Here is a 288,358-nt window from a genome sequence, read left to right as displayed (position 1 = left end):
ACACCCCCTACTGTATTTCACCCACACGGTGGGTCTGTTAATCAGGGTATCCCTCCTGAGTAAGCTTTGATTTCTGTGTCTTTTTACAGTGTAATTTCTCTTATACGGGAGTTCGGACGCAGTGCACTTTTGCTTAATCTGATATCGAATCTGTGTTTTGTCCGTTACCTGTTCATCCGTACTGTTCCATAGTTTGGGTTGTTGCATGTAGGGCAATTTTATTACGATTCTTTACTTCCGATGGGATGCTTTATGTCATTCCATTATTTTGAACTCTTCAGTTCATTTCTTCTATGGGTGCGGTGGTGTGAGACGGTCTCAAAATTTGTCACTCACTACTTGATGATTTTCTTTAATTGCTCTAGTGACTTCGATGAATGCAAACAATTTTTGACATTTTTTCAGTTGATATTGAGTTTGTTGTCCCTTTGCCCCCAAACAAACGTAAGGCACGAAAGATTCAGACCCTGTTTCAATTGAGTGTGGGTTTTGTTTTTGTACGGTGCAGCTTAAAGGGATTTTCTACATACCATGAAAATACATTCACTTTGTCTAATTGGTAATTCTGTTGGACTATTTTGTTGCTTATGTGATGTTATATTACTGAACGGCAGCATTAGAGAGGTCAGAATTACAGTCCGAGCTAATCAGAATTACAGGCATAGTATAGTTATAAGTATTTGTGTCTTTACAGATAAGTTACATTGCGCCAAATGCAGTTCACCGCCTCTCATTGTCCACTAGGGGCGCTTCACGCTGACCACAGGATTCATAAGTCCACCAGAGGGGAGCTTCACCCTGACCACAGGATTATTGTGTTCACCAGAGGGGCGCTTCACCCTGACCACAGGATTCATAAGTCCACCAGAAGGGCGCTTCACCCTGACCACAGGATTCATAAGTCCACCAGAGGGGCGCTTCACCCTGACCACAGGATTACGTATTACTTCTGACTTACTGATTTGGTCTCAATTCCTTTTCACCTTTAATGAGTGCATGTTCAACATGTGTTCTGTGGTGTCTAACCAGGTTTTATTTTTGCTCACCAATGCGTCTTTTTTCTGATGGTTTAGCGCTGTTTTTTGGCAATCAGTGGTGCCGGGGCACCTGGCCCTCACCTTGTTAACTTTTTGTTTGACTGCGAATTTTTCCCTTTCAGAATTGATCCCTATTGTCATTGCTGTGGAGTTTTGCCACAAGTCACTAGCCAACTGTAATATTTTGTTTGATGTTACGCTGCATACAATACACATTTGATCCGAGCATGGGCTACGGGTTCTCAGAGTAATGCTCCATATTGATTGTCTCGTTTCTGTTTGCAGGATTTTTCAGCTGGTACCCAATGCCAGCCCGGTGGGTTGCCATTGCCACACCGCTGTGAGATCTTGTCGGGACCAACTCCTGACAGAGATTAGGACTTCAGATCCCCCTTCAAAGTGGCAACTTTATGGCTAGACGTGAAACAGTGGTTAGGTATAGGTATGCTGGTAGCTGGTCCCTCGGTTCTGATAACTTTACCTGTTCGGAGGTTACCCTCTAATATTTGATGCACCTTTATAACTTTGGTTCTTCCGCCTCTGTAGCCCAGAAGCATTTATTTGTATTTTGTTTCATTTTTTGATGGGATGTTCTACGTTACTAAATCTTTTGTTATTTGCAAATCCCTTTAATGGCTGGTTTAAGCCCCACCAATCCATAGATAAGAGGCATGTCAATTTTTTACCTGATGCTTCTTCAGTTAATCGACTATGCAGGCTGTTTGTTCAATCCCACGGGAGATATCCCTGTTGTCCACAACCTTTAACTTGGCCTTTTCTGGGCCCTCAGAGTCAGTGAACTCGCCACACCGTCCAAGAATAGTTTTGTTGCCTTCAATTGTGTGCCATACTACTTATTGACCCTTCATGCGCATCCGCATTCAGGAGCCCAAACTGACCAAGTGGCCAGAGATTCTGGGATTAGACTGTTCCTTCCCCTGGCCCTACCTGCGTTTGATGGAATTTTTGTTTGTCGGTCTACTGGTACCTCACTGTTAGTTTATTGGGATGGTTCCCCCCTTACTAGGTACCAGTTTACTGCTCCTTTTTTCGGTGCTGCCTCACCGCTTGCCGTTTTTTCACCCCCTGATCACTTTGGGACTCATTCCTTTTCATTGTGGCAGCCACTGAGGCTGCCAGGGCGGGTCTTATCAGACTCTGATATACAGTGCATATTGGTAAATTGCGCTCTGCTTTTTTGTCAGATATGCATCGCACGATTTATTGCAGGAAGTAACCAATTTTATAGCACAATTACTTTAGTTAATTTCTTTAAAGGTTTGGCATTGCTATATAAAAAAAAAAAAAAAAAAAAGGTTTTTGGATTGTTGGCCATTTCTACGTGTTTTGGGCTGTTCAGAGAGCTGGTAACAGTCGCAATCTTGGATTCTACTCTGTCGAACTGCTAGTGGTTGGGTTCGAGGCCTGAGATGGCTCAGGTCTTGTTGGAGGTGGTTGCCATCAGCAGGCAGTTGTCTGCTCCGATGATTTTAGTTGGAAGGTGACAACCGAAGGTTAATGCTTCAAGATGGTGTGCTCTTGGCAGATATCGGTCTGGATACAATTTTATCTATGATCCAGGGCGGCCTGGAGCAAGCCTTTTTTCCAAATGGTGGGGGTCGGAGTTCAGTTTGAGACTGGTCTCCTCCTTGGCATGTGTCAACAGCATTCTGGTGAGAGAGCGGAAGTCCTTGGTCCTGTGGTAGAGTGTCCCTTCTCACCTGGAGTCAAGTTATGTTTTACAAGTTATAAAGAGTTTGGAAAAAGTTTATAAAATATGTTTTACAAGTTTTAATGAGTTTGGAAAAGTTTGTAAAATAATAAAAAAAATAAAAATAAAAAAAAATAATAATATCAGTAAAGCTGTGACCGATATCTGCCAACAAAATGGTGTCTGTCTTTATTTCATTAGGACGGGCCTTTATTTGGATGCAATGGTTCTTTGTTTTTGTCTGTGCAGTCTGGTGGGCAGTGTAGTGCTTAATGAAACTGCCCCAGACTGTGCAGCAAGGGGTTAACCCCAATGCTGTTTTTTGTCCAGCCCCTCTCCCGTCCAGGCCTTGCTCTTCCTGTGTTTGGGAGGGGACTCCGTCCTGGCCCCTCCCGAATTCCCAATCCCACCTATAGGGTGTAATTTCTACCTATATATTGGGGTCTGGGCCGGTGTCCGGCCTCTTCCCCTGGTATCCCAGGATCCGGAGCAGCTCTCCCTCCCTCCCTCCCTATTGTTAATGCTTGTTTTTTACTTGTTTTTCTTTTTTGGTAACAGTTTCTAAATGTTTGTACAGTGAAGTCACAGCAGCATGTGTCAACAGCATTCTGGTGAGAGAGCGGAAGTCCTTGGTCCTGTGGTAGAGTGTCCCTTCTCACCTGGAGTCAAGTTATGTTTTACAAGTTCTAAAGAGTTTGGAAAAAGTTTATAAAATATGTTTTACAAGTTTTAATGAGTTTGGAAAAGTTTGTAAAATAATAAAAAAATAAAAATAAAAAAAAATAATAATATATCAGTAAAGCTGTGACCGATATCTGCCAACAAAATGGTGTCTGTCTTTATTTCATTAGGACGGGCCTTTATTTGGATGCAATGGTTCTTTGTTTTTGTCTGTGCAGTCTGTGTTGTGTGCCCCCCTCACCCTGTGCCCCCAGAAAATCTATAGGCCCTATCCTGTAATATAAGGTTCCCCGTCTGTGATAATATTCCCTGTCTGCCCTGTCCTGTAATGATGCCCCCGTTCTGGCCCTGTATGTAATAATGTCCCTGTCATGTAATAATGCCACTTTCCTGACGGTGTATGTAATAATGTACCTGTCCTGGCCTCTGAATGTTATAATGTCCCCGTACTAGCCCTGTTTGTAATCATGTCTTAGTCCTGGACCCTGTATGTAATAATGTCACTGTCCTATATACCCGTCTGGGTGCACATTGCTAATCCCTGCGTAACTATCCTAGTATACAGTAGCACAGATAAAGAGATCTTTAGAAAAAGTATTTCTAAAGATCTTTTATCATATGCTAATGAGTGAGGGGACTAGTTACAAGGGCGTTGCTTCCCTTGCTAGTCGCCCCATTAGCATGTTAGTACTCCCCTGTGGGTGACCTAACATGCTAATGAATGTGCAGCGTCAGAGGATGATCTCACTCACCTCACCGCTGCCATCACCACCCGACGCTGGATTACGGCTCAGTGCGCATGACCCCGGAGTTTGGGTCATGTGCACTATGAAGCCAGGTGCACGTGTCCTGGCTTCACACTGAAGTAGTGCGCATGACCTAAACTCCGGGGTCATGCGCACTGGGCCGAAATCCAGTGTCAGGTGGAGATGGCAGCGGTGAGGTGAGTGAGATCATCCTCTGAAGCTGCACATTCATTAGCATGATAGTACTAACATGCTATTGGAGCCGACTAGCAAGGGAAGCAACGTCCTTGGGACTAGTCCCTGCGCTCATTAGGTGGGAGAGGTGAGTGAGATCATGCTCTGATGCTGCACATTAATTAGCATGTTAGGTCACCCACAGGGACATACTAACATGCTAATGGGGGCGACTAGCAAGGGAAGCAACGCCCTTGGGACTAGTCCCTGCGCTCATTAGCATACGATATAAGATCTTTAGAAATACTTTTTCTAAAAATATATTTTTTTTTTTTAATGCTGCTATATACAGGGACTGACAGGCAGAGATTAGCAATATGCACCCAGAACTGCTCGTGGTTCTGGATGCATATTGGACCTGACAGGTTCCCTTTAATGCCCTCGTCCTGTATTAATTCCCCCGTCCTTTAATGATGCCACCGTCCTGGCCCTGTATGTAATTATGTCCCTGTCCTTGTCTCTGACTCTAATAATGTCCCCATCTTAGCTGTACTAGCCATGTTTGTAATAATGTCTTATGGGGAGATAAGGTATGCACACCAGTGACTATGGAAGGGGAATACATGGAATAGCAGAAACTGCTGTGTGAATACTGACATGAAAAATTCAATAGCTATATGTATAGAATGAAATGTGAAAAATGGAACCTGCATTACTGCCATGAATATATGAATAAAGAGAAATTTAGCTACTGAATTGATCAATGCAACAGAGCCCCAACACTACGCCAAAGTATTTCTCTACGTTGGGGTCCCTAGCTTGTGTGTGTCCTCTCATGCAGTTAAAAAACTTACCGTGTATGGGAAGCTGAGACCCAGGCTATATATACGATGTGGATTGGCAATAGGTGTGTATGGGGAGGGTTCACAAATGAAAAACTACTAACATTAAGGAATAACGTTTGGAACTCCATTCTATGTCTGAACTGGGTGCAAAAAACCTAAAAAACATCACTATGGGGAGATAAGGTATGCACACCAGTGATGGAGTTCCAAACGTTATTCCTTAATGTTAGTAGTTTTTCGTTTGTGAACCCTCCCCATACACACCTATTGCCAATCCACATCGAATATATAGCCAGGGTCTCAGCTTCCCATACACGGTAAGTTTTTTAACTGCATGAGAGGACACACACAAGCTAGGGACCCCAACGTAGAGAAATACTTTGGCGTAGTGTTGGGGCTCTATTGCATTGATCAATTCAGTAGCTAAATTTCTCTTTATTCATATATTCATGGCAGTAATGCAGGTTCCATTTTTGACATTTCATTCTATACATAAAACACAAAAACCTGAGCTGAAACAATGTTCAGTAAACATGCAACATTAAGCATGTGAATTGCAGCCTTAAGACTAGAAAAAACCAAGGAGAAAAATTGTATGAAAAATACCCTGAATATAAATAAATAAATTGCAAGTGCTTAATAACAGGGTACTTAGTGTATACATTTTTGCAAAAAGGTAAAAAGCTGTCTCACCTCGTCACGGTGTACCCATCTGAGACAGTCCCTAACCTACTGAAGTTAAAAACATTATCAATACCTGACTTGTGTCATGTCAAAACTCCAATATGGATGGTGGCAAGTGGTTAGCTGTGTCCCAGATAAAATACACAGCAAAGTGAGACGCAATCAGCTGTTCAGTCTCAGTACTAGGAGGGCTGCACCCCCAACTTGCAACCAAGCAAGAAAACATACAAAAAACACAAAAACCTGAGCTGAAACAATGTTCAGTAAACATGCAACATTAAGCATGTGAATTGCAGCCTTAAGACTAGAAAAAACCAAGGAGAAAAATTGTATGAAAAATACCCTGAATATAAATAAATAAATTGCATGTTGCATAAATTAATGTTGCATGTTTACTGAACATTGTTTCAGCTCAGGTTTTTGTGTTTTTTGTATGTTTTCTTGCTTGGTTGCAAGTTGGGGGTGCAGCCCTCCTAGTACTGAGACTGAACAGCTGATTGCGTCTCACTTTGCTGTGTATTTTATCTGGGACACAGCTAACCACTTGCCACCATCCATATTGGAGTTTTGACATGACACAAGTCAGGTATTGATAATGTTTTTAACTTCAGTAGGTTAGGGACTGTCTCAGATGGGTACACCGTGACGAGGTGAGACAGCTTTTTACCTTTTTGCAAAAATGTATACACTAAGTACCCTGTTATTAAGCACTTGCAATTTATTTATTTATATTCAGGGTATTTTTCATACAATTTTTCTCCTTGGTTTTTTCATTCTATACATATAGCTATTGAATTTTTCATGTCAGTATTCACACAGCAGTTTCTGCTATTCCATGTATTCCCCTTCCATAGTCACTGGTGTGCATACCTTATCTCCCCATAGTGATGTTTTTTAGGTTTTTTGCACCCAGTTCAGACATAGAATGGAGTTCCAAACGTTATTCCTTAATGTAATAATGTCACAGTCATGACCCTGTACATAAGTGTTCCCTGTCCTGGGAACGATATGTAATAATGTTCCCCGTCCTAGCCCTTCATGCAATAATGTCCTCATTATGTAATAATGACCACGTCCTAGGCCCTGTATGTTATAATGTCCCTGTTCTGGGCCCTTCATATATTAATGTCACCGTCCAGGAGCTTTCCTCAAATACATTTTAACACTATAAATAAACAATTCCTCTCATCTTTCCTCGATCCCGCAATGAGCAGCTTCTTCTTTCTCCTCTGAGTGGAGTGGTGAGCGGCACATAACAGTGGCAACATGCATAGTATGCAATCGGCATGCCAACATAAGCTGCAACAACATTTTGGATATGAGCGGTTGCTGAGTGGTTGAAAAAATGTCTGCACCAAGTCTGCATGTCTTGGCAGGAAAAACTTTTCAGTGCTTTTTTGCCTTGTTTTCAGTATATTTTTATAGGTGTTTTTTGCATGCATGTTTCCATTGTGTTTTTCATGCATTTGGGGTGGAAAAACACTGGCAAAAACGCTGAAAGAATTGACATGCTTCAGTTTTTCTGCTGCAAATAAAAAAAGCAACATGTGCACAAACTTCAGGATTCTCATTGACTTTGCAGGCAAAGGATTTGCCTGCAGATTTGTGACAAAACTGTACTCAAAAACACTTGGAAAAAAAACTTTTTAAAAACACACTGTGTGCACACAGCCTTTTGTAGGTAACACATACATGACATTGAACCAAGCTACAAATTAAACGCCAAGTATGCCTGCAGGTAAGATGAGGTTAGCATGAGAGAGCCTGGGGCCACAGAATAGTGACCTGGTACCCTAAACAGGATCCTACAAATTAATTCACCTTTACCAGTCATATATCCTCGTATATACTGATATACTATGTGCTCAGACATCTGATGTTATGTACAGATAACATGCGGCTGATATATCTGATGTCTGTACTCATCATACACCATCACATATTATCCCATATATGACATCTGGTATTGTCGCGGGCGGGGAGGAGGGTGTTAGCACTGCGCTCACCCCTCTGCTCGGGTCCGGCGGCTGCTGCTCAGTGGTGGCTCGAGCTGTGGGCCGGATCCCGGGGGTTCTCGAGCGGTGCTCCTCGCCCGTGACTGAAAGGGGATTGGGTTTTGGGATATTGTCTATTGTCCGTGACGCCACCCACGGTTGTGGTGATTTCACCACCGCTGCTCTATATGGGGATCCCGGGAGTGATGGTGTATAGCAGCGAGTTGTTGTGTTGCCCCTCCGTGGGTAGGGGTTGGTGATCCCGGGGCCCGGTGATGAGGTGTGAGATGCAGGGCCTGGTGGGCGCAGGGACGCGGGGGCAGCGCTGTGCCGTGCGGCACTGTGGTACTCACTCAGCCTGAGACGTTGACACAGTTTTACGGTAAACCACACGGCTGGAAAGACTGTTCCCACGGACGGCTGCACTTGCGGTCCCCAGAAGGTGACGGTGATGTCCCTTTTCCTGCACCTAATGTCTTTGATGGTTTCGATGGGTCCCCACCGGTAACCCGCTCCCCGGCTTCAAGCTGGACCGGAGGAGCTCTACTCTTTGCCCGCAGGTGCTGGCCCTTAGAAACTGGTGCCCTGGCGGTGGCGGTGTCTCTACTGTAATGGTTGAGCTGTTGCTTTCAATCGGGACTTGGTTGTTGGGGGATCTACGTCCCATTCACTGACGGATTCTGCAAATTATGGCGACTCCTAGCCTTGCCGGGGTCCGAGAGGCCCCTGCCCTGGTGCTGACTGTCCTTTGCATGCTGCTCCAGACCGCCGGGTCACCACCCGTCCGCGGTCCTTCCAGGAATTCCCGAACAGTCACCTCTCCAGACAGTCACCGTCGTCTGCTGACCTTGCTGACCCTGTCCTGCACACAGCTGGACTCACTTCAGGCTTTCTTGCTGTCACCTTTCGACTTCCTTCAGCTTCTCTTACTCCTCCTTTACCACTTCACTTTGCTTCCTTCCACTTTTCCTTCCCTAGCTTATCTCAAGCTCTTCCCTGAGCTGTCTCCACTCTAGCCCTCAGCTAGACTTCAACTCTCTTCAAACTCCAAACTCTATCTGCCTGGTTTTCCCGCCTCCAGAGCTGTGTACTCCTCGGTGGGCGGAGCCAACTGCCTGGCCCACCCCCTGGTGTGAACACCAGCTACTGGAGGAAGGCAACAAGGATTTTGGTAGCTTTGATGTGCCTAACTGGGGTGTAGGGTGTGGTGGTGCAATGACCTGTGACCCCTGGCTTGCCCAGGGCGTCACAGTATCTTATGTCACAGCAGATCATACACCGTCACATATTGTCCTTGTCATGGGGTTCTTCTCCCATATCACACAATCAACAGAGCGAGAGATGGCGGTACAATCCAAAGAGCATTTATTCCAAGCAAATAAAAACGGTCCATAAGATAATCCACAAAACAGAGGGTAAAATTAATCCAGTAACACAGGTATAGTCCAATTAATCCAGTAACACAAATATAGTTCGGTAAGCGATAAATGTCCAGGTCTCTCTCTGAGAAGTCTCAGCTTCTACCAGAGGATCAATCTTCCTGCTTCATTCTTGAAGTTCTCCAACAGACTGCCAATCTCCAAGTAAAACAGAGTTTAGTTGAATCCCTGGACCCCTCCCCCAGACCTAGGGACAGAAACACTGTAGGGGGTGATTATCAACAGACAATTGAATGTACACATAAGAACTACAAATAATGGATAGTGAACCACGCCTAAACATGGGCCCACACAAAATGGTACATGACCCACAATATCCCACCATCACAGTCCTGTATTCTGGATGTGATATACTATGTACAGACATCTTATGACATATACAGGGTAATATATGACTGGTATATTCTATACTATGACCTTTTTCCATTGGTGTGGAGTTTATATACTTTGGTGATATGGTTGCGTGAGTATGTTTGAAAAATAACAATACAGAAAGATATTCTGAGGTCCAGTAACTGTGTAGCACTTGTGTGACGACCTTTACACCAGGTTTTTTTCTGCATTGTCCTCACTGGTGGCTGTGCCATCGTTTTCTGCTGGGGATCTGCCAGCATCTTTACTCATTTTACTCTTATATGGGCAGAGTCACACTTGTGTAATGCATGTGATGCGAGAGCATTTGAAACGATCTGCTAATGACCCTCAGCTCAGGATCTGCAGAGAGTGTAAGCCGAGTGTCATGTGACTGTGATCTGATATCGGATCACAGCTGCGGAGGAGAGGTCGGGTGCTGTGGAGGACAGTGAGGGGTTAATCTCCCCATCTCCTCCATTGTCAGCCTGTGCATATATTGCACTGTACTTGGATAACATCCGAGTGCAGTCCGATGTTTTTTCACTTGTATGGGTGCGAGTGACACGGCTCTCGCAGACAATTGCAGCATGCTGTCAATTTTTCCTCAGTCAGTTTCGGGCTGAGGGAAAACTCACAGGTCAGAGCTGCAGCATTGTCTTACATGGGGCCGAGTGCAATGCCAGATTTTCTCCCTGCACTTGGGCGAGTCATACGCAAGTGTGACTCAGTCCTAATGGAGAGTAGCTTCAGCAAAAATTGAGTGTATCACTTCTAACTTCTTTTACTGCTCATTTTCAGTTGGATTCCAGGCAGAATCCACCTGAAAAAGATGTTATATACACATACCCTAAGGTTAATTTCACATTTCTGCTATTTCTCGGGCGTCACAATCCGCCGCTTTGAGAAACAGCTGGAACCGCCAAAAATGCTTTGGCGGCTTCCGTTGCTTCCCATAGACTTGTATGAGCGGTGGATTGTGATGGATGGACTTGCGCTGTATCCGCCGCGCGGCAGATCGACTGACCGCCGGTGGGGAGGAACGCTGCATGCAACGTTTTTCGGTGCGCCACAAGCAACGCACCGTGTCGCTCTGTTTCTCTCTCTCTCTCTCTCTGTGTCTCTCTGTGTCTCTCTCTCTCTCTCTGTGTCTCTCTCTCTGTCTCTCTGTGTTTCTCTCCCCTCTTCCTAAAAGGTTAAAATAAACCTTTCAGAAAAAAACAGTACCCGTTCAACGCTACATGTGTTTGTACACAATTAAACTTCCCAACGTCACAAGCCATCAAGAGACGGATTGTGACACTGGGAAAATAGCGGGATTGTGAACTTAGCCTAAAGGCTACTTTACACGCTGCGATATCGGTCCCGATATCGCTAGCGTGGGTACCCGCCCCCATCTGTTGTGTGACACGGGCAAATCACTGCCCGTGCCGCACAACATCGCCCAGACATGTCACACATACTTACCTGCCCGGCGACGTTGCTGTGACCGGCGAACCGCCTCCTTTCTAAGGGGGCGGTCCGTGCGGCGTTACAGCGACGTCACTGAGCGGCCGCCCAATAGAAGCGGAGGGGCGGAGATGAGTGGCCGGAACATCCCGCCCACCTCCTTCCTTCCTCATAGCGGCCGGGAGGCAGGTAAGGAGAGCTTCCTCGTTCCTGCGGCGTCACACATAGCGATGTGTGCTGCCGCAGGAGCGACGTACTACATCGTTACTGCTGCAGTAACGATAATCGAGAATGGACCCCCATGTCACCGATGAGCGATTTTGCACTTTTTTGCAACGATGCAAAATCGCTCATCGGTGTCACACGCAGCAACATCGCTAATGCGGCCGGATGTGTGTCACAAATTCCGTGACCCCAACGACTCCGCATTAGCGATGTCGCAGCGTGTAAAGCCCCCTTTAGGCTTTGTTCACATGCAGCATTTTTTGCAGTGGTTTTTTTAATACAAATTCCATGATGCTTTTAACAGTACAAGCAAAAGCTGTGAGATTTCAGAAATCTCATGCACATGTTGGGTTATTTTTTTATTTCCTCACTGAATTGGTGAATTGCAGCATTTTTTTTTTAAATCTGCAGCACGTCACTTTCTACAGCATTTTTGCTCTCATAGAAAGCAACAAAAAAGTCAAAAAAACCTGCAATAGCTTTTTTTCCACAGTGTTTTTGAAGTGTTTTGGTGAAACAAAAAATTACCTTTATCACACATGTACTGTAGAAAAAGCACACACATAATCCACACCCAAAAAATGTCACGAAAATTCCGGAAAATGGACATTCTTACTGCCAAGAAAGCAGGTTTTGGCTGCAGAGAAAAAGAACACGCTGAGTATGAATATAGCCTAAGCTTGGTTTTGGTGCCAAATCTGTGTACTAGGCTTGGTTCATTTACTGCTTCTTTGGCCACGTTCACGTGTTGCATATTTGGTGAGTTTTTTTACCTCAGTATTTGTAGCCAAAACCAGGAGTGAGTGATAAATACAGAAGTGGTGCCCGTGTTTCTATTGTACTTTTACTCCAATTGTTCTACTCCTGGTTTTGAGTTATTTTATTGGTTATTTATTGGTTAATAAAGTTGATTCATTTTGAAAGAGTTTATGGACGTATGTTATTCCTATATACAATACGGTAACTGCATGGTGCTCGTGGGCCCCAAGATTGATTTTTCCTCGTGGGCCCCAGGTACTACAGTCCGCCGCTGCGAGTACCACTGGGACCAGAGCATTGACGGGGCACAGGGCCCTAGGTCAGGCCCCAGCTTCACGCGGCCTGGCAATTACCTGCCCAGTGAGGGGACCTGCACAGACTTCACTGACCCACAGATCCGGGGGCACCAGCAGTAAAGCAAGGATCAGGGTTCGGGACACAGACCAGCCCTACAGGGTCCACACTGCCCGCCGTACGGACAAGGAGACTGCCAAAAAGGACAGTCAGGCCCCAAATCAGCTTCAAGCTATGGGGACCCAACCACACTGAGGGTGCCGGGGACAGTGCAACCGAGTCATCAAGCTGGCACTGGAAGTACAGGGACCTGAACCAGCCGTCCAAGGGTCCACTGTGAGTAAAGAACTGTTAAACTGCAACCCTCGGTGTGGCCTCCCTTCTTTGGCGAAAGTCTCGACCATACATCCCCTAAGCTCAGCCCTACCTGTGGAGGGCTTATCACCATAGCTGCCATTACTACCAGCCCTAGGGCTCACCAACTCAGCAACAGCGGTTCCATCATCTTAACCGCAACCCGCAGGTGGCGTCACACTAATGACTTTCATCTCCCCTGTAAATACTCCCCATTAAAAAGCCCCCAGGGCACGGGTCCGGGCAACGGCCGCCAAAGTGACAATCCCCAGTTATAAAGCGCCCAGGACCGAGTAACCCATAGCTATGGGTGACGCACACACATACATATATATATATATTAGTTGTGGTGATTTGAAGTCGCATCAGCTAAGGAGGTAATTTGTGTACGGTGGGTTGTTTCCCATCTTTAACCCTCAGTTTCTGCTGCCCGTCAGCTTGCGTTTGTAACCCCCTTTTGGATAAATATTTCATCTGGTTTATCCGTCGACTCGTCTAATTCCGTGACTTGCTCTGCACTGCGGTGATTGCTCGGTCATCGCTTCTGTGTAGGAGAGGGATGAATAGCGCCCACTCCTACGTAAGTGTTATTGTATTATAGATAAGAAGTATATAAGAATGTATTGTATATAATGTAGGATGTAGCAGAGCTGAACCGGAGCGGCGTTCTGTTCCACCTAATGGCCGCAGATATATGTTTTTTAGTAAGGAAATGTATTTGATTATATGCATGTTTTAGAGTACTGTAAATACTGTGTAATGTAGAATGATGGCCCCTCCTACTGTGTCAAGCGGGAGTCAGTGTGCAGAGCCAGGGGCATGGTAGATAAAGGGCTAAGAGTAAGGGCTGCTTCTCACTTGCGAGTTTCTCGCAGTAGAGCAATGCGAGAAAAACTCGCATTGGAATCGGACACATGTTAGTGAATGATTCAGCTCTCATCTGCGATTTTTTTTCTCAGTCCAAATCGGACTGAGAAAAAAATCGCAGTATGCTCCTTTTTTGCAAGTTTCTCGCACCATTTGTCCCAATGATTTCCTATGGAAGGGGATTAAAAGTAGCATCACACACGCGCACCAGGGTTCACATTTGCGAGTGTGGCAGTAACTTCGCTCATTCATTATTCAACAGATGAATGTGACAACACATTTCCAAAGGTAAATTAAATGACACATGTGTAATAGCTTTTATATAATTAAGATGTTGCATGAAACTAGCATCGCAAACGCGACACACACGCGAGCAAAAAGCATCGCACTAGCGTTGCACTCGCACCTAACGTGAACTAAAATCAGCTGAGTATTTTTCAGCCCAGTCGGACCGATTTTACTCGCATAGATGTGTTTCCAGCCTAAGATATAGCATTAATAAGATAGGATGTTTTCGTGTAGTGTAAGTAGCAAGCAAATGTGCAGGAGTGGGGTGTTCGTGGTAGCTAGTGAGTTTGCTAGGATAAAGCAGAAACAGGTGCAGGCCCAGAGCTAGGTCCTGTCCAGGGAGGGAGGAATCCTCCCGGGTGTCAAAAACCTCACTCTGCGGACAGGCTGTAGAGTGTCCGGCGGGACCCTAAACTGGTCAGGAGCTGCTAAGTCGTCCGAGGGCCCGAGTGAGACACAGCAGCCGCAAGGAAAGGTTACAGGGGGAGGAAGCACATATAGGACTCAGTTGCTAGAGGATAGTCCTAGGGCAAGTGCCAGCAAAGAAGTCCTTCCCCCATTAGAGCAATAACAGCATGAGCGGTCCTGAGGGCCTTAAGTAAGAGAGAATTGGTTCCTGATTTGTTTACAAAAGATTGATGTATCAATTGTGTCGCCCTCCACGTCTACGGCGAGGATCCGCAAACAAGATGCAGGCATCATCGAACGTACCCGCCTGCCCCAACGAGAACACAACATGGACATACACCTTAAATGTAGACTGAACAATAAGGAGAAGGTGGGCTTAAGTGGTCAGAGCCAAAAAAGACTCAGTTAAGAAAGAGTCAAAAGGCCTCATTGCAAAAGATTAGAAAAAGTTTTTTATTTAACAATTAATATAGCAAGAGGTAACATACAATTTAGCAATTCATTAGTTTAATATACAAATCAGGTAAATAAATAAAGTCCCTTGAAACAAATTACTGCACAGGAAACCCCATAGAATGAGTGATAAACCAAAGGATTTCAATGGTAATCAAAGATTACATACACTTAAGCGGGCTTTACATGCTACGATATATCAAACGATATGTCGTCGGAGTCACGTCGTTAATGACGCACATCCGGCCTCGTTTGACATATTGTAGCGTGTAACACAAATGAGCGACTGTGAACGTGCAAAAATACTCACCTTATCGTTGCTCGTTGACACGTCGCTCATTTTCAAAACATCAAACGTCCTTCTGTGCTCCAGTTGTTCATTCACACCCCGGATATGATGAACTGCAGCTTACTTGCGTCCCGCCGGCAATGCGGAAGGAAGGAGGTGGGCGGGATGTTTACGTCCCACTCATCTCCGCCCCTCCGCTTCTATTGGGCGGCCACTGTGTGACGTCGCTGTGACGCCGAACGTCCCTCCCCCTTCAGGAAGAGGATGTTCCCCGCCCACAGCGACGTCGTTTGGAAGGTAAGTACGTGTGACGGGGGATTATGACTTTGTGCGACACGGGCAACAAATTGCCCGTACCGCACAAACGATGGGGACGGGTGCGATCACACGACATATCGACACGTGTAAAGAAGGCTTTGGTTAAAGCATCAATTTACAAATCATTGGAGACATAAAATTGCAATAATGATCACAAATGGAAAAAGGCCTAATGTTATATACTCATGGATCGCAGTGTGAGAGGCTGTAAATAGTTTCATTAGTATAAGGACCACACATTACCCATAGATGGCAGTAGTGGTCCCAACTAAACACAAGCTTTCATAAAGCGCAATAATAAGTCACTGTATAGAGTCATCCAGAATACAGGTCATTTCACATAAAATTATATCCCAGCCAGGTAACACTCACCGATACTAAGTAACCACACGGTAAAACGTGCCCCCACACGCACGTTTAGTGGTCTTCTTCGCAGGGGCCTACTTTAATGTAGTAAGGGGAAGCTCTGCCGGCCATCACCTGGCTCCTCTCTTCAAGTGGCGCTGCGAGCTGTGTCACTGTTATCAAGATGGAGGCTGCGGATAGCTGTGGAAGAAATATTGCAGGGGATGCTAGTGCTAATATTACTGGAACTGCCGCAGGCAATGGTGGAACCCCTGCAAGAACCCTTCCAGTGGGCACTGTATTTAGCGTCCTGCCCAAATTTGATGGAAAGAACACACCGCTGTCAGATTGGATTTCACATTTACAAAGTGTGTGGAAAGGTCTATGGTAATTGCAAGTGGAAATGCATTAACTGATTTGGAAGGGTACGCCCTTCATCTGCCTCATGCCAGAAAAATACGCGCAGCATGTTAAAAGCGTTAGTGACCTTCCTGGAAGAGATCTATGGGGAAACCGCAAGCACGGGGAATCTCCGGGGAAATTCTTTTCTAAACTGCAGCAGGAGGGAGAAGATATCTTCCAGTTTTCAATGGCGCTACAGGAAGTGATGGCAGAAATACAGAGGAAAAAAGGCGGCCAGTGTAGAGTCGGTCAACCGGACACTACTCTAGGAACAGGTTATCTTGGGGCTTTACAATACTTCATTACAAAGGAGCATGTCCGGGTAGACCTGACCCTCTCGTTTTGGAAGTTCCTGGCAGAGGGCGTGACCCGCCGTAAAGAGGAAATCTATGCATCTGGACTGTGAGTCCTAGTGGGGGGACGCTGTGCCAGAGTCAGTTCTTGCTCAAGCAGTACAAAATCTGCAGAATTCCCTGAATAACATGCAAGAGAAATTGACTCGGAAAGAAAAATCTCCCTGCCCCCGAAGTCCCTTACCTGATTCCATACTATTCCCTATCAGACCTACCCACCACCTCTAGCCATGGGGCCATACCAACCAGGCCCCCCCCCGTGGTTGTATAGATCTTAGCAACCACCTGTGGAGACCGCACCCCACAGCGAAAACAGGTCTAGAGCAATGAAGACTATGTTTGTCGGAGGTGTGGAGGATGGGGTCACTGAGCCCAACAATGCCGGAAGGGACCCTCAGCTGAGCAAGAGCCGCCGTTAAACTGCCAACCCCTAAAGTAGTGCAGCGCTCTGTGGGGGAAGCACGAAGAGAGGCCGCCTCTTATGAGAACGATAATCTTGTAGCAGGTAGTCCCATCCTGCGTGCTGATTTTGAAGGTGTCCCCATAGACTGTTTGATTGACACTGGGTCCCAAATGACAATTATGCTGGAAGCTTTATTTCAATCAATACTTCCAGGGCTGAACAGGAGACTGATTCATGCGACTGCTGCCAATCACCAGCCGATTCCAATTAAGGGGGTCATGTGAATGAAGGTTCTGACGGATCTGCAGCCATGAATTGGGGATCAAAGAAATTCTGTTGGCCCCGAAGCCTATAAGAGAGGATGTGCCTGTGGTCCTGGGCATGATTATCCTAAGGAAACTAGATCAGATACTAATTACCAAAAGAAGCCCTAGTTACTGGAAACACATGACCCTGCCAAAGGCTACCCAAGTCACCTTCCAACATCTGATCCGGGTCTGCGGAATGCAGAAGAGCGTACAAGTGCATTGGACAGTAGGAGTCATATGAAGTCCCATAAAAGAACCTGTGGTGTTGTCCCCTGGGGAGGAGAATGCAGTCTATCTGCCAGTTGGCACTCACTGAAATCTAGAAGGGATAGAAGTGCTTGTGGAGCCGATAAATGCAGAAAAAGTTGATCAAGATGATAGCCCGGTCCCTGGCAGTAGTCCACCACGGGCAAGTTTCTCTGCGAGCTGTGAATGTGGGTCCCTGGGAATTCTCTCTGCCAACTGTTAAATAATGGGTTTAGGGCGACAACTGCATAGCCAGTATATAAATGATTGGAGCGAAGATAGGTCAAAAATATATTATGGATTTATTCAGATAAGAATTGGAGGGTTACAGTCATTAGAGAAAAATAACTGTCTTGGCTTGAGTTAATAGATGGATAGACAGATAGAAAAAATAACAGTTCATTTATCTTACATCGCTGTAGTGTGTAAGCCGTCTCTCTCTGGATGGACTGGTCGGATGAGTCCGTCTTTCTCCTCCCTCCTTCTCCTTCCTTCTCCCCCCAACCTTTGAAGTGTGGGCTTCTTTTATAACCCAAACCCCTCCTCCTGATTGCCCTTATCTCTTTACATGGTAACACAAAAACTAACTATCCTAATTTAGTTGAGCATTACATCATGTCACATGGTACATTTTACCCGCGAAATAAGTGTACTTGCGCACTAGAGACTTGTAACAAAACCTACTTCAACTTATTTATAATTCCTTTGAGGCTCGCTGAACTTTGACCTCAGTGTAACAGAAAGAAGTCCCTCATAGCTATTTCAGTTCTTAGCCCAACATTCCAAACAGAATATAGCTCTTCTTTGACAACTTTGATGAACAACTAGCAGATGACTTTGGTTCTACCATTTCAAACTCTTGGTCAATATTTCCAGCTCACAAACTCACTCTTAAAGGGGATGGCGAAATACACATATTTTATGAATATATGTATATTCAAGTTTATGAATCAAATCTCCATAAACTCACTATTTTACAGTCCCCCCTTATATGGAAGTTTGATGAACCCCGGGAAACCCTAACTCAATCGTGTCATCATTCGTATCACATACATTCTTGTTGAAAATTCTAGACCAATATTTGACTTGATAAACCAATCTGCAACTTTCTGTCAAAAAGTCATCTTGCGATTTAACATTCCTCTAAGAATGTTATCTTCCTTTTTCATTTCTATTTTTATGTTCCTATATATCTTCTGAATTCTACACATCACAAAAACTTGATATATAATACACATCAAAACTAATAAAAATATGATTATGATGGGATTAAATAAAACATTACCAACCGCTGACTGAAAAGATGACTGAGACCAGGAATGTACAGATTTACTAAAACTCTTCCACCAAGTTCTACCTGACATTCCATTCCATTCGTGTTCAATATCACTTAATTCACCTTGTTCATGCCTGAATATAATTTCTGCTTCCTTTAACTGTTTCGTTAATAAATCTAACAAACCCTTATCTTTCTTTATTTCACTTGTCCACATATCCCAAGGAAAATCATTTATCTGTGACAAATTGAATTGTATGGGAAATGCCGTTAAGTTTCTCTTTCCTATAGAAGTGATATTAAAACTTCCTTCCTTCTTTGAAAGAGACCTCACATCTCCTTCTATACAATACAAACCCATAGGTAGGTTTTCCTTATGTACACAAGTAGAATAGAAAACAGAAACCTTCTCTGTCTCAGACATGACCTGAAAACAAATCTTAGTTGGACTTACTGGAGTCACCAGATCATGTAGTGTCTGTACAGTCTCTATTCTCGCATGACAAGAAGAATGATTATGAAAACATGAATGATAAATCACCTTATCCTGTCCAGGTAAACACATCACCTTAGAAACAAAATGCAAACATGAAGAAATGTCTACTTGTTCAGTGTTCACTCCATCAAATGCAAAATCTGTGTACTGCAGTTGATAGAACACTTGTTGTGTTTTACTCACAGGTATACCCAAAACTGTAACAGGAACAATAGTTCCCTCTCTTCCGATCACTGGGATTAGCGATGTGCCAACACAAATGTTTCGTTCACATCCTAACCACTTATTTACCCACAAATCCGTATGATTCAATGCAAAATCATACTCTACAGGTAAATTTCGCAGTATTCCCAGTGGAGTAATTCCACTCTGTAAAGCTTGTGCAATCAACTTCAAATTAGAAGAGTACTCTATCTGTATCTCCAGGCACGCTTTAGCTACTTGTGTTTCGTGTGTGCTTTCCACGAGAGCTAATGTAGCATCCTGTAGATGTGACACGGAAGAGCCTAGTACAGCAGCTGTATTCATTACCATCTTTTCAAGAAGTTGATTCAGACTCTTCTGAACCTTTACACCTTTTCCTCCAATAAAACCAATATTATCCAAATCTGACTTAAGTGTCTGTATATTCATGGCATTAGTCAGACTTCCCACTGTCCCAATTCCTCCCAGAATTCCTTCTAACACTCCTCCCTTACTCCTAGTCTGAGCAGTTCTTTTCCCAAACCATTGTTCTATCCCCATCTCCATGTTTATGAGATGTGATTGACACTCAGGAAACCTGGTAGAGATCTTCCAATGAGACATATTGAAAGTCCACACCATTGTCATAAATTCTCCATCCCTTAATAAGGACTTGGACTGAAATTGATTAATTTGGAAAGGAGTAGATGGCATGAACCTCGTGTCTGTGCATGCACTATCTGCTGCTGACCAAATATTCACACTAACGTCTTTACAATGTCTGTAATGTGTCTTTGTTTCAACGCAACACTGGTAAATTCCAGAGTCCCTGGAAGATGGATTCTCTATGGAAAAAATGAAATTATCATCCATCCACCTGATATTACCAATCTGACCTCTGTGTATGACATTAGTTGGACTGTTTAAAAACTTCCCAAAAACGATGAATTTTTGGTCCATGTCAACAAAGACTCAGAAGGCAATTTCAACCTTGTGTTACATTTTAACATTATGGGTAATGTATTTACTTTGTTATGTACTGTCTGTGGTGAAACCCTTATTTCCGGAACTATAGTGTTAGTAACGGTAAACACTACAGATACCTGAACTTGCACAGGTTCCCGTGTTATCTGGAAATTCCATGTTTTGACCCAATCTTTATCTCCTTCTGTAATGGAGAGTAAAGAAGGATCCAGAATTTTCCCAAAAACCTGAGTTTTTAACAAAATTTCTGTTTTGGATCTTCCAAACTTTCCCCTTGCAATCATGTCATTTGTAATATCACCGGACCATACAGCAGGTTCATCACCTCTGATCTCTATGTTCCAATATAGTACATCTGTAGGAGAACATTCCCATGTACCCGTTTTATTATTGTGTACATATTCTCCTTGTAATTGTGTGAATCTAGTTTTAGGTCCTGCAATCGCATGTAATATTATGTCTGTGTCGTGTATGAAATGTAATTCAATGCAACATTTTGTTCCATATCCCATGCAGATATTTCCTGTTATCTCCACAGAATCGTCCGTGATGTTCTCTGTCAGTAAGTTCCGTGTATCTGATCCTCTTGGTCTTCGAGAATGTTGAATCTCTCTAGTCCGTTCATTCACATCATTGGCGATTGTTCCTTGATGTAACATGTAGACAATGACGAAAATAAAGCAAAGCAGCAGGAAAGTAGTTCCCATCACGTAGAAGCTTGTCTTGAGCTTGGGAAGATGTTCTTTCTCCAGAAGGCTTGATGTCATCTTTCCTTCACAGTCTTTAGGTTCGTTATTCCAGTTCGTATAGGAATCCATTTCTTCCTGGAAAGAAATGCAGTATCATTATTTTGTCACAAATATTTTGCACTGGTCAACGTGAACCCACACTTTTTGTGTTTTCCGGGTCTTTTTTACCACATTTGACACTCGGTGCACAAGAATCATGACTTGTCCCATAGTCTCAAGGACTTCAAAAGGACCTTCCCAATTACACTCCCATGGACCACTCTTGCGAAAGGTTTTGATCATCACTAGAGCACCTTTCTTGAATTTGGACTCATAGGGTGGCTCCATTTTCTGCATTCTCGATGCCGCATATGGCAGAATCGCTTTCAGGTTCTCCTGTAGCGATCTCAACCATTGGGACCTTGAGATAGCATCTTTTTGTGGAGTGGATAAAAATGGCTCATGTGGGAACCACAATGGCATTTTTCTTCCCGTCATCAACTCAAACGGAGTGAATTGAGTTGTAGAAGAGATTGAACCTCTTATACTCATGAGTATGAAAGGTACCTTGTCAACCCAAGTGTTACCTTTGTCCAAAAGCATCTTTGCAATTCTGGACTTGATTGTCCTATTCATTCTTTCCACAATTCCCGCAGATTGTGGATGATAGGGGACATGAAATTGCTGTCGTGCCCCTAGAATAGCACAAGCAGTTTGCATGATTTTACCTGTGAAGTGGCTACCTCGATCGGAGGTAATCATCCTTGGGATCCCCCAAGTACAAAAGACATGTTGTACCAATTCCCTTGCTGTGGACAAAGCATCATCTTTCCTAACAGGTAATATTTCTACCCATTTTGAGAACACATCTACCACAATCAATGCATACCTGAGACCATGTTTACCTGAGGGTAAAGGACCAATATAGTCTATCTGCAGTGTAGACCATGGACCATCTGCAGGTGCGATTCGTAGAAGTGGTGGCTTCTGTCCTTTAGGTCTTGGATTTATTTGGGCACAAATGAGACATGATAGTACAACACTTTGAACTGTTTCGTCCATTTTTTCCCAATAAAATTTCTCCTTGAGAATGACTAACAATTTCTGTTGTCCCAAGTGACCTAAACTCTCATGGTTGTATCGAGTGAATTCTACCTGTAGATGTTTTGGTACAACTGGACGCAATTCTTCATTTGAACTGTGACACAAAACCCCATTTTCACAGATGAAAGGAGGTTTTGGATCATCCAGAAAAATAACAAGAGAAGGATCTTTTCTCTGTTCTTCTGCAAATGAAGGTATGTACGTGTCTGTTCTTTGAACCGCTGAATTCTCAGAAGGTTCAGAGTCAAACACTTCCTCTCCTGTCAGGGCAGCTTCTTTGGCTAGAGCATCTGCGGTTGCATTTCCTACAGATAACTCATCATCAGATCTTTGATGTGCAGCGACTTTCACTATAGCAAATCTATTTGGGGCCCTAGATGCCATCTCAAAAATTGATTCTAGCGTTTCGCGGTGCAGCAAGGCTTTGTTGGACGAGTCCACATAGCCTCTCCTTTCCCAAACAGGCAGGTAATCGGTTAGGGATCTGACAACATAGGAGCTATCACTGTAGATTACCATTGGAGTTTGATCATCAGCTTCATTCAGCTGTAGGACCATTCTTACCGCTTCTATCTCTGCCCTTTGAGCTGAGAAATGACTTGGTAACTTGTGTTTTACCACTTGTCCTCGCTTGGAATAGAAAATTCCATATCCTGTGTGATAGTGTCCTTCCAGAAAAAATCTAGAACCGTCTACAAACACAGGTTCATCTGCGTCTTCCGACTGTCGTCTGAAGAGAGATGGACTTGGTTCATGGAACGTTTCTATGCAATCATGGGTTTGTCCTTCATACTGCATCAATTGAGGAAGAACATACTTGGCATTATAATCTACCTCAATTTGATTTGGAGACAATGAGAGCAACCAATGGGCAAATCTCTGATTTGACACACCTGGGATGTTTTTCTCAAAGAGAAGTTTCAGTGTGGAATGTGGCGTTTGGAGAATAACCTTTTGGAACCCGATGATGTGTTGAGTGATTTTTATCGCAAAATACACTCCCACCAGGTGTCTTGCGCACACCTCAAACCCCCTCTCAACAGGTGAGAGAAGCTTAGAGAAGTACCCCAAGATTCTCCATTCCCCCCCTTGCAGCTGCAGCAAAACCACAGAGATACTTGTCTCTGAAGTGTGTGCTTGAAGCGCAAAAGGTGCGTTCCTTTCCACCATACTTAACGCAGGTGCGTGTTGTAGATCATGTTTCAATTGTGTGAAGGCTTTTTCCTGTTCAACACTCCAGGGACCAAAATAATCATCATTGTCACCTTTTAAAAGATCATACAAAGGTCTGGCTTTGTCAGCAAAATTTTCAATGAAATCCCTTGAGTAATTTACAAGCCCTAAAAAATGTCTTAGTGCCTTGTGTGATGTTGGAATTGGAAGAGATGCAATTGCCTCTATTCTGTCCTGTAGGGGTCGCCGTGTACCTGGATTTAACAGAACGCCTAAAAACCTGACCTCAGTCTGCATCAGCTTGACCTTTTTGGTATTCAGTTTTAAACCTGCATCATGCAGCAGCTCAAACAATTCTGCAAGCAAGATCACGTGCATCTCCTTGTCCTCCGTACTCAACAAGATATCGTCCACATATTGCAATAAACATTCCGGACGAGAAAATTTCGACAAAACGTTCGCTAGCGCCTGATGAAAAATGCTTGGCGACATACTTGCCCCCTGAGGAAGACGACAGCATACAAATTGCTGATCGAGGTGGTTGAATGCAAGCTTATATTGGCAACTTTGCTCAATCGGTATACTGAAAAAACCATTACTGATATCCAATACTGAGAAATACCTTGCCTTAGCATCCAATCTCGACATCATGTCGTGTGTATCAGCTACAATCGGTGCTACATTGGGGGTACACTTATTGAACATCCTCAAGTCCAACAACATCCGATAGCTACCATCGCTTTTCAGAACACACCACAATGGATTGTTACAAACAGAATTTGCCTTACGTATCACACCTTGAGCCAACAATTCCTGAATAATCTTAGACATCGGAGCAACTGACTCCGGAGGCAACTTATACTGACGCTGTGGAGGTGGGTCTCGGCCTTCAATTTTGACAACTACATCCTTCATTGTTCCAACCTCATTCCTGTACTGAGCCCATAAAGAAGGAAACCGCTGTACTAACTCAGTCAATACTTCGTCACCACCAGTTTCAGGCCACAAATGATCTGCTGACACTACATCGGTCAAACAAATGGTCCCGACATGACTATATTCATCTGGATCAATAACTACCGCCTTACAACTGTTAGAGTCTTTCCAAACTGTTTTGTTACCCAAATCAATAATCCAGCCATGCTTTTCCATAAAATCAGTGCCAATTATATTCTCAGTATCCTGACAACACCAAATATCCATTTTCGTTTTCAAAAAACCAGGTATTTCCAAAGAAACATCCTGCGCTAATGTCACCTTTGTTCCATTTTTACCACTGAAACCAACAATTGTACATACAGGGGAATCTGGCTTTAAATGTAAATCAACATTTGTGACACTCAATTGCGCACCTGTATCAAGGAGAAATGTTACTTCCTGACCTTCAAGATTTACCTTTAAAAATGGTCGACCACAGCTATCCATTGAAACTCGAGTAACAAATTCCAGTGGATGGAGCCTGGGGACCGGCTTTGCTAGTCAGGAGGATGGAGAAGGGAGAAGAGCAGCAGGTGTCTTGCCCCTTCCATCCAATCCCTGTATGGTCATTTCCCTTATCTGTCTGGTCAGAGGTGCATATGGTGATTGGTTATTTCTGTTGTCAGTATGAGTGGGCGTATATGGTGATTGGTTATTTCTGTTGTCAGTATGAGTGGGCGCATATGAAGGTGGAGGTACTGAAGATGGGGGAGGTGCACTGGATGTGTTTGGCATCAGTCCATTTTCCTTACCCAGCCTTTCCTCAGCTCCCGCCCTCAGGAATTTCTTGCATTCCCACTTCAGGTGTCCGGGTAGGCCGCAGAAAAAGCAGTGAATTGTGCTTTCCCTGTTACCCCCCCCTGAATTCTTGTTTTTAGAATTCAACACCGGTCTTTTGTTGTTTTTGATCTGTTTTTCCTGGGATACTAATGTGTCAGTTTTCCCTTCTATCATGGCTATTTTTGATTTTACCTGATTTTGCTTCATTCGTCTACGTATTCTATCAATAAATGACGTGGCCTCTTGTAGACTTTCCATTCTAGAAGCTATTTCGAATGAAGCAGGGTCCAAATATTTAAACTTTTTAACAAAGGCCTTGATCATGGAAGGCGGTTCTTGATCAGATCCGATTTCCAGTACCATTTTGTAGGCCTGTTCAAATTTGACTACAAAGACAAATGGATCCTCCTGTATGTGTGTCTTAAGGTTTTCTAACAATTCGACTGTTGGGATAGACTCTCCTGTGGTAAAGAGAATCAACTGTCTCAACCTATCTTCCTTTGTGTCATGGATCAGGTCATTGTGTTCGTCAGTCCTAGGTGTTGCTTGTAACCTTTTTGCCATGTGGGAGGGAAGCCATACCCTGAAAATCTTGTTTCTCTGTTCATTTGTTAGATTATATTTATCCGAATGTGACTCAAAAATGTCCGCATTTTGGAAGGCGTCCATTTTATCATCATATTTGGGTATGTCTTTAATGATTTTCATTAATTGGTCATGGATTTTAATGTTAAGACGGGCGGCCTTATCATGTAACTTCTTTTTCCGAAGTTCCTCCTCATTCAGAGTCCCGTCCTCGGCCGTATCCAGCCCGTCCGGTACGTCTGAACCTAAACCTGATGCAGGTGACTGGGAAGGATCTGTCTTGTTTTGTCTCGTATTAACAGATACATATTTAATATCTTTCCGTAGTTTTGATATTAAATCTGCTCTTGTATCCAACTGATCCTCCAGATGTTCGATATGTTCTGCTAATATCGAACAATTTGGACAATCTGTTGTCTCTGCATCTGTGACGTGTGTGTCTGTTGTTATGGGTGTGTCAGTCACCATGCAGATAGTGTGTGCATATGGCTGTGCCCCACCCACCATGGAGTTGTAAGTGTATACCATACCCAATACATTCTGTATCTTTTTCTGTAACCGATTCACAGTAAAAAACTTCTTATCTAACTTAGTATTCTCAAGTTCACATTGCCGGTACAGATTTGACCATAACTGTGCGTCACTATGTGTATGATCAAATAAATACTCTACATGACTGTTACTAGAATAATGATGAATAAAATCCATTTCTCACCAATATGTGATGTTTGTCCTTGAATGGCTTCAACCGTCTTATGGATGGATGGTCCTGGAATGGCTTCAACCGTCTTATGGATGGATGGTCCTGAGATGGCTCCAACCGTCTTTTGGATGGATGGTCCTGAGATGGCTCCAACCGTCTTTTGGATGGATGGTCCTGAGATGGCTCCAACCGTCAAGGCTTGACACATACGACCTCCGTGCAGCTTTGTCACGTTAAACCTCTCTTAGGTTCTGATGTGGACACAGTGTATCGTCGTTTGCCTGCAGCTTGGACAGAGAGATTACTCCCAAAACTCACAGACCCCCCTTCTCGGACAAAGGGCAGGGAATGACGTGAGAGAAAAAAAGAGTCCTAATCGCTGTGAATAGGCAGCGTGAAAAAAATCACCTCGCACAGAAAACAGCTGTGTTTCACAATCATTCAGGCTGGTGCTCGCCAAATGTTAAATAATGGGTTTAGGGCGACAACTGCATAGCCAGTATATAAATGATTGGAGCGAAGATAGGTCAAAAATATATTATGGATTTATTCAGATAAGAATTGGAGGGTTACAGTCATTAGAGAAAAATAACTGTCTTGGCTTGAGTTAATAGATGGATAGACAGATAGAAAAAATAACAGTTCATTTATCTTACATCGCTGTAGTGTGTAAGCCGTCTCTCTCTGGATGGACTGGTCGGATGAGTCCGTCTTTCTCCTCCCTCCTTCTCCTTCCTTCTCCCCCCAACCTTTGAAGTGTGGGCTTCTTTTATAACCCAAACCCCTCCTCCTGATTGCCCTTATCTCTTTACATGGTAACACAAAAACTAACTATCCTAATTTAGTTGAGCATTACATCATGTCACGTGGTACATTTTACCCGCGAAATAAGTGTACTTGCGCACTAGAGACTTGTAACAAAACCTACTTCAACTTATTTATAATTCCTTTGAGGCTCGCTGAACTTTGACCTCAGTGTAACAGAAAGAAGTCCCTCATAGCTATTTCAGTTCTTAGCCCAACATTCCAAACAGAATATAGCTCTTCTTTGACAACTTTGATGAACAACTAGCAGATGACTTTGGTTCTACCATTTCAAACTCTTGGTCAATATTTCCAGCTCACAAACTCACTCTTAAAGGGGATGGCGAAATACACATATTTTATGAATATATGTATATTCAAGTTTATGAATCAAATCTCCATAAACTCACTATTTTACACCAACGGGGATGGAATTGGCCCATGTGTATCTCCAGCGAACTGAGGCGGTGAGCAGAAGGAAGGGGTCTCTTTCTCCGGTGGATGATAGAGGCTGGCCTCTGGAAGACACTGAAGAGCAGCCGTCCCCAGAATGGAGTTATTCTAGATCAGATATAAATTCTGTGGTATTCCATGTTGGGCTTTTCATGTAGCTTAAGTCTCCAGGACGTCTGTCTTCCTACGGTTTCCAGTATCCCTGCTACCTGTCTGCGTTCTCCAGGACATCTCCTAGCTGCCTACGGTTTCCAGTATCTCTGCTACCTGTCTGCAGTCCCCAGGACATCTCCCGACTGCCTACAGTTTCAAGTACCTTTCCTACCTTTCTGCGGTCTCTAGGACATTTGTGTCTGCAACCGATCACAGACGCAGACACAAAATGGGGGGCGTGTATAGCAGTCTGTAACCAATCACAGAGTACTATACACAGAGGGTGGGCGGGGGAAGCAGTGAGTATTCATGAACCTTAATAAGAGGGCTGGGAAGAGAGTCTGATTGCAGAGTATATGTATACATGGTATGTATAACGATCCTGTTCTAACTACTATTCAGCTTCCACCACAGCCCCTAGCGCTTACTATGGCCATTTTACAACCCTGAACATCTCATCCACATTGAATTGTATGGGGATCATTGTCCGGGGTCAAGTTCGCAAGCCGAACCCAATTTTTCGGTTAGTTTGTGTTAATTTGACGAACCCAAATATCCACAGGTATGCTCATCACTAATTATTATCAACTTCAAATAGAGGGATTCTTTTGCTGTGAAGAAGGCTTCTGGTCACACACAGTTCAGCCAATGTAAGGACTCCTAAGCAGGACGCAGCTACAGGGTTAGTTCAAAATAAGTGCAGTGTTTGCTCAGGAATGGCAGCAGGCAGGTGTCAGTGTATCTACGCACATAGTCAGGCGAAGAATTTTGTAACAAAGATGCCGAAGCCACTTCTGACCAAGAAAATCATCAGGGACAGACTGACATTCTGCAGGAAGTGCAGGCAGGGGCGTAACGATTGTGGTTGCAGAGGTCGCAACTGGACCCAGGGGTGTAAGGGCCTACCGACCCCAGAGCGTGCTTCAGCTGGATGAGCATCCGAGAGTGCACATCTCGCTGAAATGCATTGTGGCACAGAGGCCAGTTGGGTCCCTGTGCTGCAATTGGGGCTGGGTTTGGGGGTAATTGCCCCTTGGGTTGGTTTCCTAGCAGCAGCTAATGGCCACTCAGCCTCACATCTCTTTGACACCTGCACTGTACCTTGAAATGCCCTTCTGGCCAGAAGTATCATGCTGAATAGTGGATCAGAAGACGCTGCTGTGTCTTTCCTGTTCTCTATTGGTGGAGCAGCAGTCACCAGAGGTTGCCATGTCTGCTTCCTGCTCTCTGATTGGTGACTGCTGCTTCACCAGAGGTTTCCATGTCTGCTTCCTGTGCTTAAATAGCCAGGTCTCCAGCAAGCTTTGCTGACTATACAAAGCCTTTTGTATGAAAGCCGACTTGGTGGAAGGAGCTGCTGTGGATTCTCCTGGAGTTGTATTGTATCCTACCCTTTTGTCTCTTTAGTGCAGCGTTGGGTTTAGTTAAACCTCACCCACCTCTTACTAGTGAGGGCATCTATAGGGTTTCTCAGGGACCCATGGTGCTGCTCGGCGACAGTTGCGGAGACTGTATAGGGACTGGCTAGCAGAGTAGGGACAGCTTAGGTGAGGATAGGATGTGTTCATTTACCCTCTCACTAGTGCCAGGTCCCACCATTGTTACTGTGTCCCTAGTGTTTCCCCCTTGTTTGTGGTGTTTTTTGGTGTTTTTTTTGTTGTGCGTCAGACCTCAGTTGGTCGGAACGTACTTGCCACATTCGTGACAAGAAAGAGGTTATTGGAAAATAGAGAATTGATTACCTTCCATGTAATGCAGGAGATGCTGGGGAGGCCGCGGAGTCACTAACAGCCGGAGGTCAGGAGGAAGGGAGACAACTAGTGGGGAAGACTTTAGAAGGATTTCTCAGGGGTAAAACAGCTGTAAAATGATTTATACATTTCATGCTCCTCACCAGCACTAATTAAGTCAGATATTGCCAATAAACCTATCAGAAGCTTCCAAAGACATGACATCATCATATGGGCTGTCCGATATTATTTAAAGTCATAGTACTCTTAAGGCCACTTTACACACACAGATAAATCTGCGGCAGATCTGTGGTTGCAGTGAAATTGTGGACAATCAGTGCCAGGTTTGTAGCTATGTACAAATGGAACAATATGTCCATGATTTCACTGCAACCACAGATCTGCCAAAGATTTATCTCTGTGTGTAAAGTGGCCTTAAGTGTATGTAAACTTCTCTCTCTCTCAATCTCTCTCTCATTATTCTGGCATTTGGCAAATATAAATAATTTTGGTTCCAAATTGACCGAAAACTGGAAAGGTTTATTCTGATTTCATGTCAGATAGTGAGAAAAACTTGCAGATGTGTCTTTGTGCTACCCCTTTAGCAGACGAACTGCTCGGATCCGGCATTGCGGTGGCTCGAGGGTCCCCACCCCTGGGCCCAGTGGCCACTCGATTTGAAAAAAGGGGTATTTACAGGGGATGAGTCAGTGACGCCACCTGTGGTTCGCGGTCATGGGGAGTTCAGCCGCTGTCGGGGCGGATGGAGTGGGGCAGCCAGGTGTTAATCCCTCCACAGGTAGGGAGGCCCCGGGCTGCTGCAGGGTTGGTGGATAGTGTTGTGCAGGCTTGCTGGGCAGGCAGAATGCAGGGAGTGGGCAGTGTACTCACTCAGGTTGTTGCGATGTTAGATGCAGTCAATGAAGCAGACTCACACACTGTAGTAAACCAAAGTCTCTGGGTATCACTGCAACTGCGGGGAGCCTATCCGGGTGTCCGCTTCCACCGGTATCACTTAATGGTCCGAAGCCTGCCTCCATGCACAAATTTAGTTGTTCTTGTGACCCCTTGGCCTGAAGCTGTCAGGATCCCGCTCCCTATATGTAGTGGAGCAATGCTCTCGATGGCTGGCACTTGGGATCTCAGTGGGTCGCATAAGCTGGAAAACCCTATCCCCCTCGTTGTGCTGATGCCTTCAATCTTTGAGCTCTTGGGGAAGTTCATAAAGAGACTCTTCCTCCCAGGTGAATTATCAGGACGTTGAACTGTTTCCTGATCTAGGGTCCTTTACCCCACCGTGCTCAGTACCGGTCTGGTTACTAGACTTTCCGATGCTGACCGTCCTCCAAGATTATGTCAGTACACCCCTTTCCAATACCCTGCGACTGGGTCTCCGACTCCTCTGGTCCCGGACCACCGTCTGCGACCCAACCTAGGTCACTCCCGGGAGCTACAACTCCCTTGCTCCTCACTCTCTAGGAGCCCTCACTCAACTCCCTAGGTCCCTCCCACCAGTCTGCCTGACCCCTAGGTGGGTGGCCCTTTTCCAGTTAGACCAACTCACTGGTGTGTCTGACAGGTCATGATGTGAGGTGTGGTTGGGATTTGTTGTGCTGATGGGAGTGATACCTGGAACCATGGGGGGTAGGTCCTCAATTATAGAAAGAGAAGATGACAGAGATCACATGATCTCTGTCTGAGAATCTCTTGACTTAATATGATCTTCCAAATCTCAGCTCTGGAAATTGACATGTGGGAGTGGCTTAATGTGGTGGGCGTGGCTCCACCAGAAAAGCTCACACTGCTCCTGTGCATGCTGCTGCAGACAGAGCTCCACCCTGCTGTATTCCCTCTGTATTATGAAAAGAGACCAGCGAACCTCTCAAGATTCGGTTCTCTAAGCCCAACCGAACAAATAGTACATTCGTTGAACCTTTCAGAACCCCATTGGATTCAATGGGAGGCGAAATGTAAGGCAGAGAAAACACTTTTAGGGAGATCCAAAAGCTTCCAAAACTGCAAAAATGCATTTTACAGTGCAGCACCACTGTTTTGCATAGCAATTAACTTCCTAGACTATTGCCATAAGAAATATAGAGGCAGATGAGAGACGTGTGTAGGGCTGGTGCTCTCATACCCCTGCCAGTACAGACAAGACACAACTTTGAGACCTATCTTGTAGCCTCTACAATGAAAATCCTTTCAGGCAGACAGCAGAGTAGCATCAATTGCCCCCCTCCCCATAGCGCCTTAACAGAGCAGGGAGATACGGTCCAGGCAACACACAGGCTGTGGCCTGGCATTTCCATTTTAAAAAGTGAGCACACAGTGACTATGCCCTCTGCAGCAGCGCATCCAGGACATAATGGTGCCCTAGAAATTTGTGCACAACCAAGTTGATCCATGCAATGCATATGGGATATCGCCCAGCCGTAGTGCCGCCACTAGGTTTGAACCATAATCGCACATGGCCTTACTTGGCTCCAGGTTCAGTGGAGACATCCATTTATCCAACTCTGCCATGATAGTGTTCCACAACTCTGCAGATGTGTCACTGCATTCTCTGATGCACATTAATGTAAGCACTGCCTAATTGCGTTGACTTACGGGATGTTGCCTGGGATTTAAATTTTAAAACTCAACAGAAATTTTTAAAAACATTCAAGTAGACAGCAGTACAGTAGCCTCAATTGCCACCCTCCCCATAAGACCTTAAAAGAGCAGGGAGGTACGGTCCATGCAACACACAGGCGGTGGCCCAGCATTTCAATTTCTATCATGAAGACATGCTTGAGTGACCAGTGAAGGCTTCTTGCTCCCAGAAGACTTGCACTACAGACAAAAATCTCTTTGCATGCGAGGTGGAAAGAAAGGGTATCTTTTTCATGTAGACTGTAACGCAGGGCCGTATTTGCCACTAGCATTGGAGGGCACGTGCCTGGGGCGGCGCCTTCCAGGGGGCAGCAACAAAACCAACATTTATTTATTTATTTATTTTTTTAAATCTTCCTCATTCAAACAACATGGAAAATGGGGTGATGGAGCACAATGGGGGTGCGCTGCATGGGGGATGGAGCATGAATGGGATATGCAGCCTAGAGGATGGGGTGATGGAGCATTAGGGGGTGCGCATCCACGAGAATGGGGGGGATGTAAAATGAGAGTGGTGAACAGTATAGCGAATGGGGGTTGCAGTATAGAGAATGGGAGGCATGGTATGGAGAATGGGGTAGCATGGGGGGCAAGTTATTGAAAAGGAATAACATGGGAGGGGGCTTGATATGGAGAAGGGGCAGCATGGGGGGGGGCTTGATATGGAGGGGGCTTGATATAGAGAAGGGGCAGCATGGGGGTGCTTGGTATAGAGGGGGCTTGATATGGGGGGCTCAGTATGTAGGGAGCTTGATATTGAGAAGGAGAAGCATGGGGTGGATCGGTATGGAGGGGGCTTGATATGGAGAAGGGGCAGCATGGGGGGGCTCGGTAAGGAGAAGGGGCAGCATGGGGGGCTTGGTATGGAGGGTGCTTGATCTGGAGAAGGGGTAGCACGGTGGGGCTCGGTATGGAGAAGGGGCAGCATGGGGGGCTTGGTATGGAGGGGACTTGATATGGAGAGGGGGTAGCATGGTGGGGCTCGGTATGGAGGGGGCTAGATATGGAGAAGGGGTAGCACGGGGAGACTTGGTATGGAGGGGGCTTAATATGCAGAAGGTGCAGCATTGGGGGGGCTTGGTATGGAGAAGGGGCAGCAGGGGGAGCTTGGTATGGAGGGGGCTTGATATGGAGAAGGGGTAGCATGGTGGGGCTCTTTATGGAGGGGGCTTGATATGGAGAAGGGGTAGCACGGGGGGCTTAATATGGATTGGGCTTGATATGGAGAAGGGACAGCATGTAGGAGATCGGTATGCAGAAGGGGCAGCATGGGGGGCTTGGTATGGAGGGGCCTTGATTTGGAGAAGGTGCAGCATTGGGGGCTCAGTTAGGAGCCTGGGAGGGCTGGGCGCGCCGCGGCAAATTTTTAGGCCACGCCCCCTAACCACACCCATTTCACAGTCACGCCCATATCCACTCCCCATCCACACCCATTCAGCATGGACACGCAGGCAGCCGGCGGGCCTCCAGCATGGACACGCAGGCAGCCGGCGGGCCTCCAGCATGGACACGCAGGCAGCCGGCGGGCCTCCAGCATGGACACGCAGGGAGCCACAGTGAGGCAGCCGGTCGCCCACACAGTGAGGTGGCCGGTCGCCTTCACAGACAGGCGGCAGGGGGGCGCCCGCAGAGACAGGCGGCAGGGGGGCGCCTGCACAGACAGGCGGCAGGGGGGCGCCCGCACAGACAGGCGGCCGGGGGGCGCCCGCACAGACAGGCGGCCGTGGGGCGCCCGCACAGACAGGCGGCCGGGGGGCGCCCGCACAGAAAGGCGGCCGGCCGACCGCACAGACAGGCGGCCGGCCGACCGCACAGAGAGGCTCCGGCCGGGGGTGAGGGGGGGGGAGGGAGGGAAATCAGCGCTGGGGAGATTTTACTGTACCAGCAGCAGCACAGGCAGCGCTCCTCTCTGTTATGCCACGTCTACTGGGATGGTAGGAGGGAAAAGCAGGGAGGCGGAGAGAGAGTGGGTGGGCGGAGCCCGGGAGCCGGCCGTCCCGATCGTGGCAACGGGACAAACAACGTAAAGCGTGAAAGTCCCGCTGTATCCGGGACGGTTGGGAGGTATGGGGTAAGGGATAATGACACTGACACTCGGGGTACAGGATAATGACGCTGACACTTGGCTCTCACCCACAGCACCCTGAAATCCCTCTATCAGCACCCAGCTTTCCTATGTTCTGATATTTATCTTGTCCTCAGCACCCAGCTTTCCCATATCAGAGCATGAGAAAGCTGGGTGCTGAGAGATGTATATCAGAACATGAGAAAGCTGGGTGCTGAGAGATGTATAGCAGAACATGGGAAAGCTGGGTGCTGAGAGATGTATATCAGAACATGGGAAAGCTGGGTGCTGAGAGATGTATAGCAGAGCATGGGAAAGTTGGCTGCTGAGGGAAAGAGCCTTTTTCCCTCAGCACAAAACATTTCCATCCCATACTTGTATCTTTGTCCCCCCTGTATAAAGTTCTCAAAATACTATAACAGCCCCCACATAGCCTTCCAAATAATTGTATAAAGGGTCTCACATAACCCTTCATATATTAGAATGCAGATACATAGCCCTCCATATATTATAATGCACCCCCATAATCCTCCATGTATAAAGTAGCCCTTCAATTATAATGCATTTCCCATAGTTCTCCATGTATTAAAATTCACCCCATAGTTCTCCATATATTATACTGCACCACATAGTCCTCCATGTTTTATAATGCACTTCCATAGTCCGTGTATAAAGTAGCCTCCATAGTCCTCCATATATTTATAATGCAGCCCCCATAGTCCTATATGTATTATAACACAACCCCATAAAACTTCAGATGGTATTATGCAGCCCCATACTCCTCCATGTATAATTCACCCCTATATTCCATGTATAAGGTGTCCCTTCATTTTGTATTATACAGCCCCCCCCCGACCTCCATTTTAATGCAGCCCTATAGACCTCCAGTATAATGCAGCCTCATAGACCTCTATGTATATTACACCTCTATATTCAATGTATAAGGTGTCCTTCATGTTTATTATGCAGCCTCACCAGGCCTCCATATATAATAATGCAGCCAACCTCTCCAGGCCTCCATGTATAATATAGCAGCCAGCCTCCCAGGCCTCCATGTATAATATAGCAGCCAGCCTCCCCAGGCCTCCATGTATAATAATGCAGCCAGCCTCCCCAGGCCTCCATGTATAATAATGCAGCCAGCCTCCCCAGGCCTCCATGTATAATAATGCAGCCAGCCTCCCCAGGCCTCCATGTATAATAATGCAGCCAGCCTCCCCAGGCCTCCATGTATAATAATGCAGCCAGCCTCCCCAGGCCTCTATGTATAATAATGCAGCCAGCCTCCCCAGACCTCCATGTATAATAATGCAGCCAGCCTCCCCAGGCCTCCATGTATAATAATGCAGCCAGCCTCCCCAGGCCTCCATGTATAATAATGCTGCCAGCCTCCCCAGGCCTCCATGTACAGTATAATGGAGTCTCCCCAGGCCTCCATGTACAGTATAATGCAGCCTCCCCAGGCCTCCATGCACAGTATCATGCAGCCTCCCCACCCCAGGCCTCCATGTACAGTATCATGCAGCCTCCCCACCCCAGGCCTCCATGTACAGATGCAGCCTCCCCACCCCAGGCCTCCTTGTACAGTATCAGGCAGCCTCCCCACCCCAGGCCTCCATGTACAGATGCAGCCTCCCCACCCCAGGCCTCCATGTACAGTATCAGGCAGCCTCCCCACCCCAGGCCTCCATGTACAGTATCAGGCAGCCTCCCCACCCCAGGCCTCCATGTACAGATGCAGCCTCCCCACCCCAGGCCTCCATGTACAGTATCATGCAGCCTCCCCACCCCAGGCCTCCATGTACAGTATCAGGCAGCCTCCCCACCCCAGGCCTCCATGTACAGTATCATGCAGCCTCCCCACCCCAGGCCTCCATGTACAGTATCAGGCAGCCTCCCCACCCCAGGCCTCCATGTACAGTATCATGCAGCCTCCCCACCCCAGGCCTCCTTGTACAGTATCAGGCAGCCTCCCCACCCCAGGCCTCCATGTACAGATGCAGCCTCCCCACCCCAGGCCTCCATGTACAGTATCAGGCAGCCTCCCCACCCCAGGCCTCCATGTACAGATGCAGCCTCCCCACCCCAGGCCTCCATGTACAGTATCATCCAGCCTTCCCACCCCAGGCCTCCATGTACAGTATAATGCAGCCTCCCCACTCCAGGCCTCTGACCACCGTGTACTTATATATATATAAAAAAAAAAACCAAGTACTCACCGCTCTCCTCCTTCCACTGCTGCTCTGTCCTGACGTCTCCTTGTTCCACTGATGCTGTACTCCCTGCTCTCCTCCTTCCACTGCTGCTCGTCCTCCCGGTGCTGCGGTCGGCGTCCTCCCTCCCTGCGCTCTGTGCACTCAGCACAGCAGTCGCACAGGAGTGACGTCACCGCACAGGCACAGGGGGAGAATGATGATGCAGAGCGGCGCCGGCCGCTCTTTGCTTCATTATTACTGTGCGCGGTGACGGGGGAGGGGGGCCCCGGTGCCGCCGCTGACATCGGGCAGGAGGGCCCGGTGTCGGGGGCGGCAGCGGGTCATATAGTGGGCGCGTGCACTGTGATAGATCAGCGCAGCTTCTCTCTCACTGAGAGGAGCTGGCTGCTGATCTGCCGGGTCCCCGCGGGCCCCAAACCGCCCGGGCCCGGTCGCGATCGCGACCGCTGCGACCGCGGTAGTTACGCCACTGGTGGTTACTCTTTAGTGAGGAGGATTACATTGACACAGTTTGTCTTAAAGGGAATCTGTTACCATGTTTTTGCGACCTAATCTTAGAGCAGCATAATGTAGGGGCAGAGACCCTGATTCCAGAGATGTGTCACTTACTGGTCTGCTTAGTGTAGTTTTGATAAAATCACTGTTTAATCAGCAGTAGCTTATCATTAGAGGACTACTTAGCGTGCTGCAGATAGTCCAGCATATTTATGAGCTTTGTAGAACTGCGAGATCTGCAGAGAAAATGACAGTAAACTGCTCAGTAAGTGACACATCGCTGCAATCAGGGGCTCTGTCTCGACATTATACTGCTCTCAGATGGGGAAGACAAACCTGTTGACAGATTCCCTGTACGGGCACTGTTTCGGTATGTGCAGCAGAAGACCAGACAAGAGGGAAGTCTTGGGAGACGCAGGACAATGTGTTGCTAAGAATGAGGACATTTTAAAGGAGTCTTTTACTCCCAAAATGGCAATTAATCTGCAGACACATTTATACAGGGGACGTCGCTCTGGCATATACAGTTTTAACTTAATATTTTATTTTATATATGCAGATGGTTCTTTGCACCCCTGGTGTGGCCGATGTCTTGGTGCAGCGGTGCACTCTTCTATTTACATATTAAAGACAGTCCCTCGTCTTAACTGACAGACGTCCTTTGGGGTAGTCAGTGCTGTATAAAATGACTTAGCATTTCTGTACGTGTCCTGACACTGGAGGAGCAGAGTAGCACTCAAAGTGTCAGTGTGGGCATGCACAGAATGTGACTGCAGTGTCAGTGTGGGTGTGCATGGAATGTGACTGCAGTGTCAGTGTGCACAGTGTGACTGCAGTGTCAGTGTGGGTGTGCACACAATGTGACTGCAGTGTCAGTGTGGGTGTGCATGGAATGTGACTGCAGTGTCAGTGTGCACAGTGTGACTGCAGTGTCAGTGTGGGCATGCACAGAATGACTGCAGTGTCAGTGTGGGTGTGCATGGAATGTGACTGCAGTGTCAGTGTGCACAGTGTGACTGCAGTGTCAGTGTGGGTGTGCACACAATGTGACTGCAGTGTCAGTGTGGGTGTGCATGGAATGTGACTGCAGTGTCAGTGTGCACAGGGTGACTGCAGTGTCAGTGTGGGCATGCACAGAATGTGACTGCAGTGTCAGGGTGGGTGTGCATGGGATGTGACTGCAGTGTCAGTGTGCATAGTGTGACTGCAGTGTCAGTGTGGGTGTGCACACAATGTGACTGCAGTGTCAGTGTGGGTGTGCATGGAATGTGACTGCAGTGTCAGTATTCACAGTGTGACTGCAGTGTCAGTGTGGGTGTGTCACATACCAATGAACAGAAAGCAGGAACCATTACAAATTCAAGAAGCAACAAACTCATGGACTAATAGGAGCAATACTCCAAACATAGCTGCAGGGAGCTTCCCAGCTAAGCAACTGAGAGGGAAGATCCCTGCATGCAAATAAACTGACAACAACCACAGCAAATGACAAACTCAGATAAGAGCTAAAAGAACCAAACAACAAATAAAGAGCCAAGCACTTATCTGGGGTAGATGTGGTCTGGAGCAGGATGAAGCAGGCTGGTTAACAAAGAACAATGGACATCTGGCATAGCCTGCTAGCAAGCCAGGGTTTAAATAGGCAGAGAGTTAGCAATGGAAACGCCCATTGCTCAACACACCTGGTCTCTGTCCAAACCGTTCCTGACCACAAGAGGGAGCCTCACAGCAGCAAAAGCATAACTGACATTCACAACAGACTGCACTGTCAGTGTGGGTGCGCACAAAATGTGACTGCAGTGTCAGTGTGGGTGTGCACACAATGTGACTGCAGTGTCAGTGTGGGTGCGCACAGAATTTGATTGCAGTAGCAGTGTGGGTGTGCATGGAATGTGACTGCAGTGTCAGTGTGGGCGCGCACGGAATGTGACTGCAATGTCAGTGTGGGTGCGCAGGCAGTTTGACTACAGGTATGTTCTGACACCTGGTTGCTCCCTGTATGTGACTACAGATTCAGTGAGGAGGAAGGGTGTTGTGTGAGCAGACAGCACATCTCAGCGCCATGTCCGCTTCCCCAATGGAGCCGCTCACTTGCTATACTTCAAGGTGCATCAAGTGGCAGCTACACACAGGATCCAGGCATGAGAACACAGCATTGACACTGGAGTGTGCCGCAGTGCTCCTCCTGTGTTGTGTGCACACCTGCACTGACACTTGGACTGTGCCGCGGTGCTCCTCCTGTGTTGTGTGCACAACTGCACTGACACTTTGCGTGTGCCGCTGTGCTCCTCCTGTGTTGGATGCACACATGCACTGATGCTTGGAGTGTGCCGCCGTGCTCCTCCTGTGTTGTGTGTACACTTGCACTGACACTTGGAGTGTGCCGCTGTGCTCCTCCTGTGTTGTGTGTACACCTGTACTGATGCTTGGAGTGTGCCGCTGTGCTCCTCCTGTGTTGTGTGTACACTTGCACTGACACTTGGAGTGTGCCGCTGTGCTCCTCCTGTGTTGTGTGCACAACTGCACTGACACTTTGAGTGTGCCGCTGTGCTCCTCCTGTGTTGGATGCACACATGCACTGATGCTTGGAGTGTGCCGCCGTGCTCCTCCTGTGTTGGATGCACACATGCACTGATGCTTGGAGTGTGCCGCCGTGCTCCTCCTGTGTTGTGTGCACACCTGCACTCACACTTGGACTGTGCCGCTGTGCTCCTCCTGTGTTGTGTGCACACCTGCACTGACACTTGGACTGTGCCGCTGTGCTCCTCCTGTGTTGTGTGTACACCTGTACTGATGCTTGGACTGTGCCGCTGTGCTCCTCCTGTGTTGTGTGCACAACTGCACTGACACTTTGAGTGTGCCGCTGTGCTCCTCCTGTGTTGGATGCACACATGCACTGATGCTTGGAGTGTGCCGCCGTGCTCCTCCTGTGTTGTGTGTACACTTGCACTGACACTTGGACTGTGCCGCTGTGCTCCTCCTGTGTTGTGTGTACACCTGTACTGATGCTTGGACTGTGCCGCTGTGCTCCTCTTGTGTTGGGTGCGGTGCAGACAGGAGATCTGATGTTGCACTGCTCACTCTTACCAATTTATCACTATCAATCAAGACAAAGGACTGGCTTTCATTTTCCTATATTTGGTGGTATCGGTGCACCCAGGCTTGGGCCGCGCCGAGGGTGTGCAGAAATGTCCTCATTTTCATATTAAATAAAGGTGGCTTTTTCAGTAAATAATAAAGGGGAACCTGTCACACCCTTTTTCGATATTAAACTGCCCCCAATGTCTTGTTAGTGACGCAGTGTAAATGATTCACATTTTCTGACTAACAAGACAATGGGGCAGTTTAATATTTAAGTACGTGACCGATTCCCTTTAAGCTAAACTCTATATGGGGGGGATTAATTCTGCACTGACCACGTCCCACATATAAATATTTCTGCAGTCTAGGTGTCATTTTGGAGTGACAGATCCCTTTGTCAGCTTAAAAATCATCTCAGCCGACGTATGAATGTTTTGCTCGTGCATCGGGTGATTGACGCTGTTTACATAAATCAATTTCCCATCTTTGGCTGCAGTGTTAAGGCTCCTTTTAAATGGGTTTTCTCACATTGGAAACGTATCCCCTTTCCTCGGAATGGGGAATAACTTTCCAATTGCTGGGGGGGTCCGACCACCATGGCCCCCAGTGTTTCCGAGAGGCAGTGCAGAGGTCGATTCACCGCACTACTGCTTCATTCGTTCTTAATGCGAGTGCTGAGCGCAGTGCTCTGCTGATCTTTGGCGTTAGAATGAATGGAGCAGAAGGTGCGGATGATCCATCTACACTACATTCAGAAGAGCCCCGATTCACACAATTGTTGGGGGCCACGGTAGTCGGACCCCCCAGAGATCGGGACGTTATTCCTTTATCACATAGAGGGATAACGTTGAAGTTTGAGGAATCTGCTATAAAGAATATCTAAAGTTTTGGAATATTTTTAATGTTTTAGGCCCCTTCTGAGTAGACTGCTTAGAAGACCACAGTTCAGGAGACAGAAGAGCATGCAGACAGAATGGATGCCAGGAGTAGAATTTCATAGTCCTGTCTCCTGAGCTGTGCACTTAAGAGGTCTTTTGAGCAGTTGGTGGGCGTCTCAAGTCCCACCCCATGATGCCCCTTCTCCCTACTGAGCCCACCTCTGCCCTTACTAATCTCCTCAGAATTAATGGACCTAAACATATAAGATATCTTCGAAAAGTTAAGTCTACTGCCTGTGGCTAATCAGTATTGGTCAGTATTGTGGTTCCTATATGGTCCACAGTCTGATGATGGATGGTAACAACTACCAGCATCTCCTTACCATTGTTAAGGACATACTGGGAGTTGTACATTAATGCACTACATATATTTATATGGGTCTAAACTGACACTTCACTTGATTGCTGTACTAAGTTTGGCAATGTATTCATGTACTGACGGTGGTTTTGGTGATCTATTATTGTCTTTAGGGTGGTTCTGGTGATGTATTATTGTATTTAGGGTGGTTTTTGATGGTGGCTCTGGTGATAGTCATGTGGATGTTTGTAATCGTTACCTTATCAGTCTGATCCTAAAACATAGGGCAGTGTGTTGGACTAAAAATACAGCTATCTGCATGTCTGTCAGCCGAATATGTAAGAGACTAAAGCCCCCATACACTATAATTTGATCTTTAGGCCGGCAGCTATCTTGCTCGGCTCTCCCATATACAGGACAACTCATTCTGCCAAGTGTTCCTGTGTTCTCTATTAGAGCCGCTGCTAGACATCTCTGGCAGCAGCTTATCATTTAGAGCAGAGGTCCCCAACTCCAGTCCTCAAGGCCCACCAACAGTGCAGATTTTTGGGATTTCCTTAGTATTGCACACTGCACAGGTGTTAATGTAATTACCTGCCCAGGTGCTGGTTCCAACAGCAGTGCAATGCTAAGGAAATCCTGAAAACATGCACTGTTGGTGGGCCTTGAGGACTGGAGTTGGGGAACCCTGATTTAGAGGATAATAGGATCTATAGTCTGTAATTGGACATGCTGGATCGTTATTCCCCCCACAATCAGAAGTGAGAGCCCCCATACACAGTGGACTGTCAGCAGAACCTGTCGATATTGGCGGGCTTAGACAACTTTAGGTTAATGTGTATAGAGGTCTTAACTACTAGCTGAAGGCTATGGGCACTCTCGGGGTATGTGCACATGACGTCTTGTAGATGTCTGTGACCCCCCTGAGTTATTCAGACAGAAGACGCTTCAGGACACAGTCAGCATTTTATCCTGAAGCAAATATATATATATATTTTTTGCTGTTGCTTCTTGGTCATTATTTCCAACATCTTTTAGCTACTGGATTTTACCTAATTTTATAAACTAGTAAACGGCATCCAAGCAGCAGCTGCCATACTGTCACTGGACTGTCACTGTCAGCCACTACATGTCTGAGGAAACCTGACGCACTTAAAAAAGCTCCAAAGACTGAACATATGAACAGCAAGTCGTTTTTCCATTGCAGTGTATGAGTTCATTCATGTTAGAATTCATAGTTTGGTTTTTTTTGGGCGGGTTACAGGGCGGATCTGTCTGGAAAAAAAAAATGCTGTGTGCACATACCCTTAATCTGACTGATCAGAAGGGGGCGCCACCACTAACAGTGCCTAGGGCAGCATGAACTCCAAATACGGCCCTGCTGTAACGGCATCATCACACTTGGAGTGACTCATTTTCACCCTAGTTTGGCAGCATTGCTGCCCTTGCATACACATATGAAGACTCCATTTGGGAATTGCCAATGTAACCTCCTTGGCTTCATCCTGCTTATCTGCTGAGCTACTCAGCTGCGTGCCTCTGGGTTCACACCAAGTGGGATTTACAACTTCATCATCAGGCTCTATGTGCTCCCACTCCTCCTCCTCCTGAAATCACAGGACAGTACGCGTTCACCTCAGGTATGAGTCTCATCATCACCAAACCCCCGGGAGTTAATATCAGTTGAAGAGGGTCGAGATCCTCCTAGGAACCCTACTTCATCCAGGCCAGGATGCAACTCTCAAAGACTTTGGGCATCAGACCTGTGTTGCCCATGGGATAGAATGTGTGAACAGCTGTTAAAGGTGGTTTTATTCAATGTGTTTTGAAGTGTCACACTTTCTTCATTGAGAAATTCACCGATATAACCAGGTTATATGGATGGATTTCTTGATGAAGTGGGGTGACACTTCAAAAGGCGTTGAATAAAAACACCTTCATTCAATTTTCCTGGATTTAAGTTATATCTTCAGCAGTGCAGCAACAGTTCCACATCTACTTTGTTCCTGATCTGCTTCGGCTTTTTTAGCACGTGGACTCTGCAGCAGCTGACTACAGCCTTTAATTTTGGTTGTGTGATGCACAACCTAATAAAATAAGCACATTTCATTATTACTCTTATATGTCCGTTGGGCAAGATCCTATTGTGTTCTTTCCCTTCAGCTTTTATCCTGAACAGCTCGAGACTCGCCCATGTGTGGTTCCCCCAGTTTGCCGGTTGGCAATTGATTTGCGACGCGGGCACAAACAAGTGTAATTGGGAAGGCACCTCTGAGGAATGAACTGTGTGATGTTGAGGTGCAGGAAGAGGAGAGGCTACTTGATGCAGCGCTTGCCATCCACTCTAGCACATGATGTTTATCAGCCTAATTTCAAAGTTGAAGCGATGTGTGGCTGCCAAAGAAATCTAGTGGAGTACTCTGTCCAGTAACGGAAGTTGTTCTCATTTCTTTTGGGATAGGATGAGCCGGTATTTGCTCACTAGACCCTTGACTAACAGAACTTCCCATATGTACAACTAACCTATCCCCCCTTCCACGACAACCTCGTTGTGAATTAGCACTTATGGTTGATATACCCTTCCCCTTTCAAACAGATGCTTCGCAAACCTACACCCACACCTGTCAGACACATGACACAAAAAATAAATTATTTATTTCCTGCCTGAGTTGGCAATATTGTGAAGGCACTAAAAAGTACCACTACCAACAAATATGGTTCACTGGGTAATTTGGAGCAGACACGAAAAGGTGCCAAGAAGACCTTTTTAGCCTGTTCAATAGCAAATTTTCAGCAGGCGCTAATAAAAATACCTACAAATGTGTTTCACTGTGGACATTTGAGCAGGCAATTAAAATTGCCAAGAACAACCTTTTAGCTAGTTGCCTAGAAAATTTACAGCAGGCTGGGCACTGCTAACTAGCAATACCTATAAGTGTGGTGGCATAATTTTGAGCAGGCAATTAAAACTGTCAAGAATCACTTTTTATATACTGCCCTAGCAACTTTTTAGGCCAGGCACTGCTAACTAGCAATACCTATAAATGTGTTTGTAAACTTTTGAGCAGGCAGTAGCATGTAGCAATACCTAATTAGGTGCTTCGCTGGCAAATTTAACCTCACCTACTTTATCCTCACCCATCCCTCGTAGACTGTGAACCCTCGCTGGCAGGGACCTCTGTCCTCCTGTACCTGTCTGTGCCTTGTATTGTTTATGATTATTGTACTTGTCCCTATTTTGTATACCCCTTTCACATGTAAAGCGCCATGGAATAAATGGCACTGTAATAATAAATAATAAATAAATTCTTTAGCAGGCACTACAAGTACCAATCCCTATTCCTATCATGAAATGTGCCGATTTGTGGAACACAATGGAGTAGTATGACATGCACACAATTCTAAATCAGAGTGCAAGCGGAAGCAAGGTTCTTTGGAACCCCTGATGCATCCAAGAACAAAAGATTTTGCTGCATACTCCTCGGTTTTTGCTCTTTTAAAGATATTTTTTATTTTTCATATTCATTGCAGGTGCACAAATAAATCCGTGGATAGGGTGCACATTACTTACAGAAGATAATACAACAAATTAAATATGCAACTAATTTGACGTTTTGACCATAATATCAGGTCTTAGCGCTTCTGCAGCAGACACAAGAGAAGGCGTGGGAGCGCTTCATCTCCATTCAAAGCATCAACCCATGGGTGGACTATGTGCCATCTCCTCAGGGATTTCACAATCCACTGAATCTCCATGCGACACAGCAACTCTATGAATAAAACCGGATATTGTGGTCGAAACGTCAAATTAATCGCATATTTAATTTGTCGCATTATATTCTGTAAATAATTTGCACCCTATCCACGGATATATTTGTGCACCCGCATTGAATCTGAAAAAAAAAAGAAAAATATTTGTAAAAGAGCAAAAATCAAGGCGTGTGCAGCAAATTTTTCAGTTCTTGGATTTGTGGCACATACACATACCTTTACCTACACTACATGCCCCTATTCTACACTATCCCTCTCCTGTCTATTTCAACTACCTAGCATTAAACCCCTAGCTAAGCCAACTGTCTAGCAGCACCGGCAGCACCTTCCCTAACGTTTCACATTCACAAAATTGCGCCAACGCATGACGTCCGCAATTTATATGCACATGGACATGTGACTTAGGCAGCCAATCACAGAAGTGTTTCTGTCTAACCTTGTTTGCTGTGCCATGATTGGCTGCAGCAACAAACCAATAAAGTTAAGGAAAAAATGACGCCGCACTCCAAAAGGCTTCACCTGGTCCTGAATGCCCACCTCCTCCACTGATTTTACACATCCCCACATCAGACAGCACCACAGTCCTATACAAAAGTAGAAAATGCTATTACAAAAGTATTTTTGGAAACACTTCAGGGGCAGAAAACAAACAAAAATGAACACTACCGACTTTTGGGAAAAGTGCTTGGGGTTACTGAGCCTGATCGAACAAGCTAAGGCTTGTACCGAATTTGAAATTGGTGAACCTTTACCGAACAGGGTCGCTCATCTCTAATTATGAATACACTCATAACTCTCTCCCCATCCATCCATTACTCAATGAGGAGTAGGGAATATTCTTTATTGCCAGGGCTGCTGTTCTGGTGCTTTGTGCATTCCTTCTATTCCCTGTGTCCTATACAGTGTCCTATATAGGAGATTGTGCTGATGCTGTGAGTGACACTAGGGGTGAAGTTAGAAGCGTTTAGGAAGAGTTACAGGTCTGTGATCACCGCTGGTCTGCAGCCAGCACAAGGGCTGATGAGAAATTTATTCAGAAAGGAGGAATCTGGAAGAGGAGGTGGTGGCTGACAGCAGAACTGATGCCGGGGGCAGGAAGAGAAACAGAAAGGCATAAAACAGCATGAAACTGGCAGAAACGGATTAGGCTTCTTTCACACATCCGGTTTGAGCACTGCGGCTCAATCCGGCTGTGAAACCTATGCAACGGATGTGGCGAAAACACCGCATCCTTTGCATAAGTTTTTACATGCGGCCCGTCCGTTTTTTTCCGGTTGCGGCACACTACTGAGCATGCGCAGTGGAAGAAACCGGAGCAAAAAACGTACCAGGGAACGTTCCATCCGGCCGCCGCATCGGCTAAATCTGCTGCATGCGGCAAAAACCGGACGGAACGTAAGCCCATGCGGCACAATGCGGCGCCAATGCAAGTCAATGCTGGAAAAAACAAAACCGGCGGCAAAAAAAAACCGGTTTCGTTTTTCAGCAGAGCGCCGTATTATGCCGCACTGCTACAACCGGATGTGTGAAAGTAGCCTTAGGAGGATCTTTAGAGGCACTATCCTTCAGCATTTATAGAAAAACCGTTACTGAGTCAGGGTAGTGGACGACCACTGTAATCTAAGAGATGGACTCTGCCTCTCTCTGCTTTTCTATTACAAGCTTCTTTTTATCCTGATGATGGTGGTAACATCATCCTTAGACCACAACCTCAAAGTCCTATTCCTAGTACACGAACCTAATGATAATATTCAAAAATTAGAAACTGTGCTAACAAATTTTCACAAACTCCTATATATTTATACACAATATGCCGACCAGATAAATCTCAACTCCGCAGGTTCTGATGAAATATCAGACCATCAAAAGGACAACATGTAAATAAACCCATAGTGTCATGGTCTGGAGCTGTTTTGCTTCATTGGGACCTGAGGATTTGCTGTGGAAAACAGAACCATAAATTTTGCTGTCTACCAAAAAAATCCTGAAGGAGAATGTGCGGCCATCTGTTTGTGACCTCAAGTTGAAGCACACTTGGGTTATACAGCAGGACATGGATCTAAAACACACCAGCAAGTCCACCTCAGGCCCCCTTCACACGTCAGTGATTCTGGTACATATGTGCTTTTTTTTTATACGTACCAGAATCACTGACATACGCAGACCCATTATATTCAATGGGTCTGCTCACACATCAGTGATTTTTCACTGAACGTGTCTCCAAGCAGCGTACACGCGTGTCCGTGATTCTGCACGGAGACAAGTCCATTTTTTTCTGGCATCACTGATGACCCACGGACCACACTATGGTGTGATCCGTGTGTGATCCGTGAAACACGTACCAGAAAAACACTGACAAATAAAATAATAAATATTTTCAACTCCCCTTTCCAACGATTCGCTGTGCAGCCTCCGCTCTCTGCAGCTCCTGTCTGGCTCATGAATATTTATGAAAGCAGGAACAGCCGACTAGGAAGTAGCTGCAGAGAGCAGGGGGCGACGCTACACAGCCGAGGAGTTCAGCACCATGGACAGCAAAAGAGAAGGCAGGTGAGTAATGTCCATTTGCAATCACGGATTGCACATGGACAACCCACGTGTGCCGTGAATCACGGAACATGGAGGGACATGTGCGTGTTTTAGATGTCAGTGAAGAACGTCAGTGTTTTTCACTGACGTGTGAAACGGGCCTCAGACTGGTTTATGAAAAACAAAATTAAGACTTTGGAGTGGCCTGGTCAAAGCCCTAACCTTAATCTGAGTGATATGCTGTGGCATGCATTTACCTTAAAAAGGCAGTTCATGTTCGAAAACCTCCAATGTGGCGGATTTGCAACAAAATTACAACAAGACTGCCGCGATGAATGGGCCAAAAGGCCTCAATAGCATTGTAAAATCCCAGATTTCAATATAAATAATTTACATTAAGAATATGAAATGCATTTTGCAGTGAAACAGGATTCTTAAGGTATATAACTCAATTTATTTATTTTACTCACTTATATTAGCGCCATTAATTTTTCAGCTTTACAGACAGTATCACCACTGTCCCCATTGGGGCTCACCATAAGCATCACTTATCAGTATTTGGAGTGTGTGAGGAATGACGGGCAGAACATACAGTCTCCTTGTAGATGTCGTCCTTCGGGGGGCGGATTTGACTAAAATACATTATAGAAATGTCTGCTTCCTTGTGTGCGAGTACTATTGTGTCTAAATAGATTTGTTATGGACATGTTTTTTATGAGTTTTTGCTGGGCAATCAGCTGTGACTTTTCCTGATAACACTTTCCACATACAGAACATAAAAATGGCTTCTCCCCTACTGTATGAATTCTTTGATGTCTGACAAGATTTCAATTCTGAGTAAAACATTTCCCACATTCTGGACATGAATATGGCTTCTTCCCGTGTGCGTTCGATGTTCAGTAAGAGTTTATCCACTACTATTACATTTCCCACATTCTATACATAAAAATGTCTTCTATCTTGTGTGAATGCTCATGTGTTTAACAAAAGCAGATTTGTAAGCAAAGCTTTTCCCACATTCTGAACAAGAAAATGGCTTCTCCCTTGTGTGCGTTTTTAAATGCTCCTTAAGGTGTGACTTCCGAATATAACATTTCCCACAATCTGAACATGAAAATGGCTTCTCCCCTGTGTGACTTCTTATATGTTCAACAAGCTTTGATTTCCGAATAAAACATTTCCCACATTCTGAACACGAAAATGGCTTCTCCCCTGTGTGAGTTTTTAAATGCACCTTAAGTTGTGATTTCCAAATAAAACATTTCTCACAATCTGAACATGAAAATGGCTTCTCCCCTGTGTGAATTCTTACATGTGCAAGAAGATATGCTTTCTGATTATAACATTGCCCACAATATGAACATGAGTATGGCTTCTCCCCCGTGTGTGTATTTATATGCAAATCAAGCTGTGATTTCTGAAGAAAACATTTCCCACAATCTGGACATGAAAATGGCTTCTCCCCCGTGTGAGTTTTTACATGCACATCTAGTTGTGATTTCATAATAAAACATTTCCCACATTCTGAACATGAGAATGGCTTCTCCCCTGTGTGAGTTTTTATATGAAGAACAAGGTGTGATTTCCGAATAAAGCATTTCCCACATTCTGAACATGAAAATGGCTTCTCCCCCGTATGAGTTTGTATGTGCTCATCAAGCTGTGATCTCCTAATAAAACATTTCTCACAAACTGAACATGAAAATGGTTTCTCCCCCGTGTGAATTTTGATATGCAGATCAAGCAATGATTTCTGGAAAAAACATTTCCCACATTCTGAACATGAGAATGGCTTCTCCCCTGTGTGAGTTTTTATATGCACATCAAGGTGTGTTTTCTGAATAAAACATTTCCCACATTCTGAACATGAAAATGGCTTCTCCCCCGTGTGAGTTTTTATATGCCGATCAAGGTGTGCTTTCCGAATAAAACATTTCCCACAATCTGAACATGAAAATGGCTTCTCCCCTGTGTGAGTTCTTATATGTTCAACAAGCTTTAATTTCTGAATAAAACATTTCCCACATTCTGAACACGAAAATGGCTTCTCCCCCGTGTGAGTTTTTATATGCTCATCAAGCTGTGATTTACAAATAAAACATCTCTCACATTCTGAACATGAATGCGGCTTCTCCCAAGTATGAGTTCTTTGTTGTTGAACAGCCCACATGTCACTTTTATTTTGATGAACATTCTGCGATGAATCAGGAGATTGCTTAGAAGCATCAGATGATGGATCTTGGATGTGAAGGCCTGAAGGTATATATGTGATAATGACTTGCTCTTCATATGTATTCTGTATAATGCCAACATCTTCTGTCAAATGAATAAAACAGATTTGGTAAATTTTAAACACAATAACATTAAAACAAGGTTTCCACAGGTAAGGTCAGGCCCCTGACTGCAGTAGCGTTATGCAGCCCAGATAGTGATGGTCTTATTACCAAGACGACTCTACTACAATTCTAAACATAAATCACATAGAAAATAAGTTATTAATATTGATTATATCCTGAATGTCATACCTGATACCATAAGCACAGTGTCCATGGCTGCCTTATATAAGGCGACATAAGAGGAATTATACTTTATGATGGCATAAAAGTAAGTGTGTTAAATACTCTATACAAAGAGAAGGACAGAGGACAGCGTTCCATGTGTGAGTCGGCCGAGCACAGCAACCAAAATATTGTCTACAGTGCTCACCGCAGCAAGTTGTGCTAGCCGGTACATCACTTGAAACAGCCCAGGAAAATCCTCCAGAAGCCACTGCACCGACCTCCCAAGGCAGGGAGCTGATCATGGAAGGAAAGGGGCTGCAGAGCGGGATGATCCGGACTCTGCAAAAAGAGGAGGCGAGCCACTGCAGGAGCAATCAATTCTTACAGAATACCGCTCTGCAGCCCCTTTCCTTCTATAAATCCTCTATAAGATGGAAAAGTCAGCAACAGAAATGAGCAACCAAGGAGAGATTTGTTACATTTCAGCATCTTGTGATTAAAAAGAAAATAAATCTGAACATTTTCTCTCCTAGAAGAAAATCAGAATCTAGAAATACTTTCTCCTATTATTAGACTCGTATCCTGCACATTCACTGATGAAATGACGTCAGTAGAAGAATCGCTCAAGAATCCCACCCCCAATATCAGGATTAATTTCATGGACCTCGGACATCCTATCAGGACACAATGGGTTATATACAGTGGGTACGGAAAGTATTCAGACCCCTTTGAATTTTTCCCTCTTTGTTTCATTGCAACCATTTGGTAAATTCAAAAAAGTTAATTGGTTTCTCATTAATGTACACTCTGCGCCCCATCCCCCATTTTGATAGAAAAAAAACAGAAATGTAAAAATTTTTGCAAATTTTTTAAACAAGAAAAACTGAAATATCACATGGTCATAAGTATTCACACCTTTTCCTCAGACACTCATATATAAAGGGTACTTTACACACTGCGACATCACTAGTGTTTGCTAGCGATGTCGAGCGCGATAGCACCCGCCCCCGTCACTCGAGCGACATTTGGTGATCGCTGCCGTAGCGAACATTATCGCTACGGCAGCGTCACACGCACATACCTGTGTAGCGATGTCGCTGTGACGGCCGAACAATGCCTCCCTCAAAGGGGAGGTGCATTCGGCGTCATAGCGACGTCACTAAGTGGCCGGCCAATAGAAGCGGAGGGGCGGAGATGAGCGGGACGTAACATCCCGCCCACCTCCTTCCTTCCGCATTGCCGGTGGAGGCAGGTAAGGAGATATTCCTCTCTTCTGCAGTGTCACACATAGCGATGTGTGATGCCGCAGGAACGAGGAACAACATCGCTACGTACGAGACAACGATTTTTGGTTTTAGGACGACCTCTCCAAAACCAACGTTTTTTGTCTCTTTTGCGATCGTTTACGGTCGCTCGTACGTGTTACACACTGCGATGTCGCTAACGGCGCCGGATGTGCGTCACAAACACCGTAACCCTGACGATAAATTGTTAGCGATATCGCAGCATGTAAAGTACCCTTAAGTCACATGCTGTCCATTTCCTTGTGATCCTCCTTGAGATGGTTCTACTCCTTCATTGGAATCCAGCTGTGTTTAATTAAACTGATAGGGACTGATTTGGAAAGGTGCCCACCTGTCTATATAAGGCCCCTTTCACACTGCATTTTGCCTTACGTTTAGTGATCCCGTCGGGGCATCCGTCGGAACCGCCCCTCCCCCACCCCGCAAAGCGTGTTTCGGACCCATGCGCTGACAGGGCCACTGACTGTAATGGAGCAGACTCCATTAGCGTGTGCTCTGTTTTGCACCATTTTCGGGCATATACTGTACGTTTTCTGCAGGCGGACACCAAAACATAGTCGACAACATTCGAGTGTCCGCCTGCAGAAAACGTTTGTGCCCGAAAATGGTACAAAACAGAGCACTTGCTAACGGAGTCTGCTCCATTACAGTCAGTGGCCCTGTCAGAGCATGCATCCAAAACACGCTTTGTGGGGTGGGGGAGGGGAAGTTCGGATGGATGCCCCGACAGGACCACTAGACGTAAGGCAAAATGCAGTGTGAAAGTAGCCTAAGACCTCACTATTCACAGTGCATGTCAAACCAAATGAGAAACATGAGGTCACAGGAACTGCCCAAGGAGATCAGAGACAGAATTGTGGCAAGGCACAGATCTGGACAAGGTTACAAAAGAATTTCTGCAGTACTCAAAACTCTTAGGCTATGTGCGCACTAGAAATGTGAAGTTTCTCAAGAAAATTTCTTGAGAAACTTCTGCCAGTGAAAGATTTCCGGACCTGCGGAAAAAATCCGCACCAAATCCGCATGCGGTTTTGCCGCGGATTTGCCGCGGATTTACCGCGGATTTACCGCAGGTTTGTCCCTGCAATAAATAATAAAGATAATCGATAGACAGATAATGGATAGAGGGAAAGATGGATAGATGAATAGATGAATAGATGGATAGATAGAGGGATAGATAGATAGATGAATAGATGAATAGATAGATAGATAGAGGGATAGATGGATAGATAGATAGATAGATAGATAGATAGATGAGAAAAACCTATATAATGTTCCACCTCCCTGCATTTTCTAAGCTGGCACCCTTTAGTGACTTTCATGTGGCACTAAAGGGTGCTTAGCCTTGTATTTAGCCATAAAATAAATAAATAATTAAAAAAAAACGACGTGAGGTCCCCCCATTTTTTGTAGCCAGCTAGGGTAAAGCAGACGGCTGCAGCCTGCAGACCACCGCTGGCAGCTTCACCTTGGCTGATAATCCAAAACAGTGGGCACCCCACGCTGTTATTTTAAATTATATAAATAATTTAAAACAAAAAACGTGCGGTCCCCCCCATATTGGATCACCAGCCAAGGTAAAGCGGACAGCTGGGGTCTGATATTCTCAGACTAGGGAGGTCCACTGTTATTGGACACTCCCCAGCCTAAAAATAGCAGGCCGCAGCCGCCCCAGAAGTGGCGCATCCATTAGACGTGCCAATCCTGGCGCTTTGCCCCAGCTCATCCAGCGCCCTGGTGCGTTGGCAAACGGGGTAATATATGGGGTTGATGCCAGATGTGTAATGTCACCTGGCATCAAGCCCTGGGGTTGGTGAGGTCAGGCGTCTATCAGATACCCGACATCACCAACCCAGTCAGTAATAATTAAAAAATAGACAACAAAAAAAGTTTTATTTGAAAAAACACTCCCCAAAACATTCCCTCTTTAACCAATTTATTGAAAAGAGCACAATCAATTCCATGTCCGGCGTAATCCAATAAGGGGGGGGGCACGGCGATCCATACCATAGTCGCTGTCCCAGTCAATGAAGAACAGAATGTTCCCCATTGGCTGGGAGAGCAATGCAGTGACCTGAGCTAACATCAATAGGTCAGCTCAGGTCACTGCAGGGGATGACGAGCGCTGCCATCAGGAGCATAGATGAGATCATTACCTTCTGTGATCATCTCCTGTACTGCTGACGTCAGCGCTGTCACTGACTTCTATGCCCGCCGCGTTGTCAGAAGTCTCGCGAGAGCCCGTGACGTCACCGCTAGTGACAGTCTCGGGCCGCTCGCGAGACGGGCATAGACAGCAGTGACAGCGGTGATGTCAGGAGGCAGGAGATCGTCACAGCAGGTAATGATCTCACCTCCTGACAGCAGCGATCGTCATCCCCGCGGCTCCCAGCACTGCAGGATGTCAGTGTCTGCTGACACTGCGGGCAGACACTGACACCCTGCAGTGCAGGCAGCCGCGAGGCCGGAGCAGGACACAGACTGCACAGGCACCTGGAGGTCGCACGGAAGTGCTTCTGTGCGGCGTCCAGGGAGTGTGACGTCTGTGTTTACTCTGCTCCGCTTCCTGGCATAATGACATCGCTTCCTGCAAAACCGCAGGCAGCGATGTGCATTCCCGCAGGTAATTCGCGGCTATTCCGGTGGTATACCGCACATCATTGCTACCTGCGGAATACCCCCGGAATACCGCAGGTACCTGCGGAAATTAATGGACATGCACATTTTCTCAAGAAAGTTTCTCGAGAAAATTTTCTCAAGAAATTTTCTTGAGAAAAATCCGCACAGTGCGCACAGCTATTTTTTTTTCTCATTGAATTTCATGGGAAATGTCTGCACAAAGATTGCAGACATTTCTCAAGAAATTTCCGGGGCAAATCCGCGGGTAAATCCGCAGGTAAAAAGCTCTAGTGCGCACATAGCCTTAAGAGCACAGTGGCCTCCATAATCCTTAAATGGACGAAGGTTGGGACCTCCAGAACTCTTCCTAGACCTGGCCATCCAGCCAAACTGAGCAATCGAGGGAAATGAGCTTTGGTGAGAGAGGTAAAGAAGAACCCCAAGATCACTGTGGCTGAGCTCCAGAGAAGCAGTAGAGAGATGGGAGAAATTTACACAAAGTAAACTATCACTGCAGCCCTCCACCAGTCGGGCCTTTATGTCCCGCCCACAGCCATGACTCAGTCATGGGTACGGGATTGAAATAGACCAGGTGAGTGCTGCTAAGAGCAGTTCTGCTATTCATATGTGAGGCCGTATGGCACATTTTATAAAAATATTTTAGTGTAGGACTGCCTCAAATGAGATTTGCCGTGACGTGGCGGGGTAGCTCAAGAAATTGCAATTTTTTGCCAAAAATCTCAAAATTTTATAATAAGTACAGTTTGGAATTTTTAGTGCTGGAATGCACATTTGGTGCTGGCTTTTTGTTTTTTCTTCATTGAATTGGTCGGTGGTTGAACTCCACCTTGCTAGGCTACCCAATTTGGGATGTATTCCACCTGTTTAGATTTTGGCGGTTGGTGACTGTACACATTCAGTCATCAGGCCTTGTCCACAGGCTTTTTACTTCATGCAGCATTTGCTTGGACCTGTCCCGCCCACAGCCATGACTCAGTCATGGGTACGGGATTGAAATAGACCAGGTGAGTGCTGCTAAGAGCAGTTCTACTATTCATATGTGAGGCCGTATGGCACATTTTATAAAAATATTTTAGTGTAGGACTGCCTCAAATGATATTTGCCGTGACGTGGCGAGGTAGCTCAAGAAATTGCAAATTTTTGCCAAAAATCAAAAAATTTTATAATAAGTACAGTTTGGAATTTTTAGTGCTGGAGTGCACATTTGGTGCTGGCTTTTTGTTTTTTCTTTATGGCAGAGTGGCCCGACGGAAGCCTCTCCTCAGTGTAAAAAATATGAAAGCCCACATAAAGTTTGCAAAAAAAAAAAACACACACATGAAGGACTCCCAGACTATGAGAAAAAAGATTCTCTGGTCTGATAAGATGAAGATAGAACTTTTTGGTGATAATTCTAAGCGGTATGTGTGGAGGAAACCAGGCACTGCTCACCACCTGGCCAGTAAAATCCCAACAGTGAACCATGGTGGTGGCAGCATCATGCTAAGTGGGCAGGGACAGGGCGACTGGTTGCAATTGAAGAATGAATGCGGCCAACTACAGAGATATCCTGGAAGAAAACCTCTTCCAGAGTGCTCTGGACCTCAGACTTGGCCAAAGGTTCACCTTCCCACACAACAATGACCCTAAGCACACAGCTAAAATAACAAAGGAGTGGCTGCAGAAAAACTGTGACCATTCTTGACCGGCCCAGCCAAAGCCCTGACCTAAACCCAATTGAGCATCTCTGGAGAGACCTGAAAATGGCATCCACCAACCTGATGGAACTGGAGAGGATGTGCAAGGAAGAATGGAAGAGGATCCCCAAATCCAGGGGTGAAAAACTTGTTACATCATTCCCAAGAAGACTCATGGCTGTCCTAAAGCTCAAAAGGGGCTTCTACTCCATACTGAGCAAAGGGGCTGAATACTTATGACCATGTGATATTTCAGTTTTTCTTGTTTAAAAAATTTGCAGAAATATCTACATTTCTGTCAAGATGGGGTGTAGAGTGTACATTAATGAGACAAAATGAAATGAAATGAAATGCAATGAAACAGAGTTAAAAATTTAAAGGGGTCTGAATACTTTCCGTACCCACTGTATAAGAGGTGACACTCGTCTTTCATGTAACCATGATATTTGTTATGTGATAACGCTCTGCCATCTCTGTCTCAGTAATCTCTATCGTCTCCTATTATTTGGGTTTATGTCTCCATGTTCTGTGTCTGTCACACACTGACATGAGTGTAATAGGAGATAATGGATTCTTAGTCCCTAAACTGGAGAAACCCCTCATCAGCCCTGACAGCGGATAATAGGAAAGAGCTGGAGCGCGTCCTCGCTCACATCGGCAGAATTCATGTCCAGCTGTATTTCTCCTCTATAACATAACTGCACATCCCGTGTTATCCCCTGCACCGGGATCACAGATTCATTCACATTTCATGTGTATTGTACATGAAGGGTTAATATACCGCTGGAGAAACTGACACAGCAAAGAGCGGAAAATAGGAATGTGTGACTTGTGTGCGTTATTGGGTGGTCTGTACTCACCGGGGCGGTGATCTGTAGGAATCTCCTCGTTACTCCGCTGATCGCCCCTCACATTTCTCTCTGGAGAATTAATATTGTTCAGATCTTTATCCAGATCCAAAAGCTGCAAAACAAAATATTGTAAAAGTCCCCGGGAATAATGGAGATAAGATCCGGACATGTGAGGTCTGTGGTCAGCTGTGATCCTGCCGTCTCCACCGCTCTCATTACACAAGTATACTGGAGGAGAAAACAAGACTGAACACAAGGAGGTCACAGCCGTCTACACCTCATAGGGGAGATCTCCATCTACCTGAGGATCCTGTGGAGGAGGAGGAGGAGCGGGACATCTCTCTGGGGTCGTCCTCGTACTGGAGAGACCTGCAGGAGACACAGACAGGACGGACATCATTATTACATACAGATAATTATAGGCCGGGTGTATTCAGTCCTGTCTATTACCTGGTGATGTGCGGGGCTGGGGCTCCTCCATCATCACCTCCTTGTACCGGTCCTTGTGTCCTTCTAGATACTTCCACTCCTCCATGGAGAAATAGACGGTGACGTCCTGACACCTTATAGGAACCTGACAACACAATGATACCGTCATCACCCAGAATCCTCCAGTGCCATCCTGTATAATATCCCAGCATTCCCAGCAGTGTCACCTCTCCAGTCAGCAGCTCCATCATCTTGTTGGTCAGTTCTAGAATCTTCTGGTCACTGATGTCCTCATGTATCCGGGGGTGAGGTGGAGGCCCCGGGATTGGGCTCAGGGTTCCGCCCCGTCCTTCAGACACAGGGGCCTGACAGCGATCACTAGAGGTCTTCACTACTGTGTAATCCTGAGTGTGGAGACATTAATAATATCACTACAGACATCACCTCCCTGGTCATATCCTCTGTTATTCCCATAGATAATGATGTAATGTGATGACATCAGAACCTCTCACCTCCCCAGTCATATCCTCTGTTATTGCCATAGATAATGATGTAATGTGATGACATTGTCGCAGGCGGAGGAGGGGACGCTGCGCTCTCCCACTGCTCGGGTCCGGCCGCGGCTGCTGCAGCTGCTGCTGCTCGGTGGTGGCTCGAGCGGTGGGCCGGATCCCGGGGACTCGAGCGGCGCTCCTCGCCCGTGAGTGAAAAGGGTGGGGATTGGATGGTGGGGATTTGGTTATTGTCCGTGACGCCACCCACGGTTGTGGTGATATTGGTGACACCATCGCTGCTCTGGACGGGGGATCCCGGGAGCGATGACAGGGAGCAGCCTGGATGTTAGTTCTCCCCTCCGTGGGTAGGGGGTTGGTTGTCCCGGGGCCCGGTGATGGGGTAGGGATGGATGGCAGGCGGGTTACGGGGCCATAGATAATGATGTAATGTCATGACATCAGAGCCTCTCACCTCTCCAGTAAGATGGAAGATTATCTCCAGACTCAGGTTTAATATCTTCTCCATAATTTGGTCTTTGTCCTTATTCATCTTTCTTGGGTCAATCAGGAAAAATCTATTTAGAAAAAAACAATAGAAGATTCGTTATTGTAATGAGGATGAGATGATGAGAAAATGAACAAAAGGGAAAAACTCAAAAATTAACTGAAGTTAATAAGGGGAACTAATTTGTGAAAATATAAAAGTGCAGATGTCGTCTTCCCTCTTCTATTGAGCAGATAAATAACTAATTGATGCGGCTCCTCAGATCCGACCATGAGCGCTGCAGGTGATCACTTCTCGGCCGATGTTCTTCCAGTCAATGTAAACTGAGACTGACAAATATCACAGGAGCATCAGAGCGGGAGTGACGGGGGATTTATTGCACACATTCTGCAACCAAATCTACATCTCCTGGAAGGAAAACTGCAGCTGCAAAAAGGCACGTTTCTTATGCAATTTAGTGCGGATTTTTTTTTCATTTTTTTCATGTGTTTTTGGATGGGGGTTTTCACTACTTAAATGGAGAAAATGCAGAAAGAATTGACACGCTGCAGGTTTTTCTGCAACCAGATTTGCAAGGAAAAAATCCTGCACGTGTGCACGACACCTTAGGCTTCTCATTGACTTTGCTGGCATTAGGATATCCTTTCAGATTTGTGAATATCTGTAAGAAAAAAATGCATCAAAAAACATGGAAAAACCACAATGTGTGCACACAGCCTTACACTGGTGAGCACTAGGGAAGGAGGTCACACCTGGCCTGAACCTTCTCTGCTAGTCCGGGTTTTTATTGCAATGTAAAAGGGATGGCGGGGTGCAGGGGCAGCCGTGGCAGGGACTAGATCACCACTTTGCACTGCCGCCTCCGTTCCACTACAGGGGAAGGGGTGCTGGGACTTGTAGTGCGGGTCACACTCTTTCAGGCTGTAAGCACAGGACAAGTTCTTCCTTCTGGGCCCTCTCACAGCTGCCAACTGTAGCAGGCCTCAGTGTTCCCAAACACCACACAGAGTCTGTATCCTTCATAACCATAAACTTCTCTTTACTGAACAGTTTCACATACAACTTCTGATCACGCCAGCGACGGGCACATCCTTCAACAGTTACAGGGGACAACATCTTCATTACACATAACCTTCCCATGGTCCATTCTAGAACTTTACTGAGGCCGTTGACGTTAGCAAGCAGAGTTCCATTAAATTTGCCAGCCACATCCCTGGTACTCGGGCTTCCGAGCCCCTCATCCCCTCTCTCATCTTCATTCTGTCGGGCAGATTCATATAGTCCTTCAGGGGTCCGTCTCCCAACCCCAGGGATTAGCGATCAGCCATGATGGGGACGGCTCTCTTCTATCCTGGTCTGTCAGGACTTAAGGATGCTTTACACGGGACGACCGATCGTGCAATTTCACGATCGATCGTACCCACCCCCGTCATTTGTGCGTCACGGGCAATTGATTGCCCGTGGCGCACAAAGTCGTTAACCCGCCATCACACGTACTTACCTCCTGTGAGACGTCGCTGACGGCGGCGAACATTCATTTCCTGGAGTGGGAGGGATGTTCGGCATCACAGTGACGTCACACGGCCGCCAGCCAATAGAAGCGGAGGGGCGGAGATGAGCGGGATGTAAACATCCTGCCCACCTCCTTCCTTCCACATAAGGCCGGCGGGTGCCGCGGGATGCAGGTAAGCGAGGTTCATCGTTCCCGTGGTGTCACACGGAGTGACGAGTGCTGCCACGGAAACGATGAACAACCGGCGCCAAGTTTCATAAACAATTTTATGAAACCTAGCGTCGAGTACACGACTCACGATTTGTGAATGATACTGCGTCGCTAGGAGGTGTCACACAGGCCGGCATCGCTTGCGATGCCGGATGTGCGTCACAAAAACCGTGACCCCGATGATCTATCGCACGATAGATCGTCTGGTGTAAAGCAGGCTTTACTCCTACTCCTCAGGAGCCCACTGACCTTCAGCCTGGAGAGGGGGTTCGTTGGATATACGCCAGGGGGTAGTGTGGCGCCCCAGGATCTTGTTGCCACAACAATGTTGCCCCTCCAAAAGGGTTAATGCTGAGCCTGGAGGTAATTGGGGAAGTCTATTGGCCAGTAAGTACCAACATCCAACACCATTTCTCCCTCAGGCCAGCAGAGGGAGCTCTAAACCTGGAGTTCCAGGGAGCACTTCCTTAAGCCTGACCTGGGGGAGGAGTTAGGTAGTCTGTGAGGGAAGTTCAAGGAGAGAGGAGCTGAGTAGTACGGTCTTGTGAGCTGGAGTTTGGAGCTAGATTAGCTCAACCCAGGAAAGCAGGAGCCGTAGTGAGGCAAAGAGAAGACGCTAGAGGAGGACGGGTCAGAACCTGTTCGCCTCAAAAGAGCACACAACAAACATCGGACGTCGGAGTCTGTGGTTGCCAGGGTTGAAAACCCTTCGCCAGTAGCCGAATCCGAAGGGCAGGAGAGCTGCAGGTCTCCTGGTCCCCATAAAGAACCTGAAGGTCCAGCTGCATCACAGGGGCCCGGTGTGGACTCCAGCAGAGAAGCACCAGAGAGGGCCTGCGCAGCCTACCACACGGGTAGAGGGACGTACCACAAGTCCCAGCAGCAAGAGGGCCACTGCTAAACCAAGATTGCAGGGTCCTGTAGAAGCAGAGAAAGAGCAGGGAGTAGGCCTCATTACTCGACTGGCCAAGGAGATCACCCCAGGTACTTCCAGGCCGACCGGATCAACCTTACCACCTGTGACGGTCTCCCAGGACTGAACTGTTGCCGAGTAAAAGAAAAGAAGGTAAAGAGACTGTTGTTTGTGTCGGTTCTTTACACTACCTGATTGGCCCTGCACCGCTCCCACCATTGCAAAGACTTTCATAAGCACCAACAGTTGCCCCGGGGTACCATTCCACCTGTGGGGAGCAGAACCATCCCAGCTGCTAATCCATCAGCCCCGGAGGTCCCATCCAGCAGCGGCGGCTCCATAGTCGCAATCCACAGGTGGCGTTACGAATATATTTTCCATAAACTTTATTATAATCACCACCCTCACAACCGCTATATTAATTGACCCCACCAGGGTCACGGAGCTGGGCCCTGCCACCGCTGACTACCCCCGGACTAGTCCGGCCCGGCACCGGGTGTCCCAGAGCCTTGGGGTGGGCGAGTCAGTAGCAACCATCCAGACCATCCAGACTTCACCCTTTTGGGACGTGGTTTGGTCAGCCGACCTCTCACCAGGGCCTCATGTGTCCGGTGTCTAGATATGACCCTGCGGGTCCTTCAAAGGGACTTTGCTTCACATCTCCGACACGTGCGGCACCTCACTGCTTCTCTGGGGACTCTGTCTTCATAAGCTTTTTACTAACTAATCTCCTCCCTGCCATTAGCTCTCCCTAGCCTGAGAGCACCAAGGGAAATAGCTTACCCCATGTGGTAAAGATCTCTCCCACCTCCTTCCTTCCGCATTGGCGGCCGGGACGCAGGTAGAAGATGTTCCTCGCTCCTTCGGCTTCACATACAGTGATGTGTTCTGCCGCAGGAACGAGGAACAACATCGTAACATCGGTCATTTCCAAATTATGGAAATGACCGATGCTACACCGATGATACGATTACGACGATTTTGCGCTCGTTAATTGTATCAAAAAGGCTTTACACACTACGATATCGATTGCGACGCCGGATGTGCGTCACTTTCGATTTGACCCCACAGACATCGCACCTGCGATTTCGTAGTGTGCAAAGTGCCCCTTAGAGTCTCCCTTCAACCTTAAAAACTATGATACTATGATACTATGAACTATGATACAGACAGGGGATTTGAAGGTCTGGGGGGCAGAGCCTTACACCAACACCTGAGTTGCACAGCTGCAGGATAAGCACAGCATAAATAGGCAGCCAGAACTTTTCACTTTGGTGGATGTGTTGAGGAGAGCCATAAGATGAAATACTTGATTAACTTCTGGACATAGAGCACTGTGAGAAGTGTGTTCAATTAAATCAATTCTCTATACATAAGCCAGTCACTCTTCAGAGGAACCCAAAATGGCCCCCGATGACATCACAGACCCTACCATCAGCGTGGATCCACCAGATGACGTCCCTCCCATCACCATGGATCCATCCAATGATGTCATAGACCAGCCTACAATGACGCCCACCAATCAGCTCATGGACTAACACATTGTTCGACCCACTGACTAATGAACACATCCGGACATGCCCCTTTGCAAGGTTATATCAGAGCAAGCTCAGTTGTAATAAAGGAAGAGCCCGGGCCGACTTTTGTCGAGGAAAGATGAATATCCGACTGTGACTGATATCATTTTTCAAGCATGCACTCGATCTACATCAATTAGGCCAGGCAGTAGGCAACTAGTGATCTCTGATTAAGAGTTCACCCTAACATTAATGGCGCCCAAAACGTGGGGCCAGCATAGGAGAAACTCTGCAATCTTTAGGACCGGTGATTGGAATGGCAGGACGTGCTGGATACCCTGAGCCAAGAGTCTTATCAACTCTTATACGAGAACACATGGTAAGTCTGCTGATTTTTATAATTTGAAGTCTTACTTGTGTGTCTCAGGGTGTGTGGCACTGATTGCCTGACCGTGTCCGGTTTTTGTGATCTCTGTGACGGCAGAAGAGTCTCTCCGCTGCTGGCCATATTTAATTGCGGAAGAACCGTCAGATATTCAGTTGCCTGCTGCCTCTTGTGTATTTGTCTTGAGGGGAGATTGACTGGTAGTTAGGATAGCAAGTGGGTTTTTGAGCAGTGTTTGGAAACGTGGAGGACGCTCCATGTGGTACGGTTTTTGGTTGTTGCCTGTCATATGTTTTGCGGTTGTGGCTCGAGGCCTAGAGTGAATGACTCGGCAAGAGGCCTAGAGATAAATTGCAGGTTTTAATTGGTCAGGTTAGGCACGTGTTTTTCATGGGCTCTCAAATTTGTTGATATGGTTTTGTACAAGGCCTAGATAAGAGGCTGGTATTTAATGACTAGAGATAAAGCGCAGGTTTTAATTGGTCAGGTTAGGCACGTGTTTTTCACGGGCTCTCAAATTTGTTGATATGGTGAAGGATATTGTCTGTGGTATAGTATACGGTTGTCGCCTGTGGTAGTTTATGGCTCTGTAAGGAAATACGTGGGACTGCTGGTACGTGGTAATCTTGGGGCCTAGCGCAGTGTAACGTGGAATGGCTGGTACGGATACCATTGGGGCATAGCGCAAGATTAGGTGATATAATTGGTATGAGGTGTCTTGGGGTCTAGAAAGAGCGCTGGACGTGAATCGGCTGGTACAGGCACCTTGTAGCCAGGGGTTGTGTCTAGTTGTGGTCGGAAATATCCGGATGGGAGTGGACTTTGTTGGGATGTGGGGACTCTAGGCCGCAATCCTGTGATAAGCCATGTGCTAGTCATGGAGGCAAACGTTTTAGGTCAGATTTTAAAATGGTGGATGAAGCACATGGTGGCGAGGCATGCATGGTTTAAACAAAGAAAAGGAAGTGAGTCGGGGGATGTGTGAAGAAGACCATGTGCTCTGTAAATGTTTGAACAAAGACTGGGTGGACTATTATATACTTAGACAGAAAAATAAGTGTTTTTATCTATAATTAGACTTAGATCGTGGACGTGTGTGTGTGTGTGTGTGTGTGTATATAAATATATATGTATAAGTACAGAGTATAGAAAAGAGAGGAGAAAGAGTTTGAGCAGATGTGAGGTCAGTTTTCTTTTTTTCTCTGCCACATGCTCCTACAGATGCAAAATGGTGGACGAAGCACATGGCTGAGGCATGATTGAGACAAAGACAGAGATTGAGTAGGGGGATGTGTAAAGTAACCAGAAGACCATAGGTTGTATGAAAGTCTGAACAATGGATTGGATAAAGTAGTACATACTTAAGACAGAAAAATGAGTGTTTTTACCTGTAGTTGGACCATGACTGTGGATATGTAAATCTGTGTGTATATGTATAAAGTATGGAATATAGGCAGGAAGGATAATTGGTTAAACTTGTAAGTTTAGCAGAAGTAAAATCAGTTTCTCCCTTCCCCCTCTCATGTGGTTCAACCGCCCTTACACAAAGAAGCCATGTGCTATTCTGGCAGTGGCCATTTTATTAGTAAATCTGTGTGGAGCCCTCAGGGAAGTTGACAAGACTGCAGCCACTGAATAACACGAAGTGTCATTAAGGGTAACTGCACATATTGATAAAGTAATATTTGGGAGTCGGGATAGTCATAAAAAGAATATCAAATTAGTAAGAAATTAGATAAAATGAAAATTTGCTGTTAAGCATTAAGATAACAAAATTTTAAATAACATACCTTTGCGGCAGATGTCATGATAAATAATACATATTCCAATTATGAATATGGCGAATAAATCCTGAGTTGCATGTTTTAAAAATAAAAATAAATAGATAAATAAAAAAATACAACAGAAGAAGGGAAATTTGACTTGTGTCCAGCAAAAATGAGCAGTTGCTTCTGGTTTGGGGGGAGGGACAACCTTTGAAAAAAAAAACAACAAAAAAAAAATCTGTAGAGCAGGATTTTTATCTCACTTTGGATCTATTGTGAGTCAGCTGTGAAAAAAGCAGGCCAAACATGGGGGGTTTATCCACATTTAATTCATTGTAAATTGTATTGGAAAACGTAGTTGAAACTAGTTTTTTTTTATTTTTACTAATTTTACCCCAATGATAACAATAATTTTGTTTAAAGTATGTGCATGATTTATTGCATTCTGTGTTTGATATGTAATGTATTGAATAATCTATTTTCTTTTTATAAAAAGAATGATTGCAACAGATGTTTGTGTGGAGATCTGAGACAGAGGGAATAACATAGCTGAATGGACTGGCACCTCCAGGACCTGTGCTGTGCTGTTTGTCAGGCTGGACTTTTCCTTTACATACTTGTCTGAAGTAAGACTGGTTTTTTTTCTGTTTGTTATCAGTGGGAATAAAAGATTGCATTTTGGACTGAGAACCGTTGTGCGCCTCTTTACTGCGTCCCCGCCATTGCCTACCAGACCTGATTCCCTACATTTGGTGGCTTGAAGCGGGCAAATGCAGTCTGGCTGTGTGCCAATATATGTCCTGGGAGAAGGGTCTGTCACAGACACAAGGATATCTGCAGTGATGGAGGCCACTCGGCAGCAGCAGATATTTAGTCAGCAGCAGCCGGTGACCGATGAGCTGCTGGTACAGCACATGACGACATCACAGTCAGCAGAAACTCCACAGGTGCTTCACAGCGCCCGGAAAGTGGTTCATATGGCGATGGAGAACTCTGATGACATTGAGTCCTATCTGGACATGTTCGTGAGAGCGGCCAGAGAGGGAAAGTCTACCTCAGGACCAATGGACGGAAGTAATTTCTCTGTTTCTGGCATCAGGACCACAGAAAGCCGACCAAGCAAGTGGCAGACTACGCAAGGGTGAGATCCTGTCATGACCATGTGTAAATGTATTGTTTCGGACCTAGCAGGTACATCGGTGGGAGTTTAACCCTTAAAAGCCAGCCAGGTTTCACTGCTATGACTTGCGGCACAGATGCAGGATTAGGACAGCATAAATAAATAGCCCTAACTCCTCACTTTAGTGGCTGTTTAGGATGGAAATCTGAGGCAGGTTTTGTAGGAATAACAGAGCTGAATGGACTGGCACCTCCAGGACCTGTGCTATGGTGTTTCACAAGCTGGACTTTTGCGCTACATACCTGTGTGCAGTAAGACTGTGCTTTGTTTCTATTTGTTACCAGTGTAACTGAAAGGCCGGGGCCACACGGGGACTACTAGAATCCTCGTATGACACTCGGCTCACGCTGGCAGCACAGCAGGAGCCAAGTGTCATGCGCGTCACTGCGACAGAGGTCCGTGATGCGATCGGACCACAGCTGCGGGAGGCAGCCCAGCACTGAGGAGGGGACGGCCAGTGCTGAGGAGGGGAGGGCCGGCACGGAGGAGGGGAGGCAGGGATTTAACTCCCTCACTCTTCCGTTGCCGGCTATTGCCATTCTCACTCTGCACTCGCAGGACACCGGTGTACCGCAAGTGCAGTGCGATATTTCTCTCGCCCCATACACTTGAATGGAAGAGAAAGAGACTCGCATTGCACCCGCAGCATGCTGCAACTGTTTTCTCGGTCCAATTGGGGCTGAGAAAATACTCGCTCATGGGTGCTAGCACATAGCTTAATATTGGTCCGAGTGGAATGTGATGTTTTATCACATTCCACTCGGTCCAGTTTTCATGCCGTGTGTCTTACACCAAACACTGAGTTTTGGACTGAGAACCCGGGTCCCTGCAACTGCCTGTGACAGCTGAACCCTGCACTGCATCACACAAGATAATATACAGCATGGAGAATAATAATAATGTACAAGCTCCAGACCAAGAATAAACCCAGAAGACGTCACTTCCTCCACTCACTCACAAGGAGCATCGATCTGCACCAATCCCCCATGTGTAGTGCGGGGTTTGTCGCTCTCTCCCTCATGTGTAGTGCGGGGTCTGTCGCTCTCTCCCTCATGTGTAGTGCGGGGTCTGTCGCTCTCTCACTCATGTGTAGTGCGGGGTCTGTTGCTCTCTCCCTCATGTGTAGTGCGGGGTCTGTCGCTCTCTCTCCCCCATGTGTAGTGCGGGGTCTGTCGCTCTCTCCCCCATGTGTAGAGCGGGGTCTGTCGCTCTCTCTCCCTCATGTGTAGTGCGGGGTCTGTCGCTCTCTCTCCTCCATGTGTAGTGTGGGGTCTGTCGCTCTCTCTCCCTCATATGTAGTGTGGGGTCTGTCTCTCTCTCTCCTTCATATGTAATGCGGGGTCTGTCGCTCTCTCTCTCCCTCATGTGTGGTACGGGGTCTGTCGCTCTCTCTGCCTCCTGTGTAGTGCGGGTCTGTCGCTCTCTCTCCCCCCATGTGCAGTGCGGGGTCTGTCTCTCTCTCTCTCTCCCATGTGTAGTGCGGAGTCTGTCGCTCTCTCTCCCCCATGTGTAGTGCGGGGTCTCTCTCTCTCTCCTCCATGTGTAGTGCGGGGTCTGTCGCTCTCTCAACCATGTGTAGAGCGGGATCTGTCTCTCTCTCTCCTCAATGTGTAGTGCGGGGTCTGTCGCTCTCTCAACCTCATGTGTAGAGCTGGGTCTGTCGCTCTCTCTCCTCCATGTGTAGTGCGGGGTCTGTCGCTCTCTCTCCTCCATGTGTAGTGTGGGGTCTGTAGCTCTCTCTCCCTCATGTGTAGTGCGGGGTCTGTCTCTCTCTCTCCTCCATATGTAATGCGGGGTCTGTCTCTCTCTCTCCTCCATATGTAATGCGGGGTCTGTCGCTCTCTCTCTCCCTCATGTGTAGTGCGGGGTCTGTCGCTCTCTCTCCCCCCATGTGTAGTGCGGGGTCTGTCGCTCTCTCTCTCCCTCATGTGTAGTGCGGGTCTGTCGCTCTCTCTCCCCCCATGTGCAGTGCGGGGTCTGTCGCTCTCTCTCTCTCCCAAGTGTAGTGCGGGGTCTGTCGCTCTCTCCCCCATGTGTAGTGCGGGGTCTGTCTCTCTCTCTCCTCCATGTGTAGTGCGGGGTCTGTCTCTCTCTCTCTCCCATGTGTAGTGCGGGGTCTGTCTCTCTCTCTCCCTCATGTGTAGTGCGGGGTCTGTCTCTCTCTCCCTCATGTGTAGTGCGGGGTCTGTCGCTCTCTCTCCTCCATGTGTAGTGCGGGGTCTGTCGCTCTCTCTCTCTCCCATGTGTAGTGCGGGGTCTGTCGCTCTCTCTCCCTCATGTGTAGTGCGGGGTCTGTCTCTCTCTCCCTCATGTGTAGTGCGGGGTCTGTCGCTCTCTCTCTCCCTCATGTGTAGTGCGGGGTCTGTCGCTCTCTCTCCCCCATGTGTAGTGCGGGGTCTGTCTCTTTCTCTCCTCAATGTGTAGTGCGGGGTCTGTCGCTCTCTCTCCCCCATGTGTAGAGCTGGGTCTGTCGCTCTCTCTCCTCAATGTGTAGTGTGGGGTCTGTCGCTCTCTCTCCTCAATGTGTAGTGCGGGGTCTGTCGCTCTCTCTCTCCCTCATGTGTAGTACGGGGACTTTCGCTCTCTCCCTCATGTGTAGTACGGGGTCTTTCGCTCTCTATCTCCCTCATGTGTAGTGCGGGGTCTGTCGCTCTATCTCCCTCATGTGTAGTGCGGGGTCTGTCTCTCTCTCCCTCATGTGTAGTGTGTGGCGCCCCTGACCTGGTCAGGCACCACTGAGTACTGCACCCATGCTGGGGACAGTACAATACAGGTAATCCAGAAGGCTGACAGGGGTGTGGAACACAGGCGCATAGTAATCAGCTCTCACACATGTACCCATGAGAGGACCCCTGGGGATCCCAGGAGGGGGAAAAGCCTTGACCTTCACTGGAATAGTGGAGGGGGCCAAAAGCCTCCATCTCCTCTCAAGGGGTGTGGTAAGAGAGTCTGGTTGCTAGGTGGCGTAGGCAAGAACAGGAGAGGAGGAGCAGTGAGTCAGTTAGAGCAGAGAACTCCAGAGGGCTCAGTGAGGAGCAGACCTGTGGGGCTGTTGCTGTCTAACAGCGCCCGCGCAGTGGCTACTGACGGGGGAGAACGGTCAACTAGGAGTGCTACCTGAAAGCCAGCTTCAGCTAGAGAGAAAGCACGGAGTGGGAAGTAAGGAGACTGCTAGAGAGTACCAGGCCCAACCGGGCGGCAGATCCCGAAGCGAAGATAGATCCAGCTTTCTTCTGCTAAACCTGCCGGTGTGGGGCTCTCAAAGCCCACACCACAACACCACAAAAGCCGCAGCCACGTAACCGCAGTGAGGGCCCATAGGTCACAGGAGGCAAGCAGCTGGAGTGGCCTGGTCCGGGGAACAAGCAAACGGTAAACAAAAGGGGGAGAGAGGTTGCAGCATCTTCCCTGGGTGACCCCCATAGGGACTCAAAGTCGGGGTCACCCCAAACCACCAAGGGCTAAGGAAGGCGAGTCAGTAGTCACCCTCATAAAGTCAGCCTGAAGGATACCTGGTTCCCATCTGGTTCATCCCAGCTACGCCCGGGCTACTCACCCTGCCATCAAATGTGAGTAAAGCCCTTGAAAGACAGTTCTGCCTGTGTGAGTCATTCTGCGACTTGTGGTACTACAAACCTACACCGGGCCCTGGGGCTTGCCTCACTCTCAGGAGGCTATTCCAACTAACTGCACACACCATCAGCCCCAGGCGACCCTCAACCTGCAGTGGCGGTCCCTACTGGCCGCTATACTGAGAGTGGCGTCACGATCAAAACCGAAGATTCCCTACCTGTGACCAGCACCAGCTACGTGGAGTCCCTGAAGGTATGCACCGATACTACACCTGTGGGGCTTCACATCTGGCGTCACGAACAGGATAAGGACTAGACCTGTTCAGACAGGTGACCATGTGCCTGGGCGGTTGAAAAATTGGAAGCGCCGCCATATTGCCACCATGAAAAGCGCGCTGAAAAACAACAGCAGCCCGCGCTGGAAGAAGTTACCGCCCACGAAGAGGTGTGGCTACCCAGAGATCCCCTGCAGAGTTCTGACCTTGCCAGCTATGAGAGCGGAAGCGTCCGGAGACGGCGGAGCAGGAGAGAAGCCAGCAGCTTGCTAGAGAAAATGGCGTCTGAGAGCAGAGATCCAGAGCCAGGCTCCGCTGCCTGGTGGTGTCGGGAGCTTGCCGAGTTCTGCGATCAACTAGAAGCCAGGGTCGGAAGGCTGATCAGAGAGGGACGCGAGGAGTTCCTATGGATGACCGCGGCGGTTCGGGCCTACGAGGAGAGAGCCGCGCACCGAGTGCCAGATCGGGCGGTGACAACTCAGACCCCGATGCTGCCAACGATGGGTGAGTCGAGTGATGCCCCGGCTAGCGCAAGTGCCCCGACCCCTACTGCCACGCCCGCGGTCCCTGAAGAGGCGCCCGGTGCGGCGACGCTGAACCAGGCCGCAGCCACGCCAGGTGCGGCCCGCCAAGCCCCGGCCGCCGCAGCGATGCCCTGCTCGGCCCACCAAGACCCGGTCCCTGCAGCGACGCCCAGCCCAGCCTGCACGGATCCCATCGCAGCTGCGACGCCGATCCAGGCCGCCGCCATACAGGGCGCGGCCCGCCAAGACCAGGCCGCCGCCATGCCAGGCGCGGCCCGCCAAGACAAGGCTGACGTACCATTTACCCCGGCCCGCAAGGCCAGAGCAGACAAGGCTCCCCAGGTTCAGGAAGTCCCTGCTAGGCAATCCCTGGTAGGTGAGGACTCCGCATACTGGCAGCTAAAAGCCGACCTGGAAGCTAAGTTCCCACGGGAGATGGTGGAGCGGTATATGCTCCCTCCGCACACCCCAAAGAGTATCCCGACAGCTCCCGCAGCAACCACGGCAAAGAGTTCCCCACCTGGGCCGGCAGAAAGAAGTCCATCCCCAGCACTGCTACCCAAGGAGTGCCAGGAAGAACTAAGGGGGGGAGGAGGCCAGGAGGTTGAGGGGCTGACTCCAGAGCCATACCCAGAGCCAGAGATGCTGCCTTATTCTCGCTGGGATGAGGAAGACCTGACACCATCTGCAGAAGAAGATCTGCCCAAAAGCCTTACCTGGGAGTTTGTGAGCTGCACCCTACAGAATCCAGCCCGTAAGACACATCGCAACAGAACGCAACTATCCTCTGCACCGTCATCTCCAGAGCAGAGAGAGGTCACCGCCAGAGACCTGCAAGAAAAACGAGCCCTGAGAAGGTCCAAAGCCCAGGCCAGAGGACCCCTTTTCAGAGGAGTAGTGGAGGATTTTAATCTGAGAAGTGGATATGGATTCATCGTAGCACCTGGTATCAAAGAAGGGATATTTGTCAACAGAAGAGATGTGAGAGCTCATCTGCCTAGAGGACACCCTGGCAGAAATCTAAAGATGGGAGATTCAGTCCAGTTTACTATGCATCAAGGTGAAAGAGGATTGTATGCCCTGGACGTAACACAAAGTCCTAAAGAAAGAGAAGGAAGACAAAGCAGAGAAAAAGAACCTACGGATGAGACGACCACAGACGACGACAGAGAGCAGGAAAGCAGCAGGTGCCACCGCCATACAGGCTCAAGCCCTGGTAAAGAGGATTAAAGTAAAGTAAAGTAAAGAAAGAAGTACAGAAGTTAAAGTTTTGAAAAGTTTTGTTTTGCAACGTTTAAGCATGTGCCCACAAAAACTATTGTGAGAAAACCATAAACCTTAAGGCTATGAACTGGCTATAGCCACAAACTCTCGCAGTGTAAATAGTTACACCAAAAGGGCACCACCACCACCAGAGTCAGCCTGTTTAGGGGCTTGGCTCGTCTGCAACCAGGAGGAGCCCGTCCGTATATAGGGCCTTGGCTCACCTGCGACCAGAGAGCATGCCTGTTTATGGGGCCTGGCTCTCCACCACAAAGAGGGTACCTGGTCAGCACCAACTGTGGAGGCCGCCTCTGCATCCTGCCAGAAGAGGCTGAAGGCGCGGATCCACCAAGCCAGGTATACCCTGAAGACCACCAGCCCATGAAAGCCGCCTCTACATCCTGCCAGAAGTGGCTGAAGCCGCGGCCAACGTGAAAGGGTTTTGGGTGGGTTAACGGACTTGTGGGTGGAGGGTGGTGATGTATGGTACCTGGTGCTTTTAAAAATGTTTTACATGTTTTAATGTTTTATGCATTTTAAAATGTTGTCTTGCAGCCCGAGGACGTGCTGGTGATAACTAAGGGGGAATGTGGCGCCCCTGACCTGGTCAGGCACCACTGAGTACTGCACCCATGCTGGGGACAGTACAATACAGGTAATCCAGAAGGCTGACAGGGGTGTGGAACACAGGCGCATAGTAATCAGCTCTCACACATGTACCCATGAGAGGACCCCTGGGGATCCCAGGAGGGGGAAAAGCCTTGACCTTCACTGGAATAGTGGAGGGGGCCAAAAGCCTCCATCTCCTCTCAAGGGGTGTGGTAAGAGAGTCTGGTTGCTAGGTGGCGTAGGCAAGAACAGGAGAGGAGGAGCAGTGAGTCAGTTAGAGCAGAGAACTCCAGAAGGCTCAGTGAGGAGCAGACCTGTGGGGCTGTTGCTGTCTAACAGCGCCCGCGCAGTGGCTACTGACGGGGGAGAACGGTCAACTAGGAGTGCTACCTGAAAGCCAGCTTCAGCTAGAGAGAAAGCACGGAGTGGGAAGTAAGGAGACTGCTAGAGAGTACCAGGCCCAACCGGGCGGCAGATCCCGAAGCGAAGATAGATCCAGCTTTCTTCTGCTAAACCTGCCGGTGTGGGGCTCTCAAAGCCCACACCACAACACCACAAAAGCCGCAGCCACGTAACCGCAGTGAGGGCCCATAGGTCACAGGAGGCAAGCAGCTGGAGTGGCCTGGTCCGGGGAACAAGCAAACGGCAAACAAAAGGGGGAGAGAGGTTGCAGCATCTTCCCTGGGTGACCCCCATAGGGACTCAAAGTCGGGGTCACCCCAAACCACCAAGGGCTAAGGAAGGCGAGTCAGTAGTCACCCTCATAAAGTCAGCCTGAAGGATACCTGGTTCCCATCTGGTTCATCCCAGCTACGCCCGGGCTACTCACCCTGCCATCAAATGTGAGTAAAGCCCTTGAAAGACAGTTCTGCCTGTGTGAGTCATTCTGCGACTTGTGGTACTACAAACCTACACCGGGCCCTGGGGCTTGCCTCACTCTCAGGAGGCTATTCCAACTAACTGCACACACCATCAGCCCCAGGCGACCCTCAACCTGCAGTGGCGGTCCCTTCTGGCCGCTATACTGAGAGTGGCGTCACGATCAAAACCGAAGATTCCCTACCTGTGACCAGCACCAGCTACGTGGAGTCCCTGAAGGTATGCACCGATACTACACCTGTGGGGCTTCACATCTGGCGTCACGAACAGGATAAGGACTAGACCTGTTCAGACAGGTGACCATGTGCCTGGGCGGTTGAAAAATTGGAAGCGCCGCCATATTGCCACCATGAAAAGCGCGCTGAAAAACAACAGCAGCCCGCGCTGGAAGAAGTTACCGCCCACGAAGAGGTGTGGCTACCCAGAGATCCCCTGCAGAGTTCTGACCTTGCCAGCTATGAGAGCGGAAGCGTCCGGAGACGGCGGAGCAGGAGAGAAGCCAGCAGCTTGCTAGAGAAAATGGCGTCTGAGAGCAGAGATCCAGAGCCAGGCTCCGCTGCCTGGTGGTGTCGGGAGCTTGCTGAGTTCTGCGATCAACTAGAAGCCAGGGTCGGAAGGCTGATCAGAGAGGGACGCGAGGAGTTCCTATGGATGACCGCGGCGGTTCGGGCCTACGAGGAGAGAGCCGCGCACCGAGTGCCAGATCGGGCGGTGACAACTCAGACCCCGATGCTGCCAACGATGGGTGAGTCGAGTGATGCCCCGGCTAGCGCAAGTGCCCCGACCCCTACTGCCACGCCCGCGGTCCCTGAAGAGGCGGCCGCCGCAGCGATGCCCTGCTCGGCCCACCAAGACCCGGTCCCTGCAGCGACGCCCAGCCCAGCCTGCACGGATCCCATCGCAGCTGCGACGCCGATCCAGGCCGCCGCCATACAGGGCGCGGCCCGCCAAGACCAGGCCGCCGCCATGCCAGGCGCGGCCCGCCAAGACAAGGCTGACGTACCATTTACCCCGGCCCGCAAGGCCAGAGCAGACAAGGCTCCCCAGGTTCAGGAAGTCCCTGCTAGGCAATCCCTGGTAGGTGAGGACTCCGCATACTGGCAGCTAAAAGCCGACCTGGAAGCTAAGTTCCCACGGGAGATGGTGGAGCGGTATATGCTCCCTCCGCACACCCCAAAGAGTATCCCGACAGCTCCCGCAGCAACCACGGCAAAGAGTTCCCCACCTGGGCCGGCAGAAAGAAGTCCATCCCCAGCACTGCTACCCAAGGAGTGCCAGGAAGAACTAAGGGGGGGAGGAGGCCAGGAGGTTGAGGGGCTGACTCCAGAGCCATACCCAGAGCCAGAGATGCTGCCTTATTCTCGCTGGGATGAGGAAGACCTGACACCATCTGCAGAAGAAGATCTGCCCAAAAGCCTTACCTGGGAGTTTGTGAGCTGCACCCTACAGAATCCAGCCCGTAAGACACACCGCAACAGAACGCAACTATCCTCTGCACCGTCATCTCCAGAGCAGAGAGAGGTCACCGCCAGAGACCTGCAAGAAAAACGAGCCCTGAGAAGGTCCAAAGCCCAGGCCAGAGGACCCCTTTTCAGAGGAGTAGTGGAGGATTTTAATCTGAGAAGTGGATATGGATTCATCGTAGCACCTGGTATCAAAGAAGGGATATTTGTCAACAGAAGAGATGTGAGAGCTCATCTGCCTAGAGGACACCCTGGCAGAAATCTAAAGATGGGAGATTCAGTCCAGTTTACTATGCATCAAGGTGAAAGAGGATTGTATGCCCTGGACGTAACACAAAGTCCTAAAGAAAGAGAAGGAAGACAAAGCAGAGAAAAAGAACCTACGGATGAGACGACCACAGACGACGACAGAGAGCAGGAAAGCAGCAGGTGCCACCGCCATACAGGCTCAAGCCCTGGTAAAGAGGATTAAAGTAAAGTAAAGTAAAGAAAGAAGTACAGAAGTTAAAGTTTTGAAAAGTTTTGTTTTGCAACGTTTAAGCATGTGCCCACAAAAACTATTGTGAGAAAACCATAAACCTTAAGGCTATGAACTGGCTATAGCCACAAACTCTCGCAGTGTAAATAGTTACACCAAAAGGGCACCACCACCACCAGAGTCAGCCTGTTTAGGGGCTTGGCTCGTCTGCAACCAGGAGGAGCCCGTCCGTATATAGGGCCTTGGCTCACCTGCGACCAGAGAGCATGCCTGTTTATGGGGCCTGGCTCTCCACCACAAAGAGGGTACCTGGTCAGCACCAACTGTGGAGGCCGCCTCTGCATCCTGCCAGAAGAGGCTGAAGGCGCGGATCCACCAAGCCAGGTATACCCTGAAGACCACCAGCCCATGAAAGCCGCCTCTACATCCTGCCAGAAGTGGCTGAAGCCGCGGCCAACGTGAAAGGGTTTTGGGTGGGTTAACGGACTTGTGGGTGGAGGGTGGTGATGTATGGTACCTGGTGCTTTTAAAAATGTTTTACATGTTTTAATGTTTTATGCATTTTAAAATGTTGTCTTGCAGCCCGAGGACGTGCTGGTGATAACTAAGGGGGAATGTGGCGCCCCTGACCTGGTCAGGCACCACTGAGTACTGCACCCATGCTGGGGACAGTACAATACAGGTAATCCAGAAGGCTGACAGGGGTGTGGAACACAGGCGCATAGTAATCAGCTCTCACACATGTACCCATGAGAGGACCCCTGGGGATCCCAGGAGGGGGAAAAGCCTTGACCTTCACTGGAATAGTGGAGGGGGCCAAAAGCCTCCATCTCCTCTCAAGGGGTGTGGTAAGAGAGTCTGGTTGCTAGGTGGCGTAGGCAAGAACAGGAGAGGAGGAGCAGTGAGTCAGTTAGAGCAGAGAACTCCAGAGGGCTCAGTGAGGAGCAGACCTGTGGGGCTGTTGCTGTCTAACAGCGCCCGCGCAGTGGCTACTGACGGGGGAGAACGGTCAACTAGGAGTGCTACCTGAAAGCCAGCTTCAGCTAGAGAGAAAGCACGGAGTGGGAAGTAAGGAGACTGCTAGAGAGTACCAGGCCCAACCGGGCGGCAGATCCCGAAGCGAAGATAGATCCAGCTTTCTTCTGCTAAACCTGCCGGTGTGGGGCTCTCAAAGCCCACACCACAACACCACAAAAGCCGCAGCCACGTAACCGCAGTGAGGGCCCATAGGTCACAGGAGGCAAGCAGCTGGAGTGGTCTGGTCCGGGGAACAAGCAAACGGCAAACAAAAGGGGGAGAGAGGTTGCAGCATCTTCCCTGGGTGACCCCCATAGGGACTCAAAGTCGGGGTCACCCCAAACCACCAAGGGCTAAGGAAGGCGAGTCAGTAGTCACCCTCATAAAGTCAGCCTGAAGGATACCTGGTTCCCATCTGGTTCATCCCAGCTACGCCCGGGCTACTCACCCTGCCATCAAATGTGAGTAAAGCCCTTGAAAGACAGTTCTGCCTGTGTGAGTCATTCTGCGACTTGTGGTACTACAAACCTACACCGGGCCCTGGGGCTTGCCTCACTCTCAGGAGGCTATTCCAACTAACTGCACACACCATCAGCCCCAGGCGACCCTCAACCTGCAGTGGCGGTCCCTTCTGGCCGCTATACTGAGAGTGGCGTCACGATCAAAACCGAAGATTCCCTACCTGTGACCAGCACCAGCTACGTGGAGTCCCTGAAGGTATGCACCGATACTACACCTGTGGGGCTTCACATCTGGCGTCACGAACAGGATAAGGACTAGACCTGTTCAGACAGGTGACCATGTGCCTGGGCGGTTGAAAAATTGGAAGCGCCGCCATATTGCCACCATGAAAAGCGCGCTGAAAAACAACAGCAGCCCGCGCTGGAAGAAGTTACCGCCCACGAAGAGGTGTGGCTACCCAGAGATCCCCTGCAGAGTTCTGACCTTGCCAGCTATGAGAGCGGAAGCGTCCGGAGACGGCGGAGCAGGAGAGAAGCCAGCAGCTTGCTAGAGAAAATGGCGTCTGAGAGCAGAGATCCAGAGCCAGGCTCCGCTGCCTGGTGGTGTCGGGAGCTTGCTGAGTTCTGCGATCAACTAGAAGCCAGGGTCGGAAGGCTGATCAGAGAGGGACGCGAGGAGTTCCTATGGATGACCGCGGCGGTTCGGGCCTACGAGGAGAGAGCCGCGCACCGAGTGCCAGATCGGGCGGTGACAACTCAGACCCCGATGCTGCCAACGATGGGTGAGTCGAGTGATGCCCCGGCTAGCGCAAGTGCCCCGACCCCTACTGCCACGCCCGCGGTCCCTGAAGAGGCGCCCGGTGCGGCGACGCTGAACCAGGCCGCAGCCACGCCAGGTGCGGCCCGCCAAGCCCCGGCCGCCGCAGCGATGCCCTGCTCGGCCCACCAAGACCCGGTCCCTGCAGCGACGCCCAGCCCAGCCTGCACGGATCCCATCGCAGCTGCGACGCCGATCCAGGCCGCCGCCATACAGGGCGCGGCCCGCCAAGACCAGGCCGCCGCCATGCCAGGCGCGGCCCGCCAAGACAAGGCTGACGTACCATTTACCCCGGCCTGCAAGGCCAGAGCAGACAAGGCTCCCCAGGTTCAGGAAGTCCCTGCTAGGCAATCCCTGGTAGGTGAGGACTCCGCATACTGGCAGCTAAAAGCCGACCTGGAAGCTAAGTTCCCACGGGAGATGGTGGAGCGGTATATGCTCCCTCCGCACACCCCAAAGAGTATCCCGACAGCTCCCGCAGCAACCACGGCAAAGAGTTCCCCACCTGGGCCGGCAGAAAGAAGTCCATCCCCAGCACTGCTACCCAAGGAGTGCCAGGAAGAACTAAGGGGGGGAGGAGGCCAGGAGGTTGAGGGGCTGACTCCAGAGCCATACCCAGAGCCAGAGATGCTGCCTTATTCTCGCTGGGATGAGGAAGACCTGACACCATCTGCAGAAGAAGATCTGCCCAAAAGCCTTACCTGGGAGTTTGTGAGCTGCACCCTACAGAATCCAGCCCGTAAGACACACCGCAACAGAACGCAACTATCCTCTGCACCGTCATCTCCAGAGCAGAGAGAGGTCACCGCCAGAGACCTGCAAGAAAAACGAGCCCTGAGAAGGTCCAAAGCCCAGGCCAGAGGACCCCTTTTCAGAGGAGTAGTGGAGGATTTTAATCTGAGAAGTGGATATGGATTCATCGTAGCACCTGGTATCAAAGAAGGGATATTTGTCAACAGAAGAGATGTGAGAGCTCATCTGCCTAGAGGACACCCTGGCAGAAATCTAAAGATGGGAGATTCAGTCCAGTTTACTATGCATCAAGGTGAAAGAGGATTGTATGCCCTGGACGTAACACAAAGTCCTAAAGAAAGAGAAGGAAGACAAAGCAGAGAAAAAGAACCTACGGATGAGACGACCACAGACGACGACAGAGAGCAGGAAAGCAGCAGGTGCCACCGCCATACAGGCTCAAGCCCTGGTAAAGAGGATTAAAGTAAAGTAAAGTAAAGAAAGAAGTACAGAAGTTAAAGTTTTGAAAAGTTTTGTTTTGCAACGTTTAAGCATGTGCCCACAAAAACTATTGTGAGAAAACCATAAACCTTAAGGCTATGAACTGGCTATAGCCACAAACTCTCGCAGTGTAAATAGTTACACCAAAAGGGCACCACCACCACCAGAGTCAGCCTGTTTAGGGGCTTGGCTCGTCTGCAACCAGGAGGAGCCCGTCCGTATATAGGGCCTTGGCTCACCTGCGACCAGAGAGCATGCCTGTTTATGGGGCCTGGCTCTCCACCACAAAGAGGGTACCTGGTCAGCACCAACTGTGGAGGCCGCCTCTGCATCCTGCCAGAAGAGGCTGAAGGCGCGGATCCACCAAGCCAGGTATACCCTGAAGACCACCAGCCCATGAAAGCCGCCTCTACATCCTGCCAGAAGTGGCTGAAGCCGCGGCCAACGTGAAAGGGTTTTGGGTGGGTTAACGGACTTGTGGGTGGAGGGTGGTGATGTATGGTACCTGGTGCTTTTAAAAATGTTTTACATGTTTTAATGTTTTATGCATTTTAAAATGTTGTCTTGCAGCCCGAGGACGTGCTGGTGATAACTAAGGGGGAATGTGGCGCCCCTGACCTGGTCAGGCACCACTGAGTACTGCACCCATGCTGGGGACAGTACAATACAGGTAATCCAGAAGGCTGACAGGGGTGTGGAACACAGGCGCATAGTAATCAGCTCTCACACATGTACCCATGAGAGGACCCCTGGGGATCCCAGGAGGGGGAAAAGCCTTGACCTTCACTGGAATAGTGGAGGGGGCCAAAAGCCTCCATCTCCTCTCAAGGGGTGTGGTAAGAGAGTCTGGTTGCTAGGTGGCGTAGGCAAGAACAGGAGAGGAGGAGCAGTGAGTCAGTTAGAGCAGAGAACTCCAGAGGGCTCAGTGAGGAGCAGACCTGTGGGGCTGTTGCTGTCTAACAGCGCCCGCGCAGTGGCTACTGACGGGGGAGAACGGTCAACTAGGAGTGCTACCTGAAAGCCAGCTTCAGCTAGAGAGAAAGCACGGAGTGGGAAGTAAGGAGACTGCTAGAGAGTACCAGGCCCAACCGGGCGGCAGATCCCGAAGCGAAGATAGATCCAGCTTTCTTCTGCTAAACCTGCCGGTGTGGGGCTCTCAAAGCCCACACCACAACACCACAAAAGCCGCAGCCACGTAACCGCAGTGAGGGCCCATAGGTCACAGGAGGCAAGCAGCTGGAGTGGCCTGGTCCGGGGAACAAGCAAACGGCAAACAAAAGGGGGAGAGAGGTTGCAGCATCTTCCCTGGGTGACCCCCATAGGGACTCAAAGTCGGGTCACCCCAAACCACCAAGGGCTAAGGAAGGCGAGTCAGTAGTCACCCTCATAAAGTCAGCCTGAAGGATACCTGGTTCCCATCTGGTTCATCCCAGCTACGCCCGGGCTACTCACCCTGCCATCAAATGTGAGTAAAGCCCTTGAAAGACAGTTCTGCCTGTGTGAGTCATTCTGCGACTTGTGGTACTACAAACCTACACCGGGCCCTGGGGCTTGCCTCACTCTCAGGAGGCTATTCCAACTAACTGCACACACCATCAGCCCCAGGCGACCCTCAACCTGCAGTGGCGGTCCCTACTGCCGCTATACTGAGAGTGGCGTCACGATCAAAACCGAAGATTCCCTACCTGTGACCAGCACCAGCTACGTGAGTCCCTGAAGGTATGCACCGATACTACACCTGTGGGGCTTCACATCTGGCGTCACGAACAGGATAAGGACTAGACCTGTTCAGACAGGTGACCATGTGCCTGGGCGGTTGAAAAATTGGAAGCGCCGCCATATTGCCACCATGAAAAGCGCGCTGAAAAACAACAGCAGCCCGCGCTGGAAGAAGTTACCGCCCACGAAGAGGTGTGGCTACCCAGAGATCCCCTGCAGAGTTCTGACCTTGCCAGCTATGAGAGCGGAAGCGTCCGAGACGGCGGAGCAGGAGAGAAGCCAGCAGCTTGCTAGAGAAAATGGCGTCTGAGAGCAGAGATCCAGAGCCAGGCTCCGCTGCCTGGTGGTGTCGGGAGCTTGCCGAGTTCTGCGATCAACTAGAAGCCAGGGTCGGAAGGCTGATCAGAGAGGGACGCGAGGAGTTCCTATGGATGACCGCGGCGGTTCGGGCCTACGAGGAGAGAGCCGCGCACCGAGTGCCAGATCGGGCGGTGTGACAACTCAGACCCCGATGCTGCCAACGATGGGTGAGTCGAGTGATGCCCCGGCTAGCGCAAGTGCCCCGACCCCTACTGCCACGCCCGCGGTCCCTGAAGAGGCGCCCGGTGCGGCGACGCTGAACCAGGCCGCAGCCACGCCAGGTGCGGCCCGCCAAGCCCCGGCCGCCGCAGCGATGCCCTGCTCGGCCCACCAAGACCGGTCCCTGCAGCGACGCCCAGCCCAGCCTGCACGGATCCCATCGCAGCTGCGACGCCGATCCAGGCCGCCGCCATACAGGGCGCGGCCCGCCAAGACCAGGCCGCCGCCATGCCAGGCGCGGCCCGCCAAGACAAGGCTGACGTACCATTTACCCCGGCCCGCAAGGCCAGAGCAGACAAGGCTCCCAGGTTCAGGAAGTCCCTGCTAGGCAATCCCTGGTAGGTGAGGACTCCGCATACTGGCAGCTAAAAGCCGACCTGGAAGCTAAGTTCCCACGGGAGATGGTGGAGCGGTATATGCTCCCTCCGCACACCCCAAAGAGTATCCCGACAGCTCCCGCAGCAACCACGGGCAAAGAGTTCCCCACCTGGGCCGGCAGAAAGAAGTCCATCCCCAGCACTGCTACCCAAGGAGTGCCAGGAAGAACTAAGGGGGGGAGGAGGCCAGGAGGTTGAGGGGCTGACTCCAGAGCCATACCCAGAGCCAGAGATGCTGCCTTATTCTCGCTGGGATGAGGAAGACCTGACACCATCTGCAGAAGAAGATCTGCCCAAAAGCCTTACCTGGGAGTTTGTGAGCTGCACCCTACAGAATCCAGCCCGTAAGACACACCGCAACAGAACGCAACTATCCTCTGCACCGTCATCTCCAGAGCAGAGAGAGGTCACCGCCAGAGACCTGCAAGAAAAACGAGCCCTGAGAAGGTCCAAAGCCCAGGCCAGAGGACCCCTTTTCAGAGGAGTAGTGGAGGATTTTAATCTGAGAAGTGGATATGGATTCATCGTAGCACCTGGTATCAAAGAAGGGATATTTGTCAACAGAAGAGATGTGAGAGCTCATCTGCCTAGAGGACACCCTGGCAGAAATCTAAAGATGGGAGATTCAGTCCAGTTTACTATGCATCAAGGTGAAAGAGGATTGTATGCCCTGGACGTAACACAAAGTCCTAAAGAAAGAGAAGGAAGACAAAGCAGAGAAAAAGAACCTACGGATGAGACGACCACAGACGACGACAGAGAGCAGGAAAGCAGCAGGTGCCACCGCCATACAGGCTCAAGCCCTGGTAAAGAGGATTAAAGTAAAGTAAAGTAAAGAAAGAAGTACAGAAGTTAAAGTTTTGAAAAGTTTTGTTTTGCAACGTTTAAGCATGTGCCCACAAAAACTATTGTGAGAAAACCATAAACCTTAAGGCTATGAACTGGCTATAGCCACAAACTCTCGCAGTGTAAATAGTTACACCAAAAGGGCACCACCACCACCAGAGTCAGCCTGTTTAGGGGCTTGGCTCGTCTGCAACCAGGAGGAGCCCGTCCGTATATAGGGCCTTGGCTCACCTGCGACCAGAGAGCATGCCTGTTTATGGGGCCTGGCTCTCCACCACAAAGAGGGTACCTGGTCAGCACCAACTGTGGAGGCCGCCTCTGCATCCTGCCAGAAGAGGCTGAAGGCGCGGATCCACCAAGCCAGGTATACCCTGAAGACCACCAGCCCATGAAAGCCGCCTCTACATCCTGCCAGAAGTGGCTGAAGCCGCGGCCAACGTGAAAGGGTTTTGGGTGGGTTAACGGACTTGTGGGTGGAGGGTGGTGATGTATGGTACCTGGTGCTTTTAAAAATGTTTTACATGTTTTAATGTTTTATGCATTTTAAAATGTTGTCTTGCAGCCCGAGGACGTGCTGGTGATAACTAAGGGGGAATGTGGCGCCCCTGACCTGGTCAGGCACCACTGAGTACTGCACCCATGCTGGGGACAGTACAATACAGGTAATCCAGAAGGCTGACAGGGGTGTGGAACACAGGCGCATAGTAATCAGCTCTCACACATGTACCCATGAGAGGACCCCTGGGGATCCCAGGAGGGGGAAAAGCCTTGACCTTCACTGGAATAGTGGAGGGGGCCAAAAGCCTCCATCTCCTCTCAAGGGGTGTGGTAAGAGAGTCTGGTTGCTAGGTGGCGTAGGCAAGAACAGGAGAGGAGGAGCAGTGAGTCAGTTAGAGCAGAGAACTCCAGAGGGCTCAGTGAGGAGCAGACCTGTGGGGCTGTTGCTGTCTAACAGCGCCCGCGCAGTGGCTACTGACGGGGGAGAACGGTCAACTAGGAGTGCTACCTGAAAGCCAGCTTCAGCTAGAGAGAAAGCACGGAGTGGGAAGTAAGGAGACTGCTAGAGAGTACCAGGCCCAACCGGGCGGCAGATCCCGAAGCGAAGATAGATCCAGCTTTCTTCTGCTAAACCTGCCGGTGTGGGGCTCTCAAAGCCCACACCACAACACCACAAAAGCCGCAGCCACGTAACCGCAGTGAGGGCCCATAGGTCACAGGAGGCAAGCAGCTGGAGTGGCCTGGTCCGGGGAACAAGCAAACGGCAAACAAAAGGGGGAGAGAGGTTGCAGCATCTTCCCTGGGTGACCCCCATAGGGACTCAAAGTCGGGGTCACCCCAAACCACCAAGGGCTAAGGAAGGCGAGTCAGTAGTCACCCTCATAAAGTCAGCCTGAAGGATACCTGGTTCCCATCTGGTTCATCCCAGCTACGCCCGGGCTACTCACCCTGCCATCAAATGTGAGTAAAGCCCTTGAAAGACAGTTCTGCCTGTGTGAGTCATTCTGCGACTTGTGGTACTACAAACCTACACCGGGCCCTGGGGCTTGCCTCACTCTCAGGAGGCTATTCCAACTAACTGCACACACCATCAGCCCCAGGCGACCCTCAACCTGCAGTGGCGGTCCCTACTGGCCGCTATACTGAGAGTGGCGTCACGATCAAAACCGAAGATTCCCTACCTGTGACCAGCACCAGCTACGTGGAGTCCCTGAAGGTATGCACCGATACTACACCTGTGGGGCTTCACAAGTGCAGGGTCTGTCGCTCTCTCTCCTCCATGTGTAGTGCGGGGTCTGTCGCTCTCTCTCTCCCATGTGTAGTGCGGGGTCTGTCGCTCTCTCTCCCTCAGGTGTAGTGTGGGGTCTGTCGCTTTCTCTCTCCCTCATGTGTAGTGCAGGGTCTGTCGCTCTCTCTCTCCCCCATGTGTGGTGCGGGGTCTGTCGCTCTCTTTCTCCCCCATGTGTAGTGCGGGGTCTGTCGCTTTCTCTCCCCCATGTGTAGTGCGGGGTCTGTCGCTCTCTCTCTCCTCCATGTGTAATGCGGGGTCTGTCGCTCTCTCTCCCTCATGTGTAGTGCAGCATCTGTCGCTCTCTCCCCCATGTGTAGTGTGGGGTCTGTCGCTCTCTCTCTTCCTCATGTGTAGTGTGTGGTCTGTCGCTCTCTCCCTCATGTGTAGTGCGGGGTCTGTCGCTCTCTCCCCCATGTGTACTGCAGGGTCTGTCGCTCTCTCTCCCCCATGTGTAGTGCGGGTCTGTCGCTCTCTCTCCCTCATGTGTAGTGTGGGGTCTGTCGCTCTCTCTCCCATGTGTAGTGCAGGGTCTGTCGCTCTCTCTCTTCCTCATGTGTAGTGTGGGGTCTGTCGCTCTCTCCCTCATGTGTAGTGCGGGTCTGTCGCTCTCTCCCCCATGTGTACTGCAGGGTCTGTCGCTCTCTCTCCCCCATGTGTAGTGCGGGTCTGTCGCTCTCTCTCCCCCATGTGTAGTGTGGGGTCTGTCGCTCTCTCTCCCCCATGTGTAGTGCGGGAACTGTCGCTCTCTCCCCCATGTGTAGTGCGGGATCTGTCACTCTCTCCCATATGTGTAGTGTGGGGTCTGTCGCTCTCTCTCCCCCATGTGTAGTGCGGGGTCTGTCGCTCTCTCTCCTCCATGTGTAGTACGGGGTCTGTCGCTCTCTCTTCCCCCATGTGTGGTGCAAGGTCTGTCGCTCTCTCTCCCTCATGTATAGTGCGGGTCTGTCACTCTCTCCCTCATGTGTAGTGCGGGGTCTGTCGCTCTCTCTCTCCCTCATGTGTAGTGCGGGGTCTGTCGCTCTCTCTTTCCTCCATGTGTAGTGCGGGGTCTGTCGCTCTCTCTCTCTCTCATGTGTAGTGCTGGGTCTGTCGCTCTCTCTGCCTCCTGTGTAGTGCGGGTCTGTCGCTCTCTCTCCCCCCATGTGCAGTGCGGGGTCTGTCTCTCTCTCTCTCTCCCATGTGTAGTGCGGAGTCTGTCGCTCTCTCTCCCCCATGTGTAGTGCGGGGTCTCTCTCTCTCTCCTCCATGTGTAGTGCGGGGTCTGTCGCTCTCTCAACCATGTGTAGAGCGGGATCTGTCTCTCTCTCTCCTCAATGTGTAGTGCGGGGTCTGTCGCTCTCTCAACCTCATGTGTAGAGCTGGGTCTGTCGCTCTCTCTCCTCCATGTGTAGTGCGGGGTCTGTCGCTCTCTCTCCTCCATGTGTAGTGTGGGGTCTGTAGCTCTCTCTCCCTCATGTGTAGTGCGGGGTCTGTCTCTCTCTCTCCTCCATATGTAATGCGGGGTCTGTCTCTCTCTCTCCTCCATATGTAATGCGGGGTCTGTCGCTCTCTCTCTCCCTCATGTGTAGTGCGGGGTCTGTCGCTCTCTCTCCCCCCATGTGTAGTGCGGGGTCTGTCGCTCTCTCTCTCCCTCATGTGTAGTGCGGGTCTGTCGCTCTCTCTCCCCCCATGTGCAGTGCGGGGTCTGTCGCTCTCTCTCTCTCCCAAGTGTAGTGCGGGGTCTGTCGCTCTCTCCCCCATGTGTAGTGCGGGGTCTGTCTCTCTCTCTCCTCCATGTGTAGTGCGGGGTCTGTCTCTCTCTCTCTCCCATGTGTAGTGCGGGGTCTGTCTCTCTCTCTCCCTCATGTGTAGTGCGGGGTCTGTCTCTCTCTCCCTCATGTGTAGTGCGGGGTCTGTCGCTCTCTCTCCTCCATGTGTAGTGCGGGGTCTGTCGCTCTCTCTCTCTCCCATGTGTAGTGCGGGGTCTGTCGCTCTCTCTCCCTCATGTGTAGTGCGGGGTCTGTCTCTCTCTCCCTCATGTGTAGTGCGGGGTCTGTCGCTCTCTCTCTCCCTCATGTGTAGTGCGGGGTCTGTCGCTCTCTCTCCCCCATGTGTAGTGCGGGGTCTGTCTCTTTCTCTCCTCAATGTGTAGTGCGGGGTCTGTCGCTCTCTCTCCCCCATGTGTAGAGCTGGGTCTGTCGCTCTCTCTCCTCAATGTGTAGTGTGGGGTCTGTCGCTCTCTCTCCTCAATGTGTAGTGCGGGGTCTGTCGCTCTCTCTCTCCCTCATGTGTAGTACGGGGACTTTCGCTCTCTCCCTCATGTGTAGTACGGGGTCTTTCGCTCTCTATCTCCCTCATGTGTAGTGCGGGGTCTGTCGCTCTATCTCCCTCATGTGTAGTGCGGGGTCTGTCTCTCTCTCCCTCATGTGTAGTGCAGGGTCTGTCGCTCTCTCTCCTCCATTTGTAGTGCGGGGTCTGTCGCTCTCTCTCTCCCATGTGTAGTGCGGGGTCTGTCGCTCTCTCTCCCTCAGGTGTAGTGTGGGGTCTGTCGCTTTCTCTCTCCCTCATGTGTAGTGCAGGGTCTGTCGCTCTCTCTCTCCCCCATGTGTGGTGCGGGGTCTGTCGCTCTCTTTCTCCCCCATGTGTAGTGCGGGGTCTGTCGCTTTCTCTCCCCCATGTGTAGTGCGGGGTCTGTCGCTCTCTCTCTCCTCCATGTGTAATGCGGGGTCTGTCGCGCTCTCTCCCCTCATGTGTATTGCATCGTTTGTTGCTCTCTCTCCATGTGTAGTGCGGGGTCTGTCGCTCTCTCTCCCTCATGTGTAGTGCAGCGTCTGTCGCTCTCTCCCCCATGTGTAGTGTGGGGTCTGTCGCTCTCTCTCTTCCTCATGTGTAGTGTGGGGTCTGTCGCTCTCTCCCTCATGTGTAGTGCGGGGTCTGTCGCTCTCTCCCCCATGTGTACTGCAGGGTCTGTCGCTCTCTCTCCCCCATGTGTAGTGCGGGTCTGTCGCTCTCTCTCCCTCATGTGTAGTGTGGGGTCTGTCGCTCTCTCTCCCATGTGTAGTGCAGGGTCTGTCGCTCTCTCTCTTCCTCATGTGTAGTGTGGGGTCTGTCGCTCTCTCCCTCATGTGTAGTGCGGGTCTGTCGCTCTCTCCCCCATGTGTACTGCAGGGTCTGTCGCTCTCTCTCCCCCATGTGTAGTGCGGGTCTGTCGCTCTCTCTCCCCCATGTGTAGTGTGGGGTCTGTCGCTCTCTCTCCCCCATGTGTAGTGCGGGAACTGTCGCTCTCTCTCCCCCATGTGTAGTGCGGGATCTGTCACTCTCTCCCATATGTGTAGTGTGGGGTCTGTCGCTCTCTCTCCCCCATGTGTAGTGCGGGGTCTGTCGCTCTCTCTCCTCCATGTGTAGTACGGGGTCTGTCGCTCTCTCTTCCCCATGTGTGGTACGAGGTCTGTCGCTCTCTCTCCCTCATGTATAGTGCGGGTCTGTCACTCTCTCCCTCATGTGTAGTGCGGGGTCTGTCGCTCTCTCTCTCCCTCATGTGTAGTGCGGGGTCTGTCGCTCTCTCTTTCCTCCATGTGTAGTGCGGGGTCTGTCGCTCTCTCTCTCTCTCATGTGTAGTGCTGGGTCTGTCGCTCTCTCTCTCTCATGTGTAGTGTGGGGTCTGTCGCTCTCTCTCCCTCATGTGTAGTGCGGGTCTGTCGCTCTCTCCTCCATGTGTAGTGCGGGGTCTGTCGCTCTCTCTTCCCCATGTGTAGTGCGGCGTCTGTCGCTCTCTCTTCCCCATGTGTAGTGCGGAGTCTGTTGCTCTCTCTTCCCTCATGTGTCGTGCGGGGTCTGTCTCTCTCCCCCATGTGTAGTGCGGGGTCTGTCGCTCTCTCCCCCATGTGTAGTGCGGGGTCTGTCTCTCTCTCCCTCATGTATAGTGTGGGGTATGTCGCTCTCTCTCTCATGTGTAGTGTGGGGTCTGTCGCTCTCTCTCATGTGTAGTGTGGGGTCTGTCGCTCTCTCTCTCATGTGTAGTGTGGGGTCTGTCGCTCTCTCTCCCTCATGTGTAGTGCGGGTCTGTCGCTCTCTCCCCCATGTGTAGTGCGGGGTCTGTCGCTCTCTCTCCCCCATGTGTAGTGCGGGGTCTGTGTGATACCAATGTGATATGACTGAAGTTTGAATGTGATTAGATAGGGATCATAATCAAAAGATAGGAGTGATCCCAAATATTATTTGACCTATCAATAATTCAGTATCAAAGAGATGTCCTCTGGATAACCAATTTCACTATGATGACCAAAGAATACATGTCAAACAGGTCTTGAAGCAGTTTCAAGATAATGGGGAAGTCACATTTACAGTTCCACTTACCGGAAACTTGTGGTTGGCTTAAAGACAGGTTTAAGGAAGGTTGCATATGAAATTTACGGCTCATTGCAATATTTCACTAACACTATGGTCAACTGTGGTCGGTCAGTTGTCAACTGGCAGGATGTACAAGTAAATGTGCAGGAAGCTGCTGGTGCCCACAGCAGTTTGTGGTCAAGTTACATGAACATGACTCAGCTGTAACATGCTGGTGACCATTTAAACACAAACTACAAAGTTTTCCTATAAAATTACACCGGACTCGCTTAATGTTAAGGGGAAACCTTCCAGGACATTGAAGTGTACGCACTGCTCCTGTGATGCAAGATGCCATGTTGTTTCCTTTATCATTAAATCGAGTTCCCTCCGATGTGAAAGGATTGCTACAACAAACGGTAATGTTGATGCATATTTCTGTTATTGTATAAGATTCTATGGCTATAGTTCTAAATGCCTATGTACCATTAACTATTCATGTGCTATTAAAATAAATAGTATCTTGCTATAAAGAATATTAGTATTCGTGCCTGATTAGGATATCAGTGAGCGCTTCGTAAGTACGGGCTTTCAGCCCCCTTTTTAGTAGAATTTAGCAAGACATAAATTGGCGTAGTCGGCAGGATTACTTCTATAAGAAGTAATTAAACTAATTTTTGTAATTTAGAAATTAAAAACATATATTTGGCAAATTTCCAGATATATTTTTTCAATCTTTTTGCATAGTGTCAAAATGTTCAGAAAACGTAAGGATAATGTTAAGGAGGTTGTTGTGGAGATCCCCGGCTGGACTGAGGCTCCCTACAATCTTATAGCACATGAATTGGTCAATTGTGGATTGGCAGAACAATTGCAGAATAAACTCAAGGGTTGTGAAGCTACTGATGTTGTGAATGTACTCAGTGGTGCCCCTGTGAAAGCAGGTGATGTAGTGTCTTGTGGATTGGCAGAACAATGGCAGGACAAGCTTAAGGGTATTGAAGCTACTGATGTTGTGAATGTACTCAGTAGTGCCCCTGTGAAAACAGGTGATGTAGTGTCTTGTGGATTGGCAGAACAATGGCAGGATAAGCTTAAGGGTAGTGAAGCTACTGATGTTGTGAATGTATTCGGTAGTGTCCCTGTGAAAGCAGGTGATGTAGTGTCTTTAGCACGGCGCAAACAATGGCAGGATAAGCTTAAGGGTAGTGAAGCTACTGATGTTGTGAATGTATTCGGTAGTGTCCCTGTGAAAGCAGGTGATGTAGTGTCTTTAGGACGGCGCATCTGGATTTTGGCAAGTGCATATAGTGTAATGCATGAGCGTAATCTAAAGATGCAGAAGAAAAGTTCCCAGATGGAACAAAAGATGATAGAATTAGGTTGCCTGAAAACAGTTCTGGAATGTAATACCAGACTGTTGAAGGATAAATTGGAACATTATCAGAATGTGGCACAAAAAGCTGCCATAAAAATTGCTCAAAATAAGTACAAGAAAAGAAGAGGAAAGGTAAATAAAATCCAAATTGCTCAAAATAAGTACAAGAAAAGAAGAGGAAAAGTAAATAAAACCAAAGTACCTAAAAGTATCGTCACAGCTTCTATAAACTGGGATCCCGATACTTGGGATGGGGATGTGTGGGATTCATCTTCATCATCTGATGAGGAGGATTACCATAAAGGGAAGATTCAGGCTAACCCAGTAAGGAGGCGCCTAGAGAGGACAGAAAATGAGATCATCCGGGAACATGTCCGGGATGGTCAGGGGAATCTGCAATATGACGAAGATGGTAATGCCATCATAAATGAGAGAACGATTCCTCATGTAAAAAATCGAGTAACCATTGAAGATTACTCTCAGGGAGAAGTTAATAGCATTTTAACACAGTTTAGACAAAAACCAGGAGAAGGAGAAATTCCCTGGTTGGTCAGGGTGCACGATCTCGGAGGAGGTGGAGTGCACTTTGACGCCGGAGACGTGGCAAAATTTGTCACCATGTCTCGTGACCCAGAAATTCAGAGATCAATAAAAACTTATTTTGTTGATCATAATGAGCATGGTACTCAAAACTCAATCATGATCTTAGCCCATGCTTTTCTGGACAAATATCCATCAGAAGCAGACTTTCCTATCAATGATAAACCTTGGTATACCTTAAAAGATGGTATGGAAAGGCTGAAGGAAGAAGCAATGAGGAATGCTCTTCCTCTTTTGGGAATGGATGATGATTATCTCCAGTACCCATTGAAAGCCAGCATAAGAAATAGGCTGGTTAAACATGTTCCTCCAGCATACAAAACAGTTATTTTAACCTTAACTGTAGCGCTGACTGGAGAATCAATCGGTGTAGTTCTAGGGAGGATGAGGGAGTTACAGGATATGGGACAGTGGGATAAATCGTCCCCTGGAGGCCATGTTGGTAACAGTAAGCTAAACAATCCTGATTGTAAAGAGAAATCAGTAGGGGAGGCCCCACGGGTGTCTCGCAAAGACATGTTCCAGGCTTTGCTTAAAGCCGGGATCAATAAGGAAAGGATTGATGGAAAGGAGACAGGAGAATTATGGAAGTTGTACAAACAGAAAGTTCTATCCACAAAGAAAGTGACCACTACAAATGTGGAAGGGGGTTCAAAAACCCCCAAGGTAAAGAAATCAGAGGGAAAAGGGGAAAAATCCCCAAAGAATGTGTCTTGGGAAGATTTTCAGTCAGTTTATCCATGGGAAGAACTGGCTGCAGCCGTGGCCACAAAGGTCACGGAAGGAAGGGCTAATACACAGACTGAAGTCTATGTAAATGAAAGTTAAGAAGGAAGTGATTTACCATAGGTAGCCAGCCAAGCCCCCCTATTGATAAAAAGGGACGAACGTCCCTACGTCAATCTTAGCATACATTGGAAAGGGGGAAATGTTCAAAGAGTCCCAGCTTTGATTGACACGGGGGCGGAGGCTACTTTAATTCATGGAAACCCAGAAAAAATAAAAGGACCTCGAGTAAAAATTGCTGGACTAGGTGGTCAAGTGATCACCAGGGTTCAGACACAGGTAGCTTTGAAGATAGGTAATTTACCTATCAAGAAGTACACGGTACTGGTAGTACCTATACCAGAATATATCTTGGGAATTGATATCCTAAAATGGATGACTCTTAATCTAACCGAAGGAAAATTCTCCTTTGGGGTTATGTCTTGTCATAAGGAAATGCAGATCTCACATTATATCAATGATATAATGATACAAGGACAAGATGAGCAAAGTGTGAAAGATCAATTGACAAAACTGGTTGCTCATATGTGGCGTAAAGGATGGGAAATCAGTGATGCCAAGGTTCAAGGACCGTGTCAGGTGGTAACATTTCTAGGGATTCAGTGGAACAAGGGGCACAGAGAGATCTTGCCCAATGCCAGACAGAAAATTATTAATTTTCTGGTCCCTAAATCCAAACAGGAGACTCAGTCTTATATTGGATTGTTTGATTTTTGGAGACAACATATCCCTCATTTGGGACAAATGTTGGCTCCTTTGTACAAAGTAACGAGGAAAAAATATGAGTTCCACTGGGGAGAGGAACAGCAAAATGTGTCTGAGATGGTCAGGGAAGTGTGGCAAGACATTGAAGGGATTATTCAATCTACCAAGACCACTGTATTTCATTTCGATGCTCATGTCCCTACTAACTCACTTGAACGTTTGTTTAATTCAGAAGCAGATAAAGCAGCAACCATCAGACAAGTCAGTCTAAGAGTCGACAAGGAAAAAAAGAGGCATGGTTGCAAGGTACAGCTGTTTGGGCACACCAGAAAGAGCGACACCTTATTCAGCAGGTTTAGACCTCAGTACATTGGAAACTGTCGTGGTACCCCCAGGTAAGGTAAAACCAATTTCAACAGGATTGGGTTGCCAGATACCAAAGGATCATTATGGTCAAATAGCCACTCCTAGTTTAGTGTTAAAAGGAGCCATAGTGGTGGGAGGGGTAATAGATGCAGATTATCAGGGAGAAATCAAGGTACTGATGCTAAATTTGGGAAATGAACCTTTGATTCTGGTGAAACACCAGAGGGTTGCTCAGATGTTGATTATCCCAATAAACTTGTCTGAAATAAGAGAAGGAACTGCCCCGGCAGAATTAACAATACGGGGTACTAAAGGTTTTGGATCCTCTAATATTACAAATGTAGGAGCAAAAATATGGATTCAAAACCTCCAAGGACCGCCCTCAGAGACAGCGGTAATAGCGGTCGGAAAAGATCGTACTTTCCTGATGAGACCAGGAGTGGGGAAGTGGGAATATGTACCACAAGAAAAATGTCATTTACGAGAATAATAGTGTATCTTTATTTCTTTATTTGCAGAAGGTGTTGTAAATAAGCGGAATCCATGGTATCGGTTACTGGGAAGAGCTCGATAGTGATGAGATGGAGAATGTTAGGGAAACCTTCCAGGACATTGAAGTGTACGCACTGCTCCTGTGATGCAAGATGCCATGTTGTTTCCTTTATCATTAAATCGAGTTCCCTCCGATGTGAAAGGATTGCTAAAACAAACGGTAATGTTGATGCATATTTCTGTTATTGTATAAGATTCTATGACTATAGTTCTAAATGCCTATGTACCATTAACTATTCATGTGCTATTAAAATAAATAGTATCTTGCTATAAAGAATATTAGTATTCGTGCCTGATTAGGATATCAGTGAGCGCTTCGTAAGTACGGGCTTTCAGCCCCCTTTTTAGTAGAATTTAGCAAGACAGTCTGTCGCTCTCTCTCTCCCTCATGTGTTGTGCGGGGTCTGTCGCTCTCTCTCTCTCTCCCTCATGTGTTGTACGGGGTCTGTCTCTCTCTCTCTCCCTCATGTGTAGTGCGGGGTCTGTCGCTCTCTCTCCCTCATGTGTATTGCAGGGTCTGTCGCTCTCTCTCCCTCATGTGCAGTGCAGGGTCTGTCGCTCTCTCTCCCTCATGTGTAGTGCGGGGTCTGTCGCTCTCTCTCCCTCATGTGTAGTGCGGGGTCTGTCGCTCTCTCTCCCTCATGTGTAGTGTGGGGTCTGTCGCTCTCTCTCTCTCAAAAAAAAAATAAAAATTTTTATAATAAGTACAGTTTGGAATGTTTAGTGCTGTAGTGCACATTTGGTGCTGGCTTTTTGTTTTTTCTTCATTGAATTGGTCGGTGGTTGACCTCCACCTTGCTATGCACCCCAATTTGGGATGTATTCCATCTGTCTGGATTTTGGCGGTTGGTGACTGTTCACATTGAGTCATCAGGCTTTGTCCACAGGCTATTTGCTTCATGCAGCATTTGCTTGGACCTGTCCCGCCCACAGCCATGACTCAGTCATGGGTACGGGATTGAAATAGACCAGGTGAGTGCTGCTAAGAGCAGTTCTACTATTCATATGTGAGGCCGTATGGCACATTTTATAAAAATATTTTAGTGTAGGACTGCTTCAAATGAGATTTGCCGTGACGTGGCGAAGCAGCTCAAGAAATTGAAATTTTTTTGCCAAAAATCTCAAAAAATTTTTTTTTATAATAAGTACAGTTTGGAATGTTTAGTGCTGTAGTGCACATTTGGTGCTGGCTTTTTGTTTTTTCTTCATTGAATTGGTCGGTGGTTGACCTCCACCTTGCTATGCACCCCAATTTGGGATGTATTCCATCTGTCTGGATTTTGGCGGTTGGTGACTGTTCACATTGAGTCATCAGGCTTTGTCCACAGGCTATTTGCTTCATGCAGCATTTGCTTGGACCTGTCCCGCCCACAGCCATGACTCAGTCATGGGTACGGGATTGAACTAGACCAGGTGAGTGCTGCTAAGAGCAGTTCTACTATTCATATGTGAGGCCGTATGGCACATTTTATAAAAATATTTTAGTGTAGGACTGCTTCAAATGAGATTTGCCGTGACGTGGCGAAGCAGCTCAAGAAATTGCAATTTTTTGCCAAAAATCTCAAAAAAATTTTTTTTTTATAATAAGTACAGTTTGGAATGTTTAGTGCTGTAGTGCACATTTGGTGCTGGCTTTTTGTTTTTTCTTCATTGAATTGGTCGGTGGTTGACCTCCACCTTGCTATGCACCCCAATTTGGGATGTATTCCATCTGTCTGGATTTTGGCGGTTGGTGACTGTTCACATTGAGTCATCAGGCTTTGTCCACAGGCTATTTGCTTCATGCAGCATTTGCTTGGACCTGTCCCGCCCACAGCCATGACTCAGTCATGGGTACGGGATTGAAATAGACCAGGTGAGTGCTGCTAAGAGCAGTTCTACTATTCATATGTGAGGCCGTATGGCACATTTTATAAAAATATTTTAGTGTAGGACTGCTTCAAATGAGATTTGCCGTGACGTGGCGAAGCAGCTCAAGAAATTGCAATTTTTTGCCAAAAATCTCAAAAAAATTTTTTTTATAATAAGTACAGTTTGGAATGTTTAGTGCTGTAGTGCACATTTGGTGCTGGCTTTTTGTTTTTTCTTCATTGAATTGGTCGGTGGTTGACCTCCACCTTGCTATGCACCCCAATTTGGGATGTATTCCATCTGTCTGGATTTTGGCGGTTGGTGACTGTTCACATTGAGTCATCAGGCTTTGTCCACAGGCTATTTGCTTCATGCAGCATTTGCTTGGACCTGTCCCGCCCACAGCCATGACTCAGTCATGGGTACGGGATTGAAATAGACCAGGTGAGTGCTGCTAAGAGCAGTTCTACTATTCATATGTGAGGCCGTATGGCACATTTTATAAAAATATTTTAGTGTAGGACTGCTTCAAATGAGATTTGCCGTGACGTGGCGAAGCAGCTCAAGAAATTGCAATTTTTTGCCAAAAATCTCAAAAAATTTTTTTTTATAATAAGTACAGTTTGGAATGTTTAGTGCTGTAGTGCACATTTGGTGCTGGCTTTTTGTTTTTTCTTCATTGAATTGGTCGGTGGTTGACCTCCACCTTGCTATGCACCCCAATTTGGGATGTATTCCATCTGTCTGGATTTTGGCGGTTGGTGACTGTTCACATTGAGTCATCAGGCTTTGTCCACAGGCTATTTGCTTCATGCAGCATTTGCTTGGACCTGTCCCGCCCACAGCCATGACTCAGTCATGGGTACGGGATTGAAATAGACCAGGTGAGTGCTGCTAAGAGCAGTTCTACTATTCATATGTGAGGCCGTATGGCACATTTTATAAAAATATTTTAGTGTAGGACTGCTTCAAATGAGATTTGCCGTGACGTGGCGAAGCAGCTCAAGAAATTGCAATTTTTTGCCAAAAATCTCAAAAAAATTTTTTTTATAATAAGTACAGTTTGGAATGTTTAGTGCTGTAGTGCACATTTGGTGCTGGCTTTTTGTTTTTTCTTTATTAAAATAAATAGTATCTTGCTATAAAGAATATTAGTATTCGTGCCTGATTAGGATATCAGTGAGCGCTTCGTAAGTACGGGCTTTCAGCCCCCTTTTTAGTAGAATTTAGCAAGACAGTCTGTCGCTCTCTCTCTCCCCCCCATGTGTAGTGCGGGGTCTGTCGCTCTCTCTCTCCCGCATGTGTAGTGCGGGGTCTTTCGCTCTCTCTCTCCCTCGTGTAGTGCGGGGTCTGTCGCTCTCTCTCTCCCTCATGTGTAGTGCTTGGTCTGTCGCTCTCTCTCCCTCATGTGTTGTGCGGGGTCTGTCGCTCTCTCTCTCTCTCCCTCATGTGTTGTGCGGGGTCTGTCTCTCTCTCTCTCCCTCATGTGTAGTGCGGGGTCTGTCGCTCTCTCTCCCTCATGTGTATTGCAGGGTCTGTCGCTCTCTCTCCCTCATGTGCAGTGCAGGGTCTGTCGCTCTCTCCCTCATGTGTAGTGCGGGGTCTGTCGCTCTCTCTCCCTCATGTGTAGTGCGGGGTCTGTCGCTCTCTCTCCCTCATGTGTAGTGTGGGGTCTGTCGCTCTCTCTCCCTCATGTGTAGTGCGGGGTCTCTCTCTCTCTCTCTCTCCCTCATGTGTTGCGCGGGATCTGTCTCTCTCTCTCTCTCCCTCATGTGTAGTGCGGGGTCTGTCGCTCTCTCTCCCTCATGTGTAGTGCAGGGTCTGTCGCTCTCTCTCCCTCATGTGCAGTGCGGGGTCTGTCGCTCTCTCTCCCTCATGTGTAGTGCGGGGTCTGTCGCTCTCTCTCCCTCATGTGTAGTTCGGGGTCTGTCGCTCTCTCTCCCTCATGTGTAGTTCGGGGTCTGTCGCTCTCTCTCCCTCATGTGTAGTTCGGGGTCTGTCGCTCTCTCTCCCTCATGTGTAGTGCGGGGTCTGTCGCTCTCTCTCCCTCATGTGTAGTGCGGGGTCTGTCGCTCTCTCTCCCTCATGTGTAGTGCGGGGTCTCTCTCTCTCCCTCATGTGTAGTGCGGGGTCTGTCGCTCTCTCTCTCCCTCATGTGTAGTGCGGGGTCTGTCGCTCTCTCTCCCCTATGTGTAGTGCGGGGTCTGTCGCTCTCTCTCCCCCATGTGTAGTGCGGGATCTGTCGCTCTCTCTCCCCCATGTGTAGTGCGGGGTCTGTCGCTCTCTCTCCCTCATGTGTAGTGCGGGGTCTGTCGCTCTCTCTCCCTCATGTGTAGTGCGGGGTCTGTCGCTCTCTCTCCCTCATGTGTAGTGCGGGGTCTCTCTCTCTCCCTCATGTGTAGTGCGGGGTCTGTCGCTCTCTCTCTCCCTCATGTGTAGTGCGGGGTCTGTCGCTCTCTCTCCCCCATGTGTAGTGCGGGGTCTGTCGCTCTCTCTCCCCCATGTGTAGTGCGGGATCTGTCGCTCTCTCTCCCCCATGTGTAGTGCGGGGTCTATCGCTCTCTCTCAATCATGTGTAGTGCGGGGTCTGTCTCTCTCTCCCTCATGTGTAGTGCGGGGTCTGTCGCTCTCTCTCCCTCATGTGTAGTGCGGGGTCTGTCGCTCTCTCCCCCTCATGTGTAGTGCGGGGTCTGTCGCTCTCTCTCCCTCATGTGTAGTGCGGGGTCTGTCGCTCTCTCTCCCCCATGTGTAGTGCGGGGTCTGTCGCTCTCTCTCTCATGTGTAGTGCGGGGTCTGTCGCTCTCTCTCCCTCATGTGTAGTGCGGGGTCTGTCGCTCTCTCTCCCTCATGTGTAGTGCGGGGTCTGTCGCTCTCTCTCCCTCATGTGTAGTGCGGGGTCTGTCGCCCTCTCTCCCTCATGTGTAGTGCGGGGTCTGTCTCTCTCTCTCTCCCCCATGTGTACTGCGGGGTCTGTCGCTCTCTCTCTCCCTCATGTGTACTGCGGGGTCTGTCGCTCTCTCTCCCTCATGTATAGTGTGGGGTCTGTCGCTCTCTCTCTCCCCCTCATGTGTAGTGCGGGGTCTGTCGCTCTCTCAACCTCATGTGTAGTGCGGGGTCTGTCGCTCTCTCTCCCTCATGTGTAGTGCGGGGTCTGTCGCTCTCTCCCTCATGTGTAGTGCGGGTTCTGTCGCTCTCTCTCCCTCATGTGTAGTGCGGGTTCTGTCGCTCTCTCTCCCTCATGTGTAGTGCGGGGTCTGTCGCTCTCTCTCATGTGTAGTGCGGGGTCTGTCGCTCTCTCTCTCATGTGTAGTGCGGGGTCTGTCGCTCTCTCTCCCTCATGTGTAGTGCAGGGTCTGTCACTCTCTCTCCTCCATGTGTAGTGCGGGGTCTGTCGCTCTCTCTCCCTCATGTGTAGTGCGGGTTCTGTCGCTCTCTCTCCCTCATGTGTAGTGCGGGGTCTGTCGCTCTCTCTCCCTCATGTGTAGTGCGGGGTCTGTCGCTCTCTCTCCCTCATGTGTAGTGCGGGGTCTGTAGCTCTCTCCTCAATGTGTAGTGCGGGGTCTGTCGCTCTCTCCTCAATGTGTAGTGCGGGGTCTGTCGCTCTCTCTCCTCCGTGTGTAGTGCGGGGTCTGTCGCTCTCTCTCCTCCATGTCTAGTGCGGGGTCTGTCGCTCTCTCCTGTAGTTCGGGGTGAGGAGACGTCTGGAGCTCAGACAACACACACTGACCTCCACCTCAGAGGCGGCACCACATGTGCTCACAGGACCTGTGTGATGTCACCGTCATGTGATCAGTCACATGATCAGGGGCTGCTCCAGGGGCTCTACTCAGCATGTAGGACTCTGCTGTGCAGGAGGATGGAGTGTGTGTGTGTGTGTGTTGTGCAGGGGGGAGCAGGCAGTGCGTGTAATGGTTACTCAGCAGCAGTGCTTAGCCTGGTGATTACATAGTGGTGTAGGCCCCTGTAATTTTCTCTGTTGTGGCCTTATTTGTGGCTGTTTTCTTGTTACCGGTTTATAATGAGGTATATATGAATTTCTATAAGGTGACCTGTACGGGCTTGTTCTGGGTCATGATCAGGCTGTAGCGGCCTACCAGACCTGATTCCCTACATTTGGTGGCTTGAAGCGGGCAAATGCAGTCTGGCTGTGTGCCAATATATGTCCTGGGAGAAGGGTCTGTCACAGACACAAGGATATCTGCAGTGATGGAGGCCACTCGGCAGCAGCAGATATTTAGTTAGCAGCAGCCGGTGACCGATGAGCTGCTGGTACAGCACATGACGACATCACAGTCAGCAGAAACTCCACAGGTGCTTCACAACGCCCGGAAAGTGGTTCATATGGCGATGAAGAACTCTGATGACATTATAAGTCCTATCTAGACATGTTCGTGAGAGCGGCCATAGAGGGAAAGTCTACCTCAGGACCAATGGACAGAAGTCATTGCTCTGTTTCTGGCATCAGGACCACAGAAAGCCGACCAAGCAAGTGGCAGACAACGCAAGGGTGAGATCCTGTCATGACCATGTCTAAATGTATTGTTTCGGACCTAGCGGGTACATCGGTGGGAGTTTAACCCTTAAAAGCCAGCCAGGTTTCACTGCTATGACTTGCGGCACAGATGCAGGATTAGGACAGCATAAATAAATAGCCCTAACTCCTCACTTTAGTGGCTGTTTAGGATGGAAATCTGAGGCAGGTTTTGTAGGAATAACAGAGCTGAATGGACTGGCACCTCCAGGACCTGTGCTATGGTGTTTCACAAGCTGGACTTTTGCGCTACATACCTGTGTGCAGTAAGACTGTGCTTTGTTTCTATTTGTTACCAGTGTAACTGAAAGGCCGGGGCCACACGGGGACTACTAGAATCCTCGTATGACACTCGGCTCACGCTGGCAGCACAGCAGGAGCCAAGTGTCATGCGCGTCACTGCGACAGAGGTCCGTGATGCGATCGGACCACAGCTGCGGGAGGCAGCCCAGCACTGAGGAGGGGACGGCCAGTGCTGAGGAGGGGAGGGCCGGCACGGAGGAGGGGAGGCAGGGATTTAACTCCCTCACTCTTCCGTTGCAGGCTATTGCCATTCTCACTCTGCACTCGCAGGACACCGGTGTACCGCAAGTGCAGTGCGATATTTCTCTCGCCCCATACACTTGAATGGAAGAGAAAGAGACTCGCATTGCACCCGCAGCATGCTGCAACTGTTTTCTCGGTCCAATTGGGGCTGAGAAAATACTCGCTCATGGGTGCTAGCACATAGCTTAATATTGGTCCGAGTGGAATGTGATGTTTTATCACATTCCACTCGGTCCAGTTTTCATGCCGTGTGTCTTACACCAAACACTGAGTTTTGGACTGAGAACCCGGGTCCCTGCAACTGCCTGTGACAGCTGAACCCTGCACTGCATCACACAAGATAATATACAGCATGGAGAATAATAATAATGTACAAGCTCCAGACCAAGAATAAACCCAGAAGACGTCACTTCCTCCACTCACTACAAGGAGCATCGATCTGCACCAATCCCCCATGTGTAGTGCGGGGTCTTTCGCTCTCTCTCCCTCATGTGTAGTGCGGGGTCTGTCGCTCTCTCTCCCCCATGTGTAGTGCGGGGTCTGTCGCTCTCTCCCTCATGTGTAGTGCGGGGTCTGTCGCTCTCTCCCTCATGTGTAGTGCGGGGTCTGTCGCTCTCTCCCCCATGTGTAGTGCGGGGTCTGTCGCTCTCTCTCCCCCATGTGTAGAGCGGGGTCTGTCGCTCTCTCTCCCTCATGTGTAGTGCGGGGTCTGTCGCTCTCTCTCCTCCATGTGTAGTGTGGGGTCTGTCGCTCTCTCTCCCTCATGTGTAGTGTGGGGTCTATCTCTCTCTCTCCTCCATATGTAATGCGGGGTCTGTCGCTCTCTCTCTCACTCATGTGTAGTACGGGGTCTGTCGCTCTCTCTCTCCCTCCTGTGTAGTGCAGGTCTGTCGCTCTCTCTCCCCACATGTGCAGTGCGGGGTCTGTCGCGCTCTCTCTCTCTCCCATGTGTAGTGCGGGGTCTGTCGCTCTCTCTCCCCCATGTGTAGTGCGGGGTCTGTCTCTCTCTCTCCTCCATGTGTAGTGCGGGGTCTGTCGCTCTCTCAACCATGTGTAGAGCGGGGTCTGTCTCTCTCTCTCCCTCATGTGTAGTGCGGGGTCTGTCGCTCTCTCTCCTCAATGTGTAGTGCGGGGTCTGTCGCTCTCTCTCCTCCGTGTGTAGTGCGGGGTCTGTCGCTCTCTCTCCTCCATGTGTAGTGTGGGGTCTGTCACTCTCTCTCCCTCATGTGTAGTGCGGGGTCTGTCTCTCTCTCTCTCCTCCATATGTAATGTGGGGTCTGTCGCTCTCTCTCTCCCTCATGTGTAGTGCGGGGTCTTTCGCTCTCTCTCTCCCTCATGTGTAGTGCGGGGTCTGTCGCTGTCTCTCCCTCATGTGTAGTGTGGGGTCTGTCGCTCTCTCTCCCATGTGTAGTGCGGGGTCTGTCGCTCTCCCCCATATGCAGTGTGGGGTCTGTCGGTCTCTCTGCCCTTTGTGTAGTGCGTGGTCTGTCGCTCTCTCTCCTCCATATGTAATGTGGGGTCTGTCGCTCTCTCTCTCCCTCATGTGTAGTACGGGGTCTGTCGCTCTCTCTCTCCCTCATGTGTAGTGCGGGTCTGTCGCTCTCTCTCCCCCCATGTGCAGTGCGGGGTCTGTCGCTCTCTCTCTCTCTCTCCCATGTGAAGTGTGGGGTCTGTCGCTCTCTCTCCCCCATGTGTAGTGCGGGGTCTGTCTCTCTCTCTCCTCCATGTGTAGTGCGGGGTCTGTCGCTCTCTCAACCATGTGTAGAGCAGGGTCTGTCTCTCTCTCTCCCTCATGTGTAGTGCGGGGTCTGTCGCTCTCTCTCCTCCATGTGTAGTGCGGGGTCTGTCGCTCTCTCTCCTCCATGTGTAGTGTGGGGACTGTCGCTCTCTCTCCCTCATGTGTAGTGCGGGGTCTGTCTCTCTCTCCCTCATGTGTAGTGCGGGGTCTGTCGCTCTCTCTCCCTCATGTGTAGTGCGGGGTCTGTCGCTCTCTCTCTCCCTCATGTGTAGTGCGGGGTCTGTCGCTCTCTCTCTCCCTCATGTGTAGTGGGGGGTCTGTCGCTCTCTCTCTCCCTCATGTGTAGTGGGGGGTCTGTCGCTCTCTCTCCCCTCATGTGTAGTGGGGGGTCTGTCGCTCTCTCTCCCCTCATGTGTAGTGGGGGATCTCTCGCTCTCTCTCCCCTCATGTGTAGTGGGGGGTCTGTCGCTCTCTCTCCCCTCATGTGTAGTGCGGGGTCTGTCGTTCTCTCTCCCTCATGTGTAGTACAGGGTCTGTCGCTCTCTCTCTCCCTCATGTGTAGTGCGGGGTCTGTCTCTCTCTCCCCTCATGTGTAGTGCGGGGTCTGTCGCTCTCTCTCCCCTCATGTGTAGTGGGGGATCTCTCGCTCTCTCTCCCCTCATGTGTAGTGCGGGGTCTGTCTCTCTCTCCCTCATGTGTAGTGCGGGGTCTGTCGCTCTCTCTCCCTCATGTGTAGTGCGGAGTCTGTCGCTCTCTCTCTCCCTCATGTGTAGTGCGGGGTCTGTCGCTCTCTCTCTCCCTCATGTGTAGTGGGGGGTCTGTCGCTCTCTCTCTCCCTCATGTGTAGTGGGGGGTCTGTCGCTCTCTCTCCCCTCATGTGTAGTGGGGGGTCTGTCGCTCTCTCTCCCCTCATGTGTAGTGGGGGATCTCTCGCTCTCTCTCCCCTCATGTGTAGTGGGGGGTCTGTCGCTCTCTCTCCCCTCATGTGTAGTGCGGGGTCTGTCGTTCTCTCTCCCTCATGTGTAGTGCGGGGTCTGTCGCTCTCTCTCTCCCTCATGTGTAGTGCAGGGTCTGTCCCTCTCTCTCCTCCATGTGTAATGCGGGGTCTGTCGTTCTCTCTCTCCCTCATGTGTAGTACGGGGACTTTCGCTCTCTCTCTCCCTCATGTGTAGTACGGGGTCTTTCGCTCTCTCTCTCTCCCTCATGTGTAGTGCGGGGTCTGTCGCTCTCTCTCTCCCTCATGTGTAGTGCGGGGTCTGTCGCTCTCTCTCCCTCATGTGTAGTGCGGGGTCTGTCGCTCTCTCTCCCTCATGTGTAGTACGGGGACTTTCGCTCTCTCTCTCCCTCATGTGTAGTACGGGGTCTGTCGCTCTCTCTCCCTCATGTGTAGTGTGGGGTCTGTCGCTCTCTCTCCCTCATGTGTAGTGTGGGGTCTGTCGCTCTCTCTCCCATGTGTAGTGCGGGGTCTGTCGCTCTCTCTCCCTCATGTGTAGTGCGGGGTCTGTCGCTCTCTCTCCCTCATGTGTAGTGTGGGGTCTGTCGCTCTCTCTCCCATGTGTAGTGTGGAGTCTGTCGGTCTCTCTGCCCTATGTGTAGTGCGGGGTCTGTCGCTCTCTCTCCCTCATGTGTAGTGTGGGGTCTGTCGCTTTCTCTCTCCCTCATGTGTAGTGCAGGGTCTGTCGCTCTCTCTCTCTCCCCCATGTGTGGTGCGGGGTCTGTCTCTCTCTTTCTCCCCAATGTGTAGTGCGGGGTCTGTCGCTTTCTCTCCCCCATGTGTAGTGCGGGGTCTGTCGCTCTCTCTCCCCCCATGTGCAGTGCGGGGTCTGTCGCTCTCTTCCTCATGTGTAGTGCGGGGTCTGTCGCTCTCTCTCTCTTCCATGTGTAATGCGGGGTCTGTCGCGCTCTCTCCCCTCATGTGTATTGCATCGTTTGTTGCTCTCTCTCTCCATGTGTAGTGCGGGGTCTGTCGCTCTCTCTTCCTCATGTGTAGTGCAGCGTCTGTCGCTCTCTCCCCCATGTGTAGTGTGGGGTCTGTCGCTCTCTCTCCCATGTGTAGTGCAGGGTCTGTCTCTCTCTCTCTTCCTTATGTGTAGTGTGGGGTCTGTCGCTCTCTCCCTCATGTGTAGTGCGGGGTCTGTCGCTCTCTCCCCCATGTGTACTGCAGGGTCTGTCGCTCTCTCTCCCCCATGTGTAGTGTGGGTCTGTCGCTCTCTCTCCCCCATGTGTAGTGTGGGTCTGTCGCTCTCTCTCCCCCATGTGTAGTGCAGGGTCTGTCGCTCTCTCTCCCATGTGTAGTGCAGGGTCTGTCGCTCTCTCTCTTCCTCATGTGTAGTGTGGGGTCTGTCGCTCTCTACCTCATGTGTAGTGCGGGTCTGTCGCTCCCTCTCCCATGTGTAGTGCAGGGTCTGTCGCTCTCTCCCATGTGTAGTGCAGGGTCTGTCGCTCTCTCTCTTCCTCATGTGTAGTGTGGGGTCTGTCGCTCTCTTTTTCCCCCATGTGTAGTGCGGGAACTGTCGCTCTCTCTCCCCCATGTGTAGTGCGGGGTCTGTCGCTCTCTCTCCTCCATGTGTAGTACGGGGTCTGTAGCTCTCTCTTCCCCCATGCGTGGTGCGAGGTCTGTCGCTGTCTCTCCCTCATGTGTAGTGCGGGTCTGTCGCTCTCTCTCTCCCTCATGTGTAGTGCGGGGTCTGTCGCTCTCTCTATCCCTCATGTGTAATGCGGGGTCTGTCGCTCTCTCTTTCCTCCATGTGTAGTGCGGGGTCTGTCGCTCTCTCCCTCATGTGTAGTGCGGGTCTGTCGCTCTCTCCTCCATGTGTAGTGCGGGGTCTGTCGCTCTCTCTTCCCCATGTGTAGTGCGGGGTCTGTTGCTCTCTCTTCCCTCATGTGTCGTGCGCGGTCTGTCTCTCTCCCCCATGTGTAGTGCGGGGTCTGTCTCTCTCTCCCTCATGTATAGTGCGGGGTCTGTCTCTCTCTCCCTCATATATAGTGTGGGGTCTGTCGCTCTCTCTCTCATGTGTAGTGTGGGGTCTGTCGCTCTCTCTCATGTGTAGTGTGGGGTCTGTCGCTCTCTCTCCCTCATGTGTAGTGCGGGTCTGTCGCTCTCTCCCCCATGTGTAGTGCGGGGTCTGTCGCTCTCTCTCTCCCCCATGTGTAGTGCGGGGTCTGTCGCTCTCTCTCTCCCCCATGTGTAGTGCGGGGTCTGTCGCTCTCTCTCTCCCGCATGTGTAGTGCGGGGTCTGTCGCTCTCTCTCTCCTGCATGTGTAGTGCGGGGTCTGTCGCTCTCTCTCTCCTACATGTGTAGTGCTTGGTCTGTTGCTCTCTCCCTCATGTGTAGTGCGGAGTCTGTCGCTCTCTCTCCCTCATGTGTAGTGCGGGGTCTGTCTCTCTCTCTCTCCCCCATGTGTAGTGCGGGGTCTGTCTCTCTCTCTCTCCCCCATGTGTAGTGCGGGGTCTGTCGCTCTCTCTCCCCCATGTGTAGTGCGGGGTCTGTCGCTCTCTCTCCCCCATGTGTAGTGCGGAGTCTGTCGCTCTCTCTCCCTCATGTGTAGTGCAGGGTCTGTATCTCTCTCTTCCCCATGTGTAGTGCGAAGTCTGTCTCTCTCTCTCTCTCCCCCATGCGTAGTGCGGGGTCTGTCGCTCTCTCTCCCCCATTTGTAGTGCGGGGTCTGTCGCTCTCTCCCCCTCATGTGTAGTGCGGGGTCTGTCGCTCTCTCTCCCTCATGTGTAGTGCGGGGTCTGTCTCTCTCTCTCTCTCTCCCTCATGTGTAGTGCGGGGTCTGTCGCTCTCTCTCTCCCTCATGTGTAGTGCGGGGTCTGTCTCTCTCTCTCTCCCTCATGTGTAGTGCGGGGTCTGTCGCTCTCTCTCTCTCTCCCTCATGTGTAGTGCGGGGTCTGTCGCTCTCTCTCCCTCATGTGTATTGCAGGGTCTGTCGCTCTCTCTCCCTCATGTGCAGTGCAGTGTCTGTCGCTCTCTCTCCCTCATGTGTAGTGCGGGGTCTGTCGCTCTCTCTCTCCTCCATGTGTAGTGCGGGGTCTGTCTCTCTCTCTCTCCCTCATGTGTAGTGCGGGGTCTGTCTCTCTCTCTCTCCCTCATGTGTAGTGCGGGGTCTGTCTTTCTCTCTCTCCCTCATGTGTAGTGCGGGGTCTGTCGCTCTCTCTCTCCCATGTGTAGTGCTTGGTCTGTCGCTCTCTCTCCTCCATGTGTAGTGCTTGGTCTGTCGCTCTCTCTCCCTCATGTGTAGTGCGGGGTCTGTCGCTCTCTCCCTCATGTGTAGTGCGGAGTCTGTCGCTCTCTCTCCCTCATGTGTAGTGCGGGGTCTGTCTCTCTCTCTCTCCCCCATGTGTAGTGCGGGGTCTGTCTCTCTCTCTCCCCCATGTGTAGTGCGGGGTCTGTCGCTCTCTCTCCCCCATGTGTAGTGCGGAGTCTGTCGCTCTCTCCCTCATGTGTAGTGCGGGGTCTGTCTCTCTCTCTCTTCCCCATGTGTAGTGCGGAGTTTGTCTCTCTCTCTCTCCCCCATGTGTAGTGCGGGGTCTGTCGCTCTCTCTCCCCCATGTGTAGTGCGGGGTCTGTCGCTCTCTCCCCCTCATGTGTAGTGTGGGGTCTGTCGCTCTCTCTCCCTCATGTGTAGTGCGGGGTCTGTCTCTCTCTCTCTCTCCCTCATGTGTAGTGCGGGGTCTGTCGCTCTCTCTCTCCCTCATGTGTAGTGCGGGGTCTGTCTCTCTCTCTCTCCCTCATGTGTAGTGCGGGGTCTGTCGCTCTCTCTCTCTCTCTCCCTCATGTGTTGTGCGGGGTCTGTCTCTCTCTCTCTCCCTCATGTGTAGTGCGGGGTCTGTCGCTCTCTCTCCCCCTCATGTGTATTGCAGGGTCTGTCGCTCTCTCTCCCTCATGTGCAATGCAGGGTCTGTCGCTCTCTCTCCCTCATGTGTATTGCAGGGTCTGTCGCTCTCTCTCCCTCATGTGTAGTGCGGGGTCTGTCGCTCTCTCCCTCATGTGTAGTGCGGGGTCTGTCGCTCTCTCCCTCATGTGTAGTGCGGGGTCTGTCGCTCTCTCCCCCATGTGTACTGCAGGGTCTGTCGCTCTCTCTCCCCCATGTGTAGTGTGGGTCTGTCGCTCTCTCTCCCCCATGTGTAGTGCAGGGTCTGTCGCTCTCTCTCCCATGTGTAGTGCAGGGTCTGTCGCTCTCTCTCTTCCTCATGTGTAGTGTGGGGTCTGTCGCTCTCTACCTCATGTGTAGTGCGGGTCTGTCGCTCCCTCTCCCATGTGTAGTGCAGGGTCTGTCGCTCTCTCCCATGTGTAGTGCAGGGTCTGTCGCTCTCTCTCTTCCCTCATGTGTCGTGCGCGGTCTGTCTCTCTCCCCCATGTGTAGTGCGGGGTCTGTCTCTCTCTCCCTCATGTATAGTGCGGGGTCTGTCTCTCTCTCCCTCATATATAGTGTGGGGTCTGTCGCTCTCTCTCTCATGTGTAGTGTGGGGTCTGTCGCTCTCTCTCATGTGTAGTGTGGGGTCTGTCGCTCTCTCCCCCCCATGTGTAGTGCGGGTCTGTCGCTCTCTCCCCCATGTGTAGTGCGGGGTCTGTCGCTCTCTCTCCCCCATGTGTAGTGCGGGGTCTGTCGCTCTCTCTCTCCCCCATGTGTAGTGCGGGGTCTGTCGCTCTCTCTCTCCCGCATGTGTAGTGCGGGGTCTGTCGCTCTCTCTCTCCTGCATGTGTAGTGCGGGGTCTGTCGCTCTCTCTCTCCTACATGTGTAGTGCTTGGTCTGTCGCTCTCTCTCCTCCATGTGTAGTGCTTGGTCTGTCGCTCTCTCTCCTCCATGTGTAGTGCATGGTCTGTTGCTCTCTCCCTCATGTGTAGTGCGGAGTCTGTCGCTCTCTCTCCCTCATGTGTAGTGCGGGGTCTGTCTCTCTCTCTCTCTCCCCCATGTGTAGTGCGGGGTCTGTCTCTCTCTCTCTCCCCCATGTGTAGTGCGGGGTCTGTCGCTCTCTCTCCCCCATGTGTAGTGCGGAGTCTGTCGCTCTCTCTCCCTCATGTGTAGTGCAGGGTCTGTATCTCTCTCTTCCCCATGTGTAGTGCGAAGTCTGTCTCTCTCTCTCTCCCCCATGCGTAGTGCGGGGTCTGTCGCTCTCTCCCCCTCATGTGTAGTGCGGGGTCTGTCGCTCTCTCCCCCTCATGTGTAGTGCGGGGTCTGTCGCTCTCTCTCCCTCATGTGTAGTGCGGGGTCTGTCGCTCTCTCTCTCTCCCTCATGTGTAGTGCGGGGTCTGTCGCTCTCTCTCTCCCTCATGTGTAGTGCGGGGTCTGTCTCTCTCTCTCTCCCTCATGTGTAGTGCGGGGTCTGTCGCTCTCTCTCCCTCATGTGTATTGCAGGGTCTGTCGCTCTCTCTCCCTCATGTGCAATGCAGGGTCTGTCGCTCTCTCTCCCTCATGTGTATTGCAGGGTCTGTCGCTCTCTCTCCCTCATGTGTAGTGCGGGGTCTGTCGCTCTCTCTCCCTCATGTGTAGTGCTGGGTCTGTCTCTCTCTCTCTCCCCCATGTGTAGTGCGGGGTCTGTCTCTCTCTCTCTCCCTCATGTGTAGTGCGGGGTCTGTCTCTCTCTCTCTCCCTCATGTGTAGTGCGGGGTCTGTCGCTCTTTCTCCCTCATGTGTAGTGCGGGGTCTGTCGCTCTTTCTCCCTCATGTGTAGTGCGGGGTCTGTCGCTCTTTCTCCCTCATGTGTAGTGCGGGGTCTGTCGCTCTCTCTCCCTCATGTGTGGTGCGGGGTCTGTCGCTCTCTCTCCCTCATGTGTGGTGCGGGGTCTGTCGCTCTGTCTCCCTCATGTGTAGTGAGGAGTCTGTCGTTCTCTCTCCCTCATGTGTAGTGCGGGGTCTGTCGCTCTCGCTCTCCCCCATGTGTAGTGCGGGGTCTGTCGCTCTCGCTCTCCCCCATGTGTAGTGCGGGGTCTGTCGCTTTCTCTCCCTCATGTGCAGTGCGGGGTCTGTCGCTCTCTCTCTCCCTCATGTGTGGTGCGGGGTCTGTCGCTCTCTCTCCCTCATGTGTAGTGCGGGGTTTGTCACTCTCTCTCCCTCATGTGTGGTGCGGGGTCTGTCGCTCCCTCCCTCATGTGTAGTGCGGGGTCTGTCGCTCTCTCTCCCTCATGTGTAGTGCGGGGTCTGTCGCTCTCTCTCCCTCATGTGTAGTGCGGGGTCTGTCGCTCTCTCTTCCTCATGTGTAGTGCGGGGTCTGTCGCTCTCTCTCCCCCATGTGTAGTGTGGGGTCTGTCGCTCTCTCTCCCTCATGTGTAGTGTGGGGTCTGTCGCTCTCTCTCCTCCATGTGTAGTGCGAGGTCTGTCGCTCTCTCTCTCCCTCATGTGTAGTGCGGGGTCTGTCGCTCTCTCTCCCTCATGTGTATTGCAGGGTCTGTCGCTCTCTCTCCCTCATGTGCAATGCAGGGTCTGTCGCTCTCTCTCCCTCATGTGTATTGCAGGGTCTGTCGCTCTCTCTCCCTCATGTGTAGTGCGGGGTCTGTCGCTCTCTCTCCCTCATGTGTAGTGCGGGGTCTGTCTCTCTCTCTCTCCCCCATGTATAGTGCGGGGTCTGTCTCTCTCTCTCTCCCTCATGTGTAGTGCGGGGTCTGTCTCTCTCTCTCTCCCTCATGTGTAGTGCGGGGTCTGTCGCTCTTTCTCCCTCATGTGTAGTGCGGGGTCTGTCGCTCTTTCTCCCTCATGTGTAGTGCGGGGTCTGTCGCTCTCTCTCCCTCATGTGTGGTGCGGGGTCTGTCGCTCTCTCTCCCTCATGTGTGGTGCGGGGTCTGTCGCTCTGTCTCCCTCATGTGTAGTGCGGGGTCTGTCGCTCTCTCTCCCCCATGTGTAGTGTGGGGTCTGTCGCTCTCTCTCCCTCATGTGTAGTGTGGGGTCTGTCGCTCTCTCTCCCTCATGTGTAGTGTGGGGTCAGTCGCTCTCTCTCCTCCATGTGTAGTGCGGGGTCTGTCGCTCTCTCTCCCTCATGTGTATTGCAGGGTCTGTCGCTCTCTCTCCCTCATGTGCAATGCAGGGTCTGTCGCTCTCTCTCCCTCATGTGTATTGCAGGGTCTGTCGCTCTCTCTCCCTCATGTGTAGTGCGGGGTCTGTCGCTCTCTCTCCCTCATGTGTGGTGCGGGGTCTGTCGCTCTCTCTCCCTCATGTGTGGTGCGGGGTCTGTCGCTCTCTCTCCCTCATGTGTGGTGCGGGGTCTGTCGCTCTGTCTCCCTCATGTGTAGTGAGGAGTCTGTCGTTCTCTCTCCCTCATGTGTAGTGCGGGGTCTGTCGCTCTCTCTCCCCCATGTGTAGTGCGGGGTCTGTCGCTCTCGCTCTCCCCCATGTGTAGTGCGGGGTCTGTCGCTCTCTCTCTCCCCCATGTGTAGTGCGGGGTCTGTCGCTCTCTCTCTCCCCCATGTGCAGTGCGGGGTCTGTCGCTTTCTCTCCCTCATGTGTAGTGCGGGGTCTGTCGCTCTCTCTCCCTCATGTGTAGTGCGGGGTCTGTCGCTCTCTCTCCCTCATGTGTAGTGCGGGGTCTGTCGCTCTCTCTCCCTCATGTGTAGTGCGGGGTCTGTCGCTCTCTCTCCCTCATGTGTAGTGCGGGGTCTGTCGCTCTCTCTCCCTCATGTGTAGTGCGGGGTCTGTCGCTCTCTCTCCCTCATGTGTAGTGCGGGGTCTGTCGCTCTCTCTCCCTCATGTGTAGTGCGGGGTCTGTCGCTCTCTCTCCCTCATGTGTAGTGCGGGGTCTGTCGCTCTCTCCCTCATGTGTAGTGCGGGGTCTGTCGCTCTCTCTCCCTCGTGTAGTGCGGGGTCTGTCGCTCTCTCTCCCTTGTGTAGTGCAGGGTCTGTCGCTCTCTCCCTCATGTGTAGTGCGGGGTCTGTCGCTCTCTCTCTCCCTCATGTGTAGTGCGGGGTCTGTCGCTCTCTCTCTCCCTCATGTGTAGTGCGGGGTCTGTCACTCTCTCTCCCTCATGTGTAGTGCGGGGTCTGTCGCTCTCTCCCTCATGTGTAGTGCGGGGTCTGTCTCTCTCTCTCCCTCATGTGTAGTGCGGGGTCTGTCGCTCTCTCTCCCTCATGTGTAGTGCGGGGTCTGTCGCTCTCTCTCCCTCATGTGTAGTGCGGGGTCTGTCGCTCTCTCTCCCTCATGTGTAGTGCGGGGTCTGTCGCTCTCTCCCTCATGTGTAGTGTGGGGTCTGTCGCTCTCTCTCCCCCATGTGTAGTGCGGGGTCTGTCTCTCTCTCTCACTCATGTGTAGTGCGGGGTCTGTCGCTCTCTCTCCCCCATGTGTAGTGCGGGGTCTGTCTCTCTCTCTCACTCATGTGTAGTGCGGGGTCTGTCGCTCTCTCTCCCTCATGTGTAGAGCGGGGTCTGTCTCTCTCTCTCCCTCATGTGTAGTGCGGGGTCTGTCGCTCTCTCTCTCCCCCATGTGTAGTGCGGGGTCTGTCACTCTCTCCCCTCATGTGTAGTGCGGGGTCTGTCTCTCTCTCTCCTCCATGTGTAGTGCGGGGTCTGTCGCTCTCTCCCTCATGTGTAGTGCGGGGTCTGTCGCTCTCTCTCCCTCATGTGTAGTGCGGGGTCTGTCGCTCTCTCTCCCTCATGTGTAGTGCGGGGTCTGTCGCTCTCTCTCCCTCATGTGTAGTGCGGGGTCTGTCGCTCTCTCCCTCATGTGTAGTGCGGGGTCTGTCGCTCTCTCTCCCTCATGTGTAGTGCGGGGTCTGTCGCTCTCTCCCGCCTGTGTAGTGCGGGGTCTGTCGCTCTCTCCCTCATGTGTAGTGCGGGGTCTGTCGCTCTCTCCCTCATGTGTAGTGCGGGGTCTGTCGCTCTCTCCCTCATGTGTAGTGCGGGGTCTGTCGCTCTCTCTCCCTCATGTGTAGTGCGGGGTCTGTCGCTCTCTCTCCCTCATGTGTAGTGCGGGGTCTGTCGCTCTCTCCCTCATGTGTAGTGCGGGGTCTGTCGCTCTCTCTCCCTCATGTGTAGTGCGGGGTCTGTCGCTCTCTCTCCCTCATGTGTAGTGCGGGGTCTGTCGCTCTCTCTCCCTCATGTGTAGTGCGGGGTCTGTCGCTCTCTCTCCCTCATGTGTAGTGCGGGGTCTGTCGCTCTCTCCCTCATGTGTAGTGTGGGGTCTGTCGCTCTCTCTCCCCCATGTGTAGTGCGGGGTCTGTCTCTCTCTCTCACTCATGTGTAGTGCGGGGTCTGTCGCTCTCTCTCCCTCATGTGTAGTGCGGGGTCTGTCGCTCTCTCTCCCCCATGTGTAGTGCGGGGTCTGTCTCTCTCTCTCACTCATGTGTAGTGCGGGGTCTGTCGCTCTCTCTCCCTCATGTGTAGTGCGGGGTCTGTCTCTCTCTCTCCCCCATGTGTAGTGCGGGGTCTGTCTCTCTCTCTCACTCATGTGTAGTGCGGGGTCTGTCGCTCTCTCTCCCTCATGTGTAGTGCGGGGTCTGTCGCTCTCTCCCTCATGTGTAGTGTGGGGTCTGTCGCTCTCTCTCCCCCATGTGTAGTGCGGGGTCTGTCTCTCTCTCTCACTCATGTGTAGTGCGGGGTCTGTCGCTCTCTCTCCCTCATGTGTAGTGCGGGGTCTGTCACTCTCTCTCCCTCATGTGTAGTGCGGGGTCTGTCGCTCTCTCTCTCCCCCATGTGTAGTGCGGGGTCTGTCACTCTCTCCCCTCATGTGTAGTGCGGGGTCTGTCTCTCTCTCTCCTCCATGTGTAGTGCGGGGTCTGTCGCTCTCTCCCTCATGTGTAGTGCGGGGTCTGTCGCTCTCTCTCCCTCATGTGTAGTGCGGGGTCTGTCGCTCTCTCTCCCTCATGTGTAGTGCGGGGTCTGTCGCTCTCTCTCCCTCATGTGTAGTGCGGGGTCTGTCGCTCTCTCTCCCTCATGTGTAGTGCGGGGTCTGTCGCTCTCTCTCCCTCATGTGTAGTGCGGGGTCTGTCGCTCTCTCTCCCTCATGTGTAGTGCGGGGTCTGTCGCTCTCTCCCTCATGTGTAGTGCGGGGTCTGTCGCTCTCTCCCTCATGTGTAGTGCGGGGTCTGTCGCTCTCTCCCTCATGTGTAGTGCGGGGTCTGTCGCTCTCTCCCTCATGTGTAGTGTGGGGTCTGTCGCTCTCTCTCCCTCATGTGTAGTGCGGGGTCTGTCGCTCTCTCTCCCTCATGTGTAGTGCGGGGTCTGTCGCTCTCTCTCTCCCTCATGTGTAGTGCGGGGTCTGTCGCTCTCTCCCTCATGTGTAGTGCGGGGTCTGTCGCTCTCTCTCCCTCATGTGTAGTGCGGGGTCTGTCGCTCTCTCTCCCTCATGTGTAGTGCGGGGTCTGTCGCTCTCTCTCCCCTATGTGTAGTGCGGGGTCTGTCGCTCTCTCTCTCCCTCATGTGTAGTGCGGGGTCTGTCGCTCTCTCCCTCATGTGTAGTGCGGGGTCTGTCTCTCTCTCTCCCTCATGTGTAGTGCGGGGTCTGTCGCTCTCTCCCTCATGTGTAGTGCGGGGTCTGTCTCTCTCTCCCTCATGTGTAGTGCGGGGTCTGTCTCTCTCTCCCTCATGTGTAGTGTGGGGTCTGTCGCTCTCTCTCCCTCATGTGTAGTGCGGGGTCTGTCGCTCTCTCCTGTAGTTCGGGGTGAGGAGACGTCTGGAGCTCGGAGAACATGCACTCACCTCCACCTCAGAGTCGATACAGCCTGTGCTCACAGGACCTGTGTGATGTCACCGTCATGTGATCAGTCACATGGTCAGGGGCTGCTCCAGGGGCTCTACAGTACTCAGTGTTGTGCAGGAGGATGGAGCAGGTGTGTGTGTGTGTGTGTGTGTGTGTGTGTGTGTGTGTGTGTGTGTGTGTGTGTGTGTGTGTGTGTGTGTGTGTGTGTGTGTGTGTGTGTGTGTGTGTGTGTGTGTGTGTGTGTGTGTGTGTGTGTGTGTGTGTGTTACTCAGCAGCGGTGCTTATCTGGTGATTACATAGTGGTGTAGGCCCCTGTAATTTTCTCTGTTGTGGGCTTATTTGTGGCTGTTTTCATGTTACCGGTTTATAATGAGGTATATATGAATTTCTACAAGGTGACCTGTACGGGCTTGTGCTGGGTCATGATCAGGCTGTAGCGGCCAAGTTTGAATATTTTCAATTTCTGTTTTTAGAAAAAGAAACAGAGTTTTTAACCTATAAATTGTGATGGTTTTAAGTTGCCTGTGAAGAAAGATGATTCTCATGGAGGCCTTGGTAGAACAGCTGGTGCTTCAGGCCAGAGAAGAAGGCGGAAAAGAATGGCTGAAATCCTGCTTGGCTACCGGGAATCAAGCTGCTGAAGTCGCTCCTGGTTCTGTTCCGATGGATCTCTCTGTGGCAACTGACGACAACTTGCAAGCTGAAAACATCGGAGAGAATCGGATGATCCTGCGGAGAAAGAGAAGAAAGAACCTGACTTACTCACTGCCAGAGTCGTCATCGCGGAGGTCCGGTGGAGGAAAGAGGAAGTCGTCATCTTCTTGTGATCGCTGGGTCTCAAGCAGGAAGTCGGCCGAGTCATCGCGTGAGGTGGGAGTGACTGTGAGAGGCCAGACCATGTCATCACAAGGAATTGAGAGGAGCCGGCAAGACTTTGTCATGTCATCACCGCCCGACTCCCAGTATCCTTGTCGGGTAACGTCATCGGTTGTCGCTTCCCCCACTGCATCACTTGCTTCTGCTGCCTTGGTGGTTCAGCTTACGGGCCGGAGTACTTTGCCGCTTGCCCAGCAAAAGAGCACATCTGAGGCAACGGTGGTGCTTCAGGTCTGGAGTTCGTCGGATGGATCCGAAGAAGAGAATGAAGCATCCGGAGGAACACATCGGCCGAGGACCAGCGTTCCTGGAAGCAGGACTGAGCGTTTTGTGGAGACTTCCCATTTGAAGGATGTTGTATGTGGAAGGGTTGATAGTACAAAGGACATTGTCATTAGGACTTTGTTTGATCTGTTTGGTAGCAGTGGGGCTCTACCCAGGGCGCCTGTTGCGGAGGTTGCAATGCAGGACAGTTTCCCTGGAGTAGCGGAATCTCATTTGAAAGAAGCACTGACATGATATTTCCCCTTTGGGTTTTCATCTCAGTGCTTTTTTGAAGGAGAAAATTTGGAGGTTAGAATTTATGGATTTATTTGCACTTCTTCCGGTTACTAGGGAATCGTAGCTTAGGTTGGAGAAACCTGATGGGAAGCATGAGGTTGGGGTTGAGAAAAGGAGGAATTTTAACTCTTTGTATTCTTGGCTCCAGGCTTTCTCTATCTATGTTGTGGTCCTTGGTAAGAAGTTTCCTAACGTGCAGCAGGCTTTTTCAGCATCAGGACACTATTTCGGAGGTTTATCATAATTTTGGCAGTTTAGTCTGGCTCCGACTCCAGTGAGCCTGGAAAGAATGCTCCCATGGCTAGAACGTTTTCCAGACAGGCAGAAAGCAACCGTGGTTCTTAGGAGTTTCAAGGAGGGTTTTTTTGTTCCTACTTTTGAGGGTGACGGTTGTTTATTGTTTAAGAATTTAAAGTCAGTTGAGTGCCCCAGGGAAGCATTTAGGTTACATATTGGGAAGGAACAGGCTTTGGGTAGGGTGGCAGGTCCTTTTGTGACCCTCCATTTAAAAATTTCTGTTTCCCCTGTAGGGGTGGTTCCTAAGAAGGATCCCAATTCATTTAGGATCATTCATCATCTTTCTTATCCTAGGGGTCGCTCCTTGAATGATGTGATTGATCCTAAAGCAGCTTCGGTGGGTTATGCATCTTTTGATTTAGCAATCGATTTATTGAGGAGATTTGGTTGTAATTCATTGTGTCACGAACAGCTAGGTGGGGGTCTCAAAAGATCCACCCGCTGTTCACCAAGGTTGTCAAGATCAGACTGCTCTCTAGCGCCCCTCTTGTCAGCAGGTCATGTAGCGCCCCTGAGCCACACTAAAGGAACTACTAGGTACTGCATCCCTACAAGTATGCAGGGCCTACCCCCTGGGACCTGGAACAGCAGTGTCAGTTACACCTGTACACACCAAAATCCTAGTTGCCACTCCACAGCAGTGGACATGGTCTAGTCATACAATGGGGATGGACACCTAGAGGGTGGAGCCAGACCAGGAGACTAGGCACCCTGGTGGGAGGGTACAAGGCAGAAAGTCTGAGTATGTAGTGAAGGAGAGAGGTGCCTCGAGCTGGGTCGTATAATGGTGACCCGGAGGCATGGGAGAGTGGTCGTCAGGGCAGGTACACTCAAGTACCGCTGGGACCAGAACACGCATGGGGTACAGGGCCCTAGGTCAGGCGTCAGCTTCACGTGGCCTGGCAATTACCTGCCCAGTGAGGGTTAAGTATCATGCCCATTGTCCTGGGGGCAACTGGTACTGAAAGCAAGCCTTTTCAAATCCCCTCAGAAAGGCGTCCAAGTCCCCATCCTTTTCCAGCACAGGAAAATGCTCAGGCCAGGGCTTAGAGTTGTTGGTTTTATTGGATTCACCTTTCAGTGAGGAAGATGTCTGCTGCCGGAGTTGGAGGATCTTCAATTCATGGTGTCTCTGGGCCTGACGCTCAGCTCTCTCAGCCTCTAGCTCTGCTTGGCACTCTCGCTCAGTTCTCTCAGCCTCTTGCTCGGCTTGGCGCTCTCACTCAGTTCTCTCAGCCTGGGCCTGGTGCTCAGCTCTCTTAGCCTCTTGATATTGCTGAATGAGCCTCAGCCATCCCTTCTGGTCCTCTGCAGCGAGTTGCTGTAGGGCTTTCTGCAGTTAAGAGTCCATGCTGCCCCGGTCGCTGCTCTGGATTGAAGTAGATGGTGAGACTTCTGCAGCAGCACCATCCTGGATTTGGCTGGTCTCCCCTTCGTCAGCACTGGGGGAACGGATTCGCTCCTCGTCTCATTGCAACAGTTCTTTAATGATGTCTGGCTTGCTTTTGCCTTTGGCATCAATCTCCCTCATCATGCAGAGTCTTTAAGAGTCTCTTTTTTCAGCTGGCTGTACCAGGCTTCCTTCAGCGCAGCCATAATTGCCAAATTAAAGATGGGATAGAAAAACAAGAGAGAAGGGAGGGGGTAACTGCTACAAGTACAGTATTGTTCCAGGTATATTTAAACACTGAGTTCGATCCTTCAAACCCTTGCAGAGAATCGTTGTAGGGATCCTGTAGTTTTTAGTGAGAGGGCTGATTGCTCAAACCAGATCACGAATGCTCTATATCCCACCGCTTGCCATCAGTTTGTCACGATCAGCCGGGTGGGGGTCTCACAAGATCCACTCGCTGTTCACCAAGGTTGTCAAGATCAGACTGCTCTCTAGCGCCCCTCTTGTCAGCAGGTCACTTTTGGTACTACTGGACAATAAGTAAATAAGGCTGCTGCGCTGCTAATGCCAAATATTGAAGGTCTGCCAGCATGGCTAATGTATATATCACTGATTCCCACTAATGAAATATATACATATATATATACTAGAAGGTGGCCCGATTCTACGTATCGGGTATTCTAGAATTTACGTATTGTGTAGTTCATGTATGATTTTTGTTATATATATATATATATATATAGAGAGAGATGTTGTTGTCTGTAGTTACCAAGTGTTTGTGTAGGGCGCTGTACATGTTCTGGGTGTTGTCTGGGTGTGACGGGGGGTGAGAGCGGTGTTGTATGTGTGTTGCGTGTGTTGCGTTGTTTGTGGAGCGCTGTGTGTCTGTAGCGTTGTGTGTGTGTTGCGCGGTTTGTGTGTGTGTGGTGTGTTTTGGGGGGAGGTATGTTTTGTGCAATGTGTGTGTTGTGCGGTATGTGCGTATATTTGTGTGTGCCGCGGTGTTTGTGTGTTGGGTGTTGTGTGTGTGCAGCGTTGTCTGTGTGTGTGGGTGTCTGTGTTGGGCAGTTGTTTGTGGTTCCCAGTGTGTGTGTGTGTGTGTGGTGTGTTGTGCAGTGCGCGCGCAGCGCGCGCGCGTGTGTGTGTGTGTGTGTGTGTGTGTGTGTGCATCAGCCTCTCTTCTCTCAGCCTACCTCTCCCAGCCTCCCTCCTCCCAGCCTCCCTCAGCATCAGCCTCCCTCTCCCAGCCTCCCCAGCATCAGCCTCCGCCAGCATCAGCCTCTCTCCTTCCAGCCTCCTACAGCATATCAGCCTCCCTCTCCCAGCCTTCCCCAGGATCAGCCTCTCTCCTCCCAGCCTCCGTCCTCCCAGCCTTCCCCAGCATCAGCTTTCCCCTCCCAGCCTCCCTCAGCATCAGCCTTCCCCAGCATCAGCCTCCCGTTCCCAGCCTTCCCCAGGATCAGCCTCTCTCCTCCCAGCCTCCTTCCTCCCAGCCTTCCCCAGCATCAGCTTTCCCCTCCCAGCCTCCCTCAGCATCAGCCTCCCTCAGCATCAGCCTCCCGTTCCCAGCCTTCCCCAGGATCAGCCTCTCTCCTCCCAGCCTCCGTCCTCCCAGCCTTCCCCAGCATCAGCTTTCCCCTCCCAGCCTCCCTCAGCATCAGCCTCCCTCAGCATCAGCCTCTCGTTCCCAGCCTTCCCCAGGATCAGCCTCTCTCCTCCCAGCCTCCTTCCTCCCAGCCTCCCTCAGCATCAGCCTTCCTCTCCCAGTCTCCCCCAGCATCAGCCTCCCAAAGCATCAGCCTCCACCAGCATTAGCCTCTCTCCTTCCAGCCTCCCCCAGCATCAGCCTCCCCAAGCATCAGCCTCCACCAGCATCAGCCTCCCTCGTCCCAGCCTCCCCCTTCCAGCCTCCCCCAGCATCAGCCTCTCTCCTCCCAGCCTTCCCCATGATCAGCCTCTCTGCTCCCAGCCTCCTCCAGCACGCCGTGCTCCTCTGCCGACACTCACACACCCGATCGCATCCACTCACACACACCCGATCGCATCCACTCACACACACCCGATCGCATACACTCACACACACCCGATCGCATCCACTCACACACACCCGATCGCATCCACTCACACACACCCGATCGCATACACTCACACACACAGACACTGACGATATCGCACATACGCGCTTATACTCACAACATCCGGGGATATCACATGCTTCTGGCCATGTGATCCCCCGGCAGGTCCTGGAAGATCACAACAGCACAGTATCGAGGCCGAGAAGCAAGCGATATCCCAGGATGTTGTGAGTATGTGGATGCGATGTGATGTGTGTGTGTGAGTGAGTGTGATCTGATTTGTGTGTGTGTGTGTGCTGTTATGTGTCTGTATTTTCCGCAGCTGCAGGACCTTGATGTGTGGATGCGATGTGATGTGTGTGTGAGGTGTGTGTGAGAGTGAGTGTGAGCCGGTGTACACTGGTAACTATGATACACATCGGGTAACTAAGGGACCTTAGTTACCCGATGTGTATAATGGTTACCAGCGTTCACGGGCTCCGTGAAGATCCCAGCATCGCAAGTTTATGTGTGGCGCTGCCGGGATCCTGACGGAGCCGGTGTAGAAGCAAGCGATATCCCAGCATGTTGTGATGTGTGAGGTGTGTGTGAGAGTGAGTGTGAGAGTGAGTGTGATGTGATGTGTGTGTGTACTCACCTGGGAATCGGGGCTCCGTGTCAGTTGGGCCAGAGCGAGCGTGGATTGCGTGAGGGGGGCGGGGCCTGCAGAGAGCCGGGGCGAGAGGCCAATCCGTGTGGGGGGGCGGGGCCATGGCGAGCCCAGCGGCCAATCAGCTTTGTGTCACCGTAAGGACACAATTTCGGAGCATGACAGACAGACAGACAGACAGACAGAATAAGGCAATTATATATATAGCTATATATATATATATATATATATATATAAACACCTAAAGAAACTGAGCTGTAGCAATTGTTCAGTAAACATGCAACATTACAAGCATGTGAATGGCAGCCTCAAGACTAGAAAAAAACAGAGAAAAATTGTATGAAAAATACCCTGACTATAAATAAATAAATTGCAAGTGCTTAATACCAGCGTACTTAGTATATACATTTTTGCAAAAAGGTAAGTAGCTGTCCCACCTCGTCATGGTGTACCCATCTGGGACAGTCCCTAACCAACTAAAGTTAAAAACATATATATTTATACAGTGTGTCCACTCATATCCTGTCCACCGCCATTAACTTGAGAATGGCGGTAGCTATAGGCATAGAAGTGGTGTCTAGGTATAGTAAAGTATCCATGCGCTATGCAATGTAACCACCTTTAGCACCACCTGGTGGAAAACAACGGAGTTAGCATTTTTATCTCAAAAACGGAACGAGATAAAGTAAAAAAGTGAATTACAAAGTTGTAGAGCATCATCAATTCAATACGAATCAACACCTTGCATACAGAAATGCTATGATATGAAACCAATGACCCCCCCAAAAACATTGAGTGTTGGTCACGCATATGGTGCTCATTTAACTTTGTTGCTCAAAGTGGCCACCGTCAGCTGCAATGCACATCTGGACTCTGAACAGCATACTGTATCTTGCTGCACGTTGTGCAATATGGTAGGTGACACGTTTGCCCAAGCATCTGTGATACGTCATCGTAGGTCCTGCAATGTTGGTGGAGGGGTCGCATACACCTGCTGTTTGATGTGACTTCACAGAAAGAAGTCCAATGTGGTCAGGTCAGGTGAGCGTGGAGGCCACTCCACGCAGCCACTATACCCAATGACTTGTAGGAAGGTCTCCATGAGGTATCGCTTCACGTCCGCAGCCTTGTAAGTTTTACACGTTCTAATCATAGCATTTCTGTATGCAAGGTGTCGCTTCGTATTGAATTGATGATGCCCTACAACTTTGTAATTCACTTTTTTCTTTATCTCGTTCCGTTTTTGAGATAAAAATGCTAACTCCGTTGTTTTCCACCAGGTGGCGCTATAGGTGGTTTCATTGTGTAGTGCATGGATACTTTACTATACCTAGACACCACTTCTATGCCTATAGCTGCCGGCTTTCTCAAGTTAATGACGCTGGACAGGATATAGGTGGACACACTGTATATATACTTCGGTACCCCTTATTGATAGCACCCCAATAATTCTACACAACAATAATTCCACTGCCACCACCGGACATTCCACAGGTAGTCCAGACACCCGTTACAGATAGCATAAGGCCCTTCAGGTTTGGATTCGTATAAAGAGCATGAGACAAGAAGTATTAAATTTTATATATTTAATCCGAAAATAGGCAGTGTTTATAAAATGTAAAAAAAAGATTTTACAAAAGGGGAACAATATAAATACAGTGCAGACAATTACATAAAAATAAAAGTGATAAATATGAAACTTGCTAAACTCGTGCCATAGATGTGACATCCGAATTTATAGAGGCAGGGGCTCCAACAAAAGAAGATGGTAGACAAACGGCTAACAACACTGTCAAGGGAGAAATTTGGGTAAGACTGCTAATGGAGTCTTCATACAGGGTATCCAGAGCCCAGTGCCGTATTAGCTGTATATCAGTGCCGATATTAATGAATCAGACAATAAACACATGAGACATGTTCTCTCCTTGAGCCAGCGTCACCCACTGAACTCATGTATTGAAAGAAACTTAATTATACAGTATGCATCACTAGCCTTGAAAATAAAACACAGTCTAGGGCAGGGGTCTCAAACTCAGCTGGGTGTATGGGCCGCATATAGAAAAAAAAAATGAGGGGGGCCGCATTATTTGCAGGACAAAGTGAACATTTTTAATGAATCCATGTTTTTTTTTCTTTTACATTTTATCACCTTTTTGTAATTGTTTTACAATTAGCAGCATCATATAGTAATCTTAGCCAAAATCTTGTAGTAATGTGCCCATCCGTGTGCCCTGTAGTAAGGTGCTCATCCTTGTGGTATTGTGCCCAGTAGTATAGTGCCCATCCTTGTGCCCTGTAGTATTGTGCCCAGTAATATTGTTCCAATCCTTGTAGTATTGTGCTCATCCTTGTAGTATTGTGCTCTGTAGTATTCTGCCAATTCCTGTAGTATTGTGGCCATCCCTGTAGTATTCAGCCCATCCCTGTAGTATTCAGCCCATCCCTGTAGTATTCTGGCCATCCCTGTAGTATTCTGGCCATCCCTGTAGTATTCTGGCCATCCCTGTAGTATTCTGGCCATCCCTGTAGTATTTTGCCCATCCCTGTAGTATTCTGCCCATCCCTGTAGTATTCTGCCCATCCCTGTAGTATTCTGCCCATCCCTGTAGTATTGTGGCCATCCCTGTAGTATTGTGGCCATCCCTGTAGTATTCTGCCCACCCTTGTAATATTGTGGCCATCCCTGTAATATTCTGCCCATCCTTGTAGTATTGTGGCCATCCCTGTAGTATTATGGCCATCCTTGTAGTATTCTGCCCATCCCTGTAGTATTGTGGCCATCCCTGTAGTATTGTGGCCATCCCTGTAGTATTCTGCCCATCCCTGTAGTATTCTGCCCATCCCTGCAGTATTCTGCCCATCCCTGTAGTATTGTGGCCATCCCTGTAGTATTGTGCCCATCCTTGTAGTATTGTGGCCATCCCTGTAGTATTGTGGCCATCCCTGTAGTATTGTGGCCATCCCTGTAGTATTGTGGCCATCCCTGTAGTATTCTGCCCATCCCTGTAGTATTCTGCCCATCCCTGTAGTATTCTGCCCATCCCTGTAGTATTCTGCCCATCCCTGTAGTATTCTGCCCACCCTTGTAGTATTGTGGCCATCCCTGTAGTATTCTGCCCACCCTTGTAGTATTATGGCCATCCCTGTAGTATTCTGCCCACCCTTGTAGTATTGTGGCCATCCCTGTAGTATTCTGCCCACCCTTGTAGTATTGTGGCCATCCCTGTAGTATTCTGCCCACCCTTGTAGTATTGTGGCCATCCCTGTAGTATTCTGCCCATCCTTTAGTAATACGCAAACAACAAAAAAAAAATCTCCTCACCTTTCCTCCGTTCCCTGTGTGCCCACGATCAGTACTTGCAGAGTTTTGGATGCAGCATGCTTCAGCTGCGTCCAAAACCCTGCTATGTATGGTAAAAGCACAGTGGGCATGGGATTTCTAAAAATCCCATGCCCACTGTGCGTGTACGGCCCGCAGTGAAAACGGAACTGCGGTGTGGCTTCCTGAGGCCGCAGCATGTGAATTTATGCTGCGGCGTCTGAAGCGTCCTCCCTAGGCAGAGCACAGTGAGGAGACCGCAGCGGCCCGAACCCCTGATCGCAGGCACGGGCAGCTGTGGTCTCCTAAGGAGTAGAGCGGCCCCGCCAATCAGGACGCGCTGTGTCCAGCACGCAGCGGGTCCTGAACTTGAGCACGTACCTTACCTGCTTGTCGCGGCCCGTGATGATCGCGGCTCTGTGCTGAGGGTCGGCGCCGGCAGGAACTTCACTGCATTTGAATCCATTTGCAGTGCAGCGCAGAGTAGCTGTGTCTGGACCAATGGCTGCTGCCTGCCAATCAGATGCAAGGAAGTGACGTCGCTGTATGACGTCACCTCCTTGCATCTGATTGGCAGACAGCAGCAGCAACTGGGATAGAACTGACAGCTCCTTGCGCGGCACCGCAGATGGATTCAAATGCAGTAAAGTTCCTGCCGGCGCCGACCCTCAGCATAGAGCCGCGATTTGTCACGGGGTCTGCGGGCCGCAACAAACAGCCTCAGGGGCCGCATGCGGCCCGTGGGCGGTGTGTTTGAGACCCCTGGTCTAGGGAGTGTTTCACTCCCCAATTTCTCCCAGCATGTTATGAAACACATCTCTGTTTGTTATACATTCTTTCTGTGTGAATCTTCTGATAAGACTTTGCACGTTTCACATTCTGGCTTCTTTATCTTTGGTTAACCCCTTCATGACTATACAGCTTAGAATTATATTATGGGTCTCTGCGATTTTCTACATAGACACAGATAATTATGCAACTACATCTATATTTTGATTATTTACATACAGAGATATTCTTATTACATTTAAACAAACAAGCTATAGCTTAGGCCACCTCCACACCACCACTTTGGTATGCCCTCCAATACTGACAACGTCCAGAAAGGAGCTCCTAGCGACCTCATTTTATGATACCTTGTGGGCTGTGCGATGTGTTCAGCAAAATTATGTAATTCTACTTTTTTGCATATCTTTGCCCCTGGGCTACACAGGTGGGAGATATTAGCGTCATATTTTATATCTCGATTTTTCATTTGCATAGATACCAAACACAAGACATCTAGCATGCTTTTATTGGTTAAAATACCCATTTGTCGGGATACCAGCGGCCGCCTAGCAAAGCCAAACGGTGCTCTGCATTCACTGCTCTGCAGGGATTCTGGCAATATGTTTTTAATTTTTCTAGCATTAACATGGCACGTAAAAACTGTGTTAATAGTTTTTTCCTCCAAAGGAACAAAGTCATGTCTTTCTCTGTACATTTTAGGGTACCGTCTCACTAAATGACGTACTTGCGATTCCGACCACGATATGACCTGATCAGGATCGCTGGTGCGTCGCTACATCGTCGCTGGTGAGCTGTCAATCAGGCAGATCTCACCAGCGACCAGTGACCAGCCTCCAGCCACCAGCGACGCGTGGAAGCGATTCTGCGCTTGGTAACTAAGGTAAATATCGGGTAACCAAGCAAAATGCTTTGCTTTGTTACCCGATATTTTCCTTGGTTACCAGCACACCCCGCTTAGCGCTGGCTCCCTGCACGCGTAGCCAGAGTACACATCAGGTTAATAAGCAAATCGCTTTGCTTATTTACCCGATGTGTACTCTGGCTACGCGTGCAGGGAGCCGGCACTGGCAGCCTGAGAGCGGCGTACACTCGTAACCAAGGTAAATATCGGGTAACCAAGCAAAGCACTTCGCTTCGTTACCCGATGTGTACCTTGGTTACCAGCGTCCGCAGCTTCCAGACGCCGGCTCCCTGCTCCCTGCACATTCAGATCGTTGCTCTCTCGCTGTCAAACACCGCGATGTGTGCTTCACAGCGGGAGAGCAACATCCAAAAAATGAACCAGCACTGTGTGTAACGAGCAGCGATTTCACAGCAGGGGCCAGATCGCTGCTTAGTGTCACACACAGCGAGATCGCTGATGAGGTCACTGCTGCGTCACAAAAACCGTGACTCAGCAGCGATCTCGCTAGCGATCTCGCTATGTGAGAAGTACCTCTTACTCTAGCTGCTTCCATCCCCCGGGTCGTAAATTCCAAAACTCTCAAGCTGATCAGATATTTGTCATGGCGATCTCCATCTCTGTACTAGCTGATGGTGGAAAGGGGGGTTGTATAGGAAGCTTCAAGGGTTTTAACATGACACATTGCTTGCTATATCGGATCTAAAATCAGCATTTCAGTTGTTACCTATTCCTTTGGGTTTTAATTCTTTAGGTTTTCATTTTGACAGGCATTTTTCTTTTGATAAATGTCTTCCCATGGGTTTTTCTTTATCTTCTTTTTATTTTGAGTCATTTTCTACTTTTTTTTTGCATTGGGCGGTTCAGGATTCTTTTGTTTATAGGTAGTGGCGGTTCTGATCATTGTTTTCAGTTGTTGAATAATTTTGTGGGCCTTATGGAATTATTTCGGGTTCCTTTGGCTCAGGATAAAACTGTCCTTCCTTGTAATCAATTGGAGTTTTTGGAAATCATGATAGATTCAAGTACAATGGAGCGGAGGCTCTCTCTGCAAAAAAACTGTAAATTAAAGCTTCTTATCTCTGGTTTATTAGTACAAAGATCACCCTGTGTGAGCTGCAATCTCCACCAAGTAGTCTGAATTTTGCTACAGATAATGCCAATGGGGAGACTATTTTCTAGGCAATTCTATGATGCCACTAAAGGAGTAGTGTCTGCTGGTGCTCACATTAGGATTTCCATGGGTATAAAGTTGGATTTGCAGGTTTTGGTTGGAATTTTTGGATGATTTTAATGGCAGCAGTTGCATTCAGCAAGTTTTTGTTTTGTCCAAGGATTTGTTTTGGTTACTGGTTCTGCTAGTTATTATATATACCATGTTTTGGGGCCAAGGGGGAGGTGCGTTTGGCGTCATAGCGACGTCACTAAGCGGCCGGCCAATAAAAGCGGAGGGGCGGAGATGAGCAGGACGTAACATCCCGCACACCTCCTTCCTTCCGCATTGCCGGTGGATGCAGGTAGGAGACGTTCGTCGCTCCTGCGGTGTCACACACAGCGATGTGTGCTGCCGCAGGAACGAGGAACAACATCGCTAATAAGCAATCAATGATTTTTTGATTCAGGACGACCTCTCCGTGGTGAACGATTTTGACCACTTTTGCGATCGATTAAGGTCGCTCGTACGTGTCACACGCTGCGATGTCGTTAACGGCACCGGATGTGCGTCACAAACACCGTGACCCCGACGATAATATGTTAACCATATCGTAGCATGTAAATCCCCCTTAATACCTGGTTTGACCAATGTCTTAGTGTCCTTATTAGGATGTATGCACTCAGGAGGGCACTCCTGGAATAAATGTATATAAATCACAAAAAGTCTACATGTTTCCACATAATAGATAATGCATAATCATGTACCTGTGAGTCAGATTAGGTATATAGGGAAGTCACCCAATAACTGGATGGTATAAAGGTTCCCTTGAAATAATGCCTAGTGGATAATGTACATAAAAAAGCCACTCATTAGTAAATAGCCCAAAAACTCGGTATGCCCATAAAAAATAAGGTCATAAAACATAATTACCAAGATAAAAGGTAATCACATATTACCAATTGAAGTAACAGCTTGACAGGCTGGTAAAAGCTTCTCATGTGTTCGTCCCGTCTGCCATCATATATACGTCCCATTTGCCATCATGTGTATGTAGCGCCCAGAGAAGGGGGTACTCGGTCCTGGGCAATAACAAATGGGAATGTCACTTTGGTGGCCGTTGCTCGGCCCCGTGCCCTGGCCCCCTTTTGTTAATGGGGGGTATTTACAGGGAAGATAGGAGTTTTTGTCATGTGACGCCACCTGCAGATTGTGGTTAAGGATAGAGAACCACCGCTGCTGTATGTGGGTACTCCCAAAGCTGATCGTAGTGGCAGCTGTGATGGTAGGCCCTCCGCAGGTAGGGCTGTGCCTGGGAGATGTAGAGGGGTAAAAATGGAGACCACACCAGGTTGTCTTTAACAGTCTCTACTCACTGTGGACCCACAGGTTGCTGGTTCAGGTCCCTTGGAGGACCAGTGCCAATGTGGTGTTCCAGGTTGCTCTGTCTCCGGCACTCTCTGTAGATTGAGTCCCCATAGCGTGGAGCATTTGGGGACCCCAACTTTCCCTTTTGGGGTACAGTCTCCTCCGTACGGCGGGCAGTGCAGACCCTGCGGGGAGGTAAGTGTCCCAACCTCGATCCTAGTTTACTGCTTATGCCCCCGGATTACTTGGTTCGGTGAAGTCCGTGAAGGTGTCCTCACCGGGCACGTACAGTCATATGAAAAAGTTTGAAAAACGAAGAAACAGGTTTGGGCTAAGAAATGCACTCCACTCACTAATATACTTAAATTTTCATACGTTTATTTAGACAAAAAGATAAAAACATATTAAAAGCAAAGTGCCATCCATCATAAATTCAGCATAAATAGAATAAGGTTGTCATGAGCAAAGTCCGTGTTCTCCTTATTTCCCTGATGAAGGTTGTCTTTACAAGCGACACGCGTTGGGTGGGGATTTACTAACTTCCACATCATGTCAGCACTTTTCTTTGCATTATGATGAGATGTCTTTGTCCATCTGGTTGTGGCAGCATGGGTATCTGATACAGGTTGTATACTGAATACTTTTGGGTGATATTTGCTATGAATTATAATTACCTATTTTTGAGGGCTTTTATATGTGGATAATCTTCATGACTGTTTATGTCTGGTGTAGATATTGTATCCACTGTTTATTTATTGCTGCATACGGACTTTGCTCATGACAACCTTATTCTATTTATGCTGAATTTATGATGGATGGCACTTTGTTTTTAATATGTTTTTATCTTTTTGTCTAAATAAACGTATGAAAATTTAAGTATATTAGTAAGTGGAGTGCATTTCTTAGCCCAAACCTGTTTCTTCGTTTTTCATTAATTCCCTTTTGGGCTCATGCACCCTCACATTATTAATCAAACATTATTTATTGCTGTGCATCCCCAACCTTGTTGTTTGGCATATGAAAAAGTTTGGGCACCACTATTAATGTTAACCTTTTTTCTTTATAACAATTTGGGTTTTTGCAACAGCTATTTCAGTTTCATATATCTAATAACTGATGGACTGAGTAATATTTCTGAATTGAAATGAGGTTTATTGTAATAACAGAAAATGTGCAATCCGCATTTAAACTAAATTTGGCAGGTGCATAAGTATGGGCACCTCAACATAAAAGTGACATTAATAAGCAAGCCTCTAGTCGCTTTCTATACCTTTTTAATGAGTTCCTGGATCCTGGATGAAGGTAGATTTGACCATTCCTGTTTATAAAACAATTCCAGTTCAGTTAAATTTGATGGTCGCCGAGCATGGACAGCCCGCTTCAAATCATCCCACAGATGTTCAATGATATTCAGGTCTGGGGACTGGGATGGCCATTCCAGAACATGTTCCTCTGCATGAATGCCTGAGTAGATTTGGAGCGGTGTTTTGGATCATTGTCTTGCAGAAATATCCATCCCCTGCGTAACTTCAACTTCGTCACTGATTCTTGCAAATTTATTCTCAAGAATCTGCTGATACTGAGTTGAGTCCATGCAACCCTCAACTTTAACAAGATTCCCGGTGCCGGCATTGGCCACACAGCCCCAAAGCATGATAGAACCTCCTCCAAATTTTACTGTGGGTAGCAAGTGCTTTTCTTGGAATGCCGTGTTTTTTGGCCTCCATGCATAACGCCTTTTTGTATGACGAAACAACTCAATCTTTGTTTCCTCAGTCCACAGGACCTTCTTCCAAAATGTAACTGGCTTGTCCAAATGTGCTTTTGCATACCTCAGGCGACTCTGTTTGTGGCGTGCTTGCAGAAACGGCTTCTTTCGCATCACTCTCCCATACAGCTTCTCCTTGTGCAACGTGCGCTGTATTGTTGACCAATGCACATTGACACCATCTGCAGCAAGATGAAGCTGCAGGTCTTTGGAGGTGGTCTGTGGATTGTCCTTGACTGTTCTCACCATTCTTCTTCTCTGCCTTTCTGATATTTTTCTTGGCCTGCCACTTCTGGGCTTAACAAGAACAGTACCTGTGTTCTACCATTTCCTTACTATGTTCCTCACAGTGGAAACTGACAGTTTAAATCTCTCAGACAACTTTTTGTCTCCTTCCCCTGAACAACTATGTTGAATAATCTTTGTTTTCAGATCATTTGAGAATTGTTTTGAGGAGCCCATGATGCCACTCTTCATAGGAGATTCAACTAGGAGAACTACTTGCAAGTGGCCACCTTAAATACATTTCTCATGATTGGATACACCTGCCTATGAAGTTCAAAGCTCAATGAGGTTACAAAACTAATTTAGTGCTTCAGTAAGTCAGTAAAAAGTAGTTAGGAGTGTTCAAATCAAGAAATTGATAAGGGTGCCCATACTTATGCACCGGTCAAATTTAGTTTAAATGCAGATTGCACATTTTCTGTTAGTAAAATAAACCTCATTTCAATTCAGAAATATTATTGTGTCCATCAGTTATTAGATATATGAAACTGAAATAGCTGTTGCAAAAACCCAAATTGTTATAAAGAAAAAAGGTTAACATTAATAGGGGTGCCCAAACTTTTACACATGACTGTATTTGCCAAACATTGTATAACTTGCGCTTGACCTAGGGCCCTGTGCCCCATTCGTGCTCTGGTCCCAGCGGTATCTCGGTACCTGTCCTGGCGACCTCTCTAATGTGCCCCCGGGGTCACCGGTACATCGACCTAGCTCAGGCACGTCCACACACTTCTTCTGTGTGCTCCTTTCTCTAGACTCTCCACTGACTGCTGACCCTTCCCACTAGGTTGGCTAATCCCAGGGACTCTTTCCCATGGCGACCATCCCCTTACATGGTTAACCCTCTATGCCCAGTGTGGAGTGGTGAACTAGGATTTAGATTGTGTTTTGGTGGAATCAGCATTGGTACTCCAGGTCCAAGAGTTAGGTCCTGCATCCCCAAGAGGATGCAGTTCCCTGTAGTGCCCTGAGGGTCTCAGGGGCGCTACATGTACGTCCCATCTGCCATCATATGTATGTCCCGTCTTCAATCATGTGTGTGTCCTGTCTTCCATCATGTGTGCATCCCATTTTCCATCATGTGCGCATCCCAGCTGTTATCATGTGCGCATCCCGTCTGCCATCATGTGCGCGTCCCGTCTGCCATCATGTGTATATCATGTTTGCCATCATGTGTATGTCCCGTCTGCTATCATGTGTGCGTCCCATCTGCCATCATATATATGTCTCGTCTGCCATCATATATACATCACATCTACTCTGTGGTTACCCAAGTACTTCTTCACAACAGAGACAAAACTCTTCCAGGTTGAAGCCTCAGTGTCATTCATGCATTAAGTAAAATTGGAATTGTTCATGAGTTACGAATATGAGAACCATCAAAGATTCCAGCTTTTAGCTTTTCCATGCTCAGTCCAGGGAGTGATCTACAAATGTATTTGAAGCAAAGACCCGATTTGTCCAAAGCCCTAACAAATTCCTTCATTAATCCTGGCATAATATGAAGCGGTGGAGAGTGATCTTGTTCTCGTCCACCAGCGGCTTGATGATATTTGCAGCACAAACAATCATCTCTTCCCTTGTAGGCCATGACACTTTTTTTGTCCAATGATCTTGCTTGTCCCTGGTACCACAGAGGCACATGAAGCCAGGGTATTTTGTGTACCCAGATTGCTTTCCAAGCAATTCACCATTTTCAGATCAGCACAAATCAACCACTGATGTTCATGATAACGGATTTTCTGTAATATGATTCTTACAGTTTCATACTCTCTAAGTTTTGTTGAGTGACAAATGGGAAGAGATGCATAACGGTTACCATCGTGAAGAGAACACATTTCAAGCTTCTAATGGAGAGAGGTCTAAAAACGCCGCCAGTCTTCTGGCCGATATTACATTAGTCCCATTTGAAGTATAACTCCTGAGATATCATTGCAGGGAACAAGTTATTCCTCTTGGTTGAAATATGGGAGAAGCCTTTCTTCTCTTGTCTGTTAGACTGTAAAGTTAACTTCCACTTTTATAACATTTTGTTCATTAAGTCTGGATGCTAAAAGTTCAAATGCTTGAACAGATTTAAGTCTCAAACCAGGTCATTGAGTTCTACTTGACTTAATGGTTGAGACCTCAAATAGCTTCCCTCGGATTCCCTTCCACTGCTAGTACCGGCCATACACCCCAATACCGGCTGCTCTTCAGAGTCTGATGGTGGATGGTCATGTAGATGGTCATCATCCCCATGTGGAATAGGTCGTCTTGTTGATACAAATCGGGATAATCCCACCGAGCTTTCTTATAACCATTAAAGCTGTTAATCTTTTCAACTCAAAAATAACATTTGTCTTTGTGGATTTTTGGTTCTCTATCTACGAATGTTTCAACTTTTTCTTTCACCATTTGTACACTGTCAAAGTTGCCCAAGGCTTATCCTGGTCTCCAAGCTCTGCCCCAAAATAAGCCAGGTATTGTCACAGGGAGTTTTGCACAAACATTGCAGACTGTCATGGTGTCGTTGAGCTCTGTTCAGATTGCAGATTCTAAAGGTGGTGTCACACACGGCAACAACAACGTCGCTGCTAAGTCACCATTTTTTGTGACGTAGCAGCGACGTCCCGACGCTGTCGCTGTGTGTGACATCCAGCAACGAGCTGGCCCCTGCTGTGAGGTCGCCGCTCGTTGCTGAATGTCCGGCTTCATTTTTTGCTCGTCGCTCTCCCGCTGTGAAGCACACATTGCTGTGTGTGACAGCGAGAGAGCGACGAACTGAAGCGAGCAGGGAGCACGGAGACGGCTTCTGGCAGCCTGCGGTAAGCTGTAACCAAGGTAAATATCAGGTAACCAAGGGAAGCCCTTACCTTGGTTACCCGATATTTACATTAGTTACTAGCACCGCCGCCGCTCTCACGCTGCCAGTGCCGGCTCCCTTCTCCCTGCACACGTAGCCAGAGTACACATCGGGTAAATAAGCAAAGGTTTGCTTATTAACCCGATGTGTACTCTGGCTAGGAGTGCAGGGAGCCAGCGTAAGCGGTGTGCGCTGGTAACCAAGGTAAATATTGGGTAATGGTTACCCGATATTTATCTTAGTTACCAAGCGCAGCATCGCTTCCACGCGTCGCTGCTGGCTGGGGGGCTGGTCACTGGTGAGATCTGCCTGTTTGACAGCTCACCAGCGACCATGTAACGATGCAGCAGCGATCCTGATAAGGTCAGGTCACCCGTCGTGATCGCTGCTGCGTCGCTATGTGTGAAAGGGGCTTAACACTTCTCCCGGTGGTTCTCTGGTGTCTGGGATCAACAAAGGCAGACTCTGGTATAGACTTCCTGTGTGCTGATTCATAGGCAGGCTAGCAAGAGTTAATTTCTGCTGATCTGCTTGGTACGCTTATCACATTGTGGGGTAAGCCTATCACATCTGCTTGACTCTTATTTACGATGAGGGAATCCTACCCATGTCAGCTATAATTTTATCCTATCTGTGAGTTGTGCTGTCCCAGACTTTGGTGAAAGTTGTGCTATTTGCTTCGTGCAGTTGAGGAAGTTCTCACCTGTTGTTGTTTTGTAATTTCCTTCCTTTCCTTTCCTGCAACTCTAAAGCGGGCTTTACACGCTGAAACATCGCTAGCGATGTCGCTAGCGAGCGTACCCGCCCCCTTCGTTTGTGCGTCACGGGCAAATCGCTGCCCGTGGTGCACAATATCGTTAGGAGCTGTCACACGTACTTACCTGCCTAGCGATGTCGCTGTGGCCGGCGAAGTGCCTCCTTTCTAAGGGGGCGGTTCATGTGGCGTCACTAAGCGGCCGCCCAATAGAAGCAGAGGGGCGGAGATGAGCAGCCGTAACATCCCGCCCACCTCCTTCCTTCCTCATTGCCGGCGGCCGCAGGTACGATGTTGTTCCTCGGTGCTGCGGTGTCACACGTAGTGATGTGTGCTGCCGCAGGAACGACGAACAACCTGCGTCCTGCAACAGTAACGATATTAGGGATTAGAACGACGTGTCAACGATAAGGTTACTATTTTTGATCGTTAACGGTCGTTCCTGCGTTTCATACACAACAACGTCTCTAACAAGGCCGGATGTGCGTCACGAAATTCCGTCACCCCAACGACCTCTCGTTAGCGATGTCGTTGCGTGTAAAGACCCCTTTAGGCTGTGTCCGAACGTTGCTTTTTTTTTCTTGCGTTTTAAACTGCACTGTGTCATTGACAAACTGCATGCATTTTGCTTCTATGAGAAATCAAAACTTCCGCACGATGCTGTTTTTTAGGCAGCGTTTTGTTTGACAAACAATTGTCAAAATCGTTGCCTAAAAAAAGCAGCATGTCACTTCTTCATTGCGTTTTGTGAGCATTTTCCAACCATTGACTTCTCAACCTCAAAACGCACTGTCCAAAACGCAATTAAAATGCAGTCAAAACGCATGCATGTTTACCGCGTTCTTTATGTCAAACGCAATGTTTACATTTGTCAAAAGTGTGCAGTTTAGTTGTCAAGCCAGAACACAGGGTGCGGACATACCCTTATTGTCTTTACTTTTGTGTGTGCTTAGTGAATGAGTTTTGAATTTCCCTTGTCTGTTTTTATCTGTGGGTTTCATTACTCTCCTGTCCCAGGAGGAGACGAAGGGAGAATTAGATCAGGACTGGTCAGGAACAGCGTCAGGAAGGAGACTCGGGCCTCTACACTATCAGGAGTATCACTGAGATTAAGGACAGCATAGGGCCCCCTAGCTTGAGGTACAGCTTAAAGGCCATGGTTCCCAGTTATCCCATAGTCCTCATTACTGGTATAGGTCATTCCATGTCATGTGAACCAATGATTTTTACCTCTAGATTTTTAATTCTTTTGAGATTTTATTATTTGGTAATAGTGTGTCAGAGAAGGCAAAATGTGAAGTAGAAAAATTCTACTTTTTTATTATTAATTATTATTATTATTATTATTGATTTTCAAAGTTTGGAAAAAGTGCGAATTTTGGTGATGCCTGCCTTTACATCTCTCCTTATAACTCAGGCTATAAAAAAGATAGAAAAACAAAATAAACGCCATTTTACTCAGAACTGTACAGGCTTTCACCAGACATGTCACAAGAATATCTTTGTTAAAATACTGTGTGCAGAATGATTAGGCAAGTTGTATTTTAGAGGTTTTTATTATTGATCAACAACTATGTTCTCAATCAACCCAAAAGACTCATAAATATCAAAACTTAATATTTTTGGAAGTTGGGGTGGTTTTTTTTTTTAGATTTGGCTATTTTAGGAGGAGATCTGTGCAGATAACTATTACTGTGCAGAATTATTAGGCAACTAATAAAAACCAAATCTATTCTCATCTCACTTGTTTATTTTCACCAGGTAAACCAATATAACTGCATAAAATTTAGAAATAAACATTTCTGACATGCAAAAACAAATCCCAATAAAAATAGTGACCAATATATCCCCCTTTCTTTCTGACACTCAGCAGCCGACCATCCATAGATTCTGTCAGTTGTTTGATCTGTTTACCACCACCACAGCCTCCAGACACTTTTCCGAGAGGTGTCACTGTTTTCCCTCCCTGCAGATCTTACATTTTATGAGGGACCACAGGTTCTCTATGGGGTTCAGATCAGGTGACCAAGGGGGCCATGTCATTATTTTTTCATCTTTTAGACCTTTACTGGCCAGCCACGCTGTGGAGTAGTTGGATGTATGTGATGGAGCATTGTCCTGCATGAAAATCATATTTTTCTTGAACGATACCGACTTCTTCCTGTACCACTGCTTAAAGGAGTTGTCTTCCAGAAACTGGCAGTAGGTCTGGGAGTTGAGCTTCACTCCATCCTCAACCCAAAAAGGTCCCACACGTTCATCTTTGATGATACCAGCCCATACCAGTACCCCACCTCCCCCTTGCTGGCGTCTGAGTCGGAGTGGAGCTCTCTGCCCTTTACTGATCCAGCCTCTGGCCCATCCATCTGCCCATCAAGAGTCACTCTCATTTCATCAGTTCATCAAACCTTTGAAAAATCAGTCTTAAGATATTTCTTGGCCCAGTCTTGACGTTTGATCTTATGTTTCTTGCTTAAAGGTGGTCGTTTTTCAGCCTTCCTTACCTTGGCCATGTCCCTGAGTATGGCACACCTTGTGGTTTTTGATACTCCAGTAACGTTGTAGCTCTGAAATATGGCCAAACTGGTGGCATATGGCATCTTGGCAGCTTCACACTTGATTTTCCTCAATTCATTGGCAGTTATCTTGCGCCTTTTTTGCCGAACACACTTCTTGCGACCCTGTTGGCTATTTGCCATGAAACACTTGATTGTTCGGTGATCACCTTTCAAACGTTTGGCAATTTCAAGACTGCTGCATCCCTCTGCAAGACATCTCACAATTTTGGACTTTTCAGAGCCCGTCAAATCTCTCTTCTGACCCATTTTGCCAAAGGAAAGGAAGTTGCCTAAAAATTAAGCACATCTTATATAGGGTGTTGATGTCATTACACCGCACCCCTCCTCATTACAGAGATGCACATCACCTGATTTACTTAATTGGTAGTTGGCTCTCAAGCCTATATAGCTTGGAGTAGGACAACATGTATAAAAAGAATGACGTGATCAAAATAGTCATTTGCCTAATAATTCTGCACACGGGGCAGGGCCTGACCGGGCATGACATGAGAGAGGACGCATAGAAGGAGAGCTCCCGAGGAGGCTGCAAACTACACTGGGCCCAAAAGACTGAACTTTTCAACTAAATAGGTACCAGACACCCCCCTGGCCCTACTACATACCTCAAAGTGCAGAGCTATGACCGGAGGGATCAGCAGACGGCAGCGGGAAGCAGCAGCCACGGAGCGGGGAAAGTCCCAAAATGGCACTGACTAGCAAACAGTGAGTGCCAGGGCAGGAAGGAGTGCGGCAGCGAACGCGGCAATGAAGCTGGCGGGATTTGCAAGGGCTCCTGCTGGTGGGGGAACCCCCTCCACTGGGGAGGCACTACAGAGTCCAGCAGACTCGGGAAAACCCGGGGCATCGCAAAGCCCAGTGGAGTTGAGCAGGCAGGAGGCACCTCAGGGCTCGGCAGGCTCGAGCGGATATGGAGCACCATGCATCCCAGCAGACTCTGGCAAGTGCGGGATATCAAAAAGCACTGCAACCCCGGGCAAAAGAGGGGCACCACAAGGCCCAGCAGACTCTGGCAAGTGCAGGGTAACAAAAAGCCCTGCAATCTCGGGCAAACAAGGGGCACTATAAGGCCCAGCAGACTTGGGCAAGTACAAAGCATCACAAAGTCCGGCAGCTCAAGCAGGAACGGAGCACTACAAAGCCCAGCAGGTTCGAGCAGGCAGTAATCACTAATAAATCCGGACCAGTATACTGTGCTAATGGAGAAGTAGGGGGAGGAGGTAAGTGAATCGGCTATGGAGGACGTGATGTCCCCATTGCTGCAAAATGGTCAGGATCCTGCCAGAACAGAGACACAGGCCACCATGGGTGATGTGAGCTTTCAGGGTGAGGAGCCCACGCTGAAGGACGTGTTATCTGCTATTAAGCAATTTGACACCACCCTAAATACCCAGATGGGACAAATCAGAGAGGAAATATCTCATGTAAGTCAGGGCCTGCAAAAAGCATCCGATCGAATGGCAGCTTCAGAAGGGAGAATAAGTGACCTGGAAGACAAGTTACCACAAGTGTCCAGGAAGGTGAGCAGTCATGAACAACAGCTGGCAGCCCTGATCAATAAAACTGATGATTTAGAAAAGAGGCTGAGGAGGAACAATGTGAGAGTGATCGGAATCCCGGAAAAGACGGAGGGTACAAATCCATCCGAATTTTTCGAAAAATGGCTGCACAAGATATTTGGTGATGAGGTTCTTTCACAACTCTACGCAGTTGAATGGGCACACAGAGTCCCCACAAGACCACTGCCACCAGGAGCCCCTCCGAGACCCGTGTTGATTAAACTGCTCCACTCTAGAGATAGAGATGCCATCCTACGCTCAGCCCACAACAAGGGAGACGTCATGGTCAACGGTCACAGAGTGTAATTTTTCCCGGACTTTTCCGTGGAGATATCAAAGCGAAGGGCGTGCTTCATTGACATAAAGCGTCGCTTAAGGGCTCTGCATATCTCCTACTCTGTTATACCCAGCGAGGCTTAGGGTATGTGCGCACATTGCATTCTCTGCAGTGCAGAAAAGAACACACCCTCTGGCAGACTGGACACTGCGTTTGTAAAACAGAATGCATCCACAACGCATGCATTTTGGATGCTTTTTCCATGCATTTCGCATGCCTTTTGGATGCATTTTTGACAGTGCCTTCCGCCGGCAATTCAGCTCAGCACACACAGACAGTCGCGCAATGAGAATGAACTCGGGTGAACTTCACCAGACTTCAATGTCATACCGCGGCTCTGTCGGTGTGTGGCGTCCTGATTAGCGGTCACCCGTGAAGGACTCACCGGTGACCGCTAATCCCCTGAGTGACTGAAGTGAGCAGCGCGATCAGCGGTGCCATCACTCAGGTTACCCGCGGTTAGCTGGAGTCCTCCACCCGAGACCGCAACTCACCTGTGACTTCATCGCTGATCGCGCGGCTCACTTCATTTGCTGCGTGGAGCTGACATGGTCGAGTCTGTGACCGCTCCTGTCAGCTTCATGTAGCAGAGCTGAGGGCGTCGCAAGACCTCGTGTGGATTACATCGGACCTGAAGGGGTATTTGGGGATTTTAATAAAGTGGTGAAAGAGGGTGTTTTTTGTCATTTATTCCAAATAAAGGATTTTTTCAGGTGTATGTGTTTATTTACTTTAATTTACAGGTAAATCATGGAATGTGTCTTGGGGAGACGCCTGCCATGATTAACCTAGGACTTAGTGGCAGCTATGGGCTGCTGCCATTAACTATTTATTACCTCGATTGCCACCGCACCAGGGCAATTCAGGATGAGCCGGGTAGAGTCCCAGGACTGTGGTATCTAAAGGATGCGGAAATTCCGGGCGGCTGCTGGCTGATATTGTTAGGCTGGGGGGCTCCCCATAACGTGGAGCTCCGCATCCTGAGAATACCAGCCTTCAGCCGTGTGGCTTTACCTGGCTGGTATCAAAATTGGGGGGACCGCACGTCGTTTTTTTTTTTAATTATTTATTTATTTATTTATTTATTTTACTGCACGATATAGACGTGACCACCTGCGGCTGTGATTGGTTGCAGTGAGACTGATGTCACTCAGCGTGGGGGCGTGTCTGACTGCAACCAATCATAGGTGCCGGTGGGCGGGGAAAGCAGGGAATACGAGATTGAATAATGAGAGGCCGGCATTTTCAAAATCGGAAAAGCCGCCGGAGCTTGTGACAGCCGTGCAGCGCCGCGCTGGTAATCGGGGATCGGTGAGTATGAGGGAGGGGGAGACATTGACCGACGGACAGAGAGAGAGGGACAGACAGAGAGAGACTGACCGACAGAGAAAGAGAGAGATAGACAGAGCGACCAACTGACAGAGAAAGAGATCGACCGACAGACAGAGGGAGATTCACCGACATCCACAGACAAAGATTGACCGACATTGACAGAGAGAGACTGAAAAGACCTGCGTTTAAAGCATGTGAAACGCAACAAAAATGCAGTCCAAGTGCATTTTGGTTGCGTTCTGACCCACATCATTGATTTCAATGGATGGAGAACGCAGCTACAACGCACAAAAGAAGTGACATGCTGCTTTTTTTTCTGCAGCGATTTTGGACATCCAAAACGCTGCGTTTACAAACGCAGCGTGTGCATTGATTTTTCGGCTTTCTCATAGACTTTGCTGGGGAAGCTGAACGCATGCAATGTGGCACTGAAAACGCTGCTGTTCAAAATGCAGCGTTTCCGCGGAATAAAATGCAACCTGCGCACATCGCCTTAGAGTGGCAGCAGTAAATGAGATCTTTTTCTTTGAAGATCTGAAGGATGCCCTCCGGTGGCTGGATCTGAACGAGCAGCGAATCAAGCAATCTCTGCAACAATGAGGAGGAGGAGGGAGAGGAGAAACCCTGGTGCTGCTGAATTAAATTACAACCTCTGCTACAGGGAGGAGAAATCCAGGGGATGTTTAATTTAGTCTTACGGAGATATAAAAGGAAAAAAAGAAAATAATTTTTTTTTCCACTTTCCCTTTTTTTTCCTGCTTTTCAAGGTCAAGTGTAACCGGTCAATAATCAGTAGATATTTATGGCTGCAGGATTGTCTCCTTTTGTTCTTCTCTAGAACCACTATGGCCCAGTGGTCACAGAATTTGGCTATGTCATTTTGAGGAGGCAGCGTCTCCGGGGATGATCCCCCCCCCCTTTTTTCTTTGTTGCACCCTCTTTGTTTTTTTTAGAGCTTCATTCCAGGTTGCAGGATGAACTGGTGTCCTTTGTTCGGCTTCAATGTTTTTGAATGTGTTTTTTTTCTTTTGGGTTTTATGGGAAACTAAAAATGTATGATATTGCTAATGTCGTAGTTCTGGACATGATTTTGTCCTCTAAGGTCCTACTAGTGTGGGACCAAGAGCGTATGATGTCATTGGGAGATTGTTGGAAGTGCAGAATGTTTTTACTTGTCTGGTATGGCGGGGAAGGTTAAACTTCTTAACGTGGAATGTCCGTGGTTTGGGTGATCCCACAAAGAGGGCGGCTGTTTTGGATTTTGTCAGGGATCATTTTCCTGCTATAGTCTGTCTACAGAAAACCCACTTAGATGAGGAAAAAATAACATACCTGAATAGATCATGGATTAGCTATAGTTACCATTCTACTTTTTCCTCTTACTCCAGGGGGGTCAGCCTATTGGTGCATAGAGCCATACCATTTGAACCCATTGCATCAAAAGTAGACAGGGAGGGGAGGTTTCTCTGGGTCCGGTGTAAAATTCTGAACAAAGAGTTGTTACTAATAGGGGTATACATCCCTCCACCCTATAATAACGGGGTCATAAAGATGGTGGCGGAGGCTATGCAGGAGAATTCGGATGTACAGGTGCTATGTAGGGGGGATTTCAATAACACTATTCACCCATATTGGGACAAATTTAACAATGACCCGTCTCTGGCGACACTGCCTATTTCAAGTTTTGGTGAGACACAAAAAGATCTGGCACTGACAGATGTGTGGAGGGTTGGACACCCCGGGGTTCGCCAATTCTCCTGCTACTCTAAAGCGGGCTTTACATGCTGCGACATTGCTAGCAATGTCGAGAGCGATAGCACCCGTCCCCGTCACATATGCGATATCTGGTGATCGCTGCCGGAGCGAACATTATCGCTACGGCACCTTCACATACCTGGTCGTCGACGTGACTGCAGAACAAGGGGGAGGTGCGTTCGGCGTCAGAGCGATGTCACCACGACGTCACTAAGCGGCCAGCCAATCGAAGAGGAGGGCGGAGATGAGCGAGACATAACATCCCGTCCACCTCCTTCCTTCCGCATTGCCGGTGGACGCATGTTACACCTCATGGCTCCCCTGTTGCAAGGAATGATGTGGTCTCCCATTCCTTGTGTACCACCCTGAGAGGGGCCCGGCCGCTCTCCGCTGCTCAGGCCGAGCCGCTGGAGTTGTCAGTGGCACGAGCGCCTCCAGACCAGGGGCCACGTCGCTCTGTTAAAGGGGAGGCAATGGGGTGGTGGTGGTGTGGAATGAGGCGCGCAGCCAGGTGGGCCGCGTTGTCGTCCTACGGGTCGTGGTGACGTGATGCACCACCGCTGCGGCTGGAGTGAAGGTGAGCTCATCCGGGATCGTTGTTACGGCCACAGCCTAGATGTTAGCCCCTCCGTGGGTAGGGGCGGTGTGTCCCGGGGCCAGAGACTGCTGGCAACAGGGTGCCATGCCCGGATGGCACTGGTGTACTCACGATTAATTCATACTCAGTCACAGGTAAACCAAAGTTCGGATATGGTCGGGTCCCGCAGCTTGTGTCTCCTGTGAGATTGATTGTGGTCCCTTTCCCTTGCACCTCTTGTTGTGGGTTTTCAGCTCCCCTGCCTGGACAGTGGTGGCCCGCTTCCTGGTGTTGAGCTGCCGGAGGAGCCCTCGGTTGCACGCAGGATGTTTGGCCCTTGGCGGTGGCTCTCACCCAGTATTGGTAGGCTTTTGCCTTCTTTCAGGACTTTGGGTGTGGATGAACCCATGAGGTCCAGCCAGCAATCCGTCAATTTGCCTACACTCAGTGGCTTCTAAGCTAGGACGAGGTCTGAGTACCTGGTTTCTGGTGCTCCGGTACATGGTTGACTCCCCGGTTCAGGGCCAGCAGGCTCCAACCCTGGCCTGGTCCCTACAGTTCCGCTGGTTGCTGTACCAGTACTCCTGCAGACCGCCACCACCGTCTGCCTGCCTACCTGACGTTTCAAGCATCCCAGGCTCCTACCCGGGTCCCTGACAGCTCTGCTACTCCACTCCTCTCACTGTCTGTAATTCCTGCCTCAGGACAGTAGTCTCCTTGGTGGGCATGCCTTTCCACCTGAATCCACCCACCTGGTGTGCCCTACTTGCCCTGAGGGAGGCATTAGGTCTCCCTTTGGGGTGACAGGTGTGTCATCACAGGGGATGAGGGTGTGTGTGTGTAATGTGGTAGGTGTTGTTACCTGTGACCCCTGGGGTCCAGCACGTCACACTTGCCTGCCACAAGCCCTCCTGCTCAGCAGCACCGAAGGTCTAGGGGACTTCATGGCTCCCCTGTTGCAAGGAATGATGTGGTCTCCCATTCCTTGCCTGCCACGAGCCCTCCTGCTCAGCAGCGCCGAAGGTCCAGGAGACTACACAATCTGCAGAGGACAGCTACTCAGGGAAGCAGTAAAAATCTTGTTATCCCTGCACCTTGTGAAACCACAGATCCCGCCTCTATGTCTCAGAGGCAGGAGAATGAGCATGTGCACCACGTGGCAGCTTTTGATTCGCCCACTGACATCACACGGCTTGATGACAAGGCTGGTGATGTGGTGAACCCTGATTGGCCGGGCTGGGATGTCGTGGATCCCGTTGGGTCAAGTCCGTCGTCTCCGCCTTGCGGCCGCCTTTGGTTGGAGCTGCGCCTCCTTAAAAACCCCACTTTCCAATATGGCGGCGCGCGACTGTCCTCTATTTTTGGATGACTGGCAGTGTGCTGCTACGCCGCTGTACAGGCATTATTGTCTTCTGGTGGGCTTTTGCCCTAGGTGCTCCGGCAGTACCTTGTTTCCAGGTCGTGTTCCTGCCTTCGGTGAGCTCCTCGGACTCACCTTATAGTCAAGCACACGTGCGCGGGCACCGCTGTGCTACCCTCGTGCCATGTTTCCGTGACTTCCGTTTGGGCACACGTGCGTAGGCGCCACTGTGCTGCATCGTGCAACAAGGGCACCGAGCTGTAAGCCCCGTCCAATACAACCGTCACGGGTTAGGGCGAGCTGGTGTACGCAGATCGTCTGTTATGTCACAGACGATCGCCAGCAACAACCGGCTCACTTTTAACGACCATAGCAGCGGTCCCCTACACCGCACAGTGCACCTTGACCGGCAGAAGCTGCCTTAATACCATCTTGGCACGCTTTCCCGGGCCCGGGTCCCCCTCGTAACGTTACAGTCGCGCCAAAGGTCTGGCTATGGCTGAAGAGCAGCAGCAGTTGCGTTATGTGCAGAATTTGGAGTCACGGCTGGCAGCAGTGGAGCAGCCCTCCCCCAATAAGGCTGCTCTAGTGGCAGTCGCCACCCAGGCGGCTACTCAGGCTGTGGCATTGGGCGGAAGCTTACCTCGCCTTGCGCTTCTTGAGCGTTTTAGCGGGGATAGCTCCGAGTGCTGTGGTTTTATAAATCAGGTTACCACCTACTTGGAGCTATCCGCTACCCATTATACTACTGAGAGCGCGAGGGTAGCCTTGATCCAGTCCCTGCTCACAGGCAAAGCACTGAAGTGGTCCACACCATTGTGGGAGCGCGGAGATCGGGTGGTGAATAACCTCACAGCTTATCTTGGGGCCATGAGAACGGTGTTCCTTGGGCCTCAAGTCACCCACAACTCCGCGCTGCGGCTCCTACGCCTTCGGCAAGGGTCCACTTCAGTCGGGGACTTTGCAGTGCATTTCAGGACACTCGCCGCAGAGCTGGACTGGCCAAATAAGGGCCTTGTCCCTGTGTTCTGGGAGGGCCTGGCAGGGTTCGTCAAAGACGCACTGGCCACGCGTGAGATGCCTGCTAACGTAGAGGCCTTGATTCAAGTTGCTTCCCGCATTGATATCCGCCAGGTGGAGCGGAGGCTTGAGGTCTCTTCGGCACCCACGTTTACCCAGCACAAAAAGCGTCTGGTCCCTACATCCCACCAGACAGGTCTGCCTGCCAGCTCTGTAGACGACTCCGTGGAGTCAATGGCGGTGTCCAAAGCGGCCACAGGTCCTCGACCTTCTGTCCTCTGCTTTTCTTGTGGGCAGAGGGGACACATTGCTACCCGATGTCCTAAAACCATTGGGAAAAGGCAGCGTCAGGTTTCCGTCAGAGGGGGGACTCTAGACGCTGCATCTCCCTCTAGGTTGACCATCAACGCCCAGTTGCAGTTCGGCACTACTGTCTTCTCTGCCCTGGCTTGCTTGGACTCGGGCGCTGATGGCAACTTCATTTCGACTCAGTACTCTGTTCCTTTGGTTTTGTTGCCTAAACCGATTAACATCCGGGTAGTCAACGGGTCCCTGCTTGCCGATCCCATTACCCAGATCACCGTCCCTCTCAGGATGGACGTACCACCGGGACACCATGAGCAGGTGTCCTTTATGGTGCTTCCCGAGGGGACGGATGAGATCTTATTGGGTCTCCCCTGGTTGAGACAGCATGCTCCTACGCTCAACTGGGCAACTGGGGAGATCTCGTCCTGGGCAGAGTCTTGTAGAGAACACTTCGTGACCACCAGACTACCCACTATCGGTTGGGCCCTCGGGGAACAGAGGGGGGTCGGATTTACCGGCACCCTATGAGGCCTACAGGGATGTATTCTCCAAGGGGGCTGCAGATATTCTTCCTCCCCACCGGCCATACGATTGCCGAATAGTCCTGAAACCAGGCTCCGAGCCCCCTAGGGGCAGAGTTTATCCACTCTCTGCTCCAGAGACGGAGGCTATGTCCAAGTATATTCAGGAGAGCCTGGCAAAAGGGTTTATTCGCAAATCGGTATCACTGGCCGGTGCAGGGTTCTTTTTTGTGCAAAAAAAGGAAGGAGATCTGCGCCCCTATATCGATTACAGGGGATTAAATGCTATCACGATTAAGAACAAATACCCATTGCCCCTCATTACGGAGTTGTTTGACCTATTCCGAGGGGCTAAGGTCTTCACGAAGTTGGACCTACGGGGGGCATACAATCTAGTGCGAGTCCGAAAAGGCGATGAGTGGAAAACCGCCTTCAACACCAGGGACGGTCACTACCAGTATCTCGTAATGCCCTTCAGACTCTGCAATGCCCCCGCCGTATTCCAAGACTTCGTGAATGACATTTTCCGGGAATTGTACCTTTCTGTGGTTGCATACCTGGATGACATCCTCATTTTTCCCCCCGATCTTGCCACCCATCGGAGGGATGTCATTCGGGTACTTAAGAGGCTCCGCGCCCATTCTTCAAGCCCATTCAGGGACTCCCTGACGAAGCTACGTGAAACGATCGTTGGAGTGGTGTGGGGGGTCTGTCTTTACCAGGTATTATACCCTAACAAATTGTTGAATATCAGCTGTATATGGATTGATGCACTGATGATATGTGCATTGCATTTAATAGTGTTTAAATCAAATGTATCTCTCCATGTGACTCTCCTGTTTGTTATATTTGACTGATGCTTTTCACCTAAAAGCTCTATGAAAACCACCATACATTAACCCCTGATGGGCCTAGCTGAATAAAATCACCTTATGTGCAACACACTTGAGGATTAATGGTGTGCTTCATGGAGCTGTATGGTTTCATATTATAACCTTGACTAGTGGTTATTTTGACAGACCCTCCGTTTTACACCTCATCTACTTTTTAATTATGTACCAAATTGTCTTTTGTGTATATGTTTTTTTTAATCATGATAATAAAGATTAATTATATGTTTTGAAATGGTCACTGGAGTGATTTATATGGATTATTGATTGATATGCACTCGGGGACCACGAGATTGTTTTTTTTATAAGGATTATCTCCTTGTGAGTAAAGTAATATACAGGGATGCAGCTTGGAGTTCCAATTTTAACGATGTAGTGGGTGTATGGCTCAGACGCACGGTAATATCATAAATATGTATGACGTTACGGAGTCAGGAATATGAACTCCTGCTGGGAAAGAGGGTCCTGGATCCCTTTGAAGCTTCTCAAGGTTTTCCAGTTTCCCACCCACTCCCTTGATGAATGGACATATCCCCCCCAGGGGGGTCTTCCTCTGGCTTGGCAGTGTAATTGGATTTGACACCTTCCCAGATGCTGAGTGATCTGAGGGGAATCTCTGTGTGTGCAGGGTAGGGGGTGACATCATGGAGTAGCATTATGACATGAATAAATGTCATAATTCTCATAATCTCTCAGGATGTCCCTCACAGTGGTAAAACAGCAAATAAATTGATTTACACATTTCATGCTCTTCACCAGCACTAATTAAGTCAGATGTTGCCAATAAACCTATCGGAAGCTTCCAAAGACATGACATCATCATATGGGCTGTCTGATATTGGTTAAAGGCATAGTACTCTAAAGGCTGCTTTACACCAGACAATCTATCGTGCGATAGATCGTCGGGGTCACGGTTTTTGTGACGCACATCCGGCATCGCTGGCGATGCCGGCCTGTGTGACACCTCCTAGCGACGCAGTATCGCTCACAAATCGTGAGTCGTGTACTGCTCGCTAGGTTCCATAATATCGTTTAATTTAGTTGTTCATCGTTTCCGTGGTAGCACACGCCGCTCCGTGTGACACCACGGGAACGATGAACAGCAGCTCACCTGCGTCACGCGGCCGCCGCCGGCTATGTGAAGGAAGGAGGTGGGCGGGATGTTTACGTCCCGCTCATCTCCGCCCCTCCGCTTCCATTGGCTGGCGGCCGTGTGACGTCGCTGTGACGCCGAACGTCCCTCCCACTCCAGGAAGTGGACGTTCGCCGCCCACAGCGTGGTCGCACGAGAGGTAAGTACGTGTGACGGGGGGGGTTACCGACTTTGTGCGACATGGGCAGCGATTTGCCCGTGATGCAAAAAGGACGGGGGCGGGTACGATCGATTGTGAAATTGCACAATCGGTCGTACCGTGTAAAGCAGCCGTTATTGTATGTAAACTTCTGACTTTGCAGAAAGTAATAAAAATGCTTTAAAAGGGTGGTTCACCCATATTTTTTATTGTCTAGATCGATACTATATTGAGAAACAATGTTTCTCTCAAATACCTTGTGTTGGCAATAGTGCCTGTGAGAGGCGCTACTGCAGACCGCTGTTCCCCGCTCTGGTGACGTCACGTCAAATGCCGCATACGTCACATCCGTGCAGGCAGCTGCATTCTTCCAGATTCCCTGAGCTGAGCTTCCCCCTTCCCCTCCCTCCTCCCTCCTCAGCGTGTCGCCTGCTTGCAGCGTTCTGCTGTGAGGGAGGAGGGAGCAGGGAGCAGGGAGCAGATGGGCTGTTACACGCAGTGAAAGTACCACCGCTCACAGCTCAGCTCAGTCTACTTTCACACTTGCGTTGGACGGCTTCCGTAGCATTGCGTTGTGTGACGGATGCAACGGATGCGTTGCATATAATGGCACAACAAATGCTACGGATCGTACAAAACAGAAAGGTTTGGGTTTTTTCTTCTTTACAGTTTTACCGGCAGCAGACTATTGTGAATGATCAGCTGAGCGCTCTCACATGCCGGCGGCCGGGCGATCAGCTGAGCGCTCTCACATGCCGGCGGCAGGGCGATCAGCTGAGCGCTCTCACATGCCGGCGGCCGGGCGATCAGCTGAGTGCTCTCACATGCCGGCGGCCGGGCGATCAGCTGAGCGCTCTCACATGCCGGCGGCCGGGCGATCAGCTGAGCGCTCTCACATGCCGGCGGCCGGGCGATCAGCTGAGCGCTCTCACATGCCGGCGGCCGGGCGATCAGCTGAGCGCTCTCACATACCGGCGGCCAGGCGATCAGCTGAGCGCTCTCACATGCCGGCGGCCGGGCGATCAGCTGAGCGCTCTCACATGCCGGCGGCAGGGCGATCAGCTGAGCGCTCTCACATGCCGGCGGCCGGGGCGATCAGCTGAGCGCTCTCACATGCCGGCGGCTGGGCGATCAGCTGAGCGCTCTCACATGCCGGCGGCACGGCGATCAGCTGAGCGCTCTCACATGCCGGCGGACGGGCGATCAGCTGAGCGCTCTCACATGCCGGCGGACGGGCGATCAGCTGAGAGCTCTCACATGCCGGTGGCCGGGCGATCAGCTGAGCGCTCTCAAATGCCGGCGACCGGGGCGTTCAGCTGAACGTTCGGCCACCGAGAAACAAAATAAAGTTTCTGTGATTTAAAAAAAAAAAAAAAAAAAAGAGCATGCGCAGTGAAAAATAAAGGTTTCCATCGCTCAAAAAAAGTTACATGCAGCGTTCCTTCCGCCCGACGCAGCGTCAAAATAACGTCGCTGCGTCATCCAGCGGATGCAACGCTGACACTTGCGTTACAGTGCGTCGTCCATACAAGTCTATGGAGAATAGCGCAGTGCGTTAACGGACTGCGCTATTCTCCATAGTGACAGACTCCGCTGAACGCAAGTGTGAAAGTACCCTCAGTGAATCTGGAAGAATGCAGTTGGCTGCACGGATGTGACGTATGCGGCATGTGACGTGACATCACCAGAGTGAGCGGGGAACAGCGGTCTGCAATAGCGCTTCTCACAGGCACTATTGCCAACACAAGGTATTTGAGAGAAACATTGTTTCTCACTATAATATCGATCTAGACCAGTCATGGCGAACCTTTTACAGGCCGAGTGCCCAAACTGTAGCCCTAAACCCATTTTTTTTTCCGAAGTGCCAACCAATCCTATTATGTAAATAATTAATTGTAACCTTACCTTTGCCGTCTTCTCTTCAGCAGGGGCATCACGCTCATGCTTACCACACATTGAAGCTGAGCCCCTGCCCTTTCCAGACACAGCAGTTGGATTGATCTTTCTGGAAAAAATTGCAGCATATTAGACAGAGATTTTAGCCTGGAATGCAATCAGATGTCACCTGTAATCCACATCTACATTTCAAAGTCTGAACATCTTGAAATCCCATAAAGACGTATGAGTTGCTCCCCTCCCCATCATTGTGTAGTTCTGTCCCCTTCCTCGGCCACTTCCTGGTAAACATGTCCCCCATCCTGATATATATTTCCTACATTCTGGTATATTTGTCCCTATCACGGCCCCATCCTGGTAAATGTCCTCCATCCTGGTAAATGTTACCCATTCTGGCATGTTCCCCCATGCTGGTAAATGTACCCCATCCTGACATATTGCCCATCCTTGTAAATGTTCCCCCATCATGGCATGTACCCCATTCCTGGTAAATGTCCTCCATCCTGATAAATGTTACCAATCCTGGTTAATTTACCCCCATCCAGGTAAATGTACCCTATCGTGGCATTTTTCCTCCATCCTGGCATGCATGTTTCCTTCATCCTGGCATGCATGTTTCCTCCATCCTGGCAGGCATGTTTCCTCCATCCTGACAGGCATGTTTCCTGCATCCTGACAGGCATGTTTCCTCCATCCTGACATGCATGTTTCCTCCATCCTGGCACGCATGTTTCCTCCATCCTGGCACGCACGTTTCCTCCATCCTGGCACGCACGTTTCCTCCATCCTGGCACGCACGTTTCCTCCATCCTGACACGCACGTTTCCTCCATCCTGACACGCACGTTTCCTCCATCCTGGCACGCACGTTTCCTCCATCCTGGCACGCACGTTTCCTCCATCCTGGCACGCACGTTTCCTCCATCCTGGCACGCACGTTTCCTCCATCCTGACAGGCATGTTTCCTCCATCCTGGCATGCATGTTTCCTCCATCCTGGCATGCATGTTTCCTCCATCCTGGCATGCATGTTTCCTCCATCCTGGCATGCATGTTTCCTCCATCCTGGCATGCATGTTTCCTCCATCCTGACAGGCATGTTTCCTGCATCCTGACAGGCATGTTTCCTCCATCCTGACAGGCATGTTTCCTCCATCCTGGCACGCATGTTTCCTCCATCCTGGCACGCATGTTTCCTCCATCCTGCCATACATGTTTCCTCCATCCTGCCATACATGTTTCCTCCATCCTGCCATGCATGTTTCCTCCATCCTGGCATGCATGTTTCCTCCATCCTGGCATGCATGTTTCCTCCATCCTGGCATGCATGTTTCCTCCATCCTGGCATGCATGTTTCCTCCATCCTGGCATGCATGTTTCCTCCATCCTGACAGGCATGTTTCCTGCATCCTGACAGGCATGTTTCCTCCATCCTGACACGCACGTTTCCTCCATCCTGGCACGCACGTTTCCTCCATCCTGGCACGCACGTTTCCTCCATCCTGGCACGCACGTTTCCTCCATCCTGGCACGCACGTTTCCTCCATCCTGGCACGCACGTTTCCTCCATCCTGGCACGCACGTTTCCTCCATCCTGACACGCACGTTTCCTCCATCCTGGCACGTATGTTTCCTCCATCCTGCCATGCATGTTTCCTCCATCCTGCCATGCATGTTTTCTCCATCCTGGCATGCATGTTTCCTCCATCCTGGCATGCATGTTTCCTCCATCCTGGCATGCATGTTTCCTCCATGCTGGCATGCATGTTTCCCCCATCCTGGCATGCATGTCTCCTCCATCCTGGCATGCATGTTTCCTCCATCCTGGCATGCATGTTTCCTCCATCCTGGCATGCATGTTTCCTCCATCCTGGCATGCATGTTTCCTCCATCCTCGCATGCATGTTTCCTCCATCCTGGCATGCATGTTTCCTCCATCCTGGCATGTATGTTTCCTCCATCCTCACATGCATGTTTCCTCCATCCTGGCACGCATGTTTTCCCCATCCTGGCATGCATGTTTTCCCCATCCTGGCATGCATGTTTTCCCCATCCTGGCATGCATGTTTTCCCCATCCTGGCATGCATGTTTTCCCCATCCTGGCATGCATGTTTCCTCCATCCTGGCATGCATGTTTCCTCCATCCTGGCATGCATGTTTTCTCCCTCCTGGCATGCATGTTTTCCCCATCCTGGCATGCATGTGTCCTCCATCCTCACATGCATGTTTCCTCCATCCTCACATGCATGTTTCCCCCCCATCCTGGCATGCATGTCCCCACCCCATGCTGGCATGTGCGTTCCCCCTCCCCCACCCCATGCTGGCATGTGCGTTCCCCCTCCCCATGCTGGCATGTGCATTCCCCCACCCCATGCTGGCATGTGCGTTCCCCCACCCCATGCTGGCATGTGCGTTCCCCCACCCCATGCTGGCATGTGCGTTCCCCCGCCCCCACCCCATGCTGGTGTGGCGCCCCTGACCTGGTCAGGCACCACTGAGTACTGCACCCATGTTGGGGACAGTACAATACAGGTAATCCAGAAGGCTGACAGGGGTGTGGAACACAGGCGCATAGTGATCAGGCCTCACACATGTACCTAAGAGAGGACCCCTGGGGAACCCAGGAGGGGGCAGAGCCTACGCCTTCACTGGAATAGTGGAGGGGGTGAGAGCTTCCATCTCCTCTCAAGGGGTGTGGTAAGAGAGTCTGGTTGCTAGGTGGCGTAGGCAGACACAAGTGGGGAAGAAAAGAGAGATAGGAGGAGTTAGTTAGAGCTTGGAGCTCGGACTGAGGAGATGTCAGCAGAAAGAGCAGAGATGGAAAAACCCACCAGTGAGTCGGTTAGAGCAGAACTCCAGAGGGCTCAGTGAGGAGCAGACCTGTGGGGCTGATGCTGTCTAACAGCGCCCGCGCAGTGACTACAGACGGGGGAGAACGGTCAACTAGGAGTGCTGCCTGAAAGCCAGCTTCAGCTAGAGAGTGCACGGAGTGGGAAGTAAGGAGACTTCTAGAGAGCACCAGGCCCAACCGGGCGGCAGATCCCGAAGCGAGGATAGATTCACCTTTCCCTGCTAAACCTGCCGGTGTGGGGCTCTTACAGCCCACACCACAACAACCAAAAGCCGCAGCCACGTAACCACAAGTTAGGGCCCATAGGTCATAGGAGGCAAGAGGCTGGAGTGGCCTGGTCCGGGGAACAAGCACACGGCAAACGAAGGGGAGAGAGGCTTCAGCATCTTCCCTGGGTGACCCCCATAGGGACTCAAAGTCGGGGTCACCCCAAACCACCAAGGGCTAAGGAAGGCGAGTCAGTAGTCACCCTCATAAAGTCAGCCTGAAGGACACCTGGTTCCCATCTGGTTCATCTCAGCTACGCCCGGGCTACTCACCCTGCCATCTAATGTGAGTAAAAACCCTGAAAGACATCCTGCCTGTGTGGTCATTCTGCGACTTGTGGTACTACAAACCTACACAGGGCCCTGGGGCTTGCCTCACTCTCAGGAGGCTACTACATCTAACTGCACACACCATCAGCCCCAGGCGACCCTCAACCTGCAGTGGCGGTCCCTACTGGCCGCAATACTGAGAGTGGCGTCACGATCAAAAACAGAAGATTTCCTACCAGTGACGGAGATCCAGCAACGTGGAGTCCCTGAAGGTAACGCACCGACACCGACACAACACCCGTGGGGCTTCACATCTGGCGTCACGAACAGGATAAGGACTAGACCTGTTCAGACAGGTGACCATGTGCCTGGGCGGTCCGCTTGAAAAATTGGAAGCGCCGCCATATTGCCACCATGAAAAGCGCGCTGAAAAACAACAGCAGCCCGCGCTGGAAGAAGTTACCGCCCACGAAGAGGTGTGGCTACCCAGAGATCCCCTGCAGAGTTCTGACCTTGCCAGCTATGAGAGTGGAAGCGTCGAGAAACGGCGGAGCAGAAGGGGAGCCACAAGCCTGCTGCTGGGAGAGGAGCTGCTGAAAGAGGCAGAACAGAAGCTGGACAGCTTGCTACAGGAGGCAGCGACGAGGCCACCGCTGGGAGATCGTGCGGAAGACGGCGCAGAAGGAATGGCGTCTGACAGCGGGAACCCAGCACCAGGCTCCGCTGCCTGGTGGTATCGGGAGCTGGCCCAGTTCTGTGATCGACTGGAGACCCGGGTCATAGAGCAGGTCAGAGAAGAGTACGCGGAGTTCCTGGGGATGGCTGCGGCGGTGCGGACCTACGAGGAGGGAGCCGCGCGACGCATGTCAGACCGAGCGGCGACGACGCAGACCCCGATGCTGCCACCGGTGGGTGAATCAAGTGATGCCCCGGCCAGCGCGAGTGCCCCGACCCCTGCAGCCACGCCCGCGGTCCCCGAAGAGGCGCCCGGCGCGGCGATGCTGGACCAGGCCGCAGCCACGCTAGAAGCAGCCCGCCAAGCCCAGGCCGCTGCAGCGATGCCCCGCCTGTCCCGCAGGGCTCCGACCACCACGGCAGTGCTCATCCGTGCTGCAGGTGTGACGCTGACCCAGGCTGCCACCCTGCTGAACCCAGCCCGCCAAGACCCCAACGCAGCAGCGACGCTCGTCCGCGCCGCAAGTGATATGCTGAACCAGGCCGCAGCCCCGCCGGGTGCGGCCCGCCAAGCTCCGATCACCGCAGCGATGCCCTGCCCGGCCCGCACAGACCAGGCCGCCGCAGCGATGCCCTGCCCGGCCCGCACAGACCAGGCCGCCGCAGCGATGCCCTGCCCGGCCCGCACAGACCAGGCCGCCGCAGCGATGCCCTGCCCGGCCCGCACAGGCCAGGCCGCCGCAGCGATGCCCTGCCCGGCCCGCCAAGACCAGGCCGCCGCCATACAGGGCGCGGCCCGCCAAGATAAAAGAGACATACCATTTACCCCGGCCTGCAAGGCCAGAGCTGATACCGCTCCCCAATCCACGGAGGTCTCTGATAGGAAGCCCACGCTGGAGGAAGAATACTGGCAGATGAGGGCTGACATGGAAGCCAAGTTTCCCCAGTGGTTGGTGGATCTGTACCTGCGCCCCCCATGCACCCCTGAGGAGATTCAGGCAACCCCTGCAGCCGCGCCGGAGAGTCCCCCGCCCGGGCCAGCAGAAGAAAGTCCATCCCCAGTCCTGCCACCAGAGGAGTGCCAGGAAGAACTAAGGGGGAGAGGAGGCCAGGAAGCAGAAGGGCTAACTCCGACGCCAGCCGCAGCAGACCCCTACCCAGAGCCGGAGATGCTGCCCTATTCCCGCTGGGAGGAGGAAGACTTGACACCGTCAGCAGACGAAGATCAGCCCAAAGACCTCACCTGGGAGCCTGCAGGCATGAACCCAGCCCGCAAGACACGGCGCAGCAGATCGAAGCGTCCTCCGACACCACAGTCCCCAGAACAGAAAGAGGTTACAGCCAGAGATCTGGAGGAGAAAAGGTGCCTAAGAAGGTCCAAAGCCCAGGCTAGAGGACCCCTTTACAGAGGAATAGTAGAGGACTTCAACCTGAAAAGCGGATACGGCTTCATTGTAGCGAAAGGAATAAAAGAGGGCATATTTGTTAACAGGAGAGATGTTCAAGCCCACCTGCCCAGAGGACATTCAGGCAGAAATTTGAAAATTGGAGAAGCAGTACAGTTCACTCTGCATGAAGGTGAAAGGGGATTGTATGCGCTCGATGTAGCACCATGTCCAAGACAAGAAAGACAAGAAAGACAAGAAAGACAAGAAAGACAAGAAAGACAAGAAAGACAAGACAGAGATAAAGAAACAGATACAGAAAAGGAATCAGATGCAGACCAAGAAAGGAAAGACACAGAACCTATAGATGAGGCAACCACAGATGAAGAAAGAGACAAAGAGCAGGAAAGTCACAGGTGCCAGTGCCCAACGTGCCCTCGCCCTAGTGAAAAAGAGGAGTAAAGTAAAGGAAAGTAAGAAGAGAAGTTACTGTTTTGATCAGTTTTGAAAAGTTTTGTTTTGCAACGTTTAAGAAATGCGCCCACAAAAACTATTGTGAGAAACAAACTTAAGGCTATGAACTTGCTATAGCCACAAACTCTCGCAGTGTAAATAGTTACACCAGTGGCACCACCACCAGGGCCAGCCTGTTTAGGGGCTTGGCTCGTCTGCAACCAGGGGGGCCCGTCCGTAGAAAAGGGCCTTGGCTCACCTGCGACCAGAGAGCACGCCTGTTTATGGGGCCTTGGCTCACCACCACAAAGAGGGTACCTGGTCAGCACCAACTGTGGAGGCCGCCTCTGCATCCTGCCAGAAGAGGCTGACGGCGCGGATCCACCAGGCCAGGTATACCCTGAAACCACCAGCCCATGAAAGCCGCCTATACATCCTGCCAGAAGTGGCTGAAGTTGCGGCCAACGTGAGAGGGTTTTGGGTGGGTTAACGGACTTGTGGGTGGAGGGAGGTGATGTCTGATACCTGGTGCTTTTAAATGTTTTACATGTTTTAATGTTTTATGCATTTTAAAATGTTGTCTTGCAGCCCGAGGACGTGCTGGTGATAACTAAGGGGGAATGTGGCGCCCCTGACCTGGTCAGGCACCACTGAGTACTGCACCCATGTTGGGGACAGTACAATACAGGTAATCCAGAAGGCTGACAGGGGTGTGGAACACAGGCGCATAGTGATCAGGCCTCACACATGTACCTAAGAGAGGACCCCTGGGGAACCCAGGAGGGGGCAGAGCCTACGCCTTCACTGGAATAGTGGAGGGGGTGAGAGCTTCCATCTCCTCTCAAGGGGTGTGGTAAGAGAGTCTGGTTGCTAGGTGGCGTAGGCAGACACAAGTGGGGAAGAAAAGAGAGATAGGAGGAGTTAGTTAGAGCTTGGAGCTCGGACTGAGGAGATGTCAGCAGAAAGAGCAGAGATGGAAAAACCCACCAGTGAGTCGGTTAGAGCAGAACTCCAGAGGGCTCAGTGAGGAGCAGACCTGTGGGGCTGATGCTGTCTAACAGCGCCCGCGCAGTGACTACAGACGGGGGAGAACGGTCAACTAGGAGTGCTGCCTGAAAGCCAGCTTCAGCTAGAGAGTGCACGGAGTGGGAAGTAAGGAGACTTCTAGAGAGCACCAGGCCCAACCGGGCGGCAGATCCCGAAGCGAGGATAGATTCACCTTTCCCTGCTAAACCTGCCGGTGTGGGGCTCTTACAGCCCACACCACAACAACCAAAAGCCGCAGCCACGTAACCACAAGTTAGGGCCCATAGGTCATAGGAGGCAAGAGGCTGGAGTGGCCTGGTCCGGGGAACAAGCACACGGCAAACGAAGGGGAGAGAGGCTTCAGCATCTTCCCTGGGTGACCCCCATAGGGACTCAAAGTCGGGGTCACCCCAAACCACCAAGGGCTAAGGAAGGCGAGTCAGTAGTCACCCTCATAAAGTCAGCCTGAAGGACACCTGGTTCCCATCTGGTTCATCTCAGCTACGCCCGGGCTACTCACCCTGCCATCTAATGTGAGTAAAAACCCTGAAAGACATCCTGCCTGTGTGGTCATTCTGCGACTTGTGGTACTACAAACCTACACAGGGCCCTGGGGCTTGCCTCACTCTCAGGAGGCTACTACATCTAACTGCACACACCATCAGCCCCAGGCGACCCTCAACCTGCAGTGGCGGTCCCTACTGGCCGCAATACTGAGAGTGGCGTCACGATCAAAAACAGAAGATTTCCTACCAGTGACGGAGATCCAGCAACGTGGAGTCCCTGAAGGTAACGCACCGACACCGACACAACACCCGTGGGGCTTCACATCGGCATGTGCGTTCCCCCTCCCCCACCCCATGCTGGCATGTGCGTTCCCCCTCCACCACCCCAAGCTGGCATGTGCATTCCCCCTCCCCCACCCCATGCTGGCATGTGCGTTCCCCCTCCCCCACCCCATGCTGGCATGTGCGTTCCCCCTCCACCACCCCAAGCTGGCATGTGCGTTCCCCCTCCCCCACCCCATGCTGGCATGTGCGTTCCCCCTCCCCCACCCCATGCTGGCATGTGCGTTCCCCCACCCCATGCTGGCATGTGCGTTCCCCCTCCCCCACCCCATGCTGGCATGTGCGTTCCCCCTCCCCCACCCCAAGCTGGCATGTGCGTTCCCCCTCCCCCACCCCATGCTGGCATGTGCGTTCCCCCTCCCCCACCCCATGCTGGCATGTGCGTTCCCCCTCCACCACCCCAAGCTGGCATGTGCGTTCTCCCTCCCCCACCCCATGCTGGCTTAAAAATACCTATAAGGCCTGAAACACATGTCCGCAAAAAACACTTGCGTGTCTCGCGGTCCGTTTTTCGGGTCCGTGTTCTGTTTTGGATGTCCGTTGCTCCGGTACGTGTGACATCAGTGTGATGGCCTACGCTTGCCGTGCGTGCGGTTTTAATGTCCGTGTATGCGTGAGATACGTACGTGTCATGTCCGTGTGCAGTCCGTGTGTCTTGAGCTGTTTCACCATTAAAAAAAACAAAAACCGCACATGTACATGGGTCCGTGTCACGTACGTGCAGACACGGACCCATTGACTTTAGCGGATACGTGTCTGCGTGATGCCGTTGAAACGCGGACATTTCAGCTGTGATAAAAAACAAGCACACGTACAAACCACACGGACACACGTTCCGTGTGGCTTTACATAGGGTAACAATGATGCACGTGTGCTCGTGCCGCCGGTACGTGTAAAAATGTACCAAACACATACTGGCGGCACGGATGTGTGTTGCAGGCCTAAATGTGTTTCACTGGGAAAGTTTGAGCAGGCAATTAAAATTGCCAAGGACAACCTTTTAGCTAGTTGCCTAGAAAATTTACAGCAGGCTGGGCACTGCTAACTAGCCATACCTATAAGTGTGGTTGCATAATTTTGAGCAGGCAATTAAAACTGGCAAGAATCACTTTTTATATACTGCTCTAGCAACTTTTTAGGCCAGGCACTGCTAACTAGCAATACCTATAAATGGTTTTGTAAACTTTTGAGCAGGCAGTAACACGTAGCAATACCTAATTAGGTGCTTCACTGGCAACTCTACCCTCACCTACTGTATCCTCACCCATCCCTCGTAGACTGTGAGCCAACGCGGGCAGGGACCTCTGTCCTCCTGTACCTGTATGTGCCTTGTATTGTTTATTGTACTTGTCCCTATTTTGTATACCCCTTTCACATGTAAAGCGCCATGGAATAAAGTGCGCTTAAATAATAAATAATAAATAAACTCTTTAGCAGGCATTACAAGTACCATTCCCTATTTCTATCATGAAATGTGCCGATTTGTAGAACACAATGGAGTAGTATGACATGCACACAGTTCTAAATCGGGGTGCAAGCGGAAAGAAGGTTCTTTGGAACCCCTGATGTATCCAAGAACAAAAGATTTTGCTGCACACTCCTTGGTTTTTGCTCTTTTAAAGATATTTTTTATTTTTCAGATTCATTGCAGGTGCACAAATAAATCCGTGGATAGGGTGAAAATTACTTACGATAATGCGACAAATTAAATATGCAACCAATTTGACGTTTTGACCATAATATCAGGTCTTAGCGCTTCTGCAGCAGACACAAGAGAAGGCGTGGGAGCGCTTCATCTCCATTCAAAGCATCAACCCATGGGTGGACTATGTGCCACCGCCTCAGGGATTTCACAGTCCACTGAATCTCCATCCCACACAGCAACTCTATGAATAAAACCTGATATTGTGGTCGAAACGTCAAATTGGTCGCATATTTAATTTGTCGCATTATCTTCTGTAAATAATTTACACCCTATCCACGGATATATTTGTGCACCTGCATTGAATCTGAAAAAAAAATATCTTTAAAAGAGAAAAAACCAAGGCGTGTGCAGCAAAATTTTCTGTTCTTGGACTTGTGGCACACACACACCTTTACCTACACTACATGTCCTTATTCTACACTATCCCCCTCCTGTCTATCTCAACTACTTAGCATTAAACCCCTAGCTAAGCCAACTGTCTAGCAGCACCGGTGGCAGCACCTTCCCTAACGTTTCACATTCACAAAATTGCGCCGACGCATGACGTCCACAATTTATATAGACATGTGATTTAGGCAGCCAATCACAGTAGTGTTTCTGTCTAACCTTGTTTGGTGTGCCATTGTGCCGCCCCCGTGGAAGCAGCCGAGCTTCTCGGATCCGGGTTCACTGTGGCCCGGTGGTCGTGCGGCCACTCAAATGAAAGGGGGAATGTACAGGGGAGTTGATATGTAGTTCGTGATGCCACCCGTGGTGTACGGTAATTTGGGGAGTACTGCCGCTGGGAGTACCTGGGGTGAAGTGGGGCAGCAAGGTGTCGTAACCCTCCACGGGTAGAGGGATGCCCCGGGACTCGGTGAGGGGTGCCGTGGGATGCAGGGGTCACTCTCGAACTCAGTTCATAAGCAGACAGTAACAACCAGGTAAACCATGTCTCTGGGTACCGCTGCCGCTGAGTGGAGCTCGTCCGGGTCCCGTCCCCAATAGTGTTGCGTGGTGATCCGTGACCTGTCTCCTGACACTTAGTTTGACTTCAACTTGGTGGCCCTTAGTATGGAACTCGCTGGGCCCTGCTCTCTACTATGGCTAAGTATGGGAGCTTGCTCTCAGGGCTCACGCTTGGGATTTTCTGCACCATTTTGGATTGGAAAGTCCTATCCCCCTCGTTGCGCTAATGCCCTGATTCTGCAGCGGGTGGGAACAGATTATAAAGGCTCTGTTCTCCTCAGGTGAATTGTTGGGTTGCCTGAAGCTACTCCCCGACCTAGGGTCCGTGTACCCAGCCGTGCCTTTGGTCCCGGACCGGTGATAGTGCTAGGTTGCCAGCTGTCCTCCTCGACAGGTCCAATCACCTCGCCACAATCCCCTGCGACCGGGGGTTCGACTCCTCTAGTCCCAGACCACCATCTGCAACCTAGACAGTTCCTTCAGGAGTCACCGCGCCCGACTTCCTCTGAGCTCCTCACACCTTGAGGGCTAATTCTCAACCTCTCTCCTTCAGCTCTCAGACTCGACTCACTACACTCCTCACTTCCCATCCCTGACCCCCAAAGTGGGCGACTCTATTCCACTCAAGCCGTCCACTGGTGTGTCTGGTGGGTGTGGTGCAGGGTGTAGCTAGGATTTGATTTGCTGTTGGAGGCAACACCATTTAGTTAGGGACCAAGAGGGAGGCGGAATACTGCACGGAAGGGCAGCTTGTGCAGTATAGGTGAGTACTGTATAGCATTATGTGAGCACTGTATGCCACTATTTGACACTGTATCACTCTGTCACACTGTATGGTGCTATGTAACACTGTATGGCATGTGACACTGTATCACTGTCACACTGTATGGCGCTATGTGACACTGCATGACACTGTGAGTACTGTATGGCATTATGTGACACTGTATGGCATTATGTGAGTACTGTATGGCACTATATGAGTACTGTAGGGCACTATGTGACACATTTTTGCAGTGTGTAGCAGACCTTGATGTATTTTATGCTCTTTGCTTCCCTGATTTGTGGATTGTTCCGCCACATACCTGTGCCCTAATCACTTTTCAAGCGCTGCAGTCACTACAGGGTATTGTACCTGTGCGGTCAGGTCCAGTACTAATATCACTGATCTCACACTAATTAGTCCTCGATTAATAACTCCGCGCCCCTCCCCACACACAATACAATGCACCTCCACTACCCTTCCCCACACATATACACACACACACACACACACACACACACACACACACAAAATACAATGCACCTCCATTACCTACACACACACACAAAATACAATGCACGCTCCATTACCCCTCCCCCCACACACACAATACAATACACCCCCCATCACACACACACACACACACACACACACACACAAAATGCACCCCCCCATTACCCCCTCCCCACAAACACAATACAATGTACCATCCATTACCCCCTCCCCAGACATAATACAATGCACTCCCACCACCCCCTACACACACAAATTACACTACCCCATCACCACACACTCCTGCCTCCCCCCCTCCCCCCTCCCTCGGAATACAGTACTCCCCCTCTGCCTGTCACAAAGCTGTGTTCCTTTACAAATGTTCCCCGTTATGTGTCCTCAGCCCTTCCCCACTCATCCCCCATTAATTAAACCTGCCATCTTCAGCTCCTCTATGGAGTGCTTACTGCTGCCTGATGCATCCTGTGTGGCGCCCGCAGCACTGTGATGACATCAGCAAGGTGCTGATCTCATCACGTTGCTGCACATCTGGGGCGGGGCCCAGTCCTGGCGCACTGTTAAATTGTATTTACGTCTGAAAGACGCAAATACATTGATAGGAAGGAGGAAGCTGCGGTCACCGTCGCCGCCACCGCCGCGCTCCTCAGCAGTGTGTGCATGCCGGGCACACTGTCACACAGCAGGGCAGGCACAGCACAGCGCGCTGCCTCCTGCTACAGCTAGTGTGCCCGGCATGCACACACTGCTGAGGAGCAAGGCGGTGACTGCAGATACACCGACCCACTACAGGGACCGGCCCACTACAGGGACCGGCCCACTACAGGGACCGGCCCACTACAGGGACCGGCCCACTACAGGGACCGGCCCACTACAGGGACCGGCCCACCTGGCATTTGCCAGAATTGCCCTATGGGCAGTCCGGGCCTGCTACCGACTTTTGGGGAAAGTGCTTGTGGTTACTGAGCCTGATTGAACAAGCTAAGGCTTGTACCGAATTTGAAATAGGTGAACCTTTACCGAACAGGTTCGCTCATCTCTAATTATGAATACACTCATAACTCTGTCCCTATCCATCCATTGCTCAGTGAGGAGAAGGGGATATTCTTTATTGCCAGGGCTGTTGCTTTGTACATTCCTTCTATTCCCTGTAACAGTGTCATATATAAGATTGTGCTGATGCTGTGAGTGATACTAGGGGTAAAGTGAGAAGGGTTTAGGAAGAGTTACAGGTCTGTGCTCACCGCTGGTCTGCAACCCAGCACAAGGGCTGATGAGAAATATATTCAGATAGGAGGAATCTGGAAGATGGAGGTGGTGGCTGACAGCAGAGCTGATGCCGGGGGCAGGAAGAGAAGCAGAAAGGCATAAAACAGCATGAAACTGGCAGAAACGGATTAGGGGGATCTATAGAGGCATTATCCTTCAGCATTTATAGAAAAAACGTAACTGAGTGAGTGCGACGCCCTGGACTAGCCAGGTAGTCACAGGTAGGCCCTTGCACAACACCCGTAACCCTAAAAAGGGTAACAAGAGACAACCTTTAAAACCCTAGTCACCTCCCTCAGGGTTTGATGAGCACACCAGAGGGCGTAGCCAAGCCACCGAGGAGTTCACAGGCCCTGAGGCAGGAAAACACAAGTAGATTGAGTTAGGGAGTCGAGGAGTGAAGGTCAAGTGCAGAGGCAGACCTGTGCCCAGGTCTGCCACAGTCTACACCAGGTGCCTGGGTTGGAGCCCAGTCACCTCTGGCTAGGAAGCATACAGTGGCCTCAGCCTGCAGGAGCCGGGAAGACGGCCAGGTGGAACCATAAGGGACCAGGACAGGGTAGTGGCCCGTCGGTACCGAACCGGGGAACCGACTGGAAACCGGAGCACAAGTGGGGGTACTTAGACCCTGAAACTTGGTCCCGAAAATACTGGACTAAGTTAATTAACTGATTGAGGTCTGACCTTTAGGTCCTTTCCCACCCAAGTCCCGACTGAAGACAACAGCTCACCAATAGGGATAAACGCCACCGCCCAGGCTTAGAGATCCCACGGGCCAGCATCTGCTCTTCCGACACATACAAGCCGGGGAGCGGGGCTCCCATAGCTGAAGCACAGGTGTCCAACTACAGGGAAGGTGCAGGAGACCACCAACCCGGGTGGGGGACCAGACGCAGCCGGCTGTGGGCACCGACCACCATCTTTCTGGTTTACCAGTGACTCTTGTGCATCTGTAATAGTGAGTACAACTGTGCCCTCGGGCCGCGCATGGCCCTGCACCACCAAGCACCCACAAACCATTCCCAACGGGCCCTGGGACCACCACCCCTGCCCATGGAGGGGTTAACACCTTTGTTGCGCAACATCTTCCCCGGGTGCCTAGTAAACAGCAGCGGTGGTGTCCACATTCACCACAACCCGTGGGTGGCGTCACGAACTCTAACAAACAAACCACGGCCTCGGCCATAACCCTAACACCCCCTCAAAGCGGTAGCCCCTTTCAGAGCGAAGTGAACCCCGGTCTGGAGGCGCTCGAGCCACCTACAAACGAGCCCGGATCCGAGTGGCTCGGCTGCAGCCGAGCGCGGGGCGGTACATCAGGATAGTGGGCGACCACTCTAATGTGAGAGATGGACTCTTCTTCTCTCAGCTTTTCTATTACAAGTTTCTTTTTATCCTGATGACGGTGGTAATATCATCCTTAGACCACAACCACAAAGTCCTATTCCTAGTACACGAACCTAATGATAATATTCAAAAATTAGAAACTGTGCTAACAAATTTTCACAAACTCCTATATTTATACACAATATGCCGACCAGATCAATCTCAACTCCACAGGTTCTCATGAAATATCGGACCACCAAAAGGACAACATGTAAATAAACCGATAGTGTCATGGTCTGGGGTTGTTTTGCTTCATCGGGACCTGAGGATTTGCTGTGGAAAACGGACCCATAAATTTTGCTGTCTACCAAAAAAATCCTGAAGGAAAATATGCGGCCATTGTTTGTGACCTCAAGCTGAAGCGCACAGCAGGACATGGATCTAAAACACACCAGCAAGTCCACCTCAGACTGGTTTAAGAAAAACAAAATTAAGACTTTGGAGTGGCCTGGTCAAAGTCCTAACCTTAATCTGAGTGATATGCTGTGGCATGCATTTACCTTAAAAAGGCGGTTCATGTTCAAAGACCTCCAACGTGGCGGAATTGCAACACAATTGCAACAAGACTGCAGCGATGAATGGGCCAAAAGGCCTCAATAGCGTTGTAAAATCCCAGATTTCAATATAAATAATTTAAATTAAGAATATGCAATGCATTTGGCAGTGAAACAGGATTCTTAAGGCATATAATTCAATTTATTTATTTTACTCACTTATATTAGCGCCATTAATTTTTCAGCTCTACAGACAGTATCACCACTGTCCCCATTGGGGCTCACCATAAGCATTCCTTATCAGTATTTGGAGTGTGTGAGGAATCACAGGCAGAACATACAGTCTCCTTGTAGATGTCGTCCTTCGGGGGAGATTTGACTAAAATACATTAAAGAAATGTCTGCTTGCTTGTGTGCGAGTACTATTGTGTCTAAATAGATTTAAGTTATGGACATGTTTTTTATGTGAGTTTTTGATGGGCAATCAGCTGTTACTTTTGCTGATAACACTTTCCACATACAGAACATAGAAATGGCTTCTCCCCTACTGTATGAATTCTTTGATGTCTGACAAAATTTCAATTCTGAGTAAAACATTTCCCACATTCTGGACATGAATACAGCTTCTTCCTGTGTGAGTTCTTTGATGTTCAGTAAGAGTTTATTCACTACTATTACATTTCCCACATTCTATACATAAAAATGTCTTCTATCTTGTGTGAATGCTCATGTGTCTAACAAAAGCGGATTTGTAAGCAAAGCTTTTCCCACAATCTGAACATGAAAATGGCTTCTCCCCTGTGTGACTTCTTATATGTGCAAGAAGATATGCTTTCTGATTATAACATTGCCCACAATCTGAACATGAATATGGCTGCTCCTCCATATGTGTATTTATATGCACATCTAGCTGTGATTTCTGAAAAAGACATTTTCCACAATCTGGACATGAATATGGCTTCTACCCCGTGTGAGTTCTTAGATGCACATCTAGCTGTGATTTCCGAATAAAACATTTCCCACATTCTGAACATGAAAATGGCTTCTCCCCTGTGTGAGTTTTTATATGCAGATCTAGGTGTGATTTCCGAACAAAGCATTTCCCACATTCTGAACATGAAAATGGCTTCTCCCCTGTGTGAGATTTTATATGCCTATCAAGCAATGATTTCCTATTAAAACATTTCCCACAATCTGAACAAGAATATGGCTTCACCCCCATGTGAGTTTTTATATGCACATCAAGCTGTGATTGCAAACTAAAACATTTCCCACATTCTGAACATGAAAATTGCTTCTCCCTCGTGTGAGTTATTATATGCCGATCAAGGTGTGATCTCCGAATAAAACATTTCCCACATTCTGAACATGAAAACGGCTTCTCCCCTGTGTGAGATTTTATATGCCTATCAAGCAGTGATTTCCTAATAAAACATTTCCCACAATCTGAACAAGAATATGGCTTCACCCCCATGTGAGTTTTTATATGCACATCAAGCTGTGATTGCCAACTAAAACATTTCCCACATTCTGAACATGAAAATGGCTTCTCCCCCGTGTGAGTTATTATATGCCGATCAAGGTGTGATCTCCGAATAAAACATTTCCCACATTCTGAACATGAAAATGGCTTCTCCCCTGTGTGAGTTCTTATATGCTCATCAAGCTGTGACCTCCTAATAAAACATTTCTCACAATCTGAACATGAAAATGGCTTCTCTCCCGTGTGAATTTTTATATGCACATCAAGCTGTGATTTCCAAATAAAACATCTCTCACATTCTGAACATGAATGCGGCTTCTCCCAAGTGTGAGTTCTTTGTTGTTGAACAGCCCACATGTCACTTCTATTTTGATGAACATTCTGCGTTGAATCAGGAGATTGTTTAGAAGCATTAGATGATGGATCTTGGATGTGAAGGGCTGAGGGTATATATGTGATAATTACTTGCTCTTCATATGTATTCTGTATAATGCCAAAATCTTCTGTCAAATGAATAAAACAGATTTCGTAAATTTTAAACATTATAACATTAAAACTTGGTTTCCACAGGTAAGGTCAGGCCCCTGACTGCAGTATCATTATGCAGCCCAGACGACTCTACTACAATTCTAAACATAAATCACATAGAAAATAAGTTATTAATATTGATTATATCCTGAATGTCATACCTGATACCATAAGCACAGTGTCCATAGCTGCCTTATATAAGGCGACATAAGAGGAATTATACTTTATGATGGCATAAAAGTAAGTGTGTGTTAAATACTCTATACAAAGAAAAGGACAGAGGACAGCGCTCCATGTGTGAATCGGCCGAGCACGGCAACCAAAATATTGTCTACAGCGCTTACCGCAGCAAGTTGTGCTTGCAGGTACATCACTGGAAACAGCGCAGGAAAATCCTCCAGAAGCCGCTGCACCGACCGCAGGCTCTAAAGGCTGCTTTACACCAGACAATCTATCGTGCGATAGATAGTCGGGGTCACGGTTTTTGTGACGCACATCCGGCATTGCTGGCGATGCCGGCCTGTGTGACACCTCCTAGCGACGCAGTATCGCTCACAAATCGTGAGTCGTGTACTGCTCGCTAGGTTCCATAATATCGTTTAATTTAGTTGTTCATCGTTTCCGGGGTAGCACACGCTGCTCCGTGTTACACCCCGGGAACGATGAACAGCAGCTCACCTGCGTCACGCGGCCGCCGCCGGCTATGTGAAGGAAGGAGGTGGGCGGGATGTTTACGTCCCGCTCATCTCCGCCCCTCCGCTTCCATTGGCCGGCGGCCGTGTGACGTCGCTGTGACGCCGAACGTCCCTCCCACTCCAGGAAGTGGACGTTCGCCGCCCACAGCAAGGTCGCACGAGAGGTAAGTATGTGTGACGGGGGGTTACTGACTTTGTGCGACACGGGCAGCGATTTGCCCGTGACGCAAAAAGGACGGGGGCGGGTACGATCGATTGTGAAATCGCACAATCGGTCGTACCATGTAAAGCAGCCTTAACTGCCCAAGGCAGGGAGCTGATCATGGAAGGAAAGGGGCTGCAGAGCTGGATGATCCGGGCGCTGCAAAAAGAGGAGGCGAGCCAGCGCAGGAGCAATCAATTCTTACAGAATACCGCTCTGCAGCCTCTTTCCTTCCATAAATCCTCTATAAGATGGAAGAGTCAGCAACAGAAATGAGCAACCAAGGAGAGATTTGTTACATTTCAGCATCTTGTGATTAAAAAGAAAATAAATCTGAACATTTTCTCTCCTAGAAGAAAATCATAATCTAGAAATATTTTATCCTTTCTCCTATTATTAAACTCGTCTCCTGCACATTCACTGATGAAATGACGTCAGTAGAAGAATCGGTCAAGAATCCCCCCCCCCCCCAATATCAGTATTAAATTGCTGGACCCCGGACATCCTATCAGGACACAATGGGTTATATACAGTGGTTACGGAAAGTATTTAGATCCCTTTAAATTTTTCACTCTTTGTTTCATTGCAGTCATTTGGTAAATTCAAAAAAGTTCATTGTTTTCTCATTAATGTACACTCTGCGCCCCATCCCCCATCTTGACAGAAGGAAAACAGAAATGTAGAAATTTTTGTAAATTTTTTAAACAAGAAAAACTGAAATATCACATGGTCATAAGTATTCAGACCTTTTGTTCAGACACTCATATGTAAGTCACATGCTGTCCATTTCTTTGCGATCCTCCTTGAGATGGTTCTACTCCTTCATTGGAGTCCAGCTGTGTGTAATTAAACTGATAGGACTTGATTTGGAAAGGTGAAAACCTGTCTATATAAGGCCCCTTTCACACTGCTTTTTTGCCTTATGTTTAGTGGTCCTGTCGGGGCATCCGTCTGAACCGCCCCTCCCCCACCCCGCAAAGCGTGAAAGCCCACAAAGTTTTTTTTAAAAAAAACACATGAAGGACTCCCAGACTATGAGAAATAAGATTCTCTGGTCTGATGAGACGAAGATAGAACTTTTTGGTGATAATTCTAAGCGGTATGTGTGGAGGAAACCAGGCAATGCTCATCACCTGCCCAATAAAATCCCAACAGTGAACCATGGTGGTGGCAGCATCACGCTATGTGGGCAGGGACAGGACGACTGGTTGCAATTGAAGGAAGGATGAGTGCGGCCAAGTCCAGAGATAGCCTGGAAGAAAACCTCTTCCAGAATGCTCTGGACCTCAGACTTGGCCGAAGGTTCACCTTCCAACAAGAAAATGTCCCCAAGCACACAGCTAAAATAACAAAGCAGTGGCTTCAAAACGCCTCTGTGACCATTCTTGACCGGCCCAGCCAGAGCCCTGACCTAAACCCAATTGAGCATCTCTGGAGAGACTTGAAAATGGCCGTATACTAACGTTCACCATCCAACCTGACGGAACTGGAGAGGATCTGCAAGGAAGAACGGCCGAGGATCCTCAAATCCAGGTGTGAAAAACTTGTTGCATCATTCCCAAGAAGACTCATAGCTGTACTATCTCAAAAGGGCGCTTCTACTCAATACTGAGCAAAGGGTCTGAATACTTATGACCATGTGATATTTCAGTTTTTCTCGTTTACAAAATTTGCAGAAATATCTACATTTCTTTCAAAATGGGATGTAGATTGTACATTAATGAGAAAAAAAATGAACTTTTTTGAATTTAACAAATTGCTGCAATGAAACGAAGAGTGAAAAATTTAAAGGGGTCTGAATACTTTCCGTATCCACTGTATAAGAGTTGACACTCGTCTTTCATGTAACCATATTTGTTATGTGATAATAACGCTCCGCCATCTCTATCTCTTCCTCCTCCCTGGTGAGCAGCATTACCGACCCTCAGAGCAGTAATCTCCATCCGCTCCTGTTATTTGGGTTTATGTCTCCATGTTCTGTATCAGTCACACACTGACATGAGTGTAATAGGAGAGAATGGATTCTTAGTCCCTAAACTGGAGAAACCCCTCATCAGCCCTGACAGCGGATAATAGGAAAGAGCTGGAGCTCGTCCTCGCTCACATCGGCAGAATTCATGTCCAGCTGTATTTCTCCTCTATAACATAACTGCACATCCCGTGTTATCACCTGCACCGGGATCACAGACTCATTCACATTTCATGTGTATTGTACATGAAGGGTTAATATACCGCTGGAGAAACTGACACAGCAAAGATCGGAAATATAGTAATGAGTGACTTGTGTGCATTATTGGGTGGTCTGTACTCACCGGGGCGGTGATCTGTAGGAATCTCCTCTTTACTCCGCTGATCGCCCCTCACATTTCTCTCTGGAGAATTAATATTGTTCAGATCTTTATCCGGATCCAAAAGCTGCAAAACAAAATATTGTAAAAGTCCCGGGGAATAATGGAGATAAGATCCGGACATGTGAGGTCTGTGGTCAGCTGTGATCCTGCCGTCTCCACTGCTCTCATTACACAAGTATAAACATCTAATACTGGAGGAGAAAACAAGACTGAACACAAGGAGGTCACAGCCGTCTACACCTCATAGGGGAGATCTCCATCTACCTGAGGATCCTGTGGAGGAGGAGGAGGAGCGGGACATCTCTCTGGGGTCGTCCTCGTACTGGAGAGACCTGCAGGAGACACAGACAGGACGGACATCATTATTACATACAGATAATTATAGGCCGGGTGTATTCAGTCCTGTCTATTACCTGGTGATGTGCGGGGCTGGGGCTCCTCCATCATCACCTCCTTGTACCGCTCCTTGTGTCCTTCTAGATACTCCCACTCCTCCATTGAGAAATAGACTGTGACGTCCTGACACCTTATAGGAACCTGACAACACAATGATACCGTCATCACCCAGAATCCTCCAGTGCCGTCCTGTATAATGTCCCAGCATTCCCAGCAGTGTCACCTCTCCAGTCAGCAGCTCAAGCATCTTGTTGGTGAGTTCTAGAATCTTCTCGTCATTGATGTCCTCATGTATCCGGGGGTGAGGTGGAGGCCCCGGGATTGGGCTCAGGGTTCCTCCCCGTCCTTCAGACACAGGGGCCTGACGGCGATCACTAGAGGTCTTCACTACTGTGTAATCCTGAGTGTGGAGACATTAATAATATCACTACAGACATTTCCAGAGTCCATCACCTCCCCGGTCATATCCTCTGTTATTCCCATAGATAATGATGTAATGTGATGACATCAGAACCTCTCACCTCCCCGGTCATATCCTCTGTTATTCCCATAGATAATGATGTAATGTGATGACATCAGAGCCTCTCACCTCCCCGGTCATATCCTCTGTTATCCCCATAGATAATGATGTAATGTGATGACATCAGAGCCTCTCACCTCCCCGGTCATATCCTCTGTTATTCCCATAGATAATGATGTAATGTGATGACATCAGAACCTCTCACCTCCCCGGTCATATCCTCTGTTATCCCCATAGATAATGATGTAATGTGATGACATCAGAGCCTCTCACCTCCCCGGTCATATCCTCTGTTATCCCCATAGATAATGATGTAATGTGAGGACATCAGAGCCTCTCACCTCCCCGTTCATATCCTCTGTTATTCCCATAGATAATGATGTAATGTGATGACATCAGAACCTCTCACCTCCCCGGTCATATCCTCTGTTATCCCCATAGATAATGATGTAATGTGAGGACATCAGAGCCTCTCACCTCCCCGTTCGTATCCTCTGTTATTCCCATAGATAATGATGTAATGTGAGGACATCAGAACCTCTCACCTCCCCGGTCATATCCTCTGTTATCCCCATAGATAATGATGTAATGTGAGGACATCAGAGCCTCTCACCTCCCCGTTCATATCCTCTGTTATTCCCATAGATAATGATGTAATGTGATGACATCAGAACCTCTCACCTCTTCGGTCATATCCTCTGTTATTCCTGTCCTTGCGCTGAGGGTTAATGGTGCAGGGGCCGGCGCACCCGGCCAGGCCGGGGTGGTTACTCACAGTCAGTAATAAGATACAAGAGTCCAGTAGTAAACCAAGTTGGTGGTAGCCAGCCTTCGGGAACGGGTGTACTTGTCCCACACCCGGGTTTGTTGTCTTAATCTTTCCCCTCTGCACTGTTTTGCACTGTTTAGACTGATGGTGGGACTCCTGGCTTGTAACTCAGGATCCTGCTCCCGGTTAGTTAATTGGGAGCCGTGCCCGTCAGACGCTGACCCATGGGATTTCTTAGCCTTGGCGGTGGCCCTATCCCTTCTGGTTGGGTGGTTGTCTACTTTTCGGGACTTAAGGTGGGACAGGACCTGTAATCCTGCCCTCAATCGGTTAATTAGATGGGCTGCTGGTTTCGGTCTCGGCTTCAGGGTCCGAGTACCCCCTTTCTGTGCGTACGGTTTCCGGTGGGTTCTCCGGTGGCTGCACCGGCGGGCCACTACCCTGTCCCGGTCCACTCTGGATCCCCGCAGCCATCTTCCCGTCTCCTGCGGACTAGGGACACCGTATGCCACTTAGCCAAAGGGCACCAGGGCTCCAACCCTGGAACCTGTCAGATTCAGAGCCCAGACCCCACACAGGTCTGAGCTCTCCACTTGGACTCTCGACTAATCTGAACTCTGAGCTTAATCTAACTTAACTCATCTTTTCCCTCCTCTGGGGAGACTAGACTCCTAGGTGGGCATTTTCCAACCGCCTGGTTCCGCCCCCTGGTGTGTATCTTCCTCAGAGGGGGTGACTAGGGTTTCAGTTTGGCTGCTGTAACCCTTTGGGGACCGGTGTTATGCAGGGGGGGCTAAATGTGTAGTGTACCTGGTTCCCCAGGGCGCTACAATGACATCAGAACCTCTCACCTCACCGGTCATATCCTGTTATTCCCATAGATAATGATGTAATATGATGACATCAGAGCCTCTCACCTCCCCGGTCATATCCTCTGTTATTCCCATAGATAATGATGTAATGTGATGACATCAGAGCCTCTCACCTCCCCGGTCATATCCTCTGTTATTCCCATAGATAATGATGTAATGTGATGACATCAGAGCCTCTCACCTCCCCAGTCATATCCTCTGTTATTCCCATAGATAATGATGTAATGTGATGACATCAGAGCCTCTCACCTCCCCGGTCATATCCTCTGTCATTCCCATAGATAATGATGTAATGTGATGACATCAGAGCCTCTCACCTCCCCGGTCATATCCTCTGTTATTCCCATAGATAGTGATGTAATGTGATGACATCAGAACCTCTCACCTCCCCGGTCATATCCTCGGTTATTCCCATAGATAATGATGTAATGTGATGACATCAGAACCTCTCACCTCCCCGGTCATATCCTCTGTTATTCCCATAGATAATGATGTAATGTGATGACATCAGAGCCTCTCACCTCCCCGGTCATATCCTCTGCTATCCCCATAGATAGTGATGTAATGTGATGACATCAGAACCTCTCACCTCCCCGGTCATATCCTCGGTTATTCCCATAGATAATGATGTAATGTGATGACATCAGAGCCTCTCACCTCCCCGGTCATATCCTCTGTTATTCCCATAGATAATGATGTAATGTGATGACATCAGAGCCTCTCACCTCCCCGGTCATATCCTCTGCTATCCCCATAGATAGTGATGTAATGTGATGACATCAGAACCTCTCACCTCCCCGGTCATATCCTCTGCTATCCCCATAGATAATGATGTAATGTGATGACATCAGAGCCTCTCACCTCCCCGGTCATATCCTCGGTTATTCCCATAGATAATGATGTAATGTGATGACATCAGAACCTCTCACCTTCCCGGTCATATCCTCTGTTATTCCCATAGATAATGATGTAATGTGATGACATCAGAACCTCTCACCTCCCCGGTCATATCCTCGGTTATTCCCATAGATAATGATGTAATGTGATGACATCAGAGCCTCTCATCTCCCCGGTCATATCCTCTGTTATCCCCATAGATAATGATGTAATGTGATGACATCAGAACCTCTCACCTCCCCGGTCATATCCTCTGTTATCCCCATAGATAATGATGTAATGTGGTGACGTCACAGCTTCTCACCTCCCCAGTCATATCCTCTGTTATTCCCATAGATAATGATGTAATGTGATGACATCAGAACCTCTCACCTCCCCGGTCATATCCTCTGTTATCCCCATAGATAATGATGTAATGTGGTGACGTCACAGCCTCTCACCTCCCCGGTCATATCCTCTGTTATTCCCATAGATAATGATGTAATGTGATGACATCAGAGCCTCTCACCTCCCCGGTCATATCCTCTGTTATTCCCATAGATAATGATGTGATGTGATGACATCAGAGCCTCTCACCTCCCCGGTCATATCCTCTGTTATCCCCATAGATAATGATGTAATGTGATGACATCAGAGCCTCTCACCTCTCCAGTAAGATGGAAGATTATCTCCAGACTCAGGTTTAATATCTTCTCCATAATTTGGTCTTTGTCCTTATTCATCTTTCTTGGGTAAATCCGGATAAATCTATTTAAAAAAAAAACCAATATAAGATTCTTTATTGTAAAGAGGATGAGATGATCAGAAAATGAACAAAACGGGAAAACCACAAAAATTAACTGAAGTGAATAAGGGGAACTAATTTGTGAAAATATAAAAGTGTAGATGTCGTCTTCCCTCTTCTATTGAACAGATAACTAATTGAGGCGGCTCCTCAGATCCGACCATGAGCGCTGCAGGCAATCACTTCTTGGCCGATGTTTTTCCAGTCAATGTAAACTGGGACTGACAAATATCACTGGAGCATCAGAGCGGGAGTGACGGGGGATTTATTGCACACATTCTGCAACCAAATCTGCATCATCTGGAAGGAAAACTGCAGCTGTAAAAAGGCACGTTTCTTCTGCAATTTGGTGCGTTTTTCTTTTTTTTCCATGTGTTTTTGGATGGGGGTTTTCACTACTTAAATGGAGAAGATGCAGAACGAATTGACACACTGCAGGTTTTTTCTGCAACCAGATCTGCAAGGAAAAAATCCTGCACATGTGCACGACACCTCAGGCTTCTCATTGACTTTGCTGGCATAAGGATATCCTATCAGATTTGTGAAAATCTGTAAGAAAAAATGCATCAAAAAACGTGGAAAAACCGCAATGTGTGCACACAGCCTTACACTGGTGAGCACTAGGGAAGGAGGTCACACCTGGCCTGAACCTTCTCTGCTAGTCCGGGTTTTTGTTGCAATGTAGAAGGGACGGCGGGGTGCAGGGGCAGCCGTGGCAGGGACTACCTTCTTGCTGCAGCGCAGCATTAGATCAGCACTATGCACCGCCGCCTCCGTTCCACTACAGGGGAAGGGGTGCTGGGACTTGTAGTGTGGGTCACACTCTTTCAGGATGTAAGCACAGGACAAGTTCTTCCTTCTGGGCCCTCTCACAGCTGCCGACTGCAGCAGGCCTCAATGTTCCCAAACACCAAAGAGTCTGTATCCTTCACAACCATAAACTTCTCTTTACTGAACAGTGTCACATACAACTTCCGATCACGGCAGCGGCGGGCACATCCTTCAACAGTTACAGGGGACAACATCTTCATTACACATAACCTTCCCAAGGTCCATTCTAGAACTTTACTGCGGCCGTTGTCGTTAGCAACTAGAGTTCCATTAAATTTTCCAGCCACATCCATGGTACTCAGGCTTCCGAGCCCCTCATCTCCTCTCTCATCTTCATTCTTTCGGGCAGATTCATATAGTCCTTCAGGGGTCCGTCTCCCAACCACAGGGATTAGCTATCAGCCATGATGGGGACGGCTCTCTTCTATCCTGGTCTGTCAGGACTTACTCCTACTCCTGAGGAGCCCACTGACCTTCAGCCTGGAGAGGGGGTTTGTTGGGTATACGCCAGGGGGTAGCAACCATCCAGACCATTCCGACTTCACCCTTTTGGGACGTGGTTTGGTCAGTCCACCTCTCACCAGGGCCTCATGTGTCCGGTGTCTAGATATGACCCTGTGGGTCCTTCAAAGGGACTTTGACTCACACCTCCGACTGGTGCGGCACCTCACTGCTTCTCTGGGGACTCTGCCTTCATAAGCTTTTTACTAACTAAGTTCCTCCCTGCCATTAGCTCTCCCTAGCCTGAGAGCACCAAGGGAAGTAGCTTACCCCATGTGGTCATCTAGTGGCCGCACACAGAATATATCATAAACCATATCTACAGCACACACAGTATATCAACATTAAAGGGAACCTGTCATCAGAAATTCTGCTTTCAACCTAAAAGTTTCCCCCTCTGCAGCTCGTGGGCTGCATTCTAGCAAGGTTTCTATACTTTTTGTGCCCCCTTTTAAACCAAAATAAATACTTTATAAAGTTATACCTTTTGGTATGAAAATCTTGTAAATTCTCCATGGGGGCGGGCCGTCTGGTGTCCGTTGCTGTCCCTTACGCTGTCCCCCCACGCTCCAAATCATCCCTCAGGACGCCGCCCACTGCGCCCGAGGTCCCGTGCACGCCAGGACACCTGGTGACGTGGTCGCACGCACGAGAGTATGGGCGGCGCTGTGATTGCATCGCAAGTGCCCGCCCATACTCTCGTGGCCGCGCTCTCCCCTCTGTACGTCGCTCAGATCCTCCGCTTCTCCTGTGGTGGCCTGCTCCGCTCCTCCCATCTATTTCCTGCTTCAGGGTACGATGGGAAGGAGGTGACGTCTGGTCATTTGGCCGGCGCAGAACGCTGGAGGAAGAGGGGAAAGTGCGGTCACGAGGTTATGGGCGGCACTTGCTGATGACACTCACAGCGCCGCCCATAGCCTCGTGCCTGCGCAACACGTCACCAGCTGTCACACGTGCACGTAGTGCACAGTCCCGCTACAGTCGCACAGCGCATGCGCGGGACCTCGGGCGCCCAGGGGCGGCGTCCTGAGGTTTGAAATTCAGCGTTCGGGGGCGGCGTAAATCGGCAGGAGGACAGTAACGGACACCAGGCAGCCCGCCCCCATGGATAATTTACTAAATTTACATACGAAAAGGTACAACTTTATAAAGTGTTTATTTTGGTATAAAAGGGGCCAGAAAAACTAGAGGAACCTTCCTAGAATGCAGCCCAGGAGCTGCAGAAGGGGAAACTTTTAGGTTTATAGCTAAATTTCTGATGACAGGTTCCCTTTAAACAGTACAATTACAGACAGGGGATGTGCAGTCTTACACCCCCTTACAGCAACATCTGAGTTGCACAGCTGCAGGATAAGGACAGCATAAATAGGCAGCCAGAACTTTTCACTTTGGTGGGTGTTTGGTGTGGAAATCTGAGGCAGAGGTAATAACATAGCTGAATGGACTGGCACCTCCAGGACCTATACCTGTCTGAAGTAAGACTGTTTTTTTTCTGTTTGTTATCAGTGGGAATAAAAGATTGAGTTTTGGACTGAGAACCCGTGTGCGCCTCTTTACTGCGTCCCTGCCATTGCCTACCAGACCTGATTCCCTACATTTGGTGGCTTGAAGCGGGCAAATGCAGCCTGGCTGTGTGCCAATATATGTCCTGGGAGAAGGGTCTGTCACAAACACAAGGATATCTGCAGTGATCAGGGTGGATAAAAATCAATGTTTTTTTAAAAAAAATCAAAAAAATCGGATTTTTTTTTATTTAAATCGGATTTTTTTTTATTTAAAATCGGATTTTTTTCAATAAACTGCTTTTTCAGGAAAATATTTTACCATCCAAATGGTCTTCCATCATGAGATAAAGCTGAGTTGTTTAACTCAGTAGAATAAAGGCTGTATATGTGTAACATTCACAATGCCATGCTCTTCCAGAGGTTTCTGTAGGATTAGTGGGCAGTTCATCCAGGATAGTGCTTCATTAGCAGCAGCATCATCATCAGACACCCACAGCCACATATCACCATCACCCAAAAGGAAGAAAAAACCTTTACCTCCTGGAACCACCATAGATAGGTTTGTGATAAGAACTAGCAGATTAGAAAAAGAGTTGATTGATGAAAAAATTGCCCAGTTTATTTATGCAACGAACTCTTCTTCGTTAATATGGTTCAGTCACTGAGACCAGGATACAGTCCACCCAGAAGAGCTGATGTTGCAGGGAAACTGCTGGATCAAGTGTATGACAGAGAAATGGAGCAATGTGCAACAGCTCTGGAGGGTAAAATTCTTAACCTAAGTATTGATGGGTGGAGTAATGTCCACAATGATCCTATTGTATGTGCTTGTATAACAACAGAAGAAGGTAAAGTCTTCCTTGCACAAACAACTGATACGTCAGGAAATGCACACACAGCAGAATACTTACAAGAAGTGGCAGTAAAAGCTATAACGACATGTAAACAAAAATTCAAATGTCTAGTACGCAGTTTGGTCACTGACAATGCTGCAAACGTATCCAAGATGAGAAGAGCAGGGAGGGAATACAAAGCTGCTAATAACATATGGTTGCAGTGCTCATTTGCTGCACCTCTTAGCCAAAGACTTAAGTGTTCCAGAAATAAAGGCTAATGTTGTTGAAATTGCTAAATACTTCCCTAATAATCATTTTGCTGCAGCAGCTCTGAAAAGGATGGGTGGAACCAAGCTAACGCTCCCACAAGATGTTAGATGGAACTCTGTGGTGGACTGTTTTGAGCAGTATATCAAAAACTGGCCTATTCTGATGACACTTTGTGAAGAAAATCGAGATAAAATAGATGCCACTGTCACGGCCAAAATCCTCAACATTGGGCTTAAGAGAAATGTTGAACATATGCTGAGCTTCCTGAAACCCATCTCTCAAGCTTTAAACAAAATACAGAAAAATAGCTGTTTTATTGCGGATGCTGTTGAAATTTGGAAGGAACTGAGTGAACACTTAAAAACAGAACTACACATGGACAGAATTAAATTACAAGCAGTAAACAAACGAATGGGACAAGCACTGACTCCAGCTCATTTTTTGGCAAATATTGTCAATATCCAATATCAGGGTCAAAACCTAAGTGCTGAGGAAGAGGAGTTAGCTATGACATGGGTATCCAGCAATCATCCATCTTTAATGCCAACTATAATAAACTTCAGAGCTAAGGGGGAACCATTCAAGAAATATATGTTTGCTGAAGATATTTTAAGGAAGGTCACACCAGTAAACAGGTGGAAGTCACTTAAGCGCTTGGATTTAGAGACTGTTCAAGTAATGATTTCACTTTTAACAGCAGTAGCTTCTTCTGCAGGCGTTGAAAGAATATTCTCTTCCTTTGGACTCATTCATTCTAAATTGAGAAATCGGTTGGGACCCAATAAAGCAGGAAAGCTTGTTTTTCTTTTCCAGATTATGAATAGGAACAAAGAAGAAGATGATGATGATGAAGATGACGACAAGTGAGCAACAGAGGACAGCAGGGACAGTAGTATTTAAGTTTTTCATGTGTCGGCTGGGCTGACAGTCAAAGTTTCTTAAAATATATATATATTTTGTTTAGCCAAATTAGTTAACAAACATGGATGCTTGTTTAAGCAAATAACTTATGCTGTAATGTTGTTATTGGTTCAGTTGAATAAATCTATTTAAATTGTTATTAAGGTCAGGATTATTTTTCTCCTTCCTAAGTACAACAGAACAGTGGTGTCCAAATATGAATGATTAACCCATTAAACTGGGGAGAAAAAAGTAATATAAAAAGTGATTCTAAAAATCTTCATCTACTTGCATGTTAAAGTAGCAAGAACTAGTTTAGGTAGAAACTTTGATTTAAATCACTGATTTAAATCAAGCCTTACTGACTAGTGATTTAAATCGTGATTTAAATTGTGATTTAAATCAGTTAGATTTAAATCAAATCCACCCTGGCAGTGATGGAGGCCACTCGGCAGCAGCAGATATTTAGTCAGCAGCAGCCGGTGACCGATCAGCTGCTGGTACAGCAATGACGACATCACAGTCAGCAGAAACTCCACAGGTGCTTCACAACGCCCGGAAAGTGCTTCATAGGGCGATGAAGAACTCTGATGACATTGAGTCCTATCTGGGCATGTTTGTGAGAGCGGCCAGAGAGGGAAAGTCTACCTCAGGACCAATGGACGGAAGTCATTGCTCTGTTTCTGGCATCAGGACCACAGAAAGCCAACCAAGCAAGTGGCAGACAACGCAAGGGTGAGATCCTGACATGACTTGGTGTAAATGTGTTATTTCAGGCCTAGCGGGTACATCGGTGGGAGTTTAACCCTTAAAAGCCAGCCAGGTTTCACTGCTATGACTTGCTGCACAGATGCAGGATTAGGACAGCATAAATAAATAGCCCTTAGGCTATGTGCCCACGTTGCGTTCTGTCCTTGCAGAAATTTCTGCAGCGATTTGAACAGCACATGCATACCTCCCAACCGTCCCGGATACAGCAGGACTATCACGATTTGCAGAGTTTGTCCCGTTGCCCCGGGCGGGAGGTCTGTATCCCGTGGCTCCGCCCACCCACTATCTCCCCGCCTCGCTGCTTTTCCCTCCTACCATCCTAACACGTGACGTGAGCATTAGGCTATGTGCACATGTTGCGTACAGTCACTGCAGAAATTTCTGCAGCGATCTGAAGAGCACACGTGCGCTTCAAATCGCTGCAGAAAAAGTCCGTAGTGGAAAAAAAAAAAAAAGCCGATTCCATGCGCTCTGCCTGCAGCTTCTCCCATAGACAGAGCAGGGGCTGCAGGCAAAGCGCACGGAAGAAGTGACATGTCACTTCTTAGAACGCGTGCTTCGGGCAGCAGCCGAAGCGCTGCGCTCTAATACGCCACGTGCGCACGTCTCCTGCATAATCTTCATAGATTATGCAGGGGACGCAGGACGCATGCAGTTACGCTGCGCTACAAAGCGCAGCGTAACTGCATGTAATTACGCAACGTGCGCACATAGCCTTACAGAGCGGAGTGCGCTACCCGAAACTAGTCTCTGTCTGTGCTGCTGCTGAGGTATGAAAAATGAATGTCCCCAGCGCTGATTCCCCTCCCCCCCTGGCCCGGAGCCTGTGCTCCTCTAGCTGTTTCTCTGATTCCCGTGTGTTTGTGTCCTGATCTATCATGTGTTTGCTTCTCAATGCTGCAGGCACACCACGGTAGATCAGGACACATTGGGGAGAGGACACAGTGTACTTACCACTTGTTTCCTCTCCTGCAGGTGCACAGCACTGGCCGGTAATATGCAAAGATAGAAGCATTTGCAATGCTTCTATCAGCTACCGACCACATGATCTCCTGCCTGGCAGAGCTGCTTCATCTTAGGGCTCCAACATACATCCGTTAAAACCACGCACGTGTGATACGGGCCGTTTTTCGGGTCCGTTTTCCGTTTTTTAGGTCCGTTTTTATGGTATGTGTGGCCAGCGTGTGTATCCCGTATGCTAACCGTATGTGCGTGAGTGAAATAACTGACATATGTGTGTGTGTTGTCCGTGTAACATGTTCCGTGTGTGTGTGTGTGATGCACAATGTCGTTGATACATGTCGCCAGACAGCAGACAGAGTTGCGCGATGAGAATGAACTCAGGTGAACTTCACCCGACTTCATTGTCATGCTGCGGCTCTGTCTGTCTGCCGCGTACTGATTAGCGGTCACCCGTGAAGGGCTCACCGGTGACCGCTAATCCCCTGACTGAATTGAGCAGCCGTCTCTCATACTTACCGTTCCCCGATCTCCGGCGCGGCGCTGCACGGCTGTTATAAAAACTTCGGCGGATTTTACTATTTTGAAAAAGCCGGCCGCCCATTAATCAATCTCGTATTCCCTGCTTTACCCGCCCACCGGCGCCTGTGATTGGTTGCAGTCACACACGCCCACCACGCTGAGTGACAGCTGTCTCACTGCACCCAATCACAGCAGCCGGTGGGCGTGTCTATACTGTGCAGTAAAATAAATAAATAAATAAATAATTAAAAAAAACGGCGTGCGGTCCCCCCCATTTTAATACCGCTGGATCCAGCGGTGTCCGCGGGTAACCTCAGTGTCAGCTCAGCTGATCGCGCTACTCACCTCATTTGTTGCGTGGAGCTGACAGGAGCGGCGGTGTCTTCTGCAGCTCCTGTCACCTGCATGTAGCAGAGCTGGAAGCGACGCTGGAGGTCCGTGGATTACGCCGGACATGGAGGGCTTTGTCGGGGTTAATAAATTGGTGATGAGGGACTTTGTTAGTGTTTTTTATTTCTAATAAATTATTTTTTCGGGTGTGTGTGTGTTTTTTAAATGTCACTTACAGATTAATCATGGAAGGTATCTCGGGGAGACGCCTGACATGATTAATCTAGGACTTATTGGCAGCTATGGGCTGCCAATAACTCCTTATTACCCCGATTTGCCAACGCACCAGGGCAAATCGGGAAGAGCCGGGTACAGTCCCAGAACTGTCGCATATAATGTATGCGGCAATTCTGGGCGGCTGCTGACTGATATTGTTAGGCTGCGGGGCTCCCCATAACGTGGGGCTCCCCATCCTGAGAATACCAGCCTTCAGCCATATGGCTTTATCTGGCTGGTATTAAAATGGGGGGGACCACACGCCGTTTTTTTAAATTATTTATTTATTTATTTTACTGCACAGTATAGACACGCCCACCGGCTGCTGTGATTGGGTGCAGTGAGACAGCGGTCACTCAGCGTGGTGGGCGTGTGTAACTGCAACCAATCACAGGCGCCGGTGGGCGGGTAAAGCAGGGAATACGAGATTGATTAATGGGCGGCCGGCTTTTTCAAAATAGTAAAAGCCGCCGAAGTTTTTATAACAGCCGTGCAGCGCCGCGCCGGAGATCGGGGAATGGTAAGTATGAGAGAGGGGGGGGAACTGACCGACAGACACCTAGAGGGACAGATAAGACAGAGAGACCGACCGACAGACATAGAGACCGACCGACGGACTGAGGGAGAGAACGAAACAGAAAAAGAAAAAAGACCGACATCACATGAAAAAAGCACAAAACGTACAGGGAGCAAACAGATGCGTCCGTGTCACTCGGACGTGCGCACAGACCCATTGACTTTCATTGGGTCCGTGCTGCGTGTTGCGTGCAGAAAACGGACATGCTGCCGTGCAAAATGCACACAGGTACGGATCACGGACACGGACAAACGGACATGCATCAAAAATGCACGTGGAGCTTTTATCATACAATAACATTGGTGCACGTTTGGCCGTGTCTCCAGTATACACGGAAATGGACCAAACACTCACGTGTTTCACGGATGTGTGTTTCAGGCCTTAGGCTAAGTTCACACAACAGTTTTTTCCAATCAGGCACAATCCGGTTTGTGCCTGATGCAACGGATCCGTCTCAGATTGTGAAAAAACTGATGTGACGGATCCGTTTTTTTTTTACGCTGAGAGAGAGAGACCCCACCATCAACGCACACACCGGTACTACCGCCCCATCATCATCACCGCACACACAGGCACTACCTCACACGCATCATCACCGCACACGCCGGCACTACCCAGCACGCATCATCACCGCACATGCAGGTACTACCTCACACGCATCATCACCGCACACCCCTGCACTTACGCACGCATTATCACCGCACACGCCGGCACTACCCAGCACGCATTATCACCGCACACGGAGGCACTACCGCACGCATCATCACCGTACATGCCGGCACTACCCCACATGCATCATCACCGCACACCCCTGCACTACCGCACGCATTATCACCGCGCACGCCGGCACTACCCTGCACGCATCATCACCGCACACCCCTGCACTACCGCACGCATTATCACCGCACACGCCGGCACTACCCTGCACGCATCATCACCGCACACAACCCGGCATTACCTCAGTGACGTCACCGCTGACAGCGCCACTCCCTTCAGTTGCTGCGTGGAGCAGATAGAGAGAGGCGGTGTTCTACTGCCGTTCCTGTCAGCTTCATGTAGCAGACCTGAGAGCGTCGCGGGACCTCTGTGGATTATGTTGGACCTGGAGGGGTATTTGGGGATTTTAATAAAATGGTGAAAGATGGTGTTTTTTGTCTTTTATTCCAAATAAAGGATTTTTTCGGGTGTATGTGTTTATTTACTTTCACTTACTCATAGACGCCTGCCATGATTAACCCCTTATTACCCCGATTGCCACCGCACCAGGGCAATTCGGGATGAGCCGGGTAGAGTCCCGGGACTGTCGCATCTAATGGATAACGTGGAGCTCCCCATCCTAAGAATACCAGCCTTCAGCCGTGTGGCTTTACCTGGCTGGTATCAAAATTGGGGGGACCGCACGTCGTTTTTTTTTTTAATTATTTATTTATTTATTTTACTGCACGATATAGACGCGCCCACCGACGGCTGTGATTGGTTGCAGTGAGACAGCTGTCACTCAGCGTGGGGGTGTGTCTGACTGCAACCAATCATAGGCGCCGGTGGGCGCGGAAAGCAATGAATACAAGATTGAATAATGGGCGGCCGGCATTTTCAAATCAGGAGAAGCCGCCGAAAAAGTGTGACAGCCGTGCAGCCCCGCGCCGGTGATCGGTGAGTGGGTGAGAGTGAGTGAATGAGTCAGTGAGTCAGTTAGTGAGTGAGAGAGTTTGAGAGAGAGTGAGTGAGTGATTGATTGATTTTCTGAAAAGCAATGAATTTATATAACTTCTGGGCATGCTCAGAAGTAAAAACCGGATATGGTACATGCTTCCGGCGTTTGAAGCATGCCACCGTATCCGGCTCACATAGACTTTCATTATGCACCATGCCGCACAGCGCCGCACCCGGCGCTATGCATTTTTTTGCCACTGGCAAAAAACGTTCCTCTCTGCGTCCTGTGCGACCGCCGGAGTGACGATTTTTGCCGCATCCGGAAAAAAACGGATCAAACGCAAGTACATGCGGCACAATCTGGCGCTAATAAAAGTCTATGAGGAAACACCGCACCCGGCGGCAAAAAAAAGGATGCGTTTTTCCCGCAAAGCGCTGGATTTTGCCGAACAGCAAAAACCTGATGTGTGAACATACCCTTAACTGCACGCCATGTTCAGCTCTCCTCCTGGGTCCTAGCTGCCTGCACACCCAGTTCAGCTCTCCTCCTGGGTCCTAGCTGCCTGCACACCCTGTTCAGTCCTCCTCCTGGGTCCTAGCCGCTTGCACACCCTGTTCAGCCCTCCTCCTGGGTCCTTGCTGCCTGCACACCCTGTTCAGCTCTCCTCCTGCATCCTAGCTGTCTGCACACCCTGTTCAGCTCTCCTCCTGGGTCCTAGCTCCCCGCACACCCTGTTCAGCTCTCGTCCTAGGTCCTTGCTGCCTGCACACCCTGTTCAGCTCTCCTCCTGCATCCTAGCTGTCTGCACACCCTGTTCAGCTCTCCTCCTGGGTCCTAGCTACCTGCTCACCCTGTTCAGCCCTCCTCCTGGGTCCTAGCTGCCTGCACACCCTGTTTAGCCCTCCTCCTGGGTCCTAGCTGCCTGCACAACCTGTTCAGCTCTCCTCCTGGATCCTAGCTGCCTGCACACCCTGTTCAGCTCTCCTCCTGGGTCCTAGCTGCCTGCACACCCTGTTCAACCCTCCTCCTGGATCCTAGCTGCCTGCACACCCTGTTCAGCTCTCCTCCTGGGTCCTAGCTGCCTGCACACCCTGTTCAGCCCTCCTCCTGGGTCCTAGCTGCCTGCACACCCTGTTCAGCTCTCCTCCTGGGTCCTAGCTGCCTGCACAACCTGTTCAGCCCTCCTCCTGGGTCCTAGCTGCCTGCACACCCTGTTCAGCTCTCCACCTGGATCCTTGCTGCCTGCACACCCTGTTCAGCTCTCCTCCTGGGTCCTAGCTGCCTGCACACCCTGTTCAGCTCTCCTCCTGGGTCCTTGCTGCCTGCACACCCTGTTCAGCTCTCCTCCTGCATCCTAGCTGTCTGCACACCCTGTTCAGCTCTCCTCCTGGGTCCTAGCTGCCTGCACACCCTGTTCAGCCCTCCTCCTGGGTCCTAGCTGCCTGTACACCCTGTTCAGCCCTCCTCCAGGGTCCTAGCTGCCTGCACACCCTGTTCAGCCTTCCTCCTGGGTCCTAGCTGCCTGCACACCCTGTTCAGCTCTCCTCCTGGGTCCTAGCTGCCTGTGACGCGGGCGGAGAAGGGGACGCTGCGCTCTCCCACTGCTCGGGTCCGGCTGCCGCTGCTGCTGCGGCCGCTGCTGCTGCTCGGTGGTGGCTCGAGCGGTGGGCCGGATCCCGGGGACTCGAGCGGCGCTCCTCGCCCGTGAGTGAAAAGGGGATGATTGGTTGTGGGGGTTTTGATTATGGATATTGTCCGTGACGCCACCCACGGTTGTGGTAATTTTGGTGACACCACCGCTGCTCTAGACGGGGATCCCGGGAGCGGTGACTGGGAGCAGCTTTGTTGTTATTTCTCCCCTCCGTGGGTAGGGGGTTGGTTGTCCGGGGGCCCGGTGAAGGGGTAGGGCTGGATGGTAGGCGGGTTGCGGGGCCTGGTGAGGTGCAGGGTCGCAGGGGCAGCGCTGTGCCGTACGGCACGGGGGTACTCACTCAGCCTGAGACGATGACACAGTTCTCGGTAAAACACCCGGCTGGATGGACGGGTCCCCCAGACGGCTGCGGTTGTTTCTTCCCCGTAGGTTAGTGATGACTGTCTATCCATGCACCTATGTTCTATGTTGATTACGATGGGTTCCCACCGGTAACCCGCTCCCCGACTTGGATGTGGGCCGGAGGAGCCCCTTTTGCCCGCAGGCGCTGGCCCTGGGAAACGGTTGCCCTTGGCGGTGTCTCCCCTTCACGGTTGGACGGTTGCCTTCTGTCGGGACTTGACTGTTTGGAAACCCAGGAGGTCCCCTTCACTAACGGATTCGGCAAATTCACGGCGACTCCTAGCCTTGCCGGTCCGAAAAGCCCCTGCCAATGGTGCTGGCTTCTCCTTGTGTACCGGTCCGGTACCGCCGGGCCACCGCCCGTCCACGGTCCTTACAGCAAACTCCGATAGGCCACTCCTGCAGACGGTCACCACCGTCTGCCAACCTTGCTGCTCCGTCCGGGCCACACACCCGGACTCACTTCAGTCTGCCCTCTTGCCACTTCACTACTGCTCACTTTCCCTCCTTCCACTTTTACTATCCAAACTCAACTCTTCACTCCTTCACTTCCCTAGCTTAACTGAACTTCCTTTTCCTGCCTCCAGGCCTGTGAACTCCTCGGTGGGCGAAGACCAACCGCCTGGCTCCGCCCCCTGGTGTGGACATCAGCCCCTGGAGGAAGGCAACAAGGGTTTTGTGTCTGGCTTAGATGTGCCTAACCGGGGTGTAGGGTGTGGTAGTGTAGTTACCTGTGGCCCCTGGCTTGTCCAGGGTGCCACACCTGCACACAATGTTCAGCCCTCCTCCTGGGTCCTAGCTGCCTGCACACCCTGTTCAGCTCTCCTCCTGGGTCCTAGCTGCCTGCACACCCTGTTCAGCTCTCCTCCTGGGTCCTAGCTGCCTGCACACCCTGTTCAGCTCTCCTCCTGGGTCCTAGCTGCCTGCACACCCTGTTCAGCTCTCCTCCTGGGTCCTAGCTGCTTGCACACCCTGTTCAGCTCTCCTCCTGGGTCCTAGCTGCCTGCACACCCTGTTCAGCTCTCCTCCTGGGTCCTAGCTGCCTGCACACCCTGTTCAGCTCTCCTCCTGGGTCCTAGCTGCCTGCACACCCTGTTCAGCTCTCCTCCTGGGTCCTAGCTGCTTGCACACCCTGTTCATCTCTCCTCCTCGGTCCTAGCTGCCTGCACACCCTGTTCAGCCCTCCTCCTGGGTCCTAGCTGCCTGCACACCCTGTTCAGCTCTCCTCCTGGGTCCTTGCTGCCTGCACACCCTGTTCAGCCCTCCTCCTGGGTCCTAGCTGCCTGCACACCCTGTTGAGCCCTCCTCCAGGGTCCTAGCTGCCTGCACACCCTGTTCAGCTCTCCACCTGGGTCCTAGCCGCCTGCACACCCTGTAGTTAACTCCCTGACTGTTCTGCACATTGCTGATCTGTGGCGGCTCAGAGCGATCATGGACAGCTTCTGCAGTTTCAGAGTTTCAGTTTGCTGGATGGGTGTGGATGGGGAGTGGATATGGGTGTGGCTGTTTGTAAAATGGGTGTGGTTAGGGGGCGTGGCCTAAAAATTGCCACGGCGCACAAACTTTGTCCCTCTTTCCCTTCTTTAAAAGTTGGGAGGTATGGCACACATGCGCTTCAAATTGCTGCAGAAACAGAGCGTACTGAAAAGCCGATTTCATCCGCTCTGGATGCAACCCCTCCCATAGACAGAGCGGGGGCTGCATGTAAAGCGCATGAAAGAAGTGACATGTCTCTTCTTAGAACGCAGCGCTTCGGAAGCAACCGAAGCGCTGCGTTCTAATACGCCACGTGGGCATGGATTAGGCACAATCTCCATACATTGTGCTGGGGACACAGGACGCATGCAGTTACGCTGCGGTGCAGATCGCAGGGTAACTGCATGAAAATAAGCTACGTGTGCACATAGCCTAACTCCTCACTTTAGTGGCTGTTTAGGGAGAAAATCTGAGGCAGGTTTTGTAGGAATAACAGAGCTGAATGGACTGGCACCTCCAGGACCTGTGCTATGGTGTTTGACAAGCTGGACTTTTGCGCTATATACCTGTCTGCAGTAAGACTGTGCTTTATTTCTATTTGTTACCAGTGTAACTGAAAGGCCTGGGCCATACGGGGATTACTGGAATCCTCGCATGACACTCGGCTCACGTTGGCAGCACAGCAGGAGCCGAGTGACATGCGCGTCACTGCGACAGAGGTCCGATGATGCGATCGGACCACAGCTGCGGGGGGCAGTCCAACACTGAGGAGGGGACGGCCAGTGCTGAGGAGGGGAGGGCCGGCACGGAGGAGGAGAGGCAGGGATTTATCTCCCTCTCTCCTCCGTTGCCGGCTATTGCCATTCTCGCACTGCATTCGTAGACACCGGTGTACCGCGAGTGCAGTGCGATATTTCTCTCGCCCCATAAACTTGAATGGAAGAGAAAGAGACTCGCATTGCACCCGCAGCATACTGCGACTATTGTCTCGGTCTGATTGGGGCTGAGAAAATACTCGCTCATGGGTGCTAGCACATAGCTTAATATTGGTCCGAGTCGAATGCCATGTTTTATCACATTCCACTTGGTCCGATATTCATGCTGTGTGTCTTACACCAAACACTGAGTTTTCGACTGAGAACCTGGGTCCCTGCAACTGCCTGTGACAGCTGATCCCTGCACTGCATCACACAAGATAATATACAGCATGGAGAATAATAATAATAATAATAATAATGTACAAGATCCAGACCAAGAACGAACCCAGAAGACGTCACATCCTCCCCTCACTACAAGGAGCATCGATCTGCACCAATCCCCCATGTGTAGTGCGGGGTCTGTCGCTCTCTCTCCCTCATGTGTAGTGTGGGGTCTGTCGCTCTCTCTCCCCCATGTGTAGTGCGGGGTCTGTCGCTCTCTCTTCCTCATGTGTAGTGCGGGGTCTGTCGCTCTCTCTTCCTCATGTGTAGTGTGGGGTCTGTCGCTCTCTCCCCATGTGTAGTGCGGGGTCTGTCTCTCTCTCTCCCCCATGTGTAGTGCGGGGTCTGTCGCTCTCTCTCCCATGTGTAGTGCGGGGTCTGTCGCTCTCTCTCCCATGCGTACTGCGGGGTCTGTCGCTCTCTCTCCCCCATGTGTAGTGCGGGGTCTGTCACTCACTCTCCCTCATGTGTAGTGCGGCGTCTATCACTCACTCTCCCTCATGTGTAGTGCGGGGTCTGTCGCTCTCTCTCCCCCATGTGTAGTGCGTGGTCTGTCGTTTTCTCTCCCCCATGTGTAGTGTGGGGTCTGTCGCTCTCTCTCCCCCATGTGTAGTGCGGGGTCTGTCGCTCTCTCTCTCCCATGTGTAGTGCGGGGTCTGTCGCTCTCTCCCTCATGTGTAGTGCGTGGTCTGTCGTTCTCTCTCCCTCATGTGTAGTGCGGGGTCTGTCTCTCTCTCTCCCCCATGTGTAGTGCGGGGTCTGTCGCTCTCTCTCCCATGTGTAGTGCGGGGTCTGTCGCTCTCTCTCCCATGTGTAGTGCAGGGTCTGTCGCTCTCTCTCCCATGTGTAGTGCGGGGTCTGTCGCTCTCTCTCCCATGTGTAGTGCGGGGTCTGTCGCTCTCTCCCCCATGTGTAGTGCGGGGTCTGTCGCTCTCTCTCCCATGTGTAGTGCGGGGTCTGTTGCTCTCTCCCTCATGTGTAGTGCGGGGTCTGTCGCTCTCTCTCTCCTCCATGTGTAGTGCGGGGTCTATCGCTCTCTCCTCATGTGTAGTGTGGGGTCTGTCGCTCTCTCCTCATGTGTAGTTTGGGGTCTGTCGCTCTCTCCTCATGTGTAGTGCGGGGTCTGTCGCTCTCTCCTCATGTGTAGTGTGGGGTCTGTCGCTCTCTCCTCATGTGTAGTGCGGGGTCTGTCGCTCTCTCTCCCTCATGTGTAGTGCGGGGTCTGTCGCTCTCCCCCTCATGTGTAGTGCGGGGTCTGTCGCTCTCCCCCTCATGTGTAGTGCGGGGTCTGTCTCTCTCTCCTCCATGTGTAGAGCGGGGTCTGTCGCTCTCTCTCCTCCATGTGTAGTGCGGGGTTTGTCGCTCTCTCCTCCATGTGTAGTGCGGGGTCTGTCGCTCTCTCTCCCCCATATGTAGTGCGGGGTCTGTCGCTCTCTCTCCCCCATATGTATTGCGGGGTCTGTCGCTCTCTCCCTCATGTGTAGTGCGGGGTCTGTCGCTCTCTCTCCCTCATGTGTAGTGCGGGGTCGGTCACTCTCTCTCCTCCATGTGTAGAGCGGGGTCTGCTGCTCTCTTCCTCATGTGTAGTGCGGGGTCTGTCGCTCTCCCCCATGTGTAGTGCGGGGTCTGTCGCTCTCTCCCTCATGTGTAGTGCGGGGTCTGTTGCTCTCTCTCCCTCATGTGTAGTGCGGGGTCTGTCGCTCTCTCTCCCTCATGTGTAGTACGGGGTCTGTCTCTCTCTCTCCATCATGTGTAGTGCGGGGTCTGTCTCTCCCCCCCATGTGTAGTGCGGGGTCTGTCGCTCTCTCATCATGTGTAGTGCGGGGTCTGCCGCTCTCTCCTCATGTGTAGTGCTGGGTATGTCGCTCTCTCCTCCATGTGTAGTGTGGGGTCTGTCGCTCTCTCCTCATGTGTAGTGTGGGGTCTGTCGCTCTCTCCTCATGTGTAGTGCGGGGTCTGTCGCTCTCTCCTCATGTGTAGTGCAGGGTCTGTCGCTCTCTCCTCATGTGTAGTGCGGGGTCTGTCGCTCTCTCCTCATGTGTAGTGCGGGGTCTGTCGCTCTCTCTCCCTCATGTGTAGTGCGGGGTCTGTCGCTCTCTCCGCCATGTGTAGTGCGGGGCCTGTCGCTCTCTCCCTCATGTGTAGTGCGGGGTCTGTCTCTCTCTCCCCGATGTGTAGTGCGGGGTCTGTCGCTCTCTCCCTCATGTGTAGTGCGGGGTCTGTCTCTCTCTCCCCCATGTGTAGTGCGGGGTCTGTCGCTCTCTCCTCATGTGTAGTGCGGGGTCTGTCGCTCTGTCTCCCTCATGTGTAGTGCGGGGCCTGTCGCTCTCTCCCTCATGTGTAGTGCGGGGTCTGTCTCTCTCTCCCCCATGTGTAGTGCGGGGTCTGTCGCTCTCTCCTCATGTGTAGTGCGGGGTCTGTCGCTCTCTCCCTCATGTGTAGTGCGGGGTCTGTCTCTCTCCCCCCCATGTGTAGTGCGGGGTCTGTCTCTCTCTCCCCCATGTGTAGTGCGGGGTCTGTCGCTCTCTCCCTCATGTGTAGTGCGGGGTCTCTCTCTCTCTCCCCCATGTGTAGTGCGGGGTCTGTCGCTCTCTCCCTCATGTGTAGTGCGGGGTCTGTCGCTCTCTCTCTCCCTCATGTGTAGTGCGGGGTCTGTCGCTCTCTCTCTCCCATGTGTAGTGCGGGATCTGTCGCTCTCTCTCCCTCAGGTGTAGTGCGGGGTCTGTCGCTCTCTCTCCTCCATGTGTAGTGCGGGGTCTGTCGCTCTCTCCTCATGTGTAGTGCGGGGTGTGTCGCTCTCTCTTCCTCATGTGTAGTGCGGGGTCTGTCGCTCTCTCCCCCATGTGTAGTGCGGGGTCTGTCTCTCTCTCCCCTCATGTGTAGTGCGAGGTCTGTCTCTCTCTCCCTCATGTGTAGTGCGGGGTCTGTCGCTCTGTCCCTCATGTGTAGTGCGGGGTCTGTTGCTCTCTCTCCTCCATGTGTAGTGCGGGGTCTGTCGCTCTCTCCTCCATGTGTAGTGCGGGGTCTGTCGCTCTCTCTCCCTCATGTGTAGTGCGGGGTCTGTCGCTCTCTCTCCCTCATGTGTAGTGCGGGGTCTGTCGCTCTCTCCCTCATGTGTAGTGCGGGGTCTGTCGCTCTCTCTCCCTCATGTGTAGTGTGGGGTCTGTCGCTCTCTCTCCCTCATGTGTAGTGCGGGGTCTGTCGCTCTCTCCCTCATGTGTAGTGCGGGGTCTGTCGCTCTCTCTCCCTCATGTGTAGTGTGGGGTCTGTCGCTCTCTCTCCCTCATGTGTAGTGCGGGGTCTGTCGCTCTCTCTCCCTCATGTGTAGTGCAGGGTCTGTCGCTCTCTCTCCCTCATGTGTAGTGCGGGGTCTGTCGCTCTCTCCCCCATGTGTAGTGCGGGGTCTGTCGCTCTCTCCCTCATGTGTAGTGCGAGGTCTGTCGCTCTCTCCCTCATGTGTAGTGCGGGGTCTGTCGCTCTCTCTCCCCCATGTGTAGTGCGGGGTCTGTCTCTCTCTCCCCTCATGTGTAGTGCGGGGTCTGTCGCTCTCTCTCCCTCATGTGTAGTGCGGGGCCTGTCGCTCTCTCCCTCATGTGTAGTGCGGGGTCTGTCTCTCTCTCTCCCCCATCTGTAGTGCGGGGTCTGTCGCTCTCTCTCCCTCATGTGTAGTGCGGGGTCTGTCGCTCTCTCTCTCCCATGTGTAGTGCGGGATCTGTCGCTCTCTCTCCCTCATGTGTAGTGCGGGGTCTGTCGCTTTCTCTCTCTCATGTGTAGTGCGGGGTGTGTCGCTGTCTCCCTCCTGTGTAGTGCGGGGTCTGTCGCTCTCTCTCCCTCATGTGTAGTGCGGGGTCTGTCGTTCTCTCTCTCCCTCATGTGTAGTGCGGGGTCTGTCGCTCTCTCTCCCTCATGTGTAGTGCGGGGTCTGTCGCTCTCTCTTCCTCATGTGTAGTGCGGGGCCTGTCGCTCTCTCCCCCATGTGTAGTGCGGGGTCTGTCTCTCTCTCCCCTCATGTGTAGTGCGGGGTCTGTCTCTCTCTCCCTCATGTGTAGTGCGGGGTCTGTCGCTCTGTCCCTCATGTGTAGTGCGGGGTCTGTTGCTCTCTCTCCTCCATGTGTAGTGCGGGGTCTGTCGCTCTCTCCTCCATGTGTAGTGCGGGGTCTGTCGCTCTCTCTCCCTCATGTGTAGTGCGGGGTCTGTCGCTCTCTCTCCCTCATGTGTAGTGCGGGGTCTGTCGCTCTCTCTCCCCCATGTGTAGTGCGGGGTCTGTCTCTCTCTCCCCTCATGTGTAGTGCGGGGTCTGTCGCTCTCTCTCTCCCATGTGTAGTGCGGGATCTGTCGCTCTCTCCCCCTCATGTGTAGTGCGGGGTCTGTCTCTCTCTCTCCCTCATGTGTAGTGCGGGGTCTGTCGCTTTCTCTCTCTCATGTGTAGTGCGGGGTGTGTCGCTCTCTCCCTCCTGTGTAGTGCGGGGTCTGTCGCTCTCTCTCCCTCATGTGTAGTGCGGGGTCTGTCGTTCTCTCTCTCCCTCATGTGTAGTGCGGGGTCTGTCGCTCTCTCTCCCTCATGTGTAGTGCGGGGTCTGTCGCTCTCTCCTCATGTGTAGTGCGGGGTCTGTCGCTCTCTCTCCCTCATGTGTAGTGCGGGGCCTGTCGCTCTCTCCCTCATGTGTAGTGCGGGGTCTGTCTCTCTCTCTCTCCCCCATGTGTAGTGCGGGGTCTGTCGCTCTCTCCCTCATGTGTAGTGCGGGGTCTGTCGCTCTCTCTCTCCCTCATGTGTAGTGCGGGGTCTGTCGCTCTCTCTCTCCCATGTGTAGTGCGGGATCTGTCGCTCTCTCTCCCTCATGTGTAGTGCGGGGTCTGTCGCTCTCTCTCCTCCATGTGTAGTGCGGGGTCTGTCGCTCTCTCCTCATGTGTAGTGCGGGGTGTGTCGCTCTCTCTCCCTCATGTGTAGTGCGGAGTCTGTCGCTCTCTCCCCCATGTGTAGTGCGGGGTCTGTCTCTCTCTCCCCTCATGTGTAGTGCGGGGTCTGTCTCTCTCTCCCTCATGTGTAGTGCGGGGTCTGTCGCTCTGTCCCTCATGTGTAGAGCGGGGTCTGTTGCTCTCTCTCCTCCATGTGTAGTGCGGGGTCTGTCGCTCTCTCTCCCTCATGTGTAGTGCGGGGTCTGTCGCTCTCTCTCCCCCATGTGTAGTACGGGGTCTGTCGCTCTCTCTCCCCCATGTGTAGTGCGGGGTCTGTCTCTCTCTCCCCTCATGTGTAGTGCGGGGTCTGTCGCTCTCTCTCCCTCATGTGTAGTGCGGGGCCTGTCGCTCTCTCCCTCATGTGTAGTGCGGGGTCTGTCTCTCTCTCTCCCCCATGTGTAGTGCGGGGTCTCTCTCCCTCATGTGTAGTGCGGGGTCTGTCGCTCTCTCTCTCCCTCATGTGTAGTGCGGGGTCTGTCGCTCTCTCTCTCCCTCATGTGTAGTGCGGGGTCTGTCGCGCTCTCTCCCCCATGTGTAGTGCGGGGTCTGTCGCTCTCTCTCTCCCATGTGTAGTGCGGGGTCTGTCGCTCTCTCTCCCTCATGTGTAGTGCGGGGTCTGTCGCTCTCTCTCCCTCATGTGTAGTGCGGGGTCTGTCGCTCTCTCTCCCTCATGTGTAGTGCGGGGTCTGTCGCTCTCTCCCTCATGTGTAGTGCGGGGTCTGTCGCTCTCTCTCTCCCTCATGTGTAGTGCGGGGTCTGTCGCTCTCTCTCCCTCATGTGTAGTGCGGGGTCTGTCGCTCTCTCTCCCTCATATGTAGTGCGGGGTCTGTCGCTCTCTCCCTCATGTGTAGTGCGGGGTCTGTCGCTCTCTCTCTCCCTCATGTGTAGTGCGGGGTCTGTCGCTCCCTCTCCCTCATGTGTAGTGCGGGGTCTGTCGCTTTCTCTCTCCCCCATGTGTAGTGCGGGGTCTGTCTCTCTCTCCCCCATGTGTAGTGTAGGGTCTGTCGCTCTCTCTCCCTCATGTGTAGTGCGGGGTCTGTCGCTCTCTCTCCCTCATGTGTAGTGCGGGGTCTGTCTCTCTCTCTCCCCCATGTGTAGTGTGGGGTCTGTCGCTCTCTCTCCCCCATGTGTAGTGCAGGGTCTGTCTCTCTCTCTCCCTCATGTGTAGTGCGGGGTCAGTCGCTCTCTCTCCCTCATGTGTAGTGCGGGGTCTGTCGCTCTCTCTCCCTCATGTGTAGTGTGGGGTCTGTCGCTCTCTCTCCCTCATGTGTAGTGCGGGGTCTGTCGCTCTCTCTCCCTCATGTGTAGTGCGGGGTCTGTCGCTCTCTCTCCCTCATGTGTAGTGCGGGGTCTGTCGCTCTCTCTCCCTCATGTGTAGTGCGGGGTCTGTCGCTCTCTCTCCCTCATGTGTAGTGCGGGGTCTGTCGCTCTCTCTCCCTCATGTGTAGTGCGGGGTCTGTCGCTCTCTCTCCCTCATGTGCAGTGCGGGGTCTGTCTCTCTCTCTCCCTCATGTGCAGTGCGGGGTCTGTCGCTCTCTCTCCCTCATGTGTAGTGCGGGGTCTGTCGCTCTCTCTCCCTCATGTGTAGTGCGGGGTCTGTCGCTCTCTCTCCCTCATGTGTAGTGCGGGGTCTGTCGCTCTCTCTCCCTCATGTGTAGTGCGGGGTCTGTCGCTCTCTCTCCCTCATGTGTAGTGCGGGGTCTGTCGCTCTCTCTCCCTCATGTGTAGTGCGGGGTCTGTCGCTCTCTCTCCCTCATTTGCAGTGCGGGGTCTGTCGCTCTCTCTCCTTCATGTGTAGTGCGGGGTCTGTCTCTCTCTCTCCCCCATGTGTAGTGCGGGGTATGTCGCTCTCTCTCCCTCATGTGTAGTGCAGGGTCTATCTCTCTCCCTCCCTCATGTGTAGTGCGGGGTCTGTCGCTCTCTCTCCCTCATGTGTAGTGCGGGGTCTGTCGCTCTCTCTCTCTCCCTCATGTGTAGTGCAGGGTCTGTCGCTCTCTCTCCCTCATGTGTAGTGCGGGGTCTGTCTCTCTCTCTCCCTCATGTGTAGTGCGGGGTCTGTCACTCTCTCTCCCTCATGTGTAGTGCGGGGTCTGTCGCTCTCTCTCCCTCATGTGTAGTGCGGGGTCTGTCGCTCTCTCTCCCTCATGTGTAGTGCGGGGTCTGTCGCTCTCTCCCTCATGTGTAGTGCGGGGTCTGTCTCTCTCTCTCCCTCATGTGTAGTGCGGGGTCTGTCGCTCTCTCTCCCTCATGTGTAGTGCGGGGTCTGTCGCTCTCTCTCCCTCATGTGTAGTGCGGGGTCTGTCGCTCTCTCTCCTCCATGTGTAGTGCGGGGTCTGTCGATCTCTCTCCCTCATGTGTAGTGCGGGGTCTGTCGCTCTCTCTCCCTCATGTGTAGTGCGGGGTCTGTCTCTCTCTCTCCCCCATGTGTAGTGCGGGGTCTGTCGCTCTCTCTCCCCCATGTGTAGTGCGGGGTCTGTCGCTCTCTCTCCCTCATGTGTAGTGCGGGGTCTGTCGCTCTCTCTCCCCCATGTGTAGTGCGGGGTCTGTCGCTCTCTCTCTCTCATGTGTAGTGCGGGGTCTGTCGCTCTCTCTCCCCCATGTGTAGTGCGGGGTCTGTCGCTCTCTCCCTCATGTGTAGTGCAGGGTCTGTCGCTCTCTCTCCCTCATGTGTAGTGCGGGGTCTGTCGCTCTCTCTCTCTCATGTGTAGTGCGGGGTCTGTCGCTCTCTCTCCCTCATGTGTAGTGCGGGGTCTGTCGCTCTCTCTCCTCCATGTGTAGTGCGGGGTCTGTCGCTCTCTCCTCATGTGTAGTGCGGGGTCTGTCGCTCTCTCCCTCATGTGTAGTGCGGGGTCTGTCGCTCTTTCTCCCTCATGTGTAGTGCGGGGTCTGTCGCTCTCTCCCTCATGTGTAGTGCGGGGTCTGTCGCTCTCTCTCCCTCATGTGTAGTGCGGGGTCTGTCGCTCTCTCTCCCTCATGTGTAGTGCGGGGTCTGTCGCTCTCTCTCTCCCTCATGTGTAGTGCGGGGTCTGTCGCTCTCTCCCTCATGTGTAGTGCGGGGTCTGTCGCTCTCTCTCCCTCATGTGTAGTGCGGGGTCTGTCGCTCTCTCTCTCCCCCATGTGTAGTGTGGGGTCTGTCGCTCTCTCTCCCTCATGTGTAGTGCGGGATCTGTCGCTCTCTCTCCCTCATGTGTAGTGCGGGGTCTGTCGCTCTCTCTCTCCCCCATGTGTAGTGCGGGGTCTGTCTCTCTCTCCCTCATGTGTAGTGCGGGGTCTGTCGCTCTCTCTCCCTCATGTGTAGTGCAGGGTCTGTCGCTCTCTCTCTCCCCCATGTGTAGTGCGGGGTCTCTCCCCCTCATGTGTAGTGCGGGGTCTGTTGCTCTCTCTCTCCCTCATGTGTAGTGCGGGGTCTGTCGCTCTCTCTCCCCCATGTGTAGTGCGGGGTCTCTCCCCCTCATGTGTAGTGCGGGGTCTGTTGCTCTCTCTCTCCCTCATGTGTAGTGTGGGGTCTGTCGCTCTCTCTCCCTCATGTGTAGTGCGGGGTCTGTCGCTCTCTCTCCCTCATGTGTAGTGCGGGGTCTGTCGCTCTCTCTCCCTCATGTGTAGTGCGGGGTCTGTCGCTCTCTCTCCCTCATGTGTAGTGCGGGGTCTCTCTCCCTCATGTGTAGTGCGGGGTCTGTCGCTCTCTCTCCCTCATGTGTAGTGCGGGGTCTGTCGCTCTCTCTCCCCCATGTGTAGTGCAGGGTCTGTCGCTCTCTCCCTCATGTGTAGTGCGGGGTCTGTCGCTCTCTCCCTCATGTGTAGTGCGGGGTCTGTCGCTCTCTCTCCCTCATGTGTAGTGCGGGGTCTGTCGCTCTCTCTCCCTCATGTGTAGTGCAGGGTCTGTCGCTCTCTCCCTCATGTGTAGTGCGGGGTCTGTCTCTCTCTCTCCCTCATGTGTAGTGCGGGGTCTGTCGCTCTCTCTCCTCATGTGTAGTGCGGGGTCTGTCTCTCTCTCCTGTAGTTCGGGGTGAAGAGACGTCTGGAGCTCAGAGAACACGCACTCACCTCCACCTCAGAGCCGGCACCGCCTGTGCTCACAGGACCTGTGTGATGTCACAGTCATGTGATCAGTCACATGATCAGGGGCTGCTCCAGGGAGCTCTGCAGTGCTCAGTGTGTGCAGGAGGATGGAGCACAGCTGTGAGTGTGTAATGTGCGGGGGCATCGGGCAGCGCGTGTAATGGTTAATCAGCAGTGCTTAGCCTGGTGATTACATATTGGTGTAGGCCCCTGTAATTTTCTCTATTGTGGGCTTAGGCTGCTTTCACACTTGCGTTCAGCACAATCCGCCGCTATGGAGAATAGCGCAGTCCGTTAACGCACTGTGCTATTCTCCATAGACTTGTATTGACGATGCACTGTGACGCAGTGTCTGCGTTGTATCCGCTGACCAGCGCTGAGTCGTTATTTTGACACAGCGTCGGGCGGAGGGAACGCTGCATGTAGCGTTTTTTGGGTCGTTAAAATAACACACCTTGACGGACTCCGTTAGAATCCGCCAAGGTGTCTAATGATTGTCTATGGTGGCGGATTCCGACGCAATGCACTAAGCGGCGGAATTCGCTGATGGATTCCGTCACATTCTACTGAGCATGCTCAGCATGTCCAGCAGAACGATCTAAATCGTTTAAAATCACTCCTGGTCTCTCTCCCTCTCTCATACTTACCGATCACCAGCGTAGTGCTGCACGGCTGTCACAAAGCTCCGGCGGCTTCTCCTGCTTTTGAAAATGCCGGCCGCTCATTATTCCATCTCATATTCACTGCTTTCCCCGCCCACCAGCGCCTATGATTGGTTGCAGTCAGACCCACACCAACTCTGAGTGACAGCTGTCTCACTGCAACCAATCACAGCCACCGGTGGGCGTGTCTATATCTCGCTGTACAATAAATATATAATTAAAAAAAAAACACAGTGCGGTCCCCCCAATTTTGATACCAGCCAAGATAAAGCCACACGGCTGAAGGCTGGTATTCTCAGGATGGGGAGCCCCCCAGCCTAAAAATATCAGCCAGCAGCCGCCCGGAATTGTCGCATCCATTAGATGTGACAGTCCCGAGACTCTACCTGGCTCATCCCAAATTGCCCTGGTGCGGTGGCAATTGGGGTAATAAGGAGTTAATGGCAGCAGCCCGTAGCTGCCACCAAGTCCTAGGTTGATCATGGCAGGTGTCTATGAGACAACCCCCCATGATTAACCTGTAAATGAAAGTAAATAAACACAAACACCTGAAAAAATCCTTTATTTGGAATAAAAGACAAAAAAACACCCTCTTTCACCACTTTATTAATCCCCAAATACCCCCTCCAGGTCCGAAGTAATCCACAGAGGTTCCGCGGCGCATCCAGGTCTTCTACATGAAGCTGACAGGAGCGGCTGTAGAACACGACCGCTCTCTATCAGCTCCACGCAACAACTGCAGTGAGCCGCGCGATCAGCTGTGCCCTTATTCAGGTTACCCGCAGCCACCGCTCTCAGGTGGAGGACTTCAGCTGTGGCCACAGGTCACCTGAGTGACGACACCGCTGATCACGCGGCTCACTGCTGTCACTCAGGGGATTTGCGATCACCTCTCTCTCTTTCTCTCTCTCCTCCCGACCACAAATCTCCTTTCCCGGCGAAACATTTAAAAAAAAAACAAACCCCGCAAAACATTCTTTTACTGGAATCCGTTACCTTTATTAGCACACTATTTGCCACACATCCTTCACATGCGTCACACAACGCACTGTGACGGATGACTCACAATGCAAGTGTGAAAGCAGCCTTATTTGTGGCTGTTTTCTTGTTACCGGTTTATATTTGAATTTCTACAAGGTAAGTGTGCCGCCCCCATAGCAGCAGCCGAGCCGCTCGGATCCGGAGCCGCGGTGGCTCGAGGGGTCTCCACGCGCGGGGGGGTCCGCGCGGACACTCGAGTTAAAAAGGAGTGGGGGAGTATATACACGGGATTAGGAAAGTTTGTGACGCCACCCACGGTGCGTGGTAAGATAGGGTACCACCGCTGCTGTTGGGGACGCCCGCTGGCGGTGGTATGGAAGCAAGGTGTTTTAACCCCTCCGTGGGTAGGGGGTTTTTGCCCCGGGAGCCCGGTGATGGATATGTAGGGGTGCCGTTGGGGTAGGAGAAGGGTTTTTCAGTGTACTCACTCAGTCCAGAAATAACCACACCGACAGCTTGTAAACCAAAGTTCTGAGCACCACTGCAGCTGGGAGGGAGCACGCTTGGGTCCGTGTCCTTGGCGTTGCAGTTAGTCTGTGACCCTTTCCTTGGCACTTGTGTTTTCTTCCTTGGACCCTCAAGTCTAAAACTTTTCGGGGCCCGCTCACCCGTATGGCTAATGGAGTGAGCTTGCTCTCAGGGTTCACGCGTAGGATTTCTTAGGACTGTATTGGGAAAGTCCTATCCCATCGGTGCGCTAGTACCCCGTTTTTGGAGCGGGTTGGGGATGACACTTGAAGTCTTTACCCCCGTCGGGTAAATTACTAGGACGCATGAAGCTACTTCCCGGTCTAGGGTCCATTTACCCCGTCGTGCCCTGGCCAATGCCCGGTGATAGCTCAAGGCCACTGGCCGCCCTCCTCGGCAGTCTGTGCCCCCTGACACTATCCCCTGTGACCTGGGTTCCAGCTCCTACCAAGCCCAGACCAACATCTGCTACCTAGTACTCAGGAGCCCTGCTCCACCTATGACATCTCCTCACGAGAGTCACTTCACCTCCTTCTCCTTTTGAGGGTGACGGTTGTTTATTGTCTAAGAATTTAAAGTCAGTTGAGTGTCCCAAGGAAGCATTTAGGTTGCATATTGGGAAGGAACAGGCTTTGGGTAGGGTGGCAGGTCATTTTGTGTCCCCTCCATTTAAAAATCTCCGTTTCCCTTCTAGGGGTGGTTCCTAAGAAGGATCCCAATTCATTTAGGATCATTCATCATCTTTCTTAACCTAGGGGTCGATCCTTGAATGATGTGATTGATCCTAAAGCAGCTTTGGTGGGTTATGCGTCTTTCAATTTAGCAATCGATTTATTGAGGAGGTTCGGTCGTAATTCATTGTGTCACGAACAGCCGGGTGGGGGTCTCACAAGATCCACCCGCTATTCACCAAGGTTGTCAAGATCAGACTGCTCTCTAGCGCTCCTCTTGTCAGCAGGTCATGTAGCGCCCCTGAGCCACACTCAGGGCACTACTAGGTACTGCATTCCCACAATGATGCAGGGCCTACCCCCTGGGACCTGGAACACCAGTGCTAGTTACACCTATACACACCAAAATCCTAGTTTCCACTCCACCCCAGGGAGCATGGTCTAGTCAGACAAAGGGGATGGACACCTAGAGGGTGGAGCCAGACCAGGAGACTAGGCAGCCTGGTGAGAGGGGACAAGGCAGAAATTCTGAGTATGTAGTGAAGGAGAGAGGTGCTTCAAGCTGGGTCGTGTAATGGTGACCCGGAGGCACGGGAGAGTGGTTGTCAGGGCAGGTACACTCGAGTACCACTGGGATCAGAGCACGCACGGGGCACAGGGCCCTAGGTCAGGCGCCACTTTCATACAGCCTGGCAAATTCCTGCGTGGTGAGGGGACCTTCACGGACCTCCCCTACCGACAGATCCGGGGGCATCAGCAGTAAACTGGGATCAGGGATCTGGACACAGACCAGTCCTACAGGGTCCACACTGCCCGCCGTATGGACGAGGAGACTGCCACCTGTAAAAGGGACAGTCGGGCTGCCAAATCGCTTCAAGCTATGGAGGTCCACACACACTGAGAGTGCCGGGGACAGAGCAACCGGATCACCACACTGGCATTGGAGGTACAGGGACCGAAACCAGCCGTTCAGAGGTGAAGAGTGAGTAGAAACTGTTTTACTACAACCCACGGTGTGGCCTCCATTAATCCGGCACAACCCTGCACCACACAGCTCCCTAAGCTCAGCCCTACCTGCGGAGGGCCTACCACCACAGCTGCCATTACCATCAGCCCTAGGGACTGCTAACTAAGCAGCGGCGGTTCCACAATCCTAACCGCAACCCGCAGGTGGCGTCTCTAATGACATTAACTTTCCCTGTAAATAATCTCCCATTTAAAAAGCCCCCAGGGCATGAAACCAGGCACCGGCCACCAAAGTGACATTCCCAATTGATATACTGCCCGGGACCAAGTACCACATTCCCTGGGCAACACAGTCACTTTTGGTACTGCTGGACAATAAGTAAATAAGTCTGCTGAGCTACTAATGCCAAATATTGAAGGTCTGCCAGCATGGGTAGTGTATATATCACCGATTCCCGCTAATGGAATATATATATACCTCGGTACTCCTTACTGATAGCACCCCAATAATTCTTAACAACAATAATAATTCCGCTGCCACCACCGGACGTTCCACAGGTAGTCCGGACACCTGCTACAGATAGCATAAGGCCCTTCGGGTTTCCATTTGTATATAGATCATGAGGAAAGAACTATTACATTTTATATATTTAATTTGAAAATATGCAGAGTTTATAAATATACAAGATGTTACAAAAGGGGAACAATACAAATACAGTGTAGACAATTACATAAAAATAAAAGGGATAAACATGAAATGTACTATACTCGTGCCATAGATGTGACGTCCGAATTTCTCGAGGGAGGGGCTCCAACAGAAGAAGATGGTAGACAAACGACGAGCACCACCATTTAGGTATGCGCTCCAACACTGACAACTTCCAGAAATTGGCTCCTAGCTCTTATGCCCTCAGATAACTCTCCCATCCATGACCTAATTTTATGATACCTTGTAGCATCGGATCATAGAGCTGCCTGAAACTTTTGGCTAGAGGCAGCCAAAAGTGACGTTAAGGTTCCAACCTCATTGGGACCCACTGGGACCTGCTCTGGGCCCGTAACCCTTTCCATTATCCCTCTGGGTGAAGAGGTGCCAGAAAGCAAGGTGTCATTTGCATTATGGGCACTCTGACTGTTGGTGACAGCTCCGATGAAGGCTGTCTCCCCAGGGGATAACAACTCTTTCCCATCAGTCTGACAGGCTCTGGGTGCTACTTGCTCCTCATGCCGTAATACCTTAGGAGCAGTGCTAATCATGGGGCAGCTACCACCGTCCGTGTCACTGTCCGCTGTGACACTGGTCAGCTGCATGTGACCATCTTCCTCATGGTTCTCATGTCTGCTTCCATCTCTGTCAGCGCAGGCACTTACTACCTTGGGGGATTCCTCAGCCACGTCATCCCGCAGCGTGGCATGGCTGAGTTTCCCTGCACACTCTTCCACTTTATTAAAATGCACAACTTTAGTAATCACATTCTGATCATCAACATTTGGATCACATGACTTATCAACGCTTGGGTCACATGACTCATCGGACTGGAGAGGTTCGTCAGGTAACTCATGCGCAACCATTCGCATCACATCAGTTCCCGATAACACTCACTGGGAAATGCTCAGATACCCCCACATCTTTCCATCTTTTCAAAGAACCCCAGTGCATGGAAACTCGGGCCATAGGGAAAGAGTGACGCTCACCCCCGACCTAGTAACAGGAGTTTTCCAGGAATAAAGTTTTCAGGGGGCACCAGCCTAGGGTGGATCAGGGTTCATTGGGCTGTGGTGTCCCTGAGCCCCATGGTGATAGTGTCGCCCACGGTGATGGAGTGTAAGTGTTAACAGACCATTTTACCATCCTCCCCCACCAGAAAAACAGTTGCACTAGGGCCTTGGGTGTGGGGTTGGGGTTCCTCTTTTGCCTCCCTGGGCCTCCCTGGGCAAGCAGAGCTGAGGTGTCCAGGCTGGTTGCAGAAAAAACACCTGCGAGTGTCAGGGGTGGGCCGGGCACTGGTGGACGGGACAGGACCTCCAGGAGGTCAACTGGCAGGGGCAGGGGTTGTAGTTGTCATCTTATCCCTTTTCCAGATGACGGCGGACGGCTGGCCACATAAGTGTTGACAATCTGTGCCGCTTTCTCGGCCTCCTTTGGCTCCCGGTTCATAATGAACTGTCGTATGTCTGCAAGACAAATATGTAGGAGTTGGTCCTTCACCATCAGGTTTTTTAACTCATCAAAGGTTGTAACGGACAGTCCTTGGATCCACTGCTCAAAGGTGGCCCAGAGCCCATCCACAACGTCACTGTAGCTGTCCTGAGGCCCACACTGGAAGGTCCAGAACTTTTTGCCTTACACCCCTGGAGTCAGCTGATACTTTCATATTAGAGCCTGCTTTATGGCCTCATAGTCTCCACTCTGCTCTTGAGGGAGACTGGCAAATGCGTCCAGTGCCTTGCCTCGCAGCCCTGGGGTTAAGTATCGTGCCCATTGTCCGGGGGGCAACTGATACTGCAAGCAAGTCTTTTCAAATCCCCTCAGAAAGGCGTCCAAGTCCCCGTCCTTTTCCAACACAGGAAAATGCTCAGGCCGGGGCTTAAAGTTGTTGGTATTATTGGATTCACCATTCAGTGAGGAAGATGTCTGCTGCCGGAGTTGGAGGACCTTCAATTCTTGGTCTCTCTGGGCCTGATGATCAGCTCTCTCAGCCTCTAGCTCTGCTTGGCGCTCTCGCTCAGTTCTCTCAGCCTGGGCCTGGTGCTCAGCTCTCTCAGCCTCTTGATATTGCTGAATGAGCCTCAACCGTCCCTCCTGGTCTACTGCAGCGAGTTGCTGTAGGGCTATCTGCAGTTCAGAGTCCATGCTGCCCCAGTCTCTGCTCTGGCTTGAAGTTGATAGTGGGACTTCTGCAGCAGCACCATCCTGGATTTGGCTTGTCTCCCCTTCGTCAGCACTGGGGGAACGGATTCCGTGCGAGCAAAATCCTCACCGCACACACTTACGGTTCCGTACATCCACCGCGCTCTGACCCGCACTTGCAGTCCACACAAACACACACAAGTACGCACAAAACACACACAAACACACACGCACACACATACAGTATTATGCTCACCTTACCTTCCGTTCCACCGCCGGTCTCATGGTTCTTGTAGTTCCCGGGTACATCGCGACGTCCTCGCGGCGATCTACAAGACCCAGGAGGCCTGCGATGGAACGGAAGGTAAGGTGAGCATATAATATAATATAGTGTACCTTCCGTTTCATCGCCGGCCTCCTGGGTCCTGTAGTTCGCCGCTCCGCTCCACTCCAGGCTATACATCGGCATCCATAGCAACGAAGCAGGAACTTTCTGTCACCGCTACTCAAAGGCAGCGCGCTGGCCAATCAGCGGCAAGCGGCTCTGCCTTTGACGTCAGCGCTCTGGCCGCGGAAGTGCCTCCTTCGTCGTTATGGTAAGCCGATACACAGCCCGGCCCCGTACCAGAGAACAGCAAGTCCCAGGAGACCGGCGATGGAACGGAAGGTAAGGTGAGCATATAATATGTGCGTGTGCTTGTGTGTTTGTGTGTGTTTGTGTGAGTTTGTGTGTGTTTGTGTGCATTTGTGCATGTGTGGAATGAAAGAATAGGGGACCAGGATGGGACATTTAACAAGTTGTGGAACGAATTATCTGCATTGCAATGATTTCCTATGGGAAATCTTGCTTTGCTGAATGAGTAACTTGGTTAACAAGCACAGTCCCAGAACGGATTGTTCTTGTTAAGCAAGGTTCCACTGTACATAAATACTATAAATACATGTCATGTTTGAGATATATATATATATATATATATATATATATATATATATATATATATACACATACATGTTAGCGAACCTTAAAATGATAATAATCGATTTAGCATATATTATCAAACAATATTAGTTATCTGTATAAAGAGTAAATGTTAAATGTAACAGCTATTGTCTAATTTTATGTACATTGACATATTTATTTTCCAAAATAGTAAACAATGTATATAATATAATGATCTATTGTTTGTTTTTTGATAAATGTAATAATTCATACATAAACGTATATAAATATTCATTAAGAACACTTAAGAATGTGTGTATATATATATATATATATATATATATATAAATAATTTAATCATAATCGTTTACCTTTTTAAATTACATAATGTTCAAATTTGTATGAAACCACTTTAAACTTACAAGTAGCATGTAAAATAATGTATTATGTAATATATTGTTTTTACAGGTTTTTTTATTTTTACATTTTAAGTTAATGAATGTATGTCGATGCATAGATTTTATCAAACAAATTAGTAATTTTACAAATACCATATAGGTGGAATCTATGCCCTGTCTTTGGGACCCTACCTGTCCTAAATATTTACAAAAAAATAAGATCTGATAGTTGGCTCATCATTTGTAAAGCATTGTATCCACAGTGACATGAGGCCGATCAAGCACTTCAAAATAAGATTGGTAATATTATTTGATTTTATATTTTTACAAATTATTTATCTTTTTTTTTGTTTGTTTTTTAAGTGTTTTATTTAATGTAATATAATAATGTAATGACTGCATATTTCATTTTATTAATAACATTTTATCTAAACATTAGAGCAAGATGTTAGGAAACGATGGCGCTCTGTGAAGGATAGATTCTATAAAATTCACATGGAGGCATCAAAAAGTGGGTCATCACCTGTGCGAACTAACTTTATATATTACAAGGATCTGAAATTCTTATGCACAGGCCGTGTCTAGCGTCAATAAGTTTTTTATTTGGTTTTTACTTGTAATATAAAATTTAACACCTTCATTTGTTTAAAAAAAAAAAGAAAATAATTGAAAAAGTTTAACATAATGAATAATAATCATATCATACATAAAGCATTTATGATATTTATCTGTTAAATGTAATTACAAACAAAAACATTCAAAATTTAATTTCAATTGCAGGACACGGGAATATCAATCCACAACCTAACAATTTAAATGAAAATCAAGAACAAACTACTGATCAAAATCCAGATGTGACTGATGACCATCCTAATCGCAACAGTCAGGTAAATGTGGATCAAGCTGCTGACCATGTACAAGTCACCTGTGAAGCAGGCGAATCCATAAGTGAACATCAAGTACCAAAGAAGAAAACATATCAAAAACCAAAAAATAGAAAAAAAATCAAATGAATTCCAAAAATTTTGGCTCTGATGAGTTAACTACCCAAACATTAGAAATTATAAAATCATCAACTGAGGATGATCAGTAGGATAATTTTGGAAGTAGCATAGCTTTGAGGATTCGCAAATTGCATGATGCAAAAAAAAACCATCCACTTGCATGACCACAATTTGTGCCTTGGTTGCTTGTTTTCAGGATGATGGAAAAAGTCCTTCTGGAGGAGAGTTGGTTAACTTAATAGAAAAAGCATTTGAAAATAAAAATAAGTCACAAGAGCAAATCCCCCAACAAACGTCTGTAACTCATAATATTGCTAGAGGACACCCATTTCCAGAGTATCCATCCTCATATGCTCCACAAAAAAGTAAAAATTTGTATATGCAACCCAAAAGAAATCAATTTGAACAGCAAAGTAATGTAAATTATCAACCAAATGTTAATATTTCAGGGCGCACAAATGAGCCTATTACGGGGTACTACACCCAAGAGCTTTAGTCGCAGCCATGATGTGAATTCTATTTGTGTTACCCAAAAATTATGTGTAAAGTAATAATGGTGATACTGTTATAATTTAGTAAATTTAGCATTAATTTTTGCACGTTTCATTGCATATCCAGACAGACCAATTTGGATGTTTGTAAGAAAATCTTTATTTGTGATAATTATTTGCAAAAATATGATAAAACAAAAATTAAGTCAGATTAGAAATGTTCATTGGTTTGTCGGCAAGAGATTCATTGTTACATTTTGATGTTTATAATCATGTAATGTACATGAAATACTGAAATTTAACTCTTTTTTTTGGTGTAAATAAATTATATTTCTTTAACAATGAAACGTGGTACATTATTTTTATTATGTCAATTATTTTACGGATTTTTAATTTTTCGTTGAAAGAGAAATATTATGTTATCATACAATTTAAATGTGTAAAAAATTGTAACTATCAATTGGGAACTCTGTGTGTGTTTATTTCTGAGACTTTTTTATAAATATGACATCATTTCTGCTGCTGAATCTCCATGCTGCATATTTGTCTTCAGAAATCATGTGTTTCCGGCTAGGAGGAAATGACATCAGTAGAATTTTTTTTTTTTTTTAGTGTTGTAGCTTTATTTACCCCTTACATTCTATGAGAAACGCAACCACAAATAAGCATCTAAAAAACTTGTTGAAGCCATTGATTCCGCTAATAAAACGCAATGAAAATAATAAAAAAAAGCGCTAAAAACTGATGCGTTTTTAAGACATTTATAACAAAAAGACGAAAGTAGACACATACCATTTCTGCCAAAGGGTGCATTTAGAACTGCAACTACCTCGACGCAACATGAGCACATAGTCTTAATCGGGATGCAAGCAGAAGGAAGGTTCTTTGGAATCCCTGAGGTATCCAAGAACAAAAATTTTTGCTGCACACTCCTTAGTTTTTGCTCTTTTAAAGATGTTTTTTATTTTTGAGATTCATTGCAGGTGCACAAATAAATCCGTGGATAGGGTGCAAATACTTACAGAAGATAATGCAATAAATTAAATATGCAACCAATTTGACGTTAATATCAGGTCTTATCGCTTCTGCAGCAGACACAAGAGAAGGCGTGGGTTCGCTTCATCTCCATTCAAAGCATTAACCCTTGGGTGGACTATGGGCCACCTCCTCAGGGAATTCACAATCCACTGAATCTCCATGCGACACAGCAACTCTATGAATAAAACCGGATATTGTGGTCAAAACGTCAAATTGGTGGCATATTTAATTTGTCGCATTATCTTCTGTAAATAATTTGCACCCTATCCATGGATTTATTTGTACACCTGCATTGAATCTGAAAAAGAATATATATCTTTACAAGAGCAAAAACCAAGGCGTGTGCAGCAAAATATTCTGTTCTTGGATTTGTGGCACACACACCTTTACCTACACTACATGCCCCTATTCTACACTATCCCTCTCCTGACTATCTCAACTACCCAGCATTAAACCCCTAGCTAAGCTAACTGTCTAGCAGCACTGGCGGCAGCACCTTCCCTAACGTTTCACATTCACAAAATTGCGCCGACGCATGACGTTCGCAATTTATATGCACATGGACATGTGAGTTAGGCAGCCAATCACAGTGGTGTTTCTTTCTAACCTTGTTTGCTGTGCCACGATTGGCTGCAGCAACATACAAATAAAGTTAAGGGGAAAAAATTACGCCGCACGCCAAAAGGCTTCAGCTGGTCCTGAATACTCACCTCCTCCACTGATTTTACACATCCCCATATCAGACAGCACCACAGTCCTATACAAAAGTAGAAAATGCTATTACAAAAGCATTTTTGGAAACACTTCGGGGGCAGAAAACAAGCAAAAATGAACACTACCGACTTTTGGGAAAAGTGCTTGGGGTTACTGAGCCTGATCGAACAAGATAAGGCTTGTACCGAATTTGAAATTGGTGAACCTTTACCGACAGGGTCGCTCATCTCTAATTATGAATACACTCATAACTCTCTCCCCACCCATCTATTACTCAGTGAGGAGTAGGGGATATTCTTTATTGCCAGGGCTACTGTGCTGGTGCTTTCTGCATTCCTTCTATCCCCTGTAACAGTGTCCTATATACAGTTAGGTCCAGAAATATTTGGACAGTGACACAATTTTCGCGAGTTGGGCTCTGCATGCCACCACATTGGATTTGAAATGAAACCTCTACAACAGAATTCAAGTGCAGATTGTAACGTTTAATTTGAAGGTTTGAACAAAAATATCTGATAGAAATTGTAGGAATTGTACACATTTCTTTACAAACACTCCACATTTTAGGAGGTCAAAAGTAATTGGACAAATAAACCAAACCCAAACAAAATATTTTTATTTTCAATATTTTGTTGCGAATCCTTTGGAGGCAATCACTGCCTTAAGTCTGGAACCCATGGACATCACCAAACGCTGGGTTTCCTCCTTCTTAATGCTTTGCCAGGCATTTACAGCCGCAGCCTTCAGGTCTTGCTTATTTGTGGGTCTTTCCGTCTTAAGTCTGGATTTGAGCAAGTGAAATGCATGCTCAATTGGGTTAAGATCTGGTGATTGACTTGGCCATTGCAGAATGTTCCACTTTTTTGCACTCATGAACTCCTGGGTAGCTTTGGCTGTATGCTTGGGGTCATTGTCCATCTGTACTATGAAGCGCCGTCCGATCAACTTTGCGGCATTTGGCTGAATCTGGGCTGAAAGTATATCCCGGTACACTTCAGAATTCATCCGGCTACTCTTGTTTGCTGTTATGTCATCAATAAACACAAGTGACCCAGTGCCATTTAAAGCCATGCATGCCCATGCCATCACGTTGCCTCCACCATGTTTTACAGAGGTTGTGGTATGCCTTGGATCATGTGCCGTTCAATTTCTTCTCCAAACTTTTTTCTTCCCATCATTCTGGTACAGGTTGATCTTTGTCTCATCTGTCCATAGAATACTTTTCCAGAACTGAGCTGGCTTCATGAGGTGTTTTTCAGCTAATTTAACTCTGGCCTGTCTATTTTTGGAATTGATGAATGGTTTGCATCTAGATGTGAACCCTTTGTATTTACTTTCATGGAGTCTTCTCTTTACTGTTGACTTAGAGACAGATACACCTACTTCACTGAGAATGTTCTGGACTTCAGTTGATGTTGTGAACGGGTTCTTCTTCACCAAAGAAAGTATGCGGCGATCATCCACCACTGTTGTCATCCGTGGACGCCCAGGCCTTTTTGAGTTCCCAAGCTCACAAGTCAATTCCTTTTTTCTCAGAATGTACCCGACTGTTGATTTTGCTACTCCAAGCATGTCTGCTATCTCTATGATGGATTTTTTCAGCCTCAGGATGTTCTGCTTCACCTCAATTGAGAGTTCCTTAGACCGCATGTTGTCTGGTCACAGCAACAGCTTCCAAATGTAAAACCACACACCTGTAATCAACCCCAGACCTTTTAACTACTACATTGATTACAGGTTAACGAGGGAGACGCCTTCAGAGTTAATTGCAGCCCTTAGAGTCCCTTGTCCAATTACTTTTGGTCCCTTGAAAAAGAGGAGGCTATGCATTACAGAGCTATGATTCCTAAACCCTTTCTCCGATTTGGATGTGAAAACTCTCATATTGCCGCTGGGAGTGTGCACTTTCAGCCCATATTATATATATAATTGTATTTCTGAACATGTTTTTGTAAACAGCTAAAATAACAAAACTTGTGTCACTGTCCAAATATTTCTGGCCCTGACTGTAGGAGATTGTGCTGATGCTGTGAGTGACGCTAGGGGTGAAGTTAGAAGCGTTTAGGAAGAGTTACAGGTCTGTGATCACCGCTGGTCTTTAGCCCAGCACAAGGGCTAATGAGAAATGTATTCAGAATGGAGGAATCTGGAAGAGGAGGTGGTCGCTGACAGCAGAACTAATGCCAGGGGCAGGAAGAGAAACAGAAAGGCATAAAACAGCATGAAACTGGAAGAAACGGATTAGGAGGATCTTTAGAGGCACTATTCTTGAGCATTTATGTAGAAACCGTAACTGAGTCAGGGTAGTGGACGACCACTCTAATGTGAGAGATGGACTCTTCCTCTCTCAGCTTTTCTATTACAAGCTTCTTTTTATCCTGATGACGGTGGTAATATCATCCTTAGACCACAACCACAAAGTCCTATTCCTAGTATACGAACCTAATGATAATATTCAAAAATTAGAAACTGTGCTGACAAATTTTCACAAACTCCTATATATTTATACACAATATGCCGACCAGATCAATCTCAACTCCACAGGTTCTGATGAAATATCAGACCATCAAAAGGACAACATCTAAATAAAACCATACTGTCATGGTCTGGAGCGTTTTTGCTTCATTGGGACCTGAGGATTTGCTGTGGAAAACGGAACCATAAATTTTGCTGTCTACCAAAAAAATCCTGAAGGAGAATGTGCGGCCATCTGTTTGTGACCTCAAGCTGAAGCACACTTGGGTTATACAGCAGGACATGGATCTAAAACACACCAGCAAGTCCACCTCAGACTGGTTTATGAAAAACAAAATTAAGACTTTGGAGTGGCCTGGTCAAAGTCCTAACCTTAATCTGAGTGATATGCTGTGGCATGCATTTACCTTAAAAAGGCGGTTCATGTTCGAAAACCTCCAATGTGGCGAAATTGCAATAAAATTACAACAAGACTGCAGCGATAAATGGGCCAAAAGTCCTCAATAGCATTGTAAAATCCCAGATTTCAATATAAATAATTTAAATTAAGAATATGCAATGCATTTTGCAGTGAAATAGGATTCTTAAGGCATATAATTCAATTTATTTATTTTACTCACTTATATTAGCGCCATTAATTTTTCAGCTTTACAGACAGTATAACCACTGTCCCCATTGGGGCTCACCATAAGCATTACTTATCAGTATTTGGAGTGTGTGAGGAATCACGGGCAGAACATACAGTCTCCTTGTAGATGTCATCCTTCCGGGGGCGGATTTGACTAAAATACATTAAAGAAATGTCTGCTTCCTTGTGTGTGAGTACTATTGTGTCTAAATAGATTTAAGTTATGGACATGTTTTTCATGTGAGTTTTTGATGGGCAATCAGCTCTGACTTTTCCACATACAGAACATAAAAATGGCTTCTCCCCTACTGTATGAATTCTTTGATGTCTGACAAGATTTCAATTCTGAGTAAAACATTTCCCACATTCTGGAAATGAATACGGCTTCATCCCATGTGAGTTCGATGTTCATTAAGAGTTTATCCACTACTATTACATTTCCCACATGCTATGCATAAAAATGTCTTCTATCTTGTGTGAATTCTCATGTGTTTAACAAAAGCAGATTTGTAAGAAAAGCTTTTCCCACATTCTGAACAAGAAAATGGCTTCTCCCCTGTGTGAGTTTTTAAATGCACATTAAGGTGTGACTTTCGAATATAACATTTCCCACAATCTGAACATGAAAATGGCTTCTCTCCTGTGTGACATCTTATATGTTCAACAAGCTTTGATTTCTTGATAAAACATTTCCCACAATCAGAACATGAAAATGGCTTCTCCCCTGTGTGACTTCTTATATGTTCAACAAGCTTTGCTTTCCTAATAAAACCTTTTCCACATTCTGAACACGAAAATGGCTTCTCCCCTGTGTGAGTTTTTAAATGCACCTTAAGTTGTGATTTCCAAATAAAACATTTCTCACAATCTGAACATGAAAATGGCTTCTTCCCCGTGTGTTTACTAATATGCACATCTAGCTGTGATTTCTGAAGAAAAGATTTCCCACAATCTGCACATGAAAATGGCTTCTCCCCCGTGTGAGTTCTTAGATGCACATCTAGTTGTGATTTCAGAATAAAACATTTCCCACATTCTGAACATGAGAATGGCTTCTCCCCTGTGTGAGTTTTTATATGCAGATCAAGGTGTGATTTCCGAATAAAGCATTTCCCACAAGCTGAACATGAAAATGGCTTCTCCCCCGTATGAGTTTGTATGTGCTCATCAAGCTGTGATCTCCTAATAAAACATTTCTCACAATCTGAACATGAAAATGGTTTCTCCCCCGTGTGAGTTTTTATATGCACATCAAGGTATGATTTCCGAATAAAACATTTCCCACATTCTGAACAAGATAGTTTCTCACCTGTGTGAGTTTTTATATGCTCATCAAGCTGTGATTTCTGAATAAAACATTTCCCACAATATGAACATGAAAACGGCTTCTCCCCTGTGTGAGTTTTTATATGCCGATCAAGGTGTGATTTCTGAATAAAACATTTCCCACAATATGAACATGAAAATGGCTTCTTCCCTGTGTGACTTCTTATATGTTCAACAAGCTTTGATTTCTGAATAAAACATTTCCCACATACTGAACACGAAAATGGCTTCTCCCCCGTGTGAGTTTTTATATGCTCATCAAGCTGTGATTTACAAATAAAACATCTCTCACATTCTGAACATGAATGCGGCTTCTCCCAAGTGTGAGTCCTTTGTTGTTGAACAGCCCACATGTCACTTTTATTTTGATGAACATTCTGCGGTGAATCAGGAGATTGCTTAAAAGCATCAGATGATCGATCTTGGAAGTGAAGGCCTGAGGGTATATATGTGATAATGACTTGCTCTTCATATGTATTCTGTATAATGCCTACATCTTCTGTCAAATGAATAAAACAGATTTTGTAAATTTTAAACACAATAACACTAAAACAAGGTTTCCACAGGTAAGGTCAGGCCCCTGACTGCAGTAGCGTTATGCAGCCCAGATAGTGATGGTCTTATTACCAAGATGACTCTACTACAATTCTAAACATAAATCACATAGAAAATAAGTTATTAATATTGATTATATCCTGAATGTCATACCTGATACCATAAGCATAGTGTCCATGGCTGCCTTATATAAGGCGACATAAGAGGAATTATACTTTATGATGGCATAAAAGTAAGTGTGTGTTAAATACTCTATACAAAGAGAAGGACAGAGGACAGCGTTCCATGTGTGAGTCGGCCAGGCACAACAAACAAAATATTGTCTACAGTGCTCACCGCAGCAAGTTGTGCTAGCCGGTACAACACTTGAAACAGCCCAGGAAAATCCTCCAGAAGCCACTGCACCGACCGCCGGCTCCGACCTCCCAAGGCAGGGAGCTGATCATGGAAGGAAAGGGACTGCAGAGAGGGATGATCCGAGCACTGCAAAAAGAGGAGGCGAGCCAGAGCAGGAGCAATCAATTCTTACAGAATACCACTCTGCAGCCCCTTTCCTTCCATAAATCCTTTATAAGATTTGTTACAGCATCTTGTGATTAAAAAGAAAATAAATCTGAACATTTTCTCTCCTAGAAAAAAATCATATCAGAATCTAGAAATACTGTATTTTTCACTTTACAAGACGCACTTTTGTTCCCCCAAATTTTGGGGGAAAGTAGGGGGTGCATCTTATAAACCGAATATACGGGGGGGGGTGTACATATGTATATATATATACTGCAGGGTCCGCTCTAGAGCGGTGCTGGGGGCAGGTGACAGCTGCGAGCGGCAGCGTTTGATCTCCTGCTCCCGCTCATATAATATGCACAGCCGCTGTCCATCAGCAGTGTGGTGCTGAAACTGCATCACGCTGAGAGGCTGGGGCAGCGGGGCATTTTATATGTACCTGCGCCCTCCTTTGATCGCACATGTAATTAACCCGATGTGTACTGTAGCTAGGAGAGCAGGGAGCCAGCGCTAAGCAGTGTGCGTGGCTCCCTGCTCTCTGCACATGTAGCTGCAGCACACATCGGGTAATTAACCCAATGTGTGCTGTAACTAGGAGAGCAGGGAGCCAGCGCTAAGCGGTGTGCGCTGCTCCCTGCTATGTGCACATGTAGCTGCAGCACACATCGGGAAATTAAACCAATGTGTGCTGCAACTAGGAGAGCAGGGAGCCAGCACTAAGCGGTGTGCGCTGCTCTCTGCTCTCTGCACGTGTAGCTGCGTGCGCTGGTAACCAAGGTAAATATCGGGTTGGTTACCCGATATTTACCTTAGTTACCAAGCGCAGCATCTTCCCCGTGGCGCTGGGGGCTGGTCACTGGTTGCTGGTGAGCTCACCAGCAACTCGTGTAGCGACGCTCCAGCGATCCCTGCCAGGTCAGGTTGCTGGTGGGATCGCTGGAGCGTCGCAGTGTGACATCTCACCAGCAACCTCCTAGCAACTTACCAGCGATCCCTATCGTTGTTGGGATCGCTGGTAAGTTGTTTAGTGTGACTGGACCTTTACTTACCTCTAGCGCTGATCTCCCGGTGTCCTGCTGCTGTTGTCTGTGATAAGGCACGCAGAGATGATATCACTCTGCCATGCTGATCACATGACCGGCAGCAAGAACCAGGAAGTGCAGGAAGCCGGAGCTCAACTGCGAGGAGGGAGACACGAGAAGGGACAGCGCTGAGAAGGTAAGGAAATTGTGTTTTATTTTATTATAGGCAGCAGCATGGGGGGCATATCTAACACAGGGGAGATGTGCCATCTATAGGGGCCATGGGCAGCACACATGGGGGGCATATCTAACACAGTGGAGATGTGCCATCTATAGTGGCCATGGGCAGCACACATGGGGGGCATATCTAACACAGGGGAGATGTGCCATCTATAGTGGCCATTGGCAGCACACATGGGGGGCATATCTAACACAGGGGAGATGTGCCATCTATAGTGGCCATGGGCAGCACACATGGGGGCCATATCAAACACAGGGGAGGTGTGCCATCTATAGGGGCCATGGGCAGCACACATGGGGAGCATAACTAACACAGGGGAGATGTGCCATCTATAGTGGCCATGGGCAGCACACATGGGGGGCATATCTAACACAGGGGAGATGTGCCATCTATAGGGGCCATGGGCAGCACACATGGGGGCCATATCAAACACAGGGGAGATGTGCCATCTACAGTGGCCATGGGCAGCACACATGGGGGCCATATCTAACACAGGGGAGGTGTACTATCTATAGGGGCCATGGGCAGCACACATGGGGGCCATTTCAAACACAGGGGAGGTGTACCATCTATAGGGGCCATGGGCAGCACACATGGGGGCCATTTCAAACACAGGGGAGGTGTACCATCTATAGGGGCCATGGGCAGCACAGGGGGATGTGTCCCAGCACAAGGGGGCTATATTCAATATAAGGGGGCCATATCCAGATTAAGGGGGGCTAATTTTAGGATGGGGGGCTATGAGGGACATATACCCTAAATGATTTGTTAGACGGACACTGGCATTATAAGATGGACCCCATTTAACATTAAAAAAAAAAATTCTCTTTTCCTTCACCAAATTTGGGGGTGCGTCTTATAATCAGGTGCGTCTTATAAAGCGAAAAATACGGTACTTTATCCTTTCTCCTATTATTAAACTCATCTCCTGCACATTCACTGATGAAATGACGTCAGTAGAAGAATCGCTCAAGAATCCCCCCCCCCCAATATCAGGATAAATTTGCTGGACCCCGGACATCCTATCAGGACACAATGGGTTATATACAATGGGTACGGAAAGTATTCAGACCCCTTTGAATTTTTCCCTCTTTGTTTCATTGCAACCATTTGGTAAATTCAAAAAAGTTAATTGTTTTCTCATTAATGTACACTCTGCGCCCCATCCCCCATCTTGACAGAAAAAAACCCAGAAATGTAGACATTTTTGCACATTTTTTAAACAAGAAAAACTGAAATATCACATGGTCATAAGTATTCACACCTTTTGCTCAGACACTCATATGTAAAGGCAAAGAAAGATCCAGCATCCACGTCCATGTGCAATAAAAAAATGAATCTTTATTAAATATCCATTAAGAGGATGACAAATTTCACATCCTAGGCATAAAAATCCCCATGGAGATAAAGAATGTACAGATGGTACGCGTTTCGAGCTTAACGCTCTTAGTCCCAATCCATAATGTTTCAAGGCATGGCGGAGATTCCAAGGGAAAGAGTGGGGGAGGGATAAAAAGGATGTGACATCACACAAGCAAAAGCAAAAATAAGTCAGATTAATCATGAAAAGATATCAAATATATCAATGTCCAAATAAATAGCAGCAATTTTTAGAGAACAAAACAAGCAAGAGAAGGGAAAAATGAAATAAAAAATAAGAATAAAGAGATAAAAAAGAGAAAAATGAAGAAAAACAGAAAAAAGAATTGTAAATTAAGAATGTAGGAACTGCATAAGGAGATAATCTTCACATAGAAATATTATGCATATATGGATCCCCTGCGCAATTCCTAAAAAAATATATCAGCAATATATATTACCGAAAATGGTACAAAACAGAGCACACGCTAACGGAGTCTGCTCCATTACACTCAGTGGCCCTGTCAGCGCATGCGTCCGAAACACGCTTTGTGGGGTGGGGGAGGGGCGGTTCGGATAGATGCCCCGACATGACCACTAAACGTAAGACAAAACGGAGTGTGAAAGTAGCCTAAGACCTCACTACTCACAGTGCATGTCAGACCAAATTGGAATCATGAGGTCAAAGGAACTGCCCAAGGAGATCAGAGACAGAATTGTGGCAAGGCACAGATCTGGCCAAGGTTACAAAAAAATGTATGCAGTACTCAAAACTCCTAAGAGCACAGTTGCCTCCATAATCCTTAAATGGACGAAGGTTGGGACCTCCAGAACTCTTCCTAGACCTGGCCGTCCAGCCAAACTGAGCAATTGTGGGAGAAGAGCCTTGGTGATAGAGGTAAAGAAAAACCCCAAGATCCCTGTGGCTGAGCTCCACAGATGCAGTAAAGAGATGGGAGAAATTTACACAAAGTCAACTATCACTGCAGCCCTCCACCAGTCGGGCCTTTATGGCAGAGTGGCCCGACGGAAGCCTCTCCTCAGTGCAAAACATATGAAAGCCCACATAAAGTTTGCAAAAAAAACACATGAAGGACTCCCAGACTATGAGAAATAAGATTCTCTGGTCTGATGAGATGAAGATAGAACTTTTTGGTGATAATTCTAAGCGGTATGTGTGGAGGAAACCAGGCACTGCTCATCACCTGGCCAATACAATCCCAACAGTGAACCATGGTGGTGGCAGCATCATGCTATGTGGGCAGGGACAGGACGACTGGTTGCAATTGAAGGAAGGATGAATGCGGCCACCTACAGAGATATCCTGGAAGAAAACCTCTTGCAGAGTGCTCTGGACCTCAGACTTGGCCAAAGGTTCACCTTTCCACAAGACAATGACCCTAAGCACACAGCTAAAATAACAAAGGAGTGGCTTCAGAAAAACTGTGACCATTCTTGACCGGCCCAGCCAGAGCCCTGACCTAAACCCAATTGAGCATCTCTGGAGAGACCTTAAAATGGTGTCCACCAACGTTCACCATCCAACCTGACGGAACTGGAGAGGATCTGCAAGGAAGAATGGCAGAGGATCCCCAAATCCAGGGGTGAAAAACTTGTTGCATCATTCCCAAGAAGACTCATGGCTGTACTAGCTCAAAAGGAGGCTTCTACTCCATACTGAGCAAAGGGGCTGAATACTTATGACCATTTAATATTTCAGTTTTGCTTGTTTAAAAAAATTGCAGAAATATCTACATTTCTGTCAAGATGGGGTGTAGCGTGTATATTAATGAGAAAAAATCAACTTTTTTGAATTCACCAAATGGCTGCAATGAAACAGAGTGAAAAATGTAAAGGAGTCTGAATACTTTCCATACCCACTGTATAAGAGGTGACACTCGTCTTTCATGTAATCATGATATTTGTTATGTGATAACGCTCTGCCATCTCTGTCTCTTCCTCCTCCATGGTGAGCAGCGTTACCGACCCTCAGAGCAGCAATCTCCATCCGCTCCTGTTATTTGGGTTTATGCCTCCATGTTCTGTATCTGTCACACACTGACATTAGTGTAATAGGAGAGAATGGATTCTTAGTCCCTAAACTGGAGAAACCCCTCATCAGCCCTGACAGCGGATAATAGGAAAGAGCTGGAGCTCGTCCTCGCTCACATCGGCAGAATTCATGTCCAGCTGTATTTCTCCTCTATAACATAACTGCACATCCCGTGTTATCACCTGCACCGGGATCACAGATTCATTCACATTTCATGTGTATTTTACATGAAGGGTTAATATACCGCTGGAGAAACTGACACAGCAAAGAGCGGAAATATAGTAATGAGTGACTTGTGTGCGTTATTGGGTGGTCTGTACTCACCGGGGCGGTGATCTGTAGGAATCTCCTCGTTACTCCGCTGATCGCCCCTCACATTTCTCTCTGGAGAATTAATATTGTTCAGATCTTTATCCGGATCCAAAAGCTGCAAAACAAAATATTGTAAAAGTCCCCGGGAATAATGGAGATAAGATCCGGACATGTGAGGTCTGTGGTCAGCTGTGATCCTGCCGTCTCCACCGCTCTCATTACACAAGTATAAACCATCTAATACTGGAGGAGAAAACAAGACTGAACACAAGGAGGTCACAGCCGTCTACACCTCATAGGGGAGATCTCCATCTACCTGAGGATCCTGTGGAGGAGGAGGAGGAGCGGGACATCTCTCTGGGGTCGTCCTCGTACTGGAGAGACCTGCAGGAGCCACAGACAGGACGGACATCATTATTACATACAGATAATTATAGGCCGGGTGTATTCAGTCCTGTCTATTACCTGGTGATGTGCGGGGCTGGGGCTCCTCCATCATCACCTCCTTGTACCGCTCCTTGTGTCCTTCTAGATACTCCCACTCCTCCATGGAGAAATAGACGGTGACGTCCTGACACCTTATAGGAACCTGACAACACAATGATACCGTCATCACCCAGAATCCTCCAGTGCCGTCCTGTATAATGTCCCAGCATTCCCAGCTGTGTCACCTCTCCAGTCAGCAGCTCCAGCATCTTGTTGGTGAGTTCTAGGATCTTCTGGTCATTGATGTCCTCATGTGTCCGGGAGTGAGGAGGAGGCCCCGGGATTGGGCTCAGGGTTCCTCCCCGTCCTTCAGACACAGGGGCCTGACAGCGATCACTAGAGGTCTTCACTACTGTGTAATCCTGAGTGTGGAGACATTAATAATATCACTACAGACATTTCCAGAGTCCATCACCTCCCCGGTCATATCCTCTGTTATCCCCATAGATAAGGATGTAATGTGATGACATCAGAACCTCTCACCTCCCCGGTCATATCCTCTGTTATTCCCATGGATAATGATGTAATGTGATGACATCAGAGCCACTTACCTCCCCAGTCATATCCTCTGTTATTCCCATAGATAATAATGTAATGTGATGACATCAGAACCTCTCACCTCCCCGGTCATATCCTCTGTTATCCCCATAGATAATGATGTAATGTGATGACATCAGAACTAGAGTTGAGCGCGGTTCGCGGTTCGAGGTTCTCCAGTTCTAGGCTCGAGTGATTTTTGGGGCTGTTCTAGATCGAACTAGAACTCGAGCTTTTTGCAAAAGCTCAATAGTGCTAGATACGTTCGAGAACGGTTCTAGCAGCAAAAAGCAGGGCTTTTTACAGCTACAGTGTGCAGGAGCCATCGCTGGCAGCCTGCCAGAAGCTGGTAACCAAGATAAACATCGGGTATCCAAGCAAAGCGCTTTGGTTAGTAACCCGATGTTTATCCTAGTTACGTGCAGGAAGCCCACACTTCCCCGCTCAGCTCACTCCGCCCCCTCCTGCCCGCGGCATGTACACATACACTCTCACACACACACACATACACACACACACACATACACACACACACACACACATGGTCCCGCTCGGCTTACCTGCGGTGATGAAGTCCCGCCATCCCGACCTCAGCGCTGTCCCTGTCCTCCATGGCCGCCGCTTGTCACATCACCTCTCGCTTCCGACCCGAGACTGACTAGCGGTGACGTCACGGGCCTCTCGCGAGACTTGCTGTGAAGGCGCCGGTCATTGAACTCAGTGACAGGGGCTGTCGGCAGTGCTGGAGATCAGCGCAGGTAATGTACCTCGCTGACAGCAGCACTTGTCATCCCCCTGCAGTGACCTGGGCTGACCCATTGATGTTAGCTCAGGTCACTGCATTGCTCTCCCAGCCAATGGGGAACATCCTGCTCTTCATTGACTGGGACAGTGTGGATCGTCATGGCAACCCCTTGGATTACACCAGACCTGGATTTGTTTTTCATTCTAATAAATTGGTTAAAGAGGGAATGTTTTGGGGAGTGTTTTTTCAAATAAAAATGTGTTTGTCGTCTATTTTTTTTTATTACTGACTGGGTTGGTGATGTCGGGTATCTGATAGACGCCTGACCTCACCAACCCCAGGGCTTGATGCCAGGTGACTTACACATCTGGTATTAACCCCATATATTACCCCGTTTGCCACCGAAGCAGGGCGCGGGATGAGCTGGGGCGAAGCACCAGGATTGGCGCATCTAATGGATGCGCCACTTCTGGGGCGGCTGCGGCCTGCTATTTTTAGGCTGGGGAGAGTCCAATAACCATGGACCTCCCTAGTCTGAGAATATCAGGCCCCAGCTGTCTGCTTTACCTTGGCTGGTGATCCAATTTTGGGGGGACCCCTACGTGTTTTTTTTTTAAATTATTTATTTAATTTAAAATAACAGCGTGGGGTGCCCTCAGTTTTGGATTACCAGCCAAGGTGAGGTTGCCAGCTGTGGTCTGCAGGCTGCAGCCGTCTGCTTTACCCTAGCTGGCTACAAAACTAGGGGGAATCCTACGTCATTTTTTTTTCATTTTTTTGGCTAAATACAAAGCTAAGCACCCTTTAGTGCCACATGAAAGGCACCAAAGGGTGCTCCACTTTTTCTCCACTTTTTCTCCATTTTTTTCTCCACTTTTTCTCCACTTTTTCTACATTTTTTCTCCACTTTTTCTTCACTTTTTCTCCACTTTTTCTCCATTTTTTCTCCACTTTTTCTCCACTTTTTCTCCATTTTTTTCTCCACTTTTTCTCCACTTTTTCTCCACTTTTTCTCCACTTTTTCTCCACTTTTTCTACATTTTTTCTCCACTTATTCTCCACTTTTTCTCCATTTTTTCTCCACTTTTTCTCCACTTTTTCTCCACTTTTTCTCCATTTTTTCTCCATTTTTTCTCCACTTATTCTCCACTTTTTCTCCACTTTTTCTCCACTTTTTCTCCATTTTTTCTCCATTTTTTCTCCACTTATTCTCCACTTATTCTCCACTTATTCTTCACTTTTTCTCCACTTTTTATCCATTTTTTCTCCACTTTTTCTCCACTTTTTCTCCACTTTTTCTCCACTTTTTCTCCACTTTTTCTACATTTTTTCTCCACTTTTTCTACATTTTTTTCTACATTTTTTCTCCACTTTTTCTTCACTTTTTCTCCACTTTTTCTCCACTTTTTCTCCATTTTTTTCTACATTTTTTCTCCACTTTTTCTCCATTTTTTCTCCACTTTTTCTCCACTTTTTCTCCACTTTTTCTCCACTTTTTCTCCACTTTTTCTCTACTTTTTCTCCACTTTTTCTACATTTTTTTCTCCACTTTTGCTCCACTTTTTCTCCACTTTTTCTCCATTTTTTTCTCCACTTTTTCTCCACTTTTTCTCCATTTTTTTCTCCATTTTTTCTCCACTTATTCTCCACTTTTTCTCCATTTTTTCTCCACTTATTCTCCACTTTTTCTCCATTTTTTCTCCACTTTTTCTCCACTTTGTCTCCACTTTTTCTCCACTTTTTCTACATTTTTTTCTCCACTTTTGCTCCACTTTTTCTCCACTTTTTCTCCATTTTTTCTCCACTTTTTCTCCACTTTTTATCCATTTTTTCTCCATTTTTTCTCCACTTTTTCTCCACTTTTTCTTCACTTTTTCTCCACTTTTTATCCATTTTTTCTCCACTTATTCTCCACTTTTTCTCCACTTTTTCTACATTTTTTTCTCCACTTTTGCTCCACTTTTTCTACATTTTTTTCTCCACTTTTTCTCCATTTTTTTCTCCATTTTTTTCTCCATTTTTTCTCCACTTATTCTCCACTTTTTCTCCATTTTTTTCTCCATTTTTTCTCCACTTATTCTCCACTTTTTCTCCACTTTTTCTCCACTTTTTCTCCACTTTTTCTCCGTTCTTTTTCTATGGTCGGTCTACCCATTAGCTCTGCCATGCATACTGTAGCTCTACACCTACTGCACATGTTACTTTATGATTGACATCTCTTTCGCACCAGAGCTGTCTAAGCCTACTCTGACCCCATATTTGTCATTACTATATTGTCCTTGTACTGTATTATGACATTTGTATCAGGTGTTTCATTTCTTGCTGTGTTGCAATTTTTTTGCTGCATCACAATTGTACCTCTACATTGTTCGAGTTTATGTTATTGTTCTCTCACTCTTATGTGATACTGATTATTGTCATTTTTCATGATTACATGCAGATAAGTCCAATCTGACGAAGGCTCAGGCCGAAACGTCATTTGTAACTTGTTTTGGACAAAAACATATATGCTTATGAAAAAAAATGTTTTTCTTAATACGGACCAATAAAGAGTGATTTTGCATTACTATCCGTTGTGACTTACTGACTTAGTCTGGGAGATTTAGAGTGCCGAGGTTACTCACTAATTTTATCTATTATTACCTCTGAGCACCTATATACCAGTGAGCAGAGCTTCCTCTACAGTAGTTCTCCTGATTAGGCATGCCCTTACCTCATGGGCAGGGCATTGCAGCTTTGGTAGCAACCATTACGACATGGACTCTGCTGCTGTGGACCCGAGAAGAGTGAGTGCAGATTCATTGCACCCACACTCCTCACATGAAGGGTCCGCACTCCTAGAAAATGGGGGATACGTTCCCTGAGTGTCTCCCCCCCATATTCTAGACGGTCCAGAGTCGTCGTGGGACCCCTTTATTTTTTTTCTTACAATAAATTGGTGAAAGAGGAAATGTTTTGGGGACTGTTTTTTCAAATAAATTTCTTTTGTCGATTTTTTTTTTTTTTTTTGTTAGTACTGACAGTTTATGATGTTGGGTATCTAATAGACGCCATGACATCACAAACTGCTGGGCTTGATCTCAGGTGACTTTACAGCTAGTATCAACCCGATTTATTACCCCGTTTGCCACTGCACCAGGGCACGGGATGAGCTGGGGTGAAGCGCCAGGATTGGCGCATCTAGTGGATGCGCCACGTCTGGGGTGCCTGCGGCCTGCTATTTTTAGGCTGTGAAGGCCCAATAACTATGGACCTTCCCACCCTGAGAATACCAGACCACAGCTGTCCGCTTTACCTTGGCTGGTGATCCAATTTGGGGGGGACCCTACTTTTATTGTGTAATTATTAATATTTATAAAATAATTATAAAAAAGAGCCTGAGGGGACCTCCACATTGGATCCCCAACCACGGTAAAGCTGCCAGCTGTGGTTTTCAAGCTACAGCCGTCTGCTTTACCCTAGCTGGCTATCAAAAATGGGGGGACCCAACGTCATTTTTTTTTAACTAGTTTTTAAATAGAAAAAATTAATGGGCTTCCCTGTATTTTGATTGCCAACCAAGGTAACGGCAGGCAGATGGGGGTGGCAACCCATAGCTGTCTGCTTTATCTGCGCTGAGAATCAAAAATACCGCGGAGCGCTACGTCATTTTTTTAAAGATTTATTTTTACAGCACTGTGATGTCCAGCAATCAAAATACAGGGAAGCCCATTTTGTTTTTAGTTATTTAAATAAATAATTAAAAAAAATATATATGGGCTCCTGCTGCATTTTTTGTATTGCTAGCTAAGGGTAATCCAAGCAGCTACTGGCTGCTAACCCCCACTGCTTGATGTTACCTTCAATGGCAATGGAAAATCCAGGGAAGCATTTTTTATTTTTTTTGCCAAAAAACTAAAAAAAATGACGTGGGCTTCGCCATATTTTTGTATGCTAGCCAGGTACAGCAGGCAGCCACGGGCTGCCTCCAACCCCCAGTTGCCTATTTGTACCCGGCTGGGAACCAAAAATATAGGGAAACCCGTTTTTTTTTAATTATTTCACTTATTTCATGAAATAATTAAAAAACAAATGACGTGGGCTTCGCCCCATTTTTGTGTCCAGCCGGGTACAACTAGGCAGCTGGGGATTGGAATCCGCAGCACAGGCTAGCCCGAGGTTTCTGGGCGCCTCTGCTGCGGATTTCAGTCCGCAGCCGTCCCAGAAAATGGCGCTCTCATAGAAGCGCCATCATCTGGCGCTGTATCCAACTCTTCCAACAGCCCTGGAGCCGTGTGGCTTGTTGGGTAATCATGAGTTAATACTGGCTTTGTTTTACTAGCCAGTATTAAGCCAGAGATTCTTAATGTCAGGCACGTTTGACCCGGCCATTAAGAATCTCCAATAAAGGGTTAAAAAAAAACACCACACAGAGAAAAAATACTTTAATAGAAATAAATACACAGACACATTAGAGACTCCATCTTTATTACCCCCTGTCAACCCTCCACGATCCTGCTCTTCTGTCTTCTTTCTAGTGTAGTAGTAGTGACGATTGTAGTGAGGAAGGATGAGGTTCACCAGCTCATCACTTGGGGCTGGGGAACCTCATCCTCACTACAAAGCTCACTACAATCGTGCAGCCTTCACTCCGTGAGTGATCAGTGCTGGCTGTCAGCGGTAACGCTGACAGACGCGTTACCATAGCAATGGTGCTCTCGGAGCCGCGGTTAGCGGTGACGTCACCGCTAACTGCGTTGCTATGGCAACGGTGATCTCCGTTAATGACCGGCTGTGTCAGCCGGTCCCTAACGGAACGGGGAGTCGACCGTGTGCTAGTGCATGTCGCCGGTACACGGCGATACACATATGTGCACCGTGTACCGGAGAGATGCACTCGCAGGTCCTACATGACGTGTCATAGTCATGTGACCAGTCTGTAGCCAATGAGATAATAGCCACGTGACTGGTCACATGGCTATTTTGACGTCACGATAGGTCCTGCATCTCTGCTGGCAGTGCTGGTCACGGGGAGGATTCAGCGATCATCGGATGGAATAGCGGCAGGAGACAGAGTGCAGAAGGGATCGCGGGGACCGGTAAGTGTTATGGCAATGTTTATTAACTGTTTGTGTACATTTATCATGCATTTTTATATGTTTGTGAATGCCTCCCATTATAGCCTATTGGTTCGAGTTCGGTTCGTCGAACGTTCGACGAACTGAACTCGAACAGGACCTCCGTTCGGCGAACCGCCTCGAGCCGAACCGGGACCGGTTCGCTCATCTCTAATCAGAACCTCTCACCTCCCCGGTCATATCCTCTGTTATTCCCATAGATAATGATGTAATGTGATGACATCAGAGCCTCTCACCTCCCCGGTCATATCCTCTGTTATCCCCATAGATAATGATGTAATGTGATGACATCAGAGCCTCTCACCTCCCCGGTCATATCCTCTGTTATTCCCATAGATAATGATGTAATGTGATGACATCAGAACCTCTCACCTCCCCGGTCATATCCTCTGTTATTCCTATAGATAATGATGTAATGTGATGACATCAGAACCTCTCACCTCCCCGGTCATATCCTCTGTTATCCCCATAGATAATGATGTAATGTGGTGACATCAGAACCTCTCACCTCCCCGGTCATATCCTCTGTTATTCCCATAGATAATGATGTAATGTGATGACATCAGAACCTCTCACCTCTCCAGTAAGATGGAAGATTATCTCCAGGGTGAGGTTTACTATCCTCTCCGCCATCTTGCCTCTGTTCTTCTTCATTCTTGCAGAGACGTTATCAGCAGTGAATTCTTTATTGTAGGCATCTGAATGGAAAAATGATGAGACGATAAAAACAACGTAAACTTCATAGTAAACAATACGGATATAAGTTTACAGAGTAACCGTCATTTTAACCCTCTACCTTGATTTCTGACTCTAGGTGGTGCTGCACTTGCTCTGTGGACAGCACTGGGGGGGCGCAGGCGCAGCCCTGTGTAACATTAGTGTGGCTGGGATTTGTGGTGCCGCCCAGCAGAGAATCTATGTCTCTCTGCAGAATGCTGGGATCTGTAGTTCTCCGCTCTGTGCTGGGAGTCTTGTGTTCGCACGGGTCATGTTTAACCTTAAGAGCTTCTTCTGGCTCCAGGTATAAACAGATAAGTGCCCCAAAGACAGTATGCTACCACCACAGTGAATTCCTCCACAGTACCCTCCCCTCCACACACATAGTATGATGGACACCACACAATCCTTCATACTGTATAATTCCTCACATACAGTGTAATGGCCCCATCACAATCCTGTAAACAGTTCAGTGGCCCCACGTTGCCTTCCATATAGTAAAATGCCCTCCAGGGGCGGACATATCACTAGTGCAACCTGTGCAGCTGCACAAGGGCCCAGGAAATAAGGGGGTCACATCCACCTCCAAAGCAGCATGTAGCTTCTGTCAGAGAAACATTATTGGACTGCAAACGTTTGGGCCCCCTGGTCAAAATTGCTGTTACTGTGAACAGATAAGCAAGTTGAATATGAAATCTCTAAAAGGCAGAAAGTTGCAGATGAGACATTTCCTTTGTATTTTAAGCAAAAGAATAATAATTATTTTCATCATTTACTTTTTAAAAATTGCAAAAATTAAAATGGGCTGATGCAAAAGTTGGTCACCCTTGGATATGTGTGTGCTCAGATAACTTTGACCAAGGTTTCATCCCTTAATTACCCTATTAGGGTTATGATTTGTTCACTATCATCATTAGGAAAAGCCGGTGATGGAAATTTCACAGCTTTATAACATTCCAACCTCCTCTAACTATGTGCCAAAAACAGCAGCCATGGGTTCTCCTAAGCAGCTGCCTAGCACTCTGAAAATGAAAATAGTGAAGACCACAAAGCAGAAGACTATAAGACGATAGCAAAACGCTTTCAAGTTGCCCTTTCCTCAGTTTGATATGTAATTAAAAAATGGCAGTTACCAGGAACAGTGAAGGTCAAGATGAGGTCTAGAAAGAAAAATTTCTAAGAAAGCTGACAAAAGCAAATCAGTGATGAAATTCATGGATGAAATGCAGCCAATTCCCCGGCCAGCCGGCTATGACTGCCTTTAGCATGTGCTCATGTTTCACAAATGGATATAAAATCTTTCATATTAATAAAGGGAACCTGTCACCTGAAATTTCGCTATTAAAACTAAAAGAATCCCCTTCTGCAGCTCCCGGGCTGCATTCTAGAAAGGTTCATCTTGCTACTGGCCCCCCTTTCAGACCTAAATAAACACTTTATAAAATCTTACCTTTTGGTATGCTAATGATGTTTTATGGCCACGGGGACAGGCTGTATTGCATCCGTTATTTTCCCTCCTGCCGCTGTTCGCCGTCCCCCAGTGTTGATTGACAGATGACGCCGCCGCTCTCCTGTTACTCAGTGCTCTTGAAGTCTGGCGCATGCCCAGTGGCACTATCACTGGACAGCACTTTTCAAATCGCCAGCGCGGGTGATCTTATTGCGCAGGCGCGAGATTATGGGTGGGTACTTGGATGACGTTGGTGATGACATAGCCATAGGCTAAGAGGCACTTCCAGGTTAGTGCGCGTTGGCCCTTTCACAAAAGGTGCATGCATGCCCTAAGATTGCTACCAGGAGACCTGTGAGGCATACGCAGGCTTCGGAGTTGGCAGAAGGGACCAGGGACGGAGCAGCTGGGATAGGGAGTGTGCTGAGGAGGAGGGGCAGGACAGTGCGAGAATTGCAGGTAAGGGCGTTATAGTAGCCCCTCTCCTTATGCCCCCTCCTTTTACAGGAATCTCTTGAGGAGAAGGACATAATATTCTTATTAGGCTCCTATGATCTCTCCTCAGGATCAAACCCCTTCCAGTCCACTAAGAGGATGGTTTTACCTTGAACTCTTTCAGAATCCCGGAAGTAGCAGCTCAGGGCAGGTTTGAGAAGAGAAACATGGAACAAGTTGGAAATACGCAAGGAGGCTGGAAGCGCTAGCTTGTAGGACACATCATTGATCAGCTGGAGCACCTTGAAGGAACTGATAATGCAGGGACCTAACTTGTAGGACGGCAACTTGAGGCAGACATATCTGGGATTGTCTCTGGGCTGGAACAAAGTGAGGTCTAGGCGTCTCTTATCTGCATGCCTCTTCATTTGGATGGAGGACTGCTCAGGGGAGGACTTGGTCTACGCCCAGATATCGAAGAAAGTCTTGACAGGAGAATCGGCTGTAGGGTTGCTGAGGGTAATCACCATAGGGAACTGGATTTTGGGCTGCTGTCCATATATTATATGGAACGGAGAGTTAACAGTACTCACTCATGTGAGGTTTTGGGGTTCTGTAACAAGCAGATGAGGGACAGGCCGAGACAAATTCCACAACGTCTTTACGCAGCAATGGCCACCTGTAATGCAGGATCAGCAGAGTTGTGTTTTGTTCGGCGTGACAAGCCAGCTTAGATGAGAGACCCCATTGCAACACACACCCATCTGCCTCAGCAACGAATAACGTCTTTCCGGGTGGGACTCAAGACACGCTTACTGGTGCTACTGGGAGCATCTTAGAGGGGTCAATATGTTGAGGGTTTTCCTCTTGATCGGCAGACAGAAAGGACCTGGAAAAGTGCATTAAATCTGCCAAGACGTTTGACTCGGCCAGACAGAAGTAAAGAACAAAGTCAAAACGAACAAAGAACAGCAACGAGCGGGTTTAGCACGGACTCAGTCTGTGAGCCAACTGTAGGGTAGGCCAGGTTCTTGTGGTCAGTACCCACCCCAGAAGTTATCGCCACTCCTCCAAAGCCATCTTAATCGCCAACAGTGCTCAGTAGCGAATTGAGCAATTGTGCTCAGAAGCAAAGAAGACCCTGGAAAGTAAACCGCAGGTTAATGTCTTACCAGCAGCCGACTTCTGTGTGAGAAGTGCACCGACCCTGGAGGACAAAGGATCCACTTCCAGAAGGAACTGCCCATTAATGTCCGGTCTATGCAACGCCGGGCCGAAAAGAAGGCCTACTTGAGGGTGATAAATGTGCTGCCCGCTTTTGGAATCTACATCTTAGGATTCTCCCTCTTGCTTGTCAGGGCAATGATGTGCAGAATCCGGGAAAAAAACTGATTGAGTGCGACAGGATTGAAAGATTTTGGAAACAAGTCCAAGGGGTAGTGAGGAAAATCTGGAATAGAAATGTGGAGTTGGATCCAATGGTCTGGTTATTTCATTATCAGCATCGGGAGGAGGGAGAGAAAGGGGGAGACAAGTTACCGAATCTTTTCCATGATTTAGCAATGATAAGTAAAAGGGCTATTCTTCAGAAGTGGCTGGTGAAGGAAGTACCAACGAAAGAAGAACTGGTTAATCAATTGAAAAAAACGCTCATGTTGGAGAAGGTGATGGTGGAGAGGTGTAAAGAAAGGATGACAGCAACATTTTTCAGTAAATGGAGAAAGTTCATAAGCGTTATATGTTCTAGAGAAGAATCAATACAAATAATGTCCACATTTGTGTCTACGGAATGGTACATGAAGGAAGATCTGTCAGGGTCCCTGTGCGAGCTGAAAGTATAGTTGGCCAAATTCTGGGTCGTGTCGCATGGAGAGGGGAGGGGGGGGATGGAAGGGATAGTGTTTATAAGTAATGTTTGTAACAAGTTATCAAGGAATGCTGAAAGGGGGGTAGCGGAGATTGAATAATGGAAATATACATTGATGAAGAAGGGGAAGGAGCAAATTTGATGACCGTGACAAATATTTGATCGATAAATTGTAGAGACTATGTTATTTGATATTTTGATTTGTTGACCCTTATTTTCTTCATTCTGTACCCTATTTTAGCATTGCAAAAAAATAAATAAAAATTTGGTTTAAAAAAAATAAACTGAGTGATGAACTAATGGTAATAATTGGCAAAACCGAGCAACATCTCCTCCATCTCCTGCCCCCCCCTCCATCCGCCACCGCTCTCCCCCATCAGCCGCTGCCCCCTCCCCGATCTGCTGCCCGCTCTCTCCCATCCTCTTCATCTGCTGCCCCCCTCCCATTCTCCTTGATCTGTTGCCTCCTTCATCTGTTGCCTCCTTCATCTGCTGTGATCCTGCTGCCTAGATCCATTCTCTAAGGTAGTTATCCACAATCTCACCTCCCACTCTGCTTCCACATCTTCTCCCCCCTTCCCTCCTATCCTCTGCCGCTCCTGCATCCATTGCGCCCTCTCCCATACTCCGCCGCTCCTCAAACCGCTGCCGCGCCCTCTCCCGTCTGCCACCACCCTCTTACATCCACTGCTGCTCTACTCATTTGCTGCTCCCCTTCATCTGCCGCTGCCCCCCCCCATCTGCTGCCTCATCGAACTGCCTCCATCTCTCCTGTGATCCTGCTGCTGTTCTCATCCATCCCGTAAGTATTGTTCGTTGCTCTTTTCTAACTATCCCCAATCCCACCTTCCGCTCCCTCGAAAACCCAACCCCCCCCGCCTGCTTGCCGCCAAGTGCTGATCAGCGACATGATTGGTTGATCAAGTACATAAATTGCTTGAGTTTTTGCTTTTTTTGTGCACCCCAACTAAAAAAGACAAAACTTGAACAATAAGGTACCTGATCAGCAAGCGTCCTGCAGTCGTACTCGACTTTAGACAGGACTTCTTTTTTCCCTGCGATGGATGGACATCCCCCCCCTCTCGGTGGTGCATGCATGGGTGAAACTAGTAAATGCAATGCTCCTCTATGAACGGATGGTATATCAAAGTAGGGGTTGCCCGGATAACTATAATAAGGTCTCGGAGATGTGGAATTCCTCTTCTTTGACGTTGCCCTTTTAAAAAGTGATAATTGTCTGAATTGTCCGTTCGCTCTTATTTTGTAGTAAACATATTATGGTCTGGTACTAATGTTGAATGCTCCTTGGCTGGCGCCTATAGCAGAAACAGTCACTGTGATACTTTTATGTTTTCTTCTTTTGTTCTCTGTGTCTTGGGAAGGTAAATCTGCTCCCCAGGTACCTGGAATTTGCTTTTTCTTTGTACGGAACTCGCTTACGGTTTTGCATTGTACATGTCCTTATTCGTTCCTGGTTGATTTCTGTTACTTAATATACAAATTTAAAAAAATGATGGTTTTCAGGATCTAAGGATTCCTGGTTATAAATTCCAATTATTAGGACAAGATCCGACAGTCATCTTCTGATCTCTATGGCCTTTTCTCAGGAGATTGGGATTGAGGATAAAAGCCCCGACCTTCACCGCCTTTGGGTTTCCAGAGGAAAAATACCTTCTCTTTCGTTTGACTTCAAAAAAACATTTCTTGTCAAAATAATGTATTAACTTTATCATATGCGTTATACCCTATACACTGTGTGCAGAATTATTAGGCAAATGAGTATTTTGATCCCATGATCATTTTTATACATGTCGTCCTACTCCAAGCTGTATAGGCTGAGAGCCAACTACCAATTAAGTAAATCCGGTGCTGTGCCTCTCTGTAATGAGGAGGGGTGCGGTGTAATGACATCAACACCCTATATAAGGGGTGCTTAATTATTAGGCAACTTCCTTTCCTTCGGTAAAAAGGGTCAGAAGAGAGATTTGACGGGCTCTGAAAAGTCCAAAATTGTGAGATGTCTTGCAGAGGGATGCAGCAGTCTTAAAATTGCCAAACTTTTGAAGCGTGATCACCGAACAATCAAGCGTTTCATGGCAAATAGCCAACAGGGTCGCAAGAAGCGTGCTGGGCAAAAAAGGCACAAAATAACTGCCCATGAATTGAGGAAAATCAAGCGTGAAGCTGCCAAGATGCCATTTGCCCCCAGTTTGGCCATATTTCAGAGCTGCAACGTTACTGGAGTATCAAAAAGCACAAGGTGTGCCATACTCAGGGACAGGCCAAGGTAAGGAAGGCTGAAAAACCACCACCTCTGAACAAGAAACATAAGATAAAACGTCAAGACTGGGCCAAGAAATATCTTAAGACTGATTTTTCACAGGTTTTATGGACTGATGAAATGAGAGTGACTCTTGATGGGCAGATGGATGGGCCAGAGGCTGGATCAGTAAAGGGCAGAGAGCTCCAATCCAACTCAGACGCCAGCAAGGTGGAGGTGGGGTACTGGTATGGGCTGGGATCATCAAAGATCAACTTGTGGGACCTTTTCGGGTTGAGGATGGAGGGAAGCTCAACTGCCAGACCTACTGCCAGTTTCTGGAAGACAACGTCTTCAAGCAGTGGTACAGGGAGAAGTCGCTATCGTTCAAGAAAACCATGATTTTCATGCAGGACAATGCTCCATCACATGCATCCAACTTCTCCACAGCATGGCTGGCCAGTAAAGGTCTAAAAGAGGAAAAAATAATGACCTGGCCCCCTTGTTCACCTGATCTGAACCCCATAGAGAACCTGTGGTCCCTCATAAAATGTGAGATTTATAGGGAGGGAAAACAGTACACCTCTGGGAGCAGTGTCTAGAGGCTGTGGTGGCTGCTGCACGTAATGTTGACCGTAAACAGAACAAGCAATGACAATCTATGGATGGTCGGCTGCTGGGTGTCATCATAAAGAAAGGTGGCTATATTGGTCGGTCATTAATTTTTTGGGGTTTTGTTTTTGCATGTCAGAAATGTTTATTTCTAAATTTTGTGCAGTAATATTGGTTTACCATGTAAAAATAAACAATGCTTAATAATTCTGCACAGTAATAGTTACCTGCACAAACAGATATCCTCCTAAGATAGCAAAATCTAAAAAAAACCCACTCCAACTTCCAAAAATATTAAGCTTTGATATTTGAGTCTTTTGGGCTGATTGAGAACATAGTTGTTGATCAATAATAAAAAAAAAATCTTCTAAAATACAACTTGCCTAAGAAATCTGCACCCAGTGTATAGAGGGATAGATAGCTTGGACAGCTGGTTTTTTTTTTTTTGTAAAAAAAAAAAATGACGATGGGCCCCCCCATTTTTCATATCCAGCACAGGAACAGCAGCTGCAACCCTCAGCTGTCTGCTGTACCTTAGTACAGTACCATAGTTGTTGATCAATAATAAAAAAAAATCCTCTAAAATACAACTTGCCTAATAATTCTGCTCACAGTGTTGGTGTCTATTTGCTATTTTTGCAAAAATAAAGTTTTATTTTTTTTTTTATTCCTATGTACATTCATTTTTAAAAAAAAAAAAAAATAGTTATTTATTAGGCTCTTGGGTCTCATGGGTGGGAGAGAAAGTCCCCTCCATTATCTAACCACCCAGAGTCCTTGGTTGCTATTAAACGCAGCATCTTAGGGGGTAAAGTTGGGGATCAGAGTTCTCTCCAATCCCAATCATTATGGCAGGAGCCCGGCTGTCAGGCACTGTTATTTGGGTTTATGTCTCTATGTTCTGTATTCTGTTACCAAACACTGACATGAGTGTAATAGGAGACGATGGTTTCTTAGACCCAAATTGGACAAATACTTTTTCTTCATCAGAACTGACCGCGGATGATGAAGAAATCGTCCGCAGTCACATGAGTATAATTCACCCCCAGCTGTGTATTATCATCCATATTATATATCCACAACCTGTGACATCACATATAACAGTATCACATTATTATCAATCAATATTCTCATGAAAATGTGACTATACATCTAAGAGCCTCACCGGGGCGGTGATCTGTAGGAATCTCCTCGTTACTCCGCTGATCGCCCCTCACATTTCTCTCTGGAGAATTAATATTGTTCAGATCTTTATCCGGATCCAAAAGCTGCAAAACAAAATATTGTAAAAGTCCCCGGGAATAATGGAGCTAAGATCCGGACATGTGAGGTCTGTGGTCAGCTGTGATCCTGCCGTCTCCACCGCTCTCATTACACAAGTATATAACATCTAATCAGAATGAGAAGCCAGCACAAATTCTAAACTGTACTTACTAATAAATGGAGATTTTTGGCAAAATATTGCAGTACTTTGAGCTACCCCGCCACTCCACGGCAAATCTCAAGGGGCAGTCCTACACAGGACTTCAGATAAATAAAATATTAGTGTAGGACTGCCCCTTGAGATTTGCCGTGGAGTGGCGGGGTGGCTCGGGGTATTGCAATATTTTGCCAAAAATCTCCATTTATTAATAAGTACAGTTTAGAATTTGTGCTGGCTCCTTATTCTGATATAACATCTAATACTGGAGGAGAAACGAAGACTGAACACAAGGAGGTCACAGCCGTCTACACCTCATAGGGGAAGTCTCCATCTACCTGAGGATCCTGTGGAGGAGGAGGAGGAGCGGGACATCTCTCTGGGGTCGTCCTCGTACTGGAGTGACCTGCAGGAGACACAGACAGGACGGACATCATTATTACATACAGATAATTATAGGCCGGGTGTATTCAGTCCTGTCTATTACCTGGTGATGTGCGGGGCTGGGGCTCCTCCATCATCACCTCCTTGTACCGGTCCTTGTGTCCTTCTAGATACTCCCACTCCTCCATGGAGAAATAGACGGTGACGTCCTGACACCTTATAGGAACCTGACAACACAATGATACCGTCATCACCCAGAATCCTCCAGTGCCGTCCTGTATAATGTCCCAGCATTCCCACCAGTGTCACCTCTCCAGTCAGCAGCTCCAGCATCTTGTTGGTGAGTTCTAGGATCTTCTGATCATTGATGTCCTCATGTATCCGGGGGTGAGGTGGAGGCCCCGGGATTGGGCTCAGGGTTCCTCCCCGTCCTTCAGACACAGGGACCTGACAGCGATCACTAGAGGTCTTCACTACTGTGTAATCCTGAGTGTGGAGACATTAATAATATCACTACAGACATTTCCACAGTCCATCACCTCCCCTGTCATATCCTCTGTTATTCACATAGATAATGATGTAATGTGAGGACATCAGAACCTCTCACCTTCCTGGTCATATCCTCTGTTATTCCCATTGATAATGATGTAATGTGATGACATCAGAGCCTCTCACCTCCCCGGTCATATCCTCTGTTATTCCCATAGATAATGATGTAATGTGATGACATCAGAACCTCTCACCTCCCCGGTCATATCCTCTGTTATCCCCATAGATAATGATGTAATGTGATGACATCAGAGCCTCTCACCTCCCCGGTCATATTCTCTGTTATTCCCATAGATAATGATGTAATGTGATGACATCAGAACCTCTCACCTCCCCGGTCATATCCTCTGTTATCCCCATAGATAATGATGTAATGTGATGACATCAGAGCCTCTCACCTCCCCGGTCATATCCTCTGTTATTCCCATAGATAATGATGTAATGTGATGACATCAGAACCTCTCACCTCCCCGGTCATATCCTCTGTTATTCCCATAGATAATGATGTAATGTGATGACATCAGAACCTCTCACCTCCCCGGTCATATCCTCTGTTATTCCCATAGATAATGATGTAATGTGATGACATCAGAGCCTCTCACCTCCCCGGTCATATCCTCTGTTATCCCCATAGATAATGATGTAATGTGATGACATCAGAGCCTCTCACCTCCCCGGTCATATCCTCTGTTATTCCCATAGATAATGATGTAATGTGATGACATCACAGCCTCTCACCTCCCCGGTCATATCCTCTGTTATTCCCATAGATAATGATGTAATGTGATGACATCAGAACCTCTCACCTCCCCGGTCATATCCTCTGTTATTCCCATAGATAATGATGTAATGTGATGACATCACAGCCTCTCACCTCCCTGGTCATATCCTCTGTTATTCCCATAGATAATGATGTAATGTGATGACATCAGAACCTCTCACCTCCCCGGTCATATCCTCTGTTATTCCCATAGATAATGATGTAATGTGATGACATCAGAACCTCTCACCTCCCCGGTCATATCCTCTGTTATTCCCATAGATAATGATGTAATCTGATGACATCAGAACCTCTCACCTCCCCGGTCATATCCTCTGTTATTCCCATAGATAATGATATAATGTGATGACATCAGAACCTCTCACCTCCCCGGTCATATTCTCTGTTATTCCCATAGATAATGATGTAATGTGATGACATCAGAACCTCTCACCTCCCCGGTCATATCCTCTGTTATCCCCATAGATAATGATGTAATGTGATGACATCAGAGCCTCTCACCTCCCCGGTCATATCCTCTGTTATTCCCATAGATAATGATGTAATGTGATGACATCACAGCCTCTCACCTCCCCGGTCATATCCTCTGTTATTCCCATAGATAATGATGTAATGTGATGACATCAGAACCTCTCACCTCCCCGGTCATATCCTCTGTTATTCCCATAGATAATGATGTAATGTGATGACATCACAGCCTCTCACCTCCCTGGTCATATCCTCTGTTATTCCCATAGATAATGATGTAATGTGATGACATCAGAACCTCTCACCTCCCCGGTCATATCCTCTGTTATTCCCATAGATAATGATGTAATGTGATGACATCAGAGCCTCTCACCTCTCCAGTAAGATGGAAGATTATCTCCAGACTCAGGTTTAATATCTTCTCCATAATTTGGTCTTTGTCCTTATTCATCTTTCTTGGGTCAATCAGGAAAAATCTATTTTGAAAAAAACAATAGAAGATTCTTTGTTGTAAAGAGGATGAGATAAGGTTAAAGAAAATCAACAAAAAGGGAAAAACTCAAAAATTAACTGAAGTGAATAAGGGGAACTAATTTGTTAAAATATAAAAGTGTAGATGTCGTCTTCCCTCTTCTATTGAACAGATAACTAATTGAGGCGGCTCCTCAGATCCGACCATGAGCGCTGCAGGCGATCACTCCTCGGCAGATGTTCTTCCAGTCAATGTAAACTGGGACTGACAAATATCACAGGAGCATAAGAGCGGGAGTGACGGGGGATTTATTGCACACATTCTGCAACCAAATCTGCATCTCCTGGCAGGAAAACTGCAGCTGCAAAAAGGCACGTTTCTTCTGCAATTTGGTGCGTTTTTCATTTTTTTCATGCGTTTTTGGATGGGGTTTTTCACTACTTAAATGGAGCAAATGCAGAAAGAATTGACACGCTGCAGGTTTTTTCTGCAACCAGATCTGCAAGGAAAACACCCTGCACGTGTGCACGACACCTCAGGCTTCTCATTGACTTTGCTGGCATAAGGATATCCTTTCAGATTTGTGAAAATCTGTAAGAAAAATTGTATCAAAAAACGTGGAAAAAACGCAATGTGTGCACACAGCCTTACACTGGTGAGCACTAGGGAAGGAGGTCACACCTGGCCTGAACCTTCTCTGCTAGTCTGGGTTTTTGTTGCAATGTAGAAGGGACGGCGGGGTGCAGGGGCTGCCGTGGCAGGGACTACCTTCTAACTGCAGCGCAGCATTAGATCAGCACTTTGCACCGCCGCCTCCGTTCCACTACAGGGGAAGGGGTGCTGGGACTTGTAGTGAGGGTCACACTCTTTCAGGCTGTAACTGTGACGCCCTGGACTAGTCAGGTCGTCCCACGTAGTCCCATACACACACACCCCCCTCCTTAAAAAGGTGACAGCAGCCAAACTTCAAAACCTTGTCACCACCCTCCAGTTTTGATGTCCACACCAGGGGGGGCGGAGCCAGGAGGTTGGTCCCACCCACCCAGGAGTTCACAGGCCTAGAGGCGGGAAAAACAGAGTAGATGATTAGCTTTGACAGTGGAGAAGAGAAGTCAAGTTCACGGGCAGACCTGTGACCAGGCCTGCCATAGTCTACCAGGTGTCTGGGTTGGAGCCCAGTCACCTCTGGCAAGGAGGCAGACGGTGGTGGCCACCTGAAGGAGCTGGGACTACAGCCGGTGGAACCGTAGGGACCGGGGTTGGGCGGTGGCCCGCCGGTACCGAACCGGGGAGCAGATTGGAAACCGGAGCACCAGGAGAGGTACTCAGACCCAGGACGAAGCCCAGAAACCACTAGGCTAAGTCGAATCAACTGATTGAGGACTGGACTTTAGGACCTTTCCCACACAAGACCCGACTGAAGACAACAGCCCAACCATTAGGGTAAAGCCACCGCCAAGGCATAGAGACCCAAGGGGCCAGTGTCTGCGGGCAAACAGGGCTCTCCCGACACCCAGCCAGCCGGGGAGCGGACTACCGTTGCTTAGGAATAGGAGTCATAACATTCACATTAAAGAGGTGCAGGAGAAAGGCGGAAACCACCAACCTGTTAAGGGGAAGCTGCAGCCGGCTGCGGGCACCGTTCATCATCCCGTTTGGTTTACCAGAGACTCCAGTGTGTTGTATCATAGTGAGTACACCAGTGCCTTCGGGCCGCGCACAGCACCGCACCAGCACCCAGCACGCGCCCATCCCCTCGCCTCAGCACCTCCCTCGGTCCCCCGGGACCATCACTCCCCTACCCACGGAGGGGTCAACACCATTCACCACAACCCGTGGGTGGCTTCACGAACTTTAATCCCTTACAAACCACCGCGGCCCCGCCCGTGGAACTCCCCACCGAAGTCCCTGCGTGTAGCGCCAATGTACCGCCCCGAGGCTCAGCTGCGACCGCCGAGCTGCTCGGATCCATGCTCGTACTGCAGGTGGTGGCTCGAGTCTCTCACGGACCCGGGGGTCACGTTGCTCTGCAAGGGAGTTGGCGCTACACGCGGGAACTTGGGTGAGGAGTTCCACGGCCGGGGCCGCGGTGGTTTGATTTGGGATGTAAGTTCGTGACGCCACCCACGGGTTGTGGTGATTGTAGACACCACCGCTGCGGTGAAGGTATGGGGGCTCCCGGGAGTGGTGTAATAGCGCAGCTAGGTGTTGACCCCTCCGTGGGTAGGGGGTGTTGGTTCCGGGGCCCAGTTGGCGAGGGCCGGGGTGCAGGGTGAAGTGTTGCGGTGCGGTGCGCGGCCCGAAGGCACTGGTGTACTCACTATGACACAAGACACCGGAGTCTCTGGGAAACCAAACGGAGTGATGAACGGGGCCCGCAGCCGGCTGCAGCTTCTCCCAGAATAGGTTGGTGGTTTCCGCCTTTCTCCTGCGCCTCTGTGTGTAAATGTTTGACTCCTATGCCTAGACACCGGTAGTCCGCTCCCCGACTTGCATATGCCGTAGAAGCCCGTTTGCCTGCAGACGCTGGCCCTTTGGGTCTCTATGCCTTGGCGGTGGCTTTAACCTGTATGGTTGGGCTGTTGTCTTCTAATGGGACTTGTGTGGGATAGGTCCTAAAGTCCTGTCGGTTCAGGGCTTTGTACTGGGTCTGAGTACCCCTCCTGGTGCTCCGGTTTCCAATTGGTTCCCCGGTTCAGTACCGGCGGGCCACCGCCCGACCCCGGTCCCTACGTTTCCACCGGATGTAATCCCAGCTCCTGCAGGCGGACACCACCGTCTGCCTCCTTGCCAGTGGAGACTGGGCTCTGACCCAGCCACCCGGTAGTCTCTTGGCAGACCTGGATACAGGACTGCCCGTGAACTTGTCTGCTCTACAACTCCTCCTGACTACTCTCCTCACAACCTTGAACTCGACTCCGTGTTTTCCCTCCTCCAGGCCTGTGAACTCCTCGGTGGGTGGAGCCAACCGCCTGGCCCGCCCACCCCTGGTATGGACATCAAACCTGGAGGGTGGTGACAAGGCCTTTAGTTTGACTGGTGTCACCTAACCGGGAGGGGTGTGTGGTGTTGTGTGTGACTACCTGGGACGACCTGACTAGTCCAGGGCGTCACATTCCCACTTGGTTTATGCAGACCGTCCACGGGCTGCCCGTCCATCACCGGTTTATTTTGCTTCTGGAAAACAGAAAAACGGGAACATGGTACAAGCATAATAACATTTGTACAAACTGTCAAATTTTTCGATCTTCCCTTACGGGAGGCACATACTTAAACGTTCCAATAACATTTTTATTAACACGGGAACCGGGTCCTCAGTCACCCACCCAAACAACCTAGCCTTGATGCTGCCCCTAAGAAGTGGGAGGCACCCCTTTTCCCCAGTCCAGGAACGGGCCCAGGTGTTTTAACGGGACGGGTGCAGGTTTTACAGTCCTTTCAGGGGCCCCACGTCCAGGGGATCCCTGACTCGGAGGATGGCCACCGGTTGTAGTGGTGGCGGGCCTCGGCCAACAGCTTCCCGCAGGCCCATCCTCCAGTCTGCCTCTCCAGAGGAGGTGAAACCGGACGGCCGGTTAAGGGAGGGGTTATTTACATGCCCAATAGTTTTTGGGTGGCCTGCAAGTTCTCGGCCTTGTCTTTTGTAAAATGGGGGCAATAAAAGTCCCAACAGGGACGGGCAGTCAGGGTCCCAACGGGTACTTCAACATGGTAGCTGGGAACCGCTACCACACTTTAACTTTCTTCTTCATACATCTCCTCAATCAAGATCTCGGAGCTGTACGGTGGGGGAGGGGACTGGGGCCGCCTTGGAACATTATGGCTCTCCTTCCTCTTCACATTGAGAGCAAATCAGCCCCTCTCCCTGCAGTGACGCGTGTATGTCACCAGATCACCGGGTAGCAGATCACGGTCCGGGTGACCCATCGGGAGGTGGGAGTTAACGTCCCAACGGGATACAAAGATTTCGGCCTCCAGGCCCGGTTCTAAGATGAACCCCCATCCACGCTGGGGGTGAAACCGGCGGACTTGGCCTTCATAGGTCTGGCCCCGCACCCGGAAGGTGGCACTCCGCAAATTTTCCTTTTCGCGGATGGTGTGGGCCAGTACCTCTGCTCTCTGCCATTCCCGGACTGCAATTTCTCGGCCCAGTTAGTTCGGCTAACGCTCCCAATATGGAGCATCCACATGCTCCCGCTGCGCGAGGGTCGGGCCCTGCCGGAGCTCCCCCGTACCAGCTACGACCGGTACCTTTGAGGTTGGGGAGCCCTGCAATGACGTGGCCTGTATTGCTGCTCTGCAGCGGCAACCCTGCGCTGCCTCAGCCGAGGCCTGGGGTTCGGGAGCGACGGGCCTCACCTGCCGGGCCTTCTTCCGGACAGCTTCCACCTTCTCCGTGGCCGGGCGGACTGCCGGGACCGGGACCTCTTTGGGCGCGGTCACTTCCGGGACCGGCGGCTTCACCTTGCGGATGGGCACCTCCTGGGGAACCTTCCACAGCAACGGGATCGGTGCAGGCTGCAAGAAGGGCCGTCCACGGGTGGCGTCCACAGGCTTGTCCTAATGGGCAGATGGGATGGACTCCGCGGCCGGTGTCGGGGGCAGCGGACCGATTGGCGGGGCAGCGGCAACCGATACGGACGGCGGGGGAAGCAGCAGGGTGAGCGGCAGCAGATTGGGCCCCTCAGCCGCAGCGGCCATTCCCTCGGGGACACAGGGACGTGGGTCGCCTACCCGCTCCTCCAACACTGCCTCCACCTCGCGCCTCCGCACAGCCGCAGCTACTTCCTCCATTTCGGCCACCCACTTTTCCATGAGGAACCGGACTTGGGCCTGTAAACGGCAACACATCTGCGCTGTCCGGGCTTCCACCCACGCCGCTGTTCCTGGCATGGGCTCTGGGATTTCGGGTTTGCCGGACGGGATGGACATGCTGCTCGGTGGATGTGCAGGAACCAGATGGGTAGCAGAGTCCTGGCGTCCCTGCCTTTTATCTCCTCAGTCACATGAGGCCGGAATCTTCACCCGCCCCCCCCCCCCCCCCTTGGTGTTTTTCGAGCACTTCACTTGCTTTTTGCTCCGCTCTCGGGAGGCGGGGCTTCGTCTTCGCGCTTTTTCTGTTCAGAGAAGACGGCTCGGGCGGGAACTTTTCGCACCCAAGATGGCGGATTCTCCAATTTTTCAGTGGGACGCCGCTAACAACAATCCCAAGGCGCACTTCCACAGGTAAGTGGACGGTTCTATCCTGTTCACAGACGCCAGAAGAGTCGATGTGTACCGCCCCACGGCTCGGCTGCGACCGCTGAGCCCCTATGTCCTTCGACTGTGCGGGCATGCGAGATGGAGGCGAATTTGGAGGAGCGGGTGGGCAACCCACGCCCCTATGTCCTGGAGGGACCGGTCGCTGCGGCTGAGGGACCCGGTCTGCCCCTGCTTCCCCTGTCGCCTCCTCCACGGCCCGTTCCAGTTGCGGCTGCCCCCCTGCTCGTCCTGCCGCCCCCGACACCGGCGGTGGAACTCGTCCTAACTGCCCGTGAGGACCCACCTGTAGACGCGGCTCGCGGACGGCCGTATGCTTGGCCCGCATCGACCCCGCTACCCTGGAAGGTGCCCGCCCCGGACGTAGTCGCGCCAGAAAGCGACGCCCAGAGAGGCCCCGGCCCCAGCAGTCCGCCCGGCCAAGAGGGAGGCCATCGCAAACCGAAGACCCGCCCAGCAGGTAAAGCTGGCCGATTCCTGACCCCAGGCCTTGGCTGAGGCAGCGCAGGGTTGTTGCTGCAAGGCAGCGCTCCAGGCCGCGAAACAGCGGGGTTCCCCAGATGAGGTGCAGGTCGTGGCTGGCACGGGGGAGCTCTAGCTGGGCCCAACCCACGCGCAAGGAGGGCAACTGGACGCCCCGTACTGTGAGCGGCAGCAGCGCCAGCTGGGTCGGGAAATCGGCGCCCGGGAGAAGCAAAAGGCCGAGGTGCTGGCCTGTACAATCTGGGAGGAGAATCTCCGGAGTGCCACCTACAGAGTACGGGGCCCGAGGCATGAAGGCCAGGTCAGAAGGTTTGACCCCGACAGAGGGTGGGGGTTCGTGTTTGAGCCCGGTTTGGAAGCGGAGGTCTTCGTGTCCCGTCGGAACGTCTACCCCCACCTGCCCATGGGCCACCTGGACCGTGACCTGATCCCCGGAGAGCTGGTTAGCTACACCCGCCATTGTGGGGAGAGGGGCTAGTTTGCTGAGCGTACAGAGGAGGGCACGCCATGAAGACCCGGAGCGCTCCCAGACCCCTCCCCCACCGTACATCCCTTGAGTGACCGTTGAGGCTGAGTATGAGGAGGATGAAAGTTAAAGGCAGCGGATTCCGGCTGCCAAGTTGAACAGTCCCCATTGGGACCATACTGCCCATACTGGGACTTTGTTTTTGCCCCATTTTCATAAAGATAAGGCCGAGAACTTACAGGCCAACCCAAAAACTATTGGGCTTGTAAATAATCTCTAACCGGCCTTCCGTTTCACAGCCTCCGGAGAGGCAGACTGGAGGATGGGCCTGCGGGAAACAGATGGCCGAGGCCCGCCACCATTGCAACCGGTGGCCATCCTCCGGGTCAGCGGCCCCCTGAACGAGGGGCCTCTGAAGAGACAAGCAGATGTGAAACCTGCACCCATCCCGTTAAACAATGCCTGGGCCCGTTCCTGGACTGGGGCAGCATCAAGGCTAGGTTTGTTTGGGTGGGTGACTAAAGGACCCAGTCCCGTTCCCGCATTAATAAAAGTGTTACAGTTTGCAATGTTTAAGTATGTACCTCCCGTAAGGGAAGATTCAAAAAAAAATATGCATAATGTTTAAAAATGTTTTATCTTTTTGCAGTTACAAAATAAACCGGTGATGGACGGGCAGCCCGCGGACGGTCTGCATTAAACCAAGGGGGAATGTGACGCCCTGGACTAGTCAGGTCGTCCCACGTAGTCCCATACACACACACACCCCCCTCCTTAAAAAGGTGACAGCAGCCAAACTTCAAAACCTTGTCACCACCCTCCAGTTTTGATGTCCACACCAGGGGGGCGGAGCCAGGAGGTTGGCCCCGCCCACCAAGGAGTTCACAGGCCTAGAGGCGGGAAAAACAGAGAGTAGATGATTAGCTTTGACAGTGGAGGAGAGAAGTCAAGTTCATGGGCAAACCTGTGACCAGGCCTGCCATAGTCTACCAGGTGTCTGGGTTGGAGCCCAGTCACCTCTGAAAGGAGGCAGACGGTGGTGGCCGCCTGCAGGAGCTGGGATTACAGCCGGTGGAACCGTAGGGACCGGGGTCGGGCAGTGGCCCGCCGGTACCGAACCGGGTAGCCGATTGGAAACCGGAGCACCAGGAGGGGTACTCAGACCCAGTACAAAGCCCAGAAACCACTAGGCTAAGTTGAATCAACTGATTGAGGACTGGACTTTAGGACCTTTCCCACACAAGACCCGACTGAAGACAACAGCCCAACCATTAGGGTAAAGCCACCGCCAAGGCATAGAGACCCAAGGGGCCAGCGTCTGCGGGCAAACAGGGCTCTCGCGACACCCAGCCAGCCGGGGAGCAGACTACCGTTGCTTAGGCATAGGAGTCATAACATTCACATTAAAGAGGTGCAGGAGAAAGGCGGAATCCACCAACCTGTTAAGGGGAAGCTGCAGCCGGCTGCGCACCGTTCATCATCCCGTTTGGTTTACCAGAGACTCCAGTGTGTTGTATCATAGTGAGTACACCAGTGCCTTTGGGCCGCGCACAGCGCCGCATCGCACCAGCACCCAGCATGCACCCATCCCCTCGCCTCAGCACCTCCCTCGGGCCCCCGGGACCATCACTCCCCTACCCACGGAGGGGTCAACACCAAGCTGCGCAACACCGTCCCCGGGAGGCCTAGTCAACGACAGCGGTGGTGTCCATCCATTCACCACAACCCGTGGGTGGCATCACGAACTTAAATCCCTTACAAACCATCGCGGCCCCGTCCATGGAACTCCCCACCAAAGTCCCTGCATGTAACGCCAACCCCCTTGCAGAGCGACGTGACCCCCGGTTCCGTGAGGAGCTCGAGCCACTCACCATACGAGCACAGATTTGAGAGGCTCGGCAGCCGGCCGAGCCCGTGGGGCGGTACATAAGCACAGGACAAGTTCTTCCTTCTGGGCCCTCTCACAGCTGCCGACTGCAGCAGGCCCCAGTGTTCCCACACTGCATACAGAGTCTGTATCCTTCACAACCATAAACTCTTTGCTGAACAGTTTCACATACAACTTCTGATCACGCCAGCGGCGGGCACATCCTTCAACAGTTACAGGGAACAACATCTTCATTACACATAACCTTCCCGAGGTCCATTCTAGAACTTTACTGCGGCCGTTGCCGTTAGCAACCAGAGTTCCATTAAATTTGCCAGCCACATCCCTGTTACTCAGGCTTCTGAGCCACTCATCACCTCTCTCATCTTCATTCTGTCGGGCAGATTCATATAGTCCTTCAGGGGTCCGTTTCCCAACCAAACCACAGGGATTAGCCATCAGCCGTGATGGGGAGTCCCTGGGGACGGCTCTCTTCTATCCCGGTCTGTCAGGACCTACTCCTACTCCTGAGAAGCCCACTGACCTTCAGCCTGGAGAGGGGGTTCGTTGGGTCTACGCAAGGGGGTAGCCACCATCCAGACCATCCGGACTTCACCCTTTTGGGACATGGTTTGGTCAGCCCACCTCTCACCAGGGCCCCACGTGTCCGGTGTCTAGCTATGACCCTGCGGGTTCTAATTACTCCTTCAAAGGGACTTTGCCTCACACCTCCCACAGGTGCGGCACTTAACTGCTTCTCTGGGGGACTCTTCCTGTCATTTCCTGTTTTCCTAAGCTTTTTACTAACTAATCTTCTCCCTGCCATTAGCTCTCCCTAGCCTGAGAGCACAAAGGGAAGTAGCTTACGCCATGTGGTCATCTAGTGGCCGCACACAGAATATATCATAACCATATCTGCAGTACACACAGTATATCAATATTAAACAGTACAATTACAGACAGGGGATTTGCAGGTTTAGGGCGGCAGAACCTTACATACCCTTAAGCCCACTTTACACGTTGCAATTAGTTGTACAATCGCATTTGCGATGTGACACGCCCAGGTTGCATACGGGATCTTATGAGATTTCACGTTGGTCGTTCATTTGCTGTCACACGAGCGTTAGTAGTCTATGTTAAATTGATCAATTTTGTGTGCGATCCTTTAGATCATGTGATCTGTGACGTATGCATTGGGAACCTTTTTTTTTTTTTTTATTTATTGACTTGCCAAGCGTGTGTAATGTGTAGAGATGCGTTTTTACTTTGTCATCTGCCATTCAGCTCTGCTACATGGCTGCTAACAGCAGCCACAGACAGCCATGCAGCAGAGCTGAATGGCAGATGACAGCAGACACAGACAGAGCCGCACTGTCAGAATGAACTCGGGTGAACTTCACCCGACTTCACGGTCATGCTGCGGCTCTGTCTGTGCCAAGCACTGATTAGCGGTCACCTGTGAAGGACTCACCGGTGACCGCTAATCTCCTAAGTTACTGAAGTTAGCAGCCCTCTCTCATACTCACCAATCCCCGATCCCCGGCGCTGCACGGCGTTCACACTGCTCCGGCGGCTTTTACTGTTTTGAAAAAGCCGGCCGCCCATTAAACAATCTGGTATTCCCTGCTTTCCCCGCCCACCGGCGCCTATGATTGGTTACAGTGAGACACGCCCCCACTCTGAGTGACAGGTGTCACACTGCACCCAATCACAGCAGCCGGTGGGCGTGTCTATACTGTGTAGTGAAATAAATAATTAAATAATTAAAAAAAACGGCGTGCGGTTCCCCCCAATTTTAAAACCAGCCAGATAAAGCCATACGGCTGAAGGCTGGTATTCTCAGGATGGGGAGCTCCACGTTATGGGGAGCCCCCCACCCTAACAATATCAGCCAACAGCCGCCCAGAATTGCCGCATACATTACATGCGACAGTTCTGGGACTGTACCCGGCTCTTCCCGATTTACCCTGGTGCGTTGGCAAATCGGGGTAATAAGGAGTTATTGGCAGCCCATAGCTGCCAATAAGTCCTAGATTAATCATGTCAGGCGTCTATGAGACACCCTCCATGATTAATCTGTAAATTACAGTAAATAAACACACACACACCCGAAAAAATCCTTTATTAGAAATAAAAAACACAAACATATACCCTGGTTCACCACTTTAATCAGCCCCAAAAAGCCCTCCATGTCCGGCGTAATCCAGGATGCTCCAGCGTCGCATCCAGCGCTGCGGCATGGAGGTGACCGGAGCTGCAGCAGACACAGCCGCTCCGGTCACCTCCACGCAGGTAATGAAGACAGCCGCGCGATCAGCTGCTGTCACTGAGGTTACCCGCTGTCACTGGATCCAGCGGTGGCCGCGGGTAACCTCAGTGACAGCTCAGCTGATCGCGCTACTCACCGCCACTCCTATCACCTCCACGCAGCAACTGAGGTGAGTAGCGCGATCAGCTGAGCTGTCACTGAGGTTACCCGCGGCCACCGCTGGATCCAGTGACAGCGGGTAACCTCAGTGACAGCAGCTGATCGCGCGGCTGTCTTCATTACCTGCGTGGAGGTGACCGGAGCGGCGGTGTCTTCTGCAGCTCCGGTCACCTCCATGCAGCAGCGCTGGAAGCGACGCTGGAGCATCCTGGATTACGCCGGACGTGGAGGGCTTTTTGGGGCTGATTAAAGTGGTGAACCAGGGTAAATGTTTGTGTTTTTTATTTCTAATAAAGGATTTTTTCGGGTGTGTGTTTATTTACTGTAATTTACAGATTAATCATGGAGGGTGTCTCATAGACGCCTGACATGATTAATCTAGGACTTATTGGCAGCTATGGGCTGCCATTAACTCCTTATTACCCCGATTTGCCAACGCACCAGGGCAAATCGGGAAGAGCCGGGTACAGTCCCAGAACTGACGCATATAATGTATGCGGCAATTCTGGGCGGCTGTTGGCTGATATTGTTAGGGTGGGGGGCTCCCCATAACGTGGAGCTCCCCATCCTGAGAATACCAGCCTTCAGCCGTATGGCTTTATCTGGCTGGTTTTAAAATTGGGGGGAACCGCACGCCGTTTTTTTTAATTATTTATTTCACTACACAGTATAGACACGCCCACCGGCTGCTGTGATTGGGTGCAGTGTGACACCTGTCACTCAGAGTGGGGGCGTGCCTCACTGTAACCAATCATAGGCGCCGGTGGGCGGGGAAAGCAGGGAATACCAGATTGTTTAATGGGCGGCCGGCTTTTTCAAAACAGTAAAAGCCGCCGGAGCAGTGTGAACACCGTGCAGCGCCGGGGATCGGGGATCGGTGAGTATATGAGAGAGGGGGATAGACTGACATGGACAGAGAGTGAGGGACAGAGATAGTGACCGACTGACAGAGATTAGTGAATGACAGACATTGTGAGGTGCTTCAGAACGCAGCTTTTCAGCTGCGCTCTGAAGCGGACCTTTTTTAAGCTGCAGTGCAGAGCGCACACCTGCGCACATAGCATCAGACACCGAAATCGTATGAGGGATGTCACACGTTACAATTGACTAGGTTCGTGCAACAAAACGCTCAATTCTAGAGAATGATACGATGTGTTTGCGATCAACGGTTTTGCGTTCAATCCTGATCGCAAGTAGCTGTCACACGCAGATACCTCACAAACGATGCCGGATGTGCGTCACTTACAACTTGACCCCAACGACGGATTGTGAGATATATTGAAGCGTGTGTAGCGGGCTTTACACTCCTCCCTCCTTAAGCTTGGCCTCCTTGACAAGCATGTTCCAAACCTGCAAAACACCAAAAGCAAAAACCGCATTTCACACAACAATACAATTACATTTTTTCATAAAAGTGCAGCTGTTGCCGTGACCTGAGGGTTGACCCGGCAACACTTCAGTCTCGTGACCCTGTAAGGGCCTGAGTCCTCAGGGGCGCGCATCCGTGAGTTCATTTACCTGAGCACAAAATACACTCAAACAGAATCTTTCACAGGAGCCTCAGGTACCATTGAGTCCACTCCTCCCAGGCAGAGTTCTTCCAAAAATGTAAACTGGGGGGGGGGGGGTGGTTCGCAAACTGGAAAAATCAACCGCAACCGAAATGGGGTAACATCTCTTCTGAACTGGACCCGGCGGATCCACAAGTCCACAGTCCATGGGTATAGGGCTCGACTAGCTCCTCCGTCTTCCAGCTTTCTCTGCTTCCCCCTCCCTCCTTTTCCCTTAGCAGTCCCCTGTCAGCCCACAGTTGCCCAGAGGGCAAGGTCACCATTCCTGTGGGCGCCGGATAAGGGACTCAGTCCATCGGATGCAGTTCACAGGAGGTCCCTTTAATCCACCAGGGGAAAGCGCAACGTGCGCATAAACTTGGAAGGGGCGAAAAAACTAATAACTGTGGCCGCTTCTGGCCTACACAAAACATAAGGCCACCTTGCCTTACAACTTCAGGGACGCGGAACAGTCCAATACTTAAAAAAACACTGGGTGTACTTGTGACGCCCTGACAAAACCAGGTAGTCACACAATAGGCCCCCGCACAGCACCTTCCCTCACAGGGTCCCATACAGCCAACCTGAAACCCTAGTCACCCCCTTAGGGCAAGACAGGCACACCAGTGGGCGGGTCCAGGCGGTTAGGAAATGCCCACCTAGGCGTCTAGACAGCCCGGGGCGGGAAAAACAGTAGTTGAAGTCTGAGTCCAAGTTGAGAGGAGTGGAAGCTGGGGGCTAGGTGTAGCCCCAGCAGGAGGAGAAGCTCAAGTTGAACAGTGCCTGGGTTGGAGCCTTGGTACCTTGGCTAGGAGGCAGACGGTGGTCTCCGTCGGCAGGCGACAGGAAGACGGCAGCCGTAGATCCGAGGAAGACCGGGACAGGGTTTGAGCCCGCTGGTACCGACACCAGAGACCCGACCCGGAAACCGTGCACAGAGAGGGTACTCGGACCCTGAAGCCAGTACCGGGACCAACGGCCTAGCTAATTAACCGATTGAGGGCAGGATTATAGGTACTGTCCCAACCTAAGTCCCGAAAAGTAGACAACCACCCACAGAGAGGGATAGGGCCACCGCCAGGGCCTGTAGATCCCACGGGTCAGCGTCAGACGGGCACGGCTCCTCAGGTACACAACAAGCCGGGAGCGGACTCCCGCGTTCCATACTGGGAAGTCCAACACAAGCGAACACAGTGAAGAGGGGAAAGACGGCGACCACCAGCCTGGGTGGGGGACCAGAGTACAACCGGCCGCGGCGGCTGGCTACCAGCACCTTGGTTTATCAAAAGACTCGTGTGATTCATTTAATTGTGGGTAACCAAACATCCCCTGGTACGTCCGGTCGTGCAAGCCCTTGCCATCACTATAACCTGCACAGAGACAATGGGCCCCGGGGCAACCATCCCTACCCACGGAGGGGTTAACATCCAGCTGCCACTACATCTCTCCCGGGTGTCCCACAACAGCAAAGGTGGTGTCCCACTTCACCACACACCGTGGGTGGCATCACAAACTGAATACGGCCAAGCCCGTACAACTACATCCCCCTTTTCATTTGGCGTGTCCGCGTGACCCCCGGGTCCGGAGGATCCCTCGAGCCACATAGCGGCTCTGGATCCGAGAAGCCAGGCTGCTACAGGCGTGGTGGCGGCACATACTTCCTTTTCTTATTTTTCTTAACTGTGGTGGTCGGTTTCAGACCCAGGTAGCCCTGACTTGGCATCCCTGGGGGTCTCCTGCTTAGGCCCGCGATCTGGTGTGGGCTCCACCTCCCCAGGGGCTTCACTCTCTACTAGACCCAGTTACCCCGATGGAGTCTCTCACACCGGCGGTGGCTGGGTCACCAGGCTGGACTGCTCCCTCAGCCTCTTCAAAAGATATTCGGTCGTCCCAACCGCAGGGGTGACCAGTTCCGGGGCGCCCGAACTCCTGTGTCGTCCCTCCACTCCAGTCTCACCCTGCTGGAGCTGCAGCAGACGCTGAAGGCCTCCAGGCCAGGACGCATTAGTGTAGACTGCCCTGATCCAGGCGCGGCCGCGGGCATTCCTCACAGCCTCCCACACCTAGTCTTCATTGTCAGCCGCGTCACTTCTCCCTCTCTCCATCATTACTGCAGCAGCGGGTTCAGTTGCCGCAGATCTCCCAGGCCCTCTTTGTTCCTTCCCAGGCCTTCAGGCCTGCTCCTGCTCTTGAAGTTGGTCCACTTCGCTCCATGCTCCTTACCAACAATGGCGACAGCTTCCTGTCTCCTTGCAGAGAACTTCTTTTCAGCTGCACCTTCAGGAGCGGAGACTATTCCAGCCGGCACGCCCACTTACTTTCATCCTTGGCACAGTGACGGGTGGGCATTTTTCTTCAGCTCCACCCCCCGGGGTTGTACTTGTGACGCCCTGGCAAAACCAGGTAGTCACAAATAGGCCTCTGCACAACACCGTTCCCTCATTAGGAAACACAGCCAACCATTAAACCCTAGTCACCCCCCCTTAGGGACAGATAGACACACCAGTGGGCGTTGCCAGGCGGTTGGTGCACGCCCACCCAGGGGTCTAGACAGCCCAGGGCGGGAAAATCAGTGAGTAAGCTTTGGAGTTCAGTTTGGAGAGGAGTGTGGGCTGGAGCTAGGGGTAGCTCCAGCAGTCAAGTCCAAGTTGAATGGTACCAGGGTAGGAGCCCTGGTGACACTGGCTAGGAGGCAGATGGTGGTCTCCGTCAGCAGGAGACGGGAAGACGGCTCGGTGGAACCGAGGTGGACCGGGCTAGGGTTGTAGCCCGCTGGTACCGACACCGAATTAACCGATTGAGGCCAGGGCTAGAGGTTCTGTCCCACCCAAAGTCCCTCATAAAAGACAACAGCCCACCGATTAGGGATAAGAGGTCACAGCCAAGGCCCAAAGATCCCACGGGCCAGCGTCTGCGAGCACGGCTCCTTAGGCCACATCCAGCTGGGAGCAGACTCCTACGTTTCACACTGGGAAGTCATTTTCTACTAAAAACGGTGCAAGAAAAAGATAGAGACCACCAGTCGGGTGGGGGATCCAGAACGCAACCGACTGCGGCACTGGCCACCACCACCTTGGTTTACCAGAGACTTGTGTGTTTTACTAACTGTGAGTACACCAGCACCCCTTGCGGCCGCCATCCCCTGCACGTACCAACCGGGTCCTGGGGCCACCATCCCTGTCCACGGAGGGGTTAACAACTCGCTGCACAACATTTCCCCGGGGTGCCCCGTCACAGCAGCGGTGGTGTCCCACCTCACCACACACCGTGGGTGGCGTCACAAACTCAATATGTCCCAGCCCGTACATACAGTGCCTACAAGTAGTATTCAACCCCCTGCAGATTTAGCAGGTTTACACATTCGGAATTAACTTGGCATTGTGACATTTGGACTGTAGATCAGCCTGGAAGTGTGAAATGCACTGCAGCAAAAAAGAATGTTATTTCTTTTTTTTTTTTTTTTTTTTAAATTGTGAAAAGTTTATTCAGAGGGTCATTTATTATTCAACCCCTCAAACCACAAGAATTCTGTTTGGTTCCCCTAAAGTATTAAGAAGTATTTCAGGCACAAAGAACAATGAGCTTCACATGTTTGGATTAATTATCTCTTTTTCCAGCCTTTTCTGACTAATTAAGACCCTCCCCAAACTCGTGAACAGCACTCATACTTGGTCAACATGGGAAAGACAAAGGAGCATTCCAAGGCCATCAGAGACAAGATCGTGGAGGGTCACAAGGCTGGCAAGGGGTACAAAACCCTTTCCAAGGAGTTGGGCCTACCTGTCTCCACTGTTGGGAGCATCATCCGGAAGTGGAAGGCTTATGGAACTACTGTTAGCCTTCCACGGCCTGGACAGCCTTTGAAAGTTTCCACCCGTGCCGAGGCCAGGCTTGTCCGAAGAGTCAAGGCTAACCCAAGGACAACAAGGAAGGAGCTCCGGGAAGATCTCATGGCAGTGGGGACATTGGTTTCAGTCAATACCATAAGTAACGTACTCCACGGCAATGGTCTCCGTTCCAGACGAGCCCGTAAGGTACCTTTACTTTCAAAGCGTCATATCAAGGCTCATCTACAGTTTGCTCATGATCACTTGGAGGACTCTGAGACAGACTGGTTCAAGGTTCTCTGGTCTGATGAGACCAAGATCGAGATCTTTGGTGCCAACCACACACGTGACGTTTGGAGACTGGATGGCACTGCATACGACCCCAAGAATACCATCCCTACAGTCAAGCATGGTGGTGGCAGCATCATGCTGTGGGGCTGTTTCTCAGCCAAGGGGCCTGGCCATCTGGTCCGCATCCATGGGAAGATGGATAGCACGGCCTACCTGGAGATTTTGGCCAAGAACCTCCGCTCCTTTATCAAGGATCTTAAGATGGGTCGTCATTTCATCTTCCAACAAGACAACGACCCAAAGCACACAGCCAAGAAAACAAAGGCCTGGTTCAAGAGGGAAAAAATCAAGGTGTTGCAGTGGCCTAGTCAGTCTCCTGACCTTAACCCAATTGAAAACTTGTGGAAGGAGCTCAAGATTAAACTCCACATGAGACACCCAAAGAACCTAGATAACTTGGAGAATATCTGCATGGAGGAGTGGGCCAAGATTACTCCAGAGACCTGTGCCAGCCTGATCAGGTCTTATAAAAGATGATTATTAGCTGTAATTGCAAACAAGGGTTATTCCACAAAATATTAAATCTAGGGGTTGAATAATAATTGACCCACACTTTTATGTTGAAAATGTATTAAAATTTAACTGAGCAACATAACTTGTTGGTTTGTAAGATTTATGCATCTGTTAATAAATCCTGCTCTTGTTTGAAGTTTGCAGGCTCTAACTTATTTGCATCTTATCAAACCTGCTAAATCTGCAGGGGGTTGAAGACTACTTGTAGGCACTGTATACGTCCCCCCATTTATTCAGCGTGTCCGCGAGACCCCGGGTCCGGAGACCCTCGAGCCACCACCCCTGAAGGTCCGGACCCAAGCAGCGGCGGCTGCTGGCACAGGGCGGCACACACCAGCTTCTCCTTACCTCCCAGGGGCTGGCCGCGACTTCGCACCGAAGCGCAGCAGGCACGCACATGATGGCCCTGCATGTCTTTGTCCCACGCTGCCACAGCCATCTTCCTTCTTCAAGGAACACGTGGCAGTGGCCATGTTATTTTTCTTCAGCCGCACTCGGGCGGGCACACTGCTTTGTCTTCACCATGCGAGCAGGGACAGGACATGAAAGCTCATCCTGCTGACTATGCCATTTGTAGAAGGGACGGTGGGGTACAGGGCCACCCGTGGCAGGGACTACCTTCTTGCTGCAGCGCAGCATTAGATCAGCACTTTGCACCACCGCATCCAATCAACTACAGGGGAAGGGATGCTGGGACTTGTAGTGAGGGTCACACTCTTTCAGGCTGTAAGCCAGGACAAGTTCTTCCTTCTGGACCCTCTCACAGCTGCTGACTGCAGCAGGCCCCAGTGTTCCCAAACAGCACACAGAGTCTGTATCTTTCACAATCATAAACTTCTCTATACTGAACAGTTTCACATGCAACTTCTGGTCACGTCAGCGGCGGGTACATCCTTCAACAGTTACAGGGAACAACATCTTCATTACGCATAACCTTCCCGAGGTCCATTCTAGAACTTTACTGCGGCCATTGCCGTTAGCAACCAGAGTTCCATTAAATTTGCCAGCCACATCTCTGGTACTTGGGCTTCCGAGCCCCTCATCCCCTCTCTCATCTTCATTCTGTCGGGCAGATTCATATAGTCCTTCAGGGGTCCGTCTCCCAACCACAGGGATTATCTATCAGCCACGATGGGGGGTCCCTGGGGGCGGCTCTCTTCTATCCCGATCTGTCAGGACTTAAGGTACTGTCACACTTAGCGACGCTCCAGCGATCTGACCTGGCAGGGATCGCTGGAGCGTCGCTACATGGTCGCTTGCGAGCTGTCAATCAGGCAGATCTCCACAGCGATCAGAGATCAGTCACCAGCCACCAGCGACCCGTGTAACGACGCTGTGCTTGGTAACCATAGTACACATCGGGTTACTAAGCAAAGCACTTTGCTTATAGCTACCCGATGTGTACCTTGGCTACATGTGCAGGGAGCCGGCTTCTAGAAGCTGTGGACGCTGGTAACCAATGTAAATATCGGGTAACCAAGCAAAGTGCTTTGCTTGGTTACCCGACGTGTACCTTAGTTACCAGCGTCCGCAGAAGCTGGCTCCCTGCACATTCAGATCGTTGCTCTCTCGCTGTCAAACACAGCGATATGTGCTTCACAGCGGGAGAGCAACGACCAAAAAATGGTCCAGGACATTCAGCAACGACCGGCGACCTCACAGAAGGGGCCAGGTCGTTGCTGGATGTCACACACAGCGACATCGCTAGCAAGATCGCTGTTGTGTCACAAAAAACGTGACTCAGCAGCGATGCCGCTTAGTGAGACGTGGCCTTTAGTCCTACTCCTGAGGAGCCCACTGACCTTCAGCCTGGAGAGGGGGTTCGTTGGGTATACGCCAGGGGGTAGCTACCATCCAGACCATCCGGATTTCACCCTTTTGGGACGTGGTTTGGTCAGCCCACCTCTTACCAGGGCCCCATGTGTTGTGAATGTCAGTTATGCTTTGGCTGCTGGGAGACTCCCTCTTGTGGCCAGGAATGGTTTGGACATAGACCAGGTGTGTTGAGCAATGGGCGTTTCCATTGCTAACTCTCTGCTTATTTAAATCCTGGTCTGATAGCAGGCTATGCCGGATGTCAGTTGTTCTTTGTTCACCAGCCTGCTTCATTCTGCTCCACACCACATCTACCCCAGATAAGTGCTTTGCTCTTTATTTGTTGTTTGGTTCTTTTACTCTTATCTGAATTTGTCATTTGCTGTGGTTGTTTTCAGTTTATTTGCATGCAGGGATTTTCCCTCTCAGGTGCTTAGCTGGGAAACTCCCTGCAGTTATGTTTGGAGTATAGCTCCTTTAAGTCCATATGTTTGTGGCTTTTTGAATTGTAATGATTCTTGTTTTCTGTTCATTGGTATGACAAGAGCGCCTGGTATAGGACGGAGTGCAGATCGTGCGTTCTGAGGGCCTTTTTGTACTATCAGGAATTTGGAATTTTGCAGGGTTTTTCTCTGGCCACCATCAGCCCCTTTCCTGTCCTTTCCTATTTTAGTCAGTGGGGGCCTCACCTTTTGCTAATCCTATCATCTGTGTATTGTGTTTTCCTATATCAACACAGTCTTTGAATGTGGGGGGCTTGCTATTCTTCTTTCTCTATTTTCTGAGGCAGAGAGTTATTCATATTTCCTTCCTTTAGGATAGCTAGTTCTCCGGCTGGGTTCGCGGTGCACAGGATGTTAGTTCACCCCTTGGCTACTTCTAGTGTTGATGGTTAGTAAGGGGATGGCGGCCAGATTAGTTGCCAATGCTCTTGTCATCTTTTACCAATGATTTGTGGTGGTCTTCCATGGCTCCGGATCATAACACCCATGTGTCCGGTGTCTAGATATGACCCTGCGGGTCCTAATTACTCCTTCAAAGGGACTTTGCCTCACACCTCCCACAGTTGCGGCACCTCGCTGCTTCTCTGGGGGACTCTTCCTGTCATTTACTGTCTTCATAATCTTTTTACTAACTAATCTCCTCCCTGCCATTAGCTCTCCCTAGCCTGAGAGCACCAAGGGAAGTAGCTTACCCCATGTGGTCATCTAGTGGCTACACACAGAATATTCATAAACCATATCTATGTGACGCCCTGGACTAGCCAGGTAGTCACAGATAGGCCCTTGCACAAACACCCGTCCCCCTAAAAAGGTAACAGCAGCCAACCTAAAAATCTTGGTCACCCCTCTCGGGTCTTGACGTTCACGCCAGGGGGCAGAGCCAGGCGGTTGGCTATGCCCACCGAGGAGTTCGGATAGCCCGAGGCGGGAAAGACAAGACAGATTAGTTTTGCAGGTGAAAGTGAGAGGAGTAAACGTCTGACAGGGGTCTGGGTCGTAGCCTGGACACCCTTTGGCCAAGAGGCAGACGGTGGTCGCCGCCTGCAGGAGCCGGGAAGACGGCCTGGTGGAACCGTAAGGGACTGGGACAGGGTAGTGGCACGCCGGTACCGAATCGGGGAACCGACTGGAAACCAAAGCACAGAGGGGGGTACTCAGACCCTGAAACGAGGTCCCGAATCTACCGGACTAAGTTAATTCACTGATTGAAGTTTGAACTTTAGGTCCTTTCCCAACCAAGTCCCGACTGAAGACAACAGCCCAACAAGGGGGATAAAAAGCCACCGCTCAGGCAGAGAGATCCCACGGGCCAGCGTCTGCGGGCAAACGGGCTCTCCCGATACACACACAGCCTGGGAGCGGACTCCCGTCGCTGAAGCGCAGGCAGTCCACAGCTACAAAACAAGGTGTAGGAGTAAGGCGGGGACCACCAAACCGGGTGGGAGACCAAACGCAGCCAGCTGCGGGCACCGACCACCATCTCTTTGGTTTACCAGAGACTCCGGTGTATCTGTCAGAGTGAGTACAACTGTGCCCTCGGGCCCCGCACCATACCAATCCGCCCGCACCCTCACAACCCGGGACCATCCCCCCCCTACCCATGGTGGGGTCAACACCTGGCTGCGCAACACCGTCTCCGGGGGCCTAGTAAACAGCAGTAGTGGTGTCTACATTCACCACAACCCGTGGGTGGCATCACGAACTTAACTAAAAACCACGGCCATGGTCGTAAACCTAACCCCCAACGTAGCGCTAGCATCCTTTCAGAGCGAAGTGACCCCGGGTCCGGAGGCGCTCGAGCCACCCACCAACGAGCCCGGATCCGAGCGGCTCGGCTGCAGCTGAGTGTGGGGCGGTACATCTACAGCACACACAGTATATCAACATTAAAGGAGTTTTCCGACATAAACTAAAAAATTTTTGGTAAGCTAATCTGTGCTGTGTTATCATATAAAACACCCCTACATTGTTATTTTTTGTTTTCTAACTTTTGTTCCTCTTGAATGATCCCTTTATTCTCTGCAGCTCTTTGTTTACATTCAGCTCAACAAAACTGACCTCTTCCTGTGCTAAATCTCACAGTCAGAGCTGGCACCGCCCGGCCTCACTCTCCGGCCCCTCCCCCTGCCCACCCCCTGCACAAACATTCCCTGTCAGCATTCTGCCTCAGGTCCTGACCTGTTATTGTTGCGGACAGGGGACAGACCACGGCAGGGTCTGCTCGACACGCTCGGATCCGGGATCGTTGCCGTGGCTCGAGTGGTAGCCAGACTCGGGCTCGTGCAGCCGACCGTCCTCACAACTGTAAAAAGGGGTTATTTACAGGGGAAATGTTTGTCAGTGACGCCATCCGTGGGTTGCGGTGATGGTTGGTAGCACCACCGCTGCCTTGGTATGGGAAGCCCGGGGCTGATGGAGTGGGGCAGCAGGATGGTATCCCCTCCATGGGTAGGGCAGGTGTTGTCCCGGGGCCCAGGTATACGGGAAAGGATGCTGCGGAGAGTGTCATGCAGGGCTAGACCGGGCAGTAATGGTGTACTCACAGTTCCAGAGAAATTCACACAGAGTCCAGTGGTAAACCAAATTGCCAGTGACCGGTAACCTCCGGCGGGTGTATTCGGGTCCCACACCCTGGTACAGCTAACAGGGGTCCCTTCCTCCTGTACTCAGTGTTTGTGTCTTCAGTTGGACTACTCCGCTTGGAAAAGGGAAGTAATTCTGTATGTTGGGAGCTGTGGCCCGTGAAATCTGACCCGTGGGATCTCTGTGGGTTCCGGCGGACCCCCTATTCCCCTCGTTGGGCTTCCGTTTCGCTCTCTGGGCTTACTGGTGAGACAAGACGTGGAATCTTGTCCCCGGCTGGGTAATTGACAAGGGGCTTGAAACCTTCCTCGCCCTAGAGTCCAGGCACCATGACTGTGCTCGGCCTCCGGACCAGATTCTCTGTGTCGGCACCGGCGGGCTACAACCCTGCCCCGGTCCACTTAAGGTCTCCCGTGACTGGATCTCCATTGCCTGTGGCCCTGTCTGCCGACTGCCGCCTAGTCAGTAGTCCGGTAGTCCAGGGGCTCCAACCCCCGACTCTGCTGTTACTCCATACTCCTCTCACTGTGTCACTGTTCTGTCTTGTTCACTCCCAGAACACCTCAAGACCCCTAGTTGGGCGCTCCCATCCGCCTGGTCCAGCCCACTGGTGTGTCCCTATTCCCCTGGGGGGTGACTAGGCTTTGCTGGCTGGTGTTATGTACCTGGGTGTGGGTTTGTGTTGGTATGCCAAAGAGGATGGAGTCCTGCACCTGGAAGATCTGTGCAGTCTCTGTGACAACTTGCCAGGGCGTCACAATATCACTCTAGCATTGGAAATAACAGCCCCACATCGGGCTCTGCACCCCCCACCACATGGGGCTCTGCACCCCCCTCCCCCCACATTGGGCTCTGCACCCCCCACCACATTGGGCTCTGCACCCCCACCACATAGGGCTCTGCACCCCACACACACACACATAGGACTCTGCACCCCACACACACACATCGGGCTCTGCACCCCACACACACACATCGGGCTCTGCACCCCACACACACACATCGGGCTCTGGTTTTTACTCTGATCACTCCGCATGGAACGGGGAAGTCCACTCCCGGTGTTTTTGTCCTTTGGGAGCTGTGGCCTGCGAGAGCTGACCCATGGGATCTTAGCAGACAATTGCGGAGCCCTATCCCCCTCGTTGGGCTTCTGTCTCGCTCTGTCTGGGCCTCCTGTGGGCCAAGACTTAGAATCTTGTCCCTGACTTGCAAACTGGAAAGGGGCTTGCAGCTACTCCTCGCCCTAGGGTCCAGGTACCCTGTCTGTGCATGGCTCTGGACCGGATTCCCGCTGTCGGCACTGGCGGGCCACAACCCTGCCCCGGTCCACTTAAGGTCTCCCGTGACCGGATCTCCATCGCCTGTGGCCCTGTCTGCTGACTGCCACCTAGTCAGTAGTCCGGTAGTCCAGGGGCTCCAACCCCCGACTCCGCTGTTACTCCATACTCCTCTCACTACCTCTGTGTCACTGTTCTGTCTTGTTCACTCCCAGAACACCTCAGGACCCCTAGTTGGGTGCTCCAATCCGCCTGGTTCCGCCCACTGGTGTGTACCTATTGCCCTGGGGGGTGACTAGGCTTTGCTGGTTGGTGTTATGTACCTGGGTGTGGGTTTGTGTTGGTATGCCAAAGAGGATGGAGTCCTGCACCAGGAAGATCTGTGCAGTCTCTGTGACAACTTGCCAGGGCGTCACACTATCACTCTAGCATTGGAAATAGCAGCCCCACATCGGGCTCTGCACCCCCCACCACATCGGGCTCTGCACCCCCCTCCCCCCACATTGGGCTCTGCACCCCCCACCACATCGGGCTCTGCACCCCCCACCACATCGGGCTCTGCACCCCACACATCGGGTTCTGCACCCCACACACACACACATCGGGCTCTGCACCCCACACACACACACATCGGGCTCTGCTTTTTACTCTGATCACTCCGCATGGAACGGGGAAGCCCACTCCCGGTGTTTTTGTCCTTTGGGAGCTGTGGCCCGCGAGAGCTGACCCATGGGATCTTAGCAGACAATTGCGGAGCCCTATCCTCCTCGTTGGGCTTCTGTCTCGCTCTGTCTGGGCCTCCTGTGGGCCAAGACTTAGAATCTTGTCCCTGACTTGCAAACTGGAAAGGGGCTTGCAGCTACTCCTCGCCCTAGGGTCCAGGTACCCTGTCTGTGCATGGCTCTGGACCGGATTCCCGCTGTCGGCACTGGCGGGCCACTATCCTTCCCCGGTCCACTTAAGTTCTCCCGCACCAGATCTCCGTCGCCTGTGGCCTTATCCACTGACTGCCACTTAGTCCTCGGTCAGCACAGGAGCTCCAACTCCTGTCCACCATCACTCTATCCTCACACTCTCCAACTCCAACTCTAACTCTAACTCAAACTGACTCTGGCCCCACCTATTCCACCTCATAACCCCTAGGTGGGCGTTGACATCTGCTTGTCCCCGCCCACTGGTGTGTCCCTAGTGTCATGGTGGGGTGACTAGGCTTTGCTAGCTGATGTTGTGCACCAGGATGGGGATTGTGATGGAGGGCCAAAGAGGAGGGATTCCTGCACCTTGAAGAGGGGTGCAGTCATCTGTGACACCCTGATTTTTGTCAGGGTGTCACACTCACATAGGGCTCTGCACCCCACACACACATAGGGCTCTACAACCCTCCCCCCACACACATGGCACTCTGTACCGATTCCCACACCCATAGGGAACAAATGTAGATAATACATACATACTTACCCCTCCTCGATCCCCGCCGCTGCTCCTTGTTAGCCCGCTGTTTGTGCTCTGGGCAGCAGTGACGTCACTGCTGTCCTGAACTGTCAGACACAGACAGTGGGACAGTGTTGAGAAACAGCGCCACACTCCCTCTCATCAGTGCTTTCAAATGTATCGGAATCTGTGATGCCGATACATTGGAACCTGCGATCCTGAGCTGGAGGCCCGATGCTGGCGGTGACACTATGGCAGTCGCAAGCTCACGGGTCTCACAGCAGTGGCGGGGGAGGTTGCGGGGAGAATATGGGGTGCGGGGAAATGTGTGGGAGGGTGCGGGGAAGGGGGGCAGTGGCTCCATGCACAGTACCTGCCAGGGCTGTGGAGTCGGAGTCGGAGTCGTGGAGCCGGAGTCGGAGTCGGAGCTCATTTTGGTGGAGTCGGAGTCGGTACAAAAGGCACCGACTCCGACTCCTAAAATATATAATAAATTGGGGACAGTAGTGCAATGCAGAATGTGCTGAATATTTTTTATAGGAATTTGGGAAAGTTACTAAATGTCCTATAAATGGTTGTTCTATTCCTGATCTAAGGCTACATTCACACACACAGCGTTTTTGCTGCGTTTTTTGAGGATACGTTTTTCAGCTGCAAAAGCAGATCAGCTTTTTAAAAAACCGCATCATCTGAAAGGTTTTTGAGCTCATAAATAATGCTTTCAATAGCAAAAGCACATTAGAAAAACACCACACAAGCTGACATGCTCATTCTTTGTGAGGATCCTCACAAAACGATGTGTCTGAATGTCCTATCTTGAAACCCATTGCCTTTGCTGGGATGCCCATAGTCACTGCATTTCACTGAATTATTTTGCCATCAATGTTCGATATGTTTGTAACAAGAAAGAAATTGTTAGCAATACACTGGCAGTAAAAGATACTAAAGCTCATCACACCGGCCAGCTTCTCCAGGCCTTAGTGGAAAAAGTTCTACAAGATTCGGAACGCAAAAAAGAACAGGTTCTTGCTACTTCCCTTCTTCCTGACCAAAATATGAGTCTCCCTAGTCACCCCCCTGATAAACAGGTTCAGTGCTCTATCCCCCACGTAAAACACAACGGCCTGAAGTAATGGGCAAGGATTAAAACATTGTGTTATAAGTAGTAGGACCTTAAAGAGAGTTCATCTACTGGATTAGTCCTGGTTTTGTGGGACCTTCCTGCCAACCTGGTCGTACCCACTGTATTTGGATCTGTAAAGCAATCCACAGAGAGAGAAGAAGAGAAGAACAGAGAAGAAGAGAGAGAAGAGCCGAGCAAAGAGAGAGAGAGAGAAGAACACAGCCGAGAAGCGAGAGAGAGAGAGAAAGAGCAGAGAGAAGAAGAGAGAGACGAAGAGCAGTACTGGGAAGAAGGAAAGAGAGGGAGAGCCGGGAAGGGCATAAAAGAGAGAGAGAGAAGAGAAACAACGAGGAGAGAAAAGAGAGGAAAGAAGAAAGAGGAGAGAAGAGAGAACACTCCAGAGACAATACAGAAGAGAGAAGGGAGGAGGCAGGGAAGACAAGAGAGAAGAAGAGGAAGAAGAGAGGGAAAAAAAAAAAAGGGGAGAGTAGGTCACTCGGTTAGTTCCCCACCAGTCTCCCTCACGCAGGCTCATCCCTCTCGGCTCGGCCACCTTCTTTAATCAAGGGGGGCAGATAAGGACCAGTAGAGGTCAATTCAAGAGTCATAGTGTGTCTCGGTGGCTCTCAAGAACGCTGCTCCCCAGAGCCCTTCCCAGGGCCAGGCTGTTGGGCTGGGCTGCGACTCCCCTCTCCGCTGGTCTCGGGTTGTGTTTGCCTGCCGCGTCGATCACCTTCTCCTCCCGAACCTGTAGGGGAACCTTTTCTGTAGTTTCCTCCTCCATTAGATCTCCTCTCCTGTCCCTCCGTCCGGTTTCCGTTATGTTCTGACATGAGGATATTTTCCGCTTCCTTGTGATCTTTGTAGTATGAGAACGAACCATTGGAGTTCCTGACCTTTAATATTGCCGGGTAAAGTAGTTGGCATTTTACTCTTTTATTGTACAGAAATGTGCACAGTTTACTGAAGTCCTTCCTCCGTTTGGACACATCAACGGAATAGTCCCCAAAGATCAGCAGTCTATTTCCTTGGTACTGTAAAGGCCGTTTTCGTTCTCTAAAGGCTTTCAGAATTTCCTCTTTGTGCTTGTAGTCAAGGTATTTGACTATCACCTGTCTGGCTCTTGGAGGGGGTTTATTGCTTGAATTTTGTCCTTCTCCTTTGCTTGCCTCTTGCTGTCTCAATGGTCCCACTCTGTGGGCCCTTTCTACTCTAAATTTCGCTTTTATGCCCAGCGCCTGTGGTAGTTCCGCCTCACAAATGCTGTCCAGCTGTCCCAGTGTTACCGATTCTGGCAGCCCCACAATGCGAAGATTGTTTCGTCTCGATCTGTTTTCTAGGTCCTCTGCCTTGTCTTTCAGGTATTCATTAGATTTTACAAGAGTTGCTATCTGTTCTTGCATGGTCAGGATTGCCTCCTCAGAATTAGAGATTCTCTGCTCTGTTTCTGTAAGTCTATTTGAATGGTCAGTCAATTGCTTCTGTATGGCGGCTAGTGAAGTTTGTACGGCTGCCTCAATGGCTATTTTTATGTCTTTGGACAGGTGAGATGCTACTTCTATTGCCATTTTTTTATAGTCCATATGGAACTCTTGTACATGCTTATTTTGGTCAGCAGGTGGTGCTGTTTTCTTGGATCTTCTTGTTTGTGTTGAGCCTCTGCCTTCCTCTGGTGTCTTGTAGAATTGAGATGGCAGTGGATCTTGTTGCTTTTTGCCTCCTTTACAAGGGGTGCCAGAGATTGAGCTCCTCCTGTGGTGAGGTTGTCCCTCTCTCTTCCCTCTGCTCCGCTGGGTTACTTTTTCCTCCAGCCCTCCTGTTCCTCCATAACCCCCTCCATAACGCCAGCGTCTTCTTCTCCAGTCTCTCCCCCCACCTCCCCCTCGTCCTCCCACTGTGAGCTGCCCTCCTCCGACCCCTGCATCCACCTGTCTCCAGCTCCGCATTCCTCTGATTCTTCAGCCGCGTCCTCTGTTATTCTCCCGCTCCGACCCAGCTCCATCGCGTCTCTCCCCTGCACCTCTGGCTCCGCCCCCGGCTTGCTCGTCGGCGCCATATTCATCTCCTCCACTCCTCTCATGTCCGCAGCGTCGCCGCCTCTCCCGGTCCCCTCACCGCCGCTGGCGCTCCTCAGCAGGTACCGGTCCATTGCTGCCGACCTCCGCTTCCCAGCTGGGTCACTCTCGTCCCGATCTCTGATGCGGGGGGGCTTCTATCAGACTGATTTTCCCAGGGGGTGGCAGGAGCTTCTCCTCTAAGCCTCCACCTCAGCCAGGATCGGATCCGGAAGTCTCCGCACGCCGGTTTTTTAAATTATTTATTTATTTATTTTACTGCACAGTATAGACACGCCCACAGGCTGCTGTGATTGGGTGCAGTGAGACAGCTGTCACTCAGTGTGGGGGGCGTGTCTGACTGCAACCAATCACAGGCGTCTGTGGGTGGGGAAAGCAGGGAATACGAGATTGATTAATGAGCAGCCGGCATATTCAAAGTAATTGTTGCTGCGTATTCTCTGCACAGCTGTTCCTCGCAGCGCTGGTGATCGGTGAGCGGTATGAGCCGGGGGAAGAAAAAAAACGAGCGCCAATGTAAGTATGACTGAGAACAGCAGAAAAAAAGGTAACTATACTGAATTTAATTAAAAAAAAAAAAAAAATAAGATCGCTAGTGTAAAAACGCACACGCACGAAACGTGCTGAACATGGACATACTCCGTGTGCAGTACGTGCAGGCACGGACCCATAGACTAAAGCGGGTCCGTGCCTGCGTGCTGCCGGCCAAAAACGGACATGATGTCCGTGTAGAAAAGCGCACACACGTACTTACCTCACGGACACACGTTCCGTGCGATTTTACGTGTGTGTGCCATCTACCATTGATTAACATGGGTCTCCGTGTGTACGTGTCTCCGGTACGTGCAAATACGTACCGCACACGTACAAATTAAACGGATGTGTGTTGCGGGTCTAACAAGTATTTGGATGATATGGAGCAGGCAAAGCATTGCCGCAAGGAAACAGATTTCACTCTGTCTCCTATAGCAGCAGATTGACCATATTTCAGCAAAATTTTTCACTTGCTCTCAAAGAAATAGAAAAATTCAACCATTCATCAAAACTGACTGTGCATGAGGCAATTCCTTTATACCTGGAAATTGTTACAGATGTTGCCCATGTGGTTACGGTTTTGCCTCCAACCCAAGTTACTGTAGAGAGGTTGTTCTCCAGCCTTAAAATTATTAGGTCAGATATGAGGTCATCTGCGAAGGAGGATCTGATGGAGGCAATTCTATTTCATACAACAAATTCATAGACTGCACAAATGTTATTTACTATCTTTTTGATGAAAACTGTTATTTGCCACTTACATAGTGTATTACATAGTGTTATATATTATATACACAATATATATATATATATATATACAGTTAGGTCCAGAAATATTTGGACAGTGACACAATTTTCGCGAGTTGGGCTCTGCATGCCACCACATTGGATTTGAAATGAAACCTCTACAACAGAATTCAAGTGCAGATTGTAACGTTTAATTTGAAGGTTTGAACAAAAATATCTGATAGAAATTGTAGGAATTGTACACATTTCTTTACAAACACTCCACATTTTAGGAGGTCAAAAGTAATTGGACAAATAAACCAAACCCAAACAAAATATTTTTATTTTCAATATTTTGTTGCGAATCCTTTGGAGGCAATCACTGCCTTAAGTCTGGAACCCATGGACATCACCAAACGCTGGGTTTCCTCCTTCTTAATGCTTTGCCAGGCCTTTACAGCCGCAGCCTTCAGGTCTTGCTTGTTTGTGGGTCTTTCCGTCTTAAGTCTGGATTTGAGCAAGTGAAATGCATGCTCAATTGGGTTAAGATCTGGTGATTGACTTGGCCATTGCAAAATGTTCCACTTTTTTGCACTCATGAACTCCTGGGTAGCTTTGGCTGTATGCTTGGGGTCATTGTCCATCTGTACTATGAAGCGCCGTCCGATCAACTTTGCGGCATTTGGCTGAATCTGGGCTGAAAGTATATCCCGGTACACTTCAGAATTCATCCGGGCTCTCTTGTCTGCTGTTATGTCATCACTAAACACAATGAAAGAAAAAAAGAGAAGAGGGCGCTCCTGTGTGTAAGAGTAAACTTTATGTGGTGAATAATGAAACAATTCCACTCACCTATGAGTGTTTCCCCCACAGGTACAACACTGTCTGTCAGCACTGATAGAGAGATCCAGGTTACCCCTTGGCTGGCCGACACAGATCCTGCTGAGGTTGATCACACAGCAGCCTTAGATTTCACTGCTGGTGGTGCTCAGAGCTCCTGCAATCCTCCTGTAAAGCTGGTGTCACACATAACGACAACGACGTCGCTGCAACGTCACCATATTCTGTGACGTTGCAGCGACCTCAACAGCGACGTCGCTGTGTGTGACACATAACAACGATCAGACCCCTGCTGCGAAATCGTTGCTCGCTCCTGAATGTTCCAGGTCATTTTTTGATCGCTGCTATCCCGCTGCGCCGTGCTGATAAGCTGATAATCCTTGTGTTTGACACCGCAGCAGCGACGATCGCTACGCTACGCTACGTCTGAAACCACACAACGACCGTCGACGTCGCTATGATCGCTGCTCCGTCGCTGCTTTATATAACATGTTTGACAGCTTACTAACGATCATCTATGGTCGCTGCTACGTCACAGAATATGGTGACGTTGCAGCGACGTCGTTGTCGTTATGTGTGACACCAGCTTTAGGGTCAGCATCTCACTCCTGGATCAGATAAGAGGAATTCCGTTCCCACAGAGCCAGGCTAATCTGATGTTTAAGTCAATGTAATTAAGGGGGAAATTATTATTATTGTTTTATTGTATCCCTGAAACGCGTTGTAGCTCAAATAAATCTTCCCTATTTATCTCCTATCTCCCTTGTGAGCAGCGCCCTTTATACCGTGGCTTTTTTTTTTCTTCTTTGAATATCAATAAACACAAGTGACCCAGTGCCATTGAAAGCCATGCATGCCCATGCCATCACGTTGCCTCCACCATGTTTTACAGAGGATGTGGTGTGCCTTGGATCATGTGCCGTTCCCTTTCTTCTCCAAACTTTTTTCTTCCCATCATTCTGGTACAGGTTGATCTTTGTCTCATCTGTCCATAGAATACTTTTCCAGAACTGAGCTGTCTTCATGAGGTGTTTTTCAGCAAATTTAACTCTGGCCTGTCTATTTTTGGAATTGATGAATGGTTTGCATCTAGATGTGAACCCTTTGTATTTACTTTCATGGAGTCTTCTCTTTACTGTTGACTTAGAGACAGATACACCTACTTCACTGAGAGTGTTCTGGACTTCAGTTGATGTGAACGGGTTCTTCTTCACCAAAGAAAGTATGCGGCGATCATCCACCACTGTTGTCATCCGTGGACGCCCAGGCCTTTTTGAGTTCCCAAGTTCACCAGTCAATTCCTTTTTTTCTCAGAATGTACCCGACTTTTGATTTTGCTACTCCAAGCATGTCTGCTATCTCTCTGATGGATTTTTTCTTTTTTTTTCAGCCTCAGGATGTTCTGCTTCACCTCAATTGAGAGTTCCTTAGACCGCATGTTGTCTGGTCACAGCAACAGCTTCCAAATGCAAAACCACACACCTGTAATCAACCCCAGACCTTTTAACTACTTCATTGATTACAGGTTAACGAGGGAGACGCCTTCAGAGTTAATTGCAGCCCTTAGAGTCCCTTGTCCAATTACTTTTGGTCCCTTGAAAAAGAGGAGGCTATGCATTACAGAGCTATGATTCCTAAACCCTTTCTCCGATTTGGATGTGAAAACTCTCATATTGCAGCTGGGAGTGTGCACTTTCAGCCCATATTATATATATAATTGTATTTCTGAACACAATGTAATTGGCAAATAACAGTTTTCAACAAAAACATACTAGATAATAACATTTAGTATATTACTTATATTTAAGTGAAAAATGTATCGTAGTGCAATGTGAACATCAGACACTTAATCATTGTTATGATACAATAATCAAGATAATTAGATAGAACATAAAATATATTTATTGGAATACAACTTTAGAACACAAAAAAACTAATAAATTGTAAATACTTAATACAATAGATATATATATATATATATATATATATATATATATACACACACACACACACCGTATTTTTCGCTTTATAAGACGCACCCCCAAATTTGGTGAAGGAAAAGAGAATTTTTCTTTTTTAATGTTAAATGGGGTCCATCTTATAATGCCAGTGTCCCTCTAACAAATCATATAGGGTATATGTCCCTCATAGCCCCCCATCCTAAAATTAGCCCCCTTAATCTGGATATGGCCCCCTTATATTGAATATAGCCCCCTTGTGATGGCACACGTTCCCCTGTGCTGCCTATGGTCCCCTATGGATTGCACACGTTCCCCTGTGTTAGATAGCGCCCCCATGCTGCTGCCCATGGCCCCTATAGATCGCACAAGTCCCCCTGTGTTAGGTATCGCCCCCATGGTGCTGCCCATGGCCCCTATATAGATTGCACAAGTCCCCCTGTGTTAGATATCGCCCCCATAGTACTGCCCATGGCCCCTATATAGATCGCACAAGTCCCCCTGTGTTAGATATCGCCCCCATAGTGCTGCCCATGGCCCCTATAGATCGCACAAGTCCCCGTGTTAGATATCGCCCCCATGGTGCTGCCCATAGCCCCTATATAGATCACACAGGCGGTCATGTGATCGGCACAGCAGACTGAGATCTCTGCGTGCCTGATCACAGTGGAAGCAGGGACACGGGGAGAAATGCTGCAGGGGGTAAGTAAAGCTTTTTTATTTTAGAATGAGCAGCAGCCTGGGGGCCAAATCTAACACAGGGGGGGCATGTGCCATCACAGGGGCGCGCAGAGACATATAATATGCACCGCTGCCACAGCCCCTCACTGCGTGCGATTTCAGCACCACCAGAGATGGACAGCGGCTGTGCATATTATATGAGCGGGAGCAGGAGATCAAACGCTGCCGCCGCAGCGTTCACCTGCCCCCAGCACAGCGCCCCCACCTCCCCTGGACCCTGCAGTCAGTGTACATACAGTGCCTACAAGTAGTATTCAACCCCCTGCAGATTTAGCAGGTTTGATAAGATGCAAATAAGTTAGAGCCTGCAAACTTCAAACAAGAGCAGGATTTATTAACAGATGCATAAATCTTACAAACCAACAAGTTATGTTGCTCAGTTAAATTTTAATAAATTTTCAACATAAAAGTGTGGGTCAATTATTATTCAACCCCTGGGTTTAATATTTTGTGGAATAACCCTTGTTTGCAATTACAGCTAATAATCGTCTTTTATAAGACCTGATGAGGCTGGCACAGGTCTCTGGAGTTATCTTGGCCCACTCCTCCATGCAGATCTTCTCCAAGTTATCTAGGTTCTTTGGGTGTCTCATGTGGACTTTAATCTTGAGCTCCTTCCACAAGTTTTCAATTGGATTAAGGTCAGGAGACTGACTAGGCCACTGCAACACCTTGATTTTTCCCCTCTTGAACCAGGCCTTGGTTTTCTTGGCTGTGTGCTTTGGGTCGTTGTCTTGTTGGAAGATGAAATGACGACCCATCTTAAGATCCTTGATAAAGGAGCGGAGGTTCTTGGCCAAAATCTCCAGGTAGGCCGTGCTATCCATCTTCCCATGGATGCGGACCAGATGGCCAGGCCCCTTGGCTGAGAAACAGCCCCACAGCATGATGCTGCCACCACCATGCTTGACTGTAGGGATGGTATTCTTGGGGTCGTATGCAGTGCCATCCAGTCTCCAAACGTCACGTGTGTGGTTGGCACCAAAGATCTCGATCTTGGTCTCATCAGACCAGAGAACTTTGAACCAGTCTGTCTCAGAGTCCTCCAAGTGATCATGAGCAAACTGTAGACGAGCCTTGACATGACGCTTTGAAAGTAAAGGTACCTTACGGGCTCGTTTGGAACGGAGACCATTGCGGTGGAGTACGTTACTTATGGTATTGACTGAAACCAATGTCCCCACTGCCATGAGATCTTCCCGGAGCTCCTTCCTTGTTGTCCTTGGGTTAGCCTTGACTCTTCGGACAAGCCTGGCCTCGGCACGGGTGGAAACTTTCAAAGGCTGTCCAGGCCGTGGAAGGCTAACAGTAGTTCCATAAGCCTTCCACTTCCGGATGATGCTCCCAACAGTGGAGACAGGTAGGCCCAACTCCTTGGAAAGGGTTTTGTACCCCTTGCCAGCCTTGTGACCCTCCACAATCTTGTCTCTGATGGTCTTTCGCATGTTGACTAAGTATGAGTGCTGTTCACAAGTTTGGGGAGGGTCTTAATTAGTCAGAAAAGGCTGGAAAAAGAGATAATTAATCCAAACATGTGAAGCTCATTGTTCTTTGTGCCTGAAATACTTCTTAATACTTTAGGGGAACCAAACAGAATTCTGGTGGTTTGAGGGGTTGAATAATAAATGACACTCTGAATAAACTTTTCACAATTTAAAGAAAAAATACAAAAAGAAATAACATTCTTTTTTGCTGCAGTGCATTTCACACTTCCAGGCTGATCTACAGTCCAAATGTCACAATGCCAAGTTAATTCCAAATGTGTAAACCTGCTAAATCTGCAGGGGGTTGAATACTACTTGTAGGCACTGTATATATATATATATATATATATATATATATATATATATATATATATATATATATACCCCCCCCCCCGTATATTCAGCTTATAAGACGCACCCCCTACTTTCCCCCAAACTTTGGGGGAACAAAAGTGCGTCTTAAAAACTATTAAATGTCTGATGTTCACATATACATGTTCATGTACTACAATACATTTTTCACTTAACTATAAGCAATATATGTAGAAGTCGGAGTCGTGGAGTCGCAGCCGGAGCAAGGGAAATTAAGGAGTCGGAGTCAAAGGTTTGGCTTACCGACTCCACAGCCCTGGTACCTACCCAGCAGGGCGGCAACATGCTGTTCACATATTTGCATGTCAACATGCTTCTGCCCCTGTTGACATGAAATGACCGTCAGCAGCAAAATAGCGGCAGGAGCGGTCACATGATCGCTCTGAGCCGGGGGAGAGGGGCTGACAGCAGGGCAGGTAAGTGCTCACTATCTACTTACCTGCCCCAATGTAGCCCAATAGGGAAATAATAAAAAAAAGTCAAAATAAGCCGGATAACCCCTTTAAGCAGTACATTTACAGACAGGGGAATTGCAAGTCTGGGGGGCAGAGCCTTACACCCCCTTACAGCAACACCTGAGTTGCACAGCTGCAGGATAAGGACAGCATAAATAGGCAGCCAGAACTTTTCACTTTGGTGGGTGTTTGGTGTGGAAATCTGAGGCAGAGGGAATAACATAGCTGAATGGACTAGCACCTCCAGGAACTGGGCTGTGCTGTTTGTCAGGCTGGACTTTTCCTTTACATACTTGTCTGAAGTAAAGGGGGCTTTACACGCTGCAATATCGCTAACGATTTATCGTCGGGGTCACGGTGTTTGTGACGCACATCCGGCGCCGTTAGCGACATCGCAGCGTGTAACATGTACGATCGACCTTAAACGATCGCAAAAGAGACAAAATTCGTTAATTTTGGAGAGGTCGTCCAAACTCCAAAAATCGTTGTCTCGTACGTAGCGATGTTGTTCGTCATTCCTGCGGCAGCACACATCGCTATGTGTGACACCGCGGAAGCGACGAACATTTCCTTACCTGCCTCCACCGGCATTGTGGAAGGAAGGAGGGCGGGCGGGATGTTACGTCCCACTCATCTCCGCCCCTCCGCTTCTATTGGACGGCTGCTGTGTGACGCCGCAGTGACGTCGCTATGACGCCAAACGCACCCCCCCCTTGAGGGAGGGATTGTTCGGCGGTCACAGTGACGTCGCTGACAAGGTATGTACATGTGATGCTGCCGTAGCGATAATGTTCACTACGGCTACGATCACTAAATTTCACACATACGACGGGGGAGGGTGCTATCGCTCTAGACATCGCTAGCAATCGCTAGCAATGTCGCAGTGTGGAAAGCAACCTTAAGACTGTTTTATTTCTGTTTGTTATCAGTGTGAACAAAAGATTGAGTTTTGGACTGAGAACCCGTGTGCGCCTCTTTACTGCGTCCCTGCCATTGCCTACCAGAGTTGATTCCCTACATTTGGTGGCTTGAAGCGGGCAAATGCAGTCTGGCTGTGTGCCAATATATGTCCTGGGAGAAGAGTCTGTCACAAACACAAGGATATCTGCAGTGATGGAGGCCACTCGGCAGCAGCAGATATTTAGTCAGCAGCCGCCGGTGACCGATCAGCTGCTGGTACAGCAATGACGACATCACAGTCAGCAGAAACTCCACAGGTGCTTCACAGCGCCCGGAAAGTGCTTCATAGGGCGATGGAGAACTCTGATGACATTGAGTCCTATCTGGGCATGTTTGTGAGAGCGGCCAGAGAGGGAAAGTCTACCTCAGGACCAATGGACGGAAGTCATTGCTCTGTTCCTGGCATCAGGACCACAGAAAGCCGACCAAGCAAGTGTCAGACTACGCAAGGGTGAGATCCTGACATGACTTGGTGTAAATGTGTTATTTCGGGCCTAGCGGGTACATCGGTGGGAGTTTAACCCTTAAAAGCCGGCCAGGTTTCACTGCTATGACTTGCTGCACAGATGAAGGATTAGGACAGCATAAATAAATAGCCCTAACTCCTCACTTTAGTGGCTGTTTAGGATGGAAATCTGAGGCAGAGGGAATAACATAGCTGAATGGACTGGCACCTCCAGGACCTGTGCTATGGTGTTTCACAAGCTGGACTTTTGCGCTACATACCTGTCTGCAGTAAGACTGTGCTTTATTTCTATTTGTTACCAGTGTAACTGAAAGGCCGGGGCTACACGGGGAATACTAGAATCCTCGCATGACACTCGGCTCACGTTGGCAGCACAGCAGGAGCCGAGTCTCATGCACGCGTCACTGTGACTGAAGTCCGATCATGCAATCGGACCACAGCTGCGAATAGCCCAGCACTGAAGAGGGGACGGCCAGTGCTGAGGAGGGGAGGGTCGGCACGGAGGAGGAGAGACGGGGATTTATCTCTCTCTCCTCCGTTGCCGGCTATTGCCATTATCGCTCTGTACTCGCAGTACACCGGTGTACCGCGAGTGCAGTGCGATATTTCTCTCGCCCCATAGACTTGAATGGGTGTGAGAGAAAGAGACTCGCATTACAATTGCAGCATGCTGCGACTGTTTTCTTGGTCTGATTGGGGCTGAGAAAATACTCGCTCATGGGTGCTGGCACCTAGCTTAATATTGGTCCGAGTGGAATGCGATGTTTATCGCTTTCCACTCGGTCCAGTTTCCATGCCGTGTGTCTTAGGCCTAACACTGAGTTTTGGACTGAGAACCCGGGTCCCTGCAACTGCCTGTGACAGCTGATCCCTGCACTGGATCACACAAGAGAATATGCAGCATGGAGAATAATAATAATAATAATAATAATAATAATGTACAAGCTCCAGACCAAGAATAAACCCACAAGATGTCTCCTCCTCCACTCACTACAAGGAGCATCGAGCTGCACCAATCCCCCATGTGTAGTGCGGGGTCTGTCGCTCTCTCTCCCTCATGTGTAGTGCGGGGTCTGTCGCTCTCTCTCCCCCATGTGTAGTGCGGGGTCTGTCGCTCTCTCTCCTACATGTGTAGTGCGGGGTCTGTCGCTCTCTCTCTCCTCCATGTGTAGTGCGGGGTCTGTCGCTCTCTCTCCCCCATGTGTAGTGCGGGCTCTGTCACTCTCTCTCCTGCATGTGTAGTGCGGGGTCTGTCGCTCTCTCTCTCCTCCATGTGTAGTGCGGGATCTGTCGCTCTCTCTCCCCCATGTGTAGTGCGGGGTCTGTCGCTCTCTCTCCCCCATGTGTAGTGCGGGCTCTGTCACTCTCTCTCCTGCATGTGTAGTGCGGGGTCTGTCGCTCTCTCTCTCCTCCATGTGTAGTGCGGGATCTGTCGCTCTCTCTCCCTCATGTGTAGTGCGGGGTCTGTCGCTCTCTCTCCCCCATGTGTAGTGCGGGGTCTGTCGCTCTGTGTCCCTCATGTGTAGTGCGGGGTCTGTCGCTCTCTCTCCCCCATGTGTAGTGCGGGGTCTGTCGCTCTCTCTCCTACATGTGTAGTGCGGGGTCTGTCGCTCTCTCTCTCCTCCATGTGTAGTGCGGGGTCTGTCGCTCTCTCTCCCCCATGTGTAGTGCGGGCTCTGTCACTCTCTCTCCTGCATGTGTAGTGCGGGGTCTGTCGCTCTCTCTCTCCTCCATGTGTAGTGCGGGGTCTGTCGCTCTCTCTCTCCTCCATGTGTAGTGCGGGGTCTGTCGCTCTCTCCCTCATGTGTAGTGCGGGATCTGTCGCTCTCTCTCCTCATGTGTAGTGCGGGGTCTGTCGTTCTCTCTCTCCTCATGTGTAGTGCGGGGTCTGTCGTTCTCTCTCTCCCTCATGTGTAGTGCGGGGTCTGTCGCTCTCTCTCCCTCATGTGTAGTGTGGGGTCTGTCGCTCTCTCTCCCTCATGTGTAGTGCGGGGTCTGTCGCTCTCTCTCCCCCATGTGTAGTGCGGGGTCTGTCGCTCTCTCTCCTACATGTGTAGTGCGGGGTCTGTCGCTCTCTCTCTCCTCCATGTGTAGTGCGGGGTCTGTCGCTCTCTCTCCCCCATGTGTAGTGCGGGCTCTGTCACTCTCTCTCCTGCATGTGTAGTGCGGGGTCTGTCGCTCTCTCTCTCCTCCATGTGTAGTGCGGGGTCTGTCGCTCTCTCTCCCCCATGTGTAGTGCGGGCTCTGTCACTCTCTCTCCTGCATATGTAGTGCGGGGTCTGTCGCTCTCTCTCCCTCATGTGTAGTGCGGGGTCTGTCGCTCTCTCCCCCATGTGTAGTGCGGGGTCTGTCGCTCTCTCCCTCATGTGTAGTGCGGGGGTCTGTCGCTCTCTCTCCCTCATGTGTAGTGCGGGGTCTGTCGCTCTCTCCCTCATGTGTAGTGCGGGATCTGTCGCTCTCTCTCCTCATGTGTAGTGCGGGGTCTGTCGTTCTCTCTCTCCTCATGTGTAGTGCGGGGTCTGTCGTTCTCTCTCTCCCTCATGTGTAGTGCGGGGTCTGTCGCTCTCTCTCCCTCATGTGTAGTGCGGGGTCTGTCGCTCTCTCTCCCTCATGTGTAGTGCGGGGTCTGTCGCTCTCTCTCTCCTCCATGTGTAGTGCGGGGTCTGTCGCTCTCTCTCCCCCATGTGTAGTGCGGGCTCTGTCACTCTCTCTCCTGCATATGTAGTGCGGGGTCTGTCGCTCTCTCTCCCTCATGTGTAGTGCGGGGTCTGTCGTTCTCTCTCCCCCATGTGTAGTGCGGGGTCTGTCGCTCTCTCTCCCTCATGTGTAGTGTGGGGTCTGTCGCTCTCTCTCCCTCATGTGTAGTGCGGGGTCTGTCGCTCTCTCTCCCCCATGTGTAGTGCGGGGTCTGTCGCTCTCTCTCTCTCATGTGTAGCGCGGGGTCTGTCGCTCTCTCTCCCTCATGTGTAGTGCGGGGTCTGTCGCTCTCTCTCCCTCATGTGTAGTGCGGGGTCTGTCGCTCTCTCCCTCATGTGTAGTGCGGGGTCTGTCGCTCTCTCTCTCTCATGTGTAGCGCGGGGTCTGTCGCTCTCTCCCTCATGTGTAGTGCGGGGTCTGTCGCTCTCTCTCCCTCATGTGTAGTGCGGGGTCTGTCGCTCTCTCCTGTAGTTCAGGGTGAGGAGACGTCTGGAGCTCGGAGAACACTGACCTCCACCTCAGAGTCGACACCGCCTGTGCTCACAGGACCTGTGTGATGTCACCGTCATGTGATCAGTCACATGATCAGGGCTGCTGCAGGAGGCTCTACTCAGTGTGTGCAGGACTCTGCTGTGTAGAAGGATGGAGCAGAGCCGCGTGTGTGTGTGTGTGTGTGTGTGTGTTGTGCAGGGGGGTGCGGGCAGCGCGTGTAATGGTTACTCAGCAGCAGTGTTTAGCCTGGTGATTACATAGTGGTGTAGGCCCCTGTAATTTTCTCTGTTGTGGGCTTATTTGTGGCTGTTTTCTCGTTACCGGTTTATAATGAGGTATATATGAATTTCTATAAGGTGAGCTGTACGGGCTTGTGCTGGGTCATGATCAGGCTGTAGCGGCCAAGTCTGAATATTTTCATTTTCTGTTTTTAGAAAAAGAAACAGAGTTTTTAACTTATAAATAGTGATGGTTTTCGGTCGGCTGTGAAGAAAGAGGATTCTGATGGGATCATTGGTAGAACAGCTGCTGCTTCGGGCCAGAGAAGAAGGTGGAGAACAATGGCTGAAATCCTGCTCGGCTACCGGGAATCAAGGAAATGGAAGTTGGATATCTGGAATTAACAAAACACCTAATCCTACTAATCCTTTGAAGATTATTTGGCGTTCATATGTGGACCACTGGAACTCAGAGTGGATGTGTAATGTTTTCGTGATTTGATTTTTAAGAATCTGGACATTACTAACACGGACTAACATTTCTTCCTCTGGACTAATATTAAATGCTGGTTTGGTTGGCTTTAGCTAAGTTATGCCAACAGGTGTATCATTAAATCTTTGCCTGGTGTGATATTTATTATTGTGCTTACGTTTGGGATTTGGATTTTCATTGGTATCCATTAATTGGATAAAATCATCTGAATTGTGAATTGTGGATGCTAATGAATATCTAAATAATTTGAAGAATAGTGGCCTTTTTGTGATATTTTATTATCCTAAAGGGATCTTAGGTATCACTAACCTGGGTCGTTTTTGCAATCAATGGTACAGACAAACTAAAGGCCGCTTTACACACTACGATATATCTAACGATATGTCGCCGGGGTCACGTCGTTAATGACGCACATCCGGCCTCGTTTGACATATCGTAGCGTGTAACACAAATGAGCGACTGTAAACGAGCAAAAATACTCATCTTGTCGTTGCTCGTTGACACGTCGCTCATTTTCATAAAATCGAACGTCCGGTTGTTCATTGTTTCCGAGGCAGCACACATCGCTCCGTGTGACACCCCGGGAACGATGAACTGCAGTTTACCTGCGTCCCGCCGGCAATGCGGAAGGAAGGGGGTGGGCGATATGTCGTCGGGGTCACGGATTCCGTGACACACATCCGGCATCGTTAGAGATATCGTAGCGTGTGACAGCTACGAATGACTGTGAACGAGCAAAAATACTCACCTTATCGTTGCTCGTTGACACGTCGTTCATTTTCATAAAGTTGTTCCTCCTTCTGCGCGCAGGTTGTTCGTCGTTCCTGGGGCAGCACACATCGCTCCGAGTGACACCTCGGGACTTACCTGCGTCCTGCCGGCAATGCGGAAGGAAGGAGGTGGGCGGGATGTTATGTGCCGCTCATCTCCGCCCCTCAGCTTCTATTGGCCGGCCGCTGTGTGACGTCGCTGTGACGCCGAACGTCCCTCCCCCTTCAGGAAGAGGATGTTCCCCGCCCACAGCGAGGTCGTTCGGGAGGTAAGTGCGTGTGATGGGGGTTACTCACTTTGTGTGACACAGGCAACAAATTGGCCATGCCGCACAAACGATGGGGGCGGGTGCGATCGCACATGTGATTGCACATGAAATCGATGCGTGTAAAGCAGCCTTAAGGGATCTTATTGTCTTATTTTTTGGTTTGTCAAGAATGAATACATGATTGCATGAATAGAGCCTTTATATGAACCACCATATTAATTTGACTATCTCTGTCTTTCGCTCCTTTCATACTCATTTCCATCCATTTAGTTTAATTGCATGATTTCATGCGATCATTGTTGCTTATAATATATCTGTATTGGAGTGGGGAATAGATGGGGAGAATCTAATTATGGTTTTGGCTTCTTGATATATAACCAATTGGGGATGCCAATTCATTGAGGGTATTGTTGATACCTTATTCTGATACTCTTTTTGTACTATGTGTGTGGGTGTTCTTTTTTAGTCAGAACTCAATAAGATTATTTTAAGAAATTCTCCCACTGCATCACCTGCTTCCGCTGCCTTGGTGGTTCAGCTTCCAGGGCGGAGTGCTTTGCCGCTGCCCCTGCAAAAGAGCACATCTGGGGCAGCGGTGGTGCTTCAGGTCTGGAGTTCGTTGGATGGATCCGAAGAAGAGAATTAAACATCCGGAGGAACACATTGGCCGAGGACCAGCGTTCCTGGAAGCAGGACTGAGTGTGTCGGGGAGACTTCCCATTTGAATGATGGCTGTTGTATGTGGAAGGGTTGATCGTACTAAGGACATTGTCATTAGGGCTTTGTCCGATCTGTTTGGTAGCAGTGGGCTCTACCCAGAGCGCCTGTTGCGGAGGTTGCAATGCAGGACAGTTTCCCTGGAGTAGCGGAATCTTATTTGAAAGAAGCAAAGACATGATATTTCCCCTTTGGGTTTTCATCTCAGTGCTTTTTTGAAGAAGAAAATATGGAGGTTAGAATTTGTGGATTTATTTGCAGTTCTTCCGGTTACTAGAGAATCGTAGCTTAGGTTGGAGACGTCTGATGGGAAGCATGAGGTTGGGGTTGAGAAAAGGAGGAATTTTATCTCTGTATTCTTGGCTTCATGCTTTCTCTATCTACGCTGCGGTCCTTGGTGAGAAGTTTCCTAACGTGCAGCGGGTTTTTTTTAGCATCAGGACACTATTTCGGAGGTTTATCGTAATTTTGAGGGTTTAGCCTGGTTGAATTACGATGAGTCTTTTAGACAAAAATTAGCTGTATATCCATCCATTAAGTGGGGCATTAAAGATGTGGGCCTTTAGCTCAATCTGATGCTACCACAGACCCGCAACACACATCCGTTTAATTTGTACGTGTGTGGTACGTATTTGCATGTACCGGAGACACGTACACACGGAGACCCATGTTATTCAATGGTAGATGGCACACACACGTAAAATCACACGGAACGTGTGACCATGTGGTAAGTACGTGTGTGCGCTTTTCTACACGGACGACATGTCCTGTTTTTGGCCGGCAGCACGCAGGCACGGACCCGCTTTAGTCTATGGGTCCGTGCCTGCACGTACCGCACACGGAGTATGTCCGTGTTCAGCACGTTTCGTGCGTGTGCGTTTTTACACTAGCGATCTTATTTTTTGTTTTTTTTTTTAAATTAAAGTCAGTATACTTACTTACTTCCTTTTTTTTCTGCTGTTCTCAGTCATACTTACATTGGCGCTCAGTTTTTCAGCCATAATTGCCAAATAAAAGATAGGATAGAAAAACGAGAGGAAGGGAGGGGGTAACTGCTACAAGTACAGTATTGTTCCAGGTATATTTAAACACTGAGTTCGACTCTCCAAACCTTTGCAGAGAATCCTTGTAGGGATCCAGTAGTTTCTAGTGAGAGGGATGATTCCTCAAACCAGATCATTAATGTTCTATATCCCACCGCTTGCCACCTGTTGGTCACGAACAGCCGGGTGGGGGTCTCACAAGATCCACTCACTGTTCACCAAGGTTGTCAAGATCAGACTGCTCTCTAGAGCCCCTCTTGTCAGCAGGTCACTTTTGGTACTGCTGGACAATAAGTAAATAAGGCACCTGCACTGCTAATGCCAAATATTGAAAGGGTTAGAACAACCAACATACACGGGTTAACAAGCCGTGCCATAGTATGTACATGGATGGAGCCATATACAGAACATAAATGCAGAAAAAAAGGAAAAGAAAAACTGTACAACGGCAATTTAGTGAAAATAGAAAATGAGTTTATTTAAATAATCAGTCCAGACAAAAACATGCATAAAAGGATTAAAAGAGAACTTTGGTGAGAGGACCAAGGGGTTTCTTGGATCCTCACTCCACGACTCAGGTATATGCTATACTATATTGTATTTGAGAGCTTTTCTGCTGTTTCAATTGCACCCGCCTGGTGTCCTCTGAATACCACAACTCTCTACCTTTGGACATTTGATCTTTATGGTATGTGGCACTTTAGCCATTCATATTTAACTTTACAAGTGGTAGTCGGTGGACATCTTTGTGTGGTGCTCTTGTTTAGTTGCATTCACCTTCTCTCTCAATACATTTTTTCTCCAATTACCTTACTGAGCTGTGGAGTGAGTCCGCCACCTGCTGGTCCTATCACCAAAGTTCTCTTTTAATTCTTTTATGCATGTTTTTGTCTGGACTGATTATTTAAATAAACTCATTTTCTATGTTCACAAAATTGCCGTTGTACAGTTTTTCTTTTCCTTTTTTTCTGCTTTTTTAATGCCAAATATTGAAGGTCTGCCAGCATGGGTAATGTATATATCACCGATTCCAGCTAATGGAATATATATATATATATGTATATATATATATATATATATATATATATATATATATATAGGTATATATATATATATATATATATATATATATATATACCGTATTTCGCTTTATAAGACGCACTTTTGTTCCCCCAAATTTTGGGGGAAAGTAGGGGGTGCGTCTTATAAACCGAATATACGGGGTTGGGGTGTACATATATATAGATATACTGCAGTGTCCGTTCTTGAGCGGTGCTGGGGGCAGCGTTAGATCTCCTGCTCCCGCTCATATAATATGCACAGCCGCTGTCCAGCAGTGTGGTGCTGAAACTGCATCACGCTGAGGGGCTGGGGCAGCGGGGCATATTATATCTGCCTGTGCCCTCCTTTGATCGTACATGATCCCCCTGTGTTAGATATGGCCCCCGTGCTGCTGCCCATAGTAAAATAAAAAAAGCTTTAGGGGTGCTTCACACATAGCGAGATCGCTACCGAAATCGCTGCTACGGCACGGTTTTGGTGACGCAACAGTGACCTCATTAGCGATCTCGATGTGTGTGACACTGAGCAGCGATCTGGCCCCTGCTGTGAGATCGCTGCTCGTTACACACAGCCCTGGTTCGTTTTCTTCAAAGGCGCTCTCCCGCTGTGACACACAGATCGCTGTGTGTGACAGCGAGAGAGCGACGAAATGAAGCGAGCAGGGAGCAGGAGCCGGCGTCTGACAGCTGAGGTAAGCTGTAACCAGGGTAAACATCGGGTAACCAAGGTGGTTACCCGATATTTACCTTAGTTACCAGCCTCTGCAGCTCTCACGCTGCCTGTGCTGCCGGCTCCGGCTCTCTGCACATGTAGCTGCAGTACACATCGGGTTAATTAACCCGATGTGTACTGTAGCTAGGAGAGCAAGGAGCCAGTGCTAAGCAGTGTGCGCGGCTCCCTGCTCTCGAGGTTATGATCGCTGCTTCGGCTGCTGTGTTTGACAGCTAAGCAGCGATCATAACAGAGACTTACAAGGTCGCTGTTACGTCACAGAAAATGGTGACGTAACAGCGACCTCGTTGTCGCTGTCGCTTAGTGTGAACCAGCCCTTACTCACCTCCTCCAGCGGTGATCTCCGGTCTCCTGCTGCTGCTGTCTGTGATAAGGCAGGCAGAGATGATATCACTCTGCTCAGCCGATCACATGACCGGCAGCAAGAACCAGGAAGTGGAGGAGGAGCTCAACTGCGAGGTGGGAGACACGAGAAGGGACAGCGCTGAGAAGGTAAGGAAAGAGTGTTTTATTTTATTATGGGCAGCAGCATGGGGGCATATCTAACACAGGGGAGATGTGCCATCTATAGGGGCCATGGGCAGCACACATGGGGGCATATCTAACACAGGGGAGATGTGCCATCTATAGTGGCCATGGGCAGCACACATGGGGGCCATATCTAACACAGGGGAGGTGTGCCATCTATAGTGGCCATGGGCAGCACACATGGGGGGCATATCTAACACAGGGGAGATGTGCCATCTATAGTGGCCATGGGCAGCACACATGGGGGGCATATCTAACACAGGGGAGATGTGCCATCTATAGTGGCCATGGGCAGCACACATGGGGGCCATATCTAACACAGGGGAGGTGTGCAATCTATAGAGGCCATGGGCAGCACAGGGGGACGTGTCCCAGCACAAGGGGGCTATATTCAATATAAGGGGGCCATATCCAGATAAGGGGGGCTAATTTTAGGATGGCGGGCTATGAGGGACATATACCTTATATGATTTGTTAGACGGACACTGGCATTATAAGATGGACCCCATTTAACATTAAAAAAAAATTCTCTTTTCCTTCACCAAATTTGGGGGTGCGTCTTATAATCAGGTGCGTCTTATAAAGCGAAAAATACGGTACATATATATATGCATACACACACACGTATATATATATATATATATATATATATATATATATATATATATATATAAATATATATATATATATATATATATATATATATATATATATATTGTGAGGTAACGACCACCAATGTTGTGGATGGTCGCAGTGGAGAAGGATCCCCTGTGATATTGAACTGAAGGTGTGACTGTGGGACCTGTAGTTCCACAGAACTTGGGTTGTAATTAAGGGTTAGGTTCCCTTTAAACTGTGACCAGTGTGATGGACAGAGCTGGAGAATCACATACCTCCACCTGTGGGTGTATCCGGTTGGGTTTAAGAGACTGTTAGTTTTAGAAACAGAGAGGAGCCTGAGAGTGCTGCACATGGAGGATGTGTGCTGGAGATCTCAGTCTGTGTGAAGACTGAAGAGAGACTCCTGGAAATCAGTCCAGGTGAGGACTGGGGAAAATACTGCAGCCTGGCTGGAGAGGGCTGGAGGCTGCAGGAAGCAACCACAGTGACTTGTGTTCGCTGGCTGGAGCCAGAGTGTGGAGAATCCACTATGGACATTTAATTGGACTGGAAGCCCACGGTATGTGGATGTTATATTTTCCTTTAAGCCAGGAGAGGCTTTGTTACATTTTATTTAGCAGTTTATGTTGAGTCTAATAAATAAACTGCTGCGTTTTATAAGAGACGGTGATACCTATGTTGTCTAAGCTGCCTAGCACCGCTGCAAGCGAGTAAAACCCCCGGGTCATCTTCCAAGTGGACCCGTGGAAGCCTAATCAATAGGCGAAACAGCCGTCGTCCCTGCATAGGAGCCGGCTTGCAGGCTGTTTCCCAGCCTTTTACCCTGCACCTTTGAATAAACAAGTTATCCTGCACAGCGGATGGAGTGCGGTCTGTTCTTCTTACTTTGCTTCTCATGGATCCCTTCTTGTGACGAGCACCCCACTTTGGATTAGGAGATCTGCAGCTGTCCTCCGGAACGTACGCGGTACCGCAGGTAACTCGCAGTGGTGAAGAACCATCCTTACCTTCTGTGATGCTATCCAATACTGACAACGTCCCGAAATGAGCTCCTAGCGACCTCATTTTATGATTCCTTGTGGGCTGTGCGATGTGTTCAGCAAAATTATGTTAATTCTACTTATTTGCATAACTTTGCCCCTGGGCCACACACGTGGGAGATATTAGTGTCATATTTTATATCTCGATTTTTTTTTCATTCGCATAGATACCAAACACAACACATCTAGCAGGCTTTTATTGGTTAAAATACCTATTTGTCGGGATACCAGCGGTCACCTAGCAAAGCCAAATGGTGCTCTGCGTTCACTGCTCTGCAGGGATTCTGGCAATATGTTTTTAATTTTTCTAGCATTAACATGACATGTAAAAACTGTGTTCATAGTTTTTCCCTCCAACAGAACAAAGACATGTTTTTCTCTGTACATTTTACTCTAGCTGCTTCCATCCCCCGGGTCGTAAATTCCAAAACTCTCAGGCTGATCAGATATTCGTCATGGCGATCTCCATCTCTGTGCTAGCTGATGGTGGGGAGGGGGGTGTTATAGGAACCTTCAAGGGTTTTAACATGACACATTGCTTGCTATATCGGATCTAAAAATCAGCATTTCAGTTGTTACCTATTAATCCTTTAGGTTTTAATTCTTTAGGTTTACATTTTGACGGGCATTTTTCTTTTGATAAATGCCTTCCCATGGGTTTTTCTTTATCTTGTTGTTATTTTGAGTCATTTCCTACTTTTTTTTTCATTGGGCAGTTTAGGATTCTTTTGATTATAGGTAGTGGCGGTTCTGATCATTATTTTCAGTTGTTGAATAATTTCATGGGCCTTATGGAATTATTTCAAGTTCCTTTGGCTCAGGATAAACCTATCCTTCCTTGTAATTCTAACGCCCTGGCAAAACCAGGTAGTCACAGAGGTTGTACAAATCTCTCAGGTACAAGACTCTATCCTCCTTGGCATACCAACACGAAACCCACACCCAGGTGCACAACACCAGCCAGTAAAGCCTAGTCACCCCCCATGACAATAGGGACACACCAGTGGGCGGGACCAGGTGGATGGGAGCACCCACCTACGAGTCCTGAGGTGTCAAGGGAGGGAACAAGACAGTTCAAGAGAGTCTGTGTCAGGAGGAGGAAGTGAGAGGAGTGTGGAGTGACAGCGGAGTCAGGGGTTTGGGCCCCTGGACTACCGGACTACTGACTAGGTGGCAGACGGCAAGCAGGACCACAGGCGACGGAGATCCGGTAGCGGGAGACCTTAAGTGGACCAGGGCAGGGTTGTAGCCCGCCGGTGCCGACAGCGGTAATCCGGTCCGGAGGCTGTGCACAGTCGGGGTGCCTGGACCCTAGGGCGAGGAAGGTTTCAAGCCCCTTGTCAATTGACCAGCCGGGGATAAGGTTCCAGACCTTGTTCCACAGTAAGCCCAGAAAGCGAAACGGAAGCCCAACGCGGGGGATATGGTGACCGCCAGAACCCACAGAGGTCCCAAGGGTCAGATTTCGCGGGCCACAGCTCCCAACATACAAAGTACCGGGAGTGGACTTCCCCCTTTCAAGCGGAGTTGTCCCATTGAAGACACAAACACTGAGTGCAGGAGGAAGGGACCCCTGTTTGCTATATCAGGATGTGGAGGAGGCAACCGGTCACTGGCAATTTGGTTTACCACTGGACTCTGTGTGCAATTATTTGGAACTGTGAGTACACCTTCCATCCCCGGTCCAACCCTGCATGACACTCTCCGCTGCCATTACTCCCGTTCCCCTGGGCCCCGGGACTACACCTCCCCTACCCGTGGACGGGATTCCATCCGGCTGCCCCGCTCCATCAGCCCTGGGCGTCCCATCACCAGGCAGTGGCGGTGCTACCAACCCTCACCGCAACCCACGGATGGCGACACTGACAGACTGTTCCCCTGTAAATATCCCCTTTTATTATTATTAGTGTCGTGGGCAGCGGGCCACTGCACAAGGCCCGGATCCGGTCAATACTCGAGCCGCAGCCACGATCCCGGATCCGAGCGCCTCAAGTAGCCCCCGTCCGCGACATAATCAATTGGAGTTTTTGGGAATCGTTATAGATTCAAGTACAATGGAGCGGAGGCTCCCTCTGCAAAAATCTGTAAATTAAAGCTTCTTTTCTCTGGTTTATTAGTTCAGACAAAGACGACCCTGGACCCTGCGTGAGCGGCAATCTCCACCAAGTAGTCTGAATATTTTCTAGGCGATTGTATGATGCCACTAAAGGAGTAGTGTCTGCTGGTGCTCACATTAGGATTTGCAGGTTTGGTTGGAATTTTTGGATGGTTTTAATGGCAGCAGTTGCATTCAGCAAGATTTTGTTTTGTACAAGGATTTGTTTTGGTTACTGGTTCTGCCAGTGTTTATATACATTATATATATATATATATATATATATATATATATATATATATATATATATATATATATATATATATATATATATATATATATATATATATATATATATATATATATATACACACACCAGGTTTTGGTATACCGTATTTCGGATTTTCGCGCTTTTCTTCCCACAAATTTGGGAGGAAAATCAGGGGTGCATCTTAGAATCAGAATATAGCTTACTGGGAGATGGAGAATTGGCGCGGAAGGCCAGCTGCCTCTCTGTGCGCCAGACTGCCTCTCTGGCAGGCAGGCGGGTGGCGTGGGCAGCCTCTCTGTGCGGGCATATATGAGTAAGAGGCTCTGCGCCACTGATTGAAAGGTGCTCAGGAGCAAAAAATATTTAGCACAAAATGAGAGAACTCCGGCACTCTAATTACCCCCAAAAAAAGGCAAAACACTGAAGTCATGCTGTGATTTATTTTACTGGTAGAAAAAAAGTAATGCAGATGATATACATGAAAAAATCCACGAACAAAACAAAACGTGACGTTTCGGCCAATGGGCCTTCATCAGACTGGACTTTATCTAGACTTAAAACAATACAAAAAACAATCAAAATCCAATATCAAGTAATAAATGATACAAACAAGACACAATACAATAAAGAAAAATTGGTACAAACAATGTGTACATAGAAATAGAGCTACCATTGTTTACCAAGTACAACATACAAAAATATAGGAAAAAGAATAATGAATCAAAACATTGTTACCTAATGATGAATAATACAAAATAACATCGATCGTGAAATATATGCTGGTCACTAGGCCTGTGTGAGGAATGGATTACAAGTGAATTCGGGATAAATATAGAGTGGAGGCTTCAGATAAAGGTAAAGGAAATAAGAAGGAAAATAAATAGAAATAAGAAAAATAAGAAAAAATAGTGTAACCTGAGGGCTTACCCAGTAAAAAAAAGAGAGTACATAGAGTGAGTGAAGCGTGGTTTGGCAATATGGGTAGTATGTGCGTACAAAAAATAATATGAAAATCCTAGTCATAGCCAAAGATATAAGGTGGTTATTAGTAATGAGGCGCAAATATATATCTAATATATAAAGCTCAGTGTATGTATGTATGTATGTACAGTCAGGGCCAGAAATCTTTGGACAGTGACACAATTTTGGCGAGTTGGGCTCTGCATGCCACCACATTGGATTTGAAATGAAACCTCTACAACAGAATTCAAGTGCAGATTGTAACGTTTAATTTGAAGGTTTGAACAAAAATATCTGATAGAAATTGTAGGAATTGTCACATTTCTTTACAAACACTCCACATTTTAGGAGGTCAAAAGTAATTGGACAAATAAACCAAACCCAAACAAAATATTTTTATTTTCAATATTTTGTTGCGAATCCTTTGGAGGCAATCACTGCCTTAAGTCTGGAACCCATGGACATCACCAAACGCTGGGTTTCCTCCTTCTTAATGCTTTGCCAGGCCTTTACAGCCGCAGCCTTCAGGTCTTGCTTGTTTGTGGGTCTTTCCGTCTTAAGTCTGGATTTGAGCAAGTGAAATGCATGCTCAATTGGGTTAAGATCTGGTGATTGACTTGGCCATTGCAGAATGTTCCACTTTTTTGCACTCGAACTCCTGGGTAGCTTTGGCTGTATGCTTGGGGTCATTGTCCATCTGTACTATGAAGCGCCGTCCGATCAACTTTGCGGCATTTGGCTAAATCTGGGCTGAAAGTATATCCCGGTACACTTCAGAATTCATCCGGCTACTCTTGTCTGCTGTTATGTCATCAATAAACACAAGTGACCCAGTGCCATTGAAAGCCATGCATGCCCATGCCATCACGTTGCCTCCACCATGTTTTACAGAAGATGTGGTGTGCCTTGGATCATGTGCCGTTCCCTTTCTTCTCCAAACTTTTTTCTTCCCATCATTCTGGTACAGGTTGATCTTTGTCTCATCTGTCCATAGAATACTTTTCCAGAACTGAGCTGGCTTCATGAGGTGTTTTTCAGCAAATTTAACTCTGGCCTGTCTATTTTTGGAATTGATGAATGGTTTGCATCTAGATGTGAACCCTTTGTATTTACTTTCATGGAGTCTTCTCTTTACTGTTGACTTAGAGACAGATACACCTACTTCACTGAGAGTGTTCTGGACTTCAGTTGATGTTGTAAATGGGTTCTTCTTCACCAAAGAAAGTATGCTGCGATCATCCACCACTGTTGTCATCCGTGGACGCCCAGGCCTTTTTGAGTTCCCAAGCTCACCAGTCAATTCCTTTTTTCTCAGAATGTACCCGACTGTTGATTTTGCTACTCCAAGCATGTCTGCTATCTCTCTGATGGATTTTTTCTTTTTTTCAGCCTCATGATGTTCTGCTTCACCTCAATTGAGAGTTCCTTAGACCGCATGTTGTCTGGTCACAGCAACAGCTTCCAAATGCAAAACCACACACCTGTAATCAACCCCAGACCTTTTAACTACTTCATTGATTACAGGTTAACGAGGGAGACGCCTTCAGAGTTAATTGCAGCCCTTAGAGTCCCTTGTCCAATTACTTTTGGTCCCTTTAAAAAGAGGAGGCTATGCATTACAGAGCTATGATTCCTAAACCCTTTCTCCGATTTGGATGTGAAAACTCTCATATTGCAGCTGGGAGTGTGCACTTTCAGCCCATATTATATATATATAATTGTATTTCTGAACATGTTTTTGTAAACAGCTAAAATAACAAAACTTGTGTCACCGTCCAAATATTTCTGGCCCTGACTGTAGGTGTATGTGTGTGTGTGTGTGTGTGTGTGTGTGTGTATGTCCGCTAAAGGAATCCACACCGTCGCATTTACAATCACGAAATTTGGCACAGACACTCCATGTGACTCAGGGAACGTCATAGACTATGTTTGGGCGGGAAAATTTAACCCTGTGCTTTCCAGTTACTCTACAAAAATCCTGCAGCCATTAAACTGAATGAAGCTGGGAGCTGTAGTAGACTATAAATAGCAACTGTCAGTGCTTGCTATAGGACTATAGGAACAAAATAAACTGTTAGTATAAGATAGGATAGACAGATAGAGAGAGACAGAAAAAGACAGACAGACAGAGAGACAGCCGGGGAAAGAGACAGCCGGGGAAAGAGACAGCCGGGGAAAGAGACAGCCGGGGAAAGAGACAGCCGGGCAAAGGGACAGAGAGAGACAGATACAGAGATTGAGACAGATAGACTGATGCAAATACAGAGAGATAGAAAGACTATATTACTTACCGGTAATGGGATTTTCCTGAGTCCACGACAGCACCCACGAGAGAGGGATCCGCCCCCTTCAGGACAGGAAACCTACAGATAAAAAAGGGGCAGTCCCCCTCCCTCATCAGTTGGTTGCAGAGAACCGGGAGAGGAACCGCCAAGGAATGAATATACAAAATAGACAACTCCCAGGACACCAAAAAAGGCGAAAAAACAAACCAGAAAGGGCACGGGTGTAAAGGGTGCTATCGTGGACTCAGGAAAATCCCATTACCGGTAAGTAATATAGTCTTTTCCTTTCGTCACGACAGCACCCACGAGAGACTTAGAGAGATTACACTCAGAGAGTGGGAAAAAACAGCGCGAAGGGCCAAGCCACCAACGGAAGACAGGTGAAGAACAAAAGCCAGCCGGCAGAGCCTGAAAAGGCGGACGGAGAAGACCAGGGCGCAGCCGTACAATACCAGCGATGGAGACACCGGTCAGAATCACCCAAGGGGGAGACCACCGCTCAGAAGAAGGAACCGACACCGAGGAGGCCAGAGGAACACGCTGCACCGCAGACGATGGGGAACATCATCCCACAGCCATCGGGACAAGGGACGGCACGCCACGCGAGGACCACAGTCGGAATCCTGAAAGACAAGAACAAAGAACAAAGAACAAAGACCAATCCCCCCGCCAAGGGGCCGACCGAGCGACAGAGGCGAGGACAGAGCCCCTCGAAACGAAGGAATGGAGAAAACACCCCGCGCGGGAAGAACCCAAAGACACCTCGCGCAGCAGGAGAACAACCTGGACCGGAACGCCCCAAGGAGGGAAGGACCAACGGACAGTGTCGGACAGGCGCAAACACGCCCAGGAGAGGCAAGGGCGACCAAGATACAGAGGAACAGGCACAGCACCGCACTGGACGAGGAGGAGAAGAGACTCAGAGGAGAAGCAGGAAGCCCGAGGCGCCAGGCCAGGCGGAAGGCCAGGGAGGCGCAAGATGGCAGAGGCGCAAGGCATGAGGGCCGCAGGGAGCAAGCACCCAAGCGCAAGACCCAGAGACGCAGGAGGAGAACACAGGCCCACACGACCAGGAGGGACTGAGGCACAGAGGCCCTGAGGCACAGAGGCAC

The 288,358-nt window shown here is 49.4% G+C and overlaps 2 protein-coding genes and 1 pseudogene across 2 annotated transcripts; all 3 read right to left on the bottom strand.

Moving 5' to 3' along the window:
• Positions 1 to 48,051: 48,051 nt before the first annotated feature.
• LOC142258625 (uncharacterized) lies at positions 48,052 to 241,068 on the bottom strand. The gene is made up of 11 exons (XM_075331290.1): positions 240,769 to 241,068; positions 239,226 to 239,384; positions 235,388 to 235,457; positions 232,551 to 232,618; positions 231,958 to 232,060; positions 224,028 to 224,149; positions 217,238 to 217,414; positions 57,021 to 57,144; positions 56,872 to 56,939; positions 56,580 to 56,682; positions 48,052 to 49,914 (listed from the first exon to the last, which is right to left on the bottom strand). The coding sequence occupies exons 1-11, from the start codon at positions 241,066 to 241,068 to the stop codon at positions 48,554 to 48,556; spliced, it is 2,655 nt and encodes an 884-aa protein (XP_075187405.1). The 3' UTR covers positions 48,052 to 48,553.
• On the bottom strand, positions 161,875 to 216,738 carry LOC142303529 (uncharacterized; annotated as a pseudogene).
• Positions 167,165 to 180,545, bottom strand: LOC142303537 (gastrula zinc finger protein XlCGF66.1-like). Its single transcript, XM_075344978.1, has 5 exons — positions 180,406 to 180,545; positions 171,029 to 171,131; positions 167,550 to 167,726; positions 167,344 to 167,467; positions 167,165 to 167,262 (listed from the first exon to the last, which is right to left on the bottom strand). The coding sequence occupies exons 2-5, from the start codon at positions 171,104 to 171,106 to the stop codon at positions 167,165 to 167,167; spliced, it is 477 nt and encodes a 158-aa protein (XP_075201093.1). The 5' UTR covers positions 171,107 to 171,131; positions 180,406 to 180,545.
• Positions 241,069 to 288,358: the final 47,290 nt, after the last annotated feature.

The sequence above is a fragment of the Anomaloglossus baeobatrachus genome, chromosome 1 (assembly GCF_048569485.1).
Source record: "Anomaloglossus baeobatrachus isolate aAnoBae1 chromosome 1, aAnoBae1.hap1, whole genome shotgun sequence".
Classification (NCBI taxonomy): domain Eukaryota; kingdom Metazoa; phylum Chordata; class Amphibia; order Anura; family Aromobatidae; genus Anomaloglossus; species Anomaloglossus baeobatrachus.
This window is presented reverse-complemented; position numbering and strand designations above follow the sequence as displayed.

What these genes read in the sequence shown, in the direction of transcription:
- LOC142303537 (XM_075344978.1), bottom strand. Translation starts at nt 171,106, where the DNA reads ATGAATAAGGACAAAGACCAAATTATGGAGAAGATATTAAACCTGAGT. An exon ending in TCTTCCATCTTACTGGAGAG is followed by an intron (nt 167,727 to 171,028) that starts GTGAGAGGCTCT and finishes CTCCACACTCAG; the next exon opens with GATTACACAGTAGTGAAGAC. An exon ending in TTGAGCTGCTGACTGGAGAG is followed by an intron (nt 167,468 to 167,549) that starts GTGACACTGCTG and finishes TTGTGTTGTCAG; the next exon opens with GTTCCTATAAGGTGTCAGGA.
- LOC142258625 (XM_075331290.1), bottom strand. Translation starts at nt 241,068, where the DNA reads ATGGCGGGTGTAGCTAACCAGCTCTCCGGGGATCAGGTCACGGTCCAG. An exon ending in TCCGGAAGAAGGCCCGGCAG is followed by an intron (nt 235,458 to 239,225) that starts GTGAGGCCCGTC and finishes TTTTTCTTACAG; the next exon opens with ATTTTCACAAATCTGAAAGG. An exon ending in TCCTACAGATCACCGCCCCG is followed by an intron (nt 49,915 to 56,579) that starts GTGAGTACAGAC and finishes TTCATTTGACAG; the next exon opens with AAGATGTTGGCATTATACAG.